The following is a 270802-nucleotide window of genomic DNA, read 5'->3' as shown; positions in this document are numbered from 1 at the left end:
TTGGTTCTTAAGCCAGGTTTACTATCGCAATGTTTACATGCGATGTAAGGCGCTTTTGGACTTAAGAGTTTCGCTGAAAAGCCTACCTTTGTTCGCTTTTTATTGTATTTTCGATGATAGCTTTTTGAAAAATGCAAAACCTCAACAACGACTACAAATGTGTTAGATCAATACTCTCTCGCTAGAGAGGGTATTGGTTAGATTTCAATAAAAACTAGATTTGTTTGTGAGAAAAATCAAATGTTGTTTTACCTCGACCGATGTACTTTTCGAAAAATTACGTTTTTGAATCAAAATTACTGGTGCCACAGGGGAACCGCAAGTATTTCCGTTCGGATGACTTTTGTTAGAAAAAATTTAATAGTGGGAAATATTGCCAACCTTTAGGCGGAAAAAACATGAGCAATTTTGCGTTGATGTGATCCGTCCGTTCTCAAAGTTGTGTCAATTTTCCAGCAGACATTCTGCATAATTTCATGTTGTGATTTTTCCATCTATTTCATCAGTTATCTGACAACTTCAATAAGTTTGATTCATTCATGGCCGAATTTTGTCAATCTATTAATCCATATCGTCACACCAGTTACTTTTCGTCAAAGTAGTTGATTTTTCGTAACCAGAGGCATGAGAAAGTTCAATTTTTGTGTTTAAAGACTGAAATTCGACGGATACTCACACTTTGATCGAAAAAATTGATTTTTCTGTACTTCTCAGAGAGTGGTATTTTGCGGCCAAGAATAGTATGTTGTGTTACAAGTAATGTTGACTTTTTCAGCACTAGACCCAAGTTTTCCTAATGGAGCGACTAAGGGAAATTGGGTGGTGTGCTGATTACAATACTTCTAACACATCATGCTTTGTGCGACGCGTTTTGTATTGATAACGTAAAAGAATAGTAGACGATAAAAAAGGACTGCTTAGTACCGTTCCAGATGCTGTTCCAGCTGTAGAGCCCGCGGAAGAAGGAAAAAATCTGCATTTTTGCCACCAACTTTTTTTCCAACACTTCTGTGGGCTTGCAGCACAAAAGTACTGGGTTAATTTATATGTGGAACGACAGTGGGTGAGGCCAGCTACAACACCCCATACTCAGTTCCGTGGAACATCGAAGCTGCAAGGAAGGCGGACTCTTCCGAACATTCACTACATTTTTAGTCATAACTCTCGTGAATCTACTCGCACACAAGCGGTGTGTATACTCTACCTGTAGGTCTTTCCAAGGCCGACATTCGTACATTACAACAATTTAAAATAATTTTTTCTTGAGTTATTGCCGATGGCAAGACTCAAGTTAGCTCTCGCTAAAGACCCATTTCAGCCAGAACTCATTCATGACACGAACGGTAATCCCACTACTACTAATGAAGAAACTTTAGAAGTGCTTATTCAGAAGCACTTTCCCGGTATTGATACGAATTGTATACATAGCAGTGCCAAGAAAAAGCATAAGCGCAATCCAAAGCAAAAAGATTGGACTATGCGAGGAAACTTATCACGGCGGAGAGAGTTAAGTGGGCGATCAATACCTTCAAACCATTCAAATCTCCTGGAGTGGATCAGATTTTACCAGCTCTTATAAGAGAGTCAGGGTGAAAATTCTAATTCCTACTCTGGTCAGCTTATTTCAAGCTAGTCTGGCTTTCGCCTACATCCCCAAAAATTGGCAGGAAGTGAAAGTCATATTTATCTCCAAGCCGGGAAAGCTAAACGTACTCTGTAGCTGAGGCATACAGACCTATAAGTCTCACATCCATTCTTTTAAAATTATGGAAAGGTTGATAGACAGATATATAAGAGATGAGCCCTTGACAGAAAACCACTGCACGTCAAGCAGCATGCATATGTAGCAGGCAAGTCAGTGGAATCGGCCATCCACAACGTAGTAAGCAAGATAGAACAAGCGCTCAAAGCTAAAGAACACGCTCTTGGAGCGTTCCTAGATATATGTCGGTGCCTTCAATCTCATAAGCTACGAATCCATCAAAAAAGCCGCCAAACACTTCAATGTGGATGGAACGGTGATAGAAATGGATAGAGTTTATGTTAAAGAGCAGAATCGATTAAGGCTAATTTCATCAGCTCGAGCAGAGATGGAAATAGTGGATAAAAGGTTGTCCTCAGGGTGGTGTTCTTTCACCTATCCTTTGGAATATGGTGATCGATAGCCTCCTGAGGAACTGAACAGTGCTGGGTTCAATACGGAAGGTTTTGCGGATGATCTGGTCATCCTGATCATTGGTAAATTCGAAAGTACTTTGAGCTCACTTATGAATTCCGCACTTTCTATAGTGGAAAAATGGTGCACTGAGCACGGGCCTCTCAGTTAACCCACAGAAAACAAAACTCGTGCTTTTTACCAACGCCAGGAAAGCGAGGAACTTTAAACTACCTAAGCTGAACGGTGTACTACTTTCTTTAGAGAACCAAGTCAAGTTCTTAGGAGTAATACTTGATAAAATAATTGAGTTTGGAAACAACACGTCTCGGAAAGAGTTAAAAAAGCAACGAAAATATATTGGCAATGCAGAGTTGCCTTTGGAAAAAACTTGGGGCGTAAGGCCCAAGGTCGTCCACCGGCTATACACTGCCATCATTAGACCAATACTATTCTACGGTAGCCATGTCTGGTATCACAAGGCAAAAGCCGGTAATATAAAAATGGCACTAGAACACGTACAAAGGATGATCCTTATGGGCATCACAGGTGTTATGAAATCTACACTCACCAAATCGCTGGAAGTACTAATGAACATTCTCCCAGTAGAGTTATTTGCAGAGCAAGAAGCCACAATCGTTGCTATAAGGCTGAAAAATGTAAACTGCTGGAAAAGCAGTAATCATGGACATGCAACCATTATTGATAAGCATGAAGTAACTATTCCTGAATTAGCTATGCACACCGATAAGTGCACCCCTCAATACGTCTTTCATAAAAAATATAGTGTCAACTTCCCGACAAGAGACTTTTGGGAAGTTAATAACCCGTTTAAACCGTTAGACATAAACGTTTATACAGACGGATCTAAGACGGACTCGAGCTCTGGCTTTGGAGTCTTCCTCTAGCGAACTCACGCTAGACATATCAAAACCACTGGACAACTATGCCACTATCACACAAGCTGAAATCTGTGCAATCACTGAAGCATGCAAGAATATGACCTCTCTTGATGTCAAAGATAAAGACATTAACATATGTTCAGACAGTCAAGCTTCACTCAAAGCTTTAAACTCCCACTGCTTTACATCAAAACTTATAATAGAATGCATGCAGTCACTGCAATGCCTTTCCAACAATAACAAAGTCAACCTTCACTGGGTCCCCGGGCACAGTAACATTGAGGGTAATGAAAGAGCCGATAGTTTAGCACGTCTAGGCAGCGAAACCACTTTTTGTGGCCCATCACCAGTCTTAGGACTGACCTACATGACGCAAAGAGGCACTATCAGAAAGTTCTACAAAGAAAAACATAAAGAACAATGGGAAAACCTCACCAACTGTAAACATAGCAGAACCATAATCGATGGACCAAAACTTAAAAATACAAATTTCTTGCTAAATAAATCACGAGAAGACCTAAGGCTTATCATCGGTGCAATAACCGGTCATTGTAAAATGAACAAACATCTGCACATAATGGGACTCACAGAATCGGAATTTTGCAGAAGATGTGGCGAAGAGGAAGAAACTCCATTACATGTCATTATGGATTGTCCAGCTACCACGAACACAAGGATTGCAGAAGAAGAATCCACGGGTGTACCACTTTACCATAAAAATTGTCGTAAAATACCATCGATTTTAGGCAATTGCCGAAGACAATTAAAAGCTACTATAACAGAATTGAAAGACGAATCCAACGAGCTATCACTCATTAAAATCGGAGACCGCTTGTTCCCCAATCACCTGAAGATTTGGCGATAACACTCTTAAACTGGTGTGGAAATATTGGACATTTCAATCTAGTTATCGATATGGAAGTCCGTCGTATTTCAATTCTCGGTGGCCACAAAAAAAATGGGTAAAAAATAATAGGAAACCGCTCCGACCTCCAAAAGACTGTTACATAGATCGACTTTTCTTTTATTAAACAAATAAAGGCTTAGCGAAACAAAAATAATTTAAAGTCTTATTAAAATTTGTTGTGCTCTCTACTTCCTCCGAACTGGCTCGTCGACATCAATATCGGTAGCCGATGCACCGAATAAATATAATTATCACGGCCCAGAATGCCAGTGCCCTCAGCGTCACCTGAACAATTTAAAAAAAAAAATCCAAATTTTGTAACAATGCGCAAACAAGAGACTGTATCGGCATGTCTTACCCAACCACGGATATTGATTCGGACAGTCTTTGCACGTTTCCATATACCTCGTGTCGGTAACGTTTGAGGTTTGAGTTTTGAAGGGCAATGCGCATTTATTCGAAAGGTTACACGGTTTCTGTACGTTGTTTGGCTTCTTTTCACAGTCCCATGCATCATATTTGGCATTGATAACTTTCAGGGGCTTTGGGTCGGTAATCCATGTCAGTGCTTGAGTTGTGGTGATCATCCATACGTCCGGTCTGTTGTTATATTTAATGAAAAGAGAACGAGGAATGAGAAAATATTTCACAAAAATTTCCCGCAGACAATTATGCCAGACGGTGTGGTCGTTCTCTTAATTCTGCTTGTAATCCGGTATCGAAAGCCAATGAACAAATATTCGATTCAAAAACTTTCAACATACCCATCTACAACTCATCATCTTAATCCTTAATATTAATTCCGAAAGTGCTTCAGTCTGACCGCAAAAGCAATCATATCGATCGGATAACAACTAATGCAAATGCACTTACAATGATGACGCCCAATCCAAAAATTTGCCCAGTCCATTTTCCAGCTCTTTAATTTGAAACCAATTCGATTTAAAAGCCATCATGTACGGTGCCTTATTTTGCTCATAATGTCTAGCAAAATCCTCTTGCAACCAAGAAAATACATCATCCTCATCATGGTTATGCAAAACGCACTGATCCAAATAAGGACAATGACCACCCTCATAACTCTCAATGTAATGTGCATTCAATGGCACCTCCCACACTCCGGGAAACGTTTTCGACGGACATGTACCACTCTTGCATTCGTGTGGAATTTTGTAATCTAAAGTGTACGGCCATACGGGAAGTGCCTGCGGCTCAACAGTAACGGAGCTGTCGTATATGTAACCGAAGTCTTCGATGACCTACATCAAACAATAATACATATTAAATCAACACAAAATATAACATTGACATACGCCGAAACATCTCATATATCGTCGAAGTCAATCAGATGTTGATTATGTTATCGTTTTAACTGACGAAGTATGATTGTTATTTGTTCCGAGTTATGAATTGCAAATATTGCCATTCCGAACATAGAATTTCAATTGTTACAGTCGGTTAACAATATTTCTCCGAAACATTGCTACACATACCTTGTACTGAGTGTTTCTGCCGGGTTTTAAATATGGTGCCCTCATACCAACAACATCGTTTGCGGTTACGTTGGAAAATTGTCTGTAAGATAATAATGAAGACACTTCGGCTGTAGTCAACTGTATTTTATCGACGACATCACTTAAAATACCTCAATATTTCTCTCATACCAATCATTTCAATGACCCATTCCTCGTATCCTTTGTCTTGGAGCCCTTGCTGCATGGATATCGTCTCCGTTGCCATTTCGTGCTGTTCGTAGGCGAGACTTTGAATTTGGTGGTAGTTACTGTAACATAATAAAATACACGAACCGTGGTGAAAAAGCAGAAATAATTACTTTAATTTCATCTCATTAAAAGCTGTACATTTTCGGAAATAATTTGTGCGAAGAATTTTAGTTTTCTGGGGCGGGCTGCAGAACATAAAATTCAACTTTTCCTGGGTTGGTTAGTAAAGTGTGTGTGTGTGTAGTACACAAGGTTCATTCTCCATCTGGTATTAAAATTTCGTCGTTTTTAGCCCCGTACGAAGTACTGGGGGCTTATAAGATTAATATGCCGTTTGTAACACGTCGAATTGGAAGCAGACAGTAAGGGCAAAGCATTTGGTTATGTTCATAGATGACGAATTCGCAATAAAAAAAATGTCCGTCCGTCCGTCCGTCCGTCTGTGACCCCTCTAGCTTGAGCAAATCACAACCTTTTTTCAAAATTCTTTTTTTTCCCGATTGGTATCGACAAAAGTAAGGTCAAGTTCGAAAATGGGCATGGTAGGGTCGGCCCTTCCAGAGCTAGGGCCCTATAGGTGTTTTTCAGTCTTTCGACGATATCTACCGAAATACGCAATAGCTGCTTGTGATATATCAAATGAAAGGTATTGACGAGTAGAACAAAGTTGCTGAACATTGTTTTTGTGTAGGATGCAACGCGAGCTTGTTGGGAGGGCTCAAAGGTCGTTACTCGGCCCTAAGTGTTTTTTCCACATAAATCGAGTAAATCTCATCCGATTGTGCTAGATTTTGTTTTATTTGAGAGATAATTGAATGCCGAATAGAATGATGGCGAAAAAAGTTTCAAATTTGGGCCCTTGGACTAAGGCCGCTACTCGGCCCTAAGTGTTTTTTGCACATAAATCGAGTAAATCTCATCCGATTTTGCTAGATTTAGTTTTTTATGGAAGGTAATTGAATACCGAAAAGAACGTGGCGAAAAAAGTTTCAATTTTGGGCCCTTGGACTAAGGCCGCTACTCGGCCCTAAGTGTTTTTTGCACATAAATCGAGTAAATCTCATCCGATTTTGCTTGTTTTTGTTTAATTTGAGAGATAATTGAATGCCGAATAGAATGATGGCGAAAAAAGTTTCAAATTTGGGCCCTTGGACTAAGGCCGCTACTCGGCCCTAAGTGTTTTTTGCACATAAATCGAGTAAATCTCATCCGATTTGCTAGATTTAGTTTTTTATGGAAGGTAATTGAATGCCGAAAATAACGTGGCGAAAAAAGTTTCAAATTTGGGCCCTTGGACTAAGGCCGCTACTCGGCCCTAAGTGTTTTCTGCACATAAATCGAGTAAATCTCATCCGATTTTGCTAGTTTTTGTTTCATTTGAGAGATAATTGAATGCCGAATAGAATGATGGCGAAAAAAGTTTCAAATTTGGGCCCTTGGACTAAGGCCGCTACTCGGCCCTAAGTGTTTTTTTTCACATAAATCGAGTAAATCTCATCCGATTGTGCTAGATTTTGTTTTATTTGAGAGATAATTGAATGCCGAATAGAATGATGGCGAAAAAAGTTTCAAATTTGGGCCCTTGGACTAAGGCCGCTACTCGGCCCTAAGTGTTTTTTGCACATAAATCGAGTAAATCTCATCCGATTTTGCTAGATTTAGTTTTTTATGGAAGGTAATTGAATGCCGAAAATAACGTGGCGAAAAAAGTTTCAAATTTGGGCCCTTGGACTAAGGCCGCTACTCGGCCCTAAGTGTTTTCTGCACATAAATCGAGTAAATCTCATCCGATTTTGCTAGTTTTTGTTTCATTTGAGAGATAATTGAATGCCGAATAGAATGATGGCGAAAAAAGTTTCAAATTTGGGCCCTTGGACTAAGGCCGCTACTCGGCCCTAAGTGTTTTTTGCACATAAATCGAGTAAATCTCATCCGATTGTGCTAGATTTTGTTTTATTTGAGAGATAATTGAATGCCGAATAGAATGATGGCGAAAAAAGTTTCAAATTTGGGCCCTTGGACTAAGGCCGCTACTCGGCCCTAAGTGTTTTTTGCACATAAATCGAGTAAATCTCATCCGATTTTGCTAGATTTAGTTTTTTATGGAAGGTAATTGAATGCCGAAAATAACGTGGCGAAAAAAGTTTCAATTTTGGGCCCTTGGACTAAGGCCGCTACTCGGCCCTAAGTGTTTTTTGCACATAAATCGAGTAAATCTCATCCGATTTTGCTAGTTTTTGTTTCATTTGAGAGATAATTGAATGCCGAATAGAATGATGGCGAAAAAAGTTTCAAATTTGGGCCCTTGGACTAAGGCCGCTACTCGGCCCTACGTGTTTTTTCCACATAAATCGAGTAAATCTCATCCGATTTTGCCAGATTTAGTTTTTTATGGAAGGTAATTGAATACCGAAAATAACGTGGCGAAAAAAGTTTCAAATTTGGGCCCTTGGACTAAGGCCGCTACTCGGCCCTAAGTGTTTTTTGCACATAAATCGAGTAAATCTCATCCGATTTTGCTAGATTTAGTTTTTTATGGAAGGTAATTGAATACCCAATGGAAAGTTGGCAAAAAATTTTGGGTTTCTAAAATAATGTCGTAAATTGTTGGTTTTATTTGACAGGTACTTCGTACGGGCTTTCGTAATTGCGCTATGCGCAATTTTAAAAATGAACACTTTCAGTAAATTTGACCATGCCCAACTTGACTTGCATTTTGGTAACAGACGCATTAGAGGGTTGTAGACGTATTAGGGTTCCGGGCTTATTAGAGCTACGGACGTATTATGGTTGCGGACGAAATAGGATTACGGGTTGTACGGGTCTAAGTCGCAGCAAACGCTCCGACTGTTCTGATGCCTTGTTTTTAGTTGCACAAAACAAAAGTTTCGACTATTTAGTTTGCAATTAAACTTTAACATGATAGTCAAAAATAATTGAACGTTCTCGTGTACATCACACAAAAAGCCAATAAATTTTTTCGTTATAAAAAAAAGAAGGATACAGCCATAGGTATATATAAATGTATCGTCAAAGAGGTAGGGGTAAAGTCATTAAAAAGTTTTTAATTACTTTTGTACGTATAACATAGAGTGCCGTTGGAGCGGGCACAATCCTTTTTATGTTCGTAATCCATTTAAAAACATCCCTTTTTTGGTCGAAATATTATGTAGCTTTTTTTTCCTATATATTATGTTCTCAAAAATAAAATAGAAAAAAAAAATTGCACAAAAAAAGTAAGTAGAAAAGTGGTTAGGGTGGTGAATACAAAATGCTGCGAAAGACTCTGCCTTAACCCTAATTTATACAATAATTTGTCATAATAATATTAATGAGGACAGTATCAAATGATACAGTCTCGTCTAAATGGCACTCGTTCGCTCATCGCCATTGTTCTTTCCATTCCAAGTTTGTATTGCATTATACACAGTTTACGAATGGATCGGTGTGTGCCAGACTCCTCGTTATAAAACGGAATAAATATGTGGGATATGTTTCTCTCTCTGGGTAAGGCTTCTCGAGTAAGCTTCTTGTTTAAAACCAAAAAAAAAAATGAACGAAATTTGTCACGGATAATTCGTTACGCCAATAGGGTATTCTATCTACGGAGATTATGACATAAAAGTCATCGTGGTTGTACACACATTGGATGGTATTTAAAAACTGTTAGTCGTGGTTCATCGGTGATCAAGAACGTTGCATAGGAAATTTTGTCGATACGAAAATTCACGTTAACCCACAGCGTTCCGAGTTCATCGGAGGTGACAAACACTTATCTTAAAGTTATTGATAGTCTCTTAGCCAGCTTTTTTAAACTCGGACGGGAATATATCTCTTGATTTATTGATCGGTAGCTTCCAATTTCGAGAGAAAGACTTTACTCGCCAGAAACTTGTTTTCATACACGGACGTTAGCGTTAAAACTAGTTTCCGGTGGTCTCGTTTTCGCTGGTAATAATAATCAGTCGAAAAACCCTTAAAGGGTAAATGTGACGCAAGTCCTTTATCTTACTTACAAAATAACTGATATCGCTGAGGGTGACGCATTGACGCATTGTGCGTCGTACGAAAAAGTTTTATCAACTCAAAAAATTTGTGAAAGAAAATTTTACAACAAGAAATTTGCGTCACAAGTGGCAGATGATTCGGGTTTTCCTCAACATGAAAGTTAGGAAGTGCCAGAGAAATCATCTGTCATCCCAAAATTTAGGAACCAACCTTGGAACATCTCACTCATGTCGAAAATAACCCAAATCCATCAAAAAAATCCGATGGAAGTTAGGAAGTGCCAGAGCAATCATCTGTCATCGCAAAATTTAGGAACCAACCTTGGAACATCTCACTCATGTCGAAAATGACCCAAATCCATCAAAAAAATCCGATGGAAGTTAGGAAGTGCCAGAGAAATCATCTGTCATCCCAAAATTTAGGAACCAACCTTGGAACATCTCACTCATGTCGAAAATAACCCAAATCCATCAAAAAAATCCGATGGAAGTTAGGAAGTGCCAGAGCAATCATCTGTCATCGCAAAATTTAGGAACCAACCTTGGAACATCTCACTCATGTCGAAAATGACCCAAATCCATCAAAAAAATCCGATGGAAGTTAGGAAGTGCCAGAGAAATCATCTGTCATCCCAAAATTTAGGAACCAACCTTGGAACATCTCACTCATGTCGAAAATAACCCAAATCCATCAAAAAAATCCGATGGAAGTTAGGAAGTGCCAGAGAAATCATCTGTCATCCCAAAATTTAGGAACCAACCTTGGAACATCTCACTCATGTCGAAAATAACCCAAATCCATCAAAAAAATCCGATGGAAGTTAGGAAGTGCCAGAGAAATCATCTGTCATCCCAAAATTTAGGAACCAACCTTGGAACATCTCACTCATGTCGAAAATAACCCAAATCCATCAAAAAAATCCGATGGAAGTTAGGAAGTGCCAGAGCAATCATCTGTCATCGCAAAATTTAGGAACCAACCTTGGAACATCTCACTCATGTCGAAAATGACCCAAATCCATCAAAAAAATCCGATGGAAGTTAGGAAGTGCCAGAGCAATCATCTGTCATCCCAAAATTTAGGAACCAACCTTGGAACATCTCACTCATGTCGAAAATAACCCAAATCCATCAAAAAAATCCGATGGAAGTTAGGAAGTGCCAGAGCAATCATCTGTCATCCCAAAATTTAGGAACCAACCTTGGAACATCTGACTCATGTCGAAAATAACCCAAATCCATCAAAAAAATCCGATGGAAGTTAGGAAGTGCCAGAGAAATCATCTGTCATCCCAAAATTTAGGAACCAACCTTGGAACATCTGACTCATGTCGAAAATAACCCAAATCCATCAAAAAAATCCGATGGAAGTTAGGAAGTGCCAGAGCAATCATCTGTCATCCCAAAATTTAGGAACCAACCTATTACCAACGTATTACCTATAACCAAAATTTCAGGAAAATCTACAGAAACGTTTAGGAGTTGCTGGATCCACTTTTCCATAGGAACTAACTAACTACCGTAGGCGATTTCAGTTGTCTGAAAAAACGAAATTTTGCTTATTTTCAAACAAACATCAATATTTCGAAGTTCAATATCTCGGCCAATTTTGAAGCTGCAGTAACGTGTGTAACAATTTACTATTGTTTTTCAATAATCCATCCAGGATTTAACGCGAGCTTACAAAGCGATTTCTTAACTTCTCTCATTTTACAATCAACAAATTAAATCATTAAAATTGAAAAGTGGAGAAAAGGAAATTGTACTCAAAGGAAACAAGTAGCAGCGGTTAGAAAAGGTGATGTAACCTCAATGCGGTAAGACGAAAGATAAAAGAAAATGTTTATAATATAACAAGAATACAAAGTTGAGTACAAATACGACAGACATCAAAGCGAGGGTGACATTCTTTTTAATTTTGATTCAAATGAGTAAAATTAAATTATGTAGACGAGTTTCACTATAAAGATGTGTTCACAGTCCATGAAAAAACACCAGAGAAATGTTTGAAAAACACAAGATGGAAAATTGAGTGAGAAATGTATACTGAAACCGTGCAATTGCGCTACGCTATCCAACTTATGTATATATATGCATCGAAAATTCGTTACAATTCAAATGAATGTTACAATTCATCCTTGTTAGATGCATGAGAGTTGGGATGGTACATTTTACAGACGACAAGTGTAATACTTTAGTGTTTGATGTGCTCCATTAATTTTAACATGCGTTTTGTTAAGAGCTGCTGTTTGCTGAGCTCATTGCTTATTATTTTTATCGTTTGGGGGTTGTACATAAAAATGTGACCAGACTTTCTACGGTTTCTTAAACGTTTGCACATTTTTATTTGAATATATCGACTAGCCTCATCTAAAACTATACATTTACCGGTAAGTTTCAAATATATTTTTACCAGTAAATTTCATTCAAATTATTTTCCGGTAAATTTCACACAAATCTTTTACCGGTAAATTTCACACAAATATTTTACCGGTAAATTTCAAACAAATATTTTACCGGTAAATTTCACACAAATATTTTACCGGTAAATTTCACACAAATATTTTACCGGTAAATTTCAAACAAATATTTTACCGGTAAATTTCACACAAATATTTTACTGGTAAATTTAATACAAATATTTTACAGGTAAGTTTAAGTTTCATCCACATCCTTTACAGGTAAATTTCAATCAAACCTTTTATCGGTAAATGTTATACAACTATTTTACCGGTAAAGTCCATAAGGTGGAAAAATATCTGAAGTCAGTTTTGACATCTTGTGGAAATGAGGTGGTATATTTAGGTCTGTGATGAAAAATATGTCTGATTTCGGCAGGTTGTTTTTCAATGGAATGACAGTTTGGTTTCTATTGTGATTGTTTTAGAGATGAAAGTAAAAGTTTGTCCATCCTACTATAAAAGTACACCTTTATGATCACGAAATTCTGGATACAATACTCCCTTAGGAATTTGTTCTGATAACAGCGGTTATCAATTCTCTGTACAATGGTGGTATGACGACATTTCGTATTGAACCGAACCGAAACCGTTTATGTAATTTTGAAATTCAAGTAAAACGAACAGTGCAATTTAAACTGTTTACATCAAAAGTAGGTTCAGTTAAAAAATACCAGTTTGATCTATAACACAGATTCGCAGTAGTTCCGAATGGAACAACGTATCTGAATGTTATAATAGTTTCTCAGTGGTCTATACAGTCAAAATTTATTTTATTTGTTTCCACAGCGAAATAATTAATATGCACGTCATTACACTGCCCATAAAGCTTTACGTTTAAATACATTTCTCCTGTCCGCAAATTTAATAAATATGAATTATAATGATATTCTTTCGGAAAATCTCTGCAGCTTATTCACCCAAAACCACGTATAAGCAAATCTTTGCCAAAAATCTTCACCAGAATTATATTCATAAAAGAACGAAAAGAGAAGAAGAAAAAAAAAACAGAACGAAAATCCTATTCGTTATTTGGTCACCAGTACGCCATATCGTCAGACAATTTTGTACATTTCTATAATATACGATGAAAATCTGGTGAGCTCAAATTGCAATAAAACCGAAAATCTAAAAATATTACAAATGCAAACAAAATATTTTATGGGAAAAAGAAGAGCCTTATGAATAGAATAGCCAAAGTTTGTACTCGAAACATTGTATGTGTTGTTTTGTTATGTTTAGCTACATATCCCGGTTCGGGGAGCATTTCTGTTTTCTTCTTTTTTTTTTCGTTTTTCATTCACAATTCGCATATATGCATTTTTCGGCACAAAAATATAAGAGAGCGAAAAAAGGGAACGTTGAATCGGGTTAAAAGAATGTTGAAAACTCTGCAGCAAAGCACATACTACTCGAGATAACATATGGATTCCGAACGGAGACAGACTGATGGTATAATAAAATTATATTTGCCTTCATTTACTATCGCAAACAAACGAAATTGAGCTTGAAGAAAAATTACATTTTCGTTGTTTTCGATTTGTTCAGGCTATTTATATAAATGAGCGGCAATTAGTTATATTTTTCCAAATCATTTTATCTTTCATATACTGCACTAACGTGCTTCCTGTTCCAGTACGTATTCATCAAAGATATGCTTCGAACAGAATGAAAAGAGAATTCAAAATTAAGATTAAATTTTGTAGCACCAGTTAAAAAAGCAAAATAAGCAGAGGAAAAAACCGGAGCTAATGGCATAACAGTTTTAAGTAAGTAAAACTTTGTCGATGACAGATTATTTTCATTAAGAAAATAGCTGAACGAATAAAATGCAAAGTACATTACATACGCTACAACTTTCCTATTAGGAACGAAATTAGGTTAAAAGCTTTGTTTTAGTGCTTATATTTTCAGCTTATCGCATAGTTTCTTCAAATTTCTCCGTCCGAGAAATAAGCATTTTTATTCCGAATATATGTAGCGATTCGAATTGAACGTTTATTCGGCAATGAGACTCACAATGTGCTGTGCACAGATTAACTGTTAGAGCAGACTCAACGACCGACGCTTTTTAAAGAAAATGAGCAGTTGAGTGATGACACCGCAATACAGAAACAAAAGATGTAAAGGAAGGATATTCAAAGCTATTTTCTATGTCTACTCACACATTCGAATTGAAAGATTTTTTCTGATTTATTTAAAATTTACTTCTTTCTGTGAAGGCAAAATCTGTTTGACCTTCTAAATCATGGTCTAAATTGAACATCGCAACATATTGTCATGGCAGCGACATAGTAAAGAAACCAATCTTCACTTTATAGGCATGTTCACTGAACATTGTTCAGTTTTAAGATCGGCAAGCACCTTGTAGTTAAACAAGAACTCTAAACTCTTCAGTGTCGATATAATGTCAACAGAACAATAATTAAATTATTACTCGACGGATCTCAGTCAAATATAGCGCATGATCTCAGGACTATAAGTAATCCCCCAAAAAACCCAGAAGGGTAAATGTGACGCAAGTCCTTTATCTTACTTACAAAATAACTGATATCGCTGAGGGTGACGCATTCTGCGTCTGTACGTAAACTTTTTATCAACCGAAAAGTGACCCAAAAAGTTTCAGAAAGAAAATTTTACAAAAAAAAAATTGCGTCACAAAGTGACAGATGATTCGGCCTTCTTCCGTTTAAATTCCATTATTTCACGACGGATTTTGTCCTATTTTCATAGCCATGGTTACCTCAACATCTGCCACTTTGTGACGCAATTTTTTTTTGTCAAATTTTCTTTCTGAAACTTTTTGGGTCACTTTTCGGTTGATAAAAAGTTTACGTACAGACGCAGAATGCGTCACCCTCAGCGATATCAGTTATTTTGTAAGTAGAAACAAGGACTTGCGTCACATTTACCGTTCTGGGTTTTTTGGGGGATATCAGTTCTTTTGGAAGTTTAGGGGTAAGGGTCACTAGTTTTGTAAGCATCTCACGTCGACTGCAGCTCAAATCCATCGAAAATACGATGGAAGTTAGGAAGTGCCGGAGAAATCATATGTCATCCCAAAATTTAGGAACCAACCTTGGAACACCTCTCTTATATCGAAAATAACCCTAATCCATCGAGAAATCCCATGGAAGTTAGAAAGTGCCAGAGGAATCATCTGTCATCCCAAAATATAGGAACCAACCTTGGAACACCTCACTTATGTCGAAAATAACCCAAATCCATCAAAAAATCCGATGGAAGTTAGGAAGTGCCAGAGGAATCATCATCTGTCATCCCAAAATTTAGGAGCCAACCTTGGAACACCTCACTTATGTCGAAAATAACCCGAATCCATCAAAAAATCCGATGGAAGTTAGGAAGTGCCAGAGGAATCATCTGTCATCCCAAAATTTAGGAACCAACCTTGGAACACCTCTCTTATATCGAAAATAACCCTAATCCATCGAGAAATCCCATGGAAGTTAGCAAGTGCTAGAGGAATCATATGTCATCCCAAAATTTAGGAGCCAACCTTGGAACACCTCACTTATGTCGAAAATAACCCAAAACCAAAACCACCGAAAGTGACCAAATTTTTCCCGCTGCCCAACATACACCAAAAGTGATCAAATTTTTCCCGCTGCCCAACATTCACCGAAAGTGACCAAATTTTTCCCGCTGCCCAACATACACCAAAAGTGACCAAATTTTTCCCGCTGCCCAACATACACCAAAAGTGATCAAATTTTTCCAGCTGCCCAACCATACACCGAAAGTGATCAAATTTTTCCAGCTGCCCAACCATACAACGAAAGTGATCAAATTTTTCCAGCTGCCCAACCATACACCGAAAGTGATCAAATTTTTCCAGCTGCCCAACCATACACCAAATTTAATTTTTCCTACTGCCCAACATTAAAAATTTTTTTTCAAATTTTCACACTCAAAAAATCCACACACACACACACTTAAAGGTGTTCTTATATGGGACTTATATGGGAACTTCAAGGAGCGCTAGCTCCCAAACGAGGCCCGTTCCCCCCAAAAATTTTTTTCTGGAATGTCTTAGAATGACGACTAGAATCTACTCCCAAAATTTCAAGAAATTCTAAAGAAGACTTTAGGAGATAGGCTATAACTGGAAACACGGACGGACGGACAAACCACAAAGTAACGTAGAATTTTTTCATTTCGTTTAAAGTTCTGTAATAGACCAAAATGTATGGGATAGTGGCTTCTTGGAAGATTTATTGCGTGGCCAAATTTTAAGCTACAAGAACGTGTGATAGCTCGTTGAACTCGTACGGACGCCTAGTTTTTTTTGAAGCTAATTTGGAGTCATTTGGATTTGAATTGTAGAACTTCAATATTTGCTGTATATATGGTTCTGCAGTCTACGACAAAAATTTTTTTAAATTTTTTTTCTAGTAATAGGACTTGCGTCACGGGCGCTATGCTAACGCGCGCCCATGATTTCCGATAATTTAATCAGGTCGGGTTCGAAAAACCCGAAATTTTGAGCGTTTATTACACTAAAGAAAGTCAAAAATTGCGGGTTACCCGAACCCGACCTGATTAAATTTAAAATTTCGGGTTCAGTTCAGGTTCGGGTCGAACTCGAAATTGAAAATTCAGGTTCAGGTCAAATTCGGGTTGAACAATTTCGGGTTCAGGTCAGGTTCGGGTTAAACCCGACATCGAAAATTCAAGTTCGGGTCAAGTTCGGGTTGAAATCGAAATAATTTTTCAGGTTCGGGTCATGAATCCGGTTCAGGTCAACCTCAAGCCTTACGATTGTTATACGAATTACTTCGGTCGAATATAGAACATTACCTAACTGCTTCCAAATTTTTATTTTGGCCAATGGGAAGTTTAAACCCCGAGCCCAAGGCAAGGGCTACAATTCCTAGTGCCAAAATAACAATTTGGAAGCAGTTAGGGATTATATTTTATCTGCGTGTGCGAAAACCCACATTACATCCCTAAAAACAGATAGCTAATGGAGCTATTACCTATCTGTTTTTCGCGCTAGCAGATAAACAATTTAATCATCCGTCTGTTGGCTGTATGCCGACATTTGATTATTGCGGGGACATCTTGCTTGAAATAGCGAAGCGAGAGTAGAACAGAGAAAGAGAAATTTATAACATAGAAAACTCATACCGCTCCAGGCTCCAGAAAATCGAATTTGCGCCGAGTTCAATTTCAATTGAAATTCATTTTATTCATTCCATCAAATCATCTGGGATAGGGTTTACGACATCAGTTCTTCTTTCTCTATTCAATCAAAACTCTACAGATAGAGAACGATTCACTATCTCATTGACAGATGTCGCTGCAACAAAACCAATGTCATCAGAAAAATAATTAATTTTTTGCTCGACGGATTTTAGTCAAATAAAATTCCATCGTGTAGCACATGATCTCTGGACTCCGGAGCAGTAATCAGTTTTTTAATCGGCCCTTTATCGGCTTGTGCTGCCGTTTCATCACATATTGTTTTAAGACTCTTATCGCCAAGCCGATATAGGACCGATTAAAAAAATAATTGCTGTTCCAGCGTCCTGAGGTCATGTGCTACACGATGGCATTTTATTTGACTAAAATCCGTCGAGAAAAAATTAATCATTTTTCTGATGACATCGGTTTTGTTGCAGCGACATCTTTCAATGAGATAGTGAATCGTTCTCTATCGGTAGAGTTTTGATTGAACAGAGGAAAGAGAATTAATTTCGTAATCCCTCTTCTGATGATCTGGGTCTCTAATTTTTGACTTTGAAAAAAAAAAAAAAACCGCTGCTGCCTGTGGAATTGCTAGACATGGAATGGTAACTTATGTGACGATTTATGTAAAACAAACAAGTTACTATTCAATGCCATTCAAAACAAGTTACCACTCAATGGATACCAGTCAATGTTTACTTTACTACCTCGTGATATTGTGGATTTTAAATGTTAACATTTGCATAAACTGTTATTTATGTAGAGACGTAGACTCAGTTAAAAGAAAAGTAAAAAAAAAAATGGCGCAAATTTTCCATCAATTAAATAGCCAGTAGAAACAAAACGAAACGACACTGTGTTATTACGCTGATTTAAGTGTTTCCTAATATGATAAAGTCTGATGCTTTTGATATGCTTGACCATAAAGTAAATTTATTTATGTAAAGCGCAACGTTATTATCGACAAAGATAATTGAATAATTGATCCTATGAACATAGTCCAGGGCCCATCATCGTTCAAAATAAAACCACAATTATCACAGTCTACTAAATAACAATTCTTTTGTTGTTTCCCGTTCAAATGCACAAAGTTGTGCAGCTTTGGCAAATAAAGTGAAAACCGCCACTAAGTATTCAAATCCACATTTCATTTTCCACGTGAAAGGAGCGTGAGAACATATACCGCACAAATATACACTTTGCAGAGTAACAGTGAAAATTTCTTGTTCTATTCATTTAATATCCACTCACTGCATTCCGAAAATGACCCATATATATTCAAATCCAAATGGAAAGTTAATTGAACTGAAAAAAAAAAAATTTGAACGGGAGGCATGTAAAAACAAAACAGTTCAACGTTTTAGACTAAAAAAAAAATTGGTTGCCATACAAGCTTTGAAGTATATTTATAAAATATTAGCGAAGTGGAAGCTTTTGTTTAAGTGATTTTCATTGTTTGACATGCAACATCCAATATGTCTGTCAATTGAAAGCCGATTGAGAACGGTGGTAGCGGCTAGCCGAATAACGTTGTGTTCGGCAGCGAATAAAACAATCGCAGAAATGCTAAATTGATAGAATAGGTTTCTTCCAAGTAACTGTAAACACGAATTTTGACTGGCCGAACGAACACGATTTCATCCACAGAGATCGGTTTTCACATAAATATTAATCCCACAAAAACCTCAAAGAGGAAAAGGTGACGCTAGTGTAGTAAAAATTAAACTTCCAAAACATTTGATATCGGTTTTGGTGACGCATTCTGCGCCTCAACGTAATCAATTTTTACCAAGAAAATTTTAACAAGAACATATGTCAACGAGAAGTTTACCGATGAGATTTTACAACGAAAGCTTTACAAAAAAAATGCGTTACAAGTGGCAGACGCTGAGGAAACCCCTCATACGACAATAATCATCTGCTACTTTGTGACGCATTTTTTTGTAAAGCTTTCGTTGTAAAATCTCATCGGTAAACTTCTCGTTGACATATTTTCTTGTTAAAATTTTCTTGGTAAAAATTGATTACGTTGAGGCGCAGAATGCGTCACCGAAACCGATATCAAATGTTTTGGAAGTTTAATTTTTACTACACTAGCGTCACCTTTTCCTCTTTGAGGTCTTTGTGGGATATCAGTTGTTTTGGAAGTTTTGGGTAATACATAGAGTTAAGCAAGCTCTACAAGTGACAATTTATTCCAAGTCTACATACCGTACAATTACAGTGGGCTTTTTTTGGTTCGGAACATTTTGAGACATTTTCGAATTTTAACAGTCATCGATGTTCCCAGTCAATTAAGTTGTTTCCACTTATGATATTTTGCGCCAAGTTATCAAACACTGGAAATCACTTAATGCAATGGGTGCGTCGATGGACATTAAAACTCTGATAAATGATCTAAAATTGTGTTTTCTTAAGTTAAACATGCAGGTATCGCCGAAAATATTTCAAAAATATGAAATTTCAAGATAACCGTCGTATTCTTGAAATGTCGATAAAAGTTTACCGTCAACGAAACTGTACAAGCGACACTTTTTCCTAACTCTCTACATGCCGTACAGCAGGAAATATCTCAAAAATACGAAATTTCAAGATGGCCGTCATTTTCTTGAAATCTAGAAAAAAAAGTTTTTCGCAATCGAAACTGTACAAGTGACACTTTGTCACAACTATCTACATGCCGTACAGCCGGAAATATCTCAAAAATACGAAATTTCAAGATGGCCGCCATTTTCTTGAAATATCGAAAAAAGTTTTCCACCAACGAAACTGTACAAGCGACACAGCAGGAAATATCTCAAAAATACGAAATTTCAAGATGGCCGCTATTTTCTTGAAATGCCGGAAAAAGTTATCCGTCAACGAAACTCTATGATTATCAATTTACTGCAACTATGTATGTGCCATATAGTCCTAAATACAAAAAATTCAAAGAATTTCCAAGATGGCTGCTTTCCACCATTTTGTTGGACATTCTAACCTTAAAACAAATTCCGCATTGAAACCTGAAACCTAAAATTCCACAATGATCCAAAAATTTTGCGAACAAACAAATTTATCAAATTCATAATTTTGCGCACATTTTATATGAAGCACGGCAACACTGATCTACTACACAATCATTATAATAGAAATGTAGCTGTCATATTTTTGTCATAAATTTACAGAAATTAAGTAAAAAACTTCAATAAAATTTATTGATTTGCCGATGAAAAAGTGTTAAGATTGAATTAATATAAGTTTTAGCAAAAGTGCGAGCGCAGTTTTCGCAAACAGATGTAGTGGTTCGATACGTATATCAAACCCACATGAAACAATTCTATTAACTCGAATATGGAGAATGTGCTGAAAATGTGTGAAGATGCTTCATTTCAAGTGGTTTTCAAGTGGTGTTTTCTCCGGATGTAGACCACTGTTTTTAATGATCTATAGCTCGTTGAACTTGTATTGACGAGCACTTTCGTTTGAACATTTTTTTTTGATTTGGTTCAGTATGGAAAAGTTAAAATGTTCGCCTATATATAGGTTCCTTAGTCTCCCGTTGGTTGTTTTCTTTTCTTAGGGAGTCGACTAGCGTCACGAACCTCCGCTATCGCTTCGGTTCATGATGAGGTTATGTCTCTATGGATGAAATTTGACAGTAATTTGACAATTCGTATGGCCTTGTAACAGACCTATAGATTTTGGCTGACCAATGGAAACTGTTTTCGGTAACCTCTGACATGTCTTTACTTTTAAAAGCTTTAGACAGAAAATAATTTTTTGTTAGAAGAAATGAAAGATACGTGTTTCCTAGAATTGAAAGACGAATCCAACGAGCTATCACTCATTAAAATCGGAGACCGCTTGTTCCCCAATCGCCTGAAGTCTTGGCGTTCACATCAGATAGCTATAAAGCATCTTTCTGGTCTTTTTAACGTTGCGCTTTAGCAACGAACTAAACGAACAACGATGAAGACCAACCTATTACCACCTACAGCACGAGGCTAATAGGTTAATAATGCCTACAAATTGAAATAGCTTAAAGCTGAAATGCCTACAAATTGAAGCAGCTTAAAGCTGAAATGCCTGCAAATTCAAAGAACTAAACGCTGAAATGCCTACGAATTTAGCTAAATAACTGAGATGCCTGCAAATTCAAATAACTAAACGCTGAAATGCCTACGAATTTAGCTAAATAACTGAAATGCCTCATAAGTTTAACTAAACAACTGAAATTCGTTCGGGATTTCAGCCAACGAATCGTCAAAGCTTGATTGCAAGAACGAACAGAGCTTTTATGCTCTTCCCTTACCCACGGTTCACGTTAAGTGATTGAATCAATGAAAGAGAAGCTGTTTCGACCTCCGAATACGATGGTGGTCACAGGACAGTATAGAACTGTCCATCATCAGTTGCTTCCATCGTATTCGTTCACAAGACAGCGTAAATTTTCGATTGAACAAGTTTTGAAAATTTACATAGAAAAATTGCCATCTTCGATGGAATGTTCGGATACTAATGGATGGCTACTTTGAAAACCCAACATGTAGCAAAAAACACGAGCGAAAATTCATCACATTTGAACAACAAACAAAACACAAAGTCAGCGACATCGTACTCACGATCACACAATTTCAACCAAATTCTTTCCCAATGAATCACCAAATTGATCTCCTGGCTCGCATACGCACATTTAAACACGAAAACCACGCCAGAATCCATGAAACACCAAGGAAATTCAACGAATTTCAGTCAACAAAATGAAAACACCACTCCGAAATCGCGTTTTTCTGGCAACTTAGTCTAGTCATCACAAGGTATATAAACGAGCCATCAGAACAGTCGGAGCGTTTGCTGCGACTGAGCCCCGTACAAACCCGTATATCTATTGCGTACGTGACCCTAGTGCGTCTCTCACCCTACTTTGACCGTAAGCCAATGCGCCGGTTAAAGTAGTTAAAGTAAAATTATTATGTAATGTGTACATCTTAGAAATTGCGCATAGCGCAATTACGAAGCCCCGTACGACGTTCCTTTCAAATAAAACAAAAATTTCAAATAGCCCTAAAATTTTAATTTATTGAGTATAAATACACATAGGGCCTCGTATCGGCCTCAGTCCGAGGATCCAATTTTTTTTTTTCAACTACATTCTATTCGGCCTTTGATTACCTTCCAAATGAAACAAAAATTACGAAAAACGGATGAAATTTACTCGAGTTATATGTAAAATACACATAGGGCCCTAGTAGCGGCCTTAGTCCAAGGACCCAAATTTAATTTTTTTTTCAACAACATTCTATTCGGCCTTTGATTACCTTCCAAATGACACAAAAATTACGAAAAACGAATGAAATTTACTCGAGTTCAATGTAAAATACACATAGGGCCCTAGTAGTGGCCTTAGTCCAAGGACCCAAATTTAATTTTTTTTCAACAACTTTCTATTCGGTGTTCGATTACCTTCCAAATGAAACAAAAATTACGAAAAACGGATTAAATTTACTTGAGTTCTATGTAAAATACACATAGGGCCCTAGTAGCTTTTCACTTCTAAGGCCCTAACTCACGGTCCACTCACCCGATTTTAAAAAACTTTTTTTTCCTGGATTGGTATTGACAATATCTATCATTTGCCATGTCATTTACATTTCCATCGTTTATTTTGCCAAAAATATCACCAAAAGACCTTAAATCACTTAGGTGTCCCTAACTCACGAAGGGCCGACCCGAATATGCGCATCTTCGAACTTAGCCTCACTATTTTGACTATCTTTCAGGGAAAAAAAAATTTTTGAAATCGGATTTGATTTACTCAAGATATCGACGTGACGGACAGACGGACAGACGGACAGACGGACCAAATTTTTATTGCGGATTCGTCATCTATGAACATAGGCAAACACTTTGCCCTTACCGTCTGCTTCGAATTCCATCAATTACACACGGCATCGTAATCCTATAAGCCCCTTCGTACTTCGTACGGGGCTAAAAATTGAAAATCCCAGTCTTCCTGTTGGTGATTCAAGGAAAAGCCGACTTCTGTTTGGGAGCTAACATGCTGGAGTCAGGCTTGAATTAAGAAAAGTATTCAGCGAACAATACTAAGTACTTCACTAGACCTAAGTTTACATAAATGACAAATCTAGTACTTCAAAGTCTATGACACATAATTAAATGTGTTTCCTTCGAACTAAAAATGTAAAAAACGAAAACCTCCAATAAAGTATAAAATAGGTATGGTCCAATGTCGGCCCGGCGGACTAACAGATTCTGTAAACGCTCTCACTTTTATATTAATTTGACATATATTGTGAGTGCGTTGAAGTTAAATCGATGGATTGGCCCTACCTGTTTCCTACATTCCTTGAACACTCCTCCCACTTTCCATTGTTGACAAGTAAACGGCGTAAGTGCGAGTTTCATTTTTTGTGTTATATTTTGCGTGGTGCGTATCTCCGGCCTATTGTCAAATTATATAAATATATTTTTTTCCAATTCTACTGAACAGCTACGCGTTCGATTAGAAATAAAGTTAACATGTGTTCTGTTTTTCCTTCCCTCCAACGTATAGATATATTTTTCTTGACTGATAAGATATACCTAACATCATCCCTTTTAATATCATAAATATAAAAGATATAAAGCGCTTATTGACATATTATCTTCTCTTTGGCAATCTCTTTATTTATTTATTTCTGAATCATGTTCCAATCGAAACATTTCTTCGAGATGCCAGTTTTGTTATTGTTATTGTTTTCTATAAGCTCTGAAATCGTCGTTCGATACATATACTTTTACTGTGACATATCAAACGATCAAAAATCCTCCCAAAAATGGGGGCCATATATTAGCTCATAAATAATTTCTTTCCAGCGATAACATTGTACGTACTAAATAAAGGAGCATAGAGGGAAAGAAGTAAAAAAAAGAAGAAAAATTTTACGTAACAAGTTCAAGTTCAAAGAAGATTTATGATTGACAGTGAACAGAGAAATGCGTGGATCGTTTATATTGTAAAAGACATTTCCATTTTCTATCAAGAAAAAGGAGAATTTATATTTTAACAGGGAAGAAACCTATCAACATATAATATTAGATTGGAAATATCAATAATCGTTACCGGTATTTCTGTATCAAAGTCTATGTGACAAGTACAGTGTACAGGTACATATAAGATGCAAAGTGAAAGTATTATTAATTCACTTACATGCTGACATTGTTAAGAAGTCTTTTATGAACAAGACAAAAAATGGAAGAGAGAACTTTGAAGATAACCGTGTATACCTAGACAGCCGTGAGTGATAACTAAAAGTTGCAACAGAGAACTTCCAACCAATTAATTTTTGATCAATCATTCGCACCAAGAAAATACAATTTTCAGCATCAACCTTTTAAATATCCTTCTTCCCCCATGTTCTCCTTTTTTTAGACCCGTACGAAGTACTGGGGTCTTATAGGTTCACGCATACGTTTGTAACACGTCGAATTGGACTCTCGAAGTAAGGGGAAACCTATTGTGGTTGTCCATAGATGCCTAATCCGCGAAAAAAAAACCATGTCCGTTGTCTGCACGATAACTTGAGTAAAACACATCCGATTTCTAAAATTCTTTTTTTCCCGTTTGGTAATATCAAAACATTATCAATTATATTATTATATCAAACGCTATACTCGTAAATGACCCATTAAATGAAAGATATTTACAATACCGATTGACAAAAAAAAGTTTATGAGATTACGTTCACCGGAGCGTGAGCTAGGTCTCATACAGTGAATGTGGAGTATTTTGTCAATATCTCAAGGTATTAACGAATGTAAAGCGTCTGTACTATTTCCGGTCTCCTAACAAAATGGCTGCCGGCGGCCATATTGGATTTTATTAAAAGTGATATGTCTTGGGAAAAATGGTACTTAGAGAGTTTCTGTTAACATAGAAGTAATTGGTTAAGTGTGTGGGGTGTTTCAGGCATTCCATATATGGACATCTATATATATCTATATTCACCTATATTGAGCTATATTCAGGCATATATAATATAGCTATATAATTGCATATTCATCTGCGAAATGTTTATTTATAGGAAAATATAGGTAAATATAGCGGTATATAGCTGTTTAAACAGGAATTTATGAAAGTTGACTTCGTACGGGGCTATCTATTTTGCCTCCGGCAATTTATTTGTGGTGAGGCGACATAACTACACGGTCAATATCGTCAGGAACGATATTATCGTTTTTTAGACGATAGTAAAAATTTCATCCTGGACGATAATATCGTCTAAAATTATAAATTTTAAAATATTTTCAGGACGATATTATCGTTTTCTTGACGATATTATCGTTTAAAAAAACGATAATATCGTTTTTTTGGACGATACTATCGTTTTTTTGGACGATACTATCGTTTTTTTGATGATACTATCGTCTAAAAAACGATATTATCGTTCAAAAAACGATAATATCGTTTTTTTGACGATAATATCGTCCTGGATGAAAATATCCGCTGGACGATATTATCGTTATTTTCTTTTTCTGAACAAATTTATCGTTATTTTGGACGATATTATCGTCCTGGGCGATAATTTTTGGGACGATAATATCGTTTTTAATTTATTAATTTTTTTAAATTTGAGACGATAATATCGTACAGGACGATAATATCGTTTTTAATTTATTTAAAATAAAATTCTAGACGATAATATCGTCGTCCTGGGCGATATTATCGTTCTGGATGGTTGTTGAAGACGAAACACAAAATCTTGTAGATAAACACCTTTTTATAGACGGCAAATATATATTAAAAATTGGTTCATTTGGTTCCGTAAATTTAAATTTTATAATAGAAAAATTACACAGACTAATTATGAGACGATGCGAGAAAAAAAAATTAACTCCTAAGTTCCGACACCGTTCCGGCGCCCGGCTCGCATTGCGGCCCTCCGCTTCGCTCCGGGGCAATGGGCCGGATCGCTCGACGTGTTAAAATGCTTTTTATGTATTCATTTCGTAAAAAGATGAATTATTTAGGGACGAACTAAACGCCTTTTTTAAACACTGATGTGTAGGTGATTTCCTCTGACAATTATTTTTCGATATTTTGGAAGAGAATTCGGTTCTTGCTGCACCTCTGAGTAAAATTAAGTCCTGGACAATATTACCACCCAAAACTAAACGATAATATCGTCCTGGGCGATATTATCGTTTTTTTAAACGATAGTTTCGTGCTGGACGATATTATCATTTAAGAAAACGATAATATCGCCCAGGACGATATTATCGTTTTGGACGATATTATCGTACAGAAAACGAAAATATCCATTAGATTTTCTAGAACGGTAATATCGTCCAGAAAACGATAGTATCGTTTTCTGAACGATAATATCGTCCAGAAAACGATACTATCGTCCAGACAATATTTTAGAATTTTCCAATTTAGACGATATTATCGTCCTGGATGAAAATTTTTTGGACGATAATATCGTTTTTTTGGACGATAGTATCGTCTAAAAAACGATAATATCGTTCCTGACGATATTGACGGTGTCGAAATGTCCCGCCACCTTTATTTGTATATTAAAGGCAAAGAGTGGATAATTGAAGTGATATTGAAGGGCGAATAGCTTTTCAGTAGAGAAAAGAATGAAGTAAGAGAAATAAAGAGTTCCACATTAAAGGCTTTTGATACGAATAGGTGTTTCGTACGGGTCGGAGTTAGCTATGTTTTTAGATTACAAATTGGAGTGTTCGTTTTGCCTTGACCTAAGTCCCAAAACTTTTATATTTTATTTTTTAAGTACAGCTTCATAACGTGCGAGCCTGATTCCTTCCTTCACCTGAAAAAGGTGACGTAGTTTTAAATGTTTCCAAGTTTCCGCGTTCATTCAGTTTCCAGGTGTCGGCCTTCGTTAATACATTTACAAATACGGCATAATGATGCCCCAGATACGTGTTTATTGCGACGACGACGGGTATATTTTGCATGCGTGTTTATTATTTAAAAGCCTCTTACCTGTACTCATGCGAAATGAAAAATGTGCCTTTGATGTCACATCCATTCGGATTCTGCCTCTTTCCATTGAATACTTTCTTGTAGTGTTCATAATTATTCAAATTTACAGCACCATCGAATGTGAGAAGTATAATTTGCGGTGTCTGAAATTTGTTTAAAAAAAAAAAATTAAAAATTCCAAATCAACATTGTGTGCCAACATGGGGTGCATCCATATTCAATTTCGTTTGAATGAAATTGACAGAATCAGGAAACACGACGGGATGTAATGCGATGAACAATGTATAATGTTCGAATCAAAGTTCATTAAATTCAGCTCAAGGATGGGAGTGTTCAACCGATTGTGTTCAAATAACTTAAGGTATACGAACGATAATATCGGAGAATTATAAACTTATGGAATCGTTGTGGAAAGTGTAGATTCGAGTGCGTTTTGCTGAATTAAAAACAGACGGGAAATTTACATTGAAACGTCGACTCTCTTAGACTCGATTCAGATTGAAAGCATGAAGTTGCTATGCAATCAAAAATCGAAACACAAGAATTGTTTCTTGTAATTTTATCTGGAATGTTAGATGTTCGCACTATAAATCCATTTCAGAATTATTTATACTCGGAAAATGGTTACTACTCACTTATATGTTATACCAAAACCTTTGCATATTTTACAGTTCATCAACCAGATTTGAGTACATATGGAATCAGATTCTACAATTTCAAGACTAGTCAAGATATCAGTAATAGTTTAGCGAATGTTATTCAAACATAAACACAGTCCTTGTAAGCAGAACAGAAGGATTTAATTAAATGTAAATGAAACACAGCTTGCACACCGTACATATATACATATTTAAATGCATTATCTATGTGATTGTGTACATCGTAATGTTTCGCAATGCTCACGTTAGTGTTGTTTCCATATTTTATTAAATGGAACATCTAACTGGGAATTTTCACTGAATGGAAAATATTGTACACCGTTTTCAATTGAAAATCAATACAATGACTGGATGTTGTCTTCAATTAATTATATTAAAAGCTTATTCGGGAAAAATCAACATAAAGGAAGAATGAAGACAGTCAACTAGTAGCAAACAATTACAATAATTACAATAACAAAAAATTGACAACAACAAGATACACCCAACAAAAATCTCTTCGAGAAATGTGTGACGCAGTCTTTAAAGTACAATTTCTAAAATGAATGATATCGCTAGAGTTGACGCTCTCAGCTTCGTTACGCAAAAATTAAATTTTACACCCAATTTTAGTACAAACAAGCTGGCTTAGTTTTTCTCATCATCTACCAAATAACTTTAACCAAAAAAAAAATTAACTGGAAACAACCAAAATTTTACCAAAAAAATCTGCGTCGCAAAGTGGCAAATGTTCAGGAACAGACCAGCAAGAAAATTTATCTGCCACATGCGACGCAGATTTTTTTGGTAAAATTTTGGTTGTTTCCAGTCAAATTTTTTTGGTAAAAATTATTTGGCAGATGATGAGAAAAACTAAGCCAGCTTGTTTGAACTAAAATTGGGTGTAAAATTTAATTTTTGCGTAACGAAGCTGAGAGCGTCAACACTAGCGATATCATTCATTTTAGAAATTGTACTTCAAAGACTGCGTCACACATTTCTCGAAGAGATTTTTGTTGGGATATCAGTCGTTTTAGAAGTTTTAGAACACTGCTTTTTATAACAGTTTATAACAGAAATTTTAAAATTTGACGAAATTCGAAAATTTGACGAAATTCGAAAATTTGACGAAATTCGAAAATTTGACGAAATTCGAAAATTTGACGCAATTCGAAAATTTGACGAAATTCGAAAATTTGACGAAATTCGAAAATTTGACGAAAATCGAAAATTTTACGAAATTCGAAATTTGACGAAAATCGAAAATTTGACGAAAATAAAAAATTTGGCGAAAATCGAAAATTTGACGAAAATCAAAAATTTGACGAAAATCGAAAATTTGACGAAAATCGAAAATTTGACGAAAATCGAAAATTTGACGAAAATCGAAAATTTGACGAAAATCGAAAATTTGACGAAAATCGAAAATTTGACGAAAATCGAAAATTTGACGAAAATCGAAAATTTGACGAAAATGGAAAATTTGACGAAAATGGAAAATTTGACGAAAATCGAAAAGACGAAATTCGAAAGACGAAAATTGAAAATTTGACGAAGAAAGTAATTCTCTATCTGCCACCATTCAAGAAATATCTCTAAAACCCCAATTGACCCCCCATTTCCAACTTTCGACATTTTTCACAAATGCCCTTCTTTTCTACTCGTAAAACTCTGAGACTTTGCCGAAGAAAGTAATTCTCTATCTCTCATAACCCAAAAAAATATTAGTCCTTTCATCCTAAGCTCGAGTAGCTCAAAATTTGGTCACTCTAATCACTCTAGCTCAAACGAATCTGCCCCGATTTTTTAAATTATTTTTTTGTTCGAATCGTGTTATGAATACCTTTCATTTGATGGGTCGCACGCCTCTGTAGGTTTCAATACAGCTAAGCTACAGCCGAAAACGCGTTCCCGACCCTCGAAAACCACACTCAGAAACCACCTCGAGGCCAATAAAACAAAATTCTGGTTTTTCCTGGGGTAGTGGCGTATCACATTTTCATTTTTATGCCCACCCTGAGGTTCCTGCAAAATTTCATGGAGATTGGCTGACTAGTTTCCGAGATCGACCGTCGATAGATAGACAGATAGATAGAAACATACAGAGTAAGTTGAAAGATTTTGATTGTTTGGAAAACGTTAATTTGGTGCATTTTCTATCAAAATGACCAACTTCAAAACGATGTATCTCCGGCAATTTTAAAGTTACATAGTCGAGTGATAGCTCGTTTTGCTCGTATTTGAAGCGCGAATAAGATAGAATAGGATTTGTGGTGATACAGGCCAAAGGAAAGAAATTTAAATTCTCGCCTATATATAGTTGCCGCGTCTCAAAAAAATTTCTTCGTTCTTTTTTTGGAAGTTAGACTGCGTCAAGTCCTCCGCTATCGCTCCGGACATGATAACCATGGGGATTAATATTACTAATTACTTTGGCGCGAGCATAGTTTCATTTGCTAAAAAAAAAAATTGTTGGTTGATTTCGAAATATTGCGCGACGGAACCATTTAATGGTATATATGAAGGGTATTCCAAGCCTCCATTTTATATTCGAGTAAAAGGGTATATATTAAGAGTGATATCGCCAAATCTTCAGGTGATTTTTTTAACTTTGGGAACAAGTGGTCTCCGATTTTGATGAGTGATAGCTCGTTGGATTCTATAGGAAACACGTATCTTTCACTTTTTCTAAAAAAAAAATTGTTTTCTGTAAAAAGCGTTCAAAAGTGAAGACATGTCAGAGGGTACAGAAAACAGTTTTTCGACAATAACCCAAGAAAAAATTATTTTAAATTCTTGTAACGTTGAACGAATGTCGGCCTTGGAAAGACCTACAGGTAGAGTATACGCACCGCTTGGTGCGAATAGATCCACGAGAGTTATGACTAAAAATATAGTGAATGTTCGGAGAGTCCGCCTTCTCTGCAGCTTCTCATCTCATTCAGTTATAAATATGGCATTAACTCCGCCCTTGGAATTTTCGTCAAAAAAATTCATTACGTGACATATGATCTCAGAAGTCCGGTAAAGTAATAAGTTTTCCAATTAGACCAATATCTGCCGGCCGAGTGATAAGACCTAAGAAACACGAGGTGGTCGATATGTAAAAAAAAAAAACATTTTTCCAACGTCTTATCGCTCAGCGACCAATATCATCATGTGATCATGAGATCATGTGCTTCAGAATTTTGGTCAAACAAAATGTCAATGAGTAGTGCGCGATTCCAGGACTCCAGTGAAGCAATCAGTTTTTCAATCGGAGCAATAACTGCCAAGCAATAAGACTTTGAAAACGTGATGCGAAGAACATACGAATGAAAACATTTTTGCAAAGTCTTACCCGTGGCAGATTTTGTTCCGATTGAAAAACGAATTGACAGTTGACAGTTGTCGTTATGCTCGATATACGGGATATACTCGAGTATAAGTCGCAACCGCGAATACCCTTATTATCATCCGTGGCCACTAGGGAGATTATAAACGAATGGTAAACTTTTTGTATAATGTACAAAAACGACAATGTTTGTGTAGTGTAAAGGCGTTCGTTTACATAAAATTGGCGTTTTGTCTATATTCTGAGCTGCTTCATTTTTCCATCTTTACATATTTCTTTTCACAGCATTCGCATCGTTTAGCTCGTTTGAACGACATGTTGAAACATGATACTGATTTTTCAATTTTCTTTCATTCGTTAACAGCCAAAAGCAGTGAGATAATATTTTATTGAATTACCAGGAATTTACCGAAAAAAATTTCCTTAAAAAAATTTCCAACAAACCCAATCAGTCAGAAAAACAGCGCCGAAATCTTTTAAGATTATGTTCGTAGTTAGTGAGCTAGCAATAATACTTGATAGTAAACAACAACATTTTCAACATTATCCTTTTTCCTCATAATCTTTCGAACTACGTTTGGTTGTACACTCACAACAAATCCAGATAAAAATTTGCCATTGCATTTCGTTTACTTATATTTTATGTAAATTGGTAGCGTTGTGAGAAAAACTGCGTTAGGGATCATTCAAATAGTACTCGCGCGCCAGGGGGTTAGGCGAAAAACTATTCACACTTGCCATAGAATTCTGACCTTTTCTTTACATTGAAAGAAAGTTATTTTGAAGCAACGCACTGCAAGCATGAGTGATCTTAGTGACAGCTGCCAAATAGAGTACTTTTTTGTATGATAATTTTATCCAATTTTTTTACAGTGTAAAAATGTGTATGATACACTGTTTCAGTGCTCTATTTAGTGTATCACTGATGCTTGAAGTTCGCTGTTCGAAGTTGTTCTTTAGCTTCCAAGAGGCAGTCTAAATATTGAGTATGTTCTAATGTTTCATAATTTCGTAACTCAAGCTATTGGGAATGCAAGTCAAGAGTAGAATTTTACTGTGGGGCTCCATATAGGACATACACAAATTCCGTGAACCGTCAGTCGAACATTTATGTAAAAGATGAAGTTTAAAAAATCAAAAGTTTTGAGCGGACCTGTTGGGGAAGGGATGGTTTCTCAAAAACCGTGTATAAGCGTACGTCCGGGGAAACGGGTCAAAGAACAGTGTTTTCGAGCGTGCGGACTATTTGAATGACCCCTAAGAATAAATTCGAAAATAAGCTACACATTCACAAAGCAGAAAATTGCATACGAACGTTAATGAGAATAGTAAATCCGAATAAAAAGTATTTCCATTTCATTTTACTTAAAAGTGGATCAGTCGTGCGCTTATGTTATGAAAACTACCACACAAAATACTGGGAGCATAATTGGACCGTAATTGATTTTCTCTTTTTTTTATACTTAAAATGTGTGGCCGTAACACATTTTTGTTGAAATAAATTTGTCAACATTGCATTTATCGTTAGCGCAACTGACCGTTTGTCTGTTCACCGTAGCTAATCATGATTAGTCTTGTACCGATCATCGTAGGGTACGATTATCAATAAATCTTTCTACAATTTGTTAATCAAGTCCTGGTGTTTTATTCAGCCGAAGCTACATAGTTCAACAGGTTATGAAGCCCAGTAACGTAAAGTAAAATAAAAGTTTTATTGTGAAGTCAATCAACGGTGAAATATTTTTTGTTGGTGTTTCATTGTGCAAATTTTCTTGGAAGTGAATCAGACAAAATATTGCTCGGTAACGTTATTTGAAGGTAACAGCGAGATAACACGGCGCTGGGTCGAAAGACAATAAATCCGTCCTGAGCTAAGAGGAAATGCTAGCTATCGTTACCCAGTAAAACATTTTGTTTGATAGAGAAATAGCCGTTTTTTTGAGCACGCGGGAAAAGTGAACAAAATTTCTTTTCATTGGCGTCAAGGACGTAGCGGTACTTTGTTTGCTGGTTTGTGATAACATTGAATTTCATTGCAAACAAAACAATAAGACTCAAGGCGGTATATCAATCTGCAATCTGACATTTTGATCGACACACGAAACTGTTGGAACATCTGTACAAACCTGGAATTTTTTGCGTGAACATAAATCAAAGATATGGCAAGCGAAACAAACCGATTTCCAAAGCTAAAGGGTCGCGAGAATTACGACACATGGAAGATTTCAGCGAGGTCGTACCTAGTCATCAAAAAGGCGTGGTCGTGTATTCAGAATGGTTTAGCGGGAGACGCCACAAGCGAAAAAAAGGATGCGGATTTGATGGCGTGGTCCGAACTGAGTTTGCTGATCAATGAAGATGTTTACTCGTACATAGCTGAAACAACGTCGGCGAAAGACGCCTGGAAAGCTCTTCAAACAGCGTTTGAGGATAGCGGTTTGTGTCGTAAAGTGGGATTACTTAAGCAACTGGTCCAACTGAAATTGTCTGATTGTGCGTCGAAGGAGGATTACATAAATCGTGTGACAATGACGTCACTGAAAGTGAAAAAGACTGGATTGAAATTGGATGATGAAATCATAGCGTCGTTGATGTTGGCTGGTTTGCCAAATGAATTCACCCCATTAGTCATGGCGTATGAAAATTCATCGGAGAAACTTGCAACTGAAGGGGTGAAGACACTCTTATTGCAAGAGACAAGATTCGATTCTAACGACGAGAATGGTGAAGCGTTTTTTTCTAAGCAACGAAAAAAGGAACGAACAACTTCAGATGCCATTTCTGGTGAGAGGTCGGCCATTTTGCAAAAAGCTGTCCGGACAAAATTGCTTCAAAACCAAAGGTCGTAGATACTAATGAGAGGGCTGGTCATTTTGCTGCCCGAAGGGGTGATGCGCTTTAACAGTGAATTGGTTGTTATTAAGCAGAAATTTTTTGATATTTTTTGTAGTGAATTGGTTACAATTATTGCTACAGTAAAATTGCAGTGAACTGGTTGCGATTTGTTTGAATAGGGGAAATTGCAGTGAATTGGTTGCATTTTGTTTCATTTTTCTTGTTTAAATTTTTTTTGCGACGTTAACAAATAGTGGGGCTGTTGAAATAAATTTGTCAACATTGCATTTATCGTTAGCGCAACTGACCGTTTGTCTGTTCACCGTGGCTAATCATGATTAGTCTTGTACCGATCATCGTAGGGTACGATTATCAATAAATCTTTCTACAATTTGTTAATCAAGTCCTGGTGTTTTATTCAGCCGAAGCTACATAGTTCAACAATTTTATTGGATGGTAACAATGGATATGGAATTGAAGTCAGTTAAAAACGAGGAGTAGTAACCTACAGTGCAGTAATTTAAAATTGCTCGACTCGGATCGATATGTAGAACTAAAATGATTTTGCTTTGCACGACTAGCTAGTTAAGATTCAGTTCTTGCAGTCCAAACGAAGTACGAATAGTTATTTGTTCACAGAGGGGGAAAAAGTTGGAAATTTCATTTCAGCTTTTCCGAGCGTAGCGAGTCCACAACTCAACCGAGAAAATGAAATTTACTTTACAATTCTAAGGAAAATTTTACTCAAATTTTTACGCAACAAGAACCATACTTTGCCTAGACAAATATCATGGGCGCGCGTTAGCATTGCGCCCGTGACGCAAGTCCTATTACTAAAAAAAATTTCAAAACTTTTTTTTTGTCGTAGACTGCAGAACAGCAAATATTGAAGTTCTACAATTCAAATCCAAATGACCACAAATCTGCCACTTGTGACGCAAAATTTTTTTGGTAAAATTTTTCTTCTAGAATTTTTTTGGCCTAATTTTTACTTTGACAATTTTTGCGTACAATCGCAGAATGCGTCACCTCCAGCGATATCAGTTGTTTTGGAAGTATGCCCAGGGACTTGCGTCACTTTTACTCTTTGAGTGTTTTTGACTGATAGGCTATTATATGGAATGACCTTTATGGTGCATTGACACTGCCGAGCAATCAAAAAGTTTTTAAGTGCACAATACATAAAACTGAAAACACATAAATCTTTTGTTTAAATTAGCAATAAAATGAATTCAACGAAACAATTTTTCTAATTAAACTAAATAACCGAAAAAAAGTAACGGAAAACAGAACCGAGGAGTCAGGGATAATTGAAAAAAAAATGTACAGGGAGAGAGAGAGAGAGTGAGAGAGCAAATAAAAAAAACTACTTTTCCATCAGCGAGGAATAGCACAGACAAGCAAACTTTTCAAAACATTCACTTTTGATGCAAACATATCGTTTCATTTTCCATCCATATAACACAAAATGCAAAGTACATAAGGTTACACATGCGGGATAACAATGGGAAAAAGAGTTTTCTTGAATACGGTGAATGTTATCTGATCCAAATACGTTTTGATTTGCTTTGCTAAGTTCTTTGTTGTAGCATGAAGTGTGCATACACGGAACGATATACGTACATCCATATGTAGGTGAAAGCAGAAGAAAAAATATCCCATCGTAAATTGGATTATTGATTCAAAAAAAAAATCTTATATCTGTGCGAAGGTGTGATATAGAGTTGTAGTTTAGCAAATGGCAATATTTAGCCATATAAATGTGGGTACAAACAGCTTTTGTATGCTTAGCATATAGAATTACATTGAATTTGGAAACACATGCGAATTTATGTACTGTTTATGCATATTAAAGAGACTTAAGTCCCCTATATTAATTAAGTCTGGAGGATGTATACACACTGTATGGTGTATATACACAGCAACAATACATCTAATTCGTGGAACAGAAGTTAGTTACATTCCATACAAAGGATATACTTTGATTATTTATTTAATACGTCGTTGTAATTAATGGATAAATGTTTCGACGGTTTACACGTATATACACACATATATATAAATATACGATTCGATATGCGCCAAGTAACAGATTTGAAAATCTAACTTTCTAATTCTAATTAGATGGTAATTATTGGTGCGGTTATAATGTTTATTTGGAAAATTGTGTCCTTATCAACTTTGGCTTAACTACACGAATATAAATATTTGTGTGCTGTGCCATACGTCGCATATAGATGGGGTTGAAATTGTGTTGTACATTAGGGTGTAGCGAAATGAAATTAAAAAAAAAAAAACTTTTTTTTGGGACGTCAGGCGTGACATTACATTCCAAAACTATTTAACTTCAATCGGAGAAAAGTGGAAAGCTGCACAGGCAATCTAAACTATGTTATTTATACGTGTGGATTTGTGGACTTTGTTTTAGCGAATGATGATGTTAACTGTAACTGATCGTTATAATATAGAAAATGGACGCCGGTGTCGCCATTTCTCAAAGTATGCCGAACAACAATTTTTCTTAAATTTAAATTTAAATCGGAAGTGTACTAAAATTAACCTAATTTAAGGCTATGGTATTTTGAACACACTCTATTGCACCGGCACCCTATTGTATTACATACGAACAAAACCAGCTCTATAAAAGAGGCATATACAGTCATTAGTGTGAAACGATAAATACATTGAGCTTTCGTAACTATCGAATGAATGTTCTGCCCTTATTCCCTTGACTGAAAGTCAGGGTCGTACAGAAAATAATCTGAAACGTCCGTAACGCTAAGTTCACTATGATATTTTGAAAATGTTCTACATTGGCAAAAAACGTTTAAGGCCCGTCATTGGGAAATGACAGGACAGTTTCCCGAAAATCTATGGAAAATTTTATCACAAAAATTCACCGAAAAGATTCAAAGAAACTCACCCATGATGCTTTCCATTGTATTCGTGCACCGTCTCTTTATGTCCCCAAGGCATATTTAAACACTAAAACACTTTATACTCGATGCAAAAACAAAAAGTTTTTTTTTGTCTTGTCGCGACAAAAATACAGAAAATATTTCGACACAATTGTGACACTCCGCTATTATAAGGACTAGAATGAATGTTTGCTGTGTTCACTTCGGCGGTAAAATATTTTCATTCAAAAAAGTGTCCGACACTTCAACGATGGTAGACATTTATTAAAATTATAACCTGTCCCACTTCTAACAAGACTTCGCTGAGTCTAATAATGCCACCTCTTCGAACAAAAATATCGGCTGAGGTCGAATAATTCTCCGCTGAGCTTTAACAAACCTCCGCTGAGCTCTAATAATTCTCCGCTGAGCTTTGACAAACCTCTAATGAGTTCTAATAATTCTCCGCTAGGTTTCAGTAAGAGTCCGTCAGACCTTAGCATACGTTGTAGTAAGGCAATGAAGCTACGCGAACACTCAATAAGCATCAGCGGATACCTAATAATTGTTGCTATGATTTAATAAGACTCCACTTAGCTTTGGCAGATCTCCGCTGAGTGTCCGATTCGCTCCATTAAGCCTTCCTGCAACTTGCTTAGGCCTAACGGACACTTCCTGAAGCCTAGCGGAGAATTATTAGAGCTCAGCTGAGGTTTTTTAAAGCTCAGCGAAGTATTATTAGAACTCAGCCGATATTTTTATTCAAAGAGGTGGCATAATTAGACTTCGCGAAGTCTTCTTAGCTTACTAAACTTTAGTCTAAAGAGGAACGAACATTTATTTACGCTCAGCGCAGTCTTACGAGAGGCTAAATTTTTAACAAATGCTCTCCCATCGTTGAGAGAATGTCCGCTGAGCTCTCGTAAAGCTTTAAAAAATGGTCGATGAGCATTATTAAATGTATACGCTACCCTTTGTCAACCGTTTGATGATTGTTTTTAAATGTCCGACACTTTTTTGAATGAAAATATTTTACCGCCGAAGTGAACACAGCAAACATTGATGCTAGTGCTTATAGTAGCGGAGTGTCACAGTTGTGTCAAAATATTTTCTGTGTTTTTGTCGCGACAAAACAAAAAAAAAACTTTGTTTTTGCATCGAGTAAAAAGTGTTTTAGTGTTCAAATATGCCTTGACGACCTAAAGAGACTATGCCCGAATACAATTGAAAGCATAAGAGGTGAGTTTCTTTGAATTTTTGCGATAAAATTTTCCATACATTTTCGGGAAACTGTCCTGTCATTTCCCAATGACGGGCCTAAGAGAAAAAAACGTCTGCGATAATTCGAGTAATTCTTAACCGATTTTCAAAATTTTAGTTTTAATCGACAGATAATGAAAATCATGAGGTTAGGTTCGTAGATGGGCAATATGGGAGTAGTGAGATGGGAGTAATTCTCTTTAGAATTTTTTTCCTTGTTACCGCAAAAACTTCCGTAATTCTTATCCGATTTTTAATTTTTTTGTTTTAATCGACGAGGACGGTTTTTTCTTGTTGCCAGGATAATTTTTACCGGATTTTCAAAATTTTGGCTTTAACCGACGGAGAATGAAAGTCATGAGGTTAAGTTCGTAGATGGGCAATATTGGAGTAATTGTAAACGCAACATTTTTTCCTTGTTACCACGAAATTCTTGCGTTGGTTGGAAATTCCTTGATAGCACGTTAACTTGAGTAATTTGCAACGGATTTCCACAAACATTACTTATGGGTAGAGTAATGAAATTCTGGATTTCTGGTCTAACAATCTAGTAGTACTTCCCAACAGAGTTTTGTTTGCTTTCTTCATAACATGATTACTCAAGTAATTCTCAGAGGCTTCCAAAATCGGAGATGTGAAATTATTGTCTTTTAATTTCATTCGGTCTTAGTTCAGAAAAATGAGTTTTGAAGTTAAGTTACATGATTTACATGACATTAAGTGTTTTCTGATGGTTCCGGCCAGCAGCTTCATTCATGTGGTTTTTTTTTTTGGACTAATAATCTGGGATCAAAGACAATTTTTGCGGGAAATTTTATTCAAGAAATATGCCATCTTTTCGGCGCTTTTTAGTAGACTCATGTTTATTGGGAGTAAAACTATTCCTGTGGCTGTATGCAGCCGCCTCTATTTATAACGTTGTTCTATATATTTCTGTAGCAAGTCCTGCATGGGTTTGGGTATCGGGAGGAAGACCCGTAGAACACGTACATTGATTAAAAATAACTAAGTCAAAACTTCAAAACTCCCCACATTCAGCAAGAATTCTAATTCCGCTTAAATTCCAGTTCACATCCAATTCTCCAATTCCAATTTATTTAGCATATTCTGCGGTTGTACTTTCAACTTTCGTTTACAATGAACAGTTAAATACTCATAGCTGGTCGATAAAAGGAACTTGTTGGCTATAATATGTAATGTTGTCCTCATTTTCAAAAGCATTCCTTTGTGTATGCAGAACTGTAAACACAATAAACATGCACGAGTTTTCATTATCCGGACACACATTTTTGAACGAGTGGGCGAGAAAGAGAGAGATGTGAAGAGAGATGAATAGAGAGAGAGAGAGGAAAAAAGCAGGACAATTGATCCCAAAATAAAATGGAAATTACATTGCTACGGGCAATGTTTTGAGTCTTAACATAATACCTTATATTTTCAATATGTGAACCATTGAGAATATGTCACAAACTAATACGATAGCAATGAAATATAAGAATACCGAATATATTATATGTATGTACACCACCATTTGATCATATATATGAAAGGACGAAAATAATGAAATTGATTCATATTCGGTATACTGCTGGTTTTAGGTTTGATATTTTACAAAATTCAAACATATATCCGAATGAGCATAACAAATTCGATATTCAGGCTAACTTTGCAAAATAAACACAACTTTGTTTAAATACATACTGTGTCACAGAGTGGTGCTGATGTAGTTTTCAATGAAATCCAATATTCTCTGCCACCAGAACTAGAACACAGAACTAATTAATAACGTGCATACACAAACGCTATATATGCATAACATGCCAGAGAAAACTTGAATAACTTTTTTATAATGCACCTGAAGGCATGCACAATTTTCTTAAACATAAGAGAGGAGAGAGAGAGAGAGAGAGAAAAAACAGAAAGAAAAATAGAATGTTTAAGCCATAATACATCTTATTTTATAAAAGGAAAAGGTATTTCCCTTATTTAAATTTTGAATCTCATTTACTTGGAAATAGTTGAATAGAAGGTAGAAAAAAAAATTTTGTAATGTGTATGACATCGGCAACAATTTCACTTATGAAGACGATGTAATTTTGGATTTTCTTTCGTGAAAATTCCACGAATTATTTTTACGTAGAAAAAATATGGAACAATGTAGGAGAATATAGTTTTCATAGCCCATTATGTTTTTAAACAAAGAAACATTGCCATCAAACAAGTTATTTGACTTCAGCTCATCACAAAAATTTAGCGGAAGAGAAGAAGCAAAAAAAAAAATACCAAACTAAAAAGCATATCTAGGAAAAATGCCACATTTTCATTGGAAAGTGGCGGAAAGTGAATTTCTTTCTTCTTTTTTCCAACTGCTTTTTAACGGCAAGAATTTCTGATCTCAAAAGTTATTTGTCTTCAAGATTACTTTTCCAATTAGAAACAAAAAATCGCTGAGCAGAATATTAAAGTTTTCATCGCTTAAATTATATTTAATTGAAGCTAACATTCGTATACACATTGGGTTAGAACAAATTGAACGAATCATGCATAGGCAGCCAATTGTATTGAATTTGTCGACGAACATTTCAATGTTTCACCCGAGGAGCAAATATTCATTTGTCAGTCAAAAAAGGTCCTTCCAAAATTTACCAAAAAAAATGCTCAAATTTATAGAAAATCCTTTAAAACGCTAGCGAGAATCAAATAAAAAAAAAGAAAAAACATGCCTGGACTGATAGAAGGAGAATAAAAAACAAAATAAAACGAAAGCAACACCTCAATGTCTTATGACATTCAATTCAACAAAATAAATCAGTATCAGTAAAGCAGACTGTTTTGGTTGCTCTTGTAAAGGAAACAAATTTTGTTCTGAAATTTAAAAAATAGTATTTTTCGTTACGAGTGATGAAAAGTGAAATTTTTCAGGACTAGTCGGCTTCGCCTCGTTAGGAAAAGCCTACGACGTGTCCTGAAATATTTTGCTTTCATCACGAGTTACGAACTACGTTTTTTTGCGCCTGACGATCATAATGAGACGAAACACAAATTTAAATAAAAATAAATGAAAATGAAAATCACTCTACGGGAAATAAAAATGGCCGTCGTCATGTAAAAATCAATGTTGCACAGAAACCAAATAATCGTAAACGACGCATGAACATTCTAGTTCAATTTTGAGTGTCGACTCAAGGCTACGTAAAATAATTTAGTGTTGCGAAAACAAGCAAAATGAGCGGATCCGAGACCGAAGACGACTTTTTCGATATTGAGATGGAGGCTGAGATAGTAATTCGGAACCTTTTACCTAAGAAAATCAGCACCAATTTACGAAAAAGCGTGATATGCGAAGACATTGCGGTTGGATGAACGAAAGCATGGCCGAGAAATATATCGAGACATCGATCAACAACAAACGAAAAATTGCAGGACATATCCTAGGTTTCCGACCCACATCAACAGTCAGCTCAGTTGATGTAAGTGATGCGTCCACATCTTCTGCGAGCAACAAAATTTCTGCCGACACTGCTGTAGTCGATTCGGTGGTTGGACAAATGGATGAAGTTGAGCCAGTCAATTATGTCGACGGTGCACGAATGAATTCGGCGATTGCAGTTCCACCAGTCAATTCGGATATTACAGTTCCTCCGGTCAGTTCGGTACATGCAATTGCTCCATTCAATTCGGTGATTCGAGCAACTGCACGATAAATATTTACCAAAAGTAAACAAAATGCTTGACTTTGTGTACGCTGTATTATAATTTGCGAGAATGAACGTTGACATTACGTTGAAATTCTAAGAATCATCTTTTACGTCCGAAAAAGTTACTTTTACGGACGCGGCCATCTTGGTGTGAGCAGTACCGAAAAAACGCACATTTCATCATTAGAGTGAGTGACGAAAAGCGTCGAATTATGATCGTCAGGCACAAAAACTTATTTAACCTCGATTGCTAAATAAGACTGGGTATCGGGAACCATTTTAGGGAATTCCAAAATATTCTTTAAAATTCCCCAAAAATTTCCGGAATTCTGGTCTCTCAAGAATACCTTTTGAATGTAATGGGTTTAGTTCAAAAACATCCAAAAAGATCACAAAAAGAGCAGAGACACTTCGATGCTTCGATCTATTGCTATTTTAGTGAAACGGTAGAAAGGCGAAAATCACTCAAGGTGTTGATTATTCGATCGATATTCGCCCTCCATCAGCCTAAACAATAAGTTCTTTGCTTCAAAACATTACGTTGCATATTTCACTCGCGAAGGCCCCGAGAAACGAGTTTTAACACCACTTTTATTGGCGGAAACCGAGCTTCCGGTGGTAACAGCGAGTAAATGTATTTAAATCTTTGCTCGACCATATACTTTCACATACTGTACAGCCATTCGAACACCTTTATCGTATCAAACTCACTTCTATGTTGTTTTTTTTGTTAGTTTGCGAATTTACTGTTAAATATCAGATTAAAATATGTAACGTACATGTAGGTACTGGTACACAATATTTTTTTGTTGTTGGCATAATAGTTAGAGTAAACCGTTCCATTCCAATGTTTTTCTTTCGTCTGTACATCCCGTCCCGTACAACATGAGGGAATAACTTCTTTGGCTTGTCGTAACATTTTATATCCATGAACCTCAAAACAATTTTCCCACAACGGGACCGATATACAGCGGTGGAGGAAAAAAAAAACGAAAACATAAAGAAGAAGTTAAAACGAAGCCATATTTTTGCAGGGAAATTTTTTTTTGTTCTCGGGGAATGTGCACCATGTATTACACACATAAATTTAAAAAAAAACCTACCTTCACATCCATTCGCCGTTACACAGATAAGACTTATATGTTTTTTCTTTCTTTTTTGTGTTTAAAATACATTACACTCTAGCTACTTACGTCTTCTGGCTCCAGGCCTCCAGGAATATTGGTACCATCTTTGGAACAGTAACAATAGGGCAATTGACACTCGGCTGAGTCGCATTTTTTAGCCAAATCGAGTGGAGTCTCTGTGATAGGTGCAGGAGCTTTGGGAATAAGAAGAAGAAAATTAAATGTAGAAGCAAAAGAATTACGAAAAAAAAGGAAGAAAAAAGAGAAAACAGTCAGACAGAAAGTAGAAAATAAAAAATAATAAATAAAAAAGCTGTAACACAAAATTCATATATGTTTATTTGTACAAAACCATTATAATGTGCATAAATAAAACGGGAAGATCTTTTCTATGTATAAATTATCCATTTATGTTAGTATACGACGAGACCAAGACGTAGAAATGGGATGTGAGATTGTTTTTGTGCGAATTGCAATTTACTTCATTTCTTTTTCCATTTTTTTTTTCATTCAACGGAAAAAAAAGAAAGAAATAAAATAGTTTCTCCATTCTATGTATGGATCTATATAACCATTTTATAAAATACACCAGTGCCATGATGGAACTTCTTTCACAGTTGCATTTTTATTTAAACTGAATATATCCTGACATTCTGCACTAACCCGACATACGTTATATGTTGTGTTAAACTAAAAAAAAAAAAATTATGGAAAATGCTAACTTAAAGTGTTTTTCAAATCCTCAATAAGGGATTTTAGATTTCGTTCGGTTCGTTTTCGCAAAGTTGAATTTGTGTTGAACCCGAAATGTATAATTTGCAGGATTGAATTTCGCACAATTTATTTTATTTATTTTCGGATTACTTCCATCAGAACAATTTTTTGGGGTCTGGTATTTTATTTGGTGCACTCTCTTCAGATTAATTTACAGAGACGAAATAACGAAAATGCGCTGGAAAAGGAAAAAAAGGTTTTTGCCTTATTAATGGCAATTCCCATTTTAGTACAAATTGATGTTGTATATAGGTCCTTGGAAAGGGTATGTCACATCATTACACTTGACGATTGAAATATAAATAAGATCTCTGTCTGTCTATGAGAGTCTTATACATACGTCTGGTTTCGCCTTCATCGTCATAGTATCAAATGTTTTCAAATTATTAGCAGTAAATGATTACGTGTGTAGACATAGTCCTAGCGTACATCAAAACCATATGTTTAAACTAATGAAGTAAAAGATTTGTTAAAAATAAATACTAGACATAAGAAGTATAACAGACAGCTTGGACGGTTAATCAGAGGAGCTTCAACAGATCGCATTGCAGCCGCTTTGAGCTGGCTGGCAACACTGCAAACGTCAATAAGTGTTTTGTTTCTGTGTCTGAAAATAATTATACTTTTTGTAGTCAGAACTGACTAGTCTCTTATATATCTCATTCGCTGCTGATGATCCAAACAAAGTTGTAACCTCAAAAGGAGGCACATCTTAAGCAGCTAAAGCTGCTTAACCATCATCCTAGGTTTTCTTCATGAGTTAGATAAATCGTTTGTGAGAAACTTTAATGCAGACACTCTTGCATTACTGACCCAGTGTAGAAACTACAGTTTGCATAATCTGTTTAAATTAATCCTTCAATACTTATAATCTACTTTTGGGTAGGACCTTTGGCGATTTTACATAAAAATAAAATTCAATCCATCATCACGGCGACGCTAATCATCTCGGTAGGTAAATTATTTGTATTGAAATCAGCAATAATTATCATTAGATCTAGTGTGTCACCCACCCGCGTTTCTTTCTTTGGATAACCGCTCCATAATTTAGAGTCCTAACCATTAACGACGTTTGACATAGTGACTCCGTTGAAGATTGAAAATGAAAGAGACACACGAAGGCAATGATTCTTTCTTTTAAAAAATTGCCTGAAAATTCTTAATCTTTGGAAAATTGGTTCAAGAAATTTTACACTAATAGCCGATGCGATTCCTTCGCCATGTAACGGGGTAACGTGGCCATTTATTTAAGATCCGTTCGAACGTCGCAAAAGATTATTTAAAATTTAGATCAATCCACGAAACCATCTATTTGTTCCAAATTTTTAAAGGCAAAACTGTTTTCCTATAACAATTCGTAAAAGGATGAATTCAGTTGAACCAAAGCAAATATTTCACTTTAGAAATATTGAAAGTGTAGTAAAATAGATGGTGTCAAACAATTTGCAATCGTCATAGCGATCCCATGTAATCGATGTACAGCAAAGTACCGTAAAAATTTGATGTTTTTTACATTAGATTTAAAAATTAGAAATTTTAATTTTGTGTACGTCAACTTAAACGTATTGAATGGCAAAACAGTAAAGCAATCAATCAGTATCCCGTTGCATGTGAACTTATGAACTTTTTCGAATTTTAGCGCTCACAAAAAACAAACGATTTGTTACACCTCTTGATCTAGTACGTTCAGTACTGCCATTTTGACGTATTGAGAACGCGAAATGAAAAACATTGTTGATGTTTACAAAATGGTTCGTTGTATTAATGGAATTCTGTCAGTAAGAGTTGGAATCAAAACTCAAATATTTTAATAGAAAATATTTAGTGTTTGATGACGAAATGTTGTGGAATTGATAGGCCTTATCTTTAAGCAGGTAATTTAATTCATAAACATGCATCGAAAGATGCACTGATTGAAATTTTCGAATTCTTTTAGGAAAATGATCCAGCATCAACTGTTTACATTAGATTAGATCAGATTATTGACGGTCCAAACTTTGGGAAATAGATTTTTGTCTTAGAATCGATGCGTTATGATGATATTGTTGTATAAAAATCCAATTTTTTTTATATGCACATCAATCGATAGGTATTTCCAGTGGCTATTGATTGATGTACATATCAAAAAAATCCATCGACAAATTTTGGAGAAAATCGAGAAAAACTGTCAGAAAAAGCAGTCTTTTGCTATTTGCGGCAGCTCACAGGCTTCTGGCGGCTCTCAAATGTGTTTTATTGGAAGCGCCGACCTCAAAAACCCCTTAGACGTAACTATCACGTCAATCCATTGATTTTACGCGAAATGACAGCTATTTTAACTTTCAAAAATTCCGACTTTGAAGCCACCTAGCGGCCAAGCGACACATAAAAAAAAATTTTGACCCACATTTCCTGAATCAGCATCAAAAGCACTACCGAAATCAATGATAACATCATTAGGTCCGAGGTACGGCCTCAGTCCTAACATAGGTCCGAACTCGACTTTTTCCCATCTCTCCGACCTAAAAAACACTCCTACCTACTTTTTAGATTTTTAAAGAGAACGATGCCCTTCGGGCATCGTTTTTTAGATTGTTGTAAAGTCATGTATTAAGAGCGTAGCGCTTCGCGCTGCGCGCTCAACCAGAAAAACGTTTCTGTTGACTAAATCTTGGTTATGAAGTGCCATGGTCGCCGGTAAAGTTGGAGTTCTCGCATAATCATCCAATAAACCAACGTTTTCGTGCGGCTAATGATACGGTGCTCGTCATAACCTCACAATGTGTACGCGTACCGTCGAAAAAATAGTGACAGCTGGAACCAACAGAAATTCACGACGAATATTTCGAGAACATACTTCGGTGAATTTTTGGACGCTGTGAGCGGAATTTCTTTGCGAGGAGACATTAGGAAGGCTTGGCGAGATTGATACTCTTCTCAGTGGTGTGTCACTGCCAGGACTCTTAGTTGCTTTGCCTCACTCGCCAGCTTTAGCTCTCCGGCTGGTTCATGGTCTAAAAGTTTACTCACTGATGTGGCTGGGTCCTATTTTGCTTCCATATGAGTAAAATGATCCGGACTATTCATAGAGCTTAGGCTTTCGGGCTATAGAGTGGACAAGGTCGACGGATGGATTGGTGGTGTTATGTCGCTGAGAGATGCTAGTTTTTCCCGGCTTTTATTTTGATTCATCGCAAAGACAACGTACACTCGATGAGGGTACATCTCTCTGTATTAATATTCGAGGAATGTATTCCATGTTGTGCAAAACTCTTTGCAAAGGGACGATATGGTCGCCGTGTCGGGTCGTTGTGCTATTCAGTGGTGTGCCATCGTCTGGACACGCTGTCATTTCGCTTTTTGCACCGAAGGTCCTCGTCTCAAAGGTGGCTCGTCCGTCAGTCTAATTTAGATGTAAGGGCTTTTGGGCTAAATAGTGGTAAAGTTTGGCGGTTGACCCTTTGGTGGCGCGCTGCTGAGTGACGCTTCTGTCTGGCTCGGCTTTCATATTGGCCCACTGCAGAGAAAGTTTACGTTCGAACGGGCTAGTCTTATAAAATATGAGACTGGACCAGGTCAATATCGAGCGGAATGTAAATCACAGGCTTTATCAATCCCAATGACAAGGACTGTGATTCGGGCGACAATGTTGCCTTACTCGCTGTCATTAGTGTAAGGTCTAAGGGGTGAGACACAGCTGTCCTCCCAGTGGCTTTCTAGAATTTACAGTCTAATGAAACGAGGTTGACGCCAGTCACTCTTTGCTTTCTGCCCTAAGGATTAGCTATCATTTTGGTACCTAATCATAGGGATCAGTTTGCTCGCCTGGAGTGATTCGTGTAGAGCGTAAGGCAATAGGTTGAGAAGGAGATGAGGTCCTGAAAAGGGCTTCAAGATTTTCATGATGACAGGGTAGCACAAAGGATCCCATGATCTGTGTGCATTGATCAGAAATGATCACCCTAACTGATTAAATCTAAAAATTGCAGCCGCTTAGTACGAAAATTGTAACATTTTCAGATGGACTTTTCCGCGTAGCGTCCTTCCGCACTTGCAGTGCCATCGCTGTTTGTTTTTTGCGGAAGTGACGAGAACAATTCCAACAATCTTTTTACGGTGTGGTTGAATAGAGTTTTGTTAAACATGTCGCCGCAATGTTTGATATTTTTGGATATTCCTAGTCTGCTGACCCGCAGAACGTTCCACAAACGTTTTTAATATTCAACTGTGTAGTCCGGAGCTCCTGAACCAGGTCTGTATAGAGTGCTCTGTGGGTGCGATAGAGCTAATATGGAATTCTAACAGACATGATACAGAAAAATTGGTCCCGTGGGTGCAAGATTCGTCACGATTCGTTGAAGTTGGAAAATGACGACTTTTTGGAAGGTTCTACAGGCGTGGATACATGAGTCACAGAGATCTTAATTAGTACTAGACTAGTCCAAAAAAACGAAAAAAAACTAGTTTTTCTCTGCTATTTGGCCTTTGTGATGAAACTCAGCGACACCTAAGTCCAACCAATGACAATTTTTCTGTTGAATGCCTAAATGCCTAAATCTATGACGAAAATTTAAGGATGACTTTAAGTTGTGATTTGCGAAACGTGGTACTATTTGAGAGTGACAACCCATAATTGAAAAAATCATCTATTTTCCTAGCTTTCACGTCTTAAGAATATAATTTCCACCGTATGCAAATTGTGTATTAAAGACCACCCACCACCCAGGTGCAAATAGTGTATCCAGAACTATTGCACCCGGATGCGAATAGAATCTACCTTTCATAATTATACCCTGCTCCATAACAATGAACGCGTATCTCTCTCTTCAGCTTACTATAGAACGAAATAATCACTATGTACTACATGTACTTGCACTAAATAGTTCCCTTGACTGAAAGTCAGGGTCTTATGAAAGAAAATACCCTTAAATGTCCGTAACGCTAAGTTCACGTTGATATTTTGAAAATGTTCTACATTGGCAAAAAACGTTAAATACAGAAAACGTCCGTACACTTGTGGACTCGATAACTCGAGTAATTCTTTACCGATTTGCAAAATCATGAGGTTAAGTTCGTGGATGGGCAATATTGGAGTAATGAGTTGGGAGTAATTCTCAAGAGAGTTTTTTACTTGTTACCGCGATAACTTCCATAATTCTTATCCGATTTTCAAAGATTTTGTATTAATCGACGAAGATTGAAACTCTTGAGGCTGAGTTTACTGATGGATAATATTCGAACAACGAGATGGGAGATATTCTACACAGACGGTTTTTCTTGTTACCGCGCGATAACTTGAGTAATTTTTACCCGATTTTCAAATTTTTTGTTTTAATTGACAGAGAATGACATATTGGAGTAGTGAGTTTGGAGTAATTGTAAAGATAACTTGTTATACCACGACATTTTTGCAACGGATTTCCAGAAAAATTTCTTATTTGACGAGTAGTGAAATTCTGGTTTTCTGGTCTAACAGTTTAGAAGTACTTCCCAAAAGAGTTTTTGCGTGCTTGCTTGAGAAACCGATAGCTCGTGTAGCTCAGAGGCTTCAAAAATCAATTTCGACCAGTAGCGAAATTCATGTGGTTAAACTCGAACATTGCAATTTAATTGGACTAGTAATCTGGGATATACGACAATTTTTGGGTGAAATCGTATTCTTAAAAGAATTTTTTTCGTTCCTAAAATGTTTGAACGAGTGTGAACTTTGCGGCCAGAGCGAAGCGAGGGCCGTAATTCACGCGAGTTTTATTTTTTCAAGAGGTAGGCAAGAAATACGCCACCTGTTCAGCGCTTTTAGTAGACTCATATTAGGAGTTAAACGTACCTCGCTGGACCTTCCATTCGTAGTGCTTTTTAGAAGACAATATAAACGACTCGTAATGGAGTAAAAGAGTAAAGAGTAAAACTATAATTTTGTGATCGTTTTTACAAGATATGGGAGAAATTATACTCAGACGCTTTTCCTTGTTATCGTGATAACTTAAGTAATTTTTGTAGAGTAGTGGAGTAGTGAGGTTGGAGTAATTGGAATTGTAAACACAACTTGTTACGACATTTTTGCAACGGATTTCCAGAAAAATTTCTTATTCGACGAGTAAGTGAATCTGGATTTCTGGTCGAACAATCTAGAAGTCTAAAACAATCTTGCTTGCTTGATAACACGATAACTCGAGTAATTCTCAGAGGCTTCAAAAATTGCAGATTTGAAAATATTAAGTGTTTTCGACCAGTATCGTAATTCCTGAGGTTAAATTCGAACATTGGACTTTATTGGACTGGTAATCTGCGATATACGACAATTTTTTTTTCGTTCCTAAAGTGTTTGCACGAGGGTGAACTTTGCCAGAGCGAAGCGAGGGCCGTAATTCGCATGAGTTTTTTTCACAGGCAAGAAATGCGCCACCTGTTCAGCGCTTTTAGTAGACTATATAGGAGACTCATATTAGGAGTAAGACATCGCTCGCTGGACCTACAACTCATAGCTCTTTTTGTTTCTTCAGGAAATTAAATAAATATGAGTAAAATGAAAAGCATGTGAATCTGCTGTTTTCTAAATAAAAGATACATCACCTTTTCATGTGACTTTAGTTTTGTTACCTCAAAAACACCACCTTATTTAAAAATGGCTGGAAAACTAAGACTGGAATTATAGAAAGAAAAAAAAGCCAGTCAAGGGACCTGACCCACCCAAGAGGTGGGGCCTAGTATCTAATAGAGCAGAAAACTAATTTTATTTCAACGGTACATAGTTGCCACTCAATACGATGTTGGCATTTATCGCAGCGTGAATTCAAAATCGAAACGAGCATCAATTATACTCATTAAAAGCCAATCTTCAAAGGACTACAAACGAAATAGGCCAAGTTGTTAGTAAATTAAAGCAAGGAAAACCCAACCTTTGAATATTTTATACTGAGTAACATTGAAAAGAAAGAATGTGTATGCGCCCACTTCATCTTCCATATATATACATAAACATTAGGGCGTATCGAATTTTGAGAATTTTAAGGGTCGCGATAACCTGTGTGCGGAAAACGTAGATCATTGAAAACTAAGTCCAGGCATATGGTTGATGGATCCGAAGGTGCCCGGGAAGAAGTCCCACCGGATGACTTTAACTTTCAAATGGTCATAACTCGGAAAGTTAAGAGTATTTTTGAAAACAATGTTCTAGCAGGATGTAGAGCGTTAAAAACTCTACAAAACTGCTAAAGAAACCGATGGTCCAAAAGGTGTGTCTGTCGAGGTTTTCTAACATCGAAAGTTCGACATTTTGGTTTTTGACTTTTATTTCCTGAGAGACAAATTATTAACTTTAGCTTTTGGCATGAGGTTGTAGAGGGGGTCGAGTACTACCAGTACACTAGGCATTGTCCCGGTCGGCGATCCATCCGAAACCACTTTTTCAACATTTTTGAATGGACTTTTTAAGTGTACCCACGTCGCCCACGAAGCCATTGCAGACAATGTAACCGGTGTTGCTGAGTCGAGGTAACCTTGGCCAGTAAGTGCACATATTTAAGAATTCGGTGTAGCACATTTTGTACTACAAAATCTGAGAAAGTGAAATTTGTGAGAAAAACCACAAATAATCGTTTTAATTAGTTATTTGACCCACGAACAGTAGTAAGAAGTCGATTTCGTTGCAAATACACATTTTTCGATATTTTTACAAAAGGTTGAACTTCGTGGTACACCGTGTCAATATAATGTGCTACATCGAGATCCCAAATATTTTGTAAAATAGTTCAGCTACTGTTATGGAAAATTATGTGAAATTACTGGCCAAGGTTACCTCGACTCAGCAACACCGGTTACAGTGTCTGCACTGGCTTCGTGGGCGACGTGGGTACACTTAAAAAGTTCATTCATTAATGTTGAAAAAGTGGTTTCGGATGGATCGCCGACCGGGACAATGCCTAGTGTACTGGTAGTACTCGACCTCCTCTACAACCTCATGCCAAAAGCTAAACTTAATAATTTGTCTCTCAGGAAATAAAAGTCAAAAACGAAAATGTCGAACTTTCGATGTTAGAAAACCTCGACAGACACACCTTTTGGACCATCGGTTTCTTTGGCAGTTTTGTAGAGTTTTTAACGCTCTACATCCTGCTAGAACATTGTTTTCAAAAATACTCTCAACTTTCCGAGTTATGACCATTTGAAAGTTAAAGTCGACCGGTGGGACTTCTTCCCGGGTACCTTCGGTTCCATCAACCATATGCCTGGAATTAGTTTTCAATGATCTACGTTTTCCGCACACAGGCTATCTAAAAATTCTAAAAATTCGATACGCCCTAATAAACATCATCCGTTTTCTTATTTATAAAAGTAGTCTTACAAATCAGAAATCCTCGTATAGTTGTACATTAAACCGAGCTCTATGTTGTATAATACTCTATTATGGTAATGATAAGCCATATCAGTTAAAACCTTTTATGCTGCACACAAATTACTAAAAAATATAAATTCAAAAAGTTTTTTCCTTCTTGCTAAAACGCCATATTTCACGAAAATATGTTTTTATTAAACATTAATTTTTGCATATATGTATGATGGAAACGCTCTATACTACTTTCATCTTTATGCTTTTCATATCGTACATATACGTACGTACAAATATGAATTGTATATTGTACAACAAGCTCGGAACATTATAGTTGTTCCTTACAAAATCCCTCCACTAAAAATGCTAATACAAAACTCTTTTCATCATCATATTCAGAGCATCTCTATATCATCAGCATCATAGTAAAACGAAAAATTTGTGTCTAGGATACAATATTCGGGATAGAATCCATTTTATATTCAACTCATATGAGTGTAATACTTACTGTTCTGGCTAGTGGACCGCATCAAATAGCAAGAAGAAAATAAAAAAAAAAAATTGTAAATAAATTGTGCGTCTTTGAATACTTACTACTTAATATTGGACCACATTTCGCTTCGTCTTTGAATGTACAAAATTTAGCAACATCATCAAAATATAATCCAGAAGGACATCGATTCTGATAAGGGAATCCATCTACACACTTGAAATATAGAAAAAAGAATAAAACAAAAATGTTATTTATGCTTATACAATAAGAGATATGAGAGATACACATATATGATTGTATGTACAAAAATATGGGAGAATGGGAAATAAATTATATTTTCTTGATGTGCATGAAAAATTTCGCTTTGTGTCTTTTTATACCCGTTCGATGTGACGTAATGGGGTTTTATCAATGACACTCTCTGTGTTTATATTATAGGCCCTTCCATTATGAAATTGTTCAATGTAGAGTTCATTTAATCAAATGAATCGGCGTCAAAGCACCTAGCATAGTAGGAGAACAATTATTATTTTTTGTCAAAATACTCACACTAACGACATGATCTTGCCAGGGATATTGCAGTGTAAAATACATTGGACACTGTCGTAACCTATTTGACATAAGCAATATTCTACTACTATGCTAGGTGCGTTGATCGTCAATATTTTAGAGTGACACACTTAAACAAACTCACACAATTCGTCATATAATGTGACAGTCAATACGTATCTTTCATTATTTATTTATGAGACTCAATGACTTTCATTGATAAGAAACCAAACAATTTTTTGTGTAGAGGGACTTAACCTAACTGTTGAACTGCTACTTCGTCGAATAGTAGAAGAGACCTTCTTTCGTATAGGTTTCTTCCAAGGCCGTTCAAAATGTCCATCGTCATCCACAGAGAAGCCAACACAACCTCACTTTGAAGTTTTAACGAACAAATTTCTTTGAGTTAAGGTTATGTTTGCCTCTACGGATGACGGTAGGCCATGTGAATGACAGCTGGCATGTATGGCAGAGAATTCGAGAGAATTTGATATTAATTAGCTCCCATATGTGCCTGCTGTCATTCACATGCGGTAGGCTGTTTTCGGCCTGTCAAAATTCGTTTTTACCGTACGATGGAAGAAACCTATTGAAGAACCCGATGTTTTCTCGTTTTTTTTCTCTCTAAATACAGAGCCATCTACAATTTACAAGCCCGCCAAAATGAACATTTCATTCAAATTAAATAAAAAGATTTGGTAATTTCCTAACAACGAAAATCAGAAAAGAGCTAACTCAATCGTGGCACCTATTTTCCATGAAAGTATAATATAATGTCGGCGCGGAGGACATAAAGGTTTTTAAACGCACTAATTTTTGTATTACTTTGTTCAAAATTTTGAGCGCGTTCAATGTGAATCGGCCGATTGGTCTTTCATTGCTAATTTTTTAGGCTCCCTTCCATTTTCTTGAAACTTATTTTCGCAATTATCTAAGTTTTGTTGTAAAATTTTACACTCCGAGTGTTTCAATCATTTTCATGGCACAGGTCGATGCTCCATTACTTTCCACATTATTCACCATTGTTGTTGCAATTCTGAGGTATTAAATAGTTGGCCCATTGTATCCAAACTTAGCATATATCGCATTCTATGGAATGGAACATGAAATAGAGCAAAACTCAGATATATGAATGTAATAGTTAATAAATAATAAGTATCAGAGAACAAGCAAACTTGTGTTGGAAGAAAATCATGAAGCGGAATTGAAATTTTGAAAAGTAGTTTAAGCATTAGAATCTAAAAGGAATTCGTTTGAAATTCATAAAGTCGTAGACTATGTTAACACAAGCCGTACAATAAGCGAATTCTCGTATATAAACACAAGTTGTTTGACTATCTGTTTTGTTTTATTTTGCGAGTGAAAAATCAGTTTACTCTTTGAGTGTTATACAAATTTTGGATTACTTAAGTGGCACACGATGGGGTAAGAAACTTGATAAGGTAAACTTGATATTCAACAGAGCTTATTTTTGTTTCTTATAACACGCAAAGCCGTTTCTGAGAAAACATCGAGAAAAAATCATTTTTAAATGTTTTTTTTTAGCAAATTGATTTCGATCAAAAATATCGAAGAAAGATTGAATATTGAGGAATTTCAGTAAAATTCCAACAATTTCAATTATATTAACGGAAATAAACTATATCTGAGAACATCTGCATTTGAAGATCCATCTTCAAACACTGGAAATCGGAAATAACAAAAGAATTGTTCCAGTTATTTATTTGTAATTTCTCATACAAGTTCAGGCCCGGACTGGCCATATATGGCAACTAGGCAAAGCACAAGTGCGCTTTTTGGATTTTGCGCCTTTTCAAAAATAAAATGTACTATTGTATCGCCTGTCTAGATTATCATATTATGAATTGTAAAAGGCGCTAATTGTAATTTTTATATTTTTTCGTTCAAAAACGCGAAAATTTTCGCCTTCGGCGCTAATGAAAATAGTTCTTAAACCTTCAACGGAATACAGTTTCACCTTCGATTTCAGGCGCAATAAATGAGTTTTCTTTAGGTGCTTGCGTCGTAGGGGCTAATTTAAGCGTGTAAATACTTCGTCTACTTGATTTTGAACAAGCCTAATTTTTGACAGAACGTGTAGTTGCACAAAAATTAGCTGCGGTTTCACACGATAGAGGTTGCACACAAGTTCTGACAATAGTTTCGGCAACTGAAGTGATCTGAAGTTAAGCTTGTAATCAATTTCTTTCGATTCTCCTAGTTCAATTATACGATCTGCGAGTTGTTGAACGTTAGTAATTTATAGTTACTCAAGCTATATTTGTTGGAAATAAAAATTTCGATGTGATTACAATTTCAATCTAACGAACCTCAGGAATTTTATCAATCAACCATTTTTTGATAGAGGTAATTACTCTATTACTTTTGGTAAAAAAATATATTTTTAATATAATTATATAATCTTCCAGATGAAAAGACCAATATTACTACTACTAAAAATAATAAGAAGTTCATTCTTCAGTACAAACTCTTTACTTCGCTTAGAGTCTTCTCTGATCATTATGATAAAATTTGGTTCCAAACATTTTGAACTGTTAATTTCAACAAGAATTAGGACTTTTTGGATGTGTCAGATTCTTTGACTGACTGTCTGAATTTCGATTTTGGTTACCTTAATTGAAAATGAAACCCATTGAACAGAACAATCCGTTTTTATTCCATACAAAGAAACACCAAAAAATCATTTCAAGAAATTTTTTAGGAATAATTCCTAGATTACTACTCAGATGTTTTCCTCGTCCAATAACAAAGTTGGAAATATGTTGAGAATTACTCAAGGTATCAAGTGACGAGGCAAATTTTCTGTCGGGAATAACTCCGAGTCACAAGTCCGTCATAGCCCATCTTCGAACTTCACATCGGAAATTTAAATCTCCGTCGTGTTATCAAACAATTGCTAAATTATGACAAACATTTTCTTGCATTTAAGGTTTTTGATCATACATGCATGTATTAGGGAACGTCAGATTTATCGAACAGGAACGCAATGTCCAACGAAACGGAAACACAAACTATCTTTCCTTGCAACAGACGTTTCGCTCCAAGGAATAGTGAACAATTTGTGACCAACATTTTCCCTGACTCACAGTCAAGGAAATAATCTTACGACGTTAATAAGTTAGAAACTTTGGGATTTTAAACGAAAAATTCCATTTGGTCAAAAAGAATCGCCAAAGTCAAATCGCAAAAAAAAAATTCTTCAGAATTTACTTCAGACTTTGGCGTTTCATCACACTTTGGCGATTTTTCTTGGCGTTTCATTGTTTTTTGTTAACTTGTTAAATCACAAGAAAAATCGGCAATGCGTGAAGAAACGCCAAGAAAAATCGACAAATTGTGAAGAAACGCCAAAAAACGTGAGGAACGACCAATTTTCCATTCTTGGCGTTTCTTCGTCGATTCTTCTTGGTGTTTCTTCACACTTTTAGTTTTTTCTGGTGATTTAGCAAATCAACAAAAGATGATAAAATTGCTAGGATCTTACGAAGCGCCTTTATGTTACATTTTGTAAAATGATAAAATTACTGTGATCTCACGATGTCAGGGCTTATTATTGGGAATTTTTTAAGAATTTTTTAAGACTTTTTAAGAATTTTTGAGAATTTTATGAATTTTCAAGAATTTTTAGGAATTTTTAAGAATTTTTTGTTTTTGCTGTAAAAAGATAAATTCATGCAATTCATTTGTCAGTTACGTTTATATAATCGAACAATTCAAAATTCAGTTTTATCAGATGAAGTTGTGTCTGATACGATTTCGACTAATGAAGTCGCCCCTGACATAGTGCCGACCCATCTTAAACGAGCTGGACAAAACGCTCACAAACTCAAATGAAAGCATTGTCAAAGCGACAAAAAACCATTGTTAATGTTAAGACCATTTTGAGTTTGAAACTAGGCCCTACCTCTTAGGTGGGTCAGGCCGCTTGACTGACTAAATTTTTCAATAATTGCAGTCCCTTACCATTTTTAAATAAGCTGGTGTTTTCAAGAATGGTCTGTTTGCTACATCATTAATTGTGAATCTCTTTTATTTTCTCTGACTGTTTAGAAAACTCAAAATTAATTTAATTTTCTGAAGAAACAAAGAGAGCTGTGAGTTGAAGGTTCAGCGAGCGATGTTTTACACCCAATAAATATGAGTCTACTATCTCTTGCCTACCTCTTGAATTAATTAAACTTCTCTGAATTACGGCCCTCACTTCGCTCTGGCCGCAATATTTACACTCGTTCAAATATTACCTTTCATATGTCCTATAAGCATGGAAAAAATTCTTTTAAGAATATAATTTCACGCAAAAATTAACTTCTTCGAACTTAGCCACCCACTGGTCGGAACCGCCAGAAAACATTTTAATGTCATGTAAATCCATGCTTAAACTTACTTTCAAAACTCACTTTTCTGAACTAAGACCGAGTGAAGTTATAAGACTATTTTCCTCCACCACAGACCACCTAAGCCCATATCTCTATAAACAATATGGCTAACAATTCGTATCATAAAACTAAATCTCTCTCTATTCGTCTTTCAGTGATTTCATGTGTATTTTATGTGTGTTTTTCTTAGTAAAAAGTAGCTTTCTTCTACAATTTTTTTTTCTTTTAACGAAAATTGTCCTTATACAAACCCAATTTCTAGAACTAGTCTACCAACCAACGAAAAAATGTCGTGGTAATTAAAAGAAAAGAAGTTGTGTATAGAATTACTCCCATCTCACTACTTCAATATTGCTAATCTACGAACTTAACCTCATGATTTTCATTCTCCATCGAATGAGCCCAAAATTTTGAAAATCGATAAAGAATTACTTGAGTTATCGCGGCAACAAGTGTACGGACGTTTTCCATATTTAATGTTTTATGCCAATGTAGAACATTTTCAAAATATCTGTCATAAAATCCTGACTTTCAGTCAAGGAAGTAGACGAAAAATTTAATCATATTAAATGCAAAATATTTTCGAAGAATTTTTTTAGAATTTTTTGAGAATTTTGTAAGAATTTTTAAGAATTTTAAGAATTTTTTAAGAATTTTTAGAATTTTGAGAACTGAAATTCCCAATAATAAGCCCTGCACGATGTGCCTTTATATTACATTTCGTAGAAGGAGAAAATTGCTAGGATCGCACTAAACGCTTACGTTTTGTAAATGAATAAAATATGCTAAAGTGAGAAGAAACGTGAAGATAAAAAAAATCATTTTGGTATTTTTTCACACCTCGACGATTTTTTTTGCGTTTGGTGATTCCTCGTGTCGATTGACCATTTTTTATTTATTTGTTACATCACCAGAAAAAATCGTCAAAGTGTGAAGAAACGCTAGAAAGACAAATTTTCCATTCGTAGCTCTTTTCACATTTCTTAGCGTTTATTCTCTTTTCTGGCGTTTCCTTACACTTTGTCGATTTTTCTTGGCAATTTCTTTTTTTTGTGATTTGATATTGGCGATTCTTCACAGGAATACTAAAAAATTTTCTAATAATTTAATTGTACTCCAAAGCAAGTTTTCAATAAAATTTCAGCTTTGAACGGTTCATTAAAAAAAAAAATCGCTCGCTCTGCTTGCCTAGTATACAATTTAGTACTTTCAACAATTTCAACTGTAGCATAACAAACTGTATCCGAAATAATATATAGTAGTGCAAGTAACAGCTGAAAGGAAGCACATGCACACAATTTTGTTTGTTTCTTAGATAGTTTCTAGCCATCATTGGTTGCTGGTCGTCAAAGGTCGATAAATGGATGTTGTTAGACTCATTTTACGGCCGTTAAATATGTACAATCTGGATGTGAGTCACAAACACGGCATATAACATACGTTACAGAGAGCATGTCAGTAGTACATTAACAGTGACCATTACTGGCACAGACCTGTCATAGATTCGATTCAAGGGGAATAATTGGAATAGAGTATTGAACTTAAATTGATCTGAAAATCGAAGTAAGTAAAGGAAAGCAGAGTTGTGCTATATGAACTATGGTTTGTGCTAATTCATATAAAATCAATGAACCGTGTGTTGGGCTCAATATGAAAACGTCATTGAACAAATTACGGTTCATGGCATCATCACGTACACAGTAGCTGCCTGTCCAACAAAACACAGAAGAAAACGTGGTGTCAGTTTTCACTTATTTCTGACTGTAGGTGGAAGTAAGAAATAGGTCTTCATACGTCTTTGTTCGGGTTTCATAACCGGTAAAAAAATTATGTGTATTTTTCAGGTAAATATGACATTTACCGGATTTACCGGTAAATTCTGATTTTTTACCGGTTGGATTCAGGAATAAGCACGCATAAGCAGTGTGATTGTATAAGTGGACCACCTGTTTGATGATGCTTTGAAGAAATTATTTTACTAACTGCCGCATGCGAAAGTTGACCATTCCACAGGAATTTACCCCCTGCGAAAATGTTCCATTACATGTGGACTATTTTCTTTTTCATTTTCCTATGTGGCATTCAACTTGTGCATGGGCAGGCAGTAAATCATAATTTTGTATTTTTACTCGAATTTTTGAGTAATTTCCTTGTTGCTTAAAAACACACTTGGGAGTTTCCCTTTATCACAAAATTCAGGGTCGTAGCTAGCCGGAAAGTACGACAGAGATATTTTTTCGTTGTGACATTAGGCCCGTCATTGGGAAATGACAGGACAGTTTCCCGAAACTGAAAATATTTTACCGCCGAAGTGAACACAGCAACCATTCATTCTAGTACTTATAGTAGCGGAGTGTCACAGTTGTGTCGAAATATTTTCTGTGTTTTTGTCGCGACAAAACAAAAAAAAAACTTTTTGTTTTTTCATCGAGTAAAAAGTGTTTTAGTGTTCAAATATGCCTTGGCGACCTAAAGAGACTATGCCCGAATACAATGGAAAGCATAAGAAAAGAGTTTCTATGAATTTTTTCGGTGAATTTTTGTGATAAAATTTTCCATACATTTTCGGGAAACTGTCCTGTCATTTTCCAATGACGGGCCTTAAAGGAGAACCGGTTTTTTTTTGTTCTTGTCAAGGTGATCAATGTCCAGCTTAGCCCGTTAGTAGGTACGGGCCTGACAAAATTGTTGCCTCATGTAGTGAATTACTTTCGCAGTGACTTACGATTACTACGAATTTATGTCGGAAAAAGTACGATATGTATTGCACATCAATTCCATTTACTATGACGCTTTATATTTGGAATTTGGATGAAATAATCTTCAATACAAAATGTGTTCCGAATAAATTTATCAATTTTATGTTCGTACGGTGGAAACGAATACACCCTTTCATATTTGAAATGTACCGATATCTCCATGCGATGCTATTCCACATATGCTTGTCGTTACAAAAGAGTACTATTGAGCAAATGTAAATATTTGTACGGATGCTTTTTTCCGACTTTTAGGCAAAGCCTGCCGTTTAAATAATATTACTAACGAATATCTCTCTCGTTTCGCGGAAAAAACATACACATCTTATATGATAAGTATATGGAATGTCTAGCCAGACGTTTTATTTCGACGAAATAGAAATTTGTTGCGCTACTTCCTTCGTTTTTGTTTGTCCTTTTTAAATAACGAAAAATTCCTTTCAAGCTTTAAAGTTTGTGGAATTAGAGTATGTGTACGAAACAAAGCAAGACGTTGCGTTCATGATGAAGGAAGCTCTTAGCTAATTTCGATCTTCTTGACATAAATACTTGACATAAAGTTTTATAAATAATGCAAAATTGCAGTTTGGAAAACATGATATCTGTCATATTCAACTCACTAAAAAAATTCCATTCCAATTGCTATATGTATGTAACAGAGTGGGGAGCCGAAAAGTAAACGCCGGCGGCGTCTAGCCGTCCAAAAAAGCGGCGGCGGCGGCTAAGTACGGCTTAGCCGTTAAAAAAGTTCAGGCGGCGACTGGGCCTAGCCGCCGACCAAAAAGGTCGGCTGGCGGCGGCTGGATGTCAAATTTTTGTAATTTTCACGAATTTTTGCGATTTTTTACGAATTTTCGCTCTGTTCACAAGTTTTCGCGGTTTTAACGAATTTTTGCGCTTTTCATGAAATTTCACATCTGTTACGATTTTCATAAAATTTGGGATTTTCACAAACAAATGACCATGTCCATAGACAAGATTTTCTACAAATTCTTGAAAATTTTCTTAAATTTCTTAATTTGCTTGGAATGTCGTTTTGAAGAAAAAATAAAAAAAATACGAAAATCGAAGTAGAAAATATCTTAAAGATAGGCATCGCAAGGGACATTAAAAGTACGGGTGTATTCTCAAGTAACGGTATTGTCCCAAAACATTAATTTAATTTTGTTGGTTTGTGTCATCTTTTTGTCTTTTATGGATAAAATATGCACGAGCCGCCGAGTTAGCCGACCTAAACCTCTGGCGGCGGCTTACGGCGGCTAGCTGCAATTAGCCGACCAAAATCTCCGGCGGCGGTCGTTTTGGGCGGCGGCTGAAATTTGGCGGCTCTCCAGTCTGGTATGTAATAACAAACAAATTACAAAAATGGAATTGATTAATTGATTGTGTGTTGACTGGTAAACCAGACATCCGTGTCGCTGTTACACCACCGCCAGTGGCAATTAAATTTTTAGTTATAATCAAATGAAGGTACTTCAACTAGTTCCATTCCAATATCGATCATGATTGATGCAATATATACACTTGAAAATATTGTCCACCGCATGATGGATTTCGATATTATGAGAAAAAGACGAAATGCAAAAAACGTGACTTACAGAGGAAGTCAGCGAAATTTAGACGGAAATTTACTTTAGCTGTTTTCCAGCTAGTCGACTCTTACAAACAAAAATGCTTTTACGTACTGGGTAAAACAATTACTCTAGCTACATATTCGTAGCTCTTTCGAATTGACTTCGTCACACTAGAGCTACGCAGATGTTTTTGTATTTGTAATCACTTTGAAACTGAAATAAATGAAATGAAATATAGCGACCCGAAAGGGACCCACTTCAAATATTTCCTTTGTTATACAGTCAAATGTGACAGCAGAACAAAAGAAATATTTGAGTTAGGTCTGTTTCGCGTTACTATGTGTAGCTGCAGTTACACGCGCACAGGTGGCAGTGGAAAAAAAAAGTTTTGTTTGTTTGAGTGTAGCAGCTGCAAAACAGCTGACACAAATTTCTATCGAAATTTCACTGACGTCCACTGTACGTTTAATTTAAGAACTGAACAATTTGTCGACTTATATAATATTGCGGTGTGGTGATCTTCTCTAGTGAGACTTCGAACCTCGTCGGTCCAAAGCACTTCTTGTATAAAAAGAAAATCGCTGAAGGAAAATTTCAACCTTCCGGTGTTGCCTCTATATCGGGTGCGTTGTGCGAACGAAATTATTCTATTAACATATTAGATGAGTGATGGTTCTAAGACCTTCTACTGAACCAAACACACATTTGAACATGCTTCGGCTGAGGGAAGTTCAGGGTCTCACTAAAATAAATAAAACTAAAATCGCCATGATAAAATGGCAATTGCAATTCGGATATATTAGAGTTCGCTCTCCTACCCCTTTTTACCAAAACAAGGCATCAGAACAGTCGGAGCGTTTGCTGCGACTTAGCCCAGTACGACCCAGTAATCCAGTAATCCTATTTCGTCCGTAACCGTACTACGTCCGTAGCCGTAATACGCCCGGAACCCTAATACGTCTACAACACTCTAATGCGTCTGTTACCAAAATGCAAGTCAAGTTGGGCATGGTCAAATTTACTGAAAGTGTTCATTTTTAAAATTGCGCATAGCGCAATTACGAAAGCCCGTACGAAGTACCTCTTTGCCAACTTTCTATTGGGTATTCAATTATCTCTCAAATGAAACAAAAACTAGCAAACTCGGATGATATTTACTCGATTTATGTGCAAAAAACACTAAGGGCCGAGTAGCGGCCTTAGTCCAAGGGCCCAAATTTGAAACTTTTTTCGCCACGTTATTTTCGGTATTCAATTACCTTCCATAAAAAACTAAATCTTGCAAAATCGGATGAGATTTACTCGATTTATGTGCAAAAAACACTTAGGGCCGAGTAGTGGCCTTAGTCCAAGGGCCCAAATTTGAAACTTTTTTTGACATCATTCTATTCGGCATTCAATTATCTCTCAAATGAAACAAAAACTAGCAAAATCGGATGAGATTTACTCGATTTATGTGCAAAAAACACTTAGGGCCTAGTAGCGGCCTTAGTCCAAGGGCCCAAATTTGAAACTTTTTTTGCCATAATTCTATTCGGCATTCAATTATCTCTCAAATTAAACAAAAACTAGCAAAATCGGATGAGATTTACTCGATTTATGTGCAAAAAACACTTAGGGCCGAGTAGTGGCCTTAGTCCAAGGGCCCAAATTTGAAACTTTTTTTGACATCATTCTATTCGGCATTCAATTATCTCTCAAATGAAACAAAAACTAGCAAAATCGGATGAGATTTACTCGATTTATGTGCAAAAAACACTTAGGGCCTAGTAGCGGCCTTAGTCCAAGGACCCAAATTTGAAACTTTTTTTGCCATAATTCTATTCGGCATTCAATTATCTCTCAAATTAAACAAAAACTAGCAAAATCGGATGAGATTTACTCGATTTATGTGCAAAAAACACTTAGGGCCTAGTAGCGGCCTTAGTCCAAGGACCCAAATTTGAAACTTTTTTTGCCATAATTCTATTCGGCATTCAATTATCTCTCAAATTAAACAAAAACTAGCAAAATCGGATGAGATTTACTCGATTTATGTGCAAAAAACACTTAGGGCCGAGTAGCGGCCTTAGTCCAAGGGCCCAAATTTGAAACTTTTTTCGCCATCATTCTATTCGGCATTCAATTATCTCTCAAATTAAACAAAAACTAGCAAAATCGGATGAGATTTACTCGATTTATGTGCAAAAAACACTTAGGGCCTAGTAGCGGCCTTAGTCCAAGGACCCAAATTTGAAACTTTTTTTGCCATAATTCTATTCGGCATTCAATTATCTCTCAAATTAAACAAAAACTAGCAAAATCGGATGAGATTTACTCGATTTATGTGCAAAAAACACTTAGGGCCGAGTAACGACCTTTGAGCCCTCCCAACAAGCCCGGGTTGCATCTTACCCAAAAACAATGTTCAGCAACTTTGTTCTACTCGTCAATACCTTTCATTTGATATATCACAAGCAGCCATTGCGTGCGTATTTCGGTAGATATCGTCGAAAGACTGAAAAACACCTATAGGGCCCTAGCTCTGGAAGGGCCGACCCTACCATGCCCATTTTCGAACTTGACCTTACTTTTGTCGATACCAATCGGGGAAAAAAAGAATTTTGAAAAAAGGTTGTGATTTAGTCAAGCTAGAGGGGTCACAGACGGACGGACGGACGGACATTTTTTTTATTGCGGATTCGTAGTCTATGAACATAACCAAATGCTTTGCCCTTACTGTCTGCTTCCAATTCGACGTGTTACAAACGGCATATTAATCTTATAAGCCCCCAGTACTTCGTATGGGGCTAAAAAGTACACAAAGTCTTGAGCGAGGAAAAAAACACAACTTACTTGATAAAATCGTCGACAAGTAACTGGGTCCGCATAATTCCCGTTTCCGTAGCCAGATGGACAAGTAAATTCTTCACGCTTCTCGGGCGGCGGTGATGTTTTCTGACCTGAAAGTAATATAAAAACAGCTATTTTATCAAACGGCATAAAATACGAAACCATCACTGCGAAATAGAGACACATAAAAGCTGCAAATTTACCAACAAGGAAAAAAAAAGAGGGAATTATTCGTTATGGGCTGTGTAATCGGCCGTTGGGAGCTCATGAATATTTTTTTAGTATTCCTGGAAAAGAATTTTTCTCGGAAAATGTATTGTTGAAATTTGCATGAGTAAATGATGTTGAAAAGCGTACAAAAATATGTTGGTGGGTTTCTCCTTTTTTGAAGTATACGTACACACACACACACACACATACAAAAAAAAAAGTTTAATGGAAATTGTGCAGATAAGAATATAGTGAATGGAGGACTGTATTACTATTGTAACACTTTTTATAAATACAGTTAGAAGGAATTTAAAAAATCATTTTTTTTATTGCCTCAGTGGAAAAGCTTTCACTATATTTATGAGCTGGCGTCGTCGTCCTTTCTGTGCTATGCCTAGATGATTTCTCTTCGTTAGTATATTGCGGCAGTGGTTCATTTAAAGTGTTGTTATTGTTAATAGACTGACGTAAAGAGAGTTTTTGTATTATTTTGTCCAATTAAATGGATTTAAGTAACAATACCCTCTTCAGAAGATCAAGTAACAAGCTCAAATTTATTTTATTTTAATACTCTATCCGTTCGCAATTTGTTGATTTCCTCCAAAAACACTTTGCACAACAACCGAAATTTTGCGGATTGATTGCTATGTAAATTTCGAAATCTTATGCTCTCAACAGCCATTAACAAAATTTTAAAGCACTTCCCTTCTTCATCGGGGTATTATTTTATTTAAATTGATTGATGGGTTTTTATCTCATTGCATAAATCCGATTAAAGATTATACATCCACCTCAGCTGAACGGGTTGATTTAATTAAAATTTTATTGTACAACTTTCGACGTTCGACAATACAAATTTTTTCGGATTGTTTATTCAATCAAGTCAATCGAATTGATTGGAACGAACTCATTGGAATTTCCTTTTATTTTGCTTACTTAATTCAAGCAAAGTTATCGGAAAACAAAATAAGATCCACACAATGTTCTATAGACAACGGTGTGTCTATACGGTTGTGTTTATATCTATATTGAGATTATACACTAGATAAGTTAAATGGTATATAGACAAGACCATCCATATATATACCTTCGAACCATTCTTCATTTATGACAAAACACATCTCAAATACAATTTAAGGCAAATATTTTTAAATTGATGTCAAATTCGTGAAAGAGAAGGTACAATGTTTACAATTAATATGCCCAACCATCAGGTTAGGAATTTTAAATATTTTATGTTTGGTAAAGTTTAATGTATTGTGCGGTTAAAGAATTTTGAGATAACTTTTCGGAGGTTTTTGAGCAAGCTGAAACTTTTCCGGCAATAAGAAAGTTTAAAGGACTAATAATTTGAAGATAAAAGTTTTTTTTTTCTTCTTCGTCTTCGTCTCTCGCTCGTTCCCGTTAAGTTGGAAAGTTAATTTTATGTCATTGTTTAAGTGAAGTTTCTCCGGAATTATTGTTTCAGGGGTATAATATCGAAAATTGTCTATTTTTAGCGAATGTTAGTCCCCCACAAACATTTTCGACCTTTGCAACGAACACAAATTTATTTTTAACAGCGATAATGAATTTCATGGTCGGACACGAAAAAAAAAGCCAAAAAGCTTTTACTCTTTTGCTCTCGTATATAGTTGGACGATATAGTTTCCAAAAATTCCGCAAATTATTTCATTTCATTTTTGCACGAAAAATTATTCACAAATTTGTCGATTTAAAAACCTGATATTAATAAAGGTTTTGAAATTATATGCCGAGATTGTATACACACACGAAAAAACTCGTTAATTGGAAAAACTTGATTTTGTTGAAAGTAAGAGTAAATAATGTGGTTACAGTATGTGCTTCATTAAAAACACTCTCGACGCTACATTTTTTAGACTCACACAAAATATGAGTCTCATAATTTTATCGCAATGCTGTGACATGACCATATTCACTTCAGACCAAGGATAAGGACAAGAAAAATCAATCAATCTGAAATGTCTGCACGATGTGAATGAATCATAATCGAATTTTGGAAGGAAGCATCACTGAATGTGATCTATACGGAGATATTGTCAAAAAAACGTCTGTATTCTCGGAGGTCCATCCACGGTAAATGAACTGGTGAGAATTGTTGAAGTATTCAATCAAGTAATCATTCTAAATTATTTGTTCGCAATAAAACGAATTCAGATTGAACTCTAATTCGTTTATTCAATCCTGCTGCAATTCTGGAGATTCCAACAAGAATAGCTAAGAAATCTAGTATACGGAGAATGCCTTAGTGAGGCTTCGCGAACAAAGTGGGCGAAAATCAAGGCCAACAATGGTTTAATGATTTTTGTGTCTATTTATATCTGGAACGGACGTAACTTTTATTTATCGATATATTTTGCCAGAATTATCGTCTGTGTGAATCTTGGTTGAAAACGATCCATACCACATGAGGTCACTCGCAGAACGAACCAATAGTTACAGTTCCACCGTATAACAACTTAACTGATTAGTTTTGCCTGATTGATGACTGACTCACTGATGGAATCCGATCATTATTTTGCCTACAGCTCTAACCCGGAATATGATGAGCTTGCTGAGGTGGAACATTTTATCATGGGCGCGCGTTAGCATAGCGCCCGTGACGCAAGTCCTATTACTAGAAAAAATTTCAAAAAATTTTTTTTGTCGTAGACTGCAGAACCATACAGCAAATATTCAAGTTCTACAATTCAAATACAAATGACTCCAAATCAAATTACCATTAAAAAAAACTAGGCGTCCGTACGAGTTCAACGAACTATCACACGTTCTTGCAGCTTAAAATTTGGCCACGCAAAAAATCTTCCAAGAAGCCCCATTTCCATACATTTTGGTCAATTTCAGTACTTTAAACGAAATGAAAAAATCCTACGTTACTTTGTTAGTCCGTCCGTCCGTCCGTCCGTGTTTCCTATCTTCTAAAGTCTTCTTTAGATTATGTTGAAATTTTGGGAGTAGATTCTAGTCTGTGTGGATGGGAACAAATTTGTTCGCTTTTGGTATTTGGTAAGCTCTGCTCGCCTCAATTTTTTTTCCTAAATTTAGTATTTTTCAAAATTTTTAAATTTTTCAAAATTTTCAAAATTTTTCAAATTTTTTAATTTTTTGATTTTTTTTTTAAATTTTTCAAAATTTTTCAAATTTTTTCAATTTTTTCAATTTTTCAAATTTTTTCAATTTTTCAAATTTTTCAAATTTTTTCACTTTTTTAAATTTTTTAAAGTTTTTAAATTTTTCAAAATTTTCCAAAATTTTAAAATTTTTTCAAAATTATCAAAATTTTTCAATTTTTTTCAAATTTTTCAAATTTTTCAAATTTTTTAAATTTTTTACAAATTTTAAATTTTTTAATTTTTTAAGGTAAAAGCAAAATAAAATGATCGAGTCTGGTTTTTGACAATTGAATTTCAATTGTCAAAAATCAGACTCGATCATTTTATTTTGCTTTCATTTTGAAATTTTTAAATTTTTTTAAACAAAAAAATTTTGCGTCACAAGTGGCAGATGTTGAGGAAAGTACTTTTAAGAAATTTTTTAAAATAGGCAAGAAGGCAAGAATACGTCCGAACCATCTGCCACTTTGTGACGCAAAATTTTTTTGGTAAAATTTTGTTTCTAGAATTTCTTTGCTCAAATTTTTGCTGTTACAGTTTTTGCGTACAAGCGCAGAATGCGTCACCTCCAGCGATATCAGTTGTTTTGGAAGTATGCACAGGTACTTGCGTCACTTTTACTCTTTTGAGTGTTTTTGACTGATTGGATGTTTTTATAGATACAGTGAGGGGAAAACTACTTCAACAAACGCTCTACCATGATTGTGTGACTTTGAACGAGTGTCAAGCTGAGCCAATGACTTTGACTTTCTATGTAATGACTTTCCTGTGTCCTGTACCATGGCTTTCTGAAGTAGTTTCCACCCTGGAGATACAGCCAAGGTCAACCAAATTCGTGTCTTGGTTTACTGCAGTAGTCTTATCAACTGATCATCTCAAACAAAATCAGCTGAAGTGAACGCAGACACAAACTCAGTTGACACTACCTGTAAATCCATCAAAATAAAATCTAATGAGAAATACCGTGGTTCACATTTCCTATGTGCTGTTTACCATTTCTCTGTTTCAATATGGATATAGCACTACTGCGAGTTTTTCTTTTTTCTTGAAATTGTTTCCATTTGAATGAATAAAGTTATTTTCAAGATTTTTCCTGGACGTTTTCTTTGAAAATTTTAATTAAGACGACTAACAAGTGTTTTGTAATTACATCGACGAACAAAAGGTCCCGAGCGTCCGGAAGATGCTACTTATTGATAGCGTTTCTTTTAAATATAAACTACAATCAGGTTCTTTTACCGGGAAACTTTGAACCTCTATTCAAATTTCCGATTCTGCATATTATATTGCGGTAGGAATTTATTAATTTTTCGAAGCATAAATAGATGTAAGAATAGCAACAGATTTCCGATATAAAGTAGCAATTTGGAAAAGTTTTTTTTTTGTAGGTGAGGGGATTTATAAGCGCATCAAAAGTTTAATAGCCAATATTTACTGCGTTCTTGTAAACATCAACTTTTTTAATTTTCTATTTACCTCACGTAAATTGAAAATAATACGTTGGATCGGAGTTCGTTCTAACGGCTACGATTTTCTCGTTTTGCCAGTGTTAGTATTTATCGTTGCATCATATGCTAAACTAAAAAGAAAGAAAACTTTACGATTTAAGTAACCGTTTTCAAATAGATGAATAATTCAAAGCTCTTTTTTTCTCGGAAGTTAAAAAGATTCAAGAGAAAGAAAAAAAACCCAGAGCAGATTGCAGGCAATTAAGTACAACTTTTTCCAGGTGTAATAACATTAAATAGAAATTAATGAATTTACAGAACTTTTGCTGATAATTTTTCGTTTCAATTATGCATTCGGTCTTTAATTTAACGATGGGTAAAAATGTGCGGGAAGCTTTTCTTGGTCAACTAAGAAGTTACATACATTGTGTCAGTAATTTCATCGAGTTTTAACATTAAAACATTTGGCGCTAATAAATGAACCAATTGTTCCTTACGGTAACTGATTACGCTGCTCGTCAAATTTTCATTCCGTCATCTGTTAATTTATTTTACTACCTACCCCATGCGAAAGCCGAACATTACAAATCAATTTACCCACAGCGAAAATAATCGATTACATGAGGACTATTTTCGGTTGTTTTTTTTTCGTGATTTTGTGAAATTTAACTTTCGCATGTGGTAGGAAATAAACCAGAATAGACTGGATGCTGTTACATAATTCATTAATTCGGAAACAATTTTGTGATAATCGCAAACTTCTCGTGTTACATTTGAGCAACTTGCTTCGGTTCGGTAATAGATCGCCTTCGGCTCGGATCCAAACTCTATGCTTGTCGAAAGTACACTTACCGAAGCATGTTGCTCGAAAGCACAAATGGGAGTTTGTTTTCATCACAAAATTGTTACGCCATGTAATGAATTACTTTCACAGCAGCCAATGTAACCTACTATTAAGCCTTTCTGCGTGTGTCCACCTCCTTTAGACTTTTGAATCTCGCTTCCTCGTCTGTAGGTGAGGATTCTGATTTTTGACAATCTCTGGTCCAAGATAAAAGCAGCTTCCTTTTCTTGAAGCAATGTTTTCAGGCTAGTTCGGAAATATTTTGTAGAAGGTTCGACATTCCAGACACAGTTTCTGCGTTATAGAAATTGTCGAATTGTCTAAAACTCATCATATATTCAGTTGGTTAAAAGGGATGTCTCGATGAGGCGACATAACTACACGGTCAATATCGTCAGGAACGATATTATCGTTTTTTAGACGATAGTATCGTCTAAAAAACGATAGTATCGTTTTTTGGACGATAGTATCGTTTTTTGGACGATAATATCGTCTAAAATTATAAATTTTAAAATATTTTCAGGACGATATTATCGTTTTCTTGACGATATTATCGTTGAAAAAAACGATAATATCGTTTTTAAATGATAATATCGTTTTTAAACGATAATATCGTTTTTTTGGACGATACTATCGTTTTTTTGATGATACTATCGTCTAAAAAACGATATTATCGTTCAAAAAACGATAATATCGTTTTTTTGACGATAATATCGTCCTGGATGAAAATATCCGCTGGACGATATTATCGTTATTTTTTTTTCTGAACAAATTTATCGTTATTTTGGACGATATTATCGTCCTGGGCGATAATTTTTGGGACGATAATATCGTTTTTAATTTATTTATTTTTTTAAATTTGAGACGATAATATCGTCCAGGACGATAATATCGTTTTTAATTTATTTAAAATAAAAATTCTAGACGATAATCGTCCTGGGCGATATTATCGTTCTGGATGGCTGTTGAAGACGAAACACAAAATCTTGTAGATAAACACCTTTTTATAGACGGCAAATATATATTAAAAATTGGTTCATTTGGTTCCGTAAATTTAAATTTTATATAGAAAAATTAAACAGACTAATTATGAGACGATGCGAGAAAAAAAAATTAAGAGAATTCGGTTCTTGCTGCACCTCTGAGTAAAATTGAGTCCTGGACAATATTACCACCCAAAACTAAGGCTCGGAACGGGTTCGGGTTGACCTGTTTTAGTTCAGGTTGACCTGAACCGGATTCACGACCCGAACCTGAAAAATTATTTCGGGTTCGACCCGAACTTGACTCGAACTTGAATTTTCGATTTCGGGTTTAACCCGAACCTGACCTGAACCCGAAATTGTTCAACCCGAATTTGACCTGAACCTGAATTTTCAATTTCGAGTTCGACCCGAACCTGAACTGAACCCGAAATTTTAAATTTAATCGGGTCGGGTTCGGGTAACCCGAAATTTTGAGCGTTTATTACACTAAAAAAAGTCAAAAATTTCGGGTTACCCGAACCCGACCTGATTAAATTTAAAATTTCGGGTTCAGTTCAGGTTCGGGTTAAACCCGAAATCGAAAATTCAAGTCGGGTCAAGTTCGGGTTGAACCCGAAATAATTTTTCAGGTTCGGGTTAAATCAAGTTCGGGTTCCAGTCTGACCGAACCCGACCCGTTCCGAGCCTTAAAAACTAAACGATAATATCGTCCTGGGCGATATTATCGTTTTTTTAAACGATAGTATCGTCCTGGACGATATTATCGTTTAAGAAAACGATAATATCGCCCAGGACGATATTATCGTTTTGGACGATATTATCGTACAGAAAACGAAAATATCCATTAGATTTTCTAGAACGGTAATATCGTCCAGAAAACGATAGTATCGTTTTCTGAACGATAATATCGACAAGAAAACGATACTATCGTCCAGACAATATTTTAGAATTTTTCAATTTAGACGATATTATCGTCCTGGATGAAAATTTTTTAGACGATAGTATCGTTTTTTAGACGATAGTATCGTCCAAAAAAACGATAATATCGTTCCTGACGATATTGACGGTGTGGAAATGTCCCGCCACCGATGTCTCTCCCTAAAATCTCTTGTGGAAATTAACAATTGACTCAAACCTTGCAGTCGAAAAAGTCAATGGTAACAATATAAACGCATAGAGTAGCTGAGCAGTCTTTCTCCAATTCAATAATTTATGCCAACTTATTTCTAGCCACAAGTTTTTCGACTTTTTTTCACCAACTAAAAAGACGACTAAAATATATTTTCAATATGCCATCCAGATGGTGACCGGTAATATATGTGCATAATTTCTTAGATTCACCGATGGCATTATCATTATTGATAAATTTGTCAGCACGTGCAAGCATAAATAAAATTTAAATTTTGTATGAAGTCCCTTTTTTCCGTACATGTTTACCGGTGGATCCCGGTTGTGTTTATATAATATTCCAAAGAGAATTCTAAAAATTATTGAAAAGTATGTTAAAGAGTTAAGTTTAAAAAATGTTGTCGGAATTGATGTTTTCTCGCCCGCCCTCGCATATATAAAAATGATATGTGTGTATGTATACAACAGCGCAAATGTGATGAACAACAGATGTAAACGTGTAAGCTTTGAAAGGAAATAGATGGCCCAGTGGATGTGCGGAAGTAAAGTGAAAATATTAATTACCTTCTCAACGTTTAAACTAGCTAAAATATCCATTAGACCGTTCTTGTTGTTATCAGCGCCTTAAGTCAAATGATTTATATTGAACAACAATATGATCTACTATTTACGACCCGGACAAACACTATCCGTATTGTCAAGGCAAAATATTTACCCGGATGCAAACAGAAATAGATTTTAAACTAAATTTGGCTTTACTTTCCGACAACAAGTTTTTCTCTTACAGAACAATTTTATGTCAAACAAGTTATGATGAACAAGTGATGGGCTAATATTGACAAATTAAACTTCTCCGTTACTTATGCTACGTGCGAGACTAGTCTCAAAGGAACAAGGATAAAAAAGCGACGAAGAAGAAATTCTCCTTATCGCCAGTAAACGAGCACCATAAATTTGTGAACAATTTTCGTTAAACTATAATAATGTATAACTTCAAATTTTCCTTCTTTACCAAAAAAAAAAAATTTAGGATCGCAAATATAATACTGTGTACGAGAGAATTGCACTGCAAAATAGTTATGAAAAATATGAGAAAAACTTTTCAATTCAATTCAGTTCAGACTTAATGGTTTGTCTTGTATAATTTGGTTGAGCTTTACTTTAACATTTTTATAGAAATATATAAAATGAAAATAATTTATTTATGCGAATGAATAAGGTTGTATGTGCATTATACAGAATAAGACGAAGAAGAAGAAAAAAAAATATTGAAAGAACAAGAAAAAGTTGGGAAACATTTCATTTTAATAGTTCTCTTCCAAGCAAATAGATGTGGAAAGAAAACTTCTTATTAGAAATAAGATCTATGCCATAGGAACACAATCATTTTTGGTTTAAATGAAGTATTAAGCTGATAGAAAAATGAACATCACGGATGAGTTCGTTGGAAGTTAATTTGATCGCTAATAACATTAGGAAATGGAACGGGATAGTCTCGGTGGTTGTGCTGAAAACCCAGTCAGTTCATTTCGATTTTATTTTTAGTTTCTGATTACAGATGCAATTATGTTCAAATTATACAGTTTTTACTACATTTGGTACTTCGGATGAGTTCAGCAGGTCCGTCTTTCATACTCCCGTTATTGGTGCCGTGCACAATAACAAGAAAACAGTTTTTCGTACCGTTTCTTCGTTTCAAGGTTCTGATAAATACAATTAAGACAAAAAAGTAAGCTAATGTCGCGAGCGAAGCGAGATTTTTCATGTTTCGTCATATACAAAAAAGTAAACACTCTTCGTCGAATAGCTTGCTCTATTTTGACTTGACAGTCACTGGATTGAGCATATCGCGACATTTTGTATAAGGACGAATTGAAACTGTTGAGATCCAAAGTCGGTCTTTTCCATCTGTCAAAGTGACGTTTTAAACGTCAAACTAAAAACTTATGCAAATCGGTCCCAAAGTCATTGACTTTGCTGTCGTTAATGTTTCTTCGATTCTTTTGCTGAAGTCGAAATAAAGAAAAACTAACGACCTTGGGACCAATTTGTCAAATTTTTTAGTTTGACGTTTAAAACGTCAGTTTGACAGATGGAGAAGACCGACTGTTGATCACAACAGTTTCAATTCTCTTGTCATCCCTTTTTAAACTCACTCAGTACTAACTCAACTTTTTCATTTGTATTTGGTTAATAAATTAGATGTTCGCTTTGCATAACTGAGATATGGCTCTTAGTTTATACGCAGAAATGTATTTTAAGGCCATGCTAACGCGCCTAATATCGTATATTGCGATAGTAAAGCGTTTTAGCGTGGCCTTAAAAGAATAAAATGCGACGCAGGCGAAATTTCGAAAGGCATCCATCCATACATCAAGTTATCAATTTCTGAGAATTAAAATTTGATGAAAAATGATGAGTCCACTGATAACTTTTGATTAGTTAAGAGTGATATCGCCAAATCTTCAGGTGATTGGGGAACAAGCGGTCTCCGATTTTAATGAGTGATAGCTCGTTGGATTCGTCTTTCAATTCTATTAAACACGTATCTTTCACTTTTTCTAAAAAAAAATTGTTTTCTGTGAAAAGCGCTCAAAAGTGAAGACATGTCAGAGGTTACCGAAAACCGTTTTTCGACAATAACTCAAGAAAAAATTATTTTAAATTGTTGTAATGTTGTACGAATGTCGGCCTTGGAAAGACATGTCTTCACTTTTGAACGCTTTTCACAGAAAATATATTTTTTTTATAGAAAAAGTGAAAGATGCGTGTTTCCGAGAATTCAAAGACGAATCCAACGATCTATCACTCACTCATTAAAATCGGAGACCGCTTGTTCTCCAATCACCTGAAGATTTGGCGATATCACTCTTAACGATCATAAAATGAAAATTCGCGACAGAATCCAAACGGTGTCTTCGCTGCATTGACACGTGTTCAGTGTGCAACCTGTTCCTGGATGCATGCTATAGATTTATGTTTGTGGATCAGCTGAAGGAAATGACTGCACATTGAAAGATTGTTCAAGCTTAAAAAATTTCGTCAGACTGAATCGACCTTTGTTGAAGAAAAAGAAAAGCGAGTGAGCTGTAACGAGTAGGGCGTATCGAATTTTTAGAACTTTAAGGGCCGCGATAGCCTGTGTGCGGAAAACGTAGAACGTAGAGTTCAGCTACTGTTATGGAATATTATGTGCACTTACTGGCCAAGGTTACCTCGACTCAGCAACACCGGTTACATTGTCTGCAATGGCTTCGTGGGCGACGTGGGTACACTTAAAAAGTCCATTCAAAAATGTTGAAAAAGTGGTTTCGGATGGATCGCCGACCGGGACAATGCCTAGTGTACTGGTAGTACTCGACCTCCTCTACAACCTCATGCCAAAAGCTAAAGTTAATAATTTGTCTCTCAGAAAATAAAAGTCAAAAACCAAAATGTCGAACTTTCGATGTTAGAAAACATCGACAGACACACCTTTTGGACCATCGGTTTCTTTAGCAGTTTTGTAGAGTTTTTAACGCTCTACATCCTGCTAGAACATTGTTTTCAGAAATACTCTCAACTTTCCGAGTTATGACCATTTGAAAGTTAAAGTCGTCCGGTGGGACTTCTTCCCGGGCACCTTCGGATCCATCAACCATATGCCTGGACTTAGTTTTCAATGATCTACGTTTTCCGCACACAGGCTATCGCGACCCTTAAAATTCTCAAAATTCGATACGCCCTAGTAACGAGGGTCTACAAATAAAAACTGACTGACGACCCTCAATGTCGAACAAATACGATACGAAATCGATTAAAACAATAATTGAGTGGAATGCCGAGCTAGCACTAGTGAAATAATGCAAGAATGTAATCGAAATTCAAAGTTATTGCACTACGCGTAGCTACCATACAACTTCGATATTTAAACTAGTTTTGAGCTTCATTTAAATCAAATTGAATTAAAATAAAGTAAAAACTATAAATAGCTTGAAGATCAAAATCAAAACGCGCTGATGCAGATGCATAACTCATCAACCTATTAAATAATAGATTAGCACAATAAATTTGAATAATTTCACAATAAAATAATGATCTAATCACACTGAGCATATATATTTAAGCGGATAATCTTCGTACTCAATACACGTATAATCTGTTTATATAATTAAATTGATTCAAATGACGAGAGGAGAAAGAAGAAAAAAACAAAATTTAATAAATTAACACAAATATTTTAGCAATTTAACCCAAATCTGGAATGTCATCACTCACTTATATCATAGAAATTTGGATGATTTTTTCGCTCGCTAACATAATGACACTGATTCGAATTTTGATAGTCGGGTGAGCACTTTTTTTTTCGATTCATCTTCACCATTACACTATTCTAACGAATTAATTTGGCAACGAGCTTTGGGGGAAAAGTTTAATTATTTATTTTTTTATAACACATCGACGCACAACGTTTATTCACACGATTTTATTAAACTTTATTTTTTATTCATCGTCTATATACATTTCGTTGCCGCGTTGTTTATTGTATATAATTTACCAAGATGATGATGAAGAAGAAGAAGAAAAAAAACTTGTTATTGCAACAAGAAGAAACCACTCATAACAACTCTTATAAGTAAAAATGTTATTGATGAGAAAGAAGTGAAAAAAAAACGTCTGTTTTATTCGGATCTCATACAGGTAACGAACATTTTTAATTTCTCTTTTATCGCACTGTAAAATCTTATGTGAAATTCGTTCATAATCAGATAATTTAGCAACTTTTTCGATAATTTTTTTTTCTTTTTTCTTTCTTTCTTTCATAAATGGTAAGTAGAGGAGTGTGATGATGATGGTTCATCTGTTGAACAATACAAAATTTGCATTTCATCGATATCAGTTTTTTCTTTCAGGTTAATTTCGTTTTTATTATTATTATTATCATTTAAAAAAAAACTTGCACACATAATTTATGTTTGTCGAGCTGTTGTTGTTGTTTTTAAATTTAATTTTTCAACAAACACATATTAATATGAGTCGAATTTAGTCATGTTTTAAATTGATTTTTCGCCTGATTTGAAAACAAATCATTTCATATTCGGACTATGACTTTCGCCGCCGACAAAATGGATCGATTTGCTTAAAATAATAAAAAAAAAAAAAATTAAAAATATTTACCGGAAACAATTAATCCAAAAATAGAAATTGTTAAATATGTCTGGAACCACCATCGTTTATGTGCACTCGTACACATAATTAAACAATTTATTATTCTGTTGATTTTATATTTTATTTCAAAAAAAGAAGAATTAAATTAATTTTTTTTTAAACGAGAAATGGTAAATTCAAAAAGAAATCGAAATCTTCAGAAAAGATTTGTGTATTCACTGTTGTATGTATCGTGTTCAACTGAAAATTTTTAGAGAAATTTAAGTCAACTTTGATAACTTTAATTCAATGACGTCGTCATCCAAGGTCAATCGATATATAACGAAAATGTTCATTGGAAAGGGTACCATGGATACCCCACTATTCCTACTCCATCCAAGAAATTCGTAAAAATTACACTTCTTTCTTTCTCTTGTTCTCGTTTTTTGTTTTAATTTCGTGTATAGCCACGACACACCACATTATGTTTTAAGTGTTGTCCGCTCTATGTGCACGTTATATGCTAATCGATTGATTATAAGTCAACAAACAGCTTGTATAGGTTTTATGCCGCGAGTAAATAAAATCTTAAGAGTTCATTGAGATGTTAATTTTATACCTGTCGTCGGAGCGACTTAATACTTGATTTGTAATTTTATTTCATATATTTTGTAAGTACTTGACCATATTGACCACATTTGAACCGGATTGGGTTTGTTCTAACTTGAAAATGCAGTCTAATAATTTAGTTGAATTAAATTTTATTATTTTTGATCTGAAATTGGTTCTTTGGTTCTTTTCAAATGGCTTTCATCATGTCCGGAGCGATAGCGGAGGACTTGACGCAGCCTAACTTCCAAAAAAAGAACGAAGAAATTTGTTTGAGACGCGGCAACTATATATAGGCGAGAATTTAAGTTTCTTTCCTTTGGCCTGTATCACCACAAATCCTATTCTATCTTATTCGCGCTTCAAATACGAGCAAAACGAGCTATCACTCGACTATGTAACTTTAAAATTGCCGGAGATACATCGTTTTGAAGTTGGTCATTTTGATAGAAAATGCACCAAATTAACGTTTTCCAAACAATCAAAATCTTTCAACTTACTCTGTATGTTTCTATCTATCTGTCTATCTGTCTATCTATCGACGGTCGATCTCGGAAACTAGTCAGCCAATCTCCATGAAATTTTGCAGGAACCTCAGGGTGGGCATAAAAATGAAAATGTGATACGCCATTACCCCAGGAAAAACCAGAATTTTGTTTTATTGGCCTCGAAGTGGTTTCTGAGTGTGGTTTTCGGGGGGCGGGAACGCGTTTTCGGCTGTAGCTTAGCTGTATTGAAACCTACAGAGGCGTGTGACCCATCAAATGAAAGGTATTCGTAACACGATTCAAACAAAAAAATAATTAAAAAAATCGGGTCAGATTCGTTTGAGCTAGAGTGATTAGAGTGACCAAATTTTGAGCTACTCGAGCGTAGGATGAAAGGACTAATATTTTTGCGATTATGAGAGATAGAGAGTTACTTTCTTCGGGAAAGTCTCAGAGTTTTACGAGTAGAACAGAGGGGCATATGTGAAAAATGTCGAAAGTTGGAAATGGGTGGGTCAATTATGTTTTTAGAGGTATTTCTTGAATGGTGGCGAAGAAAGTAACTCTCTATCACTTTCTTCGGCAAAGTCTCAGAGTTTTACGAGTAGAAAAGAAGGGCATTTGCGAAAAATGTCGAAAGTTGGAAATGGGTGGGTCAATTGGGGTTTTGGAGATATTTCTTGAATGGTGGCAGATAGAGAATTACTTTCTTCGTCAAATTTTCGATTTTCGTTAAATTTCGTCGAATGTTCGAATTTCGTAAAAAATTTTAATTTTCGTCAAATTTTCGAATTTCGTCAAATTTTCGAATTTCGTCAAATTTTCGAATTTCGTCAAATTTTCGATTTTCGTCAAATTTTCGAATTTCGTCAAATTTTCGAATTTCGTCAAATTTTCGAATTTCGTCAAATTTTCGAATTTCGTCAAATTTTCGAATTTCGTCAAATTTTCAAATTTCGCCAAATTTCCGAATTTCCGTTATAAACTGTTATAAAAAGCAGCGTTCTAAAACTTCTAAAACGACTGATATCCCAACAAAAATCTCTTCGAGAAAAGTGTGACGCAGTCTTTGAAATACAATTTCTAAAATGAATGATATCGCTAGGGTTGACGCTTTCAGCTTCGTTACGCAAAAATTAAATTTTACACCCAATTAGTTCAAACAAGCTGGCTTAGGTTTTCTCATCATCTGCCAAATAACCAAAATTTTACCAAAAAAATCTGCGTTGCAAAGTGGCAGATGTTCAGGAACAGACCAGCAAGAAAATTTATCTGCCACATGCGACGCAGATTTTTTTGGTAAAATTTTGGTTGTTTCCAGTCAAAAAAATTTTTTTTAAAATTATTTGGCAGATGATGAGAAAACCTAAGCCAGCTTGTTTGAACTAATTGGGTGTAAAATTTAATTTTTGCGTAACGAAGCTGAAAGCGTCAACTCTAGCGATATCATTCATTTTAGAAATTGTATTTCAAAGACTGCGTCACACTTTTCTCGAAGAGATTTTTGTTGGGATAGTACAAATGCAGAACTAGGCGCTGATAGAAACGAGCTTAATTTGCTCAGTGGAGATTGCTAATCGTCTTGTTATGATGATAATTGTATGAATGTGTCCCAACTACAAATCTCGAAAATAGGTTGTAAATAAGCAACAACTCGGCATATTTGTGAAAATTATTCGAAATAACTTGAACACCATTTACGTTTGTTGACTGTGGTGTCATACAGAATTTTGTTAATTGATAGACAACATTTTCACCATATCTGGCAATGGCGAAAATAATGAAAACATTTCTTAATGTCGTCGGTAAATGCGTCGCATTTTTGAAACGTAGAGTAGCGGGAATTATCTGTTTCTTATAGTCTGCAATTAATAAATTCAATTTTTCACCTATCACAAATTTAACTTAAGAGTGATATCGCCAAATGTTCAGGTGATTGGGGAACAAGCGGTTCATTTATATGTGGAACGATAGCAGGTGAGGCCAGCCACAACACCCCATACTCAGTTCCGTGGAGCATCGAAGCTGCAGAGAAGGCGGACTCTCCAAACATTCACTATATTTCTAGTCATAACTCTCGTGGGTCTACTCGCAACAAGCGGTGCGTATACTCTACCTGTAGGTTTTTCCAAGGCTGACATTCGAACAAAATTTCAACAATTTAAAATCATTTTTTCTTGAGTTATTGTTGAAAAACTGTTTTCGGTACCCTCTGATATGTCTTCCGCTTGTTCTCCAATCACCTGAAGATTTGGGGTAAATAACCTCCATACAAACTGCACACACACTCTACGGGGAATAATGATCGAGATGTACGTTGCGTTGCGTTGTGATATTTTATAAGGACCAATACTTGCGTAAAATTTGTAGTGTCACATTTTGTTTATGTTTGCAACGTAAAGTTTTGTGGTATACACATTTTCTTAAAGCGTACTGTTTGTTTCGATGTTTCTTGCAATTTTATGTAATTTCAATTGTTTATTGAACATTGACACCAGCAATAACGGTGGAGAATTCGAAGACGTGGAATATATAGAAGAGCATAAGTCGGTACGCCGGTCACTGAAAATTCTAAATTGTATCAATATGCTGGTCATCATTTCAATGTTTTACGCATTTATCGGTTTCTGCGCTAAAATAATAATCGATCTGTCATTAAAATAAAGAAATTGTGATTTTGTATCTGCGGATCTAATTTTATTTTTGTTTTCATGCGGACCGGACTTCTTATTAAATGATTTGTACGCGATTTACTGCCGCTACAGGCTATGGACATACATGTATGTGGGCCCAGATATCTTACATCTCCTGTACCATTGTTAGAAAATGACAAAAATAATGTTTCAGTCACAGGTTCAGGATACTTTTTTGGGTACAAAGTGCTTGCCCCATATTTACTGGACGGTACCTATCGAATGAGGCTGGTAGCCTGTAGCGTCAGTAAATCACGTGCAAAAAACACCCTTTTTCGACTTTTGGTGGAAGTTCCACAGCCAATAAAGAATATTAAAATTAAACGACTGCGATTTTCGACTATTGGGGCCAAGGGCAATCTGGGCATGTAAACAAAGCGTCGCTAATAGCTCCGACGGAGCCTGGTTCACTTTCAAAAAAAAATCCCTCTTACTGAATTTGCTATTGATTTCCCAAAACTGGACGCGAAAAGATGACATAAAAGCAATAATAGAAATTGAATATCTACTTTAAAACAAATCCTAGATTAAAAATCTAATTTAGCTATTTTATCATGTCAATTTATCAAATACAATTAAAAATCTAACGAAACAAAAGTAAGTACCAACATAAACTTCAAATTTTTCGCGCGTCAAAATATGACAGTGGTCCTTAACGCATGAAATGAAAAAAACGTTGACGTACATCTCGATCATTATTCCCCGTAGAGTGTGTGTGCAGTTTGTATGGAGGTTATTTAATTTGGGGATATCACTCTTAAACCACAAAAGATAATTTAGCAAATTTTCGACTCAATTTTCTCGAATCGAATCACCACCGTCATTGATTTCTCTTTAATTTTTGTTTGTTTTCAAATGAATCATTTGCGAGATCATTGTTTAATTTAATCGAACTGAGAACTTCCTTGATACTGTTCCGAACGCGAATCAATCGAGCAACATTATTTGGACGAAAGATTCTTTTAACGATCCCTTTTATCTATTGATCGTTTCCATATGTGAATTTATAGGAAAAGTCATTTACTAATTACGTTGACCTTACCGGAAAGACAGAATTTAAATGAAAGTCCAGACCAGACTTGCAAATCGAATCATAGAATAAAATTGGAACGGAATCATCCTAAAAAATTACAATTAATTCTCAATTCGTTCGTTTTGTGTAAATAGCCTAGTTTATGCGTGGTCAGTATATTTGTATAAGCCCGTTGTGGTCATAGGATAATTTACACGAAGAGATTGCACGACGATAATATAGTTTACGACAGGTGTACGCGAAATACTATTGATAAGGTTGTTATTGGCATCCACGTTTACATCTAGGGAAATTATTGTAATTTCTTTCTGTTTTTTCAATGTTTTAGAATTTTAAAGCTCTAAAGTTGATTTAAGAACAATAAACGAGTAAATCTACAAGCGGATCATTTTACTCTCTGGTCAGCAGTGCTATTAGAAGTTTAGGTACAAACGCCAGGTCCAGAGATGGGAAATTACCAGTAATTTATTTATTGCAAGCGCAGCGCGCAGCGCTGCGCCTTATTTCATAACTGTCCCGGCATCTATTACACGATGCCCGCAGGGCATCGTCGCTTCTAAAAATCTAAAAAGTAGGTAGGATTGTTTTGTAGGGTGGCGAGATGGGAAAAAGTCGAGTTCGGACCTAGGTTAGGACTGAGGCCGTACCTCAGACCTAATGATTTTACGATTGATTTCGGTAGAGCTTTTGATACTGATTCAGGAAATGTGGGTCAAAAAATTTTTTTATGTGTCGCTTGGCCGTCAGATGGCTTCAAAGTCGGAATTTTTGAAACTAAAAATGACTGCCATTTCGCGTAAAAACAATTGATTGGCATGAAATTTGTGTCTAAAGGGTTTTCGAGGTCGGCGCTTCCGAATAAAAACATTTGAGAGCGGCCACATGCATGTGAGCCACCGCAAATCACAAAAAAGTGGTTTTTTGGGTGGTTTTTCTCAATTTTCTCAAAAACTTATCCATAGGATTAGATGAAACTGAAATCGTAGATAGCCACTGAAAAAACCTATCGATTAAGGTGCATATCAATAGTTTCCATGGTTTAGTTTCCGAGAAAAGTGAAAAAAAGGGGACCAACTTTGATGTTGGTACGGCCACAAGATGGCTCCGTAGAGCTTTGGTCTCTTCGGAACAAATGTTCAAAAATGAAAATTCAGGGGGGTCCTAGAACAAAATTTTTATGCATGAGGTCAGTACACCGATTTGAGATTTTAGGTCACTCGATGTTCCGAGAGCCTCAAGGGACATCAAAATGACATTTTGGAGTTGAGTTCTTTGTGTCGCTTAAATTTCGTGTTTACGCAGACAATATCATCATCGGCCTCATCATCAGCATCGATTCAAAGAAAAAGAATCTGTTTTCTAAATTTCCAAGTTCGGACTGGCAATAATCTAATCTAATGTAAGCAGTTGATGCTGCATCATTTTCCTAAAACAATTTTTCGAAAATAAAAATTTGGATCAGTGCATGTTTATGAATTAAATTACCTGCGAAAAGAGAAGGCCTATCGATTGTACAACATTTGGTCATCAAACACTACACATATATTTTAAAATATTCGAGTTTCGTTTCAAACTTTACAAAATTCCAATTGCATCAAAGAACCATTTTGTAGTTTGTAAACATCAACAATGTTTCTGATTGATATACGTCAAAATGGTAGTGCTAAACGTACTAGATCAAAAGGTATCAAAAATGGTACGCTTTTTGTGAGCGCTAAAATTTTTTAAAGTTCATGTTCGTAACTTCACGTGCAAAGGGAAACTGATTGTTATATTTTGTCATTGAATCAATAAATTTAAGTTGCAGTAACATCTGTTGTACGCACTATTTGGATTTTTCGAACGTTGCAAACTTTGTTGTGTAAAACATATCATTTTTTTCGCTAATTTGCTGAACATCGATGTCGTGGGATTATTGTCACGTGACGATTGTGATTGTTTTTTTCTTTGGGAAAAGTGAATTCATCCCTCTACAAATTGTTACAGTGAAACGGTTTCACCGAATTTATTTAATTTACGCCTTTAAAAATCTTTTGCTACTTTCGAACGGATCGAACGGATCTTAAATAAATGATTACCAAATAAACGTTTCCCGTTATTCATTGAAAATTTAAATAGGCTGCGGCTAATAGTGTAAAACTTCTTTCGAAGAAAGAGCTATGATCTTCGTAATTCTTTGTCCATTTTCGTTAGAGGTGTAAATTATGGAGAGGTTATCCAACGACAGATACGCGAGTGACACACAACATCTGATGATAATTATTGCTTATTCTAATACAAATAATTCACCTACCGAGATGATCGTCGTCGGGATGAATTTTGTTATTATGTAGAATCATTAAAGGTCCTATACAAAAATTAGATTATGTAGGAGGATTAATTTTGAATAAATGTTCAAAGTCAATCTTTGATTCCAACAGATTATACAGACTGCAGTTTTTGCACTGAGTGAGTAAGAGTAATACAAGAATATCTGTAGTCTGAATAAAAGTTTTCACAAGCCATTTATCTGTCCCATAAAGAAAACCTAGGAGGATGGTTAAGCAGCTTTAGCTGCTTCGGATGTATCTCCTTTTGAGTTTACCACAGTGTTTTGATCATGAGCAGCGAGTAAGATATATAAGAGACTAGTTGTCGGTAATATTACGTAACATTGGGTAATATTACCGAAAACTTAAATTACCAATATTACCGATTTTTCGGTAATATTACAGTGTGTTCATCTTTAGAAAGAACAATTTCAGATTTATCAGAGTTTTAAAAGTCATCGAGGTTCCCAGTCAATTAAGTTCTTCACGGTCTATGATATTTTGGCGCGAAATTTGAATTCGCTATGGGATTTTCAAATTTTGTGCCAAAATATCATAACCTGGAAACGCTTTATTGACTGGGAACATCGATGACTTTTAGAACTCTCAAAAATTTCAAATATGTTCCGAACTAAAATGAACCCACTGTACGTAATTTACCAATACAAAATCGTAACAATTCGATATTTTACTATCAGACTCATGCGAAAGTTGAATATTATTCAGCAATATGTCCTTTGCGAAAATTATCCTTTATACGGTGGACTATTTTCTGTTTATTTTTCGTGAATTTTACGTGAAACTCAACTTTCGCATGTGTCACACGCTCACACGGTAAACCAGTACCTTCGATACTGCTACATAATTGATTGCTTATGAAACAACTTTGTGATACTCGGAAACTCACTAGTGTGTTTTTGAGCAACTTGTTTGATTGACTCTACATTTGTCAAAAAGACAGTAACCGGAGCTTGTTGCTGGAAAACACCTTTATCACATAAAAGAATTACTTTCTCAGCATGGAATGTAAACTACTATTACATGCGTCACTTTGAGCTTTCCTCAGTATAGTTTTACTGAACAAGACAATAGGTAAAAATGAATGAATTACATTAGCAGCATGGAGACTACTATTACATGCTTCACTTTGAGCTTTGTTGAGTGAAGTATAGTTTGACTGAACAAGAATGTGGAATCTTACTTCTTGCGTAGATGTTCCCAAATGTTTGTTTCGACTATTCAGATAACCAAACTCGTATTCGGCTAGTTGAAGAAGGGGTACACGAGTCGAAAGACTTGGAAGCACTTGTGTTACGTTATCACGCTAGATTGTATGTCGCTACCACAATATTCAACGATGGCAGTGCCGGAAACTCGATCTTTTAGGATACGAAATTTGAAATGAAATTTCATTTGCTAACAAATTTCAGTTTTCGATCTAAGCCCGTGTTCTTATGAAGTGACAGAAGACCGAGTTGCCGACGGCGTCATTCAATGACAACTCTGAGAGAAATCGTAAAAATCCACGCTCTTTTAATTCTCAATTTCGGTTGAAGCTCATTCAAATGTGTATACTACTCGACTGTTTTTGAACAAGTTGTTTAACTAGGCTGAACTAGGCCTAACTAAAACAAAATTATACGATAAAATACACTTGAATTTGCTAAAAACCAGTAATTTTTGTTGAAAATGATTAAAATTTACAATATGTTAACTGATTTTTGGTAATATTACGTAACTTACGTAATATTACCGAGGCTTTAAATTACCAATATTACCGAGCTTCGGGTAATATTACGTAATTTTACGTAATATTACCGAGTAATATTACACGGTAATATTACGGGCCCATCTCTGGCCAGGTCGTAACAGATACCTTTCCTCGAAGTGAAAGATTTTTGGATTCTTTTCCCGCAACTCTATTTTCTGCATTCCCTTTATTAAGTAGGAAAAAATCGAGGAATCATTTTCTTCTCTGCAGATGAATGGTCGATAAATCAAGCTACAAGTCTTTACATTCAACGATTTTCGAATTCTGATTACAATACCAGATATTTGTAATGCAATTTAAACCCATTACAGTTTTTAAAACGATGAAATTTATCAAATAATAAATAAAATGCCACGAAATCCCGTTTGAGAAATGCAGAAACATCAAAATAGAGACTAGTGCAACATAACATTTTCTCTCGAAAATTTTTCAACACTTTAAGTTTCATATGGTTTACTTTAGCGCACCCATTTTATATTTTTCCATATAAAATCTCCAGTAAATTGTGCAGACTTGGTTTGAGTTTATGTGTAAGTACTACTATTGTATGTTGATATAAGTTTGTGCGATTTCATGTACATTTCGTATGTAAGACGCTTCAGTAGACGAAGGAGAAATAATAAAAAAAAAAACAAACAACCGTCTTTCGTGTAACGTCTCGTTTGGTATGGAAGTGTATAATACGAACAAACAATACGAGCAACGTGTTGGTTCCGGTGAAATGAAATTACATCAAACTCAATCGAAATGTTTCCAGTTACATATATGGTGATTCCTGAATTCATTTTCCAGCAAAATGTAACCATTTCGTCGCAGAAGATAAGGCTGCTGCACCTCGAATCGGTTTATTTTTTAGAGAGTTCGGCCAAGATAAACATTTTCTTGTGAAATTGAAATGGAACGGAATAAAATGAAAAGAGAGCAAAATAAGCGAACACGGATACGGAAAGTGTATCTAAATTATTGGACCGAATCGTACTCGGATATATCGATGGTTTGATTAGATTCATTATTCGATTCGATTCAGTTTAAATAGACTGTTTCTGTTCCAGCAAAAAAATCATCATTTTTTGCACCTATAAACTTGAAATGAGAATTGAGTAGTGTACAGCCGATGTGATGAGTGCCATCAAGTTTATGCGACAATAGAATATAACTAAAAAATGGTAGCTGTAGAGCGGATTCAGTCATGCAACGCGGTGCAATTTATGCAAACTAATGAACTTGGCGTAACGTTGATGGAAATATCTGTAATCCAATTCTGAAATCCAGATACGCAAATGTGGGTGCGTTGTTTTCGCTTGAACTGAGGGAAACAGAATATATTTTTCAAAACTCAGCGAAACTCATTATATGCGAAAAGTGCACCATTTGTACGTATTGTATGCAACACGGTGCTAAATTAGGCTCCAGAGACGTCATTGTCACAAAAGAGCGCCGGCACTTTCTTTCAAATCCTTTTTGTATCGCCTCAATCGCTTCAATAAACAATGAGTAGGTCAAACTTACTTCAATTACAAATACAGGGCTATCACACAATATTCATCACGGCCTTCCATCGCCTATTGGTTAATCCTAGCCCTTAGTCCTGATTTCCACTTACGAAAAAAGCACTCCGTTTTGTCTCCGTTTACTCTTTAAACAATGGAAAAGAGACGTCAGTCAACCAGTCATGCCGGGTTTCCATGCACATCAAATGGAAGAGAAGTTATGGTTCACTTTTGAGTTGATCGTTTTATGCATAAGCGTAACTCTCTCAACACAAGCCAATTTTTCAACCGGTAGAATGCTCTCGCTGTATAAGTAGGTAGTTCATCAAGTTTCGTTTTCAGACCCTCACCATATATCGGTAGCATGTATAAAATATGGGTTTGTTCATGAGCAAAGTAGATCGATTTCTTCCTACATGGTCCAGATGGTTGGCACATGGTTGTCCATTGATCACCCAAAAGTCAAATATTTGGTTTTTCCAACATTTATTTTCCATCACTATTCACCAACTTCAGTTCTTCACAAGTGAGACGCAGTGGGTTAACTGTGTCGACAAATAAACATTAAAAACGTATTTCTGTTTCTTGGTATTACGCTTAGTGAAATTGACTAATTGTAGTGCAGCACTCATACAACTGGAATGTCTTATGAAACCAAATTCGGTTGCATAAATCATGTCCGGAACGATAGCGGAGGACTTGACGCAGTCTCCCAAAAAAAGAACGAAGAAAATTTTTTGAGACGCGACAACTATGTATAGCCGAAGATTTCAGTTTCTACACTTTGGTCTATATCATCACAAAAAAAATATTTCATAATATTCTCGCTTTAAATACGAACAAAACGAGCTATCACTCGACTATGTAGGTTTAAAATTACCGGAGATACATCGTTTTGAAATTGGTCACTTTTCATACTAAATATACCAAATTGACTTTTTCCAAACAATCAAAATCTTTCAACTTACTCTGTATGTTTCTATCTATCTATATATCTATCGACGGGCTATCTCGGAAAGTAGTCAGCCAATCTCTACGAAACTTTGAAGGGACCTTAGTCAGGCCATTAGAACTTTCATTCATCATTATCCCAGGAAAAATCAGAATTTTGTGTAATTAATCAATTAATTTTCAGAACAATTTCTCTCATATAAAAATATACAGCCATTTTGTGTTGATAGTGTTGTTATGATTGTTGTGAAGTTCGTTGTAATTTGGTAGCAAAATTTAAAGTTTTTGAATATTACGGTTTGTTTACATGGTGGGAAATTAGAAAAATTTGGCTACTTTCGGGGTATGTTGGGCAGCTGGAATAATTGGGTCATTTTCGGTGAATGTTGGGTAGCTGGAAAAAATTGATCACTTTTGGTGTATGTTGGGCAGCCATCAAAATTTGGCAAATATGTAGTATATAACTATATTGACGTATATTAAAATTATGAATGAGAGTACCTAATGTAATCTCGATTTTTTCTTGATCGTGAACAATTCAAATCAAATATATTTAATTGACGTATATATATATATATATGTAGAATATAGCTGTCTATAGTTAGTATATAGCTATATGGTTATATATATTGTTCATATATATAGATCTTATATAGCTATATGGACATATATATAGTTCGTATATAGCTATATAGCTATATAGATATATGAACATGTATATAGTTAATATATAGCTATATTGTTCTATATATTGTTACATAGCTATATACTAACAATATATAGTAACTGTACATAGGTACATATAGCTATATAAGATCTATATATAGGTCTATGTAGCTATATACTAACAATATATAAAAAAAAAATTGGTAAATTTTTTGTTGAAAATTTGCCAGTCAAAATTCTGTTGGCTCAAATTTTTTCTGAAAAAAATGATTGTCGAATGGTTTGGAAAACTAGGCCAGCTAATTTCAATTAATTGGCTGTGAAATTCAATTTTGCGTAACGACGCTGACAGCGTCACCTCTAGCGATATCACTTGTTTTAGAAGTTATCACACATATAGACTATAGACTGCGTCCAACTTTGCTCTGCTCTGAAAGAGTTTTTGCCGGGATTACTATTACAGTTGTTTGAAAAATTAGAGGTATTTTTGAGTGGCAGCAGATAAACGTGGAAATCCTTTGAGGGCCTAAGAAAATCTCTCGAAAATTTTTGAAAACTAGAAAATCATTTGAACAGGTAATTCTTTTTAAAAAAAATCTCTGAAAAACGATGTAAATCCATCAAACCCCTCAGAGGATTTTCTTTTCAAAAATCCCTTGTCAACAAAATTTACAATCGACACAATTTTGTCTAGTTGCTCCTCATCGTACCATACGTGCCGTTATACTCTCGCCTCTATCCCATTTCTCACAATCTTTCCTCCACATATGTGGCGTCCCATATAATTCTATTCTGCATAAATCACCGGTAAAATATTTGTGTTCAAGCTAAAGGAATCAATCATTCTTAATCATTTTTTGTGTATTATTGACACACAACGTTAAAATGTAAACTTAAAACAGCAAATTTTTAGCCCCGTACGAAGTACGAAGGGGCTTATAGGATTACGATGCCGTGTGTAATTGATGGAATTCGAAGCAGACGGTAAGGGCAAAGTGTTTGCCTATGTTCATAGATGACGAATCCGCAATAAAAATTTGGGCCGTCTGTCCGTCTGTCCGTCTGTCCGTCTGTCCGTCACGTCGATATCTTGAGTAAATCAAATCCGATTTCAAAAATTTTTTTTTTCCCTGATAGATAGTCAAAATAGTGAGGCTAAGTTCGAAGATGGGCATATTCGGGTCGGCCCTTCGTGAGTTAGGGCCACCTAAGTGATTTAAGGTCTTTTGGTGATATTTATGGCAACATAAACGATGGAAATGTAAATGACACGGCAAATGATAGATATTGTCAATACCAATCCAGGAAAAAAAAGTTTTTTAAAATCGGGTGAGTGGACCGTGAGTTAGGGCCTTAGAAGTGAAAAGCTACTAGGGCCCTATGTGTATTTTACATAGAACTCAAGTAAATTTAATCCGTTTTTCGTAATTTTTGTTTCATTTGGAAGGTAATCGAACGCCGAATAGAAAGTTGTTGAAAAAAAATTAAATTTGGGTCCTTGGACTAAGGCCACTACTAGGGCCCTATGTGTATTTTACATTGAACTCGAGTAAATTTCATTCGTTTTTCGTAATTTTTGTGTCATTTGGAAGGTAATCAAAGGCCGAATAGAATGTTGTTGAAAAAAAAAAATAAATTTGGGTCCTCGGACTAAGGCCGCTACTAGGGCCCTATGCGTATTTTACATACAACTCGAGTAAATTTCATCCGTTTTTCGTAATTTTTGTTTCATTTGAAAGATAATCGAACACCGAATAGAATGTTGTTGAAAAAAAAATTAAATTTGGGTCCTTGGACTAAGGCCGTTACTAGGGCCCTATGCGTATTTTACATACAACTCGAGTAAATTTCATCCGTTTTTCGTAATTTTTGTTTCATTTGAAAGATAATCGAACACCGAATAGAATGTTGTTGAAAAAAAAAATTAAATTTGGGTCCTCGGACTAAGGCCGCCACTAGGGCCCTATGCGTATTTTACATACAACTCGAGTAAATTTCATCCGTTTTTCGTAATTTTTGTTTCATTTGAAAGATAATCGAACACCGAATAGAATGTTGTTGAAAAAAAAAATTAAATTTGGGTCCTTGGACTAAGGCCGTTACTAGGGCCCTATGCGTATTTTACATACAACTCGAGTAAATTTCATCCGTTTTTCGTAATTTTTGTTTCATTTGAAAGATAATCGAACACCGAATAGAATGTTGTTGAAAAAAAAAAAATTGGGTCCTTGGACTAAGGCCGTTACTAGGGCCCTATGCGTATTTTACATACAACTCGAGTAAATTTCATCCGTTTTTCGTAATTTTTGTTTCATTTGAAAGATAATCGAACACCGAATAGAATGTTGTTGAAAAAAAAATTAAATTTGGGTCCTTGGACTAAGGCCGTTACTAGGGCCCTATGCGTATTTTACATACAACTCGAGTAAATTTCATCCGTTTTTCGTAATTTTTGTTTCATTTGAAAGATAATCGAACACCGAATAGAATGTTGTTGAAAAAAAAATTAAATTTGGGTCCTTGGACTAAGGCCGTTACTAGGGCCCTATGCGTATTTTACATACAACTCGAGTAAATTTCATCCGTTTTTCGTAATTTTTGTTTCATTTGAAAGATAATCGAACACCGAATAGAATGTTGTTGAAAAAAAAATTAAATTTGGGTCCTTGGACTAAGGCCGTTACTAGGGCCCTATGCGTATTTTACATACAACTCGAGTAAATTTCATCCGTTTTTCGTAATTTTTGTTTCATTTGAAAAATAATCGAACACCGAATAGAATGTTGTTGAAAAAAAATGGGGTCCTTGGACTAAGGCCGTTACTAGGGCCCTATGTGTATTTTACATATAACTCGAGTAAATTTCATTCGTTTTCCGTATTTTTTGTTTCATTTGGAAGGTAATCAAAGGCCGAATAGAATGTAGTTGAAAAAAAAAATTAAATTTGGGTCCTCGGACTGAGGCCGATACTAGGCCCTCTGTGTATTTATACTAAATAAATTTAAATTTTAGGGCTATTTGAAATTTTTGTTTTATTTGAAAGGAACGTCGTACGGGGCTTCGTAATTGCGCTATGCGCAATTCCTAAGATGTACACATTTCATAATAATTTGACTTCAACTACGTTTACGGGTGCAATAGGTCTACGGTCAAAGTAGGGTGACAGACGCAATAGATATACGGGTTTGTACAGGGCTCAGTCGCAGCAGACGCTCCGACTGTTCTGATGGCTCGTTTTTCTTCAAATATGATCGACTCGACCTATGTGTAATTTCCGAGGTAAAATTTCTTTATTGTTTACTAAATACACAATAATGCAACGTTTCATTCTTGTATACTCGTTGTTCTGCCATAAACCATTTCCAATACACAACATTATTTCATAACAACAAAACAAAGTGAAGGAAAACTTTCGTAGCTTCAAAACATTTTAGTTTCGGAGAGGTACTTACAAATTGAACGCCCAATAAAGTTCGTACTCTTATTGCATTTTTTTTTTTGCTAGCAAAAAAAAAACTTTCTTGTCAACCTAGACGGTGTAAATATTTATAAATTTTTAAAGTTTTATATGATTTGATTTTGAGCGAAAAATCGTACCCTGTGTAGAAATTATTTCGAATTTCTTTTCTACAATTTATTATTGTATCAACAAAGTGAATTATTTGAAAGACTAAAGCTTTGGACAAACTTCTGATTCTACGCCAGCGTCGTAGAACACATTGATTGAATCGTAAACTACAAAATTTTATGTGAAGTCATGCCTTGAGAAAACAAAGCGAGACACTTAAACCTCTAAACATAACAGCTGCAATGCTATTTTTCAAGACGTTTCTTATAACAATTCCGCAAATATTTTGTCATCTATTTTGTGCTTTCTAAGACAACCTGAATAAAATATATGAAAATGCAACCTCGATTTGACGCACCATTTGACGGTTCAATAAAAACTTCAAAAGATTTACTTGCAGAAAGGATTGAAATTTTAGGATCGAGTTTAGGGTAATTACGACGAAGAGCCACCCAAATTCGGTATCAGCACGAACAGCATGTAACATATGTTTAGGAAAAACGTTGTTAATAACCTATGCTAAAGTGCTTTTTTAGCGAATTCCGGCTCCGGCTCGAATTGGAAACCTCTCTTCGCTAAAAAAGCATTTTGGCATGCGTTAGGAAAATAACGATTAACTATTCCATTTAGCAAATAATTTGATTATTTTCAGAGTGTTTTTTCTGTTCTTCTACAAGCTATTTACACGAACTTTTTGTTGCGCGAATAGTTTATCTATTAAAAATGCGACTGTGAGATATTCTCGTTTTTTAGACGATACTATCGTCCAAAAAACGATACTATCGTTTTTTAGACGATACTATCGTCTAGAAAACGATAATATCGTTCCTGACGATATTGACCGTGTAGTTATGTCGCCTCTCCAATCAAATGAAGTATGAGATTTTACGAGTTTACCAGATTGCGTGAGCTTTGGGCTCACCCTATCATAACATAGATATGAATTGTTTGACCTTCAAAAATTGTATAATCTGACAGATGGACATGACATTTAGCACCGTAAAAGCGGCTCTCAGATCTGTTAACTAATTTTCTGCTATATTTTAGCCTACAAATAAAATAAATTCGGTTGCACTGTTGATCACTGTTTTTAATTCCATAGAAAACTTCACATCAGAGCATGCCCGCACGTTAGTAAGCGGGCGTGACGCAAGTCCACTACCAAAAATGTTTTACAAATTTTTTTTGAGGATGGCAACTTTTAAACTTCTCCCCCCTTAACTCCAATGACCCCCAAACTAAAATATCTGTAATCTAGAAATCCATACGAGTTCAACGAGCTATCACACGTTACTGCAGCTTCAAAATTGGCCGAGATATTGAACTTCGAAATATTGATGTTTGTATGAAAATAAGCAAAATCTCGAATTTTCAGATAATGCAAATCGCCTACGTTAGTTAGTTAGCTAGTTAGTTAGTTAGTTCTTATGGAGAAGTGGATCCAGTAACTCCTAAACGTTTCTATAGATTTTCCTGAAATTTTGGTTATAGGCTAATAATGGCCCAAAAATAAGAATGGAATTTTCAAAAGTTGGAAAAAAACCCATAGCTCTCTAAAGTCTCCATACAAATGCTATATAAAAGCCAATTTGTATGTGTGTGTGTGTGTGAGTTGTATATTTTGTTGCATGATATTGATGGTAATGTGGTGAATGGTGTGTGTTGTTTTGGGATGTATTTCTTGTTGGGAATTATTGTGATCATTAAGTATAACCTTCCACTAGGTCGGTTCCTAAATTTTGGGATGACAGGTGATTCCTCTGGCATTTCCTCAGTTCCATCGGATTTCTCGATGGATTTGGGTTATTTTCGACATGAGTGAGATGTTCCAAGGTTGGTTCCTAAATTTTGGGAAGACAGATGATTCATCTGGCACTACCTAACTTCCATCGGATTTTTTGATGGATTTGGGTTATATTCGACATTATTGAGGTGTTCCAAAGTTGGTTCATAAATTATGGGATGACAGCAGATTCCTCTGGCACTTCCTAACTTCCATCGGATTTTTTGATGGATTTGGGTTATATTCGACATTAGTGAAGTGTTTCAAGATTAGTTATATAAATTTTGGGATGACAGATGATTCCTCCGGCACTACCTAACTTCCATCGGATTTTTCGATGGATTTGGGTTATTTTCGACATGAGTGAGGTGTTCCAAGGTTGGTTCCTAAATTTTGGGATGAGAGATGATTCCTCTAGCACTTCCTAACTTCCATCGGATTTTTCGATGGATTTGGGTTATTTTCGACATGAGTGAGGTGTTCCAAGGTTGGTTCCTAAATTTTGGGATGAGAGATGATTCCTCTAGCACTTCCTAACTTCCATCGGATTTTTCGATGGATTTGGGTTATATTCGACATGAGTGAGGTGTTCCAAGGTTGGTTCCTAAATTTTGGGATGAGAGATGATTCCTCTAGCACTTCCTAACTTCCATCGGATTTTTCGATGGATTTGGGTTATTTTCGACATGAGTGAGGTGTTCCAAGGTTGGTTCCTAAATGTTGGGATGAGAGATGATTCCTCTAGCACTTCCTAACTTCCATCGGATTTTTCGATGGATTTGGGTAGATTTCGATATAAGTGAGGTGTACCAAGATTGGTTTCTAGATTTTGGGATTCAGACTGATTTTTTTATTTCCATAAAGTTTTTTGATGTTGTCGAAATGACATACTTACAAAAGTGGTGATATCAGTCAAAAAACCCTTAAATGGTAAATGTGACGCAAGTCCTTTATCTTATTTACAAAATAACTGATATCGCTGAGGGTGACGCATTGTGCGTCGTACGCAAAAGTTTTATCAACAAAAAATTGACTCAAAAAAATTTGTGAAAGAAAATTTTACAACAAGTGGCAGATGTTGAGGAACGTAAAATGGTTCAAAAATGTACTTAAAGAATTTAAACGAAAGAAAACCGAATCATTTGCAACTTATAGCGATATCAGTTATTTTGTAAGTAAGATAAAGGACTTGCGTCACATTTACCCTTTAAGGGTTTTTTGACTGATTTTATTTACCGGCAGCAAACACTTTCGCGTTTTTTTTATTTCAAAGAATAAGCATTTAAAATGTTGACTGTAGATTTCAGAGAATTATAAAAAATTGAAATTCTCTCGAAAATCATTTCGGTATGAAGTTCTATTAATTACATAAAAGTGGTATAACATTGTGTGTCTATATGATGGAGAAATGTCGATAAACGAGAAAAATTTATTTGTTATAATTGCCACGGAATGTAGGGTAATTGACCGCATATTAAAATGCGAAACAGACATACGATTTCGTAATTGAACTATTCAACATATATAACACACACGAAAAAAAAACTCCAACACTTAAAGTGAATATAATATTGCACGTGTATACTCGACTCGATGTTATATTCCAAATAAATGCATGCATCGGAATATCGATATTAACATCGACAAGGGCCATTTATCATTTCGTTTGATCGAAAATCGATATCTTCTATTATATGCTAACATCTGCCAAACGCCCCCGTGATTCGATGCCCGAATATATAAAAACGGGAATCACTTTAAATGTGTACTTTGTTAACATACTTTCCGTCAAGTCATTTTTACATTATAACGGAGTTCAAAATGGTACGAATACACCAAATTGCATAGCATTCATAACAAACTCATCACGTTATCTTCAGCAGTAAAACTTTGAACAAGGTATAACGTAATAACGGATAAAATATTGTAAAAACATTGAATCTCATAAGGACAGATTTTTTGTTGAAAAGAAAATTGATTTTGTTATTATAGAATGATATCAATTTTGAAAAGTATTCTATGTAAGTATATGGGTATGTAGGCGTAGGAGTAGATTGTGCGGTTATGTACGTATGTATAAATTAGAAACGGAAAACTTTATCCTCAGGTAAACGCTATCTGTACACATAGTGGTGCGGACTAAGGTAAAGATTACAGTTTATAAAAACGGCGTTAGAAATGTTTATTTTTTGGCTTTTCATAACTTTAAATTGTGCTACTTCCACCCAAAGTCTCGTTGGCTATACGTTGAAGCACTTAGAGCAACTCTCACACGGTATGTCGCAAACACTCAGATCTAGTACTTCTATGCTAGTTCTTTGAGGATTTTTGAGGTATTTGTGGTAAGTGGAGAAAGTTTAAGTTATCTTGAAACAATAAATCACTAAAAGTCCTACCTTGCTAAAGTTAATACCAATAAGTAGAAGCATGTGATAGAGTCACGGTCTACCAACTCAAAATTAGTGATTTAACCAGGTATACCTGATTTAGGTATATGTCGTCAGCGCCCCCACCTTTTTGGGCTGGGGTTTTCGTTGCTGATTATTATGAGCTAGGTTTTGTGCTTTCGAATGATGCTACCCAAAAGTTTTGTGCTGCTCAGGCACCCGAACACAAAACTACTTTCTATTCAAAACATGTCACTTTGTATGGTAGACCCCTAATATATCAACTGCACCCAAAATACAATTCTAGGACTAAAATGAACACATTATGTGCTGACGATATCACCCCACCAATAGTTTAGTGCTGCCACCTGTGCCCAGCACAAAACTACTTTCTGGTCAAAACATGTCACTTTGCATGCATGGTAGACCCCTCACAATTCTCAGAGTTTGTCTTGCATGCAACAGAATTCTTGCACAATAGCCTGAGTCCATTGTGCATGTACCAAGAGGCTTGCACAATAGTCATAGTTCATTGTGCATGCATCACGATGCTTGCACAATAGTCAGAGTTCATTGTGCATGCATCTCGATGCTTGCACAATAGTCAGAGTTCATTGCTCATGCATCTTGATGCTTGCACAATAGTCAGAGTTCATTGTGCATGCATCTTGATGCTTGCACAATAGTCAGAATCCATTGTGCATGTGACAAAATGCTTGCACAATAGTCACAGTTCATTGTGCATGTGACAAAATGCTTGCACAATAGTCAGAGTTCATTGTGCATGCATCTCGATGCTTGCACAATAGTCCGAGTTCATTGTGTATCCAACAGAATGCTTGCACAATAGTCAGAGTTCATTGTGCATGCATCTCGATGCTTGCACAATAGTCAGAGTTGCATCGAGATGCATGCACAATGAACTCTGACTATTGTGCAAGCCTCTTGGTACATGCACAATGGACTCAGGCTATTGTGCAAGAATTCTGTTGCATGCAAGACAAACTCTGAGAATTGTGAGGGGTCTACCATGCATGCAAAGTGACATGTTTTGAGCAGAAAGTAGTGTTGTGCTGGGCACAGGTGGCAGCACCAAACTATTGGTGGTGTGATATCGTCAGCACATAATGTGTACATTTCAGTCCTGCAATTGTATTTTGAATATAGTTGATATATTAGGGGTCTCCCATACAAAGTGATATGTTTTGAGCAGAAAGTAGTTTTGTGCTGGACACAGGTGGCAGCACTAAACTATTGGTGGGGTGATATTGTCAGCACATAATGTGTACATTTTAGTCCTAGAATTGTATTTTGGGTGCAGTTGATATATTAGGGGTCTACCATGCAAAGTGACATGTTTTGAATAGAAAGTAGTTTTGTGTTCGGGTGCCTGAGCAGCACAAAACTTTTGGGTAGCATCATTCGAAAGCACAAAACCTAGCTCATAATAATCAGCAACGAAAACCCCAGCCCAAAAAGGTGGGGGCGCTGACGACATATACCTGATTTAACCTTCTTTTTATTAAAGTCTTGACAGTACGATAAGTTGACTGACTACCATCTGAATTTGTTGAACGTTTTTTTTTTGTTCGATATGGTTCAGGCCAAGGATGAGCCCTATTGAAAATGTCTCCATTTCGACTTTAGGTTCGAGAGTTGTTCGAAATTTTAGAAATCGGTCGGCCAGTTACACTTTAACTGTGATGGTATGGCTACGACAATAAACCGTAATTCTAACTAGCTACAGTTAGGATCATACCACCGTCTACGTTTGAGAAAAACACTTCATTTAGGGCATGTTGCCCATTCAACGTTCATGTTTATTCTGACTTTTTTCCTTACAATTACCTCGTATTTATACCCTGATTCATGACCACCTTTGACCAGTTTCATGTTAAGAGGTTACTTGATTGAAGTCATTTCATTCAGTGGAATCACTCGTGGAATTCCGCTTAGTGCTTCCAAATCTTGACACCACGATAAGTTGAGCAACTAACAGCTCATAATTTGATGGATGTTTTTGTTAAAAATTAAGACGATTTGCACTGAAGAGGAAAGGGAGAGGGAAAGCCCCTGTGGCGAGCAAGTTTTGAAAACAAAATTTTTTCTAAATTAATGCTCAGACTGAAACTATCTTTGTCAGTATCGAAACTATTCCAGCGCCACGGGCAAGGTCTCCAAATGAACAGAGATTAATCCAACACTGTATAATACATTATGAGGAAAATTTATGCTTTTACCCTCTTCTTCTATTCACTTATTTACATACTCGGAACATAGTTTAAACTCTAAAACTATACAACACTCTAGCCCATATTTATTTACTTAATCCGGTGCATTTTTTGTTTCTTCGTTTTTCACCTTCCCTTATAATGGTTTTTAGTTAGTGCTCCAAAGTTTTGTATAAATTTAAGTTCCCCAAAACTATGAAAAATCGATTTTGTCGGATTTTTGCCAGCCACCCTTCGATTTTAAATTAAATTTATTTTCACAATCATGTCAAATACAAAATTAACTTAACACCCAACCAGAAAGTGAACATCGCATCGAACGACTCTCCACTCACACCAACAGTGTATTCATATTACATTTGGGGGGTTACAAAAGGTAAGTACTGTTTTCGATATGGAGAGTCGGAGTCAGTCTGAAGTGGTAAATTTTTGTTTTATACCCTTGTTGATGAGGTTGTTTAGTGTGGTTGTAACGGGAGTGAAAATGGATTTAAATGAAATGTGTAATCAATGGAATAAGTTAATAGTACATTACGTATTAAGGGGTCAAAAGGTGGAAATGTAGCTTCTTGTTTGGACGTTGTTGCTTCGTTGGGAAGACGAGGTCAATATTGACCGAACAAACACTATCAATCATTTGCATGGCATTTTACTCAAAAACCTCGAGGTAAAGCTTCAAATCGGTGAGGTAAATTAAACTTTACCTCGCGTTGTTACGTAAAAGAAGTGAACGTCGTAATGTTAGGATCGAAGCATGTAGACGTAATTGAATAATATACTTATGCTATTCGTACTTATTATACTTTTCTTATCCCCCGCAACTGGAGCATATCAATTAACAGAAAAAGTTTCGTTTTTTCGAATATGGATTTATCAATCTTAAGAGCTATTGTGTTTGCCAGCTACACGGAGATTACAATTTTACTTATTTTACTTATACTTTCTACAATGGTAATAAACTTAGAATATCCATTTTTCTTTCACGTTATATATTCTCACACGTTATATAATTGAATTAGAAGTCTAGTTGTTGCGTTATATCAGTCAAAAACACTCAAAGAGTAAAAGTGACGCAAGTCCCTGGGCATACTTCCAAAACAACTGATATCGCTGTAGGTGACGCATTCTGCGCTTGTACGCAAAAATTGTCAAAGCAAAAATTAGGCCAAAAAAATTCTAGAAGAAAAATTTTACCATTTTTGTTGTATAATGGATTTTTAAATTAACCAAAAATTTGTCCTTTCTAAGTACATTCGACTACAGTCAAAGGCAGTCTATTTTCAGCATAAATTAGCTTCAGCTGTTTTTCAGCTGATCCATACAAACAATCACAACCGTTTATACGTCTTTATCATGTCCGGAGTGATAGCGGAGGACTTGACGCAGTCTAACTTCCAAAAAAAGAACGAAGAAAATTTTTTTGAGACGCGGCAACTATATATAGGCGAGAATTTAAGTTTCTTTCCTTTGGCCTGTATCACCACAAATCCTATTCTATCTTATTCGCGCTTCAAATACGAGCAAAACGAGCTATCACTCGACTATGTAACTTTAAAATTGCCGGAGATACATCGTTTTGAAGTTGGTCATTTTGATAGAAAATGCACCAAATTAACGTTTTTCAAACAATCAAAATCTTTCAACTTACTCTGTATGTTTCTATCTATCTGTCTATCTGTCTATCTATCGACGGTCGATCTCGGAAACTAGTCAGCCAATCTCCATGAAATTTTGCAGGAACCTCAGGGTGGGCATAAAAATGAAAATGTGATACGCCATTACCCCAGGAAAAACCAGAATTTTGTTTTATTGGCCTCGAAGTGGTTTCTGAGTGTGGTTTTCGAGGGTCGGGAACGCGTTTTCGGCTGTAGCTTAGCTGTATTGAAACCTACAGAGGCGTGTGACCCATCAAATGAAAGGTATTCGTAACACGATTCAAACAAAAAAATAATTAAAAAAATCGGGTCAGATTCGTTTGAGCTAGAGTGATTAGAGAGACCAAATTTTGAGCTACTCGAGCGTAGGATGAAAGGACTAATATTTTTGCGATTATGAGAGATAGAGAGTTACTTTCTTCGGCAAAGTCTCAGAGTTTTACGAGTAGAACAGAGGGGCATATGTGAAAAATGTCGAAAGTTGGAAATGGGTGGGTCAATTATGTTTTTAGAGGTATTTCTTGAATGGTGGCAGATAGAGAGTTACTTTCTTCGGCAAAGTCTCAGAGTTTTACGAGTAGAAAAGAAGGGCATTTGTGAAAAATGTCGAATGTTGGAAATGGGTGGGTCAATTGGGGTTTTGGAGATATTTCTTGAATGGTGGCAGATAGAGAATTGCTTTCTTCGTCAAATTTTCGAATTTCGTCAAATTTTCGATTTTCGTTAAATTTCGTCAAATTTTCGAATTTCGTCAAATTTTTTCATTTTCGTCGAATTTTCGAATTTCGTCAAATTTTCGATTTTCGTCAAATTTTCGATTTTCGTCAAATTGTCGATTTTCGTCAAATTTTCGAATTTCGTCAAATTTTCGAATTTCGTCAAATTTTTAAATTTCGTCAAATTTGCGAATTTCGTCAAATTTTCGATTTTCGTCAAATTTTCAAATTTCGTCAAATTTTTGATTTTCGTCAAATTTTCGATTTTCGCCAAATTTTCAAATTTCGTCAAATTTTTAAATTTCGTCAAATTTTCGAATTTCGTCAAATTTTCGAATTTCGTCAAATTTTCGAATTTCGTCAAATTTTCAAATTTTCGTCAAATTTTCAAATTTCGTCAAATTTTCGAATTTGGTCAAATTTTTGAATTTCTGTTATAAACTGTTATAAAAAGCAGTGTTCTAAAACTTCTAAAACGACTGATATCCCAACAAAAATCTCTTCGAGAAAAGTGTGACGCAGTCTTTGAAATACAATTTCTAAAATGAATGATATCGCTAGAGTTGACGCTTTCAGCTTCGTTACGCAAAAATTAAATTTTACACCCAATTTTAGTTCAAACAAGCTGGCTTAGTTTTTCTCATCATCTGCCAAATAATTTTTACCAAAAAAAAAATTTAGACTGGAAACAACCAAAATTTTACCAAAAAAATCTGCGTCGCAAAGTGGCAGATGTTCAGGAACAGACCAGCAAGAAAATTTATCTGCCACATGCGACGCAGATTTTTTTGGTAAAATTTTGGTTGTTTACAGTCAAAATTTTTTTTTGTAAAAATTATTTGGCAGATGATGAGAAAAACTAAGCCAGCTTGTTTGAACTAAAATTGGGTGTAAAATTTAATTTTTGCGTAACGAAGCTGAAAGCGTCAACTCTAGCGATATCATTCATTTTAGAAATTGTACTTCAAAGACTGCGTCACACTTTTCTCGAAGAGATTTTTGTTGGGATACGGTTTTACCACTATCATGCGCGTGCGTGTAGCAGCTTCAACCGTATGAACAAGGAAAACCAGTTTTGATTGTATGTGTGGATCAGCTGAAAAACATCCGAAGCAAATTTATGCTGAAAATTGACTGCCTTTGACTGTAACTATTTTTTTTTCTCAAATTATATATTTCACACACAGAATGCGTCATGTCACCACAAGAGATATTAGTTACTTTGTAAGTTAAAACACAAAGAGGTGCGTCACCTTTACCCTGATTTTACAAAATATTGACAATTATGACGCTTTTTTTATGAGATAAATATTTCATGCTGAAAAAGATTTTCCACAGTTGAGCGCACTTGGGAACTGCTCCCAATCCCAAGGTCCTGCCTGTGCCCTCTTTTCTTCCCGTAGGAATCGGCGAGTAGTTAGGTCCGAAATAAGGCAATTTTTAGGAGAGTTTGCTTATAAATGATACACATACATAATGATCGTATAAACGGTTTCTCATTGCCTTAAAAGGAGTTAGGGTTAATTGATCACCTATCAAATGATCGCTAACCCGAAAGAAATTCAAAACTAATGCGAACTATATACTACAACGTATACCGGCGGCAATGAGTGGTAAAACAAGACACATTCACATGTGTATGCTATGCAAATGGATCAAGTAAGGACACCTATCTTACCAGTGGAAAATTCGCATTAGAATCAAATTTCTTTGCAAAATTAGCTGTTACACATCGATGGGTGACAGAAAAATGATAACAGATGGCGTTGCACCGGCTAATCACCGACTAAAGTATGTCCTTGTTTTCGCAGAGATGTTTACTCTTTGACAGTCAATCACCGACTAAAGTATGTCCTTGTTTTGGCAGAGATGTTTACTCTTTGACAGTCAATTATCGACTGAAGTATTCTATTGGTTTGGCAGAGATGTTCACTCTTTGACAGCCAATTATTGACTGAAGTTTACCATTGTTTTGGCAGAGATGTCTACTCTTTGACAGCTCATCACCGACCGAATTTCCTTGATTTGGCAAAGATGTTTACACTTTGACAGCCAATTATCGACTGAAGTATACTATTGGGTTGACAGAGATGTTTACTCTCTGACAGCCAATCATCGACTGAAGTATACCATTGTTTTGGCAGAGATGTTTACTCTTTGACAGCCAATCATCGACTGAAGTTTACCATTGTTTTGGCAGAGATGTCTACTCTTTGACAGCTCATCACCGACTGAATTTCCTTGATTTGGCAAAGATGTTTACACTTTGACAGCCAATTATCGACTGAAGTATACTATTGGTTTGGCAGAGATGTTTACTCTTTGACAGCTTATCACCGACTAAAGTATACTATTGGTTTGGCAGAGATGTTTACTCTTTGACAGTCAATTATCGACTGAAGTATTCTATTGGTTTGGCAGAGATGTTCACTCTTTGACAGCCAATCACCGACTGAAGTTTACCATTGTTTTGGCAGAGATGTCTACTCTTTGACAGCTCATCACCGACTGAATTTCCTTGATTTGGCAAAGATGTTTACTCTTTGACAGGCAATTATCGACTGAAGTATACTATTGGTTTGGCAGAGATGTTTACTCTTTGACAGCCAATCACCGACTAAAGTATGTCCTTGTTTTGGCAGAGATGTCTACTCTTTGACAGCTCATCACCGACTGAATTTCCTTGATTTGGCAAAGATGTTTACTCTTTGACAGCTCATCAATGATTGAAGTTAGTTTATAGCATATCAAAAACTAAATCATTGTATCGGTGATAGTGATTTAAGATGCTTAGGAAGTTTAAGAATGAAAAATAAACTGATCAAAATTACATTGCAAAAATTGTCAGTCAAGGGACCTGACCCACTCAAAAGGTGGGACATAGTAGATATTTATGGAAGAATTATTTAGAATTTGTGTCCACTCATGAAGCTCCTTAATACTGGAGTGCTTCATCTGAATGCAAATTTTTCGGTTTTATAGAGCTATTTTTCGAAGTGAATCCTTGTTTCATATTCATGTTAAGTGTTTTTTTTTGCACTGATGTGAATTGCCAGACAATTGTCAACGTACACAAATTTAAAGAACACAATAAAGAAAAAGTTCGTCAAACTTTGGAATAAATTTTTTATTTGTTTGCATCCTGGTGATTCGGTTTTCACAGTATACTCGTTGTATTGAGTTCATTGAAAGTTAACAATAGAATTATATTCTCAACAAAATGGTGGCCTTTGTTAAATTTCGAAAATATCGAAAAATATTCATTCATCAATAACTCGCCGCAGCAATAGAAATGACTACAACTCAATACAACTATTGCGCAAATAGTCTTTAAAGTTGGAAATACGCCACGGCAGTCCAATTTAACATACCAACAAAGTGCTGTTTGGAAACTAAAGCTCAAATGTAATATGTAGGCATAAAATTACTAATGTCAGCGCTTAACCGTGACAGTTACAAAATTACCGTACCAATTATTTTGGCACTGCTAGCTTGTTGTATAATCTGATTCAGATTCGGGTGAACTTGGGATTCGCTAGATTTCCGCAATTTGGGAATATTTAGTTTGACGACAATGCAAAATTCTTTCGGTCTTGGTTCTCGATTTAACTGCATTGTACTGATTAATCGCACCATCGATGTCCCGATTCCAGACCTGTGTGTGTGTGAGAGACAGAGAGAGACTTTTTTATAAATGCCTAGTTAGGTCCTGGTGCCAGTCTCAGATATTTTTTTTTATCTTCCTTACCTGGCTGGCTCAAATGTCGAGAAATGTCGTAGGCCGGATATAATTTCTATAATATGGCGATGGCGAGGACACAGGTGTGCATGGGTTCCTTGGAAAGCTGATGTCGAGTACTCTAGGAGGCAAATATTACCTTAGACATTTTTTGGTGAAAATTGAAATTCTCGCAAGATGTACCAAGTACAAAAATGTTCCTTTTTGTTATATAAAGGTCAGTTGAAAGTCAGACAATGATCGCTCATCAATAAAAAAAACCACAGTCGCTAAGGCCCACTGATTCAATACATACCCACCTTTCCTTCCGCACTCCCGTATAAATGGTACTGGATGTCCTAATTATTATTATTAAAAAAACCTTCACATTCCATCAACAAAAAGATTCCGTTTGCAATAAAGAAAAATGGCGTGCTGAAGCTTTTTCTTATCCCGCTCTCTCATTAATTGAATTTGTGTTTATTAATTATATTCTTAACCTGTTACAGACCGCAAGGATATGAGCAGTATTATTATTGGGTCTATTACTTCCATCGATCAAAGTACTTTTATCTGTTGATTTCAAATCTTGTACTTCATTTTTTTAACATGCATTTTACTATATAAAGGACCATAATTACTCAGAGCTCGTTCCCACCTATACACCCTTTCCTTGTTTACCAATTAGGGAATGCAATCCCGTACCGATTTTTGAATCCCGGGATTCGGGATTGAGAAACTCAGTACCGGTACCAGTACCGGGATTTCCGGTACTGAAAAGATATGGATTAATTATCAGTAAAAGAAATTATTTTCATTTTATTCTCATTTTTTTAAGTTTTTTAATGGTACAGTTAAGTGTGCTTACTCACACTGAAACACGTATCGAATTTATTTTGTTCTAAATATCAAATTTGACACTACGACAAAAGAAATTCGATACTTACGTCGCTGTGTGAAGGCCGGGTAACTTTAACTTATGTTTGCAACAGCGTAGATGTCACATTGTAAATTCAATTTTCTCTTTGGAAAAATGCTCACAATGCACTTAACGTATCATCGTTCAATCTTGAACGTATAAGTTGTGGGACTTGTTGTCGTCACAATCGCAAATTTTTGTGCTTTGTGATTTAAAAATTAATTGATTTGTTAGGTAATGTAAATTTTCAAGCACGCTGCCTTTGAAAATATAAATCGTGTGAAGTGACAGAAGACCGACTTTCCGACAGCGTCAATTAGTGGCAGTTTTGTGAAATATCGCCTAAATCCACAATATATTTTACTACGCAAGTAACGGCAAGCCGGAAATGCACGTTCAGATTCAACGCTAGTTGGTTTGATGAGCAGCAGACACTCACCAGAAAGATTTTAAACACTTCAAGCATGGATGATACTCTAAATAGAGTACTGAAACTGGACAGTGTATTATACAAACGTAGAACACTATAAAAATATTTCCATGTAAAATAGAGTACTTTCTGCAGCCGACCACTATGATCATGCATGCGTGAAGTGCGTTGCTAGCCATCGTAGTTTTAAAAACGTCTTTTTCTGTGTTTGCAAATAATACGACATAAGAGAAAAACGTTAATTAATCCTATGTTTCAATGTTTATCTTATATTGCCATTATAGTAGTTTGAATCATAAAAGTTGATCGATTTCAAAATTTTATAAAAAAACACTGACAAAAAAGATTCGAACTCACCCGTTGCAGGTAACTTTGTCTCCAGGTAATATACAATAGCTGCCACAACTGTAGCGCCCCATGCAAAAAATGCAGCTGCGGCAGATAATGTAGATTACCTGTAGACAAAGTTACCTCCAACAGGTCAGTTTTTCGAAACTTTTTTGTGAGTGAAAACTGGATTTTAAATTTCGGTACTAATCTCGGGATTTTTTGATCAATACCGGGATTCGAGACTGGGATTTTCCGGTACTGGTACCGGGATTGGTACCGGGATTGCATTCCCTATTACCAATCTCGATAAACTGCATCACAATAAAATAGGCATGCAGTAGGAAGCGTGAAATAGTATTTTAGAAGCAGGGTCGCGTTAAAGATTGATTAATCTTAATTCGTGCGTTTACAAAACAGGCAATAATAGACTCGATAGCTAGCAAACTTTTTGTGTTTCTACAGAGAATAGGCGAGCCTAAAGGTTTGCAAGCGTAACACAAATTGACCACGTTAAGAACAAAATTAAATTGCAGTCGGGAATTACAGAATCCATCGTTTTTAATACGATTACAAGCTAATTTATTCCACATGTGTTATCAAAGTTACATGCGAACGACGGTAATATTGATATTTCTGAAATATTATTTCGTGTGGAATGATTGGATTGAATCATCAAAAGACGATAGAAATTATAATTGCATGACTGTAACACTTTTTAGTATAAAAAACCCATGTTCTTCCATTGAAATTTCAATATTGAAATTATAAATTACAATTGAATACTAAAAGTTCTGAGAAATTAGTGGAACGTTGTCCCACTTCACGTTGAGTCATTCGTTACTACGACCTGTAATTTTGAGCGTAGAATGGCCCTAACGAAGCACATCGTAGAAAATACAAGTTGGTGTCCAATCGAATCAAATGAAGAACGAAATTTAAAAAGAAAATTTAATGGACATCCCTGTTGTGTCATACAAATCCGAGAAATTTGACTTGACGTTTGTCGCACGTGATGAAAGCGGATTTTTTTTTTGGACCGAAGGCGAAGCTTGGGTATGCATACTGTTACACAACTACAAATCTACTGCCTAAAAATACTATTATCACTCGGTTGCATAAAAAGCTATCCCTACAAAAACTTCTAAAATGAATGATATAGCTGGAGGTGTCGCTTTCAACTCTACACGCAAATAGTTGACTTCATGTAGAAAATCATGTTAAAAAATTAGCGACATACAATAAAGTGACAGATTATTGACGAAAATCGAAAATTTGACTAAATTCGAGAATTTGACGAAAATTAAAAATTTGACGAAAATCGAAAATTTGACGAAAATCGAAAATTTGACGAAATTTGAAAATAAATTTGACGAAATTTGAAAATTTGAAGAAATTTGACTCCGTTCATGATTTAATTTACTAAGGTGCTTTTTCCTTCGCTTTTAAAATTTTTTACACTGGGCTCGGTTGTAATAAAACATATCTATTGTGATAGTATCAATGTGGTGGTCAAGCCGAAAAATACATACCGTTTATGAAGTGATGGTACACCATATGACACATGCATTTTGTTGAGAGTCTTACGAAGATGCACAATTTTCAAAAGGTTTAGGTGAGGCCTACACCAATTATTTTTTCACTTTTTTTTTTCAAATAACAAATTCCAAAAAAGGCTTGTAAGTAAATCAATCAGACAGTCATCATCATAGGTGTAAATCTGTTCGTTGTTTGCCTTTGTAGTTAGGACGACTTATTATTCACTTAACCGCTTTACACTTAATTAAATGAATTTTACTGTGAGGAATGTGAATAAGTAAAAGTAAATTATGATCTTAACTATGGTGCATACCTTAATCGTTTCAACATACTCTGAATCGAAAATAAGTGCTCTTCTCACAAGCACTATAATTCAAATTCAACAAATATTATTGTCTACAGTATACAGAGATATTAATGAATTCATAGTACGGTGTACATAAGTTTGTATTGTGTAGTTGAGAAGAGAAATAATTAGCAGACGAGTGTATTATAGCACTTGATTTTGCGTATAATGTTGCTGTTCGCTAATCTCTTTACGGAAAATCTGCGAAAATACAATATTTCGTTCATCAGATGCTCTGAAATATTCTCCTGTCTTGTTCAACGTTTTCGTTAATTTATTCAGTTGTTGCATAGAGAAATTAAAGTTCAATTTTTGAACTCTATTTTAATAAAATGCTTCACTAATGTGGGGTACAGATTATCAGCATGCGACTGAACCGGCTGCAAATACCAATAAATTGGAAAAAGAAGAGAGCCATTCCAACGCATTGCAGTAGATGGTTTCATGTTGCATTGAACGTTGTAGTTAACCTTGACCCTGTAATTTTTATCGATTTTTCACCGTTCTCCAGCGTTAGTACACTGCTACTGTACTGCTTGTCGTGCTGGTTATAGTACCTGCTGTAAAAGTATATAGTTAACTGTTCAAAACTATTAAATATTGAATCAGTTTTTAGCCCCGTACGAAGTACAAAGGGGCTTATAGGATTACGATGCCGTGTGTAATTGATGGAATTCGAAGCAGACGGTAAGGGCAAAGTGTTTGCCTATGTTCATAGATGACGAATCTGCAATAAAAATTCCGTCTGTCCGTCTGTCCGTCTGTCACGTCGATATCTTGAGTAAATCAAATCCGATTTCAAAAAAAAAAAATTTTCCCTGAAAGATAGTCGAAATAGTGAGGCTAAGTTCGAAGATGGGCATATTCGGGTCGGCCCTTCGTGAGTTAGGGCCACCTAAGTGATTTAAGGTCTTTTGGTGATATTTATGGCAAAATAAACGATGGAAATGTAAATGACACGGCAAATGATAGGTATTGTCAATACCAATCCAGGAAAAAAAAAGTTTTTTTTTAAATCGGGTGAGTGGACCGTGAGTTAGGGCCTTAGAAGTGAAATACTACTAGGGCCCTATGTGTATTTTACATAGAACTCAAGTAAATTTAATCCGTTTTTCGTAATTTTTGTTTCAATTGGAAGGTAATCAAAGGCCGAATAGAATGTCGTTGAAAAAAAATTAAATTTGGGTCCTTGGACTAAGGCCACTACTAGGGCCCTATGTGTATTTTACATATAACTCGAGCAAATTTCATCCGTTTTTCGTAATTTTTGTTTCATTTGGGAGGTAATTAAAGGCCGAATAGAATGTAGTTGAAAAAAAATTTAAATTTGGGTCCTCGGACTGAGGCCGATACTAGGGCCCTATGTGTATTTTACATATAACTCGAGCAAATTTCATCCTTTTTTCGTAATTTTTGTTTCATTTGGGAGGTAATTAAAGGCCGAATAGAATGTAGTTGAAAAAATTTTTAAATTTGGGTCCTCGGACTGAGGCCGATACTGGGCCCTTCAAAAAAATAAAATTTTTAGGGCGATTTGAAATTTTTGTTTCATTTGAAAGGAACGTCGTACGGGGCTTCGTAATTGCGCTATGCGCAATTTGTTAGATGTACATATTACATAATAATTTTACTTTAACTACATTAACCGGCGCAATAGGCTTACGGTCAAAGTAGGGTGACAGACGCACTAGGGTCACGTACGCAATAGATATACGGGTTTGTACGGGGCTCAGTCGCAGCAAACGCTCCGACTGTTCTGATGGCTCGTTTACATGCTGGATTGCGTCTGTCCCTCCACTCCACGTGACTAAATGTAAATGCAGATTTAATAAGAACAACGAGAATGTAAAGAGCATTTCATTCACCATTTTGATTTGTAAAGTAGTAGATTATAGCAGATACCATTTAAATGGCCGATTACATTAAGCGCATAATTTGTGGGCTCGAGCGAAGCGAGTAATAGTACATCACATCCGTGGATCCAAATTGTTATTTTGACGAGTGGCGACGTTATAGCGCGACCCGAAGGTACTCACGTATGTACTGTGTTTTACGTAATTAGTCAATGTAAATGGATATTTCATATGAGCAAAGCGCTATTTACATTACCATAACATGTAAAGTACCTATAAAATCACTAACGTTGCTAAGTTCACTTTGCTTAAATTATTGCGTTCACCAAATCAATGTCAACATTATTCCCGGTCAAGATTCAATCTTCTGAAGTACTAATTGTCTTAATACCGAATGATTTAAGAAATTTCACTTAAAGGCACGATATCAAATTGCCAGTCTGAGTCCGACTTCTCAGTCAACTCCAGAAAGAAATACTTGAAGAAAATAAAGCAGGTGACGTTTCGCACCTTCTTCAATCGCTTAATTTCGATTTACAATTTGCGATGTATTCAAAATTATCATACTTGCAGATTTAGCTTACGTATTCTTTTATTCGTCACACACAACCCTCTTCGACCATTTTCTATTTTGATAAGAGAAACCAAGAGATTAGCATAAAGATATGTCGAAGGTGTATACGTTTGTGAAAGGATTGACATAAAATTGGGTGATTGATGTTTACAAACACCTTCTATGTAACACAAGCGAATAAACTGTGCACAAACCAACTATTTGAGGCGAAATGGGAAGGGGGGATACATTTTAGATTAAAAGCGACTGTGTTGGAATGAAAAAAGTACATAAAAGCTTTGCTTGGAATTCTTTTACTGGTTTATTTAACATAAAATGTGGCTAAATGTAACCAGCAATCTCATCAATCTTCCATTACTTTAAGAACGAATAGAAAGAACAGTTTTTGGGTTGCAATTGTTCGTTCGTTTTTTTTTTCTCTTGTGCTTTAAGTATAGTGATGTGATGACGACATGAGAATTTCTTTTCTTTTTAAATGATCTTTACGTACACATGAAAACATACGAATTAATTACAGTCTTGGATATCTGTTGTCGTTAACAGCGTTAAATATGTTGACAAAAATTAATTGTCCCCGCCGTATGTAAAAGGTTAAATTTGAAGGTAAATTTTCTGTAAACTGTTCATTCAGGGCGAGTAGTCTATCTATATTTTTTGTCTATTCGCACTCAGTGCGAGTAGTCTCTTTATTAGTGTGGCTATTCGCACTCAGTTTGTAAATAATAGATAGTGATTTAATTTTTTTTTTTCCGACATAAGACATTCAATTTATTCAATATAGCGAAAAAAAAGGCTGCTAGGCGCAACCAGCAAAAAAACGATCTTTTCAAAAAACAAGTTTACAATAAATAAAAATCATCAATTCTATTCGTTCCTAATGTTCCCAAAATGCAGCTAGCGTTCCTTCGTTGAATGGCAATAGAAACCTTCTGTAATAGGTAATCCATAGAACGCGATTCACCGGAAGCCCGTCGCATCAATGATCCTAATTTCTTTATAAATATTCTAGTTTCTGGACCCATGCTACCTAGTGATTCAAATGCAATAGGAGTGAAAAAGTAATTTTCTTTTAAAAGTTGGTAATGATTATGCTTATGTCTTTCCGCATTATCTGCTATTGCACCAGCCTTCTTTGAAGATTCATTTACATAAGAAGGGGCGAGAGTATCTCTAACGGTAACATCCCAAAGTATCGGTCTACCATGACTCCATGGAATTAGAGTCACACCATCCGGTCTTTTACCGTCATCTCTAGAGATCCCAGGAGGCTGTATTATATTTGGAAAACCTGCTGAAGAAAATGCATGAGAAAAGATTTTATTTATTTCATCATGTCCTGGTATCCATCCTCCGCTTTTTTTACAAGATAAGCCATGTAATCCATCCTTCTTAACCATCTTACTGCAGAGGCATTTATGTTCTTCGCACAATTGAGAGCCTAAACGAAGACCAACGGAAATTCTAGCTGTATTGTTATCTAATAGTAAGCCCAATTGACTCGATGGGACCACCTGCAGCCACTTTGAAGATTCTTTAGTAGATGACGCAAGTAGTCTTGCACGAGTAACGGGCTCACTAGATTCCAACATACAACCAAACTTATCCATGATCCTCGGAATATCCCAATTCTTTTGTACCTTTTTATTTTCATCACTCTGTGGAACAAAATCTCGAGGAATTACCTCAATTAACCCTAGAATAGCGTCATCAATTATTTTAAAATCAAATTTCTCCAATAATTGGTTTGACAATTCTGATGAAGAATACACCGACGACAAATAGGCTGGGGATGCCAGGTCCTCAACCTTCCGGATCCCTAAACCTCCAAAGGACAAAGGGAGAGATGCCTGACTCCATTGAAAATCGCCCATCTTAACATTCGTGATGGCTTCAAGCGTTGAACGGAAGATCTCGTCAACTTCCTTCAAGCGATCGACTAACAGAAACGCCTTAGAAGAGCGCAACAAATAATTGAACCTACAACTGCCTAGCGACTTCCTAAAAACACAAAGAGCCGGATGGACGTCCATCAATTTCAAACGATCGCACATTAATTTGATCGCTTCAATTTTAGACGAAAACATCCTCTCTAACCCTGACTCAAAGATTGGTGAGCCTAATATTTCAAGCGTAGACTCATCAACTTGCTTAATACCTGGCAATAATGCAGAAATTTCAGCATACATGCGGGTCTCATCGTCCCCAGAAGCATTAATGAAGAAAACCTCACACTTATTCGCGTTTAAAGGCAAACCAGACAATTCACAAAAAGCCAGAACCTTCCTAATATCACTTAGTACTACTGATAGTACATCACCAACACAACCATCATCAAGATACCACCCATTTAACCTAGAGCTAAGAGAATGAGTCATTCTCATAATACCAATACAAAAACCTGGAGGGCCTAAAGGGTCACCCTGCTGGAATCCTCTTTTCGAGAACAACGGTTCATCAAGAAAATAAAGATTCGAAATGAGCCTATACGACTGCTGAAGCAAAGGAAGCAACTCTGGGCAAATATCCTTCACCTCACCTAACATAAACTTTCTAAACATATTATTAAAGGCATTACCAAAATCAAACTTAACTAAAGCAATCGGCTCACCATGATCAGCTGTACAAAATTGACGTACCGCATGAACCAAAGCCTCCGCTCCTCCTTTAACCCCAAAACCTAACTGAAAGGGTTTAAGCTTTTGAACTTAGTTATCTCTAACATTATAACAGGCAATCTTACCTGTTAAACGTCTCCAAACAATACCTACTGCTATCGGCCTTACATCGTCTTCACCTTTCATAAGTGCAGTCAAAGAGGCTCCAAAAAAGATCCTACACACATCATGTTGAACCTTTCCATACTTAACTATATCCACCAAGGAAGTTATTGCCCTCAACAAACGATTCGCGGACTCACCACATGTAAAAGATATTAGATCTTTTAAATGCCTAGGTCGCAAACCACCTATTCCTCCTGACGAGCTCAATGGGAAACTCCTAATAGCCCTGACTATGTCCTCAATCCCAGCGGCTGGTAAGGTAATACCTACCAGCTCTACTTCATCAAAAACCTCCCCATTATCATCAGGATGCTTTGCCTTTAACTTGGAAGCAGTTTCCGTAGTCTGAGGCGCCACCGACTCCTTTGAGCACAAAACCCTAACAGCACCTTTGATGTCACCCTCACTAACTTTCCTGGTCGCAACCTTAATAGCTACATCATCCTTGCTAACAGACTTATCCAACTTGAACGGAATGCCTTCTCTATTCAAAACGTCAGACAGAGCCCCATTAATATCGCTACACTTCCTAAAAACATCTAGATTAGACCTAATCACATTTATACCGCCCTTACCCTTCGACTTATTACACAGAACAATGTATGGAAAAGCTAACAGCCTCATCCAAGAACACACATCATTCTTCTGCACTAAATCCTCAATTGTACCAGATTTAATTATCAAGGTAGGTATGAAGGTATTTTTTCGCACTGTATGTCGATTGTCGATGAGACGTCGTGTGCGAAAAAATACCGGCATACCTGGTAGATACAACGTTTTTCGCAATTTCGGGACATAATCAGCTTTCCAATGCAAAACATCTCCTACATTTTATACCAAAATTCACGTGTATGCAGAAGTTCATTTGAACGATCAAGAAGGCTAATAAGAAGAATAATACACATTACAATAAAGTGTATAGAGAAGCGTTGAATGAAATCAAGCAGTCATTGCTTAGTATAATACGCTTCAACAATACGTTCGGTATAATTGTGTGACTCTATAGCCGAATAAAGTCGCTGTTTTGTGTTCAAAAAAGTTATAGTGTCGGGGGTTCGAATTCTGGTCAATGTAATATGTTTATTTACAAAAATTCAGTCTTCGTTGACACTGTTTTCACTGTTTCCTGGAGTACAGTACAATACAAGTTGCAGATGATTCGGTTTTCTTTCGTTTAAATTCTTTCAGTACATTTTTCAACCATTTTCCTAACAATACGTTCCTCAACATTTGCCACTTGTGACGCAAATTTCTTGTTGTAAAATTTTCTTTCACAAATTTTTTGAGTCAATTTTTGTTGATAAAACTTTTGCGTACCACGCACAATGCGTCACCCTCAGCGATATCAGTTATTTTGTAAGTAACTTTCTCATATAATCCCATATAATCACCAAATAATCCCATATAATCCCGTATAATCCTTGTCATAAAATCAGTGATTTACCCCTCGATCAGCATCGCCATTCAAAAAGGAAACGTGGCATCAATTTTGGGCACAATTCCACCATCGAAAGATTTGAAGGAGGTGTTTTATCTATAAACATTGTATAAATGAAATAATGAAATAAACCTTATATGCCATTTCGACAACATCAAAAAACCTTATGGAAATTAAAAAATGCTAGAAAAATTAGTGTGAATCTCAAAATCTAGAAACCAATCTTGGTACACCTTACTTTTATTGAAAATAACCCAAATCCATCAAAAAATCCGATGGAAGTTAGGAAGTGCCAGAGGAATCACCTGTCATCCCAAAATTTAGGAACCAACCTTGGAACACCTCACTCATGTCGAAAATAACCCAAATCCATCGAAAAATCCGATGGAAGTTAGGTAGTGCCGGAGGAATCATCTGTCATCCCAAAATTTATATAACTAATCTTGAAACACTTCACTAATGTCGAATATAACCCAAATCCATCAAAAAATCCGATGGAAGTTAGGAAGTGCCAGAGGAATCACCTGTCATCCCAAAATTTAGGAACCACCCTTGTAACATCTCACTCATGTCGAAAATAACCCAAATCCATCGAAAAATCCGATGGAAGTTAGGTAGTGCCAGAGGAATCATCTGTCATCCCAGAATTTAGGAACCAACCTTGGAACATCTCACTCATGTCGAAAATAACCCAAATCCATCGAAAAATCCGATGGAAGTTAGGAAGTGCCAGAGGAAACACCTGTCATCCCAAAATTTAGGAACCGACCTAGTGGAAGTTAATACTGAGGGATTCTTTTGAAAAACAGCCTACCGAAATCGGGCGTGTTTTCTAGTGAAACTTTTTATAGGTACCTAGAAAGGACGTCGACCCTAGAAGCCAAAACAACTCTCAAAAAAATTCTTCGAAGCTTTTATGGCTGGTGAAAGGTGATCGAAAGCCGAAAATTTGCACTTTTCTTACCAAAATTTCTCCGGATACACGAGCCGTACAGGGTCGTGTGGGGTGTCATTAGAACGATAATCACATGTACTATTGAGCCGAATAGAGACTCATTGGTTATAAAATTCATCGACACTGAAATATGTGCAGTTAAATTTTTTAACAGAAAACTTGCACTTTTCTTACCAATATTTCTCTAATTACACGATCCGTACATGGTGGTGTGGGGTATCATTTGAAATGTAATTTTATGTGCTTTTGGGCCAAATAGGGTCTTATGAGGTTTGTATGCATATGCGATGGACACTTAAACATTTCAACTTATCATATTTCATCGTAGATGCTTTCAAACCCCCATAAGACCCTATTTGGCCCAAAAGCACATAAAATTACCTTTCAAATGATACCCCACACCACCATGTACGGCTCGTGTATGTAACTGGAGAAATATTGGTAAGAAAAGTGCAAGTTTTCGGTTAAAAAATTTAACTGCACATATTTCAGTGTCGATGAATTTTAAACCCAATAAGTCTCTATTCGGCTCAATAGTAAATGTGATTACCTTTCTAATGACACCCCACACGACCCTGTACGGCTCGTGTATCCGGAGAAATTTTGGTAAGAAAAGTGCAAGTTTTCGGTTTTTGATCACCTTTCACGAGTCACAAAAGCTTCGAAGAATTTTTTTGAAAATGGTTTTGCGTTCTAGGGTCGAAGTCCTTTCTAGGCACATATAAAAAAGTCCACTGGAAAATGTGTCCTTCATATATGGCATTTGTATGGAGACTTTGGGGAGCTTCAGCTCTCAAGATATGAGTTTTTTCTCCAAGGCATTTAGTCAAATAAAGTGTTAGCGTATAGCAAATGACCTCAGGACTCCGGAACAGTAATTAGTTTTTCAATCGGACCAATATTTGCTACGTGATAGGAGTTTGGAAAAACGATATGATCAAGTGGGAGCGAACGGTTTTCCAAACTCATATCACGTAGCAAATATTGGTCCGATTGAAAAACTAATTACTGTTCCGGAGTCCTGAGGTCATTTGCTACGCTAACACTTTATTTGACTAAAATCCTCCGAGAAGAATTTGATAATTTTTCTCTTGATATTACTTACACTGGAACTGGATCTGATATGTTCGTGGCATAGCGACGCGTTTTTGTATTGAAAACGTAAAAGAATAGTTGACGATAAAAAATGACTATAGTACCGTTCCAGATGCTGTTCCAGCTGTAGAGCCGCCGGAAAGAAAAAAAAAATCTGCATTTTGGCACCAACTTTTTTTCCAACACTTCTGTGGGCTTGCAGCACAAAAGTACTGGGTTCATTTATATGTGGAACGATAGTGGGTGAGTCCAGCTACTACACCCCATACTCAGTTTCGTGGAACATCGAAGCTGCAGAGAAGGCGGACTCTCCGAACATTCACTACATTTTGAGTCATAAGTCTCGTGGATCTACTCGCACCAAGCGGTGTGTATACTCAACCTGTAGGTCTTTCCAAGGCCGACATTCATACAACATTACAACAATTTAAAATAATTTTTTCTTGAGTTATTGTCGAAAAACTGTTTTCGGTACCCTCTGACATGTCTTCACTTTTGAACGCTTTTCACAGAAAACAATTTTTTTTAGAAAAAGTGAAAGATACGTGTTTCCTAGAATTGAAAGTCGAATCCAACGAGCTATCACTCATTAAAATCGGAGATCGCTTGTTCCCAAAGTTAAAAAAAATCACCTGAAGATTTGGCGATATCACTCTTAAGTTGAAATCGTCATATAAAATTTTCCAGCCTTGTGATCGGGTCTGTGGATTTTTTGTTATAATTCGTATTTAAATCTTTACGTAAACTTTGTGTCCAAGTTTGCTGCAACTGCTTTATCACACAAACACATTGCTTATACGTGTGTAATAGTAATAGTCAGACGCACTCGTGACAGTAATAAGACAGTTCAAGAATGTATCAGCAGTGAACCAGCTGGTAAAAAAGATGAAGCAAACTTCAGCACAAAATTTTGTTGACTCTAACTGTACTGTAAAAGAAATAATGGCTTTCTATTCCATTGATTTCTCTCAACCAAAAGCGGCTAACGATGCTTAGTTTCGAGCTCCGAAAAGAAGGAAAAAAACCTGAAAATGTTTTTAACATCATGTCCGGAGCGATAGCGGAGGACTTGACGCAGTGTAACTTCCAAAAAAAGAACGAAGAAAATTTTTTGAGACGCGGCAACTATATATAGGCGAGAATTTAAGTTTCTTTCCTTTGGCCTGTATCACCACAAATCCTATTCTATCTTATTCGCGCTTCAAATACGAGCAAAACGAGCTATCACTCGACTATGTAACTTTAAAATTGCCGGAGATACATCGTTTTGAAGTTGGTCATTTTGATAGAAAATGCATCAAATTAACGTTTTCCAAACAATCAAAATCTTTCAACTTACTCTGTATGTTTCTATCTATCTGTCTATCTGTCTATCTGTCTATCTATCGACGGTCGATCTCGGAAACTAGTCAGCCAATCTCCATGAAATTTTGCAGGAACCTCAGGGTGGGCATAAAAACGAAAATGTGATACGCCATTACCCCAGGAAAAACCAGAATTTTGTTTTATTGGCCTCGAAGTGGTTTCTGAGTGTGGTTTTCGAGGGTCGGGAACGCGTTTTCGGCTGTAGCTTAGCTGTATTGAAACCTACAGAGGCGTGTGACCCATCAAATGAAAGGCATTCGTAACACGATTCAAACAAAAATAATTTAAAAAATCGGGTCAGATTCGTTTGAGCTAGAGTGATTAGAGTGACCAAATTTTGAGCTACTCGAGCGTAGGATGAAAGGACTAATATTTTTGCGATTATGAGAGATAGAGAGTTACTTTCTTCGGCAAAGTCTCAGAGTTTTACGAGTAGAACAGAGGGGAATATGTGAAAAATGTCGAAAGTTGGAAATGGGTGGGTCAATTATGTTTTTAGAGGTATTTCTTGAATGGTGGCAGATAGAGAGTTACTTTCTTCGGCCAAGTCTCAGAGTTTTACGAGTAGAAAAGAAGGGCATTTGCGAAAAATGTCGGAAGTTGGAAATGGGTGGGTCAATTGGGGTTTTGGAGATATTTCTTGAATGATGGCAGATAGAGAATTACTTTCTTCGTCAAATTTTCGAATTTCGTCAAATTTTCGATTTTCGTTAAATTTCGTCAAATTTTCGAATTTCGTCAAATTTTCGAATTTCGTCAAATTTTCGAATTTCGTCAAATTTTCGAATTTCGTCGAATTTTGTCAAATTTTCGAATTTCTTCAAATTTTCGATTTTTGTCAAACTTTCTATTTTCGTCAAATTTTTAAATTTCGTCAAATTTTCGAATTTCGTCAAATTTTCGAATTTCGTCAAATTTTCGAATTTCGTCAAATTTTCGAATTTCGCCAAATTTTCGAATTTCGTCAAATTTTCGATTTTCGTCAAATTTTCGATTTTCGCCAAATTTTCGAATTTCGTCAAATTTTCGAATTTCGTCAAATTTTCGAATTTCGTCAAATTTTCGAATTTCGTCAAATTTTCGAATTTCGTCGAATTTTGTCAAATTTTCGAATTTCTTCAAATTTTCGATTTTTGTCAAACTTTCTATTTTCGTCAAATTTTTAAATTTCGTCAAATTTTCGAATTTCGTCAAATTTTCGAATTTCGTCAAATTTTCGAATTTCGTCAAATTTTCGAATTTCGCCAAATTTTCGAATTTCGTCAAATTTTCGATTTTCGCCAAATTTTCGAATTTCGTCAAATTTTCGATTTTCGTCAAATTTTCGATTTTCGCCAAATTTTAGAATTTCGTCAAATTTTCGAATTTCGTCAAATTTTCGATTTTCGCCAAATTTTCAAATTTTGCCAAATTTTCGAATTTCTGTTATAAACTGTTATAAAAAGCAGTGTTCTAAAACTTCTAAAACGACTGATATCCCAACAAAAATCTCTTCGAGAAAAGTGTGACGCAGTCTTTGAAATACAATTTCTAAAATGAATGATATCGCTAGAGTTGACGCTTTCAGCTTCGTTACGCAAAAATTAAATTTTACACCCAATTAGTTCAAACAAGCTGGCTTAGGTTTTCTCATCATCTGCCAAATAATTTTTACAAAAAAAAATTTGACTGGAAACAACCAAAATTTTACCAAAAAAATCTGCGTCGCATGTGGCAGATAAATTTTCTTGCTGGTGTGTTCCTGAACATCTGCCACTTTGCGACGCAGATTTTTTTGGTAAAATTTTGGTTGTTTCCAGTCAATTTTTTTTTGTAAAAATTATTTGGCAGATGATGAGAAAACCTAAGCCAGCTTGTTTGAACTAATTGGGTGTAAAATTTAATTTTTGCGTAACGAAGCTGAAAGCGTCAACTCCAGCGATATCATTCATTTTAGAAATTGTATTTCAAAGACTGCGTCACACTTTTCTCGAAGAGATTTTTGTTGGGATTTTTAATTTTAATAAAGGGTATAAAAGAATACCATGTCGTCGAGGAATTCTCATGATACGTTTTACAATCAATATTTCATAAACTACGAAAAAAGGTAATGTATCGGTCGATGTAATAACATCATAATATCATGTATCAATCCCTTGAAAAACAAAAGAGCCATGTAAAATATCATGATGCTTCATTACATATACAGTTCATTTCTATACCTTTGTCTGTTATCATAATTACTCATCGTATTCGAAAAACGTTTTTTTTTGAACTTCCTGCACTTCGAACCACCATTCGTGGCAATACATATCGGTTTACATGATTGCGTTCATACCTCGCAGATAAATATGAAACATAAAATCAATAAACAGCAAAAAGCATTGAAAATCTAACATAAGAGAGGAAAAAAAAACGATAAAATGTTATCCTTTCGCTGATGCTATGAACGCGAATGTGTTGAGGTAGTATGTGTACAGATCTTGCAACAATACCGAACAACATCCATTTTAGTTATTCATAATATGTATAACTTCATCTATGATAATATCCTTCTCCGTATTATACGGAAAATTTTCGAAAGATAAAACACACACTAATGATTATCATGTTAATGTCTGTTTCAAAACTCAAGACATCCCATTAAAATTAAATCATGTTCTACCCGTAACGTATAACAATACCAATGACAATTTGAATTTAAATACAGCAGATAATGGCAGGTATGTATGAGGTATGTTATGTTGTAATTAATGGAAAACTGTTTTAAGGAATAAACAAAACTGCTAAATAAACATAATGCCATAGCTGGAGCTAACAGTTTCCTTCGTCATTTAGTCGAAAATTTAATTTTCTTGTACTTACAGGTTTTCATGGGAAAATAGATTTTTGTCGAGGTGTTCTAGGTAGAGAGTGATTTCGAGATGGAATAACGACGAAAATGCAAATACAGTTTTAAGGAGTTTGTCATCATGAACATCCCTTGTATGCATAGCATACACAACACGTCATCGTAGAAAACTAATGCCAAGTTATAAAGTTATTGTAGAGTTAGACAGTGACAGCTCGCACATGATGACTGTCATCGTATTCATGTTAAACAATAAAATCATAAATTTTGTAAGCCATGTGGATTCCCCAATTAATTTGAAACTCGGCTGAAAAGAGCTTTCTAGGCAATACCCACTCATGTCATGGTGGTGGCATTATTTTGATATAACGTCAATAATGGGTTAACTGTGGATGTCAACATTTCCAAAATTTCACCCATATGACCCGTTATTTCAGATTTTTTAAAATACGTCAAATAAGGGACCTAATACACTGTGTGAAAATGAACTCAAATGAACACTGACATAAATTGAAAAATTTTATTCGCAAAAAATGGAGGGCTACTAGATTATTCAGGTCCTTAGTCAAAGTAGCGCTACGGCCTGGTTAACTTTACTCTGTCGTGATTGAATGTCTTAAAACAGTGTGAACTCGAAGATATGAGTCTACCATTTCGTACTTTGTTTATGGAAAAAGTGGGTTGGCCTGTAGAGGCGCCACTTTTTTTCATAGTAATTCATTCTCTGCGGCTTATTTTCGTGTGAGCCAACTTCACATTTGCCATTACAGAACAAATGTCACCATATGAAGTTGGTTCACATGAAAATAAGCGCAGTGAGAGCAGTAAATTTATGACAGAATGTACTAAAATATGGAAAGCCTCTAGTACATTTCTTCTTAGTTTCTAAACACCATTCTTCTCATAGGAGAATGATGTTTAGAAACTAAGAAGAAATGTCGGAATCTATTATGGCGGAGGCTTCGACGTTTAGACTAGGGATGGGAGACGTTCAAAATTATCGACAATATCAATCGAAAGAAATTATCGATAATCGATTAATCATATAGTTTTCGATAATTTGATAATTATCGATAATTATCAAAATATCGAAATTCGATAATTATCAAAATATCAATATTTTGATATTTATCTGAAATTTCATGATAATATACCGATATATCGGAATATATCGATAAATGTCCGATTTTCGGACCGAAATATCGACATATCGAATTATCGATATCTTGATAATTATCAAAATATCAATAATTATCGATTATCGATATTTTTTTTGATAATTTTCGATAAAAAAAGGCGATAATTATCGATTATCGATAATCGATAATTATCGATAATCATCATTATTATCGTCCATGCCTAGTTTAGACTGACATATAAAAAAATTGGTACAATTTAGAGGCGCACCAAAGTACAATTTTTTGCAAAGGTTAATTTCAAATGACTTGTGTGTAACCTCTAACCTAATTGGGTCTTATGGACTTTTGGAATTATGAAGTCACCATCAATATGTCCGTTCATGTGGCAATGCTACTCATCACCATCAATTCTATTCTTCGGAAACGATCAGATAATGTCCGAAGTTGGAGCAAAAAAAGGCGACCCTTGTGGACCTTTGGCTTTTTCATTAATAATTCAACCGATTATTGAAAATTTGTTATCAGAGCTAAGGTTTCAATGCCAATTCGCTTTGGAGGAATGGGAATTAGAAAATGTGAGGACATTGCACTTCCTGCATTTTTGAGCTCAATTAATTCAGTTATTAATCTCGTCACACTCATATTGCCAAATATATCCGATGCGACAATGATAGCCGATTATACCGACGCTCTAAATGAATGGTCACTAGTGTCCGAATCACTTCCAGATAGAAAGATTTATCAAAATGAATGGGATGATTTACTTATGTCAGACAAAATGGAATCATTCAATTTTCAATCCAATAAAGACAAGGCAAGACACCAAGCATCTTTACACAACGAGTCAAATGCATGGCTGTCAGCTTTACCTTCCAAATTCGTTGGCACGTTTTTGGACAACAACACGTTCCGAATCTCTACAGCTCTTCGTATCGGTTCCGATATTTGTAAAACACACAAATGCATTTGTGGTGATATAGTATCAACCGATGGTACACACGGACTAAGCTGTTCAAAAAGGGCAGGCCGTCTATCTCTTCATGTAGATCTGAACACAATCATTTAAAACGCTCTTCATTCGCCTATCATTCCTTCGAGAAAAGAACCACCAGGGAAGAGAGTTGACGGAGTAACCCTTGTGCCATGGAGTCGTGGTCAAATGCTCGTTTGGGATGCGACATGTAGTTCCGACACATTTGCACCATCTTATTTGAATCTATCATCTTCCAAAAGTGGGTCGGTCGCAGAATTAGTAGCAAAAAATAAACATCGAAAATACAAAGGACTACTGGAGCAGAACTTCTTGATCCTTCCATTTGTTGTGGAAACTTTGGGGGTTTGGTGTTTAGAGGCGATAGATTTCATCGACAAACTCGGCAAAAAAATATCAGAAGCAACGGGAGAAAGAAAATCAAAGACGGTCTATCTAAAACAACGGATAAGTTTAGCCATTCATAGAAACAATGCTGCGAGTGTAATGGCTACATTCGATACGTCCGAAAATATGAACGAGATATTTTATATTTTGTAAACGCTTTATTTCTTGTAAAAAAAAAGTTTTGTAATAAAAAGCAACAATGAAGTTGGTTGGTTCCCAAGATTCAACCGTCCCACAACATCTACAATCTTCATAGTTTTAAAATTCCAGGACTCCGAAAGATTTTTTAGCTTTCAGGTTTCAAGTCCTAAAAACAGATGACTGAGGTGGTAGTGGGTTGATTCCTAAAATTCCATCGTCGATTTTGGGATCCGTTTACCTTTGCACAACATGTCTTCCCAATAACAAATACAGAACCATTTACCGTCATATCGCCAGTCTACAATGCCTTTTGTGTGTAACACTCTACCAACGAAATATCAATATGCTAGCTGTGTTATAAAAAGTGGAAAAAAATAAACGGAAATTATGATTCGCCGGTTCTAGCCGGTTCATAAAATCATAATAGCGTTTACAGCGTGTTCTCTTCGGTATAGACAAACGTTCGCTCTTTCAGAACAATCATGGTAAAATGTAAAAACATCCTACACAAAAAAAAATAATAATAGAGAGACAGGACATTATATGTAAATAAGTGAACAAAATGCATCCCGTTCAAAATGTACGTGCAGATAATTTCCAGAATCACTTAACCATCTCGGTGGTGTTGCTGAAGCTACGCTGTGAAAAATGTGTACGTATGTTATGATGCTTCTATTGTTTTGTGGAAATTTATTCGGTTGTTAGTGTCGGTGAAAAAAAAAACGAAATTCCATTAAAAATTCCCGATTTGGAAGCAGTTTGGAATATTTTAGTCTTTCGAAATAAACTGAGTGGAGCAAAAACGTTTGTTATATTAAATGACGACAATGTTGCCTTCGTTAATAAATACACGTAGCACAATTTTTATGGCTTATTATATCACCTGGCTGTAAAACCGCGGGCACAATGGGAACATACTTTTACCAACTCGCAATTGTGAAACGATTGCTCGTTACGTTTCGATTAAAAATTTCTATATAGACCGTAGGTAATGGTACCGATCCAACGGCGCGTACTGCAATTATTTTTTTTTTCGTTAAATAACAACTGTCAAAGAACACTACACATCTCTCTATACTACCCATGTCTGCCATATGAGTAGCCTTGTTAAAACTGTCAAAAATTCGCTAGTGAATGTTGACGAATAATTGTTGTTCGTGCTCCAAGCATGTTGATGAAGAGAAGCTGACGTACCAATCAGACCAAGGTCATGTCCGGAGCGATAGCGGAGGACTTGACGCAGTCTAACTTCCAAAAAAAGAACGAAGAAAATTTTTTGAGACGCGGCAACTATATATAGGCGAGAATTTAAGTTTCTTTCCTTTGGCCTTTGATAGAAAATGCACCAAATTAACGTTTTCCAAACAATCAAAATCTTTCAACTTACTCTGTATGTTTCTATCTATCTGTCTATCTATCGACGGTCGATCTCGGAAACTAGTCAGCCAATCTCCATGAAATTTTGCAGGAACCTCAGGGTGGGCATAAAAATGAAAATGTGATACGCCATTACCCCAGGAAAAACCAGAATTTTGTTTTATTGGCCTCGAAGTGGTTTCTGAGTGTGGTTTTCGAGGGTCGGGAACGCGTTTTCGGCTGTAGCTTAGCTGTATTGAAACCTACAGAGGCGTGCGACCCATCAAATGAAAGGTATTCGTAACACGATTCGAACAAAAAAATAATTAACAAAATCGGGGCAGATTCGTTTGAGCTAGAGTGATTAGAGTGACCAAATTTTGAGTTTTGGGTTATGAGAGATAGAGAATTACTTTCTTCGGCAAAGTCTCAGAGTTTTACGAGTAGAACAGAGGGGCATATGTGAAAAATGTCGAAAGTTGGAAATGGGTGGGTCAATTATGTTTTTAGAGGTATTTCTTGAATGGTGGCAGATGGAGAGTTACTTTCTTCGGCAAAGTCTCAGAGTTTTACGAGTAGAAAAGAAGGGCATTTGTGAAAAATGTCGAAAGTTGGAAATGGGTGGGTCAATTGGGGTTTTAGAGATATTTCTTGAATGGTGGCAGATAGAGAATTACTTTCTTCGTCAAATTTTCGATTTTCGTCAAATTTTCGATTTTCGTCAAATTTTACCAAAAAAAATTTGACTGGAAACAACCAAAATTTTACCAAAAAAATCTGCGTCGCATGTGTCAGATAAATTTTCTTGCTGGTCTGTTCCTGAACATTTGCCACTTTGCGACGCAGATTTTTTTGGTAAAATTTTGGTTGTTTCCAGTCAAATTTTTTTTGGTAAAAATTATTTGGCAGATGATGAGAAAACCTAAGCCAGCTTGTTTGAACTAATTGGGTGTAAAATTTAATTTTTGCGTAACGAAGCTGAAAGCGTCAACTCTAGCGATATCATTCATTTTAGAAATTGTACTTCAAAGACTGCATCACACTTTTCTCGAAGAGATTTTTGTTGGGATATGTATATAGTGCTGAGGTAAAGTGTCCATTCCACTCAACAAAAAGTACTCCGTGAGAGAGCCGTGAGAGAGCGAGCCGTCAAATAAACAAAGGAAAAATTGAAAAAATTCAATTTTGTCTCTCACACGGAGTACTTTTTTGGTAAGAGTAAACTAAGCATATAATGCCATATCTAACCGAATCAGATGTGTGGGAAGATGTGATGTGGCACGAAAGTTCTATACAAACGTCATTTCCTCCCTTCGTTAAAAACAAAAAATGGAATAGAAAATTGTACCATCTGTTGTGTGAACTATATTTACCTTGATTCAGACGTAACCTCACTTTAGTTTCGCTAAATGTTATGTTCAGTCGTTCACCCGTATGATCTTTTTTTAACGTGGTTGGCAACTCTTTACGCGGATTTCAAACGTTAGTTGAAAGCACGACAGAGTAAAGTTAACCAGGTTTATTTTACTCTGCCGCGTTGAAACTGATCTATAGCGAATCCCGGCAAAAACTCTTTCAGAGCAAAGTTGGACGCAGTCTACAGTCTATACGTGTGATAACTTCTAAAACAAGTGATATCGCAAGAGGTGACGCTGTCAGCGTCGTTACGCAAAATTGAATTTCACAGCCAATTAATTGAAATTAGCTGATCTAGTTTTCCAAACCATTCGCCAATTTTTTTTTTCAGAAAAAATTTTAACCAACAGAATTTTGACTGAAAAATTTTCAACAAAAAATTCTGCGTCGCAAAGTGGCAGATGCTCACGGACAAACCTACGAGAACATTTAATCTGCCACATTCGACGCAGAATTTTTTGTTGAAAATTTTTCAGTCAAAATTCTGTTGGTTAAAATTTTTTCTGAAAAAAAAAATTGGCGAATGGTTTGGAAAACTAGATCAGCTAATTTCAATTAATTGGCTGTGAAATTCAATTTTGCGTAACGACGCTGACAGCGTCACCTCTAGCGATATCACTTGTTTTAGAAGTTATCACACGTATAGACTGTAGACTGCGTCCAACTTTGCTCTGAAAGAGTTTTTGCCGGGATATCAGTCGTTTTAGAAGTTAAGTCGGAAGTTGACGAAAATTAGAGGTGTGTGCCGGTTTTAAAATAGTCGGCGGCGGTGCGCCGACTGGTAAGGGATCGGCGGCGGCTAAATTATTTCAGAACGGCACATTGACTTAGTGTCAAACTTCGAAAGAACTCAGCTGATTCGGTTATGCAGTGTTGCGAGTTTCACTTACACAGTATTGGCTAAGGAAAGGTGTATAATTTGATTCTCACGTCTTACATTATTTGCGCATAATTACATCACACAAAAATGACTATTCGAAACTGGCAGCACTAACATCACCGACGACTAATTTTCGGAAGCACTGAGTATTCGGAACAGCTGTGATTTGTGAACTGTCAAATTTTGTTGATATACCGTTCGATTTGTCACAATTATTCTGGCGCGATCAATATTTTGATTCTGATATTTGTGTAGCTTTTGGCCATTGTGGACTAACCAAACATCTGCTATTTTTGCCAACTTTTTAGTGCATCATAATGGACCTTCATTGTAAGCTTCGATGGTATTTGGGTTGTTGTGTTGTAACATTTTGTGTTTGTTTGTTTAAGGTTACATTTTACCAAAAAAATCTGCGTCGCAAAGTGGCAAATGTTCAGGAACAGACCAGCAAGAAAATTTATCTGCCGCATGCAACGCAGATTTTTTTGGTAAAATTTTGGTTGTTTCCAGTCAAATTTTTTTTGGTAAAAATTATTTGGCAGATGATGAGAAAAACTAAGCCAGCTTGTTTGAACTAATTGGGTGTAAAATTTAATTTTTGCGTAACGAAGCTGAAAGCGTCAACTCTAGCGATATCATTCATTTTAGAAATTGTATTTCAAAGACTGCGTCACACTTTTCTCGAATAGATTTTTGTTGGGATATCAGTCGTTTTAGAAGTGTAATCAACACTGCTTTTTATAACAGTCGAAAATAAATAAATTCGAAAATTTGACGAAATTCGAAAATTTGACGAAATTCGACGAAATTTGAAAATTTGACGAAATTTGACAAAATTCGAAAATTTGACGAAAATCTAAAATTTGACGAAAAGCGAAAATTTGACGAAATTCGAAAATTTGAAGAAAATCGAAAATTTGACGAAAATCGAAAATTTGACGAAAATCGAAAATTTGACGAAATTCGAAAATTTGACGAAATTTAAAAATTTGACGAAATTTGAAAATTTGACGAAATTCGAAAATTTGACGAAATTCGAAAATTTGACGAAATTTGACGAAATTCGAAAATTTGACGAAATTTGACGAAATTCGAAAATTTGACGAAGAAAGTAATTCTCTATCTGCCACCATTCAAGAAATATCTCCAAAACCCCAATTGACCCACCCATTTCCAACTTTCGACATTTTTCGCAAATGCCCTTCTTTTCTACTCGTAAAACTCTGAGACTTTGCCGAAGAAAGTAACTCTCTATCTGCCACCATTCAAGAAATACCTCTAAAAACATAATTGACCCACCCATTTCCAACTTTCGACATTTTTCACATATGCCAATGTGTTCTACTCGTAAAACTCTGAGACTTTGCCGAAGAAACTAAATCTCTATCTCTCATAAGCCAAAAAATATTAGTCCTTTCATCCTACGCTCGAGTAGCTCAAAATTTGGTCACTCTGACCACTCTAGCTCAACCAAATCTGCACCAATTTTTCTAATTATTTTTTTGTTCGATTCGTGTGGCGAATACCTTTCATTTGATGGGTCACACGCCCCTGCAGGTTTCAATACAGCTGAGCTACAGCTGAAAACGCGTTCCCGACCCTCGAAAACCAGAAACCACTTTGAGGCCAATAAAACAAAATTCTGGTTTTTCCTGGGGTAGTGGCGTATCACATTTTCATTTTTATGCCCACCCCGAGGTTACTGCAAAATTTCATGGAGATTGGCTGACTAGTTTCCGAGATCGACCGTCGATAGATAGACAGATAGACAGATAGACAGATAGAAACATACAGAGTAAGGTGAAAGATTTTGATTGTTTGGAAAACGTTAATTTGGTGCATTTTCTATCAAAATGACCAACTTCAAAACGATGTATCTCCGGCAATTTTAAAGTTACATAGTCGAGTGATAGTTCGTTTTGCTCGTATTTGAAGCGCGAATAAGATAGAATAGGATTTGTGGTGATACAGGCCAAAGGAAAGAAACTTAAATTCTCGCCTATATATAGTTGCCGCGTCTCAAACAAATTTCTTTTTTTGGAAGTTAGACTGCGTCAAGTCCTCCGCTATCGCTCCGGACATGATATAGTTGCCGCGTCTCAAAAAATTTTCTTCGTTCTTTTTTTGGAAGTTAGACTGCGTCAAGTCCTCCGCTATCGCTCCGGACATGATCTTTTAGCATTGAATGACTATATTTTTAAGAGCAATGGAAGAGACGGAAAAATAATCGTTTTCTTCCTGTAGTACCAAAACCGTCACATTCACTCACCAAATTTAGTACCGAAAGAGCAACATTCTCCCCTACTATTTTCTCTCAATTTTCATTCCCGCTTATGACATTTTCGATCCTATCTTTATTCTTTCCCAAATGTGTCAAGTTGTTGTATGTACGCGAATGTAATGTTTTTAGTGTTTTGTGACAATGCATTCATAAGGATTGCTTTCAGCATTCATACGGACTGCTTTCGGCATTCATTCGGATGTCTTTCGGCATTCCTACAGATTGCTTATTTTTCGACATTTGTGAGAATACATGCACACGGAACGGACTTCTTTAGGCATTCATACGGATTACTTTCGGCATTAATATGGAATGCTTTTGCACCGGTATGTTGTTCAGTTTTGTTCGGAATGTGACTTTGGTACTCCAGGAAGAAAATTAGTATACAAACCACGGATCAAAAAGGTGTGTTTTAGACCACGGTGGTGAAAACGTCCTTAGTCTCCGCTCCGCTTCGCGTCGCTCCATCCCTGGACGTTTTCACCACCTGGGTCTAAAACACACCTTTTTGATCCTTGGTATGTAACATACTATTCTTGATGATTTCTCTGAACCAAAATAATTTTTTGAAAAAGTATAGCCATTAAAGCACGCAAAAATGTGTTACTTTTAAAGGAAAAATTGCTTCATGAGTCATAGCTTAACCCACTTGGAGAAACCTGTACAGATTACATACATTTACACAATCTGCAAAGGTTTTTCCAAGTGGGATAAGTTATTACCCACAAACCAATTTTTCCTTTAAATAACAAATTTTGCGTGCTTAAATGGTTTTACTCGGAAAACTTACCAGATCGTTGTCTACTGCCAAAGTCTCTCGTAAAGTATAGCGTAGTGTTTGATACAAAATCTTCCACTTCATTTGTTCACTTCATTCAAAAAGCTTAATACACTGTAAAATTTTCCCTGCATTTCGTACACAAAATATGTTCCAGTACAGGAGTATAGGAGGATGGAGTAAAAAACCAATCCACAAGAAGCACATAAATGATAGTGACTAAAATCCGAATCACAGTCTTCAGATGATGTTTACCGAACTTTAACTGACGTCGGTCAGTTCGTACTTTTCAGCAACATACTTTATATGCACTTTACATGAAAGCGAACTTTCGACCGATCGATATAAATCATCTTCAGGTTACGGTACTTTCGTTAAATATTTCGTTCATTCATTCACTTGTGTGCATTTTTTTTTTTTAACGTGGATGGCATTTCAAATACGTCCTTCGAACGACATCGAACGAAGATACCACTGTACAGTTCTTGTAGCTTAACGGTTTTATGACATTGAGTGCAAAGCAGGCCGTAATAGTATGTTGTGTTACAAGTATTGTAATGTTGATTTTTTCAGCACTAGACCCAAGTTTTCCTTACGAGCGGAGCGAGTAAGGAAAATTGGGTCGTGTGCTGAAAAAATCTCATTACAATACGTGTAACACATCATGCTTTGTGCCAACCGAGAATTGAAATAGACAAATGCACAAAAATTCAGAATTTTCATTGTAAACAATCACTCTTCGAATTTGATCGATCACGTTGCTTTGCATTTTTTTAAAACGAATGCTGTAATAACTCATACGAATTTCATTTCAACACTGGTTTGAGTGTTGTAATAAGCCATGAAAACGGGTGTTGTAATTTTGGACATTTCAATCTAGTTATCGATATTGAAATCCGTCGTATTTCAATTCTCGGTGGCACAAAGGCATATGAAGTTTGCAAATTTTACACATTATGATGCTGAGTTGTCTAAATATCTATTTCTCAATTAGTGTTGAAATATCACGACTTTGTTTCGTATTAACTCTCCGAAAATTCACTATATTTTTAGTCATAACTCTCGTGGATGTACTCGCGTTATTGTCGAAAAACTGTTTTCGGTACCATCTGACATGTCTTCACTTTTTCACAGAAACCAATTTTTAGACCCGTACGAAGTACTGGGGTCTTATAGGTTTACGCATACGTTTGTAACACGTCGAATTGGACTCCCTGAGTAAGGGGAAACCTATTGTGGTTGTCTAGAGATGCCAAATCCGCGAAAAAAAAATGTCCGTCTGTCCGTCTGTCTGTCTGCACGATAACTTGAGTAAAACGCATCCGATTTTGAAAATTCTTTTTTTTCCCGTTTGGTAATGTCAAAAGACAGGCTAAGTTCGAAGATGAGTGATTTTGGATCGACCCCTCCCGAGCTGTGGCCCAATAAGTGCTTTACGGTTTTTCGAAGATATCTCCGGACATTTAAACGTTAAACTTGTAAGTGATACGTCAAATAAAAGGTATTTACAATACCGACCGACAAAAAAAAAGTTTATGGAAATCGGATGACCGACTCGTGAGTTAGACCCCTTGGTGTGGAACAGGCACAGGGCGGCAAGCAGTTTTTGCTTGTAGGTCGGCCACATTTGAACATATTTCGTCTGTTTTAGCTTTATTAGATAGGTATTGACCGTACCAATCAGGGGAAAAATTTTTTATGAAATTATGTTCTCCGGAGCGTGAGCTAGGTCTCTTGGAGTGAGCTCTTATCTGGCTACTCGGAAGTACAGTGAACGTGGTGTATTTTGACAATATCTCGAGTAAATTTTGACCGAATTTCATGAATTTTTTTTTGTTTGAAAGGTATTAACGAATGTAAAGCGTCTGTACTATTTCCGGTCTCCTAACAAAATGGCTGCCGGCGGCCATATTGGATTTTATTAAAAGTGATATAAAGTGGGAAAAATGGTACTTAGAGAGTTTCTGTTAACATGGAAATAATTGGTTATGTGTGTGGGATGTTTCAGGCATTCCATATATGGACATCTATATATACCTATATACAGCTATATTGAGCTATATACAGGCAGATAGAGCTATATAATAGCATATATTTATCTGTGAAATGTTTATTTATAGTGAAATATAGTTAAATATAGCGGTATATAGCTGTTTAAATAGGAATTTATGAAATTTGTCTTCGTACGGGGCTGTCTATATTGCCTCCGGCAATTTAATTGTATATGATAACAAGGCAAAGAGTGGATAATGTAAGTGATTTAAAAGGAAGAATAGTTTTTCAGCAGAGAAGAAAATGAAGTAAGAGAAATGAAGAGTTTCACATTAAAGGCTTTTGATACGAATAGACGTTTCGTACGGGTCGGCGTTAGCTATGTTTTTTTTAGAAAAAGTGAAAGATACGTGTTTCCTAGAATTGAAAGACGAATCCAACGAGCTATCACTCATTAAAATCGGAGACCGCTTGTTCCCAAAATTAAAAAAATCACCTGAAGATTTGGCGATATGACTCTTAAGCAACTTGAGGTCGTTCTGAAGTTATTTGTAATCAATGGTATGCATAAGAATCTTAACTCTGATTAAGGCTCGGAACGGGTCGGGTTCGGTCAGACCGGAACCCGAACCTGATCTTGACCCGAACCGGAACTAAGACTTCGGGTTCAACCCGAACTTGACCCGAACCAGAATTTTCGATTTCGGGTTCAAACCGAACCCGACCCGAACCCGAAGTTATTTAACCCGTACTTGACCCGAACCCGAATTTCCATTTCGGGTTTGAACCGAACCTGACCTGAACCCGAGATATTCAAATAAATCAGGTCCGGTTCGGGTTAACCCGAAATTTTTGGCATTTTTTAGCGTAAAATTTTCGGGTCACCCGAACCAGATCTGATCTATTTGAAAATTTCGGGTTCAGATCAGGTTCGGGTTAAACCCGAAATGGAAATTCGGGTTCGGGTCAAGTACGGGTTGAATAATTTCGGGTTCGGGTCGGGTTCGGTTTGAACCCGAAATCGAAAATTCTGGTTCGGGTCAAGTTCGGGTTCAACCCGAAATCTTAGTTCCGGTTTGGGTCTAAAACCGGTTCGGGTCATAACCTGAACTGATCAGGTCAACCCGAACCCGTTCCGAGCCTTAACTCTGATAGAAATGACAATAAATAATTGAATTAGGTTGGAATTTTCTTTCTTTCTTATCCAAATCATATATAAGTTAAGGTTCTTGTATTTATTATTATTTTTTTTAATTATTTATTTGTCAATTAGATTATTCATGAAAATTATTTGTTGGAAGTTAAGGTTCTTATAAATTTTTAATTTGTCGGATTTAATTATTTTTATTTGTGAAAACTGATTAGGACTAGCTGACTCTTATGACAGTATTGATTTACTCAAAATTACTATATGACAATTAATCATATTCCGTTTGTGTATTTATATGAAATTAATCTCCTCCAACCCAGAGGCGTATGGGACTGTGCCCAAAATCGATGCAGCATTCCCTCTTTGTATTGAAATTCCAAGTCTTTGGATCAGGTAACTTCTGGATTTCTTCTCTCCAGTAGTGTCGATTAAAATTTTGCCAATTTTTTTTACTAAATTTCGACCTTCTTCTGACCAGCTTCCCAAAGTTTCGACGGCAATCGGAACGAAATGGAAATATTCATTTAACGGTTCATATAATGTTTTCTTATAATTTTCTCTCATCCTAGCTGATTCACCAGCTTTTTTGCTAGTTGCTTTTACATAAGATTTGGCCAAAGTGTCTGCGCACGTAAAATCCCAGACTAAAGGCTTACCTTTATGCCAAGGTATCAAAGTTAGCCCGTCCGGTTGTTTTCCATCAGATCGGTTGCATCCAACCGGTTCACGAGTAGCCGGAAACCCACCAGTAACGAGGGATCGCTTTATCAAATCGTTAAACATTTCATGTCTAGCTCTTCGACCCGCTCTCAATTTACAACAAAGACCGTGGTAGCCAAATTTATCAGCCTCAAAACCACATCGACAAGTATGAGCTTGAATTGCGGGAATACCCAGGCGAAGTGAAATTGATATGCGAAAGCTCTGATTATCCATCAATGTACCCAGTGACGTACAAGGGAACGCATTAAGCCAGGCGCTGGATTCTTTTGATGAAACCGCTAAAAGTCTTGCCTTGTCGGTTAAAGTGGAAGCACATTCCAGTAGTTCTTCGTGAATTTTCTGGCACACGACCTCATCCCAGTTCTTCTGGAAATTCGACTCCGGTGATTCCAAAGGAAATTCGTCCGTGATTGAAAACCAGTTGTCAATGGCTTCTGTCAATAAATTATCAGATGACGTTGAATATGTTGGAATAACGCGTTTCAACAAATCACCGACCGAATGGATTGATCCCAGAAAACTAGAAAAACATAGATTTGTGATGTTTCTTAAGCCCAGTCCACCAAGTTTCACTGATAGCGTAGATTGTTGCCATGCCAACATATCCAATTTGCAATTGATAATTTCTTCCAGCGACGATTTCAATGTGTGATCATATTCGTCCAAAAGTTCCATTTCATACCAACAGGGGGTTGTTCTTAACAAAAAAGTTAATTTTGGGATAGCTTGCGAATGTCTAATCAGAAAGTATGCATGATGTGCGTTCAACATTTTCATACGACTGGTCATTAATTTCAGTTTTTCAGTTTTCGACCTTATCGCTGGACCAATACCACAAACCATCAAAGGTGCTCCCAATAAATCGATTTCGTTTTCTTTAAGTAAAATCCCCGGTGCAGCTTCATTGAAAATACTGTGAATTTCTGTGATTTCTTCTTGACTCTGTGTACCCAGTACCTTCAATTCACATTTCGAGAAATTTAACTTCAATCCGATTTCCGCCGATTTTATTATTACAGCGTGTAAGTCTTCCAAGACTATGTACGGGTCTCCACCTAAAGACCCATCATCTAAATACCAAAGATTAAATTCTGATTGGAGCATTTCCGTCATTTCTTGAATCGCGATGCAGAAAAGCAGTGGTCCCACAAGGGTCGCCCTGCTGGCAGCCTCTTTGAGATGAAATCTCGTAATCACCAAAGAATAATGTTGATGTCGTGGAGTAACATTGTTTAATGAATGGGTATAGCTCTGGGCATTTGTCGAGTGTACATTGTAGCATCGGATTACGTTCTAATTCGTTGAAAGCATTGATAAAATCCAATTTAAGGAAAACTTTTGCTTTCAAGTATTTTCTTTTAATGAAATTACGTGCGGCATGAGCTCCTGCTTCAGCACCACCTGCAGTTCCGAATCCGAACTGAGTAGGTCGGAGTTCCTCACCCATTCTGTTGGTGACTCGTCTGCATGCTATTTTCGATGTCATTCTTCTTATTGTACATCCGATAGCAATTGGTCTAATCGAATTGTCTTTTTTGTTGATTCCGCATAGGCAAGCTCCATATAGTATTGGTGTAATTAATGGATTTACTTTGCCATTCAAAAGAACATCCGAAAAGGTGCTAAGTGATTCTAAAAGTTTTGTTCCATGTTCGCCAATTTCTTTGCCAATCATGTCTTTTAGGTGTTGGGGACGTAGACCATCTATACCTCCTGCACTACCATTAGCAAAGTTGAGAATCGCTATTTTCGTTTCTGATATTGAGGTTGATGGTATTTTCGGTATAGACGTCGGTGGGTCAATGATATCAATTGGTATTTTTGACTCAGGGTGTTTTTCCAATAACTTTACATACGTATCGGCATTCATTGGGGCTATTGCATCGCTTGAAGATAATAACTTAATTGCACCTCTGATGTCGCCATCTTCTAGTTTAGATTTCACCCTTTTCAGCCTGTCTTTTTCCTCATCAAAATGTTTCGGCGGTTTATTTCGCAGTGGCAAATTCTTGAAAATTTCTTCAAAAAATTCTTCAAAATCCAAATTTTGTATTTGACACCAAAAATCTAGGTTTTTTTTTACGATCGTTGCAATCGATACATCATTTTTCTTCTTCTTTTTCTCGACTGATTTGAAAGCTACGTAAGGAAAAACGAAAAGTTTTGCCCAACAGAAGATGTTTTTTCCATTTTCGTTGCATGTCTGAACAATTTTCAAATATTCTGCCGATGCGTACATACGAGCTGCTTTAGGAATTCGTTTTATAATTCTTGTGTTTGCTTTTAACTTCTTGAGTGAAACAGTTAAATTCGAAATTTGATTTAATTTCAAAAATTCATGTAAATCGTTTTTCTGACTTGATTTGTTTGGTTTGCGTCGGAATTCATTTTCGTTCTGCCGTTCCTCATTTTTCTTATGCTTATTCCTGTGTATCTTTAAACCCTTCTCATTTTTTGCGATAAAATTGCATTCAGGACACAGTACTAAACCCTCACTCGAAATATCTTGTGGCTTGTTCGTTTTGGAAGGGTTGATTGCATTTTCGCTTTGGTGCTTGGCTTGAGTGAAAAATTCACTCTTGTCCATTGCGGAAATACTTGGGTGATCAGAATTAATATGTATCTTGCATTGAATCATTGTATTGCTTTTTATCATGCAAAATGGACAAGGCCATCGTCTGTCATCAGGGAAAAGTCTTGCATAATTTTCTTTTGTCGTTTGAATTAATTCTTTCATATTGCATACTCCCGATCCACCGGGTGTTGCAGGACCTCCTGATGAGTTCTGCATGTTATTTTAATTTATTAATTCCGCAGAATTTTCAAAAATTTCGCGAGCAGAAATTTTTTTTCCTGGTTTATTACGGCAAAGCCTACTCTTATTATTATTTATTTGTTTAAGTAAATAGTTTTATATGCAGTTTGCGGCACGACAGAGCATCCGATTTAAAGATTATAATCTCTACGGTCCGCTAAGGACCAGGATCTTTTATTGGGGATTTTTTTATACTGAAAAGCCCGGAAAATTGTCAAAATTTACCAAAATTTACCGAAAAAGTTCTTTTTCGTTAATTTCTGTAAACTTAGAAAATTTAAAGAAAAAGCAACTAAACTTTTGATTCTGTTTCTTAAATGTACGAAACTGCCTCTCTTGGTATTTAATTAACGCGGATAGGTACACTCACCGCTCGGTTCATTATAACTCTATGCCCATACAAAATATGTGGAAGTAGTAAAAATCGATGATATCTCAGCCCAATTATTTATTGATTTAACGAATGTTATTTTTACAGTTTAATTCCAGGGAATATACAATGTATAAGTGTAAGTAATTTTATTAACATAATAAACCGATGGCACAAAACTATAATGTCTTTGAGTTATAGATGATTCATGCAATCCGTCCACAATGCATCTAGAATTCAACCAAGCGAAACTATTCTTCAGATCAAGTCCGCCTGCGATGAGGTTTGGAACTTGTTCGTCATAGTAAAGTATGAAACTTTTTAGATTCGTTGATTAAACTATGGGTGTGTCTGTGTTTTGCACGTTAAGCTACAACGCTACAAAACACATTACCGCGCTCACCCACCGCCAGGAATCGTACAGTCGGAAAGTGTTGTAACGCGTCCTATTCGACGAGGTGGACCAGGCGGTCTATTGAAATAATTTTTTTTGTTTAAATTTAATGTGGTAAGAAGCATATTTCGATCGACTTACCCTCCACGACCACCTCCACCGCCGCCACCTCCTCCTCCTCCACCACCACCACCACTACGTCTAGACTGAGATTTGGCTGTGTCAATAGCTCTCGTGACCGGCTCAAATAGGGATCTTAAGCTAGAAGAAAAATTAAGAGAGAGTTGCGTCAACATTGAGGTTTTAAAAGTCGAATTGTTGCTGCATCACTCGATGATTAAGATACACGAAATTAGGAAATTTTATTTTGTCCTAAAGTTTATTTTGGTGAACATGATGCTTCATGGGCAGGAAAAATCGATAAGTGAGGATACGAAACGCACCTAAACAAATGTGAGCGTATTGATATCCTCACTTTGATTCACTTCCATGCAAGATCTCCAGAGGAGCGGGAGTACAAGATCCGGATGCTGGTGTATGCAATAACATGTATAGTCACAGGCAACCCAATGAAAAGACCATAATATTCACCCGATCGAGCAAACCTCTAAAATATTATTGGTAACACCTGAGGGATTTTTTATAACCATCCAAATTACACAAACTGAAGGACGTTTGAGAATGAACTTCGCGACCGCCTACACATGATATTTGAAACTGAAATTACTTACAACATCAAGACAACAGCAAAAAATCCATAAAACATTTGAACCACTCTTTGAATACTCCATGGCTGTTGTTGAAGTACCCTTCCATCTACAATTGAACACCAATTAGTTATTTAAACATTGAGACGTTTTCACTTGAGGAAATATTGTAAATCAACTTCTTCATTGACTTCTGACTCGAAAAAGCACTATGTTGATCTATGTAAAACTCACCTCTTCCAATATAAACCATCTTAATAAGCGACAACTTATTGTGTCAACATTGAAACGTAGGATGTTACCAGAAACAACATTGAAAATGACGAAATTGACGATGATTCGTGTAAAGTGTTGCGAAAAATTATAAAAAACAATAATTTCAATGATGACAGTGACATTTCGGGCCGAAAACCATTCAACAGAAGACTGTTCAGAGCAACCAACTTAATAACCAAAAACTACATTGGCGCAAAAATTCAAATAGTGAACGAGCACAATGATTTCGCAATTTTTTTTTATGACTAAAAATATCACATAGAAGAACTGGGGTATCACATGAAAACATTTGTATCACTTCTATCACGCGATAGATATACGCTGCAGCAAAATAATCTAAACTTCTCGGCTCTCCTGTATTGCGTTTCATCAGTTTGCCAAGTTTTGAACAGAATTACGTAATATTTGATAGTGTGAGTTTTTCCCTACTAAATTGATGGCCAAATTAGCGCAAAAAATTTAAATGTTCCTAATAGAAGGATCAAAATTTCCAAGGCCTTCTTGTGTTAGTGAAAACTCTACGTAAAATAGATTGTGGAAATTGTTATCGTCACTACCGCAAAAATCAGCGATGGCACTGCCTTGGAGTCGGTCGTTTTGATATACGAAATTGAACAATCAAAATCATTTGTTCGGAAATTAAATTTTCGATCACATTTTCCATGAAAATATTGTTCGGTGACAGAAGTGACCGACTTGCCGACAGCGTCAATCATTGAGAGTCCTGTCAAATAGTGCTCAAAACCACAATCTATTGTTATGTACGAAATGCGTTTCTTACACAAACTGGTGTCCGAACCACATTTTATCGTACGAAATACCGGTATGCTTATGCTTAGTCTAAGATTTTTAGACCCGTACGAAGTACTGGGGTCTTATAGGTTTACGCATACGTTTGTAACACGTCGAATTGGACTCCCTGAGTAAGGGGAAACCTATTGTGGTTGTCCAGAGATGCCAAATCAGCAAGAAAAAAAATGTCCGTCGGTACGTCCGTCCGTCCGTCTGTCTGTCTGCACGATAACTTGAGTAAAACGCATCCGATTTTGAAAATTCTTTTTTTCCCCGTTTGGTAATGTCAAAAGACAGGCTAAGTTCGAAGATGAGTGATTTTGGATCGACCCCTCCTGAGCTGGGGCCCAATAAGTGCTTTACGGTTTTTCGAAGATATCTCCGGACATTTAAACGCTATACTCGTAAATGATACGTCAAATAAAAGGTATTTACAATACCGATCGACAAAAAAAAAGTTTATGGAAATCGGATGACCGACTCGTGAGTTAGACCCCTTGGTGTGGAACAGGCACAGGGCGGCAAGCAGTTTTTGCTTGTAGGTCGGCCACATTTGAACATATTTCGTCTGTTTTAGCTTTATTAGATAGGTATTGACCGTACCAATCAGGGGAAAAATTTTTTATGAAATTATGTTCTCCGGAGCGTGAGCTAGGTCTCTTGGAGTGAGCTCTTATCTGGCTACTCGGAAGTACAGTGAACGTGGTGTATTTTGACAATATCTCGAGTAAATTTTGACCGAATTTCATGAATTTTTTTTTGTTTGAAAGGTATTAAAGCGTCGGTACTATTTCCGGTCTCCTAACAAAATGGCTGCCGGCGGCCATATTGGATTTTAGTAAAATAGAAATATCTTGGGAAAAATGATACTCAGAGAGTTTCTGTTAACATGGAAATAATTTGTTATGTGTGTGGGGTTTCAGGGATTCCATATACGGACATCTATATATACCTATATACAGCTATATTGAGCTATATACAGGCATATAGAGCTATATAATAGCATATTCCTCTGTGAAATGTTTATTTACAGTGAAATTTGACTTCGTACGGCGCTGTCTATATTGCCTCCGGCAATTTAGTTGTATATGATAACAAGGCAAAGAGTGGATAATGTAAGTGATTTAAAAGGAAGAATAGTTTTTCAGCAGAGAAGAAAATGAAGTAAGAGAAATGAAGAGTTTCACATTAAAGGCTGTTGATACGAATAGGTGTTTCGTACGGGTCGGCGTTAGCTATGTTTATAAAGATTTTTACATTTCAGGCGTATATATTTTCATGGAACATGGTTCAACCAAGGCTGTATACTTTGGGGAGGTCACGCAGATCGCCATTTTATTAGATACGCGGGAACACACCTTTTCCATACAAACAAATTCACCAAAATTGAATTTGTATGGCGTGGTGAATTTTTTGTATGAAACGTGGTGTGTAACCCGCGTATCTGCATCTGCGTGACCTCCCCAAAGTATACAGCCTTGGGTTCAACAAAGCATAATCGTTTATACGAAAGTGACCTAATTTTTTTGATACTGTCAATTTTGACAGTAGAACATCAGGCGAAGAGAAGATAATTTCATTTCATTTATTTCAGTTATCAAAATTACAAATACAAAAACATCTGCGTAGCTCTAGTGTGACGAAGTCGATTCGAAAGAGCTACTAATTAGGTCGCTTTCGCGTTTCTCTTTGCAGCTACAGCTGCCTTTGATTTGGGTGGTGTGCGTTTCATTTTCGTTCATTTTGAATTGAAGCGGTCTTATGGTTTGAATGCACTCATAAAATTACTAGTTTTTGGTGGCCTATTTTTTTATAATACTTCACAGCGTTGTATCTTTTTTCTTGTTCCTCTCGCCTTGGATCATAGACCATGAAGATGATCGTTTCAAAGATTGAATGATAAGGTTAAATATAAACCTACTTCCTAAAAAACACTATCATCGATCCTTGAATAAATCGGTTCATCGGTTGAAAGATTCATCCTAATACAGTCAGAGGCTGGAAAATTTCAGCATGATTTTGCTTTATCTGTTTTTCAGCTGATACACACATCCAATCAAAACTGTTTATACTTGTTTGTGAAAATATTCACAAATAATCCAACTGCTGTGTTTTCATTTCCATACTTAACTTCATAAGGAGTCTAGACACCAAAAAAAGTTTCGGAATAAGTGTATTGTCCTCGCGCCAATCAAGTTACAAAAACGTGCTTCTTCCGTTGCATTTAGAATAACCATCGATATAATAAAGGGTAAAGCAACTTTATGCGGAAAGATCACATTTCTCAATTTCCTTTTTCTCTTCGTTTTGTATTGTGATTCGTATTTTTTGCACTTGTATGTGTGCTATATTTCCGAAATTTCGTTTTTCGTGTCTCATTATCTACAGTATATTCACGCCATAAGTGTGCCTAAAATTTGAATTTTAAGTGAACGATTCGATGAAAAAGTGAACCAAAAAATTCATTTCAACGCTTCTCGATATGAAAATGACGCTACGTTAAAAAGACCTCCGCACTTTCCATTTTGAATTTTGACCGCACTTACGGCGTGAATTATATCGATGAGAATAACGAAAAGCTTGTCAATTCACGCCGTAACTGTGGATTTACATAGCAACGTAAAAGTGACAGATGCAAAGAGTTTCCTCTCGAAATTTCATTCATAATTTTAATTTTATGAATGAAATTTCGGGTTGCAGTATTTAAAAAACATTGCATCTGTCACTTTTACGTTGCTATGTAAATCCACGGTAAGTGTGCCTTAAATTTGAATTTCAAGTGAACGAGTTGATGAAAAAGTGAACTGAAAAATACATTTCCTTGTATGAAATTGACGCTGCGTTAGAAATACTTGCGTGAGAAAGATTTTGAATTTCGACCGCACTTACGGCGTGAATGTAGTGCTTTTGGTAGTGGTTTGTAGCGCTTAGAAATATGTTGTCTGTTGTCTACTACTAAACATTGTTTTGATATAGGAATGTCACAATGTGACAATGTATCACACAACTGTAAAACACTAAAAAAAACATTTCATACAAAATAGTACTCTATTTGGCAGCTATACTTCACTTTTGCTTCAAAAATAGTTTTTTTTTCTTGAGAACTAGCTGTTGCGGACCAGGTGGGTCCTCTGCTTTTTTTTATAGATTTCGTCAGTTTGAGCCGACCATTTCTGATCGACGCACACAGATCTTGGGATCCCTTGTGCTACTCAGTCATCATTAAGGTCTTTTGGAAGCCCTTTTCCGGACCTCCTCTCCACACATCAACCTCTCCCGACCTTTCTAAATCGCAAGCCTCATACCATAGCCAGCGGCCGGGTGTCGAGGACAATCCAGGTATTCTACACATTTGTAGAATCGTTAAAATTCTCCTGCTTGTGCCTCGACTAAGACGGAACCAAGCCAAATGTCATCTCTTCTCTGTAGCGAGCTATCAGTTAAAGCAATAGCATAGCCACTGAGTGGGACGACAGCTAGCCAAAGCGCCGGTACGTCTGTCACAACGTAAACCGAAATCAATACAAATTCGCCTGGTCCACTACGTACAAAACACAGTTCAGAGCAAATGTGACTGATTTGTTTCGGAACATTGTTGACAGTTATTCACACCACTGCTGTTGTATGCATACACATTGAAAACAATCGACGCGCAACTTATTCATACAGAGCTGTGTGTATTCGCAATAATACCGGAAATTTTCCCTTCCAAACTATTTATGCGACTAAATCCAATCCAGGTCTACTCATAAAATCGAAATGACTTTCCTGTTTGGGCCTCGACAAAAACAGAACCGAACCACCTGCCATCCCTTCTCTGCAGTATGCCATCACTTATCCACCCGCTGACCTCAGCCACCCTGTAGCTCGAAAGGTTTCGCGCATCGGAAAAGTCTAGCTGACAAGCCATATCCAAGGCAAACATGTAATTTTCGCTCACTGGAACGGTCCCGTTGGCGAACCATATCCAAGGCAAAAACTTCCGTTCCACAAACCGATTGGAAGTTGAACCGGCGGTTGGCACAAGGCAACAGAGTGTCAAAGCAACAACATAACTGCTGAGTGGGACATCAGCTAGGCATAGCAAAGCTTGTCGCAACTGCCTGCACACGATATTCCATTTCAATACAAGTTCGCCTGACTTACCACGTACAAAACACAGCTCAGAGCAAATTTGACCGATTTACCTCGGAATATCGTTGACAGTTGATCACACCACTGCTATTGTATACGTACATAATGTGCATTGAAGACAATCGACGCGCCACATTTGCCCATATACAAAGCTAAAATAATTCGGCCAGACTTTTTCCTTCCAAATTATTTCAGTGTGTCGAACATACCAGCTTTGAAACTGGATGTTTAATTCCTGAAATCAAATTACAGGCTCAGAAAGAAATACTTTGACCACCCACATCACGGCAAATAATGAAATAATTGTTGAGAACAAAGAACATATTCGCCATGTGTGTATCGATGCGGTGCAAACATTTTACTTTAAATTCACGAAGAACAAGGCACAATATACGGCGAAAACACTAAAATTTAGGCACAAGCTCAAAATATAGACTTCGGCAACAGCACTAAATTAAACATTTCGGCTAATACCAGCCTTATCCTTAGCGGAACAGCTCAGCCTATAGCACTACGATGCTAAGTCGACCGTGGTCTAAACTCTGCTTAGTAAAGACTCTGGGTCCTCTGCTTAGTAAAGAAGTAACACATTTCTGCAAACAGAATAAAACTAAAAAATTTGTACGAAAACGATTTAATTGTAAATCACATAAAATGCTCAATACATGACAGATTACAAAAAAAAACATAAATATTTAACACAAATGAATTTTAAAATCATAGGAGTATCCTTAAACACTATAGAAAAGAAACGGAAGAACAAAATTTCTAATTTGCTTAATTTGCGTAAGATTTCAGATTACCAGAGAGTCAATGACAGAGGAAGGGAGAGAGAGAGAGATAGATTAACAGAGTTTTAAATAGAAAATATGTGTGGATTAAAACGCAGTCACTCCGATTACCTCACCGTTTACTGTCAAACAATGAAAACTCTTTCCACATGTTCCACTTTTGTAAAGTAAACAGAGAGCTAAACGGTGTAAATGCGAAGGAAGTGAAGAGCAGAAAAATTTCTTCTTTAAAATTTAGAATTTCGCAAAGACAAATAGAAAGGGAGAAAGTAGCAGAAAGAGAGTAGGAGAAAGAATGTAGATTATTTTATGTAAATACACTACCGTATGTAGTTTGATATCATCACAAGCAAAAAATAAACTATTTAGAGTGCATAGTGTGGATTTTGTATCCAAATAAATATTTTTTTTCCCTTAAATTTTACACAACACAAATAGAACCAATTAAAAACGAGGAAAAATTTCGACTCTTCAAGTGATCTTAATTGCTCCTATTGAATCCGAATCGAGATCTTGCAGGCCGTTTAACTGTTGGCTGCGGTGTTACTTCTTCAGCAGGTGGTTGTGTGTCGTGCTGTTCAGATGCTACTACACTTGAAACTCTGCCACCGCCGAAACGATTCTTCTTCGCATTTATCGAATCTGTTGACAGAAGAAACAATTTAGTTTTAATTTACCGGATATGTAGGCGACTCCAGTAGTCAATGTTAACAAAAAACGTTGCGTTATAACTATGTAGTGTAATAGTGTATACACGTTTCGAATTAGAATACGCACTGAAGGTGCGTATTCCCCAAGGTTTTATTTAAATCCGGTTGCAACTGATGTACAAAATAAAACCTTGGAATTACTTGGCTATTCTAGACTGTCCGATTATATACTTACGACGATCGATTGGTTTGTTGTTTGCATTCAATTTGGACGGCGAAACTGGAGCCACTTCCTTCTCTTGTTCCTCCTCTACGTACGGCTTCGATGTAACTTTCTTGATCGACTTCATGTTTTGTTGGCGCCGTTTCAATGCGCTCAATAAATCGTCGTTACTACGGAATGGCCGAATGATTGGACCAATTTTTTTCGCTGGCTCCGTTGTCGTTGTGGTTGTGGATGCATCGCCGTTTTCGATTGCACCTTGATCATCGATATATTCGCCATTTTCATCGATTTCGTCTTGATATTCCTGATAAAAGGAGAAACGATTTTTCGGAATAAGCTTTTGTTTGGAGAACTTTAATGCAGCTTTCAGTTCTGACATCTCGTTGGAACTCGCATGATAAATGTAAGATGATCAAAAAGAACTTACATCTTGAAGTGGTGGTGAGGTAGTGGTAGTTGTCTTCGTGAAAGTATTACGTCCGGCTGCTCTTCGAAGTAGAGCGCTGGTTTTCTTTGGCGCTTCTTCTTCACATTGTGCAATTGTGATAACAGCCACCAGGAGCGCAACGTATAAACTGAAAGGTGAGAAAAAGTTGGTTTTATTTTTAAAAAAAATCAAAAATGTCTTCCATTCTATATGGAAAATGTAAGTTTTTATTCAACCTCTGCTTTTAGTGCGAAATCTCAATAAAAAATCCATTCAAACTATTAATAAGTCAGTAAATCGATTTTGTAAGTGAAATTAACAGACATCCAAAGACCGGTTAATGTGGAATTGTCGCCACGATATTTCAGGTATTTATCCCACTAAAAAATCCTCAATAAATTGTACTGAGCAAAACGTTTTTTTTTATTATTATTTTCCAAAACCAGGCAATTTGCATTATGCAATTTTATTTACAGTCTGCGCCTCATAAGATCACGTTATTTTTTTTGAGTTCAAGTACATAATACACGTATGAGATTTCACATTAAATACCAAAATACCACGCAGAGAGCTAATAATTCAACTAGCAATAGCATAATGAGTTGTAATTGTTGGTTAAAATGTTAATCAAATTTCCACAAAGTGGGTTCAGCTTTGATCTTTTGTATACGTTCGTTTTCGTGATTTTATTTGAAAATTTACTCAATAGAAGAACGACCTAAATAACCTTTTCTTTGTTATACATATAAATCCTACGGAGTGTTGATTATTTACAACTCCGATTTTTTTGGGACAAGAGTTACAATTCCTGAGCTAAGGGCGCTGTTTGGAAAGTTCTTGTTCTGATTAGTGCATTCAAAGCATCGCTCAGTATTCAACACAAAATCTTGTACTTCATTTGATTAAACATTAAATGTTTCTATACAAGATCAGAATTGACCCTATGTCCTCGCTTATTTCTAAATGAAATTTCCCGACTTGTCGACCACAATGTAAGTTTCTTTAACTCATCCGATTCACTTCGTGACAAAAGAATGGATTTCTTGTACATGCTTTTAGAGGTCATAAGAAAGCGTGAGGTTAGCACTACAGGTCTGGTGTAGTGTTAATATTTCAAGACTCAACAAATCGTTTTTATGATGTACACTACGAATTGCATCAAATACTAATAATTGGTCTTAGGTTAATTACTGACTTTTGTACATATTTGACACAGAGATTGAGAGAGACATTTTTTAATGCTTTAAAGTTTTCATCATTTCTAATTTGACCTTTTGGCCAGTGATTTAATAAAAGTAACATTTTGGGACTCTGTAAACAAAAGACAGAGCAGTATACATTACTGTCTCGCTGGTACATTTTCTGTTGATGGTGAGGTTGTATATATATATTCCAGCTAATTTGTGACTGTTCGAAATATTTTCACCAATTGAAATGCGATTTCGGCTTATCGGATTTTCCTTGAAAGCTGTTGACCAGACGCGTCGTTTAAGCCCCATATTAGGTCGGTGGCCGAAAATCTCGGGGAGATACCACCATCAAAATGTATGCTTGTTTTCAGCAAATTTTTGAAAATTCTAGTTTATTTCACGAAACCTGAACCGATTTCATTAAATTTTTAGCCCCGTACGAAGTACGAAGGGGCTTATAGGATTACGATGCCGTGTGTAATTGATGGAATTCGAAGCAGACGGTAAGGGCAAAGTGTTTGCCTATGTTTATAGATGACGAATCCGCAATAAAAATTTGGGCCGTCTGTCCGTCACGTCGATATCTTGAGTAAATCAAATCCGATTTCAAAATTTTTTTTTTCCCTGAAAGATAGTCAAAATAGTGAGGCTAAGTTCGAAGATGGGCATATTCGGGTCGGCCCTTCGTGAGTTAGGGCCACCTAAGTGATTTAAGGTCTTTTGGTGATATTTATGGCAAAATAAACGATGGAAATGTAAATGACACGGCAAATGATAGGTAGTGTCAATACCAATCCAGGAAAAAAAAGTTTTTTAAAATCGGGTTAGTGGACTGTGAGTTAGGGCCTTAGAAGTGAAAAGCTACTAGGGCCCTATGTGTATTTTACATAGAACTCAAGTAAATTTCATCCGTTTTTCGTAATTTTTGTTTCATTTGAAAGATAATCGAACACCGAATAGAATGTTGTTGAAAAAAAAATTAAATTTGGGTCCTCGGACTAAGGCCGCTACTAGGGCCCTATGTGTATTTTACATATAACTCGAGCAAATTTCATCCGTTTTTCGTAATTTTTGTTTCATTTGGAAGGTAATCAAAGGCCGAATAGAATGTTGTTGAAAAAAAAATTAAATTTGGGTCCTCGGACTAAGGCCGCTACTAGGGCCCTATGTGTATTTTACATATAACTCGAGCAAATTTCATCCGTTTTTCGTAATTTTTGTTTCATTTGGAAGGTAATCAAAGGCCGAATAGAATGTTGTTGAAAAAAAATTAAATTTGGGTCCTCGGACTAAGGCCGCTACTAGGGCCCTATGCGTATTTTACATACAACTCGAGTAAATTTCATCCGTTTTTCGTAATTTTTGTTTCATTTGAAAGATAATCGAACACCGAATAGAATGTTGTTGAAAAAAAATTAAATTTGGGTCCTCGGACTAAGGCCGCTACTAGGGCCCTATGTGTATTTTACATATAACTCGAGCAAATTTCATCCGTTTTTCGTATTTTTTGTTTCATTTGGAAGGTAATCAAAGGCCGAATAGAATGTAGTTGAAAAAAAAAATTGGATCCTCGGACTGAGGCCGATACTAGGCCCTATGTGAATTTATACTCAATAAATTAAAATTTTAGGGCTATTTGAAATTTTTGTTTTATTTGAAAGGAACGTCGTACGGGGCTTCGTAATTGCGCTATGCGCAATTTCTAAGATGTCCATATTACATAGTAATTTTACTTTAACTACATTAACCGGCGCAATAGGCTTACGGTCAAAGTAGGGTGACAGACGCACTAGGGTCACGTACGCAATAGATATACGGGTTTGTACGGGGCTCAGTCGCAGCAAACGCTCCGACTGTTCTGATGGCTCGTTTTTTTTGCTGAAAGCTTTTGACAAGACGCGTAGTTTGACACCAACATGAGGTCATTGACGTAACGTCTCGGGGAGATATGACCAAAAAGTGTTTGTTTGTATTCGACATTCCGAGATATTCTCAATAAATGTCAAATGATTTTTGTAAATTTGTTTTCCTGTAGATGTGAATTCCACAATTGCTTCAAATGACACGAAATTAATTTTTTTTGAAGATTTTTGGTTCATCCTGCTTTGAAGTAATGTAAAATCACTTCGACCCAAGCGTTGCCGAAGTTACATTTTTTCAAATAAAAACTGAAGATCGGTGCCATTCGAAAGCTACAGCATATGACTTCACGAGAAAAATAACTTTGAGTCAATCATATTAGTTGGGTGAGTAAAGTAGGTGAAAACAGCTTCCCAGTGGTGATAAAAGTCATCCTCGAATTTTAACTCGTCGAGGTTATCTCGAAAAGTTTTGTAACCATCGTTTTGAACGGTTTTGAGCCAAAGCAACATTTTCTGTGGGGTGCCGACCACCGATTCCGAAACAAAAAGAAATTCTGGCTATTAATGACCCCTGAAAAATATCACTTTTATAGACATATCTCCCACAAATTTTGGGCTACCAACCTCATATTAAACTGCGCGTCTTGACCATAGCTTTCAGGGAAAAAAAAGTTTACCGAAATCAGTTTACATTTGGTGAAAATATTTCGAAAAGTGACAAACGTGTAACGCAACTAACCGCCGACTTTTGCGATCACACAAGTCACACTTCGCAGGCTAAAAATTCCAATTCTTGTTGGTATGAAAGCACTGTGTCTCCTGAGTATTAGAAAATTTATTGACTGATTTGTTACCGCAAAACATAGCCAACACAATTAACTTGATGACTCACAGATAACGAAATTTGTAACGCAACTAACCATGGAATTACCCATATTACAAATGTCGTATCAGAAAATTTCCCACCGAGACAGTAGGGTATTTTGCTGTCTTACGGCCAGAAAATGCGAAAAACTGACCAAAAGACAACAAACTTGAAACGACGAGTTAACGTGTGAATTTTGTTGATTCAGTGTGAAGCCGACGTCAACAACCACACGAAAACGAGAAATTTCAACTTTTATTCCGATTTTTGTTGTGGATTTTACATGTTTTTGAAACTTAACCCAATTTTTTCCCTAGGTGTGTAATAAGCCACTTTCGATCATAGGGAAAGCAAAGCATGTTAAATATCTATACATGATATTTACGAGGTATGTACTTTAGAGTTCTCTGCAACAAAATCTTCTAGAATTGTCCGGTTCAGAATTTAAAATTTTGGGAGCATCAGAACTAGCTTATTTACTGGAGATCGGATGAAGTTTTCTCATCATGGCGACACGGTATCAATGATAAACGCTATCCAAATTTATACTGACCGAAAAGTATGGGATAAAATTAATTATTCCGCACCAATGCAAACAATGATGCAGGTTCTCACAGTTAAATCCAATATTTTGTTGTGTTGCTATTCCAGTTAGCACGAAATCTGTTTCGTAAATATTTGCTCCAATTTTCAAGTTAAATAAAATCAAATTATTTCGTTTTATTTTCTCCATTCTCCCCAAGTACACAATTTATTCAAATGAACTTTGGCTGCTGGTTATTCAGTTGTTCGGTTCGAAAACATTCTAATAATAAAACTGCAAAAATTTTTGCTTATAATTCGAAATTCTGGTTTAATATCCAGTAATTCTTGTTTGTGGTAATATTTCCGCGTCGAGTAAGTCGTTCGTTCAATTTTAATGAGTTTTTATTTTGGTATGTAACAATGCAGACTAAACTCTGCCATTTTTTTTTCGTTTTGTTGGTCATGGAAAAATAAAGCCAATATTGAAGAGCTACCATTCTATGCAAATAAGGTAATTTCCAAATTTCCTACTTTGAACAACAACCCAAAAAAAAAAACCAACTGAAAGATTAATGTAAAATGTCACGTTCGGATTAGATAACAGTATGATGATCAACGGCACATTTTCTATGTCAATGTAAGTAATGATGAGAAATGTTATGCATAAATTAGGTGGTTTAGTTGATATAAAATATGAAATGAAGACAACAACAAAAAAAACCGACCGTCTACATTTCGATGACCAAATTTTATTGAAAAATATTCAAAAGAATCGAGCAATAATGACCTTGACAAATATAAGGTAAATCGAATTAACAAATTTTCACGTTGAATGTGTCTGCACACTTTTTTTTACTGGTTTGGATATTAAACATTTTTTTTTTGATTTTGACTTTTTGAAAAAAAAAATTGAATGAACCTTATATGTCATATAAAAATCATTGAATAATGCGGAAGATATAAAACAAAATTTTATTAATTATTTGGTAATAGTATACCAATAGAGCCGATTAAAAAGAGTTTAACATTGAATTAAGTCGTTACCAATAAACTAGGCCCCACCACTTGGGTGGGTCATTTCCCTTGACTGACTATCAATACTTTCAATAATTCCAGTCTCAGTTGTCTTACCATTTTTAAAAAAGCTGTTGTTTTGAAAAACACAAAATTATAGTCAGATGAAAAAGCGAAACAAGAATGGTCTCTTAGTCTCTTTGCTACATCATTAATTGAGTATCTCTTTTATTTTCACTGGGTGTTTTAGAAAACTCAAAATTTATTTAATTTTCTTCAGAGCTGCGTGAATCGAAGGTTCAGCGAGCGATGTTTTACATCCAATAAGTATGAGTACTTAAAAACTCTTTTAAAATGGCATATTTCTTGCCTTCCTCTTGAATAAATTAAACTCGTGTGAATTACGGCCCTCGCTTCGCTCTGGTCGCAAAGTTCACACTCGTTCAAATATTCATAAGCCTTAAACACGGAAAATAGGAAATTATAACACGATGTGATCAGGAGAGGCATTTTTGAGTATGTTATACATACACTGAGAAGAATACAAACAAACAATATTTACAACGATTGAATATTGTCTCCTAAAAAGCGCAATGAGTGGAAGGTCTAGCGACGTACGTTTTACTCCTAATATGAGTCTCCTATATAGTCTTCTAAAAGCGCTGAAAAGGTGGCGTATTTCCTGCCTACCTCTTGAAAAAATAAAACTCGTGTGAATTACGGCCCTCGCTTCGCTCTGGCCGCAAAGTTCACACTCGTTCAAACATTTTAGGATCGAAAAAAATTCTTTTTAAGAATACGGATTTCACGCGAAAATTGTCGTATATCCCAGATTACTAGTCCGATTAAATTCCAATGTTCGAGTTTAACCACATGAATTACGCTACTGGTCGAAATTGATTTTTGAAGCCTCTGAGAATTACTAGAGCTATCAGTTTCTCAAGCAAGCAAGCAAAAACTCTTTTGGGAAGTACTTCTTAATTGTTAGACCAGAAATCCAGAATTTCACAAATCGTCAAATTAGAAATTTTTCTGGAAATCCGTTGCAAAAATGTCGTGGTATAACAAGTTATATTTACAATTACTCCAAACTCACTACTCCAATATCATTCTCTGTCAATTAAAACAAAAAATTTGAAAATCGGGTAAAAATTACTCAAGTTATCGCGCGGTAACAAGAGAAAGCGCCTGTGTAGAATTTCTCCCATCTTGTTGTTCGAATATTATCCATCTGCAAACTCAGCCTCAAGATTTTCAATCTTCGTCGATTAAGACAAAATCTTTGAAAATCGGATAAGAATTATGGAAGTTATCGCGGTAACAAGTAAAAAAATCTCTTGAGAATTACTCCCATCTCATTACTCCAATATTGCCCATCTACGAACTTAACCTCATGATTTTCATTCTCCGTCGATTAAAACCAATATTTTGCAAATCGGTAAAGAATTGCTCGAGTTATCGAGTCCACAAGTGTACGGACGTTTTCTGTATTTAACGTTTTTTGCCAATGTAGAACATTTTCAAAATATCAAAGTGAACTTAGCGTTACGGACATTTAAGGGTATTTTCTTTCATAAGACCCTGACTTTCAGTCAAGGGAATTATAATTTCAAACGCTATAATTTGTGTGACCAGGCTTTTTCATATGGCACTGCTTTTGAAGTCAATTTATAAATTGATATGATTAATTCAGGAGTTGTCATTTTAAACTGTATCCACACAGCAAAAAAAAAAACAGTAACTGCCATAAAATATAGGTATAAATTGCCATACAGCGATTGATGAACGTATTCGCATTTATCGTTTCGTGAAATGAACTTTGAAATCGGTGGAATGAACTTGTTGGTGCAATTATGTAAAACAATTTACTTTTCCCGGATACTACTCACTTTAAAGTATAGTTTCCACTTAAAAAGAGCACTCCGTTTAGTGGAAATTGAATTTATTTCAATTTTTTACTCCGTTCACGTGACAGTTTCTTTGTTCTATTTTACAACTGTCATGTAAACAGAGGCTAAACGGAGTGCTCTTTTTAAGTGGAAACTATACTTAAGTATAATAAATTCAATTTCCACTCCGTTTGCGTGACAGTTCTTTTGTTCTATTTTACAACTGTCATGTAAACGGAGGCTAAACGGAGTGCTCTTTTTAAGTGGAAACTATACTTAAGTATAATAAATTCAATTTCCACTCCGTTTGCGTGACAGTTCTTTTGTTCTATTTTACAACTGTCATGTAAACGGAGGCTAAACGGAGTGCTCTTTTTAAGTGGAAACTATACTTAAGTATAATAAATTCAATTTCCACTCCGTTTGCGTGACAGTTCTTTTGTTCTATTTTACAACTGTCATGTAAACGGAGGCTAAACGGAGTGCTCTTTTTAAGTGGAAACTGTACTTTACATAAAGTATTTACAGGGGGTTGGTTTTGCAGTTTTATATGTTTTATGCTACATGCGTCGAAAACCGTACTTTTCACTATTTTCGATTCGATCAGTATGTAACAGTCATTTTCTTTATGCATTTAACAGTTATTTTCTTAGCGTGAGAGGTTTCCAGCTCGAGCCGGAGGCGAGTGCTGGAATTGCATTCTCTAAAGACGCCTTGTAGGATAAGTTGAAAAGTCTCTTTTATGTGTGTCTATTGACCTCGGCTACGCCTCGGCCGAACAATATTCTCACGAACACTGCTTTTCATCTTTTTTATCCCGATAGTCATGTAAAATACTATTTCCTCTTGTCGTGTGTGTATTTATAGATGGGTGCATAGCAAATATACTTGATTTGGCGAGTTTCATTCCGTTATATTCACCAATTGTATCGCGATATTAAAAATATTATTTATTATTAAATGGGGAAAGTGCCTTCTGAAGGACAAATAAACTGGTTTTCGGATCGGAACAGTTGTAATCGAAATAGTTTGTGATTTTTTTTTTTTCTTGAGAGATTAATTATTAAACCGAATCGTTTTTGAATTTCATTCCATAATTCATGTGTAACTGACGTTACACGTACACCATGAATTTTTAATTCACAATGATCATTGAAAAAAAAAAAATTGTATCGTTGGTGTTGTTGTTGCGGTTGTTGTCTTTTTTCTTGAATTTTTATTTTGTTATTTCTCGGTCTAACTCAAAATCGACACACCAACAACAAGTTTATTACATTTAAATATAGATGTTGGATACAATATGGATATAACCGATTTTTGTTTCATGTTTTGGCTGGATGTAAATGAATTATTTTTTTTTTTCATGACCTTTCATTAGAAATGGCGATTTACCAAGATTATTATTACATATTTATGCGGTAACATAAAATTATAGTTAATAAATTTCAGTTCCGTGAATAAACAAGCGATATTTATACATATAGACGAATAGTCATGTCTGGTGATGGAGAAGATTGTAAAAGTTACAATTGAAATTATGATTTAATTTTATTAAATTAACGAAGACGAAGAAACCGAAAATAATAACAACAATGCCACTTCGGGGCAGAAGGTGATACACGTACAGCACTCTTTCCTAGACAGACTTTGTTGGCCAATATGTGTTCGATGCACAAAATCGTGATATTTTATCCAGTCGTGTCCGTTCATTTAGAGTTTCATTTTTGTAACGAATTTCGACGTAGTTCAGATTTTATGTAATGCTTTCGGTGTGTCGAAGACGTTGTGTTATATGTTTACATACCGCTTACATAAAGCCGTTTTTTTATTATTATTATTTTCATGTATAAATTGGGGTAATTAGACCAGTCGTCATCGTGGTGATGGTGAACAAGGACACGATATTATGATCAATGAAAGTCTAGAACAGGTATGGTCGATCGGCGAATTCGTCTTAAACGCACTCACATTTTATGTCAAAATAATATGAAAATGAGTGCGTTTAAGTACGAAAATCAAATTTTTATGTCCTCCGGGCGGACAATAGACCATACCTGTTTTACACTTTCATTGATTATGATGTACTCACTGTTTCGCATAGTGATTGAGAAAAAAAAACCTTTTGATTTCGTCAAACTTTGGTGAGCTTATGTTCTCGGAAGCACCGAATTGAAATTTCATTCCGTGCGAGTGTGAATTCGCAACTAATCGAAAACATTTACTTGACGCCCATTTGTGTGGAATGGGATTCGAACACATGAACACTCGATCAGGAGTCGGGTGTTTTGTCCACTGTGTCATCGGAGTGGTTTTTTTTTTTTTTTAATTAGAAATTTGTATTGTCGAGTTTCGTAAAGAAAAAAGGATTCTTCACCTTCCAGGTTAAGACTTGCGCTGACAAATGAAATGTTTTAAACGGAAGAACCATCTCTGGTGTTTTGACAGACTGAATATCTACAAGAATGTTAATTCAAAGCTCCACAATGCAGAAACTAATTTAAAAGAAAATTCAATCAAATTTATGATGAAAAATACTCAGCCTACCGGTCATGCCTTCAATTTATTTTCGGAGTCGCTAATGCCGGCCAAATATACTAATTTCAATTTACAAAATAATCCACAGTGAATATCATCAATAGGACTTGCGACACGGTCATTGTGCTGCCTTGCGTGGCCTTCACTTGTTATTCCTAATTTTTTTCTTTTAGCGAAAGAAAGCTAAGAAAGAAGAATTATTCAGACGGTTTCACGATGACGAAATGATTCATTACTGGCCAACACGTAACTTAGCTTTAATTGACTGCAACATCCATTAAATGAACAAATTACGACAGGAGTCGATTTGTACTGTGATTGTCTAGCGTGCCAAAGCGGCAGTATACACCACGTGATCGACATGATATTTTTAATTATGAGCTTTTGTAGGTGGAGCTAATCGGTGAAATACCGGCAACCAAGCAGCCAACTTCATAAAAAATGGAAATAAATGTTTGTTGTTTTGAATAATGGGAAATTTGGAGCCCGAGCCGAAGAGCTATGATCCATCAATCGAAATAACAAGGTGCCATGCAAGTGCGTACTCTATATTATCCTAGGGTAGATGTTATAACACTGTTGGCGCCTTTGAAGCGATAATGGAGTACATAACGTGCATAAAAATAACAAGATACATTTTTGCTTGTTCATATTGTCAAGCTAATTGACAAAATACATTTACTTATGGCGGCCAACGGCTTAGTTCTTACTTACAACTCCACTAACATTTTAATGCACGACACTAAATAAATCGTTTAAGAGGTAGTAACATCAAATGGAACCCATTTACGCGCACAGCTCTTTTTTTTTGTTTTTCGACTTTTAACTGTGTGTTAAACGGTTCTTAGGAAATCTTTTTATTGCTGACGTTAGTGGAGATCTAACAAACAAACTTCACCATCGAACCATTGCGCCAAAAATGTCTGGTGGTAAACGAAAGATAGGGAAAATTACCCCTACATGTATAAGTTTCAAGGCAATGTGAACACAGGAAAAGTACAAATGAATTTCGGTAATTATCTAGTGGCTTTGTTGAAATCAACGATCCCTATCATAACATTATGTGATCAAAACAAAAAAATACATAAAAAGTAGCACACAATTCCATAGCCTTAGGTCTGAGGTCTGAAAATATATCTGGCAAACGATCATCGAAACTTGTCAAGTACAAGAAAGAAAGAAAAAATTGTGTGTGTCCATTATAATCTCAATTCATTCTCCAATAAAACACGCACAAAAAGCTTCAAGAGCGCATTTAAACACTTTCTCAACAAAAAAATAGCTATTTTCATAATAAGGTAGTAAATGGGATTGTTTTGCGCACTAGATGTGAGATTGCCGATACGAGCGAAGCGAGTTCGGCAACACATCGTGTGCGCAAAACCCCCATTTACTACCGTGTTAGGAACAAGGTTTTATCTCCTGTAATGTCATAATCACCATAAAAACCAATTTAAAAAAATCAAACTGAAACATCAACACGCCATGACACCGTCACTCATTCATATTCCCCACAAATAAAACACACATCTAGTACACTGTCAAGAATTTGTCAATTTTCAGTGAATAAATGTGAAATTATCGAAGTTCGCCGTGAATAAATGAGAAAATATCGAAGATAGCGGTGCGCAAATGACCAATTGTCGAAATTTTCAGTTAATAAACGTAACGTCCTGTGAATGACGTGTTTAAATCTGGCCCATTTTGATTCTAAAAGTGACACTCAAATTGTGAATATTATGACATTACAGGAGATAAAAATTATTTATTTCAATCCAAGTTAACCGAGTGATAAATTAAAAATTATTTAAAATAAAATAAAAATTAAAAAAAAAAAATTGAAAATATTAAAAATCAACTCACATATTCACTGTCTTCATTGTGTCTAATAAAAAAAAATTATTTTTGCGGAGCAACGATCAAATTGTACGGAATGCAAAGCAACACCTTCACTTTTAGTTCACTAAACACGAATGATCGTAATATCGAACAATCAATAAGTTGTTAATTTGGTTAAATAGCCAATCGAAATTCTTAGTGAAAGGTGTATGTATACCAAACAGTCTTCACGTTATTCATTGACTGAGCACATGTGATACTGTGGAACAATATTTTAATAGTTCGATACTTTGGTTGTTGGTTCGGTTGTTTTTCTGTTTTTCTGGTGGTTGAGGTGGTAGGTAGGTATATATAATTGTTTGTGATTGTGTCTCTTCGATTTTTATTAATCAGTTGTACGTCAACTTTAACGTTCTTCGTTTTATGCACAGATTATGTCCATTAAAGTTTAATATTCGTTCGGATATTCACTCAGAGTCGATTTGCCGTCAATACGAATTAACGACAAAGTAATTTTTCAGATCAAATAACAAAAAATCTCTTCTTCCGTTCGATAAACTTTAGATCACACTGACGATTTTTACCCAGATGGTTTATAAGAATTAAAACGATTCGATGCTGTTCGCACTCCGTTCGATCGACAACTAGTTAATTCAACTTCCAACCTATCACTATATGCCCACCTTTATTTATCCATCCCAAACCTAAGGTGTTCTGAATTTGAATGAAGTAAAAAAAAAAAAACAGCCACAACCGAAATTGAAAATCAATCTAGGGAAATGCTAAAAATATTTTGCAACCGTTGCTATCATAAAAATTCGAAAGAAACCAATAACCGTTAAATAATACCGAGTCGTTCAATCCAGATATGTACATTATTATTCGAGATGTGATGGAGATGATTAAAAAGTCAATAATATGCAAAGTTAGAGGTCAACTTGAAGCCAAGACTTAAAACACTTTTTTTTCATTCAGTTTTTTTTTTACTTAATAAAATCAAAAAATTTTATCTCCAAATCCATAAACTGAGAACAGCATGTAGCTGATGGTCTTTTTTTTTAATTCGATGATTGGGACAAATTTATCGAAACAAAAGAAATAGGCACAAGTAAATGTCACTCTGAATCGTCATTTTATGCAATATTAATAGATGAATGTCAGGATTTTGATTTTAAGCGTGCGATTATTAGCAAATTTTTCTGATTTTGTTTTATTGGGCAAGTTTGGTTAACAGATTTGAGGAAATACAATATAATAATGCAACGCAATGATACTGGTTTTGTGCAGATGATGTATGTGTATCTCGTTGTATAGATGGTAATCTGTTTATATTGATCTTTTTTTTTTCCGTCGAGTTTTTGTTTTATTGTCAATCGATTATTATCGATCAAGAGAGGCGTTAGAGAGATCATTTTTTTTGGTAAATGACACCGGTAAGATTAAAATATTTAAAGTCGCTGCTAGGAGTTGTCTAATTTTTATGGAAAAAGCAGGGCCGTAACTAGAACCCAGCATTGGCGTGTGTAAGTTGAGGGCAAAACAATCATGTCCTGAGCGATAGCGAAGGAGTTGAAGCAGTCTGACTCCCAAAAAAAGAACGAAGAATTTTTTTTTGAGACGCGTCACCTGTGTATTAGGGCGTATCGAATTTTGAGAATTTTAAGGGTCGCGATAGCCTGTGTGCGGAAAACGTAGATCATTGAAAACTAAGTCCAGGCATATGGTTGATGGATCCGAAGGTGCCCGGGAAGAAGTCCCACCGGACGACTTTAACTTTCAAATGGTCATAACTCGGAAAGTTGAGAGTATTTCTGAAAACAATGTTCTAGCAGGATGTAGAGCGTTAAAAACTCTACAAAACTGCCAAAGAAACCGATGGTCCAAAAGGTGTGTCTGTCGAGGTTTTCTAACATCGAAAGTTCGACATTTTCGTTTTTGACTTTTATTTCCTGAGAGACAAATTATTAACTTTAGCTTTTGGCATGAGGTTGTAGAGGAGGTCGAGTACTACCAGTACACTAGGCATTGTCCCGGTCGGCGATCCATCCGAAACCACTTTTTCAACATTTTTGAATGGACTTTTTAAGTGTACCCACGTCGCCCACGAAGCCAGTGCAGACAATGTAACCGGTGTTGCTGAGTCGAGGTAACCTTGGCCAGTAAGTGCACATAATATTCCATAACAGTAGCTGAACTCTTTTACAAAATATTTAAGAATTCGGTGTAGCACATTTTGTACTACAAAATCTGAGAAAGTGAAATTTGTGAGAAAAACATCAAATAATCGTTTTAATTAGTTATTTGACCCACGAACAGTACTAAGAAGTCGATTTCGTTGCAAATACACATTTTTCGATATTTTTACAAAAGGTTGAACTTCGTGGTATACCGTGTCAATATAATGTGCTACATCGAGATCCCAAATATTTTGTAAAAGAGTTCAGCTACTGTTATGGAATATTATGTGCACTTACTGGCCAAGGTTACCTCGACTCAGCAACACCGGTTACAGTGTCTGCACTGGCTTCGTGGGCGACGTGGGTACACTTAAAAAGTTCATTCATTAATGTTGAAAAAGTGGTTTCGGATGGATCGCCGACCGGGACAATGCCTAGTGTACTGGTAGTACTCGACCTCCTCTACAACCTCATGCCAAAAGCTAAACTTAATAATTTGTCTCTCAGGAAATAAAAGTCAAAAACGAAAATGTCGAACTTTCGATGTTAGAAAACCTCGACAGACACACCTTTTGGACCATCGGTTTCTTTGGCAGTTTTGTAGAGTTTTTAATGCTCTACATCCTGCTAGAACATTGTTTTCAGAAATACTCTCAACTTTCCGAGTTATGACCATTTGATAGTTAAAGTCGACCGGTGGGACTTCTTCCCGGGCACCTTCGGATCCATCAACAATTAGTTTTCAATGATCTACGTTTTCCGCACACAGGCTATCGCGGCCCTTAAAATTCTAAAAATTCGATAGGCCCTACTGTGTATAGCCGAACATTTCAGTTTCTACCCTTTGGTCTATATCATCACAAAGCCTCTTTCATAATATTCTCGCTTTAAATACGAACAAAACGAGCTATCACTCGACTATGTCGGTTTAAAATTACCAGAGATACATCGTTTTGAAATTGGTCACTTTTCATACTAAATACACCAAATTGACCTTTTCCAAATACAAGCCAGATAGCGAATAGGGCCAGTATCGTATTTTTGGAAAGGTGCGGTCTCAAGTTATGAGATATAGTAGCAACTGAAGCTCTACCCAGCAGTGGATGAGCTAGACATGACCAGGAAGCTTCCCGATAGTGAAAAAATCATTTAAAGTTGTCCACATTCACAAAGTAAAAATGTTAAATTTCTTGTTAGTGCACATAATTGTTCAGTAGACCAGAGACAACCAGTATATAGCAATTAATTTCATTTTTAGTCGAACTTTCCATACATTTCCATTAAAACGAGCCGTCAGAACAGTCGGAGCGTTTGCTGCGACTGAGCCCCGTACGAACCCGTACATCTATTGCGCACGTGACCCTAGTGCGTCTGTCACCCTAGTTGAAGTCAAATTATTATGAAATGTGTACATCTTATAAATTGCGCATAGCGCAATTACGAAGCCCCGTACGACGTTCCTTTCAAATGTAACACAAATTTCAAGTTGACCTAAAATTTTAATTTATTGAGAGGCCTAAGGCCTAGTTACGTTTACCTTCCAAATGAAACAAAAATTAGGAAAATCGGACGAAATTTACCAGAGATATATGCAAAATACACTTTGGGCCGAGTAGCGGGCTTAGTCCATGGACCCAAATTTAATTTTTTTTTTCCAACAACATTCTATTTGGTGTTCGATTACCTTTCAAATGAAACAAAATTTAGGAAAATCGGATCAAATTTACTCGAGTTATATGCAAAACACACTTAGGGCCGTGGAGAGGCCTTAGTCCAAGGACCCAAATTTCATTTACATTTTCAACGTTTTTTTTGCCGTAAATATCCCCAAAAGACCATAAAGCACTTAGGCGGCCCTAACTCACGAAGGGCCGACCCAAATATGCCCATCTTCGAACTTAGCCTCACTATTTTGACTATCCTTCAAGGAAATTTTTTTTTTTTGAAATCGGATTTGATTTACTCAAGATATCGACGTGACGGACAGACAGACGGACAGACGGACAGACAAAATTTTTATTGCGGATTCGTTATCTATGAATATAGGCAAACACTTTGCCCTTACCGTCTGCTTCGAATTCCATCAATTACACACGGCATCGTAATCCTATAAGCCCCTTTGTACTTCGTACGGGGCTAAAAATCTGTGGAATGTGGGCACTTATGAAAAAGTTTTTTAAGATTTTTTGAAAAAATTGAAAAACCCCTTCCCAATTTTTTGATATGTTAAATGGGCTGTGCTAGCCTTCATTTTAAGCCAATAAAATGAAAAATCGGTTGGGGTGCTCATTGACAAAACCATAAAATTGGACTTTGATACCTCGGAGAGGTCGTTTAAAAAAAAAATTCTTCTACGAAATTTCCTATCGATAGCACCATAAACGTCCGGAAACAAAAATGGTGTGTCCGATTCAAAAAAATTTCAACCACCTTCAACAACGAATACTCAAAGTGAAAAGATGGTCTTACGCCTTACCATTTTGCTATTCCCCAAGAAGATTTGTCCGAAACTCCTTACATTATTAAACATTTTCACCATTTTCATCCACACCTGCTGAGAGAAAATTTTTTTCTTGATGTCAGCATCGTATTAGTCTAGTCATTCTCATTGTTCATATTTTTAGCCCCGTACGAAGTACGAAGGGGCTTATAGGATTACGATGCCGTGTGTAATTGATGGAATTCGAAGCAGACGGTAAGGGCAAAGTGTTTGCCTATGTTCATAGATGACGAATCCGCAATAAAAATTTGGGCCGTCTGTCCGTCTGTCCGTCTGTCCGTCTGTCCGTCTGTCCGTCTGTCCGTCTGTCCGTCTGTCCGTCTGTGTATTTTACATATAACTCGAGTAAATTTCATATGTTTTTCGTAATTTTTGTTTCATTTGAAAGATAATCGAACACCGAATAGAATGTTGTTGAAAAAAAAATTAAATTTGGGTCCTTGGACTAAGGCCGCTACTAGGGCCCTATGTGTATTTTACATATAACTCGAGCAAATTTCATCCGTTTTTCGTAATTTTTGTTTCATTTGGAAGGTAATCAAAGGCCGAATAGAATGTTGTTGAAAAAAAATTAAATTTGGGTCCTCGGACTAAGGCCACTACTAGGGCCCTATGTGTATTTTACATACAACTCGAGTAAATTTCATTCGTTTTTCGTAATTTTTGTGTCATTTGGAAGGTAATCGAACGCCGAATAGAAAGTTGTTGAAAAAAAAATAAATTTGGGTCCTTGGACTAAGGCCACTACTAGGGCCCTATGTGTATTTTACATACAACTCGAGTAAATTTCATTCGTTTTTCGTAATTTTTGTGTCATTTGGAAGGTAATCGAACGCCGAATAGAAAGTTGTTGAAAAAAAATTAAATTTGGGTCCTTGGACTAAGGCCACTACTAGGGCCCTATGTGTATTTTACATAGAACTCGAGTAAATTTCATTCGTTTTTCGTAATTTTTGTGTCATTTGGAAGGTAATCGAACGCCGAATAGAAAGTTGTTGAAAAAAAAATAAATTTGGGTCCTTGGACTAAGGCCACTATTAGGGCCCTATGTGTATTTTACATTGAACTCGAGTAAATTTCATTCGTTTTTCGTAATTTTTGTGTCATTTGGAAGGTAATCAAAGGCCGAATAGAATGTTGTTGAAAAAAAATTAAATTTGGGTCCTCGGACTAAGGCCGCTACTAGGGCCCTATGTGTATTTTACATACAACTCGAGTAAATTTCATCCGTTTTTCGTAATTTTTGTTTCATTTGAAAGATAATCGAACACCGAATAGAATGTTGTTGAAAAAAAAAATAAATTTGGGTCCTTGGACTAAGGCCGTTACTAGGGCCCTATGTGTATTTTACATATAACTCGAGCAAATTTCATCCGTTTTTCGTAATTTTTGTTTCATTTGGAAGGTAATCAAAGGCCGAATAGAATGTTGTTGAAAAAAATTAAATTTGGGTCCTCAGACTAAGGCCGCTACGAGGGCCCTATGTGTATTTTACATATAACTCGAGCAAATTTCATACGTTTTTCGTATTTTTTGTTTCATTTGGAAGGTAATCAAAGGCCGAATAGAATGTAGTTGAAAAAAAAATAAATTTGGATCCTCGGACTGAGGCCGATACTAGGCCTATGTGTATTTATACTCAATAAATTAAAATTTTAGGGCTATTTGAAAGTTTTGTTTTATTTGAAAGGAACGTCGTACGGGGCTTCGTAATTGCGCTATGCGCAATTTCTAAGATGTACACATTACATAATAATTTTACTTTAACTACTTTAACCGGCGCATAGGCTTACGGTCAAAGTAGGGTGACAGACGCACTAGGGTCACGTACGCAATAGATATACGGGTTTGTACGGGGCTCAGTCGCAGCAAACGCTCCGACTGTTCTGATGGCTCGTTTTTAAACATAAGCTGAAGAAAAATTAGACTTTGAAGTAAAACACTTGATCTTTAAACATTAGGGATGTGCGATGGTTCGTGAGTCGGAACGGAAGGAGTCCACAAAAATTAGTTCCTTCCCTAGAACTCTAAAATCGAAATTGTTCAAGTTTTGGTGGATTGATTGATTCAATCAACGCACTTCAAGCATGAGTTGTATTCCAAATAGGGTACTGAAACTTCACACTTCATATTTACTACCTTACACGCGGAAGGTGGAAATCGGGGTAGATATTTTCGGTAGTCACGATACATATTCCTACAATCTGTTGTCTAATTTTGTATTGTGAAGTTTCATTTTGGAAATATTTGTTACTTTCAAACAACCAGAATCGGAAATCTGAAAGATCAGGTGAATATACCAACGAAAGCTTGTGGAAAGTGTGAAAAGTCAACAATATTTTTATCTACTGCACCACAGAGAACTTTTGATGCCACCACCTTCGTGGTCAACTTAGAACTGTCTTAACCTGTCCTTACTGAACCTTGTAAATAACAGCAACTAACCAATCGACCAGAAGATTTTTTTTAAACAACATTCACCGTCGAAAATAATCCTGACAACTTGATGCGATGTTACATTCTTATTAGTAGGACACTATCTTAAAAAGGAGTAAAATTATTCAAGCATCTCGAATCTCAACTTTTGGTTCGTGTAATATTTTTCATAACGTGGTCTTCAAACGTTGACGTTGGTCAAGAAAAGTGTACTTTTCGCCACAGAGTACAAAATATAGTAGATTGTTTGAATTTGTTAAGAGCGAACCGAAATATAAAGTTTGAAAGAACTCCGGAAATATTTTAGTCACTAAGCCCCAGGGAAATGATATTTTATTCAAGAACGTGAGGTAAAGTTAACTTTACTACACGCCAAAAACCTCAAGTTTTTGAATAAGATACCTTACTTGGCAATGGGGCAAATGATGGAAATTGTACTTCTAGTAATTGCGCCTCGATCGGTAAATTTCACAGAAGAAGTACCATTTCAATCATTTGTCCCATTGTTAAGTAATGTACTATTACCGCTCATGAAAATGTTGTAATGACTTATTTTCCAACGGTGTGTTAAGATACTTTAAAATTTAAAAAAAATTACTTTTGTGTTTAAGGTACAGGTTTGAATAAATGATTTTCTTTCCATTTTAACTATTTACTTCGCCAGTTTTTATTCTGTTACAATTTTATATACGACAATAAAGCGTGAAAGTACTTTAGTAATATTTTCGCCTGAGGCGCTACCAAAAATAAATTGGAATACATCTATACGAAAATTTCGTGTTTAACTGAGACAAATTGGATTTCAATAAAATAAACAGTTCAACAAGCGCTTGGCTATGAAGAGGAAGCTAGTCAAGGTCATGCAGTGCCTAATGGAGGTATTTCGTATGAAAAGTAGAAAATTTTGAACTGGAAAGGCGTTGGGCAGTAGTCGTTTTTCTTTAAACTTAAGAGTGATATCGCCAAAACTTGAACCAATTTTGGGGAAAATCAATACTTAGGTTCGGCGATCCGGGCGAGCTATAGCGCGTTGGATTCGTCTTTCAATTCTAGACAATACGTATCTTTTCCTTTTTGCTATTAATTGTGTACTTTTGGTGTAAATTGGTAAAATGCAGGCACATGTCATAGGGTAGGGAAAACACTTTTTTAGTATTAACTCGAGGTAGACGATTTTTTAAAAGTTGAAATGTTGTGCGAATGTGCGCCTCTAAAAGACCTATCATTAGAGTATAGGCACGAGTCGGTGCCACTGTACGTTCGGGAGTAAACAATGAAAGTATGGTCGATTTTCGCACAGTACTGCTGGCCTGCAACAGAACATTTCCGTGAAACCGACTATGGGGTGTTGTAGCTGGACACACTCACTATCATCCCACGTAAACTAAACCTCAGAAAAATTGTGTTGCATTCCAGGAAGTTGCACGAAGTAAAGAGTTGCCCAAACTTAACCAATTTTTTCATAGTTTCGAGTTCAACGAACGGCGTTAAAGTCTGATTGTGATCAAAAATTATCCTTAAGTTATGCTATTTGCATTTAGTGATCATATCATGAGGCCAGGAACGAACAATGCCATTATTCTTTGTCTATACATACCAGAGTGGTTTTTTTTCGTATGTCTGAAAATTTCAATTTCAAATCGCCTCAAAATATGGTATTAATTAGCTGATTCCAAAAATATGTTTTTTCTAATTTTTGGAATCATTTTAGTGATCCGGAAAAATCGTCAAAGTTTGTATGGAAATATATGGGAAAATTTTTTTTACATACAAACTTTGACGATTTTTCCGGATCACTAAAATGATTCCAAAAATTAGAAAAAACATATTTTTGGAATCAGCTAATTAATACCATATTTTGAGGCGGTTTAAAATTGAAATTTTCAGACATACGAAAAAAAACCACTCTGGTATGTATAGACAAAGAATAATGGCATTGTTCGTTCCTGGCCTCATGATATGATCACTAAATGCAAATAGCATAACTTAAGGATAATTTTTGATCACAATCAGACTTTAACGCCGTTCGTTGAACTCGAAACTATGAAAAAATTGGTTAAGTTTGGGCAACTCTTTACTTCGTGCAACTTCCTGGAATGCAACACAATTTTTCTGAGGTTTAGTTTACGTGGGATGATAGTGAGTGTGTCCAGCTACAACACCCCATAGTCGGTTTCACGGAAATGTTCTGTTGCAGGCCAGCAGTACTGTGCGAAAATCGACCATACTTTCATTGTTTACTCCCGAACGTACAGTGGCACCGACTCGTGCCTATACTCTAATGATAGGTCTTTTAGAGGCGCACATTCGCACAACATTTCAACTTTTAAAAAATCGTCTACCTCGAGTTAATACTAAAAAAGTGTTTTCCCTACCCTATGACATGTGCCTGCATTTTACCAATTTACACCAAAAGTACACAATTAATAGCAAAAAGGAAAAGATACGTATTGTCTAGAATTGAAAGACGAATCCAACGCGCTATAGCTCGCCCGGATCGCCGAACCCTTGTTTTCAAATTGGTTCAAGTTTTGGCGATATCACTCTTAACAAAAAAAATCGTTTTTTAGGAGACACATGTAATATGCGAGCGCAGCGAGCTTTTTGTTTACTAACGCATGTTGAAGGCTTTTTAGTAGATGAGATATTTACAGAGCCTTTTAGCATAAGTTAGGAACAAAATTTTATATTATAAACGACATCAGATATACTCCACGAAATAGTGATATTTTAAGAGTGATATCGCCAAATCTTCGAACAACTTTGGGACAAGGTGTCACGGATTTTATTGAGTTATAGCTCATTCGATTCGTTGAACTGATGCGAGTATAACGTAGTACTACGTTTAGTGAAATTTATTTTGTTGTCGACGATCGAGGTAGTGAAGTAAGGGTCTGTCAAAAGGGGCCCAAAATCGTTTTTTTTTGCAATTACTCGAGTGAAACAATTTCGGGAAAAAACGTTTTTAGCTACGTTTGAAGGCCTTGAAGAGACGCACATTTTGAGTATACTTACCACCAGGTCCATGTTCACCTGACGGTGATATTATTGACTTTAGATGAAAAAATAGGTGATTTTCCGAAGTACCTGAGCGACTGCAGTGACACAAGTCCGAGACATGGTATGTATGGTGAGAGAGCCTAGCCTCTGTAGTACTATAATATGCAAAAACATCCTTGGATAAGTTTCACTGCAAGGGGTTGGAGCGACTAATATCTGATTTTGTTCGATGTTTTGGCGATATCACTCTTAAGCCTAGTCAGGATCAAATACTTTCAGTGAAAATTTTTCACGTACTAGTCCACAAAGCTACATTCGAGTTATTTCTATCTTTCACCAACTGAACAAGTTTTTGAAAATCAGTTTAAAAATTGTTCAAGATGTTCACAATAAACGAACATCGTTCCGCATTTTTCCTCCATTAATTGTTTTTGCGAATCCACTTTGATTATTTACGAAAAGTCTGGCGTAAGGCCCTTCATTTTCTGCCAAGAAAACAAGAACCAGCGACTATTCTATTATGTTAGCTGAATTAAATTTTTTCTTTGCATCACAACACTGTTCTTTAAAGTGATCTGGGACCCCTTCAATTCTTTTGAAACAGAGACATAATTGAGTTGCCACAGGCGAAACTTTCAAAAGCGTGTACGTTTTGAGGCTCCCAAGAAAAAATCAATTCCTAAACAATTCTTGAAAATTTCATGTTAGTCCGGCTCTTGGGAGAATTGGCGCATTGAAAGGGTACGTTAGGCCGTCATAGTTTAATTGACAAAATTGCACAACTCAATCGAAAACGAGCCGTCAGAACAGTCGGAGCGTTTGCTGCGACTGAGCCCCGTACGAACCCGTACATCTATTGCGCACGTGACCCTAGTTCGTCCGTCGCCCTACTCTTACTGTAAGTCTACTGCGCCCGTAAACATCGGTAAAGTAAAATTCTTATGAAATTTGTACGTCTTAAAAATTGCGCATAGCGCAATTACGAAGCCCCGTACGATGTTCCTTTCAAACGTAACACAAATTTCAAATTGACCTAAAATTTCCTCAGTTCTATATTAACCTATATTTACCTATAAATAACAATTTACTGATAAATATGCTAGTATATAGCTCAAAATAACTATCTATACCGTTATATAGCTCAATATAGCTATATATATTTATATGGGACATTCCATGGTTGGTTGCGTTACATTTTTAAAAAATTCTTAAAATTTTAAAAATTTAATTTTTTCTTCTAAAATCAAAATTTTTTGTTCCTTTATTTCTGACCACAAAATTAACAAGTTTTTAGCATCTCAGTGAACGGTTAGAACAAAAAAAAATGTTTTTAGAAAAAAATTTCGGTTCAAAAAATGCGGTTAGTTGCGTTACATTTTTGTGACATTTGTGGAAAACTAAGTCACATGTTAACTTTTCTCCGCAGAATTTTTTTTTTATGAAAGACATAACTAATTCTAGTATTTTTAGCATTACATGACCTCGATTGGTTGAAAACTCGCAAAGCTATGGTCGAATTTTGGTTTTCTGAAAAATAGCAAAAAAATGGTTATTTGTGTACCTGTTTTGGACGATTGATTTTAGGCAATTTCGCGGATTGTAGGCCGAACGAAGTGAGGCTTACAAGCGAAAGTGCCTTAAATCAACCGTTCCAAACAGGTGCACATGTAAGTTTTCATGCAGAGGGCCGGAAACCCGAGAAAATTCGACAAATTGCCCTCATTTTCGGCCCCGAAGCATGAAAATATTATTTTAACCATATCTTCGCGAGTTTTTTGACAATCAATGTCAAAATGGCGCCAAAATACGCGTTATTATTGCAGCTTTCAGAGGAAAAAAATCACATGAAAAGGTTTAGATTTGCCTGAGTTCGAAACGTCACAAAATGTCGGAAATAGTAGAAGATTACGCAACGACGGAGTGGGCTGGAAAAGAATTTTCCCGAGTTTTGTATGCCATTTAATACCAGTTTATTGACACTCACTACCATGCTAGATATGATTTGGCTTGTAATTTTGATGGATCATAGTCAAACAATATTGGTTGAGGTTAATTTTAATGAAATTTACAGTTTTTATTTTGGTTAGCAGACAACTTAAAAATTCCATGGTTGGTTATGTTACTTTTTTGTGACATTTCGAAATAACTTATGCAAATGACAACCTTTTTCAGTGAACTTTTTTTCCCCTGAAAGCTGTGAATATTACGAGTATTTTGAGCCCCATAGACGGAGATGTGGTCAAAATAATATTTTTTTTGCTTTTTTCCTACTAACCAAACTTCGACCATATCTCCGCTAGTTATGAACCTATCGAGGTCATATGGGGCTCAAAACATTCGTATTATTGACAGCTTTCTGGGAAAAAAAAAGTTCACCGAAAAAGGTGGTCAGTTGCCTGAGTTATTTCAAAATGTCACACTTAACGTGGAATGTCCCATATATAGATATCCATATTTGGGATCGTTGAAACACCCCACACACGTAACCACTCACTTCCCACTGATCAGTGACTTTGTAAGTATCATTTTCACCGATTTATATTGATTTTACAAAAATCCAAAATGGCGGTTGACGGCCATTTTGTTAGGAGGTGGAAAGTAGTACGACTGCTTTACATTCGTTAGTACCTTTCAAACAAAATTTTTTTTATGAAATTCGGTCAAAGTTTACTCGAGATATTAATAAAAACCACCACCTTCACTGTACGGCCGAGTAGCCGGATATGAGCTCACTCCAAGGGACCTAGCTCATGCTCCGGTCAACCTAATTTCATAAACTTTTTTTTTCCTCATTGGTACGGTCAATACTTATCTAATAAAGCAAAATTCTTTAAAATCCGTTCAAATTTGGCCAACCTAGAATCAAAAACGGCTTGCCGCCCTGTACCCAGTTCACACCAGGGGTCTAACTCACTAGTCGGTCATCCGATTTCCATAAACTTTTTTTTTGTCGATCGGTATTGTAAATACCTTTCATATGACGTATCACTTACAAGTGTAGCCTTTAAACGGCCAGAGAAATCTTTGGAAAACTATTTTGACTATCTTTCAGGGAATTTTTTTTTTTTGAAATCGGATTTGATTTACTCAAGATATCGACGTGACAGACGGACAGACGGACAGACAAAATGTTTATTGCTGATTCGTCATCTATGAACATAGGCAAACACTTTGCCCTTACCGCCTGCTTCGAATTCCATCAATTACACACGGCACCGTAATCCTATAAGCCCCTTTGTACTTCGTACGGGGCTAAAAATTGTTTTTCATTTCAAAAACTGTGCTCTCTAATACTGCATACGAAATTCTCAGACAGATGGCGCGAATTGTTGACATCAAACTGAAATGTCAGAGTTCATTTTCCTTGCGCCAATAATTTAGCGGTGTCGGCGTATTATCACAACACCATTCCAACCATTCCAACGAACTTTCTGTTTATGTTTTGCTGATTTATTTTACTGGTTTTTCCATCAATATCATTTCGAATCAGGATGGCCGAATCTGACGAGGAAATGTTTGCCGATCTGGAAAAGACATTGTGCGAAGGTTTAACCACTCTACGCTTCGAAAAATCCGTTGACATTGCTGATTCCGAGATCGATCTCAGTTGTTTGGAAAATGTTAAAGATTTGAGTAAACTCAATGGTCCAGCAGTTCGAAGTAAGTGTCTTTTCGCTCTCAATAAATAATTGTTGAATGTCAGTAAGGTGGTTGATTGCTTTCGTTTTTCCGAAGCATACAATCTTTATAAGGCGTTCAAGGCATTCCAAAACAATCAGTACCTCGACTCCATTTACTTTGAGACGTTTGCGATGTCATTGTTTATGCGAATCAAATTTCATGCCAATAAAATAATGGAGGGCGAACACCATATGCCCACCGAAGGTAATAGCCTAAAATTGATCCACATTCGAACAATGAACCATACAACATTCCGAACTTCACAGATAATCTGGCCAACTTGTTAGAACAGAAACACGAAGAACAGTATTCACACAACACACAAACCTGTTGAGGACGTAGCTAACACAAATACATTTCACAGGCCCGAAATCATCGAGTACCTGGATCGTTTTCTCTATGACAAGCTGCCTCTCACGACAAACCGATTAAAAACCATTGAATTCGAGAACGGAACCGAATTGATGGGATTGTGCCGCCAGCTTCCCAACGGTGAGACGAATAGCCAATAGAAGAGTCAATGGAAATTCAATAATTTCAATTTAGAGTGGACCGTCATTCAACTGTGCAAAGCAGTAAACCCTGAAGTATTTCGCCAGAGCCGTGACGAGCTACTGCGACATCCTGGTATCATATTTATCACCCTGATTTGCTATCCAATGTCTGAGCGATTCGATCATCGGCCAATTAAAATCGCTTTGAACCAGAAGGATTTACGTAAGTCATAAAAGTAGCCGCAAAAAAAAAATCGTCATTGGAGGTTGAGGGAAGGGTAAACTTTTAGATAAGTGTTGAAAGACATGGGAGTTGTTAGTGCCGATTGAGAAGCAAAAAAATTTCGAAATTCGTGAGTGAGAGAAGGGGTAAAATTTCAGATAATTGTTGAAAGTCATGACAGTTCCTAGTACCGATTCAGAAGCCCTCAATTAATTTTCAGCAAAAGGCAAAGAGCGATTCTTCTGAAAAAACAGAAGAACGAAATCGGACGCATTTTCTATTGGAATTTTTTATATGTGCCCAGTTAGATATTCGACCCCAGAACCCAAAACTACTTTCAAAAAAATTCTTCGAAACTTCTGTGGCTAGTGTGAGGTGATCAAAAACCGAAAACTTGCACTTTTCTTACAAAAATTTCTCCAGTTACACGAGCCGTCATGGTCGTGTGGGGTGTCATTAGGAAGGTAGTTGCGTGTACTTCCGGGGCAAATAGGGTCTTATTGGGTTTAAAATTCATCCACACTGAGATAAGTCTCCCGGTGAAGATGGTGTTCCAGTGGAAGCCATTAAACTAGGTGGCGACTCATTATTGGGTGCAATAACGACTTTGTTTAATCAATGTCTTCAATGGGAAGAACTACCAGAAGCATGGGAAAATGCAGTGATAACATTGCTGCATAAAAAAGGAGACATAACAAAGCTGGAAAACTATCGACCCATAAGTCTCTTATCAACACTCTACAAGTTGTTCATGAAAATAGTTACGAAGAGGAACACCAAGAAGCTCGACTTCTACCAACCTGTTGAACAAGCTGCATTTAGATCAGGATTCAGCACAAACGACCACTTACATGTGATGAGAACGCTAATTGAGAAATGCAATGAATACAAGATTGCTGTGGTCTTGATATTCATAGACTTTGAAAAAGCTTTTGATTCAGTGGAAACATGGTCGATATTGGACTCATTAGACGAGTGCAGAGTAGACTCAAGATACTCCAACACAATTCGATATGTGTACAAAAATGCTACGTCGTGTATAAAACTTCATAAGAGCACGGAGAAATTCAGAATTGGCCGAGGTGTACGTCAGGGTGACACCATATCACCTAAGTTATTCACATCGATTCTGGAGAGTGTTTTTAAGAAATTAGACTGGAGTGAAATGGGTATCAACATAAATGGAGAGTACCTGAGTAATCTCCGTTTCGCAGATGACATCTTCCTGATGGCAGCTGATGTAGATCAGGCGCAAATTATGTTGCAACAGCTGAATGAGGAGTCAAACAAAGTCGGCCTCAAGATGAATTTGTCATAAACGAAAATCATGACAAACATTGACGACGACAGAGACATTAAAATCGGTGATACTGTCATTGAACGAGTCGACAGTTATGTGTACCTAGGTCACAAATTGAAGTTGGGTCTAGACAACCAAACTGTAGAAATAAAACGGAGAATTGGTCTAGCATGGGCAGCGTACGGAAAACTCAGGCTAATTTTCAAAAGCAAAATGAACAATAGTCTGAAACGTAAAGTGTTCGATACGTGTGTCCTTCCTGTGCTCACATATGGAGCGGAAACGTTAACGTTAACAAAAACTTCCGAAAATAAATTAAGAGTGGCACAAGGAGCTATGGAACGAAGTATGCTTGGAATTACGCTCAGAGATAGAATGACAAATCAATGGATTCGACAACAAACAAAAGTCGTTGATGTCATGGAAAGAATAGCATCTTTAAAGTGGAGCTGGGCGGGACATATTGCAAGAAGGACGGACGAACGTTGGACCAAAAAGATCATGAACTGGAGACCACCTAAAACACGACCTAGAGGTAGACCACCAGAGAGATGGAGTAATGGTATAAAGAGAATTGCAGGCGCAAATTGGCAACAAGTGGCAACTAATCGTTCGGAATGGAAAAGAATTGGGGAGGCCTACGTCCAGACAAAACGTACATGGTTGTTTGGGGTGTCATTAGGAAGGTAATTGCATGTACTTTCAGAGCAAGAAGGGTCTTATTGGAAGCATCTACGATGAATTATGAGAAGTTGAAAGGTTTAAGTGCTTATATTGAATCGTAGATGCTACGAAACTTTCGTAAGCTCTACTTTCCCTGAAAGAACATGCAATTACCTTTCTAATGACACCCCACACAACCATGTACGTTTTGTGTACCTCGAGAAATTTCTGTAAGAAAAGTGTAAGTTTTCAGTCTTTTTTCGGTTGAAAACTTCAACTGTACATATCTCAGTGTAGATGAATTTCAAACCCAATAAGACCCTATTTGCCCCGGAAGTACATGCAATTACCTTTCTAATGACACCCCACACGACTCTGTACGGCTCGTGTACCTGGAGAAATTTTTGTAGGAACAGTGCAAGTTTTCGGTTTTTGATGACCTCTTACCAGCCACAAAAGCTTCGAAGATTTTTTTTGAAAGTGGTTTTGGCTTCGTGGGTCGAATACCTTTCTAGGCACATATAAAAAATTTCATTAGAAAATGCGTCCGATTTCGGTCTTCTGTTTTTCAGAAGAATCCGTCAAAAGGTTAGCGATGTTAGAAAAATTTGGCAGCACTTCGTCTAATTTTCGGGCTCGCCAAGAGACACAGAATGAAAATTTTAGTTTTCTAGTCTAATAGCTGCCCGCCACGTCATGTCCTTTTTGAATGTCAACGCAATTTCCTATCAACATTTCTTTGCGTTTATCTTTCTGCTTCTATATGCTACTAGTAATTCTATGAAGGGAAGCCATAGTCTTGAATGACACATAAACTAGCGCAACACATAACGCATCTCACTAACTTTTCGTTTCACCGTCAGTCATAGTCATCGTAATATTAGCAATGAATGTCCATTGCTCTTGGTGTTAGAGTTGAAGCATCAACCTGTTACAGACGGCAAGCATATGACCAGTATTATTATCGGGTCTTTTACTTCCATCGGTTGACTTGAAATCTTGTACTTCAGATTTTTAACATGCATTTTATCATATTAAGGACCATAATTATGCAGAGCTTGTCATTATTTTTGTTGTCGTTATCGATAACTGATTAACTCACAACGTTAAGCCTGGTTTTGCCTGCTTTCGCTGACATCCGTCAATATGTTCTTGTTCGAATGAATGAAAAATCTTCCTTTTCAGAGGAGTTATACGAGTCAGCGCACGATCTAACTACGAATTTAAACGCCAATTCGCACGACCAAATATCAAAGATCAGCGAAAAGGAATTTAACGAGGTGACCGTGAAATATTTGATAAAGCAGTTAACCTGTTGAAACTGATCCAAAATTGATTTTCAGACAATTGTCAGCAAATTGAAAAAATTACTCGGGCCATGGATTGTTTGCTTCAGTGGGAAGTCGATATCGTCGAGTGACGACACTGAAGTCATCGATAAGCTCGATCTATTTTTGGCGCAGAGTCAACACCAGTAAATATATTTTGTCCCACAAATTATCTGTCGTTCGCCACAACAACCCTTCTGTTGATGGAATAACTTCTCTCAGATTTTCCAAGCGACAACAGATGCTTATGTGCTTGATTGTCCGTCGTATCTATATGTTGACGAAGGAGAATGTTAAGGACGCTGCGCTGTTCATTTCCAAAACCAAATACGAATACTGGGATCTGTGGGATTTCTTTGAGGACTTGAAACTAACCAGCAAAAAATCTAGTCCGAATTCTTATCCAGTGATTTTAGTTGTCGACGAGGTGAGTTCGATAATGTTACGTCCACTCAGGATTGATCAAAACGCACAAAAAATGTCTCATGTCTTTCGCAGCACATCGACTTCATGTTCTGGGAAATGTGTAACGTGCACCAAGAATTTACTCGTGTTGATTCCATGGCACTTTTGCTGAAATTATTTTTCCTTCATCAAGACAACATCTCTGAAGGTTACTTCAATGTGAAAGGAAAGAAGGCTAGTGCCGTTATCGATCCAGGTAAAGTCAATATTACACGAAAACCATTTGCTGAGGTGCGTCTAACATCGATTAAGCTGAGTGTAGACGTAGAGCAGGCCACTGCATATAGTATCTTGCAAGACTTTTGAGCAACTGAATTTTCTGATCCGAAGGATGATCTTGCACTATGTGAATTCCCTAGAACCATTGATCCCTAAACAGTCGGTCTGATCAATGAATCCAAGATGAATCATAAATGAAAATTAATTTTTATCACAGATCGTACGTTGCCCGGGTTTGTGGGGACGATGCGTCCATTTATGAAAATTTTACCGACTGTCTCCTGCAATTTTTTGGTGGATAAAGAACCAGAATTTACGGATCTCAAATCGATGCTTGGCCACTCGGATGTTTATGTGTAAGTTATTTCGGTCGGAAAGGAAAATTCAATTACACAAACATCAATGTTTTAGCTACTGCGGCCATGGTAGCGGTGTTCAGTTTATTTCTTCCTACGAGACGTGTCAACTGTCCACCAACGCTGTGGTTTTTTTAATGGGATGTTCTTCGGTAGCTTTCCATTCTCGCTGCGGGTACAGTTTAGCGACCGCTGCACATCACTACTATCATATTGCTAAAAGGTAAATTGTCAATGTCGACCGACGCTTTATTGTTGAAAATCCATTCCATCAGTGCTTGCGTAAATGACAATCTGAACTTCGATTGTTGACAAGACCTTTTTAGCCCCGTACGAAGTACGAAGGGGCTTATAGGATTACGGTGCCGTGTGTAATTGATGGAATTCGAAGCAGGCGGTAAGGGCAAAGTGTTTGCCTATGTTCATAGATGACGAATCTGCAATAAAAATTTTGTCTGTCCGTCTGTCCGTCTGTCACGTCGATATCTTGAGTAAATCAAATCCGATTTTTTTTCCCTGAAAGATAGTCGAAATAGTGAGGCTAAGTTCGAAGATGGGCATATTCGGGTCGGACCTTCGTGAGTTAGGGCCACCTAAGTGATTTAAGGTCTTTTGGTGATATTTATGGCAAAATAAACGATGGAAATGTAAATGACACGGCAAATGATAGGTATTGTCAATACCAATCCAGGAAAAAAAAGTTTTTTAAAATCGGGTGAGTGGACCGTGAGTTAGGGCCTTAGAAGTGAAATGCTACTAGGGCCCTATGTGTATTTCACATATAACTCGAGTAAATTTCATCCGTTTTTGGTAATTTTTGTTTGATTTGGAAGGTAATCGAATGCCGAATAGTATGTTGTTGAAAAAAATTTTAAATTTGGGTCCTTGGACTAAGGCCGCTACTAGGGCCCTATGTGTATTTTACATATAACTCGAGCAAATTTCATCCGTTTTTCGTAATTTTTGTTTCATTTGGAAGGTAATCAAAGGCCGAATAGAATGTTGTTGAAAAAAAAATTAAATTTGGGTCCTTGGACTAAGGCCACTACTAGGGCCCTATGTGTATTTCACATAGAACTCGAGTAAATTTCATCCGTTTTTGGTAATTTTTGTTTGATTTGGAAGGTAATCGAATGCCGAATAGTATGTTGTTGAAAAAAATTTTAAATTTGGGTCCTTGGACTAAGGCCGCTACTAGGGCCCTATGTGTATTTTACATATAACTCGAGCAAATTTCATCCGTTTTTCGTAATTTTTGTTTCATTTGGAAGGTAATCAAAGGCCGAATAGAATGTTGTTGAAAAAAAAATTAAATTTGGGTCCTTGGACTAAGGCCACTACTAGGGCCCTATGTGTATTTCACATAGAACTCGAGTAAATTTCATCCGTTTTTGGTAATTTTTGTTTGATTTGGAAGGTAATCGAATGCCGAATAGTATGTTGTTGAAAAAAATTTTAAATTTGGGTCCTTGGACTAAGGCCGCTACTAGGGCCCTATGTGTATTTTACATATAACTCGAGCAAATTTCATCCGTTTTTCGTAATTTTTGTTTCATTTGGAAGGTAATCAAAGGCCGAATAGAATGTTGTTGAAAAAAAATTAAATTTGGGTCCTTGGACTAAGGCCACTACTAGGGCCCTATGTGTATTTTACATATAACTCGAGCAAACTCCGACTGTTCTGATGGCTCGTTTATATTTGCAGTCCAGCGGTTATCGGTCATTTAACATTAACGTACGTAAGTTACGGAGCGATGCTGTTAAGTATTATGTTGGGAAAGTCGTTTGCAAACGTGACCCAATTGAGTGATGATATATGGGAAGCGCATAATCATCGATTGGGACGGGGTAAGACTGATCTTTGAATGTTCGCTGTATGTGGCTGTATCATAAAAAAATATTTTTTTTTTTTGCAGTTTTAAAGGAGAATTTAACAGGCACAAAAGGCGGGACCGCCCTCATTAAGTATTCGCCACATTTGTCGAACGTTATTTCACAGATAAGACAGAGATGCAGCATTCCGATTTGCTTTCGTGCCATACTGTGTCATCGTGGTTTACCAGTTCGAATGGATTAATAGGAAAAACGAGAATTTGAAATGGAATCATCATGATGGATGTCGTCCCATCACAATCCAATGTAAATAAACGTGTTATCGATTCAACGTCGTCTTTCCGTGTCTGATTTATTGAAAAAAATTGTTCGATATTGGCGAGGAAGAGATTGAACGTCGCGATGTTGCTGTGTAGTTTGTCCAAAAGCTATGATACGCTCATGACGGCACTGGAAGCGAGGGATGAGGATGATCTGAATTTTGCGTTCGTTCAACAGAAGGTCTTGGCTGAATATCAACGTCGTTGTGCTTCAGATGGTTGTGACGAATCGGAATCAGCATTATCGGTCAACATAAGAGCCTGGATTGCTATTTTTGATACAAGTCGTGGCTTACAAAACAAGGCGAAAAGAAGAACCGAAAACGCCAACAAGATGTTATAGGTTGAATGAATGATGTTGTCTCTTTCTCTGGCATTTGTCTTCAATTTGTAGACGCTGGGCGCATAACCTTTTTGGACTCTACAAGATTAAAGTTTCGGTGTAGACCAAACACAAAACGGCTTTGTTCAGTGGGATACGAATAGATTAAGGTTAGTTCGCTTAGTTTGTGATTATGACGTAGGTGAAAGCACGGAGTTTCAGTGGGTATAGAGGGATTCTTTGGAAAAACAGTCTACCGAAATCGGACGCATTTTCCAGTCGACTTTTTTATATGTGCCTAGAAAGGTATTCGACCCTAGAAGCCGAAACCACTTTCAAAAAAATTCTTCGAAGTTTGTGTTGCTTTTGGGCCAAATAGGGTCTTATGTGCATCTACGATGAGATAGAAGTTCAAATGTTCAGGTGTACATATTTCATCATAGATGCATCCAAACTTCATGAGACCCTAGAATTTTAAACCCAATAAGTCCCTATTCGGCTCAATAGTATACATGTTATTACCTTTCTAATGACACCACACACGACCCTGTACGGCTCGTGTAACTGGAGAAATTTTTGGTAAGAAAAGTGCAAGTTTTCGGTTTTTGGTCACCTTTCACCGGCCACACAAACTTCGAAGAATTTTTTTGAAAGTGGTTTTGGCTTCTAGGGTCGAATACCTTTCTAGGATTTTCTAATCCGATTTTGAATCCAATCCAGGTCTAGCCGTATTCCATATATTCATCATAACAGCTTTCTCGATCCAAACTAAACTCCTCCTGTTACAAGTGAACATTGGTTTTGCGCGGATCACAAGAACTGTGGAAGCAAGCAAAAAGCATCTGCTGTTAAGTGGTTAGATGAAGTGGATGTCTTCTATCTTCTACCCATGTGGGTTGAACTTATTTTTAGAGGAAAAAGTGCTTTTTGAGTCATAACTTTACCCACTAGGAGAGACCTGTGCAGAATACATAAATTTACACAATCTGCAAAGGTTTCTCCAAGTGGGATCATGCCCGCACGTTAGTAAGCAGGCGTGACGCAAGTCCACTACCAAAAGTTAGTTAGTTAGTTAGTTAGTTCCTATGGAAAAGTGGATCCAGCAACTCCTAAACGTTTCTATAGATTTTCCTGAAATTTTGGTTATAAGCTAATAATGGTCCAAAAATAAGAATGGAATTTTCAAAAGTTGGAAAAAACCCATACCTTGGGAGCTGGAGCTTCCCGAAGTCTCCATACAAATGCCATATAAAAGCCAATTTGTATGTGTGTGTGTTGTACATTTTGTTGCATGATATGGATGGTAATGTGGTGAATGGTGTGTGTTGTTTTGGTATGTATTTCTTGTAGGGAATTGTTGTCATTAAGTATTAAGTTCCACTAGGCCGGTTCCTATAAATTTTGGGATGACAGATGTTTCCTCTGGCACGTTCTAACTTCCATCGGATTTTTTGATGCATTTGGGTTATTTCGACATGAGTGAGGTGTTCCAAGGTTGGTTCCTAAATTTTGGGATGACAGATGATTCCTCTGGCACTTCCTAACTTCCATCGGATTTTTTGATGCATTTGGGTTATTTCGACATGAGTGAGGTGTTCCAAGGTTGGTTCCTAAATTTTGGGATTACAGATGATTCCTCTGGCACTTCCTAACTTCCATCGGATTTTTTGATAGATTTGGGTTATTTTCGACATTAGTGAGGTGTTCCAAGGTTGGTTCCTAAATTTTGGGATGACAGATGATTACTCTAGCACTTCCTTACTTCCATCGGACTTTTCGATGGATTTGGGTTATTTTCGATATAAGTGAGGTGTACCAAGATTGGTTTCTAGATTTTGGGATTCAGACTGACTTCTCTAGAATTTTTTAATTTCCATAAGGCTTTTTGATGTTGTCGAAATGACATACTTACAAAAGTGGTGATATCAGTCAAAAAACCCTTAAAGGGTAAATGTAACGCAAGTCCTTTATCTTACTTACAAAATAACTGATATCGCTGAGGGTGCGCATTGTGCGTTGTATGCAAAAGCTTTATCAACAAAAAATTGACTTAAAAAATTTGTGAAAGAACATTTTACAACAAGAAATTTGCGTCACAAGTGACAGATGTTGAGGAACGTATTGTTAGGAAAATGGTTGAAAAATGTACTGAAAGGGCGCAAATTGTTGTAAAATTTTCTTTCACAAATTTTTTGAGTCAATTTTTTGTTGATAAAACTTTTGCGTACGACGCACAATGCGTCACCCTCAGCGATATCAGTTATTTTGTAAGTAAGATAAAGGACTTGCGTCACATTTACCCTTTAAGGGTTTTTTGACTGATAAGTTATCACCCACAAACCAATTTTTCCTTTAAAAGTAACATATTTTTTCTTGGCTTAGTTTGGTTTGGTTTTACTTTAAAAAAAATGGTTCAGAGAAATCATCAAAACACGAATATTTTTGCGCCTAAAAATAGGCTACAGATTTGCTAAGGGTACATTGCTCTTACACAACATCTTACACAAATTGAACGTAGCATTCTACGCGCTCTTATTAGCCACACCAAGCAAGGTTCTTTCAGAACCTTGACACCAAATGCTTCCAGATTCACTCTAATCGATGAACGCGGCAGAATACAATTAATAATCATTGTAGTCATGCGTCATTTAACCAACGAGTTCAAGGCTAAGTGACCTCTTAAATAGCGTCAACGTATCCGGGACCCACAAATGAAGTAACAGACAAAACGATTTTGTTGAGATACGTTTGCCTTGATTGATTTCCGTACTTAAAATTGTCATAAAACTTTAATGGCCAGCGTGTCTAAAAGAATTATACTTCTTTCCACTTCTGATTAATCTTTCATAACAGTACATCGCTATTTGATCTCAAACTGTCAGAAGATTGAATCTTTTACTTCGTTTGTTTCAACATACCAAGAGGGCGTACAAGAAATGTAAATGTTTCACTCAGTTAAACTTTCATGACAGTTCTCTCTTTGTTTCACGGCCGATTTTGATCGTGAAACAATGAGACAACTGTCATGAAAGATTAACTGAATGAAACATTTGCATACGAGCTCCAACAGGCGTCCGTAAAACGTTAAACCAATAATTTTAAATTTTTGAATCGTGTTCAATCAAAATGAACATTTCTTTGGTTCGGTTTAAAAGGCTCATACCGCGCGGCGCCGAGTTCCTTTCATGACAGCTGACGATATTCATTTTCATTCAACCTTCTCTTTCTTACATATTAATGTGTGTTATACATGGACGACATAACAGTCAAAGTGTTCATCGGTAGGTATAATGTTTCGCTACTCAGTGACACATGTACTTTCATCTAGTTTCAATCGTTTCAATCGCGTTGGCAGAAATTGTGTGAATTTGGTCGGTGTCGGTCAGAATAAAATTCCATTGAGAAACACTTCTACTTTCCGCAAATACAGTATGTCCGGACAATATTCAATTGTTGAGCGTGGAACGCCAAATTCATCCAACTATCGAGTGTTTTTAAGTAAGTGTAAACAGATAAATAATCAAAATGTTTAATGATGGATCGGTATCGGGTTACATAACCTCGATATAATTAGTAAAATGATTTTGATTAAAGGGAATTTTGTGTAATGGAATATGACGCCTCGGTAGTAATGTCTTATCTTTACGAACGATTTTATTTACGATCAAACCGACGAATGTATTGACCTTACTGACATTACACATTCATGCTATATTTACGACTAAAGTTCTTCTGATTCATGTTTTCCAGTGAGTGCATTCCGAAGTAATTCCCCGATCAAACAAAAGTTTGTAAATTAAAACATTCGCAAACAAACCGTTCAATGCTTGTGAAAGCCTTCGAGGTGCGTCATAATTTTCATTGATAAATAATTCGTCTCTTTACTGACAACATTTCATTCATAAACCTTAATATTGGCACAACTTTGTTCCAATGAGTCGCTAAGAAGAATCAAAATTTTTGAATGGATATTAAAGGGAGGGTCAGTTCCGGTCAATTGTTTATCATGAAAATGAAATAGAATACAAGATCGTCCTGAGTGTTAAATAATCAATTTATGTGCCAGGGAGGGTTATAAGGGCGTATCGAATTTTAAGAATTTTAAGGGCCGCGATAGCCTGTGTGCGGAAAACGTAGATCATTGAAAACTAATTCCAGGCATATGGTTGATGGATCCGAAGGTGCCCGGGAAGAAGTCCCCCCGGACGACTTTAACTTTCAAATGGTCATAACTCGGAAAGTTGAGAGTATTTCTGAAAACAATGTTCTAGCAGGATGTAGAGCGTTAAAAACTCTACAAAACTGCCAAAGAAACCGATGGTCCAAAAGGTGTGTCTGTCGAGGTTTTCTAACATCAAAAGTTCGACATTTTCGTTTTTGACTTTTATTTCCTGAGAGACAAACTATTAAGTTTAGCTTTTGGCATGAGGTTGAAGAGGAGGTCGAGTACTACCAGTACACTAGGCATTGTCCCGGTCGGTGATCCATCCGAAACCACTTTTTCAACATTAATGAATGAACTTTTTAAGTGTACCCACGTCGCCCACGAAGCCAGTGCAGACACTGTAACCGGTGTTGCTGAGTCGAGGTAACCTTGGCCAGTAAGTGCACATAATATTCCATAACAGTAGCTGAACTCTCTTACAAAATATTTGGGATCTCGATGTAGCACATTATATTGACACGGTATGCCACGAAGTTCAACCTTTTGTAAAAATATCGAAAAATGTGTATTTGCAACGAAATCGACTTCTTACTACTGTTCGTGGGTCAAATAACTAATTCAAACGATTATTTGTTGTTTTACTCACAAATTTCACTTTCTCAGATTTTGTAGTACAAAATGTGCTACACCGAATTCTTAAATATTTTGTAAAAGAGTTCAGCTACTGTTATGGAATATTATGTGCACTTACTGGCCAAGGTTACCTCGACTCAGCAACACCGGTTACATTGTCTGCACTGGCTTCGTGGGCGACGTGGGTAGTCCATTCAAAAATGTTGAAAAAGTGGTTTCGGATGGATCGCCGACCGGGACAATGCCTAGTGTACTGGTAGTACTCGACCTCCTCTACAACCTCATGCCAAAAGCTAAAGTTAATAATTTGTCTCTCAGGAAATAAAAGTCAAAAACCAAAATGTCGAACTTTCGATGTTAGAAAACCTCGACAGACACTCCTTTTGGACCATCGGTTTCTTTGGCAGTTTTGTAGAGTTTTTAACGCTCTACATCCTGCTAGAACATTGTTTTCAAAAATACTCTCAACTTTCCGAGTTATGACCATTTGAAAGTTAAAGTCGTCCGGGGGGACTTCTTCCCGGGCACCTTCGGATCCATCAACCATATGTCTGGACTTAGTTTTCAATGATCTACGTTTTCCGCACACAGGCTATCCCGACCCTTACAATTCTCAAAATTCGATACGCTCTAAGGGTTATTGCTAATAATGAAAAAGAACGTCCCGGACTTCCGTTGATCCTGGCGGAACTATACGGAGAATGATGTTAGCCATAGTGCTACCCACCATTTCCATCTAAATCCCCTACACAAGGCTCGCATTGTAACTATTCTCCCAATTTTTTTTTTTAGAAAATTCGTTGGGCAAACTCGTCTCCCCATTACACGACATTCCATTGCATGCCAATGATGACAACAATGTTTACAATATGGTCGTGGAAGTGCCTCGATGGACAAACGCTAAAATGGAGGTAAATATTGCGTTTACAATTTGCAATCCGATTACATCAGTCCATTTTTCGTAACATTTATTTGGTTCCATAATTTATGGCCGTGTTTGTGTTTATCGTGCTTGCGAACGGTAACAGCCGCACGTAACAAATTAATTTGAAACAATGAAAAGTCGGGAACAAATAAATTGAATGTTATGATAGCAATTAAGTTAAATTAAAAAAAATATAATTGACAGGAATATCGTAATTGTAATGAAGGTTGATCGTGCGTTTTAGCACATTTGAATGGGTAATTTATTATCCATCGAAACGGTTGGTTGGGTCTCTAAAATTGTGACATTGTGTCACAAATTCTAGTGTAATTGTGTCAATACAGTCACCAAACAAACGGGAAAGTGTGTTTGGAGATGGATTAGACGGGGCATCTACCTACACAACAGGACAATTTGTTAAATTCTGTGCAAACATGAAATGGCACGCACCTCATCTAATGATTTTACATAAAATAGGACAGCAAATGCAGTAGGGAATGGGTACAGTAATTACATTCCAGTACGGAATGGGGACAGCAATTACATTCCAATAGGGAATTGGGACAGCAAGTGCATTTCAGTAGGTAATGGGGACAGCAACTAGATTACAGTAGGGAAAGATGACAGCAATTACATTCCAGTACGGAATGGGGATAGCAATTACATTCCAGTACGGAATGGGGACAGCAATTACATTCCAGTACGGAATGGGGACAGCAATTACATTCCAGTACGGAATGGGGATAGCAATTACATTCCAGTACGGAATGGGGACAGCAATTACATTCCAGTACGGAATGGGGACAGCAATTACATTCCAGTACGGAATGGGGACAGCAATTACATTCCAGTACGGAATGGGGATAGCAATTACATTCCAGTACGGAATGGGGATAGCAATTACATTCCAGTACGGAATGGGGACAGCAATTACATTCCAGTACGGAATGGGGACAGCAATTACATTCCAGTACGGAATGGGGATAGCAATTACATTCCAGTACGGAATGGGGACAGCAATTACATTCCAGTACGGAATGGGGACAGCAATTACATTCCAGTACGGAATGGGGACAGCAATTACATTCCAGTACGGAATGGGGACAGCAATTACATTCCAGTACGGAATGGGGACAGCAATTACATTCCAGTACGGAATGGGGACAGCAATTACATTCCAGTACGGAATGGGGACAGCAATTACATTCCAGTACGGAATGGGGATAGCAATTACATTCCAGTACGGAATGGGGATAGCAATTACATTCCAGTACGGAATGGGGACAGCAATTACATTCCAGTACGGAATGGGGACAGCAATTACGTTACAGGGAATGAGGACAGCAATTACATTCCAATAGGGAATGAGGACAGCAAGTGCATTTCAGTAGGTAATGGGGACAGCAACTAGATTACAGTAGGTAAAGATGACAGCAATTGGGGACAGCAATTACATTCCAGTACGGAATGGGGACAGCAATTACATTCCAGTACGGAATGGGGACAGCAATTACATTCCAGTACGGAATGGGGACAGCAATTACATTCCAGTACGGAATGGGGACAGCAATTACATTCCAGTACGGAATGGGGACAGCAATTACATTCCAGTACGGAATGGGGACAGCAATTACATTCCAGTACGGAATGGGGACAGCAATTACATTCCAGTACGGAATGGGGACAGCAATTACATTCCAGTACGGAATGGGGACAGCAATTACATTCCAGTACGGAATGGGGACAGCAATTACATTCCAGTACGGAATGGGGACAGCAATTACATTCCAGTACGGAATGGGGACAGCAATTACATTCCAGTACGGAATGGGGATAGCAATTACATTCCAGTACGGAATGGGGATAGCAATTACATTCCAGTACGGAATGGGGACAGCAATTACATTACAGGGAATGAGGACAGCAATTACATTCCAATAGGGAATGAGGACAGCAAGTGCATTTCAGTAGGTAATGGGGACAGCAACTAGATTACAGTAGGTAAAGATGACAGCAATTGGGGACAGCAATTACATTCCAGTACGGAATGGGGACAGCAATTACGTTACAGGGAATGAGGACAGCAATTACATTCCAATAGGGAATGAGGACAGCAAGTGCATTTCAGTAGGTAATGGGGACAGCAACTAGATTACAGTAGGTAAAGATGACAGCAATTGGGGACAGCAATTACATTCCAGTACGGAATGGGGACAGCAATTACATTCCAGTACGGAATGGGGATAGCAATTACATTCCAGTACGGAATGGGGACAGCAATTACATTCCAGTACGGAATGGGGACAGCAATTACATTCCAGTACGGAATGGGGACAGCAATTACATTCCAGTACGGAATGGGGACAGCAATTACATTCCAGTACGGAATGGGGACAGCAACTAGATTACAGTAGGTAAAGATGACAGCAATTGGGGACAGCAATTACATTCCAGTACGGAATGGGGACAGCAATTACATTCCAGTACGGAATGGGGATAGCAATTACATTCCAGTACGGAATGGGGACAGCAATTACATTCCAGTACGGAATGGGGACAGCAATTACATTCCAGTACGGAATGGGGACAGCAATTACATTCCAGTACGGAATGGGGATAGCAATTACATTCCAGTACGGAATGGGGATAGCAATTACATTCCAGTACGGAATGGGGACAGCAATTACGTTACAGGGAATGAGGACAGCAATTACATTCCAATAGGGAATGAGGACAGCAAGTGCATTTCAGTAGGTAATGGGGACAGCAACTAGATTACAGTAGGTAAAGATGACAGCAATTGGGGACAGCAATTACATTCCAGTACGGAATGGGGACAGCAATTACATTCCAGTACGGAATGGGGACAGCAATTACATTCCAGTACGGAATGGGGACAGCAATTACATTCCAGTACGGAATGGGGATAGCAATTACATTCCAGTACGGAATGGGGACAGCAATTACATTCCAGTACGGAATGGGGACAGCAATTACATTCCAGTACGGAATGGGGACAGCAATTACATTCCAGTACGGAATGGGGACAGCAATTACATTCCAGTACGGAATGGGGACAGCAATTACATTCCAGTACGGAATGGGGACAGCAATTACATTCCAGTACGGAATGGGGATAGCAATTACATTCCAGTACGGAATGGGGATAGCAATTACATTCCAGTACGGAATGGGGACAGCAATTACATTCCAGTACGGAATGGGGACAGCAATTACGTTACAGGGAATGAGGACAGCAATTACATTCCAATAGGGAATGAGGACAGCAAGTGCATTTCAGTAGGTAATGGGGACAGCAACTAGATTACAGTAGGTAAAGATGACAGCAATTGGGGACAGCAATTACATTCCAGTACGGAATGGGGACAGCAATTACATTCCAGTACGGAATGGGGATAGCAATTACATTCCAGTACGGAATGGGGACAGCAATTACATTCCAGTACGGAATGGGGACAGCAATTACATTCCAGTACGGAATGGGGACAGCAATTACATTCCAGTACGGAATGGGGATAGCAATTACATTCCAGTACGGAATGGGGACAGCAATTACATTCCAGTACGGAATGGGGACAGCAATTACATTCCAGTACGGAATGGGGACAGCAATTACATTCCAGTACGGAATGGGGACAGCAATTACATTCCAGTACGGAATGGGGACAGCAATTACATTCCAGTACGGAATTGGGGATAGCAATTACATTCCAGTACGGAATGGGGACAGCAATTACATTCCAGTACGGAATGGGGACAGCAATTACATTCCAGTACGGAATGGTGACAGCAATTACATTCCAGTACGGAATGGGGATAGCAATTACATTCCAGTACGGAATGGGGATAGCAATTACATTCCAGTACGGAATGGGGACAGCAATTACATTACAGGGAATGAGGACAGCAATTACATTCCAATAGGGAATGAGGACAGCAAGTGCATTTCAGTAGGTAATGGGGACAGCAACTAGATTACAGTAGGGAAAGATGAAAGCAATTGGGGACAGCAATTACATTCCAGTACGGAATGGGGACAGCAATTACATTCCAGTACGGAATGGGGACAGCAATTACATTCCAGTACTGAATGGGGACAGCAATTACATTCCAATAGGGAATGGGGACAGCAATTACATTCCAATAGGGAATGAGGACAGCAAGTGCATTTCAGTAGGTAATGGGGACAGCAACTAGATTACAGTAGGGAAAGATGACAGCAATTGGGGACAGCAATTACATTCCAGTACGGAATGGGGACAGCAATTACATTCCAGTACGGCATGGGGACAGCAATTACATTCCAGTACTGAATGGGGACAGCAAGTACATTACAGGTAATGGGGACGGGGACAGCAATTACATTCCAATAGGGAATGGGGACAGCAAGTGCATTTCAGTAGGTAATGGGGACAGCAAGTAGATTACAGTAGGGAAAGATGACAGCAATTGCATTCCAGTAGGGATTGGGGACAGCAATTACATTCCAGTACAGAGTGGGGACAGCAAGCACATTCCAATAGGGAATGATGATATCAACTACATTTCAGTAGGCAATGCAGACCTCACTCTTCACTTGATTCTTATTTTGAATTTGACATCGTTAGCGATTGTCTGAAATTAACTACTGATAACAAGATAGACGCTCAATTGTAACTAAATTACGGTCACGCTGACTTCCAGTTTCATTACTGAGCAATCAACAAAGCCGCTACTTTGCACTTTGCATAGTCAATCGGATTCAGAGAATTTCGCAGTGCGTTGGTAGCGTTTCTCGTAGCGTGGGATTCGTAAGAAATGACTCCCAATCGGAACAGGTCAGGTTTGACCTGACCTGAACCTGAAATGTACAGACCTGATATATTCAGGTCAGGTTCAGGTCAAACCTGAAGTTTAAAAATCAAGTTCAGGTCAAGATCAGGTTCAGGTCAACCTGAAATAAAACAGGTCAGACCTGACCTATTCCGAGCATTAGAAATGGCAGCTTCACAGATAACTGAGAAACTCAAACTATAATATGGTGAACCGGCAAGAAACGACTTTTTGGCGGACAAAATTATTCTTTTTGCATTGCAGTTCGGTTAAGTCAGTGCACTGCCACATAAGCGTAACTGTGCGACCGAAAAATTGTTTTGGGGGTTTTGGTTGTTAAAATCCGAAGTCATCAACACGTTAAAGTTAATTATTTGTGTGTTCTAACACAGCACTGTTCCTAGCATGAACACCGAATTGACAAGTGTCAAATTTGGAGGTAAAAGGAGCGCAGGACGTACTGTGATTTCATCAGTCTCCGAATATTTTCTGTGTTCATGCTAGAAGCAATGCTGTGGTTCTAACCAAATAGCCTCAATAACAACTGTCTTCTTCTTTCAGATATGCCTCAACGAACCGTTGAATCCGATCAAGCAAGACATCAAGAAAGGAAAATTACGATTCGTTGCAAACTGTTTCCCACATCACGGCTACATCTGGAATTACGGTGCATTTCCACAGACGTGGGAAAATCCAGATCATTTGGACGCAGCCACAGCATGCAAAGGTGATAATGATCCGATCGATGTGCTGGAAATTGGCTATCGAGTTGCCACCCGCGGTGAAGTGGTACAGGTCAAAATACTGGGCATTATCGCGTTGATCGATGAGGGCGAAACCGATTGGAAGGTCATAACAATAAATGTTAACGATCCGTTGGCGGCACAAATGAATGATATTGGCGATGTGGAAAAACATTTTCCTGGTTTATTGAAAGCGACGATTGAATGGTTTAAGGTGAACTATCAAGATGGAAGGGTGTCCGACCATTTTGTAATAATTGCAATCGTCCTTGTTTTAGATTTATAAAATTCCCGATGGCAAACCGGAAAACCAGTTCGCTTTCAATGGTGAAGCGAAAAACGCTGCATTTGCTGTAAACATTGTCAACGAAACGCATGGCTTCTGGAATGGACTGATTAGTAAAGAGATCGAAAATGACAAGATCTCGTGGTAAGAATCAATTAATCAACCGAGCAACACTTAAGGAAACCATGATCCAATCCGATCAAATTTTAATTTTTTCAGCGTCAACTCAAACGTTCCCGATTCACCGGATTATATCAATGAAGACCAGGCCAATCAATTCTACAATGAAAGCATTAACGGCGGAGAGGCTGAACCAGTAAACGATTTGGTGGATAAGTGGCATTTTATTCACTTGAAATAAATTTTTTTTAGATTTGAACCATTGTCTGCACATCTGTCTTGCACGCCTAGTGCGCAATAAATAGATTGCTGTGTTATAAAAAAAAGAAATTTAATTTTTCTTCACAATTGTGCGTGCATGTACATACGCAGGGTCGGACTGGCTACCAAGAGGCTATCCTGTGAAATGTAGGACATGACGATTAAAATGAATAAAAGACGCAAACAAGCTCTATTGAAAGGCGACAATATGGCAAATTCAATAAAATTACCGAAAGCGCACTTGTGATTTTCCAAGTCGCAAGTCGCTGTATAACAGATGGAACTTTTGATTGTCGCATTCACTTAAACTCGAAAAATTTCTAGATGCCGTCGATACATGTTGATTGGATGTGTGAACGACAAAACGTTTTTGCTGTTATTTTCCTCCCTGCTTCGGTTTTTACTTTGCTTTTAATTATAAGTTAAGGATATGCTGGGCCCAGTGAGTGTACTCAGATGCCACACATTAGGAGTGATATCGCCAAATCTTCAGGTGATTGGGGAACAAGCGGTCTCCGATTTTAATGAGTGATAGCTCGTTGGATTCGTCTTTCAATTCTAGGAAACACGTATCTTTCACTTTTTCTAAAAAAAAATTGTTTTCTGTGAAAAGCGTTCAAAAGTGAGCACATGTCAGAGGGTGAAACAGTTTTTCGACAATAACTCAAGAAAAAACGATTTTGAATTATTGTAATGTTGTACGAATGTCGGCCTTGAAAAGACCTACAGGTAGAGTATACGCATCTCTTGGTGCGAGTAGATCCACGAGAGTTATGACTAAAAATGTAGTGAATGTTCGGAGAATCCGCCTTCTCTGCGGCTTCGATGTTCCACGGTACTGAGTATAGGGTGTTGTAGCTGGCCTCACCTACTATCGTTTGACATATAAATGAACCCAGTACTTTTGTGCTGCAAGCCCACAGAAGTGTTGGAAAAAAAAGTTGGTGCCAAAATACAGATTTGGCAATATCACTCTTAGATTGAGAAGATAACTTTATACTAGGGATGAGCGGGTTGAGGTTTTTTCAAAACCCGCCCGAACCCGACCCGACCCGTTATCTCTCTCTGAAACCCGACACTTTTGAAACCCGGAAGATTTTTAACCCGCCCGAACCCGGCCCAATCCGTTAACTATTTATGAAACCCGCCCTAAAACCGGCCCGTCCAATAAAATCTGAATATAAAAATTCTATCAGCGATGACAGATTTCACACCATCGGCAAATAAAGTTAAATGGCTGAACATATGAACGACTCAGTTTTGAGGTTAGTTTTTCGCCAATTGATCAGAGATAAATTTATGAGTGTCGTCAAATATCGACAGGATAAAACCTATAACTTTAAACTTTCCGATGTATTCACGCCGTAAGTGCGGTTTCTTTTTCAAAACATAGCAGGTCATTTAAAAGATGAGTACGCAGTTCGAAAATGCATGAAAAATGGTTGCAAAATCAGAGTTTACATCAAGCGTGAAAAATATTTGGCATCTGTCTCATTCATTATCTGTCAACATTTTTCACGCTTGATGTAAACTCTGATTTTGCAAGCATTTTTCACGAACTCTGTACTCGCTTTTAGTGAAAAATAGTTGAAAAATGACTGAAAAATCGACACTCAGCAAAATGATTGAAAAATTGCAGCGCAGAAATGGCGTGAATAATTAGGGTATTTCCAACCTGAGTTTAGTTTCTATACTCGAGTATAAAAGATGAAAGTTTAAGGATTTGACAGATGTGTCGACTGTCACTGAAAACTAAACTGCTAATATTTAGCGCGTGGTCTCAGGACAACCTACAATTTAAATTTTCATCACTCGTGATATTCAGTGACAATGGACACTTCTGTCAGTATCTTAAACTTTCGAGTATGACAAACTATTGAACGGACGAAAATCCAGTTTACTCTGAAGAAAAACTCTGATTTATTAGAATAAGCAAACTAACCTGAACTGAACTAATCATTTCTATTTTCTATAGTCATTTCAAATACGTCGGGTTACTTCGGGCTTTGATTTCAAATAGCCGCCCAAAACCGGCCCAAACCGAAATTCATTTTTTGAAACCCGACTCAGAGCCAACCCGAAGTACTCACAACCCGCCCGCCCAAAACCCGGCGGGCCGGGTCGGGTTTGCGGGTTACCCGAATCTTCGGGTCAACCCGCTCATCCCTACTTTATACCAAAAACCTTTTTTGTCTTTTCGTCAATATTCTACCGTACAACGCATAAAAACCCTAAAGAGGCGAATTTGTGAGAGAATTTCATATATTTTCTCTCACAAATTTGCCTTTTTACGACTTTTATGCGTTGTCGATAGTATTCGTTACAACGTTACAACTCCACTTCAAAGTATCGTTCAGTATACCGCAATTTTTACATAAAGTTACAAGTACAAATAACATTACGGATTTCGTACAGCCTCGGTGTGCTGTCAAAATTTTTGCTTCTGATGGTAATTGTGCCGGAACTCTGCAATGGATTACAGTCATGAAAGTTAGAAACTACCTTTCGAAACGGCTTGTCGATAAAATAAAACTAAAATTGACAAATGTGCCGGTGTTAGCGACCATTCATAAATGATGATGCCACGCAAAAACATGAGACAAAACACAAAAACTTCAAAAAGCATCTTTTGTGTCTCATGTTGTTGCGTGTTGAATGATCCATAAACCGTTATTAATCCTAAAAATAGCATTAAAAATGGCCGGCAGTACCACTTTTCGTCGTATATCGCTCTAGATTACGGACGATACGATAAGGAAAATCTTATAGAGTGTTAAAGTGAGAGAGATGGCGAAACAACAACCTATTGTTCCATCTCTGGGTCTGCTGTCAGATTCTTTTGTATTATCGATGACAGCAGACCCCAAGTTGATTTTCCATCTCGCTCTACTTAAAGACCGTTTACACAAGGACTTTTGGTTTTAAAAGTTAGGGCTTACTAGGACAAAATGTCCGCGATTATCACACGGGCTGTATTCGGGGTACATTTAAAATTTGACGACACACATGGCTTCTTAATAGACTAACTCTTTCAATGTTTCATAGATTTTAATTTATTAAGGACAACAAGGACATGTGGTCTATTATGCTGATATGATATCTGATAGGGTCAGAATGAGAGACCTGAAGAAGGCTGGGTTTGTTAAACAATAAAAAATCGTCGTTTTGTTGCACCAAATAGTCCCTAAGAAAGACTAACAGTGAGTGCCAGTTGAATTAATAATAAGTTATACTCATAATGGATAACTCCCACGGGCTCCCTTGTAAAAACGAGAACATATAAAATTGCTATGGCCTTCGTTAATATTTGAAATGAATTTTATGCGGCCAAAAAAATGTTTAGAAATGTTGCGAAAATGCATTATAATACGAGTTTTATGCATTAAGACATGTCTAGCAGTACGTTGAGAGGACTTACTATTAAATAGTAACAACATCAAATTCTGGGAGGTTCGCGTCAACCTGTGTGCGGAAAATGTAGATATATCGAAAACTGTGTCCAGGTCGAAGGGTTCCGGTGTCGCTGAAGAAGTTCCCCGGAGAGCTTTGTGTTTATGATATCTCGGAAAGTTGAGAGTATTTTTGATAAAGGTGTTCAAGCAAAATGTTGAGCATTGAAAACTCTATAGGTCCAGATATGTCCCCGCTGAGATTGCCTAACGTGGAAAATCAGATCTTTGAGACTTTTCAACGAGACCTTGATCTTGGATGGACAAGTTTATTGGTTTGCAACGAATTGAAACTGTGGCCCAAAGGACAGGCATCCTGAACGTTATAACTTTTATACAAAAAGTTTTAACGTTATTGTTAGAAACTGAATAGGAAGCGTCAGTGAAATTAGGACATGCATTTGCTTCAGCTGTTTTTCAACAATAGTCCACTCAACTGTGAGCAGTCACCTGTATAAGGTCCTTCTTTGATGTTTGTTTGGAGCTTGTTGAATGATCATAAGAAGTAGAAATGTGATGCAAGGACATAATCACTTCAAGTAAATCAAATACATACTTTCGAGAAAAGTGACCCCCCAACATCGCTGTCGAGTAGTGTCAGCGAAAAACCACCACATCGTATTGAAATCGGAGCTATCGTCAGGTCAGTTCGAGTCCAGGGCGGCATGTGACTTACTTTTCTCACTAATTCTGACTTTTTTTTGAAGAAGCGATAGTGACTTACTTTTTTTTGTTTTTTTTTTACTTTTCTAACAATTTCGGAAAAAGTATTGAAAATCGGAACCATTTCTTGTTCCAACTAAATATTTATTACACAAAGACAGCACAAAATTTGCCTGCGGCCGGCGCAAAGATGTACGTAGTAAGGTAACTAACTGAAAGTTGACCTAGTGGAAAAGTGATCTTAAGTTTTCCGTATAAATTTGTATGAAGAAAAAATTATCGGTCAACTCAACATTCAATAAACCGTGATATCGATATGTCTGTGGCAACACTGCACACATTTGTCTCGCGCGCACTAAACGCACTCATTGTAAACTGTCATTTAGTTTTGACGTTTTGACGTTTTGACGCTGAGCAGCCGAGTCTGAGTAAGAGAACGAAAGAGCTGAGTTAGAAAATAAATCGCAGGTGGAACCGAGAAACGAGTCGTTTGTCGAAAAGGTTCCAGCTGAGACAAGAAAACTAGTGATGATGGTAGTCAACGGATTCGTGCGATGCAGTAGGACAGGCTTAAACCGTAACTGTGCATAGAAGACACAAAGTCCTGGTCCAATTACTATTCAACGAGTTGAAGAGCTCAACCAACGAAGTGTTGATGCGTAGTTAGGACGTTGGAGCGAAAGTTCTCTTGTCTGTGTCATTAAGTATCTTTAAATTTAATTCGGGTGAACAGTAGCAATTAATTCACGTATGAGCTAAACTGTGTTCCGAGATTAAATAATTTGACTGCGCTTAACGGCTATAGCAGTCTTCATACTTCGACGATCTTATAAAAGTTTGACTAACCAATTTGCTAGCAAAAATGAATTGGTTGTAGTCCTGAGTAGGTGTTTTGAGCGACGGGCTCACCTAGTCGATGACGCCATAAAGCAAACAGTACAATACTGTTATCACAGCGTTGAGCTATCAGTGTGACTACCTTCACGTGCTGTGTAAACTTTGCTGAGCGTCAGTCTGACCAACTGAATTTTATGGCTGCAAGCCAGTTAAAATGAATTGGTTGAGAATGTTGCTGAAGAGAAAGGTGCTTTCTCGTTGAGAGCAGAAATTATTCTGATTTATTATGACTGTGCTAGTAGGTAGCAGTCAGAAGAGTTGCTTGAAGCTACTCGTGATCACCGATATGCTATGACCTTATCAGAAGCCTGACTTGTTCAGAGTAAAAACTTTGTGAACATCGCGTTGACCAATTTGTGTATTTTAGCAGGTAAGATTATGCTAAAATAGAAATTGGTTATAAAAAGACGTGTTCGCAGCATAAGGCTGAACGTCGGGGTCACCAATTTATGGGGAAGCAGTAATGAAACTAGAAATGTTTCCTCCATAATTATTTATTTATTGAGATCTGAACTCGATGAGAGCTGAGATGGATCTGTATCTCTCCGATACATAAATCGTTCTTATATACCAATCTAAATGCCAAATGTACAAATCATGAACGTTCTGGAAAACGTCAAAACTAAATGACAGTTTACAATGAGTGCGTTTAGTGCGCGCGAGACAAATGTGTGCAGTGTTGCCACATGTCCTATGACTTTTGTATAGATAGGACAACTCACGATTCAATGTGTTTGAGATTTGTCAAATTAGGTCAACTTTCAGTCAGTTACCTTATATGAAAATTTTCCGATTTTCCTACGTATTAGGGCAACTCAGTTTTTCTGTTTTTTAGTCGTAGAGTAGTTTACAGTAGCCCACTTATCCCATGTGAAAATAAAATTCGCTGAAAATTTTTTTTAGTCGAACAGAAAGTAGCCTAAAGTAGCTGTATTCTGGGACTGGTAAGACGACCAGTATCCTACAGATGCTTCTGCAAAGGTTTTATTGTGAACGCAATCTAGATGTCCCCATCCCCATACGACATTCAAACAAAAATATATTAAGAAGCAGAAATTTAAAACATTTTAAGTTTTTGTGTTGACAAGGTTCAAAGGTTGCTAGGAATCTCGCGCCGCGTCATTCACAATAATTCACATTTTGACACATTTTGTATAAGGAAGATGTCACTTTGTGAATTATTGTGAATGACGCGGCGCGAGATTCCTTAACAGCGGTTCAAAAATAGGGTGACTATACATGAATGGAGAAAATCATCTCCTGGAAAACCTCCAGCTGATGCGATTTTTTGACATAAATTCAATTGTATTTAACAAAAAACACATTCAAAATAGAGGAACAGTGAAAATCAGCTTTTGGGGGGATTTTTTTATCCTTAAAATGCTCAAAGGTTCGCCCTATTTTTGGACCTTGACAATACAAAACTTAGTTTCTGCTTCCAATGCTTCTATTACTTTATAATGAATTGAAATACCTCTCAAATGAGCTATGTTCTGCTGTGCCAGCTACGGGTCTACTCGTACGTTCTCGGAATAAAATTAAAGCAAAATAAAATGATCGAGTCTAGTTTTTGACAATTGAATTTCAACTGTCAAAAACCAGATTTTATTTTGCTTTTACCCGCACAAGCTTCGACCTCGGCTTCGACTAAAAAAGTGTATCTACGGATAACTAAACTAAATGTGGTAAACCGATGTACGTATAACAATTGAAAAACCTAATCTATCGAGGAATCATGTTCAAAAAAGGAACGTAAGGTAAAATTATATTTAAATTTTAAATCAAGTTTTTGAGTAAAATACCTTACTTGGCATGTACTGTACAAATTCGCGACAAGTACATTATGTTAACGTAGCAGTAATATTTACAGCACAGCTGTATAAATGTACAGTTAAGCGAACGTTGATTCCCTGATCAAAATTAAAAATTGTACAGAAAATATAGTCAAAATCCACCATTTTTCATTGTTATATTATTTAGTACGTTAAATTATATTAACTAAATTAACTAAATTGAAAAAAAAAAAATAGGCGCTAACTGCGGCTAGAACCCATAACCTCCGACACTCTAGTCCACCACCTTACTCATGCGCCAACTCAGAACTTGTGTTTGGTAAACGATATGTCAAAGAGATCTTATAATATCGTACGTCTCCATAGTACTGTTTTTCTGAACATTAATGTTCAGCTGAGCAGTATTGTGAAATTGAACTTCAAAAGTTCTCATATTCTTATACTGCTGTGCTGTAATGTAAAATGTCAAAATATCGAAAATAATTGAGAAATACTAGAAATTTTTTTTATTTTTTTAGTAGATTTCGTTAAAATTAATCCTAAATTTGTACTTGTACATGACACAAATTCCACCAATGGAGTGGCTTCTATTCTTAACAAAAATTACCCTACTCTATTTATCCAGAACCATGGAAACTTTGTTTTTTTTTCGAAAAATGTGTTTTTTCAATTAGTAGTTTTCATTTATTGAAACTGATTGTCCGAACTTAGTCCAAACTAGGCATGCCCTGAAAGTACTTGACTTCAGCTTTCCAACGAGCGCACATTTAGCAGCCGTAAAATGAGTCCGAAAAACATCCTTTTTCGACCTTCTAAGGTCAGCCACTATCAACCAAAAGTGACTAGAGACTATCTGAAGCCTGCTTTGAGATCTAAGGGCAACATTTAAAACCATGTATATATCAATCATAGACGAAATGGGTCCGATTTGGATAGGTGGATTTTCAAAAGAATTCCTCACATCAACTTTTAAAGCCTTTTACCTCTTGAGAAAACGGATTGTATTAAGTTGTTGATATCCAAAATAGAATTTATCGTCATTTACAATTATTTTATTGATCAACAAGAAAACAGGACTTTCGTCGGCTTAATTTTCGACGTATTTAGTGGTGGACACAAATCACTGAGCGAGAAGTACCACTAAAATAATTTATTATCGCCCATAAGACTATAAGACTATAAGACTATGTTTATATATAGATCATCTTCATAGCCGATTGAAATGTCATCCACGTCAAGAAATGCCATCCCAACGCACTGCTCCTAGCATGAACATAAGAAATATTTGGAGGCTAATGAAGTCACAGTAGGCACTGCGTTTCTTTCGTAAAGATAAAGATAGATGACTTGTTTTCGTTGTATGAGTTAAAACACACAATACAATCAATCTTAAGCGGTAGCTGTCATCACAAAAGCCTCCAAATTGTATATTTGTCAAAGTAGTGTTCATGCTAGGAGCAGTGCGTTGGCCATCCACGTTAAAAAAATTTCATACACATGAATGAATGAACGAAACATTTAACGAAACTTAAGTGAGGTTACGTTTGAATAATAGTCGGTTCGTGCTTGGATCATTTTGTTCGGCGAAACCGTTGCAAATCTATAATTTGTTTACGAAAATAGTTATTTATGTATAACTCGGTGCGTTAATAAAACGTCAGTTGCACATAATCCGTCTTATTTACATAAAATCTGGTTTCTACATTTAGCGTACTTTAATAGAAATTTTACCGACCCTGAAAATAGTTAGTCATAAATTTTTTTGATGTGATTTCATCAAAGATTCCATCGCATAAGGAATATGAAATGCTTTAAATTGATATCCGGAAGGATAAAAGATGCGAGTAGAGGCATCAGAAAATCTGCTATCTACAACGACAGCTTTTACCGTCAATTACACTAAAAAAAATCTTTCATTATTCCAGTTCATTTATTCACCGCTGAATTTATGAATTACGAATAAATCTAGAATTGTGTTGAAATGTCATGCAGTTTTTAGTCTTGATATTATGGAAGTTTCCACGACCTACATTCAATTTGAATTATTCAAACTGTCATTCGTTCAGCTTCCACGACTTACATTCAAACTGTCATTCGTTCAGCTATATTGTACATTTTACATCTCAATAGTACTTTGGATCTGTCACAAATCATGTACTGCTCTGCTGTACAAATTCGCGACAAGTACATTTGGTAACTTAACAGTGCAGTAGTACATCTTAGCTGTACATAGTACTGTCATTCCGTTCAACATTCAACAATTACGTAGAATATACAGATATGCTGAAAACTAATGTTCAGCTATGTTGTAAAATGAACAGCAGAGTTACCATACGCAAATATTTTTTTTATAGGTGTAGTGAGAATACCAACTATTTTCGGAAAATTTGATCACTTTTTCACTATTTTCTGAAGAAAAATCACATGCCGCCCTGCGAGTCAGAAAATATCACTCGGCGAGCGTTAAACGGTTTCTTGTTTGTCCTCATTTCGTGCTTTTTGATACTGTCCGACTCGTAACGCAGTGTAAATGTTATTAGACTGAATGGAAAAAAGTTTCATTAAAATCTTGGCTATCTTTCCGGTCGTATGGTTAACCTCCCCGAGCAACGAAACAACACATCACCAAATTTAATCGCAATTTTCCCTCGATTTAATTTAAACTTTTGCATTTATTGAAACAGTTCCAATTCCGTTTTTCTTTTTAAATTATAAATCATGTACGTAAGTACATACATGGTGGACACTAACATACTCATGTCTGTTTTTGCGTTTAATGGGGGGAGGCTTTTTGTGTGCGGATATGTATGGTGTGGAACAATGTAAATATTGTTTACTATTCACCACACATCAATGTCGTATTATACGCTTTAGTGCTACTATAATTTACTGGCATGACCTCGACATTTGGTTAGTAACATGAAGTTCGACGTGTCATCAGAAGCACTTAATTATTCATAAGATTAGAACACAATTACCAAGAAGATGAACCATTTCAATGAATAACATGGATGTTAAATGAAATGTTTATAACATAGAGAAGAAGAGTGGTAAGTAATTACGGTATCATTTATGCATGCAAGCGAACTGTGTACCGCACACCGCCAATGGGAAAAGTACACACATTCATATCTGTGGGAAAAGAATAATTTTTTTTGTTTTGTTTTTTGCTTCATCTAAAATATCCTTTTATTCAAATTATGGTATTAAAGCCGCAGAGTTGTTGGTGCTGTACAAACATGTATAATACGCCGTAGAATGAATTTTGGGTTGTTCTTTGGGAAACAAAATTTTGTCGAACTTTACCCTAATGATTTCATGCTTTCATTTATACAGATGTACGGTACGTGCACCATGTATATATGTGTATTGTACATCATCATTCTCATCGATTTTGTATGACCATACGAAAGAAAAACTCGGTGTTACAGTGCGCATTTCGGTGGCGCAAAAGACACGACATCGGTATTGTCTCGTGCAAGCCATACCGACACAGCAATAGTATTCCGTACCTTTAAACACACCCGATCAGTTGACGAGCATTCCATACCAATAAAAAAGAAGAGTGAAGTCCTTTCTTTTAGTGTTAAACATAAGTTCGGCTGAGTTTACAGAAATGCAGCGTTACAGCTCAGTGTTACAGTTTTGAAAGACATAAAAGGCATAAACCAAATCTATATCCGATAAGAAAGGATCCGCTTACGTTCGCGTATAGTAAAAGGATTGAATCGATAACGCATTTCTTTTGTGCTGGATGAGAAAAATTATTTTGTGAAGTAAAATCGAACAAAAAAAAAAATTGGCTGAGAACGGAATTTACATTCCATCAGCGAGAACGGGGGGAAAAAAAAATAACGAAAATCAATTGACAAACAAAAATAATTTTTTCTTCTTCTTCTCTCGGGATACAAAACAGAAACTGAACAAAATGAAGTGGTTGTGGTTGTTATTTACGTTTGTACTACTATTCTCGATTGTTTGTGCGAAAAAGAAGAAATTCGAAGGAGACTTTGAATTCGTGGATGAGGTAATTTATTTATGAATTTGATTCGTTACACGAAATTGAAATTAAATAACTCCTGTTGTGTGCCGTTTGGGAAATTATACATTCTATGTCGACATCGAATACATTTTTATATATATTGTGTGTGTGCTCTTCAACCCCTAAAAGTTCTGCATTTATATTGAAAAATTGAAATATATTGTCATCCCGTTTGCCGTTATTTTATACCGTTCCATTCGTTTATTGTTTACCGCAGATATCTTTGTTTGACTCTTCGTTCGTCTAACCATATTTTTTTCCCGTTACCTCTTCTATTTTTGGGTAGAGCTTTTTCTAAGCTCTCCCATTTAGTGTATCATATTTATCGCACACTCAAAGCGTTCATAACATTTCCTCTGCTTTATTATTAATTGTCGAGTTGAAACTTTTCTTCTCCCACAAAAAATATCATAAAGGATTTGGATCGGAGAACTTAACTGATTTATGGGACAGAAATATTAATTTGGTCAAACGTTTATAATCTGGTAAACGGATGTATGTCGGGTATATATCCATGTTACAGAACTAAACTATTAGATCACAGAGTTAATGGTTTAGTGGTTTCAATAGATTAACAATGTCCGTATCGCTTGGCATGAATTTGTAGCACATAATCCGATTATTGAAGTATAATTTTCGTCAACATTTTCTCACATCCACCTTGCAAACAATAATAACGTTACTATGCAATGTGAACAATAGTCGCCTAGAGGGATTCTTTTGAAAAACAGCCTACCGAAATCGGACGCATTTTCCAGTGGACTTTTTTATATGTGCCTAGAAAGGTATTCGACCCTAGAAGGCAAAACCACTTTTAAAAAAATTATTCGAAGTTTGTGTGGCTGGTGAAAGGTGACCAAAGACCGAAAACTTTCACTTTTCTTACAAAAATTTCTCCAGTTACGCGATCCGTACAGGGTCGTGTGGGGTGTCATTAGAAAGGTCATCACATGTACTATTGAGCCGAATAGGGACTTGATGGTTTTAAAATTCATCGACACTGAAATGTGTGCAGTTGAAGTTTTCAACCGAAGACTTACACTTTTCTTACTGAGATTTCTCGAGGTACACAAAACGTTCATGGTCGTGTAGGGTGTCATTTGACAGGTAATTTAATGTGCTTTTGGGGCAAATAGGGTCTTATGTGGTTTGGATGCATCTACGATGAAACATGTACACCTAAACATTTGCACTTCTATTTCATCGTAGATGCATCCAAACCAGATAAGACCCTATTTGGCCCAAAAGCACATTAAATTACCTGTCAAATGACACCCTACACGACCATGAACGTTTTGTGTACCTCGAGAAATTTCAGTAAGAACGCTGTAAGTCTTCGGTTGAAAACTTCAACTGCACATATCTCATCGTGGATGAATTCTAAACCCAATAAGACCCTATTTGCCCGAAAGTATATGCAATTACCTTTCTAATGACACCCTACACGACCCTGTACGGCTCGTGTAACTGCAGAAATTTTTGTAAGAAAAGTGCAGGTTTTCAGTTTTTGATGACCTCTTACCAGCCACAAAAGCTTCGAGGAATTTTTAGCCCCGTACGAAGTACAAAGGGGCTTATAGGTTTACGATGCCGTGTGTAATTGATGGAATTCGAAGCAAACGGTAAGGGCAAAGTGTTTGCCTATGTTCATAGATGACGAATCCGCAATAAAAATTTGGGCCGTCTGTCCGTCACGTCGATATCTTGAGTAAATCAAATCCGATTTCAAAATTTTTTTTTTCCCTGAAAGATAGTCGAAATAGTGAGGCTAAGTTCGAAGATGGGCATATTCGGGTCGGCCCTTCGTGAGTTAGGGCCACCTAAGTGATTTAAGGTCTTTTGGTGATATTTATGGCAAAATAAACGATGGAAATGTAAATGACACGGCAAATGATAGATATTGTCAATACCAATCCAGGAAAAAAAAGTTTTTTTAAATCGGGTGAGTGGACCGTGAGTTAGGGCCTTAGAAGTGAAATGCTACTAGGGCCCTATGTGTATTTTACATAGAACTCGAGTAAATTTCATCCGTTTTTCGTAATTTTTGTTTCATTTGGAAGGTAATCAAAGGCCGAATAGAATGTTGTTGAAAAAAAATTAAATTTGGGTCCTTGGCCTAAGGCCGCTACTAGGGCCCTATGTGTATTTTACATATAACTCGAGCAAATTTCATCCGTTTTTCGTAATTTTTGTTTCATTTGGGAGGTAATCAAAGGCCGAATAGAATGTAGTTGAAAAAAATTTTAAATTTGGGTCGTCGGACTGAGGCCGATACTAGGGCCCTATGTGTATTTTACATATAACTCGAGCAAATTTCATCCGTTTTTCGTAATTTTTGTTTCATTTGGGAGGTAATCAAAGGCCGAATAGAATGTAGTTGAAAAAAATTTTAAATTTGGGTCCTCGGACTGAGGCCGATACTAGGGCCCTATGTGTATTTTACATATAACTCGAGCAAATTTCATCCGTTTTTCGTAATTTTTGTTTCATTTGGGAGGTAATCAAAGGCCGAATAGAATGTAGTTGAAAAAAATTTTAAATTTGGGTCCTCGGACTGAGGCCGATACTAGGGCCCTATGTGTATTTTACATATAACTCGAGCAAATTTCATCCGTTTTTCGTAATTTTTGTTTCATTTGGGAGGTAATCAAAGGCCGAATAGAATGTAGTTGAAAAAAATTTTAAATTTGGGTCCTCGGACTGAGGCCGATACTAGGGCCCTATGTGTATTTTACATATAACTCGAGCAAATTTCATCCGTTTTTCGTAATTTTTGTTTCATTTGGGAGGTAATCAAAGGCCGAATAGAATGTAGTTGAAAAAAATTTTAAATTTGGGTCCTCGGACTGAGGCCGATACTAGGGCCCTATGTGTATTTTACATATAACTCGAGCAAATTTCATCCGTTTTTCGTAATTTTTGTTTCATTTGGGAGGTAATCAAAGGCCGAATAGAATGTAGTTGAAAAAAATTTTAAATTTGGGTCCTCGGACTGAGGCCGATACTAGGGCCCTATGTGTATTTTACATATAACTCGAGCAAATTTCATCCGTTTTTCGTAATTTTTGTTTCATTTGAAAGATAATCGAACACCGAATAGAATGTTGTTGAAAAAAAAATTAAATTTGGGTCCTTGGACTAAGGCCGCTACTAGGGCCCTATGTGTATTTTACATATAACTCGAGCAAATTTCTTCCGTTTTTCGTAATTTTTGTTTCATTTGGAAGGTAATCAAAGGCCGAATAGAATGTTGTTGAAAAAAAATTAAATTTGGGTCCTTGGACTAAGGCCACTACTAGGGCCCTATGTGTATTTTACATACAACTCGAGCAAATTTCATCCGTTTTTCGTAATTTTTGTTTCATTTGGGAGGTAATCAAAGGCCGAATAGAATGTAGTTGAAAAAAATTTTTAAATTTGGGTCGTCGGACTGAGGCCGATACTAGGCCCTTCAAAAAAATAAAATTTTAGGGCGATTTGAAATTTTTGTTTTATTTGAAAGGAACGTCGTACGGGGCTTCGTAATTGCGCTATGCGCAATTTGTTAGATGTACATATTACATAATAATTTTACTTTAACTACATTAACCGGCGCAATAGGTTTACGGTCAAAGTGGGGTGACAGACGCACTAGGGTCACGTACGCAATAGATATACGGGTTTGTACGGGGCTCAGTCGCAGCAAACGCTCCGACTGTTCTGATGGCTCGTTTTGAAAGTGGTTTTGGCTTCTAGGGTCGAATACCTTTCTAGGCACATATAAAAAAGTCCACTGGAAAATGCGTCCGATTTCGGTAGGCTGTTTTTCAAAAGAATCCCTCCTGATAAACATATAGGTATTTTTTGCCATTTCTTTCTCCGCATTTCGGCAATTTATTTAGATGCTAACATTAATAGAGACATTGCGTAAATGCAATGTGTGTAACTCTACCGAAAGTGAGAAATTCTCTTGTGATTTGCCGCTGTGTTTCCTTGCAAGACACCCAGATGAATGGTTCAGAAAACCAAATTTATAACGAAATACCCATACTTTTACACAGCCTCTCTAATCACATGCACGGTAGATGTTTTTCATTGTTTACAGTTTAAACGATTGAATAAGTTAATGCGTTTTCACTGAATACTTTTCGGTGTTGATATGTCATACAGACATCACAGATTATCTCTGGTTCATATAGTATTAAAGAAGAGGAAAATTAAGATTTAAAAATAAATAAGATTTAAACAATTGACGTAGTAGATTTTATTAATCCGCTCTAGCACCGACCCAACACACAAACGTATTTGCTATTGGCAGGTCATTTCACCTGCAAATAGTCTTTGTAAAAGGAAAAATGCTATTGGCAGACGCCTGCCAATAGCCTCCGTAAAAGGGAAAACACTATTCGCAGGCAAGTTCGCCTGCCAATTGCATTTTGTAAAGGGAGATGCTATTGGCATTGGCAGGCAGCACAAAATTATGTGAAATAAAGGTCTTTATCTCCTGCAAGCTGATATTTCATACATTACGCGTTTCTGCATATAAACACAAACACATACATAACCACAGCCTATACGATTGGATAATTCACACATAACCCACCTAGGGTAAATTTACTTTCCATCTACATATTTGAAAAAAAAAAATCGCCGAACGGCGGAAGCGAACACGGGACCAGCAGCATATCAACCAAACATGCTGACCACTACGCCAACAAATCACATAACGCGATGCAATTGGTGTCGGTAGTGGTTCGTTAGTCACTTCTACATCGATCAAATAATCAGAGTAGTCGGAATGATGTGATTTGAACGAAATGTTGAGGTGGATAGTATATGTGTGTGAGTAAGTAAATAAAGGATTCTCTGTATGATGTTTTTTTTGTTGTGAATGCGTTTTAAAACAACATGCTTAATTAATTAATTTTAAATCCAAATTTTTGTGGTTATTTCGCTAATGTATGAAATATCAGCTTGCAGGAGATAAAACATTGTTCTACCTTGGTGTATATTTCTCGAATCACTTCTTATGTACAATTGTATATACACTCGCTGGTGCTCGTTATATACAATTGTACATACGAAGTTATTCTCGAAATATACACCAAGGTAGAAAATGTACTATTGCCACAAAAAATATTCTCTCAAGAATTTTTAATATAAAAAGGACATCCATTCGACATAATTATTGCGCTGTGACGGTATTAAGTCTTATGTAAAAAATTTGACAATTATTGCGATTGCTGATATACTCACCGTCAGTGAAAGCTAAACTATTCAAATGAATGAAATACGGAATTTCAACAGAAACAATAATCCGGATGACAGCGAAGGCATATGGACCACACATTATATTGCACAGTAACCGCACATACTGGGCTTCGAAATCTGTTGAAAACTTTGACTAATGTCCTCTTTTCGTGGACGAATTATATTTGAAACTTAGAGAGAAACGAAACGTTTCTACTTTAATTGATTTGTAATCTGACATATATGAACTTTTACCCTGTAAAAACAGGCCATGCTTTGTCAAGACTAGATGTGGAACCTGTCATGCCATCATAAAGTATTTTAAAAATCGCTGATGTGATAATCTTCATTTGTTCGGTTAGTGAAGTTGCCTTGAAAACCCTGTCTTCTGCGACTTTCAGCTCAGCATTAAGCCTAGAATGTCAAGTAAAAACTTAATATGGGTTCCTGCACACTCTGGCATCTCAGGAAATGAAGCAGCTGATTCTCTAACTAAACAAGCAGCTCTTACTTAGTATATGTGACCTCAACCTTCTATACCAGCTGCTATCTCACGGCTCAAAAAAAAACATATCATAAATACGCAAGACAAAAAGTTCGTCCTCATACTGGAATGCCATAAAAGGCTGCAGCTAGTCAGAAACTTGCGTCAGAATACTTAAAAGCACCTCAAAGTTAATACTGAATGTTAGAAGTGTTAGACTAAGAATAAACATTGATGACTGGACACATCACATTAAACAAACATCTGAACAGCTGAGCATTTTCTATGTAACTGTCCCTATTACGTCATGAACAAACAGGCACCTGGGAAGCTATATTATGAGGTACGACTGGACTATATAATTAGTACAGCAAGATTCGATACAGCTGCCTAAATAAACCTTTAACCCATAAGAGGCCTCCGTGCGTTTTTCACTACGCAGAAGAGGAATAACTACTCTTAAAACGAACTTTTCAATTTTAATAAAAATGATCCCAACAAAAATCTCTTCGAGAAAAGTGTGACGCAGTCTTTGAAATACAATTTCTAAAATGAATGATATCGCTAGAGTTGACGCTTTCAGCTTCGTTACGCAAAAATTAAATTTTACACTTAATTAGTTCAAACAAGCTGGCTTAGGTTTTCTCATCATCTGCCAAATAATTTTTACAAAAAAAAAATTTTGACTGGAAACAACCAAAATTTTACCAAAAAAATCTGCGTCGCAAAGTGGCAGATGTTCAGGAACAGACCAGCAAGAAAATTTATCTGCCACATGCGACGCAGATTTTTTTGGTAAAATTTTGGTTGTTTCCAGTCAAAATTTTTTTTTTTTTAAATTATTTGGCAGATGATGAGAAAACCTAAGCCAGCTTGTTTGAACTAATTGGGTGTAAAATTTAATTTTTGCGTAACGAAGCTGAAAGCGTCAACTCTAGCGATATCATTCATTTTAGAAATTGTATTTCAAAGACTGCGTCACACTTTTCTCGAAGAGATTTTTGTTGGGATATCAGTCGTTTTAGAAGTTTTAGAACACTGCTTTTTATAACAGTTTATAACAGAAATTTTAAAATTTGACGAAATTCGAAAATTTGACGAAATTCGAAAATTTGACGAAATTCGAAAATTTGACGAAATTCGAAAATTTGACGAAAATCGAAAATTTGACGAAATTCGAAAATTTGACGAAAATTAAAAAATTTGACGAAATTCGAAAATTTGACGAAATTTAACGAAAATCGAAAATTTGACGAAATTCGAAAATTTGACGAAGAAAGTAACTCTCTATCTGCCACCATTCAAGAAATACCTCTAAAAACATGATTGACCCACCCATTTCCAACTTTCGACATTTTTCACATATGCCCCTCTGTTCTACTCGTAAAACTCTGAGACTTTGCCGAAGAAAGTAACTCTCTATCTCTCATAATCGCAAAAATATTAGTCCTTTCATCCTACGCTCGAGTAGCTCAACATTTGGTCACTCTAATCACTCTAGCTCAAACGAATCTGACCCGATTTTTTAAATTATTTTTTTGTTTGAATCGTGTTACGAATACCTTTCATTTGATGGGTCACACGCCTCTGTAGGTTTCAATACAGCTAAGCTACAGCCGAAAACGCGTTCCCGACCCTCGAAAACCACACTCAGAAACCACTTCGAGGCCAATAAAACAAAATGGTTTTTCCTGGGGTAATGGCGTATCACATTTTCATTTTTATGCCCACCCTGAGGTTCCTGCAAAATTTCATGGAGATTGGCTAACTAGTTTCCGAGATCGACCGTCGATAGATAGACAGATAGACAGATAGGCAGATAGGCAGATAGACAGATAGAAACATACAGAGTAAGTTGAAAGATTTTGATTGTTTGGAAAACGTTATTTTGGTGCATTTTCTATCAAAATGACCAACTTGAAAACGATGTATCTCCGGCAATTTTAAAGTTACATAGTCGAGTGATAGCTCGTTTTGCTCGTATTTGAAGCGCGAATAAGATAGAATAGGATTTGTGGTGATACAGGCCAAAGGAAAGAAACTTAAATTCTCGCCTATATATAGTTGCCGCGTCTCAAAAAATTTTCTTAGTTCTTTTTTTGGAAGTTAGACTGCGTCAAGTCCTCCGCTATCGCTCCGGACATGATACCGATCAATCTACTATTCTTTGAACGAAACAATGAAAATCTAACTGCTCTTTTCTCGTACCATTTCCGATTCCGACGTTGCAGATAAAACAAAATCGATCTGCTCTACAAGTTATTAGTTACAATAGTAAAACTCCCCTTCGGGTTTACATGACAGTTGTAAAATAGAACAAAGGAACTGTCACGTAATGTTTGATTTCCTCTTACGCCATGTACGCTCCGTTTAGCTAAACCACGCCTCTTTTTTATTGTTTAAAGAGTAAACGGAGTGCACACGGAGCGTAAACGGATTAAGAGGAAATCAAGCATAAAAAATTGAAATAAATTCAATTTCCACTCCGTTTGCGTGACAGTTCTTTTGTTCTATTTTACAACTGTCATGTAGACGGAGGCGAAACGGAGTGCTCTTTTTAAGTGGAAACTATACTTAAATCTAACTATCCTCAGATGAATCGCTTAACATTAAGAAATGAACAATAATGACTTTCCTACTACAGTGCGAACATGTTATTTATGCAACCGAGTGGAAGATTCTTTTATTAGGGGTCGTACATAAATGAAGTCAGTAACTGAAATCACGTTTTTTCAGTGCTGTCATCATATTAAAATTACTAATAACTCGACAAATGTGCATTTTTTATGTCAATAGTATGTGTTACTCTCAAATATATCATCTAAATGGGAGGTAAGTCATGAATTTAACTAAAAAAAATGCATTTTTGTGAAGTTATTACATGATTTTAATCAGATGACTGCACTGAAAAGAAACGTGACGTCATTTAAGTACGGCCCATTAGGTACTAGATGTGTAAAGAGGCCTCAAATCGCGTTGGACATCACATATCGTGTGACTAAAAAAGCATTTATGAGACTCAGCATCATAATATGCTAAATTTGCAAACTTTAGATGGCTCTCTGGCATAAAGCGATTTATGAATCTCGGTGCAAAGTAATTTATTTGCATCACGATGTGGATTGTGACACACGGCCTGCGGCCTCGTGTCATGATTACACATCTACACATCACTCGATGTCATAGATAACTACTACACCCGATAACATTCAACGTTTTTCATAATGGGCAACAGAAAAGTTTTACTTTTCATTGCTGATTGTGGAAAATTAATTTTTGCGTGCATAAAACGTCCAATTTAGAAACTTGATTGGAAAATAACTAAAAGCTGGAAGTTAAAATACAAAAAACGGTTTTGTATGAGTGTACCATCTAGGCGTCTCCCTTCTTCTGCATTTTAATTTTCTCAAAGTTAAAATTTGAATATATTGAATGCACAAGTGAATCAACAAGATTAGTGTTCTCTTTGCAAATAAAATTAAGATTTTTCTTACGTTTCTGCAACATTGCTAAAAAAGGTGTACAAAACCGTCAAGTCAATTCGAGTGACACAAAGTTGCAGCCAAAAATACGTGCATAAATCTAAAAGATTTGATCGTCTGCTGCTCCGTAACCCGAGTTTAATTTATTGCAAATTTACAAAGAAAATCGAAAAGTTTTGTAAAATCGGTGAATCGTTAAATGCAGAAAAGAGTAAAGTCTAAATATAAACGAAATTTAAATTTTTATTGCGGATCTATCTATATGGTGTGTCTGTATGGTCTGTATGTACTGTATTCATGCCCTTTCTGCATTTTACGATTATTTTTTTTTTATGAAAAATAGGCTGGGCTGGGTATACATTTAGTTTTGGTTAAAGCGTAAAACAATTAATTTTGTCTGATGTTCTGTTTCAATGACAATGACCATAAAATATTTTGCGCGCGTATCAATTTTACCATTTTTATTATCGGCTTCTGTCTTATCTCAATAAAAACGACAGCAACAACAACCCAAAACCAATAAAAATTTGTGGTAAATTGAATTTAATTTGAAACAAAATATATGACCAACTGTAAAAAAATTGCTAAAATTGCTAAAAGTATAATAGCCAGACGCAGCCGACCACTAATTTTTGTTTAAATATAAAAATCGAATTTCATTTTATGGAAATCGTAAAACCGCGCTAAAAAGCATTATTCATTTAATATGGACTATTATAACATTCGGAGGATCTAAATCAAAAATATTCACACCAAAAAAGCACAGTGCGACCCGCACGGAAGACTTCCTAGCATATGATACGTCTCGAAATTCTTTCTCATGAATCCTGAACAATTCAGACAATAGATTAGTGAATATAGTGCATACAGTCTCAGATAATGCCTAAAAACACAAATGTATCATTCGTAAATGTGACAGTTGGGATCAAAAGTCGGTCTATTCAATCTGTCAAAGTGACGTTTAAAACGTCAAACAAGATTTTTTATGTGAAATGTATTGTAATGGATTTTATACAAAATCGGTAACTTTTTCTTAATTCTATTCCACTAATTGCATTGAGGAATAAACGATTTTGTGACCATTTCACCTAAAAAATTTGTTTGACATTTTAAACGTCACATTGACAGATGGAAGAGACCGACTTTTGGTTCCAACTGTCACAAATGACGCCGGCTTTTTTCCGTCCTGCCATCAGATTGAAATTATTATATTTATGCATTTCCGTGTGTAAATAGGGCGTTTTACCCCTCAAATATACTCCACTTAATAGGTTTCCTCCATGGTCGTTCAAAATGTCAATCGTCATCTACAGAGAAGCCAACACAACCTCACTTTGAAGTTTTAACGAACAAATTTGTTTAAGTTGCGGTTATGTTTGCTTCTGTGGATGACGGTCGGTTGTTTTCGGCCTGTCAAAATTCGATTTTACCGTACGATGGAAGAAACCTATCGAGGGTAGACCACACACACGCGAAATATTAATGATTTAAATCTGCTGGCAGCACTGAAACAAGCAGACGTCATTGATGAATGATCCCAACTATTGAATCTGTTTTTTTGGTCCCACATTCTACGAATATCTCCATAATCATTATGTATCATCATTGGATAGCAATTTATTCTACATCAATCTATTATGGGCAATAACCACTAAATGAACCTGGACTCCCTTACGTAAAGCGCGTGACTCGTACTAAAAACAATTCTAATTTAACTATAGGAAATCTACTTATTATTAATTCAATGAACAAATAATCTAGTACTTCATTCGGTCAACCATAATTCGGTCGACCATAATTCGGTCGACCATAATTCGGTCAACCATAATTCGGTCAACCATAATTCGGTCAACCATTCAACCATAATTCGGTCAACCATAATTCGGTCAACCATAATTCGGTCAACCATAATTCGGTCAACCATAATTCGGTCAACCATAATTCGGTCAACCATAATTCGGTCAACCATAATTCGGTCAACCATAATTCGGTCTTATTAACCGTTTCTAATCTATATTTGTTGTTATTGTCTAGAACAACGATTAATCGATTCTGTAGGGCATTATTGGGTGGGTAGTTCAAGAGATTCGACATCGCGAAATTTGACGCCATAATAAATACAGATACCGAACTGAGGTACGAGACTGAATTCATAAAAATTCATAAAAACATTTGATATTGTTTCATAAAAAACGAGAATCTCTCTTCAGTATATGCGCCGTATTATGGATGTTCAAATTACGACAAAAATATCATTTTTCTATTATCGCATCCACAGTGAAAGAGTTGAAGATTTCGAAGCTACGTTTACGATTTTGTTGAAGTGATATAGACTTACAGACGCCATGGCGACAAGCGGAAATGTCTAAATAAAAATGACATGTCCTGTTCCAGTTGCATTGTCTTTCAAGCTGTATACCGCCTCTTGTCATACCCAATGTTCATTTTTTTTGTTGGTGTATGCTTCTCTAAAATATTATAACGTTAGCACTGGCTTTTACCAATGTGTTGTTCACAAAACTTTGAATGAGTTTGAAAATTGTTTGTTAATGGATCATGCCGTACAGTTTTCGAGGTGAACTTCACTTCATTTTCCATTTTCAAGTTTTAATTGGAAAAATATCTTCTTTTGATATTGTCCTCGATGGATGATTTAAATTGTTTTCCTTGTTTATTCCAACTGCTGTGTATTTTGTTGGCTGTTTTTTTTTTGTCTGTGTATGTGGTTGGAATACACACAATATGCCTCGACCTCGATGCGATCCAATAAGCAAATAAATTTTTCGAATTGAATAGACGATAATGTAATTTCTTTTTCACTTTCATAACTTTTATTTTTCAAGAAAAATGGTTTTGAACGAAAGGAAATGAAGAAAAATAAAATTGCTCAAATGTATACACACTATATGGGTTGTTAAACTTTCGCCAAGACATTTTCACGATATTTTGAAACATAGGCACATCATGCAAAAAAGGGACGAAGCAAAAAGAAAAACCAAACTTTCAATTTCATCTCCCAATTCATCAATTTTCTTTTTAAACTTCTCATGTTTCGGTAAACAGGACTTTTTTTTCATTCAACTCATCTAATTGCAAAATGTATTTTCGTTTTCCTTCCGAATGATGATATCGGAATCGTGAAAGTGCTTTTTTACAATGTATATCCAATACGCACTCTAATATGCCCGCTCGTTCCCCAATTTGAACCGATAAAATTACAGGTGGTGTCATTTATCTTTCCTTGTCGTAACAATCTATTTTCATTTTTAGGACGACAAAGCAGCTGTTCAGAAACCCATACCAGAAAAGAAGAAATGGATTCATGATCCGACAAGTAAGTATTACGTTTATTTCCTTCTTTATAATTTTCTTCGGGACTTTTTAGCCCCGTACGAAGTACAAAGGGGCTTATAGGATTACGATGCCGTGTGTAAATGATGGAATTCGAAGCAGACGGTAAGGGCAAAGTGTTTGCCTATGTTCATAGATGACGAATCTGCAATAAAAATTTTGTCTGTCCGTCTGTCCGTCTGTCCGTCTGTCACGTCGATATCTTGAGTAAATCAAATCCGATTTCAAAAATTTTTTTTCCCTGAAAGATAGTCGAAATAGTGAGGCTAAGTTCGAAAATGGGCATATTCGGGTCGGCCCTTCGTGAGTTAGGGCCACCTAAGTGATTTAAGGTCTTTTGGTGATATTTATGGCAAAATAAACGATGGAAATGTAAATGATAGGTATTGTCAATACCAATCCAGGAAAAAAAAGTTTTTTAAAATCGGGTGAGTGTACCGTGAGTTAGGGCCTTAGAAGTGAAATGCTACTAGGGCCCTATGTGTATTTTACATAGAACTCGAGTAAATTTCATTCGTTTTTCGTAATTTTTGTTTCATTTGGAAGGTAATCGAATGCCAAATAGAATGTTGTTGAAAAAAAATTAAATTTGGGTCCTTGGCCTAAGGCCGCTACTAGGGCCCTATGTGTATTTCACATATAACTCGAGTATATTTCATCCGTTTTTCGTAATTTTTGTTTCATTTGGAAGGTAATCAAAGGCCGAATAGAATGTTGTTGTAAAAAAATTAAATGTGGGTCCTTGGACTAAGGCCACTACTAGGGCCCTATGTGTATTTTACATACAACTCGAGCAAATTTCATCCGTTTTTCGTAATTTTTGTTTCATTTGGGAGGTAATCAAAGGCCGAATAGAATGTAGTTGAAAAAAAAATTAAATTTGGGTCCTCGGACTGAGGCCGATACTAGGCCCTTCAAAAAAATAAAATTTTAGGGCGATTTGAAATTTTTGTTTCATTTGAAAGGAACGTCGTACGGGGCTTCGTAATTGCGCTATGCGCAATTTCTGAGATGTACACATTTCATAATAATTTTACTTTAACTACATTAACCGGCGCAATAGGCTTACGGTCAAAGTAGGGTGACAGACGCACTAGGGTCACGTACGCAATAGATATACGGGTTTGTACGGGGCTCAGTCGCAGCAAACGCTCCGACTGTTCTGATTGCTCGTTTTTTGTTGCTTTGTTTTGTTACAAAGTGTTTTTTCGTGTCATCTTAATTTTTTGGTTATCAATCGTTCAACAGTTCTTTGGAACCGTAGAAGGTGTATCACACCTTTTATATAGATATGCGATGAACTGTGTACATGTTTAACCTTTTTCTCATTAAAATTCGATGCGACAAATTATGCCTCGCCCGCCCATCAGGAAATAATCAAACAATTTTCGTTCGTTCGCATAATGAAGCATTAAACGTAAGCTCACATTTTATTGTTGAAATGTTCCGAAAAATCGTGTTTCTTCAAATTGAAAAAATGTTCCCTGTAAACTTTGAGATCGTGAATGCACTCCGGGAAAATATGGTTTCAAATTAGTTAGTCAAATCTGAAATTTTGTTTTACTAGACAAAACAATTTCAGACATTATTTCAAGTTGTCACGGCAACTTGAGCTTGAACAAGTGATTGTCTTGTGTGCACTTACCTACAAAGTTCTTCTCTTACTATGTATACAGTAATACCACTGAGGTTTCCACACCGGAGTTTACCATAGAAAAATATTCAACGAAAATGTTTTACTATAAAATTGGATATTTTACAATGAAAGGGGTTGTAGATCTAAGCACTTGGTCGTGAATAGCCTAATCACAAGTTGACAAGTTAAACTAGTCTGGTTTTGATGTTAACATTGACTCGTTACTTGTCTTGATTGTATTACGATTTTCACCACAAGACTGAGTGATATAAAACGCAGCACAATTGTCGATCGCAGCCCCGAAAAATTGCTCGTGTATTTTCAGCTTAAACAAAAAATGGAAAATGACAAGGGGTTAAGGCCGAAAGCACATGAATAATTTTGCGTTGTTGGGATCGACAATTATGCTGCCGTTTACCTTGTTTAGCCTGAGGTGAATATCGAATTACGATGGAAAACGCAGCATTGTCGATCCCATCAACACAAAATTGTGTGTTTTCCGTCTAACAAACGCAACGTTGAATCACTACCATTCACGATTCTCTGATATCAAAAAGTTATTTTTCCACTATTCTAGTACCCGGCTTTGCTCGGGATTATGATAATGACAAAATATTACGTTACATTTCGTAAAAGGATGAATTCCCTAGGAATGAACCAAACGCATTTACGTTCTCTTTCGTAAAACGATGAATTTCCTAGGAACCAACAAAACGCCTTTACGGCCTCAATCTCAACTCAACTCAACAAAATCTTGATATTCCATATCATTTTCAAAAAAAGTGTGGTGTAGGTGGGGGAACTCGCGTCAACTTTGTCGTTTCCAGCTGGAAAAGGTGCCATCGACATGTATCACATTTCTATCGGTATTTTATTATTTTTTATTTGTACTACTTTTATCGGTAGTTTATTATTTTTTATCGGTAAAATTGAATTTTTTATCGGTCGAATATAATATCTCAAAAAATTTTCTTCGTTCTTTTTTTGGAAGTCAAACTGAGCCAAGTCCTCCGCTATCGCTCCAGACATGATCCTAAATATTTTCATGCGTAAAAATAAATTCTCGCTATAAAAGTTTTCCAAGCATTAAAAATAAATTTTCAAAAAAAATTATTTTCACGCGTCAAAATAAAAATTTTCTTTCAAAAATATTTTCACTTGTCAAAAATAAATTTTTCACAAAAAATTGTTTCAGTCGCCAAAAATATTTTCACGTGTGTTGACGCGCGTCAACCAAAAATGAATTTCTTAAAAAAAGATTTTACACGCGTCATAGGAAAATTTTTCTTTCAAAAATATTTTCGAATGTTAAAAATAAATTTAGCGCAAAATAAATGTCACACGTTGAAAATTTTTACGCATCAAAAATTTTCACGCGTTACAATAATGTTTCCACGTTGAAGAAACGCATCCACGACATTAACAGGCAAAAAAATTCGTGCGTCAAATAACGCATGAAAATGTAATTTGTTCACGCTTTTCCTAACTTTCCGTCTGGGCTCCTATAGAGAGAGAAACGAACAAACAAACATTAAACTTTATATTATAGATTCGTTTGTTGATCCATTGACTCATCCCAAATGTAAATTTCTGTAGCGCACTTACGGCGTGAATAATTGGCATCGACAATACGCAGAAAAACCAACAGAAAAACCAACGATTTTAGGATCCTTGTGTGAGATTAAGAATTGATTTCTAGAAATAAGCACTTAACAAGTATTTGATTGAATGCTGAGAATTTTATAATTAGAGTGCTGTGGAGTGCAAGTCACTTCAGACGAAACAATACTTTGTAAATTAAAGCTCAAAAATGTAATAAATTTTTGCATAATTCTACTTTTTTTCAAACGATTTTATTAACAATGATCAAATTTAACAATCGGCGGCATCGGCGGCTAAGTTTTCTATTTAAGTTTAGCCATTTAAATAAAAAACATAGCTAACGCCGACCCGTACGAAACACCTATTCGTATCAAAAGCCTTTACTGTGAAACTCTTCATTTCATTTACTTCATTCTCTACTGAAAAGCTATTCGCCCTTTAAAATCACTTACATTATCTTTCTTTGCCTTGTTAGCATATACAACTAAATTGCCGGAGGCAATATAGACAGCCCCGTACGAATTCAACTTTCATAAATTCCTATTTAAACAGCTATATACCGCTATATTTACCTATATTTCACTGTAAATAAACATTTCACAGATGAATATGCTATTATATAGCTCTATATGCCTGTATATATCTCAATATAGATATATATAGATGTCCATATACGGAATGCCTGAAACACCCCACATACATAACAAATTATTTCCATGTTAACAGAAACACTCTAAGACTAAGTACCATTTTTCCCAATATATATCACTTTTATTAAAATCCAATATGGCCACCGGCAGCCATTTTGTTAGGAGACCGGAAATGTTACCGACGCTTTACATTCGTTAATACCTTTCAAACAAAAAAAAATTCATGAAATTCGGTCAAAATTTACTCGAGATATTGACAAAATACTCCACGTTCACTGTACGGCCGAGTAGCCAGATAAGAGCTCACTCCAAGAGCCCTAGCTCACGCTCCGGAGAACATAATTTCAAATTTCAAATTTTTTTCCCTGATTGGTACGGTCAATACCTATCTAATAAAGCTAAAACAGACGAAATATGTTGAAATGTGGCCGACCTACAAGCAAAAACTGCTTGCCGCCCTGTGCCTGTTTCACACCAAGGGGTCTAACTCACGAGTCGGTCATCCGATTTCCATAAATTTCCCTGAAAGATAGTCAAAATAGTGAGGCTAAGTTCGAAGATGGGCATATTCGGGTCGGCCCTTCGTGAGTTAGGGCTAGAGGTGTGCACCGCCGATTTTACGCCGGCGCGCCGCCGATTTTTTGCTAAATTTTCGGCGCGCCGCCGCCGAAAAATAATAGCTCACGCCGCCGCCGCCGCCGATTGTATTTTCGTCGCGCCGAAATTTTGTACGTGTACTACTTTCAACCATTTTAATGGGCGGTAATATAAAGTTAAATTGAAATATCTATACAAAAGTGTGTGCTTGAGTACAAGGTTTGAGCAAATGTTTATCTCTCTTAATTTATAAGTCAGGTTTCTTTATGCTGCTCAGCTAATACACTTATTACTTATAAATTTAAGTTTATCTAAATCTCTTATTTGCGAAAACCTTCTACTACGAACTCACTCCTACATAGAAGATGGACTAAAGACAACGGGAACGGTTATTGCATAAATCGAAAGATAATAGTAGTGAGTTTGCGTAAATGGCATATAAATTATAAGTTGGAAATAACAAACCTGCAGAACATCTAGTATGATGATGTGACTTAAAATTTCCAACTTGTAAGTTGACTTATAGCTTATAGGTTATGAAGGATGGCTTACACGGTTTATCTTGCGGACGATGGATTCCAGGACATGATGAAGTTAATAAAATCTTTTCTCATGCTCAATCTGTTACAACCTCCGGGCATTTCTAGAGATGACGGTAAAAGACCGGACGTTGGGATTTTGTGCGATGTAACCATTAGATAAATTAGATAAATCAATCATCCAAAAAATCTGGATCAATTGCAGATAATGCTGAAAGATTCAAGCATAATCATTACATACGTTTAAAAGAAAAATTTTTATTTACACCTATTGCTTTTGAATCACTAGGTTGCATGGGTCCCGAAACAAGTACATTAATTAAGAAATTTTGTTCATTAATGAGAAAAGCTTCTGGCGAACAACGCTCCATGGATTACCAAATACAAAAGATTTCTATTGCAATTCAACGGAGAAACGCTAGTTGCATTTTGTGGACTTTGGGGCGTAACAGAGTTGATGATTTTTATTTATTGTAAATACTTGTTTTTGAAAAGATCGTTTTTTACTGGTTGCGCTTTGCAGCCTTCTCGCTTATATGTCATTTACGCAAACTCACTAATCATTCGTGGATTCATCAGATGTTTTTAAAATAAAAGGTCAGTGATTGTACATTCAAAATATAAAAGGTGAGATATGTCTCGGTTGATTCCCCTTGTATAAGTTGTTGATACTTCAGATCGCAAGATAGTAAGAATTCAGTGTTCGTAAAAAGGATTGCGCACGCTTTTTCAAATGTTTTTGCATTATTTTCGAAAATTTAGATTTTTTGTAAATTTATCGGCGCGCCGATCGGCGCACCGCCGCCGACTATAAATTTCTCTCGGCGCGCCACCGCCGATCCATAACCAGTCGGCGCACCGCCGCCGATTATTTTAAGATCGGCGCACACCTCTAGTTAGGGCCACCTAAGTGATTTAAGGTCTTTTGGTGATATTTATGGCAAAATAAACGATGGAAATGTAAATGACACGGCAAATGATAGGTATTGTCAATACCAATCCAGGAAAAAAAAGTTTTTTAAAATCGGGTGAGTGGACCGTGAATTAGGGCCTTAGAAGTGAAAAGCTACTAGGGCCCTATGTGTATTTTACATAGAACTCGAGTAAATTTCATCCGTTTTTCGTAATTTTTGTTTCATTTGAAAGATAATCGAACACCGAATAGAATGTTGGTGAAAAAAAAAAATTAAATTTGGGTCCTTGGACTAAGGCCGTTACTAGGGCCCTATGTGTATTTTACATATAACTCGAGCAAATTTCATCCGTTTTTCGTAATTTTTGTTTCATTTGGAAGGTAATCGAACACCGAATAGAATGTAGTTGAAAAAAAATTAAATTTGGATCCTCGGACTGAGGCCGATACTAGGCCCTATGGCCCTATGTGTATTTATACTCAATAAATTAAAATTTTAGGTCAATTCGAAATTTGTGTTACATTTAAAAGGAACGTCGTACGGGGCTTCGTAATTGCGCTATGCGCAATTTTTAAGACGTACACATTTCATAAGAATTTTACTTTACCGACGTTTACGGGCGCAGTAGGTTTACGGTAAGAGTAGGGCGACGGACGAACTAGGGTCACGTACGCAATAGATGTACGGGTCTGTACGGGGCTCAGTCGCAGCAAACGCTCCGACTGTTCTGACGGCTCGTTTTTTGTGAACCAACTTCACTGCTATAACATTCCATGGATATGTACCAAAACAAAGTTATCAGAAAAGAAAGCACAATAAATGAAGATCTGTTTTAAAAAAAAAATTGTGGCTCCTCTCCAACAGAGGTTCCCCACACCATGAATGCCATTTGCATATTAAAATTCACCTCATACGAGAAGAATTATTTAGTGCGACAGTGATGCATGTGCATCTAATAAAAATGCTATGGATATCTCTTCCAGAAATGTGTAGATATATTCTCTTTTTCGGATATAATTGAAAATAGTACTCCAGCTGTCCTTTAACATCGTTTTCCTTTCTCCGTACTTCAACAGAAAGATTAAAGTTAAAATTTGATTAAATTTATTTATACAAACAAAATTTGAAAAGAAAAAATTGTTCGAAAATTGAGTTTCTTTTCTTTTATTTTTCGCGAAACTATCGATGGAAGCACCCATAATATAAACTATGTGCTGGGTGTATAAAGAAGCAAAATTCTCATGAATATTTCATGGTAGATTTGGCTTACAGTTGCGAGTGATAAATGCCAATTTTTTGTCGTAAATATCCATCTTTTGTGAGTTTCTGATTTTTGTGTGTGTAAAAGTTACGAAAATATGAGGTTCAATGCACTGGAGAAGCAATCGTTTTCGTCGTCGCCGGGTCGTTTGGGAGAATAACCTTTCACAAAACAAAATTCATGAGGGACTAGCGGTATTAGAAAAATGTCTAAGAAAAAAATAGATTTTAAATAAGGAATTTTGGGCGGAACGATTGATGCGCTTTCCTTTCTACATGGTCTGCCACCTCCTCGACATCTTCCTTACTTCTAGAAAATCTTAGGGAAAAGTCTGAACGCAGAATATATTCGGTCACAATCGACACTGGTGGCTTTTCAAAATCATAGAAAAAACAGCTCGAAGTGATGCTGTTGAATCGACGTTCATCTCCTATTTGAGCTTTTTTACGCTAGTCTAAGTTTTTAACTTATGATTCACTGAAAGGAGTTGACTTCATAAACACATTTTCCAACACACTCGCTGCGCTCGTGACGAAAGTTAGATCTAGTGCTAAAAAAATTGACTTTTCCTGTCTTGAGAAATTACTGTTCTGTATTATATACACCAAATAACCTACAGCATATAGCGACGGTAAATATCTGCTTTAAAAAAGTGTTTGTTCTTTTCGACAAACAAACACCGACGTCCCTTCTACCTGTTAATGGCCTTTTTTTTGTGCCTCTGGTCATGTTGTGTGTTCTCCGGATAGGAATCTATTTCGCCTACTTTTTTTAATTCTCTCTGTTGATGGACGAATTTAAGCCAGAAGTGGATACAACAACTGTATTTAATGCACAAACTTGAATTTATTTACGAGAAAATTGCTGATGCTTGGTACAAATAAATGTATTACGAACAACTAGATAAATAGAATAAAATTCGTGCTTCATGTTCCACACTTGCGAGTGTATTTGTCATGCTTATTTTTGCAATTGCAATTTGTAATTGTCGTGCTTACAGCGGAAGCAACTTTCAGTTGCGGTTAATTTCATGCTTGAAGGAGTGAACGGGAATAATGTTAAATGTTGTGATGCGTCCAAAATGGGGTTGTTATGAAATCAATGGTAATTGCAAGAAGAAAATTGTTTGTGATACCAGTAAACATTTACGTGTTTCTCCCCAGAGTCTTTCAGAAACCGATCTGGTATTGATATCAACAACAAAATGTACCTTCTGATACTGCCCTTCTGTTGATTAGTTCTGATGTAGTAAAGAAAATGTAAGAACAAATGAAGTAAAAGATTCTTCATTCTTCCAGTTTCCACTTATCTATGTTCTTTGAACAATAGAAGTAACAGATTTGACGTAATTATATCCCTAAACACGTGCCGTTTTCAAAATGTTATTAAATTTTTTGAATGTGAGATAATTTACGTGACATCAATTTTTAGTTGAGAAATCGATTACCTACGATGTTCTTCGAATGATGCCAATGTCGAAGATGTTACGATAATGTTGTAGTACACTCTGCACTTGAATTTTCCATTTTACAACTGAATCTGAAATCGGGTTCGATCCGATTTTTCTGTATTTTAAACATAAAAAATGCAGAGGTGTAAATCACGGAACATAAATGGATGACCTCGTATATATATATAGTGTGCCATAATGAAAATACCGGCTCAAATTCATGAGCCTTCGATGATTAGATTTTGTTGCTAAACTTAAACTGTCGGTGATTTGCACAGATTTGTAGGGGTTGGCGGTAGTAGCGAGTAAGTAAACATATTGTCACGTATAACGTTTCAGCGTTGGTGTTGGTCGAGGGGCAGACCACTCGATTTGCAACTCTTTTTTTTACAACTCATTCGTAACTGTTTTCGTATGTAACCAACGCACTTCAAGCAAAAGTGCTTCGATTGACACCTGCCAAATAGAGTACTATTTTGTATGAAATTTTATCCCCACTCTTTTTACAGTGTAAAATTTTGTATGGAGCACTGTCAAGTTTCAGTACCCTATCATGTCCGGAGCGATAGCGGAGGACTTGACGCAGTCTAACTTTCAAAAAAAGAACGAAGAAATTTTTTTGAGACGAGGCAACTATATATAGGCGAGAATTTAAATTTCTTTCCTTTGGCCTGTATCACCACAAATCCTATTCTATCTTATTCGCGCTTCAAATACGAGCAAAACGAGCTATCACTCGACTATGTAACTTTAAAATTGCCGGAGATACATCGTTTTGAAGTTGGTCATTTTGATAGAAAATGCACCAAATTAACGTTTTCCAAACAATCAAAATCTTTCAACTTACTCTGTATGTTTCTATCTGTCTATCTATCGACGGTCGATCTCGGAAACTAGCCAGCCAATCTCCATGAAATTTTGCAGGAAACTCAGGTTGGGCATAAAAATGAAAATGTGATACGCCATTACCCCAGGAAAAACCAGAATTTTGTTTTATTGGCCTCGAAGTGGTTTCTGAGTGTGGTTTTCGAGGGTCGGGAACGCGTTTTCGGCTGTAGCTTAGCTGTATTGAAACCTACAGAGGCGTGCGACCCATCAAATGAAAGGTATTCGTAACACGATTCGAACAAAAAAATAATTAAAAAATCGGGGCAGGTTCGTTTGAGCTAGAGTGATTAGAGTGACCAAATTTTGAGCTACTCGAGCGTAGGATGAAAGGACTAATATTTTTTTGGGTTATGAGAGATAAAGAATTACTTTCTTCGGCAAAGTCTCAGAGTTTTACGAGTAGAATAGAGGGGCATATGTGAAAAATGTCGAAAGTTGGAAATGGGTGGGTCAATTATGTTTTTAGAGGTATTTCTTGAATGGTGGCAGGTAGAGAGTTACTTTCTTCGGCAAAGTCTCAGAGTTTTACGAGTAGAACAGAGGGACATATGTGAAAAATGTCGAAAGTTGGAAATGGGTGGGTCAATTGGGGTTTTGGAGATATTTCTTGAATGGTGGCAGATAGAGAATTACTTTCGTCAAATTTTCGATTTTCGTCAAATTTTCTGAATTTCGTCAAATTTTCGAATTTCGTCAAATTTTCGAATTTAGTCAAATTTTCGATTTTCGTAAAATTTTTGAATTAAAACTGTAAACTGTTATAAAAAGCAGTGTTGACTACACTTCTAAAACGACTGATATCCCAACAAAAATCTCTTCGAGAAAAGTGTGACGCAGTCTTTGAAGCACAATTTCTAAAATGAATGGTATCGCTAGAGTTGACGCTTTCAGCTTCGTTACGCAAAAATTAAATTTTACACCCAATTAGTTCAAACAAGCTGGCTTAGGTTTTCTCATCATCTGCCAAATAATTTTTACAAAAAAAATTTAGACTGGAAACTACCAAAATTTTACCAAAAAAATCTGCGTCGCATGTGGCAGATAAATTTTCTTGCTGGTCTGTTCCTTACCATCTGCCACTTTGCGACGCAGATTTTTTTGGTAAAATTTTGGTTGTTTCCAGTCTTTTTTTGGTAAAAATTATTTGGCAGATGATGAGAAAACCTAAGCCAGCTTGTTTGAACTAATTGGGTGTAAAATTTAATTTTTGCTTAACGAAGCTGAAAGCGTCAACTCTAGCGATATCATTCATTTTAGAAATTGTATTTCAAAGACTGCGTCACACTTTTCTCGAAGAGATTTTTGTTGGGATTTAAAGTACCACTTTTGCTTGAAGTGCGTTGATGTAACTCGATTTCTTCCAAAAAATGTAAAGAAAATCAACACATTTTTGTACAAATTTGGGGAAAAATTGAACTTTACCGATAAAAAATAATAAACTACCGATATCGACGTTCCTGACGATAAAAATATTCAACTGTCCCGATAAGCTTTATAGCGATAAGAGAAACTACCGAGAAAAGTGTTACATTTACAACGATTATCGGTAAAACTCACTGATTTCAAGGGTGAGGAATGAAAAATCAATGTGCGAGCAGCAAAATTTAATTTATCTATGAGGAAATTAAAACAAACTAATGATCAACGGGCTTCAAGCATAAATAGTACTCTTGTTTTCATTCAAGATAGCAAGTTTTCTAAGTTATTGTATGACAGTTGGGATCAAAAGTCGGTCTATTCCATCTGTCAAAGTGACGTTTAAAACGTCAAACAAGATTTTTTATGTGAAATGTTCACAAAATCGGTAGCTTTTTCTTAATTCTATTCCACTGAGGAAAAATAAACAATTTTGTGACCATTTCACCGAAAAAAAATTGTTTGACATTTTAAAAGTCACATTGACAGATGGTAGAGACCGACTTTTGATTCCAACTGTCACATTTCAGGTGATGGCTTGAAAAACATAAAAATTTTCGGACCAAATCTTTTTTTATTATTCCCGAAGACATCTCTTATGCAACTTTTTCCACCTAGTGTAGTTGATTAGGAACACTTTTATGAAAACGTTTACACTAGTTTAAAAGTTAGTTTTGCCACTTTTAAAGTAGGTCACATTATCAGTGGGTTCCTTAATGATAATTCTACCTACTTTACATTGAGAAGAATTAGCTTTCAAGAAGGGTAGCCCAGCTTTTATACGAATGTAAGCGTTTTCATAAAAGTAGTCCTTATCAACTACACTAGCCGTGTCTCTAACGGTGTTGTTTCGATTTCTTAAAAAAAAATTCACGGACCAAAAGGTTCCAGCAACTGCCACTGATTTATAGGAAAAATCTCTGCTGCTGTTGTGCCATTGTTCTCACGCTACTGCATTGTATTAAAAAGTGAAAATCTCCGTTTTGTAAAGAAAGTGTTTCTACTAATGAAACTATGAAGTGACTCCACGTTTTTCACTGTTTATCGTAATATAATCGCAGTTGCCATTTACTTCAAAAAGACTAGGCGTGACCTTCCTCGCCCAGTGAACGTAAATTTACCTTGCCGATTTCTATAACATTAAAATAAACGATTACAGCGATTTTGTATCGTTTTTGCTCATTGTATTATTTTTGCTATCTGTACGTAGTCATTTCTGTGAATTAATGTTACTAGCTCTATCCGTACACTGGGAATATAATGTGAATAGGCTGTTTCCAACTATATATTGCATCGAAATTACGACTGTGGTCTAACCTCGACTATTATCCTTTACAAGGAATATATTTAATGCTAATTTTCCAAAATGGTGTTGTATCGAGTTTCGGATACTATTCTCATACCAACCATGCATTTACAACATCATTTACATCAGCATTTATATTATGGTATCTTGGATACATTGTGTGTATAGACATAATGGGGATATCGATTCAATGTGTAACTATTGAAATGTGTGTACCACGATTTTGTGAAGAGAAAACGCATTTATTATGCAATACGGAAATAAAAGGAGCTAACTAAAATTCACTAATCAGCAGCGCTGTATCAGCTATTTTGTGTGGCCATTGTACTACGTGCTGGTTTAAATAATGTGATAATTTCATACAATTTAGCCGAATTTAGTCCATAAAATTGCACACAAAAAAGGACTATTTAGACTCACAACAGCCGGTAAAATCGAGTTAAATTTTCAAATCCATAATGGATTTGTTTCTAAATTCTATGAGTTGTTGATCGAAGGATTTACATCATTTGTCCCTCTAAAAAGAGGAAAGTCGAACGATCACCCTCCGTGGTATACCAGACGTGTAATGCAATTGAAGAACCGACAGTCTAATGCTCATCGGCGTTTCAAAAGAACGGGGGAACGTGTCGAGGTAACGAGTAATTTCGCGCCGCGCGAGATTACACATATTATAGTGGAATTTCGCGCCCATACATTTTTCAAGGGCTAACTTGATTGAGAGAATTTTTACGAGTACCTGGCGATAAATTGGCGGTAGATTCAGTTGAGTATCAGGCACATAAATTTTGAAGATGCGAATTTCATTCTAACACCCTAGAGCTTTGTAACAGGGATACCGGTATCCTTAGAAAGTGTGGATTTTCCTTTTACAAAACGTTAGGATACCGGTATCCCAACTGAGATACACGTATTTTGTATCAAGGATACCGGTATCTCGACATAGAAAGTGTGGATTTTCCTTTTACAAAACGTTAGAATACCGGTATCCCAACTGAGATACACGTATTTTGTATCAAGGATACCGGTATCCCGACATAGAAAGTGTGGATTTTCCTTTTACAAAACGTTAGGATACCGGTATCCCAACTGAGATACACGTATTTTGTATCAAGGATACCGGTATCCCGACATAGAACGTGTGGATTTTCCTTTTACAAAACGTTAGAATACCGGTATCCCAACTGAGATACACGTATTTTGTATCAAGGATACCGGTATCCCGACATAGAAAGTGTGGATTTTCCTTTTACAAAACGTTAGGATACCGGTATCCCAACTGAGATACACGTATTTTGTATCAAGGATACCGGTATCCCGACATAGAACGTGTGGATTTTCCTTTTACAAAACGTTAGGATACCGTTATCCCAACTGAGATACACGTATTTTGTATCAAGGATACCGGTATCCCGACATAGAAAGTGTGGATTTTCCTTTTACAAAACGTTAGAATATCGGTATCCCAACTGAGATACACGTATTTTGTATCAAGGATACCGGTATCTCGACATAGAAAGTGTGGATTTTCCTTTTACAAAACGTTAGGATACCGGTATCCCAACTGAGATACACGTATTTTGTATCAAGGATACCGGTATCCCGACATAGAAAGTGTGGATTTTCCTTTTACAAAACGTTAGAATATCGGTATCCCAACTGAGATACACGTATTTTGTATCAAGGATACCGGTATCTCGACATAGAAAGTGTGGATTTTCCTTTTACAAAACGTTAGGATACCGTTATCCCAACTGAGATACACGTATTTTGTATCAAGGATACCGGTATCCCGACATAGAAAGTGTGGATTTTCCTTTTACAAAACGTTAGAATATCGGTATCCCAACTGAGATACACGTATTTTGTATCAAGGATACCGGTATCTCGACATAGAAAGTGTGGATTTTCCTTTTACAAAACGTTAGGATACCGTTATCCCAACTGAGATACACGTATTTTGTATCAAGGATACCGGTATCCCGACATAGAAAGTGTGGATTTTCCTTTTACAAAACGTTAGAATATCGGTATCCCAACTGAGATACACGTATTTTGTATCAAGGATACCGGTATCTCGACATAGAAAGTGTGGATTTTCCTTTTACAAAACGTTAGGATACCGGTATCCCAACTGAGATACACGTATTTTGTATCAAGGATACCGGTATCCCGACATAGAACGTGTGGATTTTCCTTTTACAAAACGTTAGGATACCGTTATCCCAACTGAGATACACGTATTTTGTATCAAGGATACCGGTATCCCGACATAGAAAGTGTGGATTTTCCTTTTACAAAACGTTAGAATATCGGTATCCCAACTGAGATACACGTATTTTGTATCAAGGATACCGGTATCCCGACATAGAAAGTGTGGATTTTCCTTTTACAAAACGTTAGGATACCGGTATCCCAACTGAGATACACGTATTTTGTATCAAGGATACCGGTATCCCGACATAGAACGTGTGGATTTTCCTTTTACAAAACGTTAGGATACCGTTATCCCAACTGAGATACACGTATTTTGTATCAAGGATACCGGTATCCCGACATAGAAAGTGTGGATTTTCCTTTTACAAAACGTTAGAATATCGGTATCCCAACTGAGATACACGTATTTTGTATCAAGGATACCGGTATCCCGACATAGAAAGTGTGGATTTTCCTTTTACAAAACGTTAGGATACCGGTATCCCAACTGAGATACACGTATTTTGTATCAAGGATACCGGTATCTCGACATAGAAAGTGTGGATTTTCCTTTTACAAAACGTTAGAATACCGGTATCCCAACTGAGATACACGTATTTTGTATCAAGGATACCGGTATCCCGACATAGAAAGTGTGGATTTTCCTTTTACAAAACGTTAGGATACCGGTATCCCAACTGAGATACACGTATTTTGTATCAAGGATACCGGTATCCCGACATAGAACGTGTGGATTTTCCTTTTACAAAACGTTAGGATACCGTTATCCCAACTGAGATACACGTATTTTGTATCAAGGATACCGGTATCTTGACATAGAAAGTGTGGATTTTCCTTTTACAAAACGTTAGGATACCGGTATCCCAACTGAGATACACGTATTTTGTATCAAGGATACCGGTATCTCGACATAGAAAGTGTGGATTTTCCTTTTACAAAACGTTAGAATATCGGTATCCCAACTGAGATACACGTATTTTGTATCAAGGATACCGGTATCTCGACATAGAAAGTGTGGATTTTCCTTTTACAAAACGTTAGAATACCGGTATCCCAACTGAGATACACGTATTTTGTATCAAGTATACCGGTATCCCGACATAGAAAGTGTGGATTTTCCTTTTACAAAACGTTAGAATATCGGTATCCCAACTGAGATACACGTATTTTGTATCAAGGATACCGGTATCCCGACATAGAACGTGTGGATTTTCCTTTTACAAAACGTTAGGATACCGGTATCCCAACTGAGATACACGTATTTTGTATCAAGGATACCGGTATCCCGACATAGAACGTGTGGATTTTCCTTTTACAAAACGTTAGGATACCGGTATCCCAACTGAGATACACGTATTTTGTATCAAGGATACCGGTATCCCGACATAGAACGTGTGGATTTTCCTTTTACAAAACGTTAGGATACCGGTATCCCAACTGAGATACACGTATTTTGTATCAAGGATACCGGTATCCCGACATAGAACGTGTGGATTTTCCTTTTACAAAACGTTAGGATACCGTTATCCCAACTGAGATACACGTATTTTGTATCAAGGATACCGGTATCCTTACTCAGAAAAAGTGGATTTTCCTTTTACAAAATGTTAGGATGCCTGCATCGCAACTGAGACGTTGCGAGATTCCTACCAGCAAGAAATTCCTTATGGGCGCGAAATTACACTAATAAAGTAGGAATTTCGCGTGGCGCGAGATTCCTACTTTAATAGTGTAATTTCGCGCCCATACGGCGCGAAATTACTACTAGCCAGTGTCGACTACTTGAATCTCTGTTCAATTCGGAAAGAACTTGACATCGCACCAAAGGCCGCTTACCAATTTTGTCGTAACGGAGGAAAATCTTACTCAGGACCCTAAAAAGTTTTGGCACTACGTTAATAGTAAGAAAAAGTCGGATGGCTTCCCTGCTCATATGAAATTCGGCGATAAGAACGCGTCGAACCGAGACGAACTGGCTAGTTTGTTTGCAGAATTCTTTCAATCGGTGTATGTAACCGAAGAAAACAGCAATCACTCAGATCCATTAAACAACGTTGACTGTAAAGTAAATATTGGTAGTTTATCCTTGACCACGGATATGGTTCTTGATGCGCTGCAAAACAGTGACACAACGAAAGGTGATGGTCCTGACAAGATATCACCTTTGCTACTGATGAATTGTTCGTTGTAGCAGTACCACTACGTATGATATATAATCTCTCATTGAGTACAACAACGTTTCCGGATAAATGGAAATTGTCATATCTTACACCAATACACAAATCTGGTAACCGTACCGAAATTTCAAACTATAGAGGTGTGGCCATTCGGAAATCTGTTCGAGTCAATCGTATGCACATTTTTAGCCGAACGATTCAAAGGCAAAATATCGATCAAACAACATGGCTTTACAAGAGGCCGATATACTGTGGACAATCTGCTGCAATTCACTAGGAAAGTGATTGTTACAATGGAAAAAGGCTACCAGATGGACGCGACTTATACTGATTTCAAGAAAGCGTTTGATAAATTACAACATAATCTCCTAATATCCAAACTCAACAAAATTGGTGTACATTCTAAAATGCTTGATTGGTTAAAATCGTACTTGGGTGGAAGATTGCAATACGTTAAAATTGGACCCCTTCTTTTCATCTTATTTTTCAACGACATAACAAAAGTAATAAAACGCTCTCGGTGCTTGATGTACGCTGACGACTTAAAAATCTCTAAGAAGATACGTACAGTACTGGATTCCTCAGCTCTGCAGCGCGACCTTGATGACATTTCACACTGGCTTCGGATCAACGGTCTCTCATTCAGCATAAACAAATGCAATTCGATATCTTTTCACCGAAACCATCATCCAATTCACTTCAACTACAAAATTGACGGCGACAATCTGGAGCGAGTATTTCGGATACGAGATTTGGGTGAAATGCTCGACATTAAGTTGGACTTTTCAATTCATATAGAAAACATAAAAAGCAAAGCATACGCAATGCTCGGCTTTTTGAAATGAATTTGCTACGAATTCCATTCCGTCAAAGCTTTGAAAAGTATATACTGCGCTCACGTAAGGTCGCATTTAGAATATGCCTGCACCGTTTGGCAACCACACTGTACCACGAGAATGCACGAGATCGAGTCCATACAAAAGCAATTTATACTTTATGCCTTGAGACGAACTGTACGACGCGACAGCACCTTCAGACTGCCGTCATACGAATAAAATGGTTGGTGTCGAGACTTTATCGAGGAGACGTATCAATTTGAGTGCCACTTTCGTTTACGATGTCCTTACCGAACGCATTGATGCCCCCGAGCTGAAGCCCAACATAACTGTTCGTCAACCTACCCGAGTTCTTCTAGCGAATGAATCTTTGCAAATTAATAGACATCGAACTGACTATGGATACTATGAACCATGAACCAGTCAACCACCTATGTATGATCTTCAACCGTTTTGCACATTTGTACGACCGATCAGTGTCTAGGGGCGCATTTCGCGGCAGTGTTCGTTCCGTCGAGATACCTGAGAACTATTCATTTGCAAATTGCAGAACGTACTGAGTTTTAAAGTTTTCCTTATTCTGTTTTTGTTGCTTCGCTTTTTAGCCCCGTACGAAGTACGAAGGGGCTTATAGGATTACGATGCCGTGTGTAATTGATGGAATTCGAAGCAGACGGTAACGGCAAAGTGTTTGCCTATGTTCATAGATGACGAATCCGCAATAAAAATTTGGGCCGTCTGTCCGTCTGTCTGTCACGTCGATATCTTGAGTAAATCAAATCCGATTTCAAAAATTTTTTTTTCCTGAAAGATAGTCAAAATAGTGAGGCTAAGTTCGAAGATGGGCGATTTTGGGTCGGCCCTTCGTGAGTTAGGGCCACCTAAGTGATTTAAGGTCTTTTGGTGATATTTATATAGGATCAGGCAAGGCCGTAGCCTAATAAAACATCCGACTTTTCTCAACGTAAACGAATCAAATTTTATTTAAATCTTTCTTCATCTACGGTTCGCCTGAAACTGATTAACAATCATACTCTCTCATGTCAACAACTGTTCTAGTTAACAAAAGGATATCTGCAATCGAATAATTAATTGACCTGTGCCAACTACTCGGTTCCCACACAACCCCCTCTTAACAAAACATTTGACCTCAAATGTGTTCAACCACACAACCCTCTTTACAAATATAACGAATGGTAAATCCACAAATGTAACGAATGATAAATCCAAACACTTTTGCCATATTCATCGCCATTGCAACGTTTCATGTTCACATCAAAATCGTCCACATTCCTCGTATATTCGAAATTCAAAATTATCCAAGTCGTCGCATCGTATGATCCGAAAATTATACAACCAGCCTTGCCGCACGATTCCGATTTACCAACCAAATCGAAGTTCAACATATTAGCGACAATTGTACTGCAAATCACTGTTCGATCTGTTTTTTGTTGTTGTCTCGCCGACCTGCTTATTGTTTCGAATTGTATACACCACGTTGCTGTCGATTCGATGTTTCTGGAACTTTCAAAGTTCGTATGCCAACTTTAAAATTACTTTTTCCGTCGCGTTGCGTGTTCGTTTTCTTTCCAGCTTCTTTTCGTCCCATCTCAGTCTTTACTTCTTAGCAGTTGTTTGTTATCTTCATTTCGATTTGTTCGGCGTAAATCCACTCAGCATTCACCCGGACTCTTTGCGATTTGTTCGGCGTAAATCCACTCAGCATTCACCCGGACTCTTTGCGATTTGTTCGGCGTAAATCCACTCAGCATTCACCCGGACTCTTTGCGATTTGTTCGGCGTAAATCCACTCAGCATTCACCCGGACTCTTTGTGATTTGTTCGGCGTAAATCCACTCAGCATTCACCCGGACTCTTGAACTCTTTTCGATGCTTTTCTCCACGTGCTTCTTTTCATTTACTTTCGGTTTTCTATTGTTCAAAATCGTCTTTACACAATTCACTTTGCAAACTTTAAATGGATTTTCTCAACTGTCTTTTAATTTTTCTCACAATTTACATCCCTTAAAGGTCCAAAAGCGGTTGAGCCCCCATATAGGATCAGGCAAGGCCGTAGCCTAATAAAACATCCGACTTTTCTCAACGTAAACGAATCAAATTTTATTTAAATCTTTCTTCATCTACGGTTCGCCTGAAACTGATTAACAATCATACTCTCTCATGTCAACAACTGTTCTAGTTAACAAAAGGATATCTGCAATCGAATAATTAATTGACCTGTGCCAAGTACTCGGTTCCCACATTTATGGCAAAATAAATGATGGCAATGTAAATGACACGGCAAATGATAGATATTGTCAATACCAATCCAGGAAAAAAAAGTTTTTTAAAATCGGGTGAGTGGACCGTGAGTTAGGGCCTTAGAAGTGAAAAGCTACTAGGGCCCTATGTGTATTTTACATAGAACTCAAGTAAATTTAATCCGTTTTTCGTAATTTTTGTTTAATTTGGAAGATTATCGAACGCCGAATAGAAAGTTGTTGAAAAAAAATTAAATTTGGGTCCTTGGACTAAGGCCGCTACTAGGGCCCTATGTGTATTTTACATTGAACTCGAGTAAATTTCATTCGTTTTCCGTAATTTTTGTGTCATTTGGAAGGTAATCAAAGGCAGAATAGAATGTTGTTGAAAAAAAAAAAAAAAAATTTGGGTCCTCGGACTAAGGCGCTACTAGGGCCCTATGCGTATTTTACATACAACTCGAGCAAATTTCATCCGTTTTTCGTATTTTTTGTTTCATTTGGAAGGTAATCAAAGGCCGAATAGAATGTAGCTGAAAAAAAAAATTAATTTGGATCCTCGGACTGAGGCCCTATGTGAATTTATACTCAATAAATTAAAATTTTAGGGCTATTTGAAATTTTTGTTTTATTTGAAAGGAACGTCGTACGGGGCTTCGTAATTGCGCTATGCGCAATTTCTAAGATGTACACATTACATAATAATTTTACTTTAACTACTTTAACCGGCGCATAGGCTTACGGTCAAAGTAGGGTGACAGACGCACTAGGGTCACGTACGCAATAGATATACTGGTTTGTACGGGGCTCAGTCGCAGCAAACGCTCCGACTGTTCTGATGGCTCGTTTAGTTCTTTTTTCTTCTTTTTCTTTTTAATTTTTCTATGGTTTTTTCTTTGACGATAATTTCATTATTGGTTTAAGTTTGATTCATCTTTTTGTTCTATTATTGTTTTCATTCCTGCTTTGTATTATCATAACTATCAGTTGTAGTAAACCGTTGATAAAATAATAAATAAATAAATAAATAAGAAATGAGTGTGGACGAAATCAGATCGCTGCACATGCTGCACATTTACAAAAAAAAATAGTAGATTATTCACCTCTGTCCACATGTTTATTTAGACACTTGGGGAGTTATTGCATGAGCCGAAGGCGAATGTTATAACCCCAAGTGTCTAAATAAACATTTGGACAGAGGTGAATACGCTATTTTATCTACCGACGGCGAAATAATAGCACTTTTTCACTGCTATTATTTCACCTAGGTAGATAAAAAAATTTTAACAGTGCTCGGTCCTAGAGTCGATCTATTTGTATTCCGTTGCATAAGTAAATGTGAATGGAAGTAATTTTTTGTTGTTGTTGCTGCTTTATTCACAAGTTTTACTTAATGGCGACCTTGATTTTCCTCGGGCGTTAATCGCCCATATTCATAATATGAAACATTGTGTAACGATATAAATACACTTTGCGGGATCGATTAAGCGTCAATTTTCCGAAATGTTCGTGATAAAATGTAATTGAAAACTATGTCGAAATGAAAACGAAATTGAAGTTGAAAAGTAGACCAATTTTTTTCGTTTCTCTCTCTCTCTCTTTCTCTGCTTTCTTTTTTGTAAAAATACATTTTTCATATCAAAAGCGTAAAAATGTACATAAAATTTTTGAGTCATAAACCCCCAATGCGATATTATAATGTTTTATATAAATAAAGTGCCTTCAAATATAATCCTGTAAGTAAAATCAATATTTCTGACAGTCCATTGCTCGTTAGTTTAAATGGGTTGAAACTTTTTTTTTTGCTTTCTTTCATTTTTATTTTTATTTTGTGTTAAAGGCAGTTTATGTAATCCGTGATTTTACCATCATTATATTTAAGTAGTCTCGCCGCAAAAAGGTTGGAAATATTTTCTCTCGACATAATATGGAAACTTATTTACTATTTAAAGAGGCCGAATTCCTTGAACTACTTTACGCTTAGGCATTTACGACAAATTACCACATATTATGCATGATTTATCCATCAAGTTATCGAGAAATTTCGATTGCTAAATTACACGTTGTTTGACTGTAGTGGATGCCGCATGAGTTCACGCTATCAAGGCGACCGAGCATCCCGTACGTATGTCGTCAGTAGTTGGATGAATGATTAGGATTGGGAAGTATTAAAAACATAAATGTCTCAGCACACCTCAGGGTCTGACATTCAAAACAGTTCTGTCACAATTCTTCGATTTATAACCGTGTGTCATAAATCACCTTTTCTAATGTCACCATTTTCCCTTTTTTTTAATGATCTCGGCGCCGATTTTCGAAACATTCGTAAGTTTAAGATTTCGTAACTTGACAGTTCTTATGGGATTTTATACATGCAAATGTCAAATTACGAATTCTTAGTGTTACGAATGCTACGCCCTGAATATTTGGTTTAGAAAACGTGTTCTGAAGCGGACGATCTTTGAATTCTAATCAACCAAGTCTGAGATGCAAATTCTATCCAACTTATGTGAAGACCCAGCAGACCATGGTGTGCAGATACATCGTACGAGTCTAACGATTTTAATGATTTTACAGCGATTTTACTGCAGCGACTATTTTCGAGAATTTTGTTCCCATTTCCTAAATTTTCACACTTTTCCTCAATATTTTCCTTATTTTTTACCGAAAGTTTTTTTTTTGGGAAATTGGGAAAATTTATTTTAAAACGAGCCATCAGAACAGTCGGAGCGTTTGCTGCGACTGAGCCCCGTACAAACCCGTATATCTATTGCGTACGTGACCCTAGTGCGTCTGTCACCCTACTTTGACCGTAAGCCTATGCGCCGGTTAAAGTAGTTAAAGCAAAATTTTTATGTAATGTGTACATCTCAGAAATTGCGCATAGCGCAATTACGAAGCCCCGTACGACGTTCCTCTCAAATAAAACAAAAATTTCAAATAGCCCTAAAATTTTAATTTATTGAGTGTAAATACACATAGGGTCTTGTATCGGCCTCAGTCCGAGGATCCAAATTTAATTTTTTTTTCAACTACATTCTATTCGGCCTTTGATTACCTTCCAAATGAAACAAAAATTACGAAAAACGGATGAAATTTGCTCGAGTTATATGTAAAATACACATAGGGCCCTAGTAGCGGCCTTAGTCCGAGGACCCAAATTTAATTATTTTTTTCAACAACATTCTATTCGGCATTCGATTACCTTCCAAATCAAACAAAAATTACGAAAAACGAATGAAATTTACTCGAGTTCTATGTAAAATACACATAGGGCCCTAGTAGCTTTTCACTTCTAAGGCCCTAACTCACGGTCCACTCACCCGATTTTAAAAAACTCTTTTTTCCTACATTGGTATTGACAATACCTATCATTTGCCGTGTCATTTACATTTCCATCGTTTATTTTGCCATAAATATCACCAAAAGACCTTTAATCACTTAGGTGGCCCTAACTCACGAAGGGCCGACCCGAATATGCCCATCTTCGAACTTAGCCTCACTATTTCGACTATCTTTCAGGGAAAAAAAAATTTTTGAAATCGGATTTGATTTACTCAAGATATCGACGTGACGGACAGACGGACAGACGGCCCAAATTTTTATTGCGGATTCGTCATCTATGAACATAGGCAAACACTTTGCCCTCACCGTCTGCTTCGAATTCCATCAATTACAAACGGCATCGTAATCCTATAAGCCCCTTCGTACTTCGTACGGGGCTAAAAATTGGAAAAATGTTCTCCCAAAAATAGTCCCTGCCAATTTTGAATACCATGCACTTTCAATAGAACTTCGGATGAATTTTAATTATTGGTTCAACAGCCAATTTCTTTGCAATTTCGATATTCAAGGCTATGTGGGGTATTATAAAGAGGTGACTCAATGGCACTTGTTCTGTGTGCTCTGGATGTTTGTGCACGATTACAATTTATCGACAAATACCCTTTACCGCGACAAGAAAAGCTACGGTGAAAGTTTTTTTTTTTATCTCGATACGAAAAAGTTTCAATCGCGAAAACACCTCTATAGCGCAGTAGTGTTCTATGAAATGTTCACAACAAGAAGAAGATCGAAGTAATGAGTTCGTGTTGTAAACAAACATGTTCGAACAAATTTAATTATTTTTTGTTTTGCGCTGAACATTAAACTTGAATGACTTCCGAACTCGTTTCCGTAGGTACGTACTTGTTGTTAGTTTGTAATTCAATTCCCATCCAATTTCAAATTATCATTAGCTATCGAATTATGCATATTTTGCCACCGGTAAATTTTGTTTGAATTTATTGAAAATGAAGAGACCAGGTGCATTGAATTACATTAAATATTCGATGAAGAAGACGAGAAAAAAAAAACAGTTGGTTCGTGTGCATATAGAAATACTTTGAACTAAAACATGTGGATCTAAAATATCCCAAAGGATCACTAACAGAACAAACTCATAAATTATCGCCCATATAACTTTTCATAAAATATTCACGTTTCATTCTGTGAAACACTTGCAACCGTTTAAAGTTTCAAAATATTTTTGTTTAGGAAACGTTGCTACACAAATCCGATCAATAATTTTTCACCACTCACATTTCTCAAGCCCAATTCAAAACTTAATTTGAAAAACTTTCCAAAATATTTATCGAAAAGGAGAAATTTTTTTTTTTAAGTTATGTGTACAACTTGTATGCTTGCTTACTGCAATACGAAAGGAAGAAAGTCGTAAATATTTGTGCTAAAAAGAACTTTTTTCCCTGTTGTTTTGCCATTATTGACATCTTGAAGTTTGCATACATAGATTCGCATTCCGGGTACATAATACCCTATGAAGGTATATTATAACACAAAACATTCGGTCGTATATGATGAACCTAGAGCATTGTTTGCTTTCAACATCGTTTTATTAGGAAATCGTATAAGACGGCACATCAGAATGAGAAAGTTGGAAAATATAAGTTTTCTCTCCCACAAAAGGTATATGTATTTTCTATGCTGGGTAACACATACACCTCTGGCCCAGCTAAATAGAATTTGGCGAAAAAGACGAAACCTGAATCAAAAGTTTACAGTTCAACATGTCGTTACAGTACGTAGAGCCGTTATACAATAAGTTAATTGAAATGACAATTGATTGATTGATTTTTCGTTGATCGATTTCATCTGGATGAAGAATAGAGAAATCTCGTAATTATTGATGAGCGTTTCAAGCAAAATGAGATGAACTTTGAACCATAATGATTGCCCCGGCAATGAAAAAGTGACGCAAGTCTTTCCTTTTAAAGAATGTTCAAATCGCAAATCCATTTTCCGTTCCAGTCACTACCGTATTCATTCCGGTACTCATGACCTAACTCTTGAGTGTCCATTCCATTCATCAAAAAGAACTCCGTGAGAGAGCCGTGAGAGAGCGAACTGTCAAACAAACAAATAAACAAAGAAAAAATTGAAACGAGCCATCAGAACAGTCGGAGCGTTTGCTGCAACTGAGCCCCGTACAAACCCGTATATCTATTGCGTACGTGACCCTAGTGAGTCTGCCACCCTACTTTGACCGTAAGCCTATTGCGCCGGTTAATGTAGTTAAAGTAAAATTATTATGTAATGTGTACATCTTAGAAATTGCGCATAGCGCAATTACGAAGCCCCGTACGACGTTCCTTTCAAATGAAACAAAAATTTCAAATCGCCCTAAAATTTTATTTTTTTGAAGGGCCTAGTATCGGTCTCAGTCCGAGGACCCAAATTTAAAATTTTTTTCAACTACATTCTATTCGGCCTTTGATTACCTTCCAAATGAAACAAAAATTACGAAAAACGGATGAAATTTGCTCGAGTTATATGTAAAATACACATAGGGCCCTAGTAGTGGCCTTAGTTCAAGGACCCAAATTTAATTTTTTTTCAACTACATTCTATTCGGCCTTTGATTACCTTCCAAATGAAACAAAAATTACGAAAAACGGATGAAATTTGCTCGAGTTATATTGAAAATACAAATAGGGCCCTAGTATCGGCCTCAGTCCGAGGACCCAAATTTAAAATTTTTTTCAACTACATTCTATTCGGCCTTTGATTACCTTCCAAATGAAACAAAAATAACGAAAAACGGATGAAATTTGCTCGAGTTATATGTAAAATACACATAGGGCCCTAGTATCGGCCTCAGTCCGAGGACCCAAATTTAATTTTTTTTTTTCAACTACATTCTATTCGGCCTTTGATTACCTCCCAAATGAAACAAAAATTACGAAAAACGGATGAAATTTGCTCGAGTTATATGTAAAATACACATAGGGCCCTAGTAGCGGCCTTAGTCCAAGGACCCAAATTTAATTTTTTTTTCAACTACATTCTATTCGGCCTTTGATTACCTTCCAAATGAAACAAAAATTACGAAAAACGGATGAAATTTGCTCGAGTTATATGTAAAATACACATAGGGCCCTAGTATCGGCCTCAGTCCGAGGACCCAAATTTAATTTTTTTTTTCAACTACATTCTATTCGGCCTTTGATTACCTCCCAAATGAAACAAAAATTACGAAAAACGGATGAAATTTGCTCGAGTTATATGTAAAATACACATAGGGCCCTAGTAGCGGCCTTAGGCCAAGGACCCAAATTTAATTTTTTTATCAACAACATTCTATTCGGCCTTTGATTACCTTCCAAATGAAACAAAAATTACGAAAAACGGATGAAATTTGCTCGAGTTATATGTAAAATACACATAGGGCCCTAGTAGCGGCCTTAGGCCAAGGACCCAAATTTAATTTTTTTATCAACAACATTCTATTCGGCATTCGATTACCTTCCAAATCAAACAAAAATTACGAAAAACGAATGAAATTTACTCGAGTTCTATGTAAAATACACATAGGGCCCTAGTAGCATTTCACTTCTAAGGCCCTAACTCACGGTCCACTCACCCGATTTTAAAAAACTTTTTTTTCCTGGATTGGTATTGACAATACCTATCATTTGCCGTGTCATTTACATTTCCATCGTTTATTTTGCCATAAATATCACCAAAAGACCTTAAATCACTTAGGTGGCCCTAACTCACGAAGGGCCGACCCGAATATGCCCATCTTCGAAATTAGCCTCACTATTTCGACTATCTTTCAGGGAAAAAATTTTTTTTGAAATCGGATTTGATTTACTCAAGATATCGACGTGACAGACGGACAGACAAAATTTTTATTGCAGATTCGTCATCTATGAACATAGGCAAACACTTTGCCCTTACCGTCTGCTTCGAATTCCATCAATTACACACGGCATTGTAATCCTATAAGCCCCTTTGTACTTCGTACGGGGCTAAAAATTCAATTTTGTCTCTCACACGGAGTACGTTTTTGGTAAGAGGAAACTAGACTTTAGACGACCTCATTGAATCTTCGAAAATGTTACAACTTGTAAAGTACTTGTCGTGATGATGTGGCATTCGATGTAGCGGCGCGCTCTATGTAAAAAATCATGTCGTGTCCATATGATGGTGAATGATTACCGTTGTATTATTCGCTGATTCGTCATTACTTTCGACTATCAAAAAATTAACTTTCTCCCTCTCCCTTTACCTAAAAATCACTTCAAAGTCGCTGTTGTTTCTTTGTCGAGCTCTGTTGTTTTGAAATTATATGAAACTTGCGTCACATTTCCACATTATTTTCCGACTGATTTCTAGGTGAATATGGGAGCATGGGGGGTGGCATGGAAGCAAAACAAAGGAACATTTGAAGCATTGTGTAATTTTACAAACTTTCTTTTTGTCGTTAAAACTTTAGTGAAAGGCTGTAAGTATGTAGAATAGCATGATAGCGTGAATTTTAAAAGAAAGGCATATCTATGGCAACGGTTCTACTTCATTATTTGCCGAGCTGGTAATTCAAAGAACTCGAAGAAACTTCCGTTGGGAACAAAGTCTTGATAAGTCTTCTAACAGTCATTGTTCCAGTTAATAGTATTTGATTTGAGTATAGAGTTTTCTAAGGAAAAGATTTGTTATTTCCAGTATCCGCGAATTCCTTGCAAAAGTGATCATGACGACATTCCTACACGAAGACACATCACTTGAACTGCATCGTTTATTCATTTTTTGAAAATTTACTGTTTTCCTGGATGGCAGTGATTGTGATTTTACATTTCAATTACAAAAAGTCGACGTAACACTTAGAATTTATGAGTGATATCGCCAAGACTTCAGGTGATTGGGGAACAAGCGGTCTCCGATTTTAATGAGTGATAGCTCATTCGATTCGTCGTTTAATTCTAGCGAACACGTATCTGCCATTTTTTTGAAAAAAAAATTTACTTTCTGTGAAAAAGGTTCAAAAGTGAGGACATGTCAGAGGGTAACGAAAACAGTTTTTTGGCAATAACTCAAGAAACAATTATTTTAAATTATTGTAATGATGTACGAATGTCGGCCTTGGAAAGACCTACAGGTAGAGTATACGCACAGCTTGGTGCGAGTACATCCGCGAGAGTTATTACTAATAACCATAACCATAATAAACCATTTGCTCTCAGTTGATCATATCGTTTTTCAAAACTTCCATCCCGTAGCAAATATTGGTCCGGTTGAAAAACTAATTACTGTTCCGGAGTCCTAAGATCATGCGCTATACGCTAACACTTTATTTGACTAAAATCCGCTTAGAAAAATTTAATAATTTTTCACTCGAATTACTAACACTGGATATGTTGTAACGATCTATGTTCGCGACATAGCGAAGCGTATAAGGAAACAGAATGGTAGACTATATGAAATTATTCCCGTAGAAGCGTTCCAGACGCTGTTTCAGCAGTTGGGCGTACAGAAAGAAGGAAAAAATCTGCATTTTGGCACCAACTTTTTTACAAGACGTCTGTAGGTTTGCAGCATAAAAGTACTGGGTTCATTTATATGTGGGACGATAGTGGGTGAGGCCAGCTACAACACCCCATACTCAGTTCCGCGGAACATCGAAGCTGCAGAGAAGGCGGACATTCTGATCATTCACTATATTTAGACCCGTACGAAGTACTGGGGTCTTATAGGTTTACGCATACGTTTGTAACACGTCGAATTGGACTCCCTGAGTAAGGGGAAACCTATTGTGGTTGTATAGAGATGCCAAATCCGCGAAAAAAAAAATGTCTGTCCGTCTGTCCGTCTGTCCGTCCGTCTGTCCGTCTGTCCGTCTGTCTGTGGGTTCTCTAACTTGAGTAAAACGCATCCGATTTTAAAAATTCTTTTTTTCCTCGTTTGGTAATGTCAAAAGACAGGCTAAGTTCGAAGATGGGTGATTTCGGATCGACCTCTCCGGAGCTGGGGCCCAATAAGTGCCTAAGTGTTTTTCGACGATATCTCCAGACATTTAAGCACTACACTTGTCAGTGATACGTCAAAAAAAAGGTACTTACAATACCGATCGACAAAAAAAAGTTTATGGAAATCGGATGACCGACTCGTGAGTTAGACCCCTTGGTGTGAAACAGGCACAGGGCGGCAAGCAGTTTTTGCTTGTAGGTCGGCCACATTTCAACATATTTCGTCTGTTTTAGCTTTATTAGATAGGTATTGACCGTACCAATCAGGGAAAAAAAAGTTCATGAAATTATGTTCTCCGGAGCGTGAGCTAGGTCTCTTGGAGTGAGCTCTTATCTGGCTACTCGGAAGTACAGTGAACGTGGTGTATTTTGACAATATCTCGAGTAAATTTTGACCGAATTTCATGAATTTTTTTTTGTTTGAAAGGTATTAACGAATGTAAAGCGTCGGTACTATTTCCGGTCTCCTAACAAAATGGCTGCCGGCGGCCATATTGGATTTTAGTAAAATAGAAATATCTTGGGAAAAATGATACTTAGAGAGTTTCTGTTAACATGGAAATAATTTGTTATGTGTGTGGGGTTTCAGGGATTCCATATATGGACATCTATATATACCTATATACAGCTATATTGAGCTATATACAGGCATATAGAGCTATATAATAGCATATATTCATCTGTGAAATGTTTATTTATAGTGAAATATAGTTAAATATAGCGGTATATAGCTGTTTAAATAGGAATTTATGAAATTTGTCTTCGTACGGGGCTGTCTATATTGCCTCCGGCAATTTATTTGTATATGATAACAAGGCAAAGAGTGGATAATGTAAGTGATTTTAAAGGCTTTTGACACGAATAGGTGTTTCGTACAGGTCGGCGTTAGCTATGTTTTTAATAATAAATCTCGCGGATCTACTCGCACCAAGCCGTGCGTATACTCTACCTGGAGGTCTTTCCAAGGCCGACATTCGTACAACATTACAATAATTTAAAATAATTTTTTCTTGAGTTATTGTCGAAAAACTGTTTTCGGTACCCTCTGACATGTGTTCACTTTTGAACACTTTTCACAGAAAGTAAATTTTTTTTCGAAAAAGTGAAAGATACGTGTTTCCTAGAATTAAAAGGCGAATCCAACGAGCTATCACTCATTAAAATCGGAGGCCGCTTGTTCCCAAAGTTACATCAACTTATTATTATAAGTGAATTGCAATCCCTCAACTACCATGAAAAGAAATGGCTAAGGGTGGAAATTTAGTAGCCTCAACTAAAAATTAATTTGGACATGAGATGACACTGGGTAACGTTATGTGGGCAACGGCTAAATATCGCCAATTCCCAAATTACATGTATTTGCCCATATAACAAAATGAGGCTACTTTCATGACGATGAATTCGGGTGTCCATCATGATGTTTCAAGATTTTCTTTTTCATTTTTCGCAGCTTTAAAATGAGGAAAGCATAGCACACATTTCCCGGGTTCAAAATAGCATTTAGATTCGTCTGTAGTCAGGGCTGCTCGGGGCAATAAACCTACACTTGTGATTCACTATTTTAATCGCTCGTTATGTAAATATATCTATTTCTGTGCTTAAGCTCCAATTATTTTCTATTTGTACATGTCATTCTGTCGTTGGTAACACGACATGCATATAGGTAGACATGTCTAGTTCAATTGATTTATCGAAATGTATCGTACCTTTCGAATATATATCAAAAATTCAAATATCGAACTGTGCCACTTACATTGGGGACATGGTATGCTATATATACACACACACACACATGTTGCATAGATATAGAGGGTATCATAAAACGATGGAAGACAAGAACACGTTCCACCTGATACGTGTTTTAAATGTATCAGCAGCATTCTTGAACCAAAACACGAAATTTTGTCGAAGGAAAACGCTTAACCTTACATATTGCTTATTGGGCGAAATAGACTGGCGGGCCATTCGTTGTTTCGCATTTCATTTTTTCTTTTCATTCATAAAATGTCTCGATGAAAAACTTACAAAAAAAAATTGTTTTTTTTTTTGGCTTTATTCTACAAACATACTTCTATTACTCGTCCAAATTAATCGTCCAGACTAATCGAAACTTTCAATTGGAAATTTACACCCAACTCATAAATATGCTACCGATTCCGTATGAACGTACCGATTGCACATACGTTGAGTATCATGTCCGGAGCGATAGCGGAGGACTTGACGCAGTCTAACTTCCAAAAAAAGAACGAAGAAAATTTTTTGAGACGCGGCAACTATATATAGGCGAGAATTTAAGTTTCTTTCCTTTGGCCTGTATCACCACAAATCCTATTCTATCTTATTCGCGCTTCAAATACGAGCAAAACGAGCTATCACTCGACTATGTAACTTTAAAATTGCCGAAGATACATCGTTTTGAAGTTGGTCATTTTGATAGAAAATGCACCAAATTAACGTTTTCCAAACAATCAAAATCTTTCAACTTACTCTGTATGTTTCTATCTGTCTATCTGTCTATCTATCGACGGTCGATCTCGGAAACTAGTCAGCCAATCTCCATGAAATTTTGCAGGAACCTCAGGGTGGGCATAAAAATGAAAATGTGATACGCCATTACCCCAGGAAAAACCAGAATTATGTTTTATTGGCCTCGAAGTGGTTTCTGAGTGTGGTTTTCGAGGGTCGGGAACGCGTTTTCGGCTGTAGCTTAGCTGTATTAAAACCTACAGAGGCGCGCGACCCATCAAATGAAAGGTATTCGTAACACGATTCAAACAAAAAAATAATTAAAAAAATCGGGTCAGATTCGTTTGAGCTAGAGTGATTAGAGTGACCAAATTTTGAGCTACTCGAGCGTAGGATGAAAGGACTAATATTTTTTTGGGTTATGAGAGATAGAGAGTTACTTTCTTCGGCAAAGTCTTAGAGTTTTACGAGTAGAACAGAGGGGCATATGTGAAAAATGTCGAAAGTTGGAAATGGGTGGGTCAATTATGTTTTTAGAGGTATTTCTTGAATGGTGGCAGATAGAGAGTTACTTTCTTCGGCAAAGTCTCAGAGTTTTACGAGTAGAAAAGAAGGGCATTTGCGAAAAATGTCGAAAGTTGGAAATGGGTGGGTCAATTGGGGTTTTGGAGATATTTCTTGAATGGTGGCAGATAGAGAATTACTTTCTTCGTCAAATTTTCGAATTTCGTCAAATTTTCGATTTTCGTCAAATTTCGTCAAATTTTTTCATTTTCGTCGAATTTTCGAATTTCGTCAAATTTTTTATTTTCGTCAAATTTTCGATTTTCGTCAAATTGTCGATTTTCGTCAAATTTTTCGTCAAATTTTTAAATTTCGTCAAATTTTCAAATTTCGTCAAATTTTCGAATTTCGTCAAATTTTCGAATTTCGTCAAATTTGTGAAATAATTTTTACAAAAAAAATTTTTGACTGGAAACAACCAAAATTTTACCAAAAAAATCTGCGTAGCAAAGTGGCAGATGTTCAGGAACAGACCAGCAAGAAAATTTATCTGCCACATGCGACGCAGATTTTTTTGGTAAAATTTTGGTTGTTTCCAGTCAAAAATTTTTTTTGAAAAAATTATTTGGCAGATGATGAGAAAACCTAAGCCAGCTTGTTTGAACTGGATGTAAAATTTAATTTTTGCGTAACGAAGCTGAAAGCGTCAACTCTAGCGATATCATTCATTTTAGAAATTGTATTTCAAAGACTGCGTCACACTTTTCTCGAAGAGATTTTTGTTGGGATAATATAATTTGGGAAATAGCTTTTCTATGTAGGACATGGCTACAGATACAAAATAATATCTCGTATGCTTGAAGCACATTGCTGCGAGAGAAATGGAAAGAATCGGTTTCACGTTCGTTCGATGGTATAACTTATAGTGTCAATATCTTATTATTTGTTGCAGGTGACTTGTGCCGTCCTCTCAATTGTAAGAAACGTGAACTTTGTCTTCTGGAAGATGCTTATACAGCAGTATGTGTATCGAAAAAGGAGCTACATCGTAACAGGTGAGGCGAAAAGCAGATAAATTTGAAATTTTTATTTTCCTTTTTCTACAATTTTCGTTTTGTTATTTTCGTGCAAGATTTCTCCGCTTATGGTTTTTCATTTGAATTCCGATTTCGACTTGTTTCTTTATTGTGGCTTCATTCACTGAAAATCGTTTGCGAATTTTAATTCAATTAATTTTGCCAAAAATATTTTTCATTTTTCTTTCTTTCATCACAGAGACGAAGTTATAACTAAAAATAAAAATATGGAAAACGATGCGAAACGAAAGTCAATGGAAGACGAGGAGGTCGATGATGAAGCTGTTAGCTTTGAGAAAAATTCGTCGGCACCTCAATTCGAAGATTCCGGTATCGATGATGACGTTTTCTACGATTCGGATGGCAACGAACAAGATGAAGAGTGAGTATTATGAAGAATGGTCTCAGTTTGAAATCGATTGTTTTCGACCTGAATTTTATAACGATGATTGTATGGCTCGTTCAGCCTGTTCAAAATAATAATTTGTATTTTGCTAGGACACCGCGCTCCCAACTGTTACTCACATGTTAGAGATTTCTGAGGATTCAGGGGACTGAAACGAAACCTCTCAGCTTCTCAATGTTCTCAACTCTTTCACACCTTCCCCTATTCTTACCACATTGTATCCCAGTTCTGCATTATCACTCAAGTTCTTCACTCAATACGATGCACTTACCGATGACTGACATTCCTATTGATTCAGAATCTCAAATACTTTGAATTCATATTGCCAAAGTAAATTGCTTTCAGTTCCTACTGAGCGATAGAGATTTGTTTTTGATATGTTCTTGCAATCTTTAAAAATAAAGCTCGGAATCAGGTTTAGCTGAACCTGACTTACCCTGAGCCGGTTTGGTTTAGTTTTAACCTGACCTGAATTAACTTGAAATCGATCTGTATCGCACTCGAAAAGATTTATAATCCGCCAAAAAACCCTAAAGGGTGAAAGTGTGACGCAAGTCCTTGTTTCTACTTACAAAATAACTGATATCGCTGAGGGTGACGCATTTTGCGCTTCAATGCAAAAGTGTAATCAACAAAAAATTGAACCAAAAAATTTAACACAAGTGGCAGATGATTCAGCACATATTTCTCTCTATTTGAACTATTTTCCTAAAAGTAGTTTCCTCAACATCTGCCACTTGTGGCGCAATTTTTTTCTAAAATTTTCTATCTTAAATTTTTTGGTTCAATTTTTTGTTGATTACACTTTTGCATTGAAGCGCAAATGCGTCACCCTCAGCGATATCAGTTATTTTGTAAGTAGAAACAAGGACTTGCGTCACACTTTCACCCTTTAGGGTTTTTTGGCGGATATCAGTTCTTTTGGAAGTTTAGGTGTTAGGGTAACTAGTTTTGTAAGCAACTCATGTCGACAACAGCTCAAATCCAACAAAAAATCCGATGGAAGTTTGGAAGTGCCAGAGGAGTCATCTTTCATCCCAAAATTTAGGAACCAACCTCGGAACACCTCACTCATGTCGAAAATAACTCAAATCAATCGAAAAAATTCGATGGAAGTTAGGAAATGCCAGAGGAATCATCTCTCATCCCAAAATTTAAGAACCAACCTTGGAACACCTCACTTATATGGAAAACAGCCCATATCCATCGAAAAATCCGATGGAAGCTAGGAAGTGCCAGAGGAATCATCTCTCATCCCAAAATTTAGGAACCAACCTTGGAACACCTCACTCATGTCGAAAATAACTCAAATCAATCGCAAAAATTCGATTGAAGTTAGGAAATGCCAGAGAAATCATCTGTCATCCCAAAATTTAGAAACCAACCTCGGAACACTTCAATTATATCGAAAATAACACAAATCCATCAAAAAAACCGATGGAAGTTAGGACGTGCCAGAGGAATCATCTGTCATCCCAAAATTTAGGAACCAACCTTGGAACACCTCACTCATGTCACTCGTATGGATGCCTAGATTCCAAATATCTAAGTTTGGGGGTAGTTGGGGCTAAGGGGGAGAATTCAAAAAGTTGCTGTAAATATGCTCCGCCGTCCTCAAAAAAATTTTGTTAAAACATTTTTGGTAGTGGACTTGCGTCACGCCTGCTAACTAACGTGCGGGCATGATAACAGATCCTACTCCACAAGGTAGCATGGGTGGATCGTTATTCTACTAATTTCTAATGACACCCCACACGACCCTGTACGGCTCGTGTAACTGGAGAAATTTTTGTAAGAAAGTGCTAATTTTCGGTTTTTAATGACCTCTACCTAGCCACACAAGCTTCGAAGAATTTTTTTGGCTTCTAGGGCCGAAGTCCTTTCTAGGCACATGTGAGAAAGTCCACTTCAAAATGCGTCCGATTTCGGTAGGCTGTTTTTCAAAAGAATCCTTCTAAGCTATTTAGGTTCAGGTTATTTTGATGAGAAACCTGAACGAACATGACCTGAATCCTGGTCAACTGTGTCAGGGTCAGGTCAAAGTGGACCTGTTTTGATTCTTATTCAAAAATATTTCTTGACCCTTTACTGACAGATACTGTTACCGACGTCAAAAAAAGCAGTGAGGCTTCTGTAGCCCTGAAGAGAGCATTTTGTTCAAAAAAAAGGGGTTTAACAACAGAAGTAACAGATTTAAGTTTGATTTTGTTCTTTTCGCGAAGTATCGTTGCAAAGATTTATCAAACTCTTTCCACCAATTACAATAGCAGCTGCAAGCCTTGTCCCGTAACAAAGCCTTCATTCTTATGTGGAGTTGACAATCGAACGTATTCATCGGTCTGTCGTCTGGATTATCACAATTGCATCCATGGCACAGCAATTAAAGTATTGTGCAAAGGTTTCTGTCCGTGCAAGGGTAAGTTTTCGATGCGATCGATTACACACGCACATCGGTGCTAACAATTTGATGAAATTTTCTCGGTTGACGGACAGATCGAAAGGATTCGAATTTAAACAAGCAACAACGAATGGCTGAACGACAAAAGAATATGCAAAACAAGATGAAAATGACACTGGACAATGAGGCCAATCAAAAGGTAATTTGTTTTCGGTTTTCTTTTGACGTTTTTTTCTCTATTTTTCTTTTGTGTCATCAATGCAAATGATGAAATTTATAAAAATTTCAGATTAAAGATGAAAAAAATCGTCACTTCAATCATATTAATTCTCAAATAACTTATACGCCAGAAGATGTGAAGTATGACAACAAGCATTACAAGTATATCAAATATACGTCCAATAAAAAAGTTGGTATTCCAAATATCTAAGTTATACGATAAACAATACGATAAACCCCCCCACCCCCAAAGAGTTAGCCGCAAAAACAACTAAAGTTTCCGTTTCATGCAGACGAAAAGAGACAAATCGACAAGGATATTGCACTTCCTGCATGACAATTTTCTTTTCTTTTTTCTGTCGTTTTGCTCAAATGAAAAACTCTCAACTCAGTGTCCCGCTAATAAATTTTTCGGGAACGTTAGACCGCCAAACCGATAAAATTGTTCGTGTTCATCATTGAGCTATTGCCAAATCGGCTGATATATTTTCCCAATGCCAAAATTGGTGCTCCCAATGGATATCATAAATATCCAACACTCATCTTCTACCCAGAAATTAAAATTCATTTGAAACGGAATGAAAATAATTCTTTTTTTTTGTTTCAATTTAACCCTTTATCAACGGCTGCTCGTTCATAACGGTTCGATAACAATAATATAATTATTAAAACTAAATAAGTAATAGATTTTGTATCGAATGTTCATTCAAACAACAGACGTAAGAGGGATTCTATTGAAAAACGACCTGTCGAAATCGGATCGGTCGCAGTGGTCATTTTTATATGTGCTGTGCATAGAATAGTAATTGGGTATCAAAAGCCAAATTTTTTTTAATTCGTCGATGCTTATGTGGTTAGCGAGAGGTGATCGTAAACCGAAAGCATGCACCTTTTCTTATGGAAATTTCTCAGGCTACACGAAAAGTACAAGGTATTGTGAGTAGTCATTAGAAAGGTAATTGCATGTTCTTTTGGGTACATTGTCCTATATGATCCCACTATGAGTAACGAGCAGTTGAAAATATGGGTGAAAGTTTGATTATTTCGGCGAACTTCTGACGGTTCCTTTACATCCGAAATGCAATTGCCTTTCTAATGACCCCTCACAAGACCTTGTACTTATCGTACAGTCAGAACGCCGCTACAAGAAAATTTTTTTTCTGGTTTTCGATCACCTCTCGCTAGCCACAAAAGAATCGGCGAATTTTCAAAAAGAAATAGTTTTGGCTTCTAGGGCCTCAGAGTGATATCGTCAAATCTTCAGGTGATTGGGAAACAAGTGGTATCTGATTTTAATGAGTGATAACTCGTTGGATTCGTCTTTTAATTCTAGGAAACATGTGTCTTTCACTTTTTCTTAAAAAAAATTGTTTTCTGTGAAAAGCGCTCAAAAGTGAAGACAGCAGTTCCAGCAGTTGGGCCCTCAGAAAGAAGGAAAAAATCTACATTTTGACACCAACTTTTTTTCCAAGACTTCTGTAGGCTTGCAGCCCAAAAGTACTGGGTTCATTTATATGTGCAACGATAGTGGGTGAGTCCAGCTACAACACCCCATACTCAGTTCCGTGGAACATCAAAGCTGCAGAGAAGGCGGACTCACCGAACATTTACTATATTTCTAGTCATAACTCTCGTGGATCAACTAGCACTAAGCGGTGCGTATACTCTACCTGTAGGTCTTTCCAAGGCCGACAATCGTACAACATTACAACAATTTAAAATAATTTGTTCTTGAGTTATTGCCGAAAAACTGTTTTCGGTACCCTCTGACATGTCTTCACTTTTGAGAGCTTTTCACAGAAAACAATTTTTTTTTAAGAAAAAGTGAAAGATGCGTGTTTCCTAGAATTGATAGACGAATCCAACGAGCTATCACTCATTAAAATCGGAGATCGCTTGTTTCCCAATCACCTGAAGATTTGGCGATATCACTCGTACATATAAAAATGTCCACTGGAGAATACGTCCGATTTCAGAAGGTCGTTTTTCAAAAGAATTCCTCTAACAGTTTTATTGGTTGATCACGTGAGATCCGTTTTGCCTTTTGTGAATAGGTTAATTGGCCGAGAAAGCTTATTCCTTGACTCGATACCAATTCGAGTGAGTGAGATTGCAATAATTGTTTGTATTTTAGGAACAGAAGCCGGACAAACACAAAATTCATGGATACAATGACGTCATTGAAAAGCCAAATCCAAAATACTTTAAATCAGCCAGCAGTCCAAGTAAACTATTTTTTTGTCGCATTTCCACTCCGAATCTTTTCTCCTGACGACATTTCGTTTACCTTTTCTCGCAGAATTCCCATCCAAATCGAACGAATGCAAAGCTGATCAGTTAACAGCTATTGGTAACCGTCTTCTCGATTGGTTCTCGGTTATCATGACCGACAGCAAGAAGCGACGACAACATTCACAAAAATCAAAAGGTTTGCATCCAGGGCGTCTCTATTTTGCCAAAAACCGATCCCTCTAACATATTTCAAAATTCGACAGCTCATTTCCCAGCTGCTTGCAAAGCCGAAGCTAGATGGATGTTTAATCATTTGGATCTGAACAATGACGGTTCGTTGTCGTCGCAAGAGCTGTACGATTTGGAACACGATCAGAATGAACGATGCATTAAGCCATTCATTGATACCTGTGACCTCGACAACAACAACACCATCAGTCCACGCGAATGGTGCCGATGCTTTGAGAAAACAGATCGTCCTTGCGCGGCTGTCCGACGGAGGATCGGTACAGATTTGTTGGGTAATTTACGGACTTTCAGCAAAACAATTCGCCAAGTGATCCGCTAACTTTGTCCGACTGTTTTAGGAACATACGCTCCAGACTGTGACACTCAAGGATTCTACAAATCGACTCAGTGCCACAACTCGGTGGGTGTCTGCTGGTGTGTCGACAAACATGGCGTTGAATTTGCGAACACGCGTACGAGAGGAAAGCCCAGCTGCGGTGAGTCTATCGATGTTTCTTTTCCGAGTAATTTTTATCATCAAAATCACAACAAAAAACTCTCCCGGCTCATAGATGATGTCATCAATAATGCGGAATCTTTGACTTCAGACGATGAAGATGATGAAACTGACGACGAAGATACGTCAGAGGGTAGTGCGGACAACCTACTTATCTTCTAAAGCTTCGAACTCTTCAAACATCATTTACACTTCCCAGAACTTTTCCTTTTTTTTTTGTTGTTGTTAATTTCGGTTTTTTTGTTCACGTCTGTAAGTGATTCCGGTGCATATGGAATGCAATTCATCTTAGAGAAATTTAAAAATAAAAAATTTGAGTTGCTAGTCGGGACAGCCTTTCACATTCTAGTCCTATACAGTTGATCAGCCAATAAGCTTTTAATCAGACCCAAATGAGCGACTCCACTGAATTCACCAATTTGTTTTATTGACAAAATTGTTTACGTTCAAGACAAGGCACCTTTCGTGAAGCCCCTACACACAGTCGTAGCAACAGAACTGATTGTATTAGAAAGAACTATTCCCCTGACTGTCTTAATCACACAAAAAATGGCCGACCTATGGACCTATGGATCGGGTTTCGTATACTCGACTTATGTGCAAAAAGTCGTTCACTCACCTCGTGAACTTCAAGATCTAGTGAGAAACGATTTCTGAAAACGTTATTTCTACCGAATAGTGTCACCATTCAATAATGGTTTCCGAATTGAATTTGTGTATCTATACGAACTACAATCACACTGACACAGTGCCGCTTTTAGCTTTTGGGCGCCATCGGGCAATTGGAAAAATAGGCGCCAATTTAGTAAAGCTAATTTTTTTTAAGGACCTCGGGCGCCATTTTCTTCTGCTCCACTTCGGGCGCCACGGGCATTTGCCCATTTGGCCCATATGGAAAAGGCGGCACTGCACTGACAAAAAAAAGAGTTGAAAGTCGTTGCAGGTGACTTTGTCTTCGGTTAATCTATGTTATCTTCTACAGCTGTATTTTTCGTATGGAGATCTACACCTGTTGCAGCTATTGTTACCTGCAACAGGTAAGATTTTCAACTCTTTTTTGTCAGGGCACCATTTGAATTTCAGAGTTCAATCAATTAACTGATTAGAAAATGGTTTCTGCCACTGTTTCGAACTGTGAGATGATGTATAAGCATCTTTCGATGCTTTGCATTTAATAATGCTGTTCAAAAATAACTACATCTCATCAGGCCATGGCGACAGTGGCAAAGAAATGACGAACTTCTATGAAGTAGGTCATACCTTTTTGCATGTACAACTCTAGTGAATCATAAATGAAATGAAAGTAAATTTTCATATCATTTCATCACCAGACTTGCTCCCAATTAACTGATCCTTTTGTCGATCTGTTTGCTTAACTCTCAACTATAGGATCACTTTCCAACTTGTTCAATACGAGACACGTACCTTTCCACAAAAAATCGGTGTTTCACCATAATTGGGGCTTCTCTTAGAATATATATACCGAATCGGACCGAGTAGATTGTTTTCGTTCGGCTTCCAACAAAACAAAGACAAAAAAAAGTTGTTGTAAACATTCAGCACTTTAATGCGGCATATATTACTTTATGGCACACCATATTTTATCTAATGTTTGCCGTTTTTTGTGTGGTTATTGTATGTTTTTTGGAGCTTCCATAAAACGGCACCATCCGATTTTAATAATATTATAGTAGAGGGCAACTCACGGACAATCACAAATATGAACGTTTTTTTTTCCATAGAAGTGGGAAAATTCAATGAACGTACATACCAGGCATGGCCGGTTCTTCAAAATCTATCGATTTATCTTGAACGCACTCATTATTTTTGTCAAAATAATATGAAAATGGGTGCGTTAGAATCCGTTTTTCGAATCGTTATGTCCTCCGAGGCGACATTTGACCATACCTGGGTGGTTTATATTCATTGTGTAAATGTACATCCACTTCAGTTGAGTCGATTTAATGGCACTAGTCGACTTGTTTAATTTCACTAAGTTGATCATTCAATGCCGGTTTATTGAAAAGGACTAAGCATATCTTAGTCAGTGATTATGCTTCGGTGGAAATAGTTATTTGTTTACTGAGGGGAGAAAATAAGAAATTCCAATAAGAGCTAAGTTTGCGGCCAGAGCGAATCCAGGGCCGAAATTTCGCACGAGTTGGAATTTCGTATTTTCTTCCAGAGATGAACGCTACGTTTTTGATGTTGTGTTTTGCCTGTTTTTCTCCACGGAACAAAAACCTCGATTTGCCATACCATTTTCGAAAACCTAAACGAAGTGACAGTTCGAAGGAAAAAAGTTCGGTTTTCTCCCTACGGGACAAAAAGTGCTGCACTTGTCTCATTAGAACTGTCATTCGACCAGTCGTCAAGAAAACACAATTTTCTCGTGGCCTATTGAGGGGAGAAAATAAGGCAAAACACAATGCGCGCATGAAAAGTCAATTGTTCACGCAAGTGTGAGGTTATAGGACCGTAAAGGCGACAGTCAATCAGATTATATGTATTATGCAGACATCGACACCGAAATTGTGCTGAAAACTTATTCCAATCCTTTTTTGCGCTACAAAAATGAATGTTTTACAATTAACGCTGCGTGACGAATAAACTGTCGCATTTTTTATGCAGTTGATGCGGGCGACCTTGTCTAAATGGAATATTTCGAAAAAAGAGAATATTTTTTTCAGATCCATTATCACCATAATCTAATTATATAAAAGATGATGCCCATACAACGGCAACGGCATACAACGGTGGTATTAACTGTTCAACAGTTAAAGCGTATGAGTTTCACCAGAAGATTGCGTAAAGATTCGTAATTTTGGCTGAGTTAGAATTTTGATTTGTTTTTATTTGACGCATGATTACGATGCAAAACTAAATTTGCTGTCCTCAATATACATAAAACTAATCTGTTTAGTGAAAAATTAGTAAAAAAAAATTAATTAAATTTTATCGTAAGTGTGATTTCGTACAGTGTGTTTCAGTTCGATACTGAAGTAAAAATTCGCCGTCCATTTGATTTTTTTTTAAACTGTAATGCTAGTTGAAACAGAAACTAATCCATGATTACGTTTACAATAATACTTCAGTAAAACAAAAAAAAAGGCAAAAATTTTATTTGGAATTTTATTTGCTCAAAATTTTCCGTTCAACTGTCTAAAATTTAAAAAATAAATAAAAAAACGAAAGAAAACTCATTAAACATTCTTTACACCAATAAATTATAGGGGGGCCAGTAAAAAAACAACAAGTAAAATAGCTGCAATTGCTTTACGACTATAGAGCAAAATGGTAAAGCGATTATATAGATACGAGGAACACTGTGCCGCTCGTCATTATAGTCATACCTACAATATAAATGACTTAGAGCTTTGAACAAGTGATTACAGCCGATCAAATTGAAGCTTATATTTACTCAAGCCTTACACATCTCGTCATTTTTAACTGTTCCAGAGCTATCTAGATCAAAGTTTGATACAAACAAAAAAAAAAAAAAAAAAAAAACAAACCAGACACACGGATTGTTGATTGATGCAAATTTATATTTTAATGCATAACTGCATACATCCAAAAGTGAATGTGTTTCCATTTCATTTATATTCGTTCAGCGATTTCTCATACAGTTTTATCACAAACTCACTTTGAATTTTTAGCCATACTTATCGTCGATAGTAAGCTTCATCTAAATCATTAAAATTTTTGCAATTCAATAAATAATCAGCAAAAATAAATAAATAAATAAAAAGTTGCTGAACAGAGCAATCTTATAATCCCGTCGTCGTCGGATCGTTCTTGATAATATTATATTCGCCACTATACTATTTACTCGTTTGATTTATCGAGGCCGATAAGCACTTATCCGTCAAATTAAATATGCGCTCAAGTTGAAACATCGAATGTATATTTTCCATGGTAACTATCAACAGCATGATGAGAGCAATGAAAGTGTAAAACAGGTATGGTCTATTGTGCGCCCGGAGGACATACAAATTTGATTTTCGTACTTAAACACACTCATTTTCATATTATTTTGACAGAAAATGTGAGTGCGTTTAAGACGAATTCGCCGATCGACCCAATGAAAGTCTAGAACAGGTATGGTCGATCGGTGAATTCGTCTTAAACGCACTCACATTTTCTGTCAAAATAATATGAAAATGAGTGTGTTTAAGTACGAAAATCAAATTTGTATGTCCTCCGGGCGCACAATAGACCATACCTGTTTTACACTTTCATTGGATCGACCATACCTGTTCTAGACTTTCATTGGATGAGAGTAGTAGAAGATGTTAATGTGTACAAGTTTTTTATGTTAATTTAACCAATGAAAATGGCAGTTTGTCAAGGAAAATTGAAGAAAATATGGGAAAATGTTTCCCGAAAATAGTCTCTCAACAAACGACATGGTGTCTCAACGCCCCATATATCCTTTCGTTGTGTTTATTGGCTTGAAAGAACATCTCTTATCGTCTTGATATGGATGCTATTAAAACGACCCTTCAAAAAAGTTTGGTGTCTAAGTCGGGATTTTCAGTACGAGCTTCGGGTCGGGCTGTAACACCCCACTTATCAAATACACAACTTGAAATCTCGGAAGTAATATACGCATTTTCTGTGGAAAATTAGAAATCATCGATTTCCATGCTCCAGTTTGATGGTCTGAGCTCGAAGGTTGTATAAAGACAACCCACATCGTCAGCGGGCTTTTCGCCTAACTGACTGAATGACATTACCAACGAACAATAACACGTAACACGTTATCGGTACTAAATCCGAGACGCAACCTAACAACTGATTCAATCAGATGTCATTATTGTGGACAACAACCTGTTAATAGTTTATTTGTGTTGCGGTTGAGTTTCGAGCCCTCAACTGGCTCACACTGTGCTATTAAGTTGTCGTTGTTATTCACCAACATAGAATCGACTGCCGCTATCGGGATTTATCCCTAATCGTAGCACACATTCATCTACGATTCTCTTTATATGAATCTTATTGACACACATAAAAATGGGTAACAATCGTTCATGTCAAGTTAAAAAATGGTTCGGTGTTTCAACTTAAAAGACTATTTTAATATCGATAAATGTGTCATTGCCTTTAGGATATCTTATTCCACTGGGCCTAACACACGGTTTACATTTAGTTTTGAATCGAAAAGAAAAAGCGAAATTTGGTTCTTGTTTTTTTCTTGGAAAAATGAATTTAAATTAGGAAAATGAGAAAAGTTAATATTAGAAAAATCATTAAAACATAAAAAACAAAAAATGCTTCCGGTAAAGATAACAGAACAGATATACTCAGATAAAAATTGGAGAAAAGAAAAACGGATGTGTTATCTTAGAGATGTAATTTGCATGACTAGAATTTATACATTTTTCGGCATAAAAATTTATAGAAAGTAAACAAAAAAAATCTGAATTGTGCTTCCTAGATTTTAATGGACATTAAACACTCATTTTTTATGTCACCTCTCACACTAATCAATCACCGTCAAATGATTTATTAAGTAAAGTAAAGTAAAAAAAATAGTCGTAAACTATAATACTTGGATGGGTTGTTTCTAATTTGATAATTTTTAGCTAAACATTTAGAAAGAAAATGAAGAAAGATAAAATTCCGATATTATGATTATGAACTCTCATTGAAACAAGAGACACTTTACGAGCATTTATTATTATTATATAAAAGAAAAGTATTTAATCTCCATATTTCCACGCAAATCACTTTAAACGTAATATTAACAAGAAAAAAAAAACAAGAAAACCCAATACAATTTAATATAATAAAATATACATTTTTAAGAAAAATTTATAGAAATTTGATGAAGAAAAAACAAGTGAAATAAAAGACGACTACCTAAGTAAATGTAAAAAAAAATAAGAATAAATGTCAAGTAAGTAAAACTAAAAAAAAAAAATTAAAAAAATTGCTTTTATATTCAAAACTATAGCTGAGTGCAATAATTTCATAAAAAAGAAGAGAAAATATGAATTCAATTAAAATAAAAATTTAATTAGTGTTGTTATATAAATAGAAGAAGCAAAAACAAACAAACAAAAACAAAAACTGAAAATATAAAAGACAAATAAAAAAAAATCATTTTTTTCCTTTCAAAATATAAACAAAAAATTAGTTTTTAAAGAAAAGAAATAATGTTTCGTATATAATGCTAGACTATGGTTAGACTGTTTTCTTCTGTTTTAAGTTCGATTCCCGTTTTCATTTAACTTCAATAAAAAAAATAAAGAAAACAAAATTCGGTCAAACAAAAATATAGTTTTAGGAAGAAAAGTGTAGCATGTAGTTTCAAAAATATGTTGTTTTGGATATTTACGAATATGGACAGTTTTTTTGTTGTATAACTATGGAAACCAATAAAAATACAGTGTAAACGATACGTTGTCCGACCTTTTTTTTCTACATTTCGCCGAAGCACCTAGCAGGGTTCACGAGGTTTTACCACGTCAAATAGAGTAGTTTTTTGATACAAATAATCCCAACAAAAATCTCTTCGAGAAAAGTGTGACGCAGTCTTTGAAGTACAATTTCTAAAATGAATGAACGCAGATTTTTTTGGTAAAATTTTGGTTTTTTCCAGTCAAATTTTTTTTTGGTAAAAATTATTTGGCAGATGATGAGAAAAACTAAGCCAGCCTGTTTGAACTAAAATTGGGTGTAAAATTTAATTTTTGCGTAACGAAGCTGAAAGCGTCAACTCTAGCGATATCATTCATTTTAGAAATTGTACTTCAAAGACTGCGTCACACTTTTCTCGAAGAGATTTTTGTTGGGATATCAGCCGTTTTAGAAGTTTTAGAACACTGCTTTTTATAACAGTTTATAACAGAAATTCGGAAATTTGGCGAAATTTGAAAATTTGACGAAATTCAAAAATTTGACGAAAATCGAAAATTTGACGAAATTCGAAAATTTGACGAAATTTGAAAATTTGACGAAATTCGAAAATTTGACGAAATTTGACGAAATTCGAAAATTTGACGAAATTTGACGAAATTCGAAAATTTGACGAAATTTGACCAAATTCGAAAATTTGACGAAATTCGAAAATTTGTCGAAATTCGAAAATTTGACGAAATTTGACGAAAATCGAAAATTTGACGAAATTCGAAATTTGAAAATTTGACGAAATTCGAAAATTTGACGAAATTCGAAAATTTGACGAAGAAAGTAATTCTCTATCTGCCACCATTCAAGAAATATCTCTAAAACCCCAATTGACCCACCCATTTCCAACTTTCGACATTTTTCACAAATGCCCTTCTTTTCTACTGGTAAAACTCTGAGACTTTGCCGAAGAAAGTAACCCTCTATCTGCCACCATTCAAGAAATACCTCTAAAAACATAATTGACCCACCCATTTCCAACTTTCGACATTTTTCACATATGCCCCTCTGTTCTACTCGTAAAACTCTGAGACTTTGCCGAAGAAAGTAATTCTCTATCTCATAACCCAAAAAATATTAGTCCTTTCATCCTACGCTCGAGTAGCTCAAAATTTGGTCACTCTAATCACTCTAGCTCAAACGAATCTGCCCCGATATTTTTAATTATTTTTTTGTTCGAATCGTGTTACGAATACCTTTCATTTGATGGGTCGCACGCCTCTGTAGGTTTCAATACAGCTAAGCTACATCCGAAAACGCGTTCCCGACCCTCGAAAACCACACTCAGAAACCACTTCGAGGCCAATAAAACAAAATTCTGGTTTTTCCTGGGGTAATGGCGTATCACATTTTCATTTTTATGCCCACCCTGAGGCTCCTGCAAAATTTCATGGAGATTGGCTGACTAGTTTCCGAGATCGACCGTCGATAGATAGACAGATAGACAGATAGACAGATAGACAGATAGATAGAAACATATACAGAGTAAGTTGAAAGATTTTGATTGTTTGGAAAACGTTAATTTGGTGCATTTTCTATCAAAATGACCAACTTCAAAACGATGTATCTCCGGCAATTTTAAAGTTACATAGTCGAGTGATAGCTCGTTTTGCTCGTATTTGAAGCGCGAATAAGATAGAACAGGATTTGTGGTGATACAGGCCAAAGGAAAGAAACTTAAATTCTCGCCTATATATAGTTGCCGCGTCTCAAAAAAATTTCTTCGTTCTTTTTTTGGAAGTTAGACTGCGTCAAGTCCTCCGCTATCGCTCCGGACATGATATTAGCAGCCTTAAATTGAAAATGAAACGAATTCAGGCTTTTTCTACGTTACGATTTGGTAACGGGCTGAGGATACATACGTGAAGCTCGGAAGAGGACAACTACGAATAAATCAACAACTCTTTTTCACCTTTGTTTCGCTGCTACCCGCTGAGACATTAAAATAAAATCGCTTCAGTTCCTAGTGCAATACGTCTGCGATCTCTGAAGATACCCCCAACTGAAATGCCTACAGATAAATTGCTAAATAAAAGTCAGAAAAACGAAAACAAACAGAGAAATCACGGCAGAGTAAAAGTAACCCTTCAATATCGTAAACTTGAATGGTTTACTTTTACTCTGCCGTGAGAGAAATCAATGCTCTTCCCTCCCATAGGCTGAAAAAGGGCATAATCGTGCATCTTAGAAAATCGTTATAACGTTGATTGTAGGTTGTTCCGTATCGATTCCTGATTCTAAATTGATGTGGTGCCAAGACGGCAGCTCAATGGTTCTCTGGTGAGCGGCCGTTATGTCCTTTTTTCTATGATTTTTCATTCGTAAGCGAGAAGATATATCTATCCACTCCCAAAGGATAAGTTATAGAGAAAAGTCCAATTTCTATTTGATGAAATTTATTTTTTGACATTTGAATCCAAAATGGCGGAAAAAGTTGGTCAAAGTATAAAAATATATTTTTATCAAAGGAAAATCTCTGAAACCGATAGAAAGACTGTAAATTCGCAAAAAAAAATCAAAAGGTTTATAGAGAATTTAAAGAGCTACGTTTTGGTTGTAAATCCAATACGAATGATCATCACTGCAATTATGATGAATACATTTTTTTCAATTTACTGGCATGGATACCATTAACTATAACTACCATAATTGTCAGTTCAAATGGGACTTTCAAAACGCACAATACTTCTTCTTCTGCTTCTTCTTTTTCAGCCTGTTTCTATCCACTGCTGGATGTAGGCCTCTCCAACTTCTTTCCATTTCGTACGATCCATTGCCATTTGCTGCCAGTTTGTACCTGCAATATTCTTAATTCCGTTTGTCCATCTCTCTGGTGGTCTACCTATAGCTCGTCTTTTATATGGTCGCCAGTTCATGATCTTTTTGGTCCAACGTTCGTCTGTCCTTCTTGCAATATGTCCCGCCCAGCTCCATTTCAGAGATGCTATTCTTTCCATGACATCAACGACCCTGATGGTTTGTTGTCGAATCCATTGATTCGTCATTCTGTCTCTGAGTGTTATTCCAAGCATACTCCGTTCCATGGCTCTTTGTGTCACTCTCAATTTATCTTCGGATGCTTTCGTTAAAGTTAACGTTTCCGCTCCATACGTGAGCACTGGAAGGACACAAGTGTCGAAAACTTTGCGTTTCAGACTATTATTCATTTTGCTTTTGAAAATTATTCTGAGTTTTCCGAACGCTGCCCATGTAAGACCAATCCTACGTCTTATTTCTGCAGTTTGGTTGTCCAGACCTAACTTCAGTTTATGTCCTAGATATACATAGCTGTCGACTCGTTCAATGACAGTGTCACCAATTTTGATTTCTCTATCGTCCCCGATGTTGGTCATGACTTTTGTTTTCGATAAGTTCATCTTGAGGCCAACTTTGCTTGCCTCTTCACTTAACTGTTGTAGCATAAGCTGAGCCTGACCTAGATTCGCTGCTATCGGTACAATGTCATCAGCGAAGCGGAGATTGCTCAGGTACTCTCCATTTATCTTTATTCCCATTTTACTCCAGTTTAACTTCCTAAAAACACTCTGCAGAATCGCCGTGAATAATTTCGGTGAAATAGTGTCACCCTGCCTTACACCTCGGCCGATTCTGAATTTCTCCGTGCTCTTGTGAAGTTTTATACATGAAGTAGCATTTTTGTACACATATCGAATTGTGTTGGAGTATCTTGAGTCTACTCTACATTCGTCTAATGCGTCCAATATCGACCATGTTTCCACTGAATCGAAAGCTTTTTCGAAGTCTATGAATAGCAAGACTATGTCGATGTTGTATTCACGACACTTCTCAATAAGCGTTCTCATCACCTGCAAATGGTCGTTTGTGCTGAAACCAGATCTGAAAGCAGCTTGTTCAACAGGTTGGTAGAAGTCGAACTTGTTAGTGTTCCTCTTCGTAATGATTTTCATAAACAATAAACAATAAACAACTTGTAGAGTGTTGACAATAGACTTATGGGCCGGTAATTTTCCAGCTTTGTTATGTCTCCTTTTTTATGCAGCAATGTAATTACCGCATTTTCCCAGGCTTCTGGTACTTCTTCCCATTGGAGACATTGATTAAACAAAGCCGTGATTGCCTTTAATAAGGAGTCTTCACCCAGTTTAATGGCTTCCACTGGAACACCATCTTCTCCGGGAGACTTTTTGTTTTTCATCTCGGCTACTGCGGCCTTGACTTCATCAACAGTTATGTCGGGCATAACGCACAATACCCGAGACGAAAACAATTGGACAAAATGGTGACTCGCACTCGTCGATATTCTTCTATTTAGAAAGCCGTTTTCATTGACTTGTTATTAAAAAAATTTGGTGGCAAAAGCACCAGGAGATGCTGTAAACATTACTTCATTAACATGAGCGTTGAAACTCTTTGTCATAACTCCAAAAGCCTCTGTTGTTAAAAATGCTGTATTTACCGCGGGAAACAATTGGACATTGCATTTTCTCTGGTGAGTGAAGTAAGTGAGCTGAGTACATAATCTACTACTTCGATTTTTTCTTACACAATTTGTCCTTAAATAATGGAACACTTGTCAGAGATCTTTGTTTATTTTTGTCATCGTTAACGTTAACCGTCGACTAATTCCGTACATTTATCTGTACTGCGTACTGAAAATATCGCGCTTGAAATAACAGATTTATGTTCGTAGCGACACACTGGAAGTGCATATTAAAGAGGCAATGAATTGGTAGTCAAATATTGAATGAACATCAAAATAATCACGACGTTGTTACGATGCCATTCGTTGTGGTGCTATTGCAGACGTGGTAGTCCTAACTTTAACCTTTGCAGTTTATTGATATTTTTTACTGTGCTTCGATGAAGAAGAAGGAAATCTTTTCAGAAAAAAGCATATTTGAAAAACTTACCTATCAACAGTGTCTGTTTAACGTTGAAAATGTTCTGCCGCAGAGAATGGGACATAAGTAGATTATCTGGAAATTCTGCTGTTGCCTGATATTCAACTATATGCATCTCGTACTGTGTCGATATGATCTGTATGTCAAATCTTCATAACGTTTCAGTGCCTCATTACCCACATATTCCGTATGAGCGGAAACAGGCGACTCTTGATTTTAACGTTTTTGTCCAATTGAATTGCTAAGAGAATTAAATGCTGGGGTATTTCAAGTTTTCAAGTAGATTATAGTTAATGATGTAAATGCATCGAAAACCGTACTTTTCATGTTTCAAGTACTACATGTAAAATCCATTACATATCTCGGGATAAAAATACAAAGTGTAGTTTTCGTGTGTGTATTGACCTCGGCTACGCCTCGGATCAAAAAGATACACACAAAAACTCTACTTTTCATCTCACTTCGTTCTGACTACAACTCGCGAAATTGGCGAAAGGGGCGAAAGTGATATGCTTTCGTGCATTTTTGCCACTGTCGCCCCGTGTATTCACATTTTTTTCGTTACCAGTGTGTAATAGTTAGTTTCTAACTTTTTCTAACTAATTCATGCGTGTGGTGTGATCGTGTGATTTACCTTATTTTTCCCTTTAATAGTCTATGAAAAAATTACGTTTTGATGAAGATTGGTCAAACATCCCAAAGGGTTACTCAGTCTTTTTGATTAACCAGGTAAAACATAGTAACTTAACTACAAATCATGATAAATCAATGTAACATAGCTCGATACATCGAGTGAGCAACCCCTCGAAATATTCTTCGGTAAACTTTTTGGCCTCGATGAAAAATAGTTCCTTGTTTTCAGAAGAATATAGAACATTCCAACAAGACAAAGTTTTTGTGGCCAGAGGGGAGAGAGATCTGCGAATCGACCGCACTTTCTGTTTTCTTCCAGAGGTCCAGAACACAACGTTTTTCATATGTGATTAAACCACGAAACAAAAACATTAATTTGTTATACCATTTTTCGCAACAAAAACAAAAGTGACAGCTCGGTAGAGAAAATAGATATTTTCTCCCCCGAACTGTCATCAGACAAAGCAGGGCCTATTTTTGGATTTTTTTTTTGGAAATTGCCAAAAATTTCAAAAAAACTGCGAACGTTCAAAACCCGAATTTTTCCATCATTTCGAACTGTTTTGGCAACTCCTGAGCTCAGCCTTGTGTTTTAGCCGGCTCTCAATGATTTTGTTTGATTATTGACGCTCGGTGGCGGGACATTTCGACACCGTCAATATCGTCAGGAACGATATTATCGTTTTTTTGGACGATACTATCATCTAAAAAACGATACTATCGTCTAAAAAACGATATTATCGTCGAAAAAATTTTCATCCAGGACGATAATATCGTCTAAATTGGAAAGTTCTAAAATATTGTCTGGACGATAGTATCGTTTTCTGGACGATATTATCGTTCAGAAAACGATACTATCGTTTTCTGGACGATATTACCGTTCTAGAAAATCTAATGGATATTTTCGTTTTCTGTACGATAATATCGTCCAAAACGATAATATCGTCCTGGGCGATATTATCGTTTTGTTAAATGATAATATCGTCCAGCACGATACTATCGTTTAAAAAAACGATAATATCGCCCAGGACGATATTATCGTTTAGTTTTGGGTGGTAATATTGTCCAGGACTTAATTTTACTCAGAGGTGCAGCAAGAACCGAATTCTCTTCCAAAATATCAAAAAAACAATTGTCAGAGGAAATCACCTACACATCAGTGTTTAAAAAAGGCGTTTAGTTCGTCCCTAAATAATTCATCTTTTTACGAAATGAATACCAACTTAGATTGTACATAAAAAGCGTTTTTAACACGCCGAGCGATCCGGCCCATTGCCCCGGAGCGAAGCGGAGGGCCGCAATGCGAGCCGGGCGCCGGAACGGTGTCGGAACTTAGGAGTTAATTTTTTTTTCTCGCATCGTCTCAAAATTAGTCTGTGTAATTTTTCTATTATAAAATTTAAATTTACGGAACCAAATGAACCAATTTTTAATATATATTTGCCGTCTATAAAAAGGTGTTTATCTACAAGATTTTGTGTTTCGTCTTAAATAAATTAAAAGCGATATTATCGTTCTGGACGATACTATCGTCCAGAACGATATTATCGTCCCAAAAATTATCGACCAGGACGATAATATCGTCCAAAATAACGATAAATTTATTCAGAAAAAGAAAATAACGATAATATCGTCCAGCGGATATTTTCATCCAGGACGATAGTATCGTCAAGAAAACGATAATATCGTCCTGAAAATATTTTAAAATTTATAATTTTAGACGATATTATCGTCCTGGATGAATTTTTTTTAGACGATATTATCGTTTTTTAGACGATAGTATCGTCTAAAAAACGATACTATCGTTTTTTGGACGATACTATCGTCTAAAAAACGATACTATCGTCCAAAAAACGATACTATCGTTTTTTAGACGATACTATCGTCTAAAAAACGATAATATTATGAGACGATGCGAGAAAAAGAAATTAACTCCTAAGTTCCGACACCGTTCCGGCGCCCGGCTCGCATTGCGAGCGTGTTAAAACGCTTTTTATGTACAATCAAAGTTGGTTTTCATTTCGTAAAAAGATGAATTATTTAGGGACGAACTAAACGCCTTTTTTAAACACTGATGTGTAGGTGATTTCCTCTGACAATTGTTTTTCGATATTTTGGAAGAGAATTCGGTTCTTGCTGCACCTCTGAGTAAAATTGAGTCCTGGACAATATTACCACCCAAAACTATATCGTTTTTTAGACGATAGTATCGTTTTTTAGATGATAGTATCGTCCAAAAAAACGATAATATCGTTCCTGACGATATTGACGGTGTCGAAATGTCCCGCCACCGAGCGTCAATAATCAAACAAAATCATTGAGAGCCGGCTAAAACACAAGGCTGAGCTCAGGAGTTGCCAAAACAGTTCGAAATGATGGAAAAATTCGGGTTTTGAACGTTCGCAGTTTTTTTGAAATTTTTGGCAATTTCCAAAAAAAAAATCCAAAAATAGGCCCTGCTTTGTCTGATGACAGTTCGGGGGAGAAAATATCTATTTTCTCTACCGAGCTGTCACTTTTGTTTTTGTTGCGAAAAATGGTATAACAAATTAATGTTTTTGTTTCGTGGTTTAATCACATATGAAAAACGTTGTGTTCTGGACCTCTGGAAGAAAACAGAAAGTGCGGTCGATTCGCAGATCTCTCTCCCCTCTGGCCACAAAACTTTGTCTTGTTGGAATGTTCTATATTCTTCTGAAAACAAGGAACTATTTTTCATCGAGGCCAAAAAGTTTACCGAAGAATATTTCGAGGGGTTGCTCACTCGATGTATCGAGCTATGTTACATTGATTTATCATGATTTGTAGTTAAGTTACTATGTTTTACCTGGTTAATCAAAAAGACTGAGTAACCCTTTGGGATGTTTGACCAATCTTCATCAAAACGTAATTTTTTCATAGACTATTAAAGGGAAAAATAAGGTAAATCACACGATCACACCACACGCATGAATTAGTTAGAAAAAGTTAGAAACTAACTATTACACACTGGTAACGAAAAAAATGTGAATACACGGGGCGACAGTGGCAAAAATGCACGAAAGCATATCACTTTCGCCCCTTTCGCCAATTTCGCGAGTTGTAGTCAGAACGAAGTGAGATGAAAAGTAGAGTTTTTGTGTGTATCTTTTTGATCCGAGGCGTAGCCGAGGTCAATACACACACGAAAACTACACTTTGTATTTTTATCCCGAGATATGTAGTACTTGAAACATGAAAAGTACGGTTTTCGATGCATTTACATCATTAACTATAATCTACTTGAAAACTTGAAATACCCCAGCATTTAATTCTCTTAGCAATTCAATTGGACAAAAACGTTAAAATCAAGAGTCGCCTGTTTCCGCTCATACGGAATATGTGGGTAATGAGGCACTGAAACGTTATGAAGATTTGACATACAGATCATATCGACACAGTACGAGATGCATATAGTTGAATATCAGGCAACAGCAGAATTTCCAGATAATCTACTTATGTCCCATTCTCTGCGGCAGAACATTTTCAACGTTAAACAGACACTGTTGATAGGTAAGTTTTTCAAATATGCTTTTTTCTGAAAAGATTTCCTTCTTCTTCATCGAAGCACAGTAAAAAATATCAATAAACTGCAAAGGTTAAAGTTAGGACTACCACGTCTGCAATAGCACCACAACGAATGGCATCGTAACAACGTCGTGATTATTTTGATGTTCATTCAATATTTGACTACCAATTCATTGCCTCTTTAATATGCACTTCCAGTGTGTCGCTACGAACATAAATCTGTTATTTCAAGCGCGGTATTTTCAGTACGCAGTACAGATAAATGTACGGAAATAGTCGACTGTTAACGTTAACGATGACAAAAATAAACAAAGATCTCTGACAAGTGTTCCATTATTTAAGGACAAATTGTGTAAGAAAAAATCGAAGTAGTAGATTATGTACTCAGCTCACTTACTTCACTCACCAGAGAAAATGCAATGTCCAATTGTTTCCCGCGGTAAATACAGCATTTTTAACAACAGAGGCTTTTGGAGTTATGACAAAGAGTTTCAACGCTCATGTTAATGAAGTAATGTTTACAGCATCTCCTGGTGCTTTTGCCACCAAAATTTTTTAATAGCAAGTCAATGAAAACGGCTTTCTAAATAGAATAATATCGACGAGTGCGAGTCACCATTTTGTCCAATTGTTTTCGTCTCGGGTATTGTGCGTTATGCCCGACATAACAATAGACTTATGGGCCGGTAATTTTCCAGCTTTGTTATGTCTCCTTTTTTATGCAGCAATGTAATTACCGCATTTTCCCAGGCTTCTGGTACTTCTTCCCATTGGAGACATTGATTAAACGAAG

At 36.5% G+C, this 270802-nt stretch overlaps 6 protein-coding genes across 7 annotated transcripts; 3 read left to right on the top strand and 3 right to left on the bottom strand.

The window, feature by feature from the left end:
- Positions 1-4064: 4064 nt before the first annotated feature.
- LOC119067720 (chitin deacetylase 1) lies at positions 4065-77971 on the bottom strand. The gene is made up of 10 exons (XM_037170837.1): positions 77736-77971; positions 64832-64938; positions 52822-52933; positions 43212-43339; positions 27357-27499; positions 5610-5747; positions 5458-5539; positions 4838-5223; positions 4323-4564; positions 4065-4249 (listed from the first exon to the last, which is right to left on the bottom strand). Exons 1-10 carry the CDS (start codon positions 77809-77811, stop codon positions 4131-4133), a joined length of 1533 nt encoding a protein of 510 aa, XP_037026732.1. The 5' UTR covers positions 77812-77971; the 3' UTR covers positions 4065-4130.
- Positions 77972-138704: 60733 nt separating this feature from the next.
- On the bottom strand, positions 138705-140154 carry LOC119067723 (glycine-rich selenoprotein-like). Its single transcript, XM_037170839.1, has 4 exons — positions 139979-140154; positions 139769-139853; positions 139179-139298; positions 138705-139115 (listed from the first exon to the last, which is right to left on the bottom strand). The coding sequence occupies exons 1-4, from the start codon at positions 139995-139997 to the stop codon at positions 139043-139045; spliced, it is 297 nt and encodes a 98-aa protein (XP_037026734.1). The 5' UTR covers positions 139998-140154; the 3' UTR covers positions 138705-139042.
- Positions 140155-145564: 5410 nt separating this feature from the next.
- LOC119067721 lies at positions 145565-159419 on the bottom strand. The gene is made up of 4 exons (XM_037170838.1): positions 158784-159419; positions 147041-147188; positions 146623-146917; positions 145565-146379 (listed from the first exon to the last, which is right to left on the bottom strand). The coding sequence occupies exons 1-4, from the start codon at positions 158798-158800 to the stop codon at positions 146219-146221; spliced, it is 621 nt and encodes a 206-aa protein (XP_037026733.1). The 5' UTR covers positions 158801-159419; the 3' UTR covers positions 145565-146218.
- A 12810-nt stretch (positions 159420-172229) lies between these two features.
- LOC119067718 (separin-like) lies at positions 172230-179761 on the top strand. Its single transcript, XM_037170835.1, has 13 exons — positions 172230-172532; positions 172608-172757; positions 172820-172859; positions 172918-173045; positions 173100-173270; positions 176419-176513; positions 176577-176707; positions 176784-176988; positions 177060-177222; positions 177463-177601; positions 177657-177824; positions 179307-179449; positions 179518-179761. The coding sequence occupies exons 1-13, from the start codon at positions 172364-172366 to the stop codon at positions 179676-179678; spliced, it is 1863 nt and encodes a 620-aa protein (XP_037026730.1). The 5' UTR covers positions 172230-172363; the 3' UTR covers positions 179679-179761.
- A 3577-nt stretch (positions 179762-183338) lies between these two features.
- Positions 183339-192097, top strand: LOC119067717 (inorganic pyrophosphatase). Its single transcript, XM_037170834.1, has 5 exons — positions 183339-183574; positions 185667-185785; positions 191194-191589; positions 191654-191805; positions 191881-192097. The coding sequence occupies exons 1-5, from the start codon at positions 183367-183369 to the stop codon at positions 192020-192022; spliced, it is 1017 nt and encodes a 338-aa protein (XP_037026729.1). The 5' UTR covers positions 183339-183366; the 3' UTR covers positions 192023-192097.
- A 10201-nt stretch (positions 192098-202298) lies between these two features.
- On the top strand, positions 202299-258016 carry LOC119067716 (proteoglycan Cow). 2 transcript variants are annotated; one of them, XM_037170832.1, is made up of 12 exons: positions 202299-202871; positions 215352-215415; positions 248410-248512; positions 248733-248915; positions 251207-251355; positions 251433-251536; positions 251627-251746; positions 253691-253781; positions 253856-253984; positions 254052-254309; positions 254376-254513; positions 254589-258016. In XM_037170832.1, exons 1-12 carry the CDS (start codon positions 202773-202775, stop codon positions 254693-254695), a joined length of 1545 nt encoding a protein of 514 aa, XP_037026727.1. In that variant the 5' UTR covers positions 202299-202772; the 3' UTR covers positions 254696-258016. The 2 variants fall into 2 exon arrangements, with proteins under 2 accessions (XP_037026727.1, XP_037026728.1); XM_037170833.1 differs by lacking the exon at positions 251627-251746.
- Positions 258017-270802: the final 12786 nt, after the last annotated feature.

The sequence above is a fragment of the Bradysia coprophila genome (genome assembly GCF_014529535.1).
Source record: "Bradysia coprophila strain Holo2 chromosome X unlocalized genomic scaffold, BU_Bcop_v1 contig_128, whole genome shotgun sequence".
In the NCBI taxonomy this organism is placed as follows: Eukaryota; Metazoa; Arthropoda; class Insecta; order Diptera; family Sciaridae; genus Bradysia; species Bradysia coprophila.
The sequence above is the reverse complement of the archived record's forward strand: the minus strand, read 5'-3'. Positions and strand labels throughout refer to the sequence as shown.

What these genes read in the sequence shown, in the direction of transcription:
- LOC119067720 (XM_037170837.1), bottom strand. Translation starts at nt 77,811, where the DNA reads ATGTGTACGAGTGCACATAAACGATGGTGGTTCCAGACATATTTAACA. An exon ending in ATGTGGTCCAATATTAAGTA is followed by an intron (nt 43,340 to 52,821) that starts GTAAGTATTCAA and finishes TTATTCCCAAAG; the next exon opens with CTCCTGCACCTATCACAGAG. An exon ending in GAGGCCTGGAGCCAGAAGAC is followed by an intron (nt 27,500 to 43,211) that starts GTAAGTAGCTAG and finishes AACAAATTTCAG; the next exon opens with ACACCGCAAATTATACTTCT.
- LOC119067718 (XM_037170835.1), top strand. Translation starts at nt 172,364, where the DNA reads ATGGCCGAATCTGACGAGGAAATGTTTGCCGATCTGGAAAAGACATTG. An exon ending in GAACAGAAACACGAAGAACA is followed by an intron (nt 172,860 to 172,917) that starts GTATTCACACAA and finishes TACATTTCACAG; the next exon opens with GCCCGAAATCATCGAGTACC. An exon ending in TAATCATCGATTGGGACGGG is followed by an intron (nt 179,450 to 179,517) that starts GTAAGACTGATC and finishes TTTTTTTTGCAG; the next exon opens with TTTTAAAGGAGAATTTAACA.
- LOC119067721 (XM_037170838.1), bottom strand. An exon ending in CCTCACCACCACTTCAAGAT is followed by an intron (nt 146,918 to 147,040) that starts GTAAGTTCTTTT and finishes TCCTTTTATCAG; the next exon opens with GAATATCAAGACGAAATCGA. An exon ending in CAACAAACCAATCGATCGTC is followed by an intron (nt 146,380 to 146,622) that starts GTAAGTATATAA and finishes TTCTGTCAACAG; the next exon opens with ATTCGATAAATGCGAAGAAG.
- LOC119067716 (XM_037170832.1), top strand. Translation starts at nt 202,773, where the DNA reads ATGAAGTGGTTGTGGTTGTTATTTACGTTTGTACTACTATTCTCGATT. An exon ending in ACTTTGAATTCGTGGATGAG is followed by an intron (nt 202,872 to 215,351) that starts GTAATTTATTTA and finishes TTTCATTTTTAG; the next exon opens with GACGACAAAGCAGCTGTTCA. An exon ending in GAGAGGAAAGCCCAGCTGCG is followed by an intron (nt 254,514 to 254,588) that starts GTGAGTCTATCG and finishes CCCGGCTCATAG; the next exon opens with ATGATGTCATCAATAATGCG.
- LOC119067723 (XM_037170839.1), bottom strand. An exon ending in TTTGCTGTTGTCTTGATGTT is followed by an intron (nt 139,299 to 139,768) that starts GTAAGTAATTTC and finishes TTTTTCTTCTAG; the next exon opens with CTTAAGATCCCTATTTGAGC. An exon ending in GGTGGAGGTGGTCGTGGAGG is followed by an intron (nt 139,116 to 139,178) that starts GTAAGTCGATCG and finishes TTATTTCAATAG; the next exon opens with ACCGCCTGGTCCACCTCGTC.
- LOC119067717 (XM_037170834.1), top strand. Translation starts at nt 183,367, where the DNA reads ATGTTTCGCTACTCAGTGACACATGTACTTTCATCTAGTTTCAATCGT. An exon ending in GGACAAACGCTAAAATGGAG is followed by an intron (nt 185,786 to 191,193) that starts GTAAATATTGCG and finishes TTCTTCTTTCAG; the next exon opens with ATATGCCTCAACGAACCGTT. An exon ending in CGACGATTGAATGGTTTAAG is followed by an intron (nt 191,590 to 191,653) that starts GTGAACTATCAA and finishes TCCTTGTTTTAG; the next exon opens with ATTTATAAAATTCCCGATGG.